Below are 264,677 nucleotides of genomic sequence, written 5' to 3' on the forward strand. Positions count from 1 at the left end.
GACCTTCTTCTCCAATATGACATGCCATCCCTTGATCGTTCTGAGAAGTGCTGTTTCCTTTATCTGATCTGCCCAACTATTAATAAAATGTTAGTGATATCTCGAATAAAATAGATGACACAAAGACTGTTGATGACTTATGTTCTCGTGTTATGTAGGTTTCACGGATGAAATATACATCGATACGTAAATATACATTGTATATAATAATGCGCACCATACTGACGTGATCAAGTTAATCATGAAATCTTGAGTTTTCAACTGTGCTTCGGCGCGGGCATGCGGAGAGCTGTTAAGACCAACAGTAACTGCTTTGTAATTCTTTGTAAGAATGAAAAGTCTGAAATCTTTCAAATTGTTTTCTCGGGTATTCGCAAACACAGCCTTACAATCAGTCTCGCTGTAAAAATAAATTACACGATGCCTTTAGCTTTCTGAATGATAAAACGCTTTCTTAAGAATTATTTTATTCTTGACAATCAATTCTTCCTAAAAATATGCTGAAAAAGAGCTATTAATATAGTACCCTGAACGTTACGACAAAAACACAGACACAGAGAAAAAATATGCTAAATTAAAAGAGACGGTTAGCCCAAAATATCACCATCCAGATGCACGTTCCACAATCAAAGGTTCTCATTTAGAGAACAAAATCAATGGAAAACAAACATGTTGAGATTAGGTGTTTATATTTTTTGTCGAAATTGTCTGTTATGCTCCCGCTGTTGGTTAAAGGTGTGCCACGTTACTGTTTGAATACAGGTGTTACAAAAAGAATCTGACCTCTTGAACAATTCTTTCATCCAAATGCCTGTCATTGATTCGTGTGCACGTTGCTGCTTTGCAATCCACTGATGTTGAAACGACCGCAGATGCAAATATGGTGTGGATACACCCGTCGTAGTCTGCCTTTAGTACGCTGTTACGTTTCCGAAACCAGTGTTAAACATAATGTTACGCTATTTGGGGTATTTTGGGCTTAACGCGTTTCCGACGTGAAAAAATAATATGAAAGGAATCTAATTGTTTTGGGGTCTCTGTGGACAAGGAGTCGACAGGGACACTCTTGCTCAAGGTTACAACATTCAAGACCTCATGGTAGACATGTTGAAGAAATTTCCAAATTAGATGCATCTGTGACAAAAATTTCCCATTTTGACTTGCACCATACGTTTCCGAATTATTTCAGGTCAAAATTTGACTCGACGTAGCATTTGTTTATGACGGGCGTGCCGATGGTTTAGGATTCGTTCAGCTTTTCACGAACACCCGGTGTCGTCACAATTTCATAGTGATACATGAACACATGATCTGTCATCGTATCGCATACTGACATTCAGTGGACTGTCTCTTTCAGATTCGATTTGTTTACAAGCAACATCATACATGTGTAATACTGCTGAAACAGATTATACCCACGATATTTGTCAGTCAGTCAATTGTTCAGTTGACTCAGCTTTTAGCAGAGATTTCTTATGGATATGGGAAAGATTTTGCTAAGCAGTCGATCTTTCGTTTTACTTGTCAGAACTTAATTTACGCTTTGACATTCCAATCATGTTGGTGTATATGAACAGAATGGAATACGTGTACAGTTTTTCAGTCATGAATTAAAATATTACAGATAATAAGCATGGTTTGTTCAACTGTTATTTATCAACGTTTCCATGTCATGTTCCGCTGATCAAAGGACGGTATGTTATGTTCTGTTTTAAACTGAGAATTCAAAATAAATCCTTAGATTTGAAACACAAAGGCGGATAAAGCACATCAGCGCTTCAACTGGCCATAATAAATTGAAATGTAATGATTCAGTGTGTCACCTCAGTGAAATTATTTTTATAAAGCTTGTCTGTTTCTTGTGTGAACCTTTAGCAGACATGTTCTTACAGTGAAATTATATGTAGGGCAGCCCTACTTCTAAAGCGTTCGCTCGGCACACTGAAAGTCTAGGTTCGTGTTCCGACCTGTCATGAATCCTCAGTACTTTTGGTGGAGCTTTGCTAAAACGGCCTAAAACTATTCTCACTCGCTCTACGGTGTCAAAAATATCAACTGAGATAATATGTTAAAAACAGCACACACTTAAACCATTGAGGTGCATCCATGGTCAATGACATTATAAGGTAATGGCCGCCATAAGTTGCTTGTCAGTAGAAGTACTACCATTCTGTAGCTTCATTCAGTGTTAGGGGCTAAAGCATCAGTATGAGGTAAGAAAGCAAACGGAGTCTGATGAGCATCAATATTCACGAATCAAGATAGAAATAGATAGTGAGCAAGTGATTTGATATTTCATGTCACACCATCAATATTTCAGCCATATCCTGATGATATGAATATGAATATCATATTATAAAAAACTGTCGTCAAAGGACAGTAAAACAATTAGACTACCACAGTTTGAATTTAAAACTAAAATATGAAGTTAAAACTCCCAGTACAATTTGGACAATACATAATATGGAAAGGCCATAAATCGCCAACAACTACGGGTGGATCACAATTCTAGGGCCCATGGGGACTCAAGACAGAAATATGGCTTTTAATCAAGCATCTACCTGCAGATGACACAAGGCACAAACACGTCATGTATGTACACCACTGTGGACAATGACACCTTGTAATATGCAAAGGTAACAAGCTCCTTTTAAGTATATCTTCTATATGGAGATTACCATGTTAGAATCATAGAAATTCCCGATTGTCCGATAAATATAGACTTTCAAAGTGAGAACCTGCAATCCCGGACACATGGTTTTAAATAATCTGGTCTGATTCCGTTATATACCTATGTTTTGGTCTAGGGTGAGCCAGTCTGTCTAACTCTCCCAAAACATCAGTGCCTTTCCATCGTCTAGCCTTCTTTTAAACGAGCCTCAAACAAAGCTAGTTTAGAGTTCCCACGTGTTCTAAATCGTGCAGTCACTAGGCGCACAGAGATACTGTGGCTTTCTCATCCTAACGAGGTACCCACCCATTAACTGCTGGGTGGACTGGGACACATAGTCACAGTTCTTTGTCCAAGTTTACTGCAAGTTGCTGTACCCGAAACCACGTGTTTTTGCACGTATTCATGTGGCCACCACCTGGTCAAAAACCAACGGATTCGTAGATTCTTTTTAGCACACAGGGTTGTGTACTGTACACTAAGGGTTGTGACAACACTGAAAGAGTCTGCACACAAAGCTGACTCCAAGGTTTTACAGCCGGTCACAGGTGGGCTCAATCCCGACACCTCAACCTCGACTGGATCACAAACAGTCACGCCTTAGCCAGCTCGCCCACAAAAGCTGCACTCATTAATATTGCTACATGATAGCAGTAATTGACCAATCTACGCAAATGTGTGCATGTCAGCCAGCCTGACCACCCGATCCCACTATTTACAAGCTGAAGACTCGGGGGCCATTCCAAATCGCATCTTCACAGGTCTTACGCTGTCAGGGCCTTAAAAAAGATGATTCAACGAAATACTCATTCATCGACATGTAATTCATCTGGATGAAGTGTCTTGGGATTTTACGTACTATCAAATAGAATATCGGTGGAGAACTTTGGATTTGATTTGTCTGTTTCTCAGAAGACATTTTAAGGCCTTTCAGTGACTCAAGAATAAAAGACATCGCACTAGGCCAAAAATTGGGGGAAGCCCATGTAAAATCCTTCATGGCCATTGGCATGTTTCCATGGCGACATCAAAACACCAGAGAACATGATCGATATCCATCACTGCCGAATCCATAATACATTTCAGTCATGTGTATTTTGATAGGTGTATGACATAAAAGGGACATGCTTCTCCCCTGCTCTAGTTTGCGTCAGATTCCTTGTGTCACAGACTGCACCTATTTCAGAATAAATACACATAAAACTTCGTTGGTTCTCATTGGACGCAATGTATTTCTAAAAGTGCAAATAGATACACCAAGTGAGATTTGGGGGCGTTTGTGGAGACCTCTCTTAAAACATATCACCGGTAGAGTTGATACATTCTGTAGAATATTTGTACCGTGTACACGTGTAAATCAAAAGTAAGAAAGACCCGTGATGATACAGGTAAGATTTGATTTTCAGTAACCCATGTTTGTCGTAAGACGCGACTAACGGGATCGGGCGGTCAAACTTACATGTCATCTGTTCCCAGTTGTACAGATCGATACTCATGCTGTTAATCACCGGATTGTCTGGTCGATTATTTACAGACGGCGTAAAACTAAACTCACTGACCACAATCAGAGCCTTCGTACTGAAATGTGCCGCGGTATGACGTTTATCGTTAAATACTTGTAACGAGGGGAACACGGTGAGGACAGTAGTTATAAGAACCCGTTTATGTGTTGGCCTTTCATCGTCCCGCCTTGACTGGTGGTGTTTCATATCAATGCCCCTTATACTTCCATGATCACAAAAGTATTTGCTGAAAGTGTTCACTGTGCTGGCCCGACAACACCAATAGCACGCGTGAATACGTCACAATCACACTGTGGACACAATTTTAAACTGGTCCAACCGGTGGCACTCTTTACAAACATCTACAAAAGGCAAGAAAAATGCACACCTGAAAAGGCCACATTAAGGAATCACATAATTTTATCTAAACTGGAAATTGTTCTCCATGTGCCTATAGTAAACCTCTCGTAACCTTTACGAAAATCTGAAACATTTGCTCACTCAACAGAGTGTGTGGCCTCATGACCTTCGTAACAGGACAAATACTGTAAGCAACTTCGGTAGTACATTTAGAAAAAGAGAAACAAATACATTCCACTGTTACGAGAAAGATATTCTGTCATGAGATATTAGCAGAATAATAGAAAGATATTAGCTGAACATAATAAAACGATATCGGCATTTGATCAAAGTAAATACAAAACAATACCAATAAACCGTATCATCCAATGGAAATGAGATCTGAATGAATGGCTATATGTCCACATTTTAGTTCAAGTTCCTTTGAGGGAGGGGTTTGTTAGAAATGCTTATGAATGTCAACTTCTATATTGCAAAGTTGACATCCACAGTCCTCGCATTTCACTTCTAAATGCCCTTCAAAGATTTCAAGAGTTTGTGACATATTTTACCTACTACACTGGAACCCATATTACAGTTACCTCGTCATTGGCCTGGACCATGTAATTGACGTGTATGGAATGAAACATATGAAAAATGGCATGAACGTGACAGAAACATGCTGTATTTAAGTGGGACAGTTCTATTCATCTGACTTAGATATGTTATATAAAATTTGAATTTTTAGTGAAATGTGCTGCTTCAAATTTGAAAAAGAGGTGAATCTGATCGAAATTGTCTCCGCGAAAAGTGACAAATTATTACAGAAGCATTGTTGCACTTTTGAACATGGCATTCCATGCCATGCCACTTATCGAATAATTCAGAAGAAAATAATTTCACAATATATCCAAGTACGTTTATATCGGTTTTGTCAAAATATGTGATAAATAAAATGGACGGATTCAACCAAAGTACACGGACTAACGATCCGGGATAACTCAAACATTTCAAAAGCGTCCATTTCCTCTCGGATACATTTATTGCTAGACGGTAAACGTTAACTTTATAGAACGCATACCATATCTACATCCTTGCCGATATGTACACCCTTCATAGCTTCCCTGCATTTCCTTATAAATATCATCATGTTCAAATAATGTCAAATACGTAACGCCATGAAACAGTTTGTCCAGGTCGAGCACTGCTGACCCTTGCTTCAATCAATATATGTGCCCAGCGCATCAGCAAAAGGATTACAGACTCTATTCGAGGTATGCAGAGACGTCCAAACTGAGGAAGTAAAGAAGATTCAGCCTGTCAATACATTCGTACAAGCATTCCTCCTTACTGTCACCTCATTCTGCAAGGACAAGACAGCAAGTATATTACCACTTTTTTGAAAATTAAATAATTACATAGGACGGAATTTATTATTATTTTTTTGTTTTCAAGATTTTGTTTGATTTTCACATTTCATATATTTATCCATTCACATAATTGTTACCACAGCTTTGCTTTTTACGCCCAAAGGAATTTTTTAGAGGTTAATTCCGGCTGATTATTCCCTAGTGTTGACAATTTGTATTCACAAAATATTTTTGTTTGTTTTTCAATATTTACTGAAGCTTTTCTTCTTTTCGGTGAATTGTGTGGTTTCCCAGAGTAATTAAGTTAATCCGTCAGCTCTTAATTTTTTGTATTTTATAATTTAAACAATGTTTTCCCAAACAGCTGTTATTTAATTGTAAATTTGCATTGCGATTAGTGCACATCGCGATGTGTTGCAAAACCTGCTAATTCAACATGAAAGTAGATGGGTGTTATAAATTCCTTGTTAAATATTTGCAAACGTTCTACAGCGATTTGGAAAAGCGGAACTGTCCTGTGAACAATAAGCGGAACCTGTTTGAGCATTTATACAATGTAGCCGAACTTATCTTTTTTTCTACGTTTTGTCAAGTCAGCTGTTTTTTTCAGTTCCCATGCGTTACATGAAAACATGAATGAAATATAGGGACAACGATATGACTACGCTTGTCCATGGATATGTCAACACACGCTGCTTACTGCTAGTATAGGTGGAATCAGTGATCTGACATAAGTGTGTAATTGAGGTATTACTCTGAGGTTATTTAATAAATTGATTCAGAAGTGGATATATATATAAAAATAACGTGTTTCGTGGAAAGTGGGTAGCTTAGTGGTTGAAGTGTTTGTTTGTCACGGCGAAGACCCGGGTTCGTTTCCTACCTGGGTACAACGAGTAAAGTTCGTTTCTTTATTCCTTCACCGTGATATTGCTGGAATATTGCTACATGCGTTGTAAAAGTAAATTCACTCATTCACTTTAAGAGTAGTAAATTACTGTTATAACGAACTGACGGATATAACGAGATGTCTCCTATATCCCGAGCACTTGTTGTATATTCGACATGTATATTCGTGTAAATCCTATTACGTATAATAACAGTTGTTGTATATTCGACATGTATATTCGTGTAAATCCTATTACGTATAATAACAGTTGTTGTATATTCGACATGTATATTCGTGTAAATCCTATTACGTATAATAACAGTTGTTGTATATTCGACATGTATATTCGTGTAAATCTATTACGTATAATATATGTAATATGTTACATGAAGCTGTTCAGCAAACGTCTTCACAGATGATAACACAGCGAACGTTCATAGTTGGCCCAACTCTGGCAGACGTTGGCCCAACATTTGCGAACATTGGGCCAATGCATTGCCGTCATCATTGGTTTTTATCATTATCATTAGACCTTTACAACTTTCATGCATTCCGCTGTTCCTCGTTGCAGAAATAGAAGGCTTTCAGCATACCAACGGAATCTACGGTTAATTAGATTTCTCAGCGAATTTATGAATAGTTTACTACCCTGCAAAATGCCGTCGAACCTGCAGTGACAATATAGTTTCAATGGGATATAGGAAAGTGATGGAAAATGTAGGTGTTGGTGGATCGTTGGCGGTGTCAACGTACCAAGCACCCTCATAGTACAAGTTACCGTATGTCAATTTCGTCTGACAAATGGTGGCAGGTGGTGGCCAGGTAGTTAAGTGTTTGCTTGTTTTGCGGAGGTGAGTGGGTCATGTGTTCGACATTTCAGTGGATACATATTTCCTTTGCCAGATTATAAGCTTATAGCGATGTTATATAACACCCAGTGACTGACGCCACTGAGCGGTGGGATAGACAAGTGGTTCAAGCGTTCGCTCGTCACGCCGTAAACTCAGGTTCGATTCCCCACAAGGCTACAATATGTGAAGCCCATCTCTGGTTGTCCTGTTATAGTCGTGATGTTGCTGAATTACGGATGTTGCTAATAGCGGCGTAAAACTAAACTCACACACTCACCATCTTATTGACACAGAATGCCCTACCAACGGATAGTTAGACATTCAGTAGCAAAAACACAGTCTCACTTGTTATGATAATAATAACAGATAGACGTGAATATTGGAAACAATTGTCATTCGTTAGCCATTCCCCTCCCAAACAGAATGTGTCCTCATTATATATTTAGAATTACGATCAATTACTGGGTGCAAGGATTTGGAATTTCTGTTTTTAACACCATTCTAGTTACATTTAGAAAAGAGAGCACAAGTTTACGACATATCTCAGATTTTTCGTCACATTTGCAAGTTGAAGTGCTGACTAGTTACAACGTATTCGTTTTCTTTGAGGTTAGTAAGTGAACTGGAGTGTTTTTAAAGTTTGGAAGTGGTGTCATCACGTGCTTTAAATCTCAGGGCTGTGCCGATGCTGCTTAAAAAATGCAAGCAGTCGATATATCTGTACTCATGTACATTTCGCTTTTCCTGTGAAAATAAACACCTCGTCATCACCAACAGTATTAGTAAATAGGTAGTGACTGCACGGTGTATTGTCATTGTGACAGTAAACAAAGCCGTGACACATATCCCCATCTCACACGTCACACTGATAAAAGCATCGTTCCACGGCAGTCTACACACATTCCACTCTTGTTTGGTCAAAGGATCCAAGTGAGAGGGGAGGTTTATCTTTAATCCGCCGCGTCATCGGCTTATACAGCGGTGTGAGGAATTTATGCAGGTAATCCTAATCCAAATACTAAGCTTAGTGGTCAGGGGGAGAGGTGGAACGTGGCACCTATGGTATGAACGGTTAAGTCAGGGTGGTGAACATGAGTTGGCCCTTCTAAGAAGGTCATGGTTTGTGGTAACTTCTCTGGGTTTATTATTACCAATATGTAGTTATGGATTATAGTACTGGCGTGAACAGGCACAAGGATGAAGACTTAAGACATAGATAACAGGCTGTTGTTTTTGTGAATGTTGTTGAAGGAAAATTGTTTGGGTGCCCGATTGAAGGTTATGGGGCGTACATATAACGGCTTCGAGGCCATTATATTTACACTTACTTTCTGCGTTTAGTTTTTACATTGAGGCATGTTAAGGAACGGGAATTTTAAGACTCGTGATGATGATAGGCTACTTATCAACAGCTCAATGTTAAGAATGTAATCTACAACGGGATCTACTCAAAATCTTCACAGTAGAACAAGGACAAAATATGAAGAAGGCATTGTGTGACCTTGAGAAGTGACACAAGTTAAACCTACGGATGTGAAGCTTCTGAACGTTGTTAGCGTGTTGATGAATACGAGGAAACCTGTTCAATAATCAAAAGAAATGTTTGCCAAAAGCTGAGTGCGTCGTTCGGTTCTATCTGTTAATGATCGTGCCTTATGAATTGCCGTCATACAGTGACGGTACACCAGTGACAGGGTGAGCGAAAGTCATCAACGGAAAACACAATTACACAAAAACCAACAACTCAAACAACATAACAACACACACACCCAACCCCCCAGAAAGTACACACATGCATACACACACAAACAACAAAAAAGAAGTAAACAAAGAAACAAAAACAACAAAAACACACACCCCCAAAAAACAGCAACAACAACCCCCCAAAAAAAAACAAAACAAAAACAAAACAACAACAACAAAAAACAACAAGAAAAAAACACAAAAAAACCCAACCAAACAAAAAAAACCCAATGTTTTGGTAACTGGCGCGACAAATATGGAAATGTCTTGCACGTGCCTGTCACAAAAGTTTTTGAAAGCTCTACTCAGGCCTCGAGTGAGTATTACAGTTCTAAACCAAGTGACCAAAACCTTACCGACAAATGATGGAGCTGGAACAAGATGAAGTATGTATGCTAAGTACAAGTATCTGACGCATAATTATCTGTTTACTCCTTTTTTACTGTTTACAAACCAAATCTAAGACAGCATTGTTCAGGCTTTTATTGAAGTCTAAAAACATACATTTACTTTTGGAGGTGAAAACAGAAACATCTCTTGACCTACACGTGTCGACACTTGTTTCATCTCAACAAGTGAGGTGGACTGGCCCCAAACAGGCATCATCATCATCATCATCATCATTTTAAGTTTACCTTCGCTCTCAAGCATTAACCCATATCGTCGTAAGATAAGAATTATATACATTACATAAGAATTAAATTTGACGTAATAAGGTATGAACCACCGTATCCTAAAATATAGTATATAAGGGACCAACACTTACTTTGGTTTGGAATGACGAAAGTTAAAATGCATAAAAACTCGAGATTAATATTCTTATTAAAGCAGTTCCAGTAACATCCTCACAAATAATAGCAACACAATTCATACACATTTGGTATGTTTTCATCATTTTAAAGACGTCGTGGTAAAACTTGACGACACGACACTTGACGTACATCAGACGTAATGGGTTATTAACGTTAAATCGCTCATGGCATGAGATGCGATGGGAAACATCGGTGAAGTCTAAACTGTATGAGGGAAATGGAAAAAGGTATCAACACAACGCGTCCCCAGATATCTGGAATATGCCCTATTCCACCATCTGGCATGCATTCCTTCTAGTGTTAACATCCCCAGCTAACAATTACCATGGTTCCTCCCCATTACTGGTAGAAAGGTGCTAATTCTTGATGCAAAATACTCGTCTCCAGGAAATTCCCTCCTGTTTTGCACACAGAGACAAATCAGCCATTCACAGAGAAAATAGAGTTATTTTCCGGAAACAGCCACTGCCGCACCGTCAGTATTAGTGTTCACACCTCTCGTGATGATACAATGAGGAAAAACTGTTAACCTGCCGGCTATGATTAATTTCTTTAGCAGACAGGCATTTTCAGCAAATGTTTGTTTTTGTCCTTTGTTGAAAAGACATAAAACGTTGCATCCATTACCTCTGTTCTCACTCAAGAGTGTTTACGGTGTAATGTTTGTATCGTATTTTAATGTTTGTGGTAATTTTAATTTGATTGTGATCAAAAACACGAAATGACAAAAATGAGATTTTTTTTTGTTAATGGTCGGAAATGATTGTGATCAAAACACGAAATGACAAAAATGAGATTTTTTTTTGTTAATGGTCGGAAATGGCTCAGCAATTAATTGAATTTAGAAAGGATTTTTTTTCTTTTAGCACTGATTTTCATCTTTGTTACAAAATAGTCTACAAAATATTGGAAACAATGTCATCACTATGCGAGTGATTAGTGTACGTGTTTAAGTGCCTAGTTATTATATGGTGCCCATATTATGGGAAACAAAGTTATCACTGTTTGTGTGATTAGTGTAAGTGATTACGTGATTGATTATTACACGATGCTCGTGTTTGGGAAACAAGTGATCAAAGTGCCTGATCATGATTATTACGTGGTGCACGTATTTTGGGAAACACACTTATCAGTGATATCACTGAGTGTGCAATCAGTGTGAGTGATTAAGTGCTTGATTATTATATGGTACACGTGTTTGGGAAAAAAATTTATCACTGTGTGTGTGATTAAGAGACTGATCATGATTATTACATGGTGCATGTGTTTTGGGAAACAAAGTAATCACTGCTCCCGTGATTAAGTGCTTGATTATTACATGATGTTGTGTTTGGGAAACAGAGTTATCCCCGTTTGTCTGATTAGTGTGCGTGTTGAAGTGCCTGGTTATTACATGGTGGTAATATTCTGGGAAACAAAGTTATCACTGTGTGTGTGATTAGTGACGATGTTGAAGTGCCTGGTTATTACATGGTGGCAGTGTTTTGGGAGACGAAGTTATCACTTTGTGTGTGATTAATGAATGTGTTTAAGTGCCTGGTTATTATATGGTGTCCGTATTTTGGGAAGCAAAGTAATCAGTGTTTATGTGATTAGTGTACGTGATTAAGTGCTTGATTATTACATGATATTCGTGTTTGGGAAACAAAGTTATCACTGTGGACGCGATTAGGGTATGTGTTTAAATGACTGATTATTTCAGTGTTACCTGTGCTTTTTTTATACCTTTAGTGCACGAAAAGAACCCACTGTGTACCAAAGTTCATGTATTACACAAAACACTGGGATTTGTTAATGTGCACGGATTGTGTTCCGTGATTTATGTTCTATGACAAATGCCTTTGTTTCTACAGATATTTATAGCTGAACACATTTAGCAAAGCTGGAGAAATGATTCGATGCTGTGATGGTACTTTTTCCGAGAAAAAAACAAACTACATCCTTGCCTTTCACCCGTGGTTGAAGTTTTTTCATGCGAGTTGTGAGATAAAAGACATCTGACAGACACATGAAGAAATATCGATTTCATATCCAATATGGTATCTTGAACATTTTTATTTCAGCTCCCAAACAATTTGTGTCATATGGGAATCAAAATATACATATATTGCATGATTGCATGTATATATGTGCTAAGGCTCGTCGTTAACGTGTTGATGGCTACTATATATGCGCTTAAACATACAAATGATTATTATTATCAGGGTTTGTCCATCTAAATGGAATCTGTTGGAAACGAGTTATCAAGCATGACGTTTTTGTGTCATACACTCTTTGCTCTTCTAGAAATAAAATAACGTTACTACTTCCATCAAGCAAAAAACCCCCCAAACACACAACACACACACACACACACACACACACACACACACACAAAACAACGAAAAAGGAAAGAAAACCCCCAAACAAACAAACAAACAAAAAACCCAACAAAATAAAAAGTGTCATTATGTTATATTGATGCACGGCGTTAACTACATTCTGTGGACTGATCTCTGATAATGAGGTCACAAGCCTCCCCTACCTTCATTGGCAACCGATGTCCTTCAGCGAACGAACGATGGTTATATACCTCCTGTTTTATACACAAGTTACCGTTAACCAGCACAAATTGAAGACAATCGGAAACATTTGTTTATTGGGTGATTCACTGTAGAACACTGCAGGGTGTTGTTGCTCATCACACTTCAACTGATGACAGAACAATGGAACATGTTTAAATTGATGTCTAAGTAATTGGTTCAGATTTGAGGAGGGTCGCAACTATTTACAGCATCCACGCGTCTTTGTATTAGAGAATAAACCCTGATTGTAGTATTCTTTTAATTCCCATCTTTCAGATTTGGAATGGTTAACACAAGTGTGTATATAGCAGGTTAGAGAGCTTGGATGCTTCAGTTCTGAGGAGTTTTAAAGAAATTATTTATACGCATATTTTGAATTATCTTCACATCCCCTTTTAGCATGTGTTTGCGTTGGAAACGTGTTTTTATAATGATACACTTGGGTTGAAAAATAGAATGGATTGGTTTAACATAAAAATAACAATGTTTTATTTCGTGAATCATGTGGGCTATTTCATGGTTTGTGAAACAGTTCTTTTGTTCACAAGCTGGTGTTTCTTTAATGACCATTGTCAGCTGTGATACCTGAACAGGCTAAATGGTCATTCGATAACAAATTCTTTTAACCTTTCTGCTTAAAAATATTGGTTCAAAATGATATTCAAATAATTTCTCCTGGCATCAACATGTGCAAATCTGGATTTTTCACTGGGCTTACTGTTTCATGAATACTATTTTAGATGCACAATGGCAGATATTTTTACAAACCAAACTGATGTTGTTGAATGGCTCCATTAAAGAAGATATTTCTCAAATTTGTGCAAATATTTATTCGTGCTTAATCACTGCCTGCTGTCTGTAAATATGTCTCGAGTTATGAACTCAATTCATTTAACGGTGCACAGTCGTGAAGTAAAAATAAATGTCACATCGTACGCTATTCCTCGTCCTAGAGGTTGTATTTCTGTAGAGGTTGCAACACTTCAGCTCCAGTGACAAAAACGAAGGGAAGCAAACGGGGGTGTTGTTAGCAGTAGGTTTGTATGTTAACATGCAAAAGATTTCATAAGAACGTTCAAACCCTGAAAAAACTAGTAACCTACTCCGAACCATTTGACGCTGCTTGTCAAATAAATGGTGATCACCACAGGTTATTTAACAAACATTATGTAAAACTACACAACCTTTCCCGTCTGACGCTGATGCATTCAATATTTAAAAAGAGGGATGGTCTGTTGTGGTCGCCTGTAATCTAAAAGTATTTAAGTTACAGATCGTGGATCGTCCTTTGATCCACCATCTAGAATCAACCCTTGAAGAACACGTACCGAGCTTTAAATCCAGCATGTTGAAACATTGCATGCTTGCCTTGAAACAAACAGGTTTGGAAGACGACAGAGTCAAGAAGAATAAACTAAATTTGATCGAATTATGAATAGAATCCCGTATGTTCCTTCCAAGCTGTCCCGAATTGATGACGTATAACAAGTAGATTGAATTATTCATCGCGATGACCTAGACAGAAAAAACGAGTTTAATTCTCTTTCACAGCTTTGGTATAAATTAGGAATTCATGGTCTAAGAACTCCCAGTATGTTCTCACGGTGTGTTGTCATTTCTTTCATAAACAGTTTAATGAGTGAGTGAGTTTAGTTTTACGTCGCACTCTGCAATGTTCCAGCCATATGGCGGCACAAACAGTTTAATACATACCGAAGTTGCACTAAATTAAGAAGCTGTGACGACGTTTTGCGTGTAGTATTTGTGTGGGTTGTGACATCAGTGTGATGGATGAAAGTATAGTAAAGGTATGAAGGTACACGTATATAAGCATTACCAATTTATTACCTACATGGGCTTACACTGTTATGGAGATGGGAAGGTATCTGTTCTTACGTAAATATCATACAACGTTAAAGTTAAAAAGGAACCATAAATGAAAACTTTCAATGTCTCATTTTCGGCCCCCCTTCGGAACCATTTTGAATAAACTGTAATTGGACCATGGTTTAGATAGTGTTCTGTAGTCTCCGAGTTTCATCATTTAAAACTACAAAACTTGCATCACATGGACCCATTTTCGTAAAATATATGAATGCCGTGTCTGCCAAAAAATTTAAGTATATACATGATGACGAGTGAATGACCACCGACTCGACGTTTTACACCCCAACCCCCCCTGCATTACTGCAGGTGAATGCAATCTTCACACTAGTTGCACCTAGTCTCAGGTACGTACAGTGTAACAAACGGATTTTTTGCGTGCAAAAAGCCAAACACATGTCCACAAATATAAGAAGAGATCACTGCAAATCGGTGATCAAATCAAGTGTTAGTAAAACGGATATTTTAAGCATATTCTGCTTTACCTGTAGTAATCACCAGGCAAAGTGTGACTGTTCCTTTTGTTCATTTCAAATATTTTCATCTTCATTGGGAACTACACATCTTATTTTACGTCTATACGTTCTCGTGTGCTGATGGGGAGTTGTCCTGTACAGCTAATGGATCATGTTTATACGGTCAACTTGTTCTGTTGATACGGTCAATATTCGCTCGTCTGTCAATAGGAGCAGTTATAATGTTCACCGATACTTTACCGTCCGATACTTTAAAGTAGAGACGTTGTATGCGAGACGTCACTGAAAAGCAGTGTGCAAGATACGATGAAACGTTTACACAGATCGCTGTTCATACTCGTGCTTAAAGAAAGTTTAACTGACTTTAATTTTCAACATTTAATGGCGTCAGACGAAATCACGTCACCATTTAAACATGTTCTGATCCCTATTTTTATTTACTATTACTTCCTTAATGGAACACTGAACGTTCTTGTACGACGCATGGAAAAATACCCCCTTAATTAATTTGTTCACATTAGACATAGCTATCTATCTATAAACAACGTTTATAATGAACTCGTTTTTAGCAAACGGCCGCTTATAACCAACTCAAGCATTACACATTAGTCGATGGTACAATGACCAACTAAATTAAGCGGTTGTTTGAGTTCTTTACAACATATTGTTCAACTTAATGCTATTTCTGACACCACGAACAAAGAGCAACGATTTCAGTTCTTATATAACTGCAAACTATTAAACTACAACTACAACGCAGAGTACTGTAACGTTAATACACACGATTTTTCAATCCTCGTTGTTACCACTTGAAAGTGAGTCATTTTAGTGCATAACCATGCCGAACGCATTAGTTCTTGTCATTATGTTTTCAGAGCGACCCTTTCATAAGTACCATGAGTAATGTACCCATTACTCAAAATGTCATCATGCGTGAGGGTCAGACTCACTGGAAGGTCACTATGCTTGAGTTTTCAACCTCATTCGTCCTCTATGTTATCACCTTGTTGGACATTCCGGGTTGGTCACGTACCACAGTAACTCATTGTTGTCGTAAGGTCCGAATTGTCACAGTTGTATGAGTGGTGTCCTGTTAGACAAAGCGGTTTAGCACTTGGACTACTGAAACTTGATGTTAAAGAATGCGAGTAGTGACACAAATGGCGCTAATGTCGCTTCAAGTAACAGGTCTCTGATTTTAGGGCTCCGTCTTGCGAACATTGTTGGTTTTAGATTTTTCTGACAATTACGGTTTCTCTTGACCATATTACTCACAAACCGTATAATCGAATTGACAGTTTGCTGAGAGTAGAAAAAATAATGTATAATCCAGTTTATTTTGTAGAATAAATGTGTGGCTGACAACTTCTTACGAATTAAACACATCGACTTCGACACATCTGAAAGAAACAGATCCGTCTCAGTATTTGACAACCGTGTTCATGACCACAGATAAACTGAACAATCATGACACTACATGTCAATGAAAGGAATATTTGAATAAAAACGTGACGTTAAACAAACGTATCTGTCATCAACTGTTTCTTTGTCTGGGTGAAAAATGTCAGTGTTGAATGTATTCGTGGTGATGCCACGAGTTTTTACTAACACAGGTGTGCAGTACGTGTTTAATAATCCTACTCGTAGAGTCAAACACACTATCTAACATGATGATCTGTATTTGGTTTAAAATCATGACCACGTTTGACTAAATATATGACAAGGATGCACACATAAGCAGTAAGACTTCAAATGTCAGGAGATTGTATTTGGACAACGAAATGTTTGTCAACAAAGCCATGATCAACTCATTAAAGAAATATTCTCTAGTCCATATGCATGTGTTGACGAACAATATGTTGCTGTTAGCTGATGTGTTTGTCAAACGTTACCTTTGACTTCAATGAAGAGAATATTATGACTGTGCCAGTTGACGTAAGGGTCAGAGCAATTGTATCAGTCAACCTTCCCCAAACACTGCCCACCATTGTCTTTGGGTAATACACAAATAGCATTGTAGACAGCGTACTAGAAACACGTTGTATTTTGTTATTTTATGCTTGTGTATGTTGTCAGGTGCTTTGGAAATATGTAAGCCAAGTCAGTCTGTAAAAGGGTTTCGGTGTTTAGAGTGTTTTCTATCAAGAGTATTCCATAAAGGAAGCAATTGTTCCTATTGCATTTACGTATTTACACGAACTGAACTGTAGGGTCCAGACTCAGAATGTTTAGGATGTTATTTCCTTAATGAATGCAGCTACAGGATCATTTCCATAGTCAGTAGAAATATAAGATTTGTTGATGTTTGAATCTCAACTATGTCATAGGTATGTGTGTAGGAGTCATCTTATAGTGTTAGTGACATCACACGGTGATGACTAACGTGCCCCACGAGTGGCTACTGACAGAAATGCATGCAAAGGCATGTAAATATTTATCTGAACGAAAAAGATGCCATATTGCACAAGTCACACAAATACATTACATTGGACATCATATTTCACCACTATTGCGTCAAATTTGAAATTCTTTTCCGCGTCTCCCCCATAAAACGTTTTGTAACCTCTACTGAGGCCTTGAATGTCTGTGTAAGCTTTGCTGAGGCTGAGCGTGCAATGCCATTTGTCGAATGTTTCTGCTTGCTCTATTTTTCAACATACAACTGTCATTCCTTGAATGTATGAGCGTTATTCGACATTCCTTGTCACACACATTAACGTCTTTGAGTGACAATTAAAAATTTTGTGCTGAACAACAGGACAGCTCTATGGATAGACAGCTTCTTTAATATAACATGAGCGACGTTTCGTTGTAGCCACGGTGATAAAGATGTTAGTACCTGCGCCGAAACGTTGCTCATATTATCAAAGAAGTCGTATATCCATAGAACTCTCCTCGTTGTTCACATTTCCATAGCTCGGATCGTATTTAAACCAAACATCACCGCACACAGAAAGAGGTAAAATTACACTGACATATAAAACGGCAAATGATGTCAAATATACGGACATGCAACAAAATGGTCCTATAATGACTATGCACTTGCATCATCACTAATTTTCTGTGATCTTAAAATTGTCACAACCGTTGTGTCCTTTACACCGTACGTTATCTATTTCGCAATATAGTCGAGACGTATTCTTCAATGCTGTCCTCATTCCAAGCAGAGGACTTTAGACTTTGCAAATGTCATACACATGTGTACGATCCTTGGCATTCTCCTATGCAGTGTATGCTTTCTGTAAATTACATAACAGGAAAGTGAGTGCATACATGTAAGTGTATATCAGATATTATGTAACATTACTTTCGAGACATAACAGGGTCATAGTATGCTTTCTGTAAATTACATAACAGGAAAGTGAGTGTATACATGTAAGTGTATATCAGATATTATGTAACATTACTTTCGAGACATAACAGGGTCATAGTGTTGCCTGGACCTTGAGCAGTATTTCATTTATATCACGGCGTTTCATGGCCTTGCTAACGATTGTGAAACCAACGATCATATTGTCCGTTGCGCCCAAGTATCATAATTGGTATTGTTGAAGTGACAAAATGTCAGAATGTCTGTCTCCCTAAGTGTCTGATCTTGCACAAACAATCAAGCAATTTCATCATTTCGTATAAAGAATATTTTATTCACAAGAAGATAAAACTGGCAATATCAATGCATTCTTCTTCTGATAAAAGTAATGAAAACAGTATAAACTATATACACGTATAAAATATATTCAACATTTGATAAAATATCATAGTATAAACAAGTTGCTATTTACATTTACCAAACCCAGAGTTTGCCCAAAGTCTTTCAGGTGGCTCTCACGTGAGCCTTCTTGTGACGTCACGTTGAACACGTGGCAACTGACTGTGGCCAATCACAGATTTTCATGGTATCGTTCCATACAGTTCCTTTACCACACATATGATGAAATGGCACAAACCACACACACTGATAGAAGCTGTGACAGTCACTTCTGTCTGGGAATATTCCAAACACTGATGGGCATCGGAATTCTGAAAAGTAAATGGTAAATAATGTCAAAATGAGGGTACTTGCAGATTTAACTAATTATTATACATTTATGATACAAGTAATGACTAAACTGGGACTAGAATTTCAAAGTTCTGCGAAGATACTCGAAAGTGTCATACATTGATATTGACTTACGACTCTCTTACTTCGGAAATCTAGACCTGGTACTCTATCGCTAGTAGTTTAACAAGTATAAATGAGTGTTTGTAGATGCTAATGGCAATATTCAAGCAACAGCGGGGCAAAGTAAACCAGAAATGGGCTTCACAAGTAGTAGAGAATCGAACTCGGATCTTTTGATAGAAGAGCCTTACCCACAAGGCTACTCAATTCGCTACTCAATACTTCTACACATTTTACTCAGTAGAAACTCAAACGCTTGTGTGTCTATGACCCTGATAAGCATGCTTGTAGATTGTTTGCTATTTGCCTTTTTAATGTTGTGGGATTATTCTTATTGCTGTGTGACGATTTTCATAATGATTTCCTGTTGCCGGGAACACTAATTTAACACAAATTGTTACTCACCAGGAATGGCAAATTTATTGAAGTTCTCCTTTTCCCTGGCTAACATGACGGGTCTCTTTTCTTGTGACCTTATCTCCAGATTCTGTTGAACTGTGTCATACTTTCCTCTGGGAACTCTGTAATCAATGACTATCTTCTGCGGCTGTGTTACCCTCTGTGATGGAATATTATACCCAGTTTGTGGTTTTGTCTGTTGGAAGGAATTCCGAGAAGGAACGTTATACCTGACATTTGTGCTGTAAATTCTTTGGGGCCTTGACTCTTTTGTTGCGATCTTATACTTATAGTTGTTTCTGTTTCGTTCCTGCCTTCTGTAGAAGTTGTTCTTGAGATTCTCAACTATGAATCCGTGGTGTGGACGCTTTTTCAGTTTTGGTCGTCGTGGAATGTAGTCTGTATTCATTATCAATGGTCTCTGAATGTTCTGGCTGCCATGCGGTTTTTGAACGTTCGGTTGCCTTATGTCTTCGTTGTGGTGGTTACAATCAATGGTTTTGGGAACAGAAAGGACATACGCACTGTCAGTTGGAGGCGGTGGAGTGGCAAGCCGTGGTGGCGTTACCCTACCGAAGGGTCTTTTAAAGAATCTCATTCCGCGTCTGTTATTGACGAAACCTTTCTTGACACCCTTCGTTAGGGATGAAAACTTGATATTTGGGTGGGTATGGTCAAGTCCAAGGCCGGCCTCCATAAGGCTGTGAGTCGTTCGTTTTGGAATACTGGTTCTAGTTGCTGTCTCTGGTGAAGTTGTTGTAGACGTCGTGGGTGTGGAAGAGGCTTTTGTGGCAGTGGATGTCATTGCGGTAGACGTTGCCGTTGATTGTGTTGTCTTAGGTGGAGTGGTCTTGGGCCTCGTTGTGGCTTTTGTGGTTGTCTCACTAATCGTAAATGATTTTGTGGTCTTTGCTGTCATCCAAGCAAATATTTTCTGGGGACCAGTAGGATTTGGAGATGTTGACTTCCTTGCTCGTCTGTAGTCGGAATCTTGGTGACCATCGGTTTGTTTCAGGTTAACACTGCGAGATCGGATAGTGGTAGTAGGAGCAGTTGGCTTGTGAGTCGATGTTGACGTTGACGTTGATGTTGATGTTGCAAAGTCTTCATCTGCTCCGGCTCTTAAGTCTGGGGTACTGGATGTTATATTTCTTGCAGGCCCCCTTTCCGTAAACTTAACTTCGGGGTATCTACTTGTGAATCGTGGAGTAGTTCTTCTGGGTGGAAGAGTCACTTTGGTGGCCTGAGTTGTCCGCCTCATTGGGAATGTCTTTTCCTTTATTATCTTCACGATGGCCGATGGTGTTTGCCGTGAAGTCCTAGTGGAAGGCCGCAGTCTTTGTGTTGTCCTACGTGCTGATGGTGTTGATGTTGAGGATGAGGTTGATGTTGTGGGTGGAGTTGTTGATGTTGTTGATCTAGTGGTTAGTTTTGTGGTGGATCTTGTTGTCAGTTTAATAACTGGTCTGGTGCTTGACTTAGTAGTAGGTCTTGTGGATGGTTTTGTGGTTGGTTTAGTATTTGGTCTTGAGTCTGGTTGTGAGGCTGATTTCGTGGTTGGCATTGTGGTTGGTTGAGTAGTTTGACTAACAGTTGATCCTGAGATTTGTTTACTGGACGTAGATCTTTTAGTGGTAAGCGTGGCAGTTTGTTTTCTATAGCTAGAGGGTGTAGTAGTTGGTTTGCTAAGATGCGCAAAAAGGAAGAAAGCCTTTGTAGATGAAGGTTTTTGAGATGTTGTTGTTGTAAATTTTCTTGTTTTCGTCCAAGGCTTGAATTTGGGAAGGGATGTACTCATACTTGAAGTCATTGTTGGTGCAGTCAGTGTTGGTTTGAACATTGCAGCTCTCATTCCTGTGTCGACTGTAGTTGTTGGGTTAATCATCGTTGTTGTTTCTGGGGTGGTTGATTTGCGTGTGGTCCGGCTCCATGGTTTGAAAGTGTATCGAGGCCTTCTGGTTGTTCTTGGTCTGTTACTTGTTGATAGAAGTGTTGTCGATGTCAGAATGCTTGACGTCGTCGTAGATGTAGTTGTTAATGGTGTTGAAGTGGTTGATGGAGAAGCTGTAGATGATGAAATTGATACGGTTGTCTCTGTCTCAATACTTGTAGTCTTTGGCTCAGGGCTAGAAATGGTGGAAGTCCTTGGTTTAAAAGTTGATTTACTCCAAGGCTTGAATGAATACGGTGGCTTCCATGCCCGCTTGGTCGTTGATGCGGTGGAAGTCGTAGTAGAAGTTAATGTTGTTGTTGATGGTGTAGTTGGTGTTACTGTTGATCTGGTCCATGATTTTAAACTGTAACGGGCCCTCGGTGTCGTGCTCTTTAATCTTTCTAAAAGGTCATGGTCGTACACAACGGCTGATGGTTTGCTGACAACATTTACTCTTGTTGGTTTTGTTACTCTCCTCACATTCACGTTCGTTGTTTTAGGAGAGGAGGCCGTTTCAAAACTCGAAAGTTCAGTTTTCAGTGTTGACTTTTGGAAAACGTTGATGACTTTCTTTGATGGCCACTTCAGCTGCGAAACTTTGGTCGGTGCTGAAGGGTTAACGCCAGAACCAGGGATAGAAGCTTGCTTTTCAAAATAGGAGGGAGGGGGAGTATAAGGACTCTTCCTGTAAGAAGGTTTAGGTCCAATCTTATCAACACCAACAGCTTTGTCTTCACCTTTCTTCTTGCGTTCTACCTTTCTTGACAACAGTGCGTTTTTAAGATTATGGTTTTTCAGATCATGTGAAGATTTCTTTAAAGTTGGCATCTTTGTTGGTTTTACTCCTTTAGTAGTGATTACAATGGGGACCCATTCAGCATGTTTTGGTGAAGTGGACATTACTGGGGGCAGTGATGGTGTCACCCGTTTAGTTTGAGTTGGTCGTGTAGGGATGGATCGTAGGTAAAATGGCATTCGCGTGCTAGTTTGTCTGTAAGGTAGTCTGGTAGGTCCTGTAGGCCTGGTAGGTTTCAAATACCGCCTGGAGGTGGAGCTTCGTGTGCGCTTTGTTGAGGTGACAGTTGGTGAGACTGTAGATGTTGATGTTCCTCGCTGTATAATACTTGGTTGACGGGTGGACAGTTTTTTGAGAGTTTCTGGTTTCTTGTATGGGGATCTTCTGGAGGATACGACCACTCTGTGGGTGGAACGTCGTGGTTTTCTCGTAGTTGGATGTGAAGTAGTTGTTGTAACTGTCGTTGGAGTCGTCGTTGTTGTAGATCTCCTTGGTGTAGTGACAGAGTGTGTCCTCTTGGCAGGGAAGGGTTTAAAGGGAGATTTCCTCACTGTGTTCATGTTATTAAATTTAGAACTCTTATTCTTCTTTGCTACACCTTTCTCCTTTTTGTATGTGCCCTTCTCTGGTTTTTGTGTCGACTTAGACTTTTGTTTTGTCTGAAAATACAAAAGGCAAGGTATTTTATTTTATACAGTCATACAAGCAGAGAAGTGACACATTATTAAAACACATTTCAATTCTAAAAGCTGTAATTGGGGAAAATGATAAGTGAAGCCCAAGGAGCACCGAAAATTATATGGAGTATAAACAGTGTCCTGCTTTTTAAGAACTGTCCATAAAGCCCTATCAGTGTAGGTGTATAACAGATGAAATTGTTACATGCACATATTTATTCTTACCGTTGCAACTTTTGGAGGTGGGGTAAAGGCGGGATAGTCCGAGTCTTCCAGGACATCTCTGATTGCCTTCGAAAGAGGGTAGACTTCGCCACGTCCTGCCAGATTACCGAAGTCATCTAGGTCCACAGCCCACACCATAGCTCCAGCAAGCTGACGATGCTTGATGTACTGTGCCTGGAAGAGACAATGGTGTGAGCGAATATGAGTTCAAGAAACTAAGAGCTGTACTGCAGCATATGGTTAGTGAGGATGACTGACATTGGATAAACTCTCATTCGGGACACTGTGCCCCCGCGGAAGAGATTGAAGTAGGTTATACCGTTATGTTGTTGAATATTAAATATGAGATGTTCCTTGTTGTTCGTCTTCAGCAACCCACACTCGCTGTAACACACGGTTAACGATCTCAGCGCTACAATGATTCTCTAACATAGGCTTAAGACAGTCGTAGCTCTAATTAAGATCGCTTGGTGCAAGTAGGCCCAGGTGTTCAGGCTCACTGACTGGTTGACGCATATCATTATATCCCAATTCGATGCACATGATGTGGATCACAGGATTGTTTGGTCACGACTTTGGTTACATATACCTTATTCCATATATGTATATATGGAATATTTCTGAGTGTGGCGTTAAACAACAATCAATCATACTGTCTTTTCAGTTATTGCGTGGACACATCGGAAATGCATCTCTTATTAGGACAAAACGTAAAAGTAAATAGCTATAAGCTAGTGCGATTTGTTGCTTCTCACGCATCGAAACCTGGTAGACTTGTTAATATAAGTACAAAAAAGTTAGTATGTAACAATAATTTTGTGAAACGTTAACAAGAACCAAATAAAGAATTAACAGAAAAATAATTCGCGGTCTATTTATCAATTGCTCTAATATGGACCGAGAGGTTACATACTAACAAGTACATAAGTAATTTATCTAATACTACAACGCTGTATTACATCTCTTTGATGGATTTATTTGTCAAAAACAATAGTGTCAAAGTGGGAAAACGTTTGAAGAAACGTGCTGTCTGTAATGTAATAGGTATTTGAGACATGTCCTCTTTGGAAAGTTAAGCCTGGGCATCTTTTTGCACTGATGTCTTATATTTATAGAATAGACGGCTTAGACATAGTTTAAAGGACGTTCGTGAAACTATTTGTGAAAACCCGTAACATTTGAAAAGAATATTTGAAAAAAGACTATGATCAATAACCTTGTACGATATTATAGAGAAATTTTAAATATTTCTCACCCGTGAAAGACATACTCATGTTGACATATTTTAACGTGTAAAGTAAAAAGGAATGGATGACGGTATTTTGTTGTAGGAAATTTCGGAATGCATTAAAACAACAGATAAAGTTATCACGCGAAAGGTATTCACATGTTACAAAGACAAAACAGAAGAAGTCTGTATTCTTTAAACAGGAGAATAATATTGCCAATCAGTAGTATTTGACGTAACAATTGTCCCAACTATTTCTTCCATCACATTTCGTCTCACGTGTTAGTGTCAATCCCCATGTTGAACAAAAAGCTTCTTTGAAAAATCGGAAAACAATGTGAAAGAAATGTGAGTTATGGTAGCTTTAGTTGACAGACACTAGTCCGACTATGTTGGACCATCGGCATGTGTTTGAGGTCAGAATTGGCAAAATGTTTTATCCATACCCAAACGTGACTCCTGTTGACTTGTTGATTTGTCTAAACAAATGCATGTGATCCTCTTTTCTAGGCACACCGACGATTATGAAAACACATTTGAGGTATGGCTTGTATTTTCTGGAAGCAATGGTACCTACGTCATATGGTGTCATTTTGTGTACAAAGCAAGGTGTCGGATGATGATGAAATTTGTCCTCATCTTCCAGCATTGCACGTATGAATGATGTGATTCCAGGGACTGAATTACATAGTTTAGTTAATGAGGGTAATTCTGCGTGTTGGTTTAATGTTGTCGGACAGGGATGCAGTCTTAAAATACTGGTGGATCCTACAAATTAAACTTCATCTGGACGGGGATGTTCCAGTAATAAAGAGTAGACGTCTTGTGATTGTAAAGCTAATGGATGAAACGTAACATTTATTATACATACATATAATATATGTTATATTACACATTATTTCTATACATATAATATTTCTAGGTTCCAGTGTCATGTTGGAACTGTTTCCGCCGTTCTAAATACCCTTGTTGTGAACCCATCTGTCATAAAGTCGATATTAGTGTTTTCCACAACAAACGTTCCCGTTGCAGAGTCAAGTAGACGAATTCAATATGATATATAGACAAAACTAAAGAGCAACGTACCTTGAGCTTCACACTCTGAATATCATCGTAGCCGACCCACTGTTTAAGACGAAGGTTATAAGCATAAGGTACCATTTGGTCTTCTAGCCATACCCTTGTCCAGTCTTGTTCAAGGTACTTGGACATCTGTAATATGAAGGAATATTAGCGTACATTCACAGAGAGTATTCCAGTGCAATAGGATAATACGATTCCTCATATACTCACCAGCCAAACTCACATCCATAATATTGCATATATGATATTTGCATGTTTACAGGATGCATCTAAAGGAATCATCCACTTCGATTCATTACTGATGAAAATAGTGATAGAATGGCAGTAATTAGTGTGAGTCAGGTACATATTTTACACAAAGACATAACATAAATTGGGACTTGGCCATCCCCGTTTAAGTGGGCTATAGCGTATTTTTCAGCTGAAACAATGTAGAATCTCTCTACAGCCTGGGATGCTCACTGACGTCCATGTTATTCTGAATTTAAGATTGTTAATATTATAGTCAAATATTTGTATTCAGCACTTAAATAATTAAGGTATGGGTTCAATCGTTCACTCACAACTTAGTGGACAGTGGCGTAAGGAACTAAGGTTGTATTTTTGGACGCAAGAGAAGAAACAGCGTGAATCTAACGGAACACCAGGAGTGCAATATATCATCGATAACACCGTGTGGTCGCGTAAAGGGTAAGCGTGTTCTGCTCTACTTTAATTTGAGTGATAGGTGGTGGTTATTAAAATCGTACATCATGCTACATTAAGTCAACCCCTCTTATTGTCTATTAATGACTTAAGACCCTTGGTTGTGAACTATGAGACAAACGAATATAGCTGCATACAGTGAACTCTTCTAAATGTTTAGTATGAGTCATATCAGAGGCAGTGAGGACACTACTGTTTATTGTATTGACAGAGGTACATTGTTACACTGTAACATACTTTTAGTGTTAACTGTGCCGTTTATATTGTTTTAAATGAAAGCAAAATGCCAATGTCTTGAGACAGAATGTCACACCTGACATCGACTAAAATAGCTCTATAGCGACAGCCGCATGTTTCTAACGTTATTTCGGTGTCCCGTATTTGTTCCTTGACACAAAGAAACTTAAACATTCCATCTGTTGCTGCCATGGACGTCAGAAACAATAACGTTCAAATACTTTTGCCGATGGAAGGTTCGTCAATAATGACACACTTTGTCGTGACAAGTGAATAACACACATTATCAGTTACGCCAACCATCTCAGTATTAGTTTGATAACCATCTCAGTATTAGTTTGATAACCATCTCAGTATTAGTTTGATAGCCATCTCAATATTAGTTTGATAACCATCTCAGTATTAGTTTGATAACCATCTCAGTATTAGTTTGATAACCATCTCAGTATTAGTTTGACAACAATCTCAGTATTAGTTTGATAACCATCTCAGTATTAGTTTGATAACCATCTCAGTATTAGTTTGATAACCATCTCAGTATTAGTTTGATAACCGTCTCAGTATTAGTTTGATAACCATCTCAGTATTAGTTTGACAACAATCTCAGTATTAGTTTGATAACCATCTCAGTATTAGTTTGACAACAATCTCAGTATTAGTTTGATAAACCAGAAGTATTATTCATTAAAAGTAAACTTTTTGTCGAATAAAGAGCAAGTTGAAGATCTTGACAAATTAAAGGCGGACTCGGCTCCATGAAAGTGGAGTCCTAGCGTACTTGATACAAGTCGTTCAAACACCATGCTATTTGTTTGGTCAGGACAAAACTCTATTGTCCGTTAGGTAACAACGTACGTTCGTCGCCAAATTGTATGAGTGAGTAGGTTAGCATGGTTTTACGCCGCTTTCATCAATATTGCCGCACCATCACGGCAGGGGACACTAGAAATGGGCATCACACATTGTACCCATGCGGTGAATCGAACCTGGACATTCGACATGATGCGCGAACGCCTTAACCACTAGGCTACCCCGCCAAATTGGATGAATTGTAGGTACTGAAGCAGACCACGATGACCCTTTTCGCGAACACCTGGTGTCATATAATTTCATCGCCGATGTGCTTTAAACTCCGAGTGGGAAATGTGGGGTGGCCTTGTCACGTCGATGACCCGGGTTTGATTCCTCCCATGGGTAAAACGTGTGAAGCCCATTTCGGGTGTCACCGCCGTGATGGAATATTGTTAATAGCGGCGTAAAACTAAATTCACTCATTCCATTTTACTCGCAGTTGAGTATCAGCAAATGGTTGATACTGATTATCCAATGATACTGACGTTCTATATCATAGTGTATACAGACATACAAACTGTATGATGTGTTGTTCTCCAATAGTGATATGTTACGTAAATAGCCCTGGCGCAATGTTTCAAGTCACACACGACTCTCATAGGTATACACTAAGGCTGAAAGTGGTTCCAGTAGATTTTGTCTCTTTGGTAAAACATTGCATGCTTACCTCATAGTAAGAGACAAATCCTTTTTCCCTTGTGAATTGTGAGGGGCGGCCTGCTCCACAGTTCTTGTCACCAACATGTATCTGTTTATCCGAGCAGAGCGTGAAGGAACGGCCATATGTGGGAATACCCATCACAAGCTTGTCTCTGGTCGCACCAAGGTCCAGCCACAATTGGACAACTTCATCCTAAGGTTAAAACAGGATGTTTTCAAAGTATTCGACATGCATAGGTGACTTCATCGGTCGAGTAGCTTACCGGGACACAATTTGCTGTACCAAAGGCCTTTCTACTTGTAAGCTCATGGACCAATATTCGTACTTTGGCTGTAGCATATCAGTCAACAAATATATTGCCTCTACTGGAGATCTGACTCTGACAACATGTATTTAGTTATCATTTTCGTGGATTTATTGCAAAACATGTTATATATGGCATTGTGGTTTCTCAGTACACTACGGAGTTACTGCATATTACTATTGTTTGATTTGGATTAAATATTGCTCTATAGCATGTTGCTCCTTACCACACTTGGCGATTTGGAAGGAGCGTTAGGAGAGTTCGATTTGTAGAGGGGAGCATTGATACCCAGGACCTTACTCCAGGCTCCATTAAGATCGTAGCTCATTAGGTTTATAAAGTCGAGATATCTGCAAAAGAATACAAGCAATCAACATTTGCCAAAATCGAAATGATAACAGTGATGGGGGTGACGAAACACAATTATTTGATGCTTCATAACAGAGACGATTACACGATGCCACTTAGAAAAAGGTCAAACGTAACATATGTTATATTTGGGAGTATACTTTCTTAGTAGAGATTCTAGAACTTTTGTTGGGTTGAGTCCCATTCGGGATTCGAACCCGCACCCTCAGAGTCAGGTATCTCATGGTCAGCACGGAAAGTCATACACATTCAGCCACAGAGAATATGTACTTAAGAAAGAGTAATCACAAATATTACATATGTTCGGACAGGGACAGTAGACAACAAAGACAACAGTTATCAATAATAAAATCCCATACGAGAACTTAACTGCATGTTGCATTAAGGTCAGAAATGCCTATAAATCAGCCAACGTAGTTTCAGTTTTCGCATTAATACGGGGAACTGAAGAGAAATATTTTCACTGAAGAAAATCCAATAACATTATTTTTCAGAAAAACAGCATTTCAAATATGTGGCTTTTGCTTCGAAATATACAGGCAGAAAATAATGTTGATGGTGGTTGACGTTAGGAGCAGACTAAAAACTAGAATAATACAGTTTTATACACATTGATGCGGATGTCGACTAAAGTTTTGAAGGGTGCTTACTTGTTGATTACTGGGACCTCGTAGGCTGACTTGACAATCTTTTCTCCACCGGCAACTGCGGCTGTCACCAGGAGGCGCTCCTTTCCTGTCCTCACAGCTTCTTGCTCATAAGCATCTCTCAGTTCCTGAGCACGGGGAGATCAAAGCGTGTTATGCAGTGTTCACAAGGGTTACTCTGCTGAAGTTCCATACAGGAACTCACCCCACCTTGCAGTTCCACTAACATTGACAAAACGGATCAAATCGTGTCCTTTAATGTCCCTACTAAAAACTAATTCTAACGTCGGTAGTATCGCTGCCATGTCAAGAGAACTAGTTCAAACAGGATGAGACCGAATTCATGGCGAGAATCAAAAAGAGGGTTTGGGTTAAAATAACGGAATCGGCATATGTAGAGTGGATGAAACAGCATCAGGTTCGATGTAGGTATTGAGGCAGAGAGTATGGTTGAACATCACTTTGAACTGTATTACAATTATATCACAGTTCGGTAGCTGTCAGTGGTATTAAATAATGTAATTCCAGCCTTATACGCTTCCTACAATCACGCATAGAGTGCCGTAAACACCTCAAAACTTAATAAGGCAAAATCCGGATTCGAACCCACGAGTACCAAAATACTAGAACGCCTAACTGGAGAATTATACGATTGAAAGCAAATCTGATAAGCAACAAGATTCAAGGAATTGGTTTTTGGAGAAGAGAAATACGTTGGGAGAACGTAATTACCATTACGAGTAGGGAGAATTTCTTCTTGTCATCTGCAGGACTGCCTCGGTTAGCTGGATATTCCCAGTCAAGATCGATTCCGTCAAAGTTATGTGCTCTCAGATACTGGACAGACTGTTCAATGAAGGATTTACGTCCTTCTGGTGTCTTCACCATGTCTGTGAAAGGCCTGGAACCATGAGTCCAGCCACCGACAGCCAACAACGTCTTCAAGTGTGGGTTTTTCTTCTTTAAGCCCGTGAACTGTTTGTACAGATCTGGAAAGTAATGGACGCAAGGACGGTATAGCCAGTGAGTAAGTAAAGGTTTACTCCTATTATGTGAGACCAAGGAGAAATTGAAAACCGTTGGAAACCGCTGAGAACCTGGACAACCGACCGACCAAAACAGGGACTAGAACGATAGACAATAAATTTTACTAACCGCTACCTCTAAGATTTACATTGAAACTCACTGGATATTTTGTACAAATTATGGAATACCAATATGAAACTAGGAACGTTAGTAAAGTTTTATAAAATATCAAACAGTAGTAAAATGTGTTCCTGTGAATGAATAAACGTGAGATAATGGTTTGCCAGTCAGATAAGGCACAGACAATTGTACCAGTCCAACAGTCAAAGAGATGCATTGTGAAACGCTACTAAAACTCATTAAGATATGAACTGTCTCATCTTAAATCATACACGTGAATTAAAAACGTTCGTGCATACGTGGATATTGTATGTCGTTCCATTCATAGGGAGCAAGATGACCCTTGAAATCAATCTTGGCAAACGCGAAAATCAGATGTGTGCAGAGAAATGGGTCGATGTTGAATGGGAAGAAGCGGGCCGGTTGTTTTCTGTACTGGGACCAGTTGGTGTAGTAGCACACCCTTTTAAACGTGGGATCTGAAAGCAAACGTATAAGATGAATCAGGTGAAAATATTAAGTACAATATAGTGTCAGTTAGATTCTTCTTGTTTAAATGCTGAATGATTGCATTGTTACACAGCATTACCTATTGCCATTCATAGACAGTATATATGCACTTTGACAGTCAACAATTATAAAACAAGCATACTTGTTTCATTACCATTTGGAAATATAACTATTGAATATCTTTCTTGCGGTTACTGCCACTGTGGAACAAAGTTCAGAATATGCCTTATTAATACTTTTGTAGTGGATATGTCTGGTTATGACTGTGTTTGTAGTGGATATGTCTGATTATGATAGTTTCCCTATTGAATATGTCTAATTATTACTGTTTTCATATTGAATTTGTCTGATTATGGCGGTTTTCCTATTCAATGTGTCTGATTATTACCGTTTTCACATTGTGTCTGATTATGATTGTTTTCCTATTGAAAATGTCTGATTGTTACTGTTTTCACATTGAGTGTGTTTGATTATGACGATTTTCCTTACGAATATGTTATGACGCTTTTCCTATTGAATATGTTTGATTATGACTGTTTTAACATTGAATATATCTTGGTATGACGGTTTGTCCTATTAGATATGTCTGATTATGGCTGTTTTAACATCGAATATATGTCTGATTATGACTGATGTCGTACAGCATAAGTGTGATTCTGACTGTTTTCACATTTCAGCAGTAAAGGCCATTATGCTGTGTATACATTAGTAAACGTGCCAACAGTGATCTAAAACGCCCTAACGGATGTCAAACACAGCATGTCAACGTGTGAGATGATACCTGTGTTTGAGAAGTGGAACAATTCATCATTAAACATAGAACACCAGAAACCTCACGAAGTAGCTGATCCTGGGGACATCACATTGAATCAAATAAGTGACCCCAACATGCCCCATTACCAGGAGAGGTATCCCCCTCAAACATGATCAAACATGATTGTTTCTTGTCTCTAAGTGTTTATTAACAACACAAAGGGCGTTTCCAAACTATCAAACACAAGGGTAGTAACGCAGAATCTTGTAATGGCACGTACTGAAAGTACAAGACGAACCACCCATCAAAGATTGAACATACACTGGCCTATCAAAGGCTACAGCGAATTGTCAGCCTGCCCTGGCTGGTAGGGGCCTAACATTATTTACTAAATGGATAAGTTCTTTACTCCAGCGGTGAAAACGGACAGCGGCAGTTTGTCGACAAAGCTCCTAGTCAAAACGCCATGTGTGATTTGAGTACGCAAACCCCTCCCCTAGATTTACTTCCTGTTGAAATGGCGGCCATATTTGTTTGTCGTGGCTTCTCTCGACAGGTCGAAATTAAAGAACTTTGTTAGAGATCGGTAAAAAACTTAGAAAACATGTGTTTTGAAGATTTGCTGATGTTTTTTCTTTTATCTACATTTCTTTGTGATATCCGGTACCGTCAATTCCTAACCAGACTTCTAAATCACTGTGAAGAGTTGCAGACAAGCAGTATGATTACTGTACCAATTTGTTCGGTAATCCGTGTGAGTATTTTGGAATCATGAAATGTCGGATTATGTTTCCTCGTTTATCTTATCAAAGTCACTGAATACAGGTTTAGACTTGATAATGTTTCGTGACCGTGTGACTTGTTTCCCCTGTACTGCCTCAGTTTCATATTGTGCAGCAAAGATGACTGTGAACCCCCTAAAATCGGAACAATTTATGATTTTATGCGATCGGTTAAAAACATTTTCCTTTCAAAAGTTTGGCTTTTAATTGAATGGAAATAATTTCGACGGATAATCAAAGCTGACGTTTACTATTGAATGGGAAACAAATATGTTGAAAAAAATATCAGTCACAACTACTGCCATTCTAATCCGTTCTACGACTTTCCAAACACAAAATTAAAAATAATATACCGAGAGAAACAAATGAAGAATCACAGGAAAATTGAAGCGTTCCTTTATCATTTTCCACTATTCATCACCACAACACTATTCAAAGCCTAGTGATGAAAATAGGAAAATATTAAAGGAACGCTTGTATTTTTCTGTGAGGGTTTAGTTGTTTCACTCGGTATATATTAAATTAATGTGTGAGTTAAAATATTACTATGATTATATTGTTACCGCTAAATCAAAAGAAAAAACATAGAATTGTAGGTGGGTTGGGAAAAATACAAACAAGCTGCGACGTCCATTATAGTTTGGTTATGAAGATTCACACTGAAATGAACTAACAAAAGTCCAATACACTCCCAAATAAAATTCATCTGGAAAGCGATACAGAGATAAGCCATCAACCCCGGTGCTAAATGTTGGCCAGCAGTCAAGCAACATACCAAAGCAAAGTCATTGTCCACTGTGTCCGAGCAATGTTGATCACCTGAGTTATTGAAATTGGTTCAGGTGTGTGTGTATTTCCTGGCTGGCCCCGGAAGAGAGATGAAAGACAAGCACGTTCCTATTGACGTTTGTCTTTTGTATCCAACCTGTCTGTTCCGATAGTTTCTCGTGACAAATCATATTCATTTCCGCAGGTACTTTTGTGTCACATTTCTATCATTTGAGCGTGATTTAATATCAAAGGTCAACGTTGGAGAATATGGAGTATCGATTATTAACGGGAATAGACTCCATTAAGTGTCATGTCTTGTGATCATGTCAAAATATCGACTAAATCAACTATTTACCAAGTGTTCGTAAATCGCTCATTCTCTATATGTAGTTTTAATTCTCCTAATTCTTGTTTATAAGTGGAATGTTTTAATAAAGTTCAATCTCTTTTATTTTGGTAATTAAGTACCGGAACTATATGATATCAGGCATGCGAAAATAGCCAGATTAGCATAACACGTCTGTGTGATGTTTCTGAGTATTTGAACATATCGGTTTAGTGACATTACTAAAACTGGCAAATGGTGGAAACACGAACATTTTGATTTGATGGCGTTAAAAGCATCATGGCACTGAAACCATCACACTAGACAAAATTACGTATCAAATCTGCTTTTGGTAGTCGATTCCTAAAACTGCAAACTCAGCAGTGTAGCTGTTTGCCTTCTGAATCTGCATGTCCTGATATGTCTCATAATATTTCGTTTATCTCTGTAACATCATATCTGTCACAAGTGCTAAAGGTACCTCTAGTGATCTCATAATCCAATATCCTGTTATTTTCTGGATTGTTATCGTTTCCTGGAAAATGTATGCCAGGCACATAAACTTACGCAACTTCGTGACAACAAATTACAAAATTGTGTGAATTCTAGATACGACATCATATTTGATGTCCTCTTGACGCAATTGGTATTAGTAGAATTCACACTTGAGAAGGAAGACAAGTCTGCGTTCTGTATCCACGTACAAATCATTCTGATCAGAGAAATTCCGCAAGAGATTCTGAAGGACCCTATCTGTCCTTCGTCAACTGCACTCGGTGTATGGAGGAACATTTGCCATAAAAATTATCGGAAAATGTCAGATCGAAACGTTCCGAATAGTTCTTTTGTTTATCTAGCAAAAATGTCAATAAAACGGCGGCCGATTGTGGTATGATGCTTCAAGGATTTCAGAAGAAGGAAATAACATTGACGTGATAAGCGCTGGTCGGTGCTAGCTTAGTTTGAATCTACATGAGGAAACATTATTCTAACGTATGAGGAATTATTGCAATGTAAACAAAATAAAGAGGAACCGACGTATGTCATAGGGATGTTTCAAGGATTCAAATACTGGAGGTATGCAAACACCTCATAGTCTTATGCTTTCCGATGTGCAAATTTGACGTTCTTCTAGATGTTGGCAGAACTATTCATTTATCGATATGTTCATAAACATACAAAGCTTAGCAAACAGATTGTATACTGACATAAAGGAGAAAATCGACATTGCCTTACTCGTAATGTCCACTTTATTGTGATATTGTGTTTACTACGTATGGTAAGTAATGCGTTGGGTTGTCAGTTCACATCGTATACATAACTAGAATGAATGCAGTCATGAATGAATATGTATTATCTATATATCATAAAGTTGATAGGGAAGGAAATGTCAAATCATGCACTTTTCACAGTCGAACTGTCGAGCTTAAAGAACTCTAAGATTTGTCATCTTTATCACCTTTTTTAAAACTTTGTTCAATTATATCGTTCTTACAATACTTGGTTTTTCAGGAAACAAGGCTGTTCAGTAACTTGTTGAATAATCTCTGACGGAATTGCGTTTAGTTGAAGACATCCTATAAACTGGTTATGAAGAACAATAATGAACAGTTGTTTAGTGTCATTCGTCATATTAAAGACAGTGCAGTAACATCAGTGACAAAATCGCCTCCATAATCGTTTAACCAGGTGTTCCTAAATAATATGATCACTGTTACCACAAAGTAATGTGTTGGTGAAATCCTCAAGACAAGGTGATTGGGAATATCCAGTAGTTTTATACAATGTTCAGCCCAAGGAAAGCATTATGTGGGCAATCGACCTCCGGTAAACGGGTTCAGACCGTCCGGAAACTTAAACATCGATTTAAGGATTCTATGAGTTCTTCCAGAATTTCATCATCCTGGGACCTACAGTGCTAGTTAGATGATTCAGAGTGTCCTTATGCTACACGCCTCATTTGAACCGGGCATATTAACTAAAAGTATTCACTTATTTTTAAACTTACATGATAATGGAAGACAAATCACAAAACATTTTAGTCAAAATGGCTTTGTTGTACGAAAGAATCAGAATTCAAATAAGGACATACACTTTCATTTGTGATCTAACTGATTATTTAGTCTTCGTAATGGGATTTCATATATGTTCCTGTAAAGGTTCTGATTTCAAATTGCATGTAGTTTGTGACGAATGTTTGTGATTCTCCACGTCTTTGAGAGTTAGTGAGTTCCACTCAAAGCCGCTTGAAAAAACATATCAGCACGTTTGTCACTTGATTGATGTTTCACTACATTGAATCATTCAATCAAACTGAATTGTTCTTTCACAGTTAATACAAATAAGGCACAAAGATAGCTAACATTCGTTAAACGTTACAGTTCGTCTGCCTACAATTTCAAGTCTTAACTTTGGCAAATTCTTGGGTACAGTACACCTAGACTGACTGTGATAAAGAACGCATGACGTAGATAGTCCCCAGTGGAACACCTTGTGGCGCTTTGGGTGAGGGGTAAAAAATTCCACGAGTGATAGGTGGCTGCCCGGAGGAATTGCCCGAGGGGAAACTCTCTCAAATCTCTTCTTTTTCTGATCAGCTGGGACGTTGTTTCTCGTCGAATAATAAGATCACTGAAATTCGAAAGCTTTTGGCAACATTTCTACATATTTAGATAGCATTGATTTTTAAATCCCCCGGGAATCCACACACAAGCAGTGACCGTCCACTGCATACGGTCGATAACTGAACATAGCTCAGGTTTTTATTCGAAAGGCCACTGTTTTATTTGGATTTTTCTGGGTTTGGGGTTAATAAGAGTTGATATTTACAAATGTTCATGTCATGAAGTACATCTAGATTTATTTCTGTGGATGTGGGTATTGTTGAGTGTAGAATGTCATTCTCCTATAAAGAGAGAAATAAAAAGGATACAGGTGCTACCAAGCAAACATTTAAAGCTGTGAATGAATCTTCCATAATCGGTATGGCTTAAGCAGATTTTATATTGGCCTAAATACACTGGTGGAAGAAAATAACTTTCAGGAATTTTAAGAGTTCAATCCCTCTCCAACATTTGAGATTGATGAACTGTATATACCAAGTGGTTATATAATATATATTTAACTCTTATTAGCTTGAATCCAGATCTACATAGATATATCAGTCACCATAAGCATTAATCACTCAACCTCAACGTAGAAGGTTAATCAGTTGGACTGTTAGCTCTAACACTTTGGGTACGCATGTCTTAAAGTAAAAAATTGCGTATTCTGAAGAATTGTTAAATATACTTGCATCGGGGGGAAGTTACGCGAATCATAGGGTTACAAATTAATCATTTGTTAAATTCAAACTCGGTTTAATTGTTAATGGAGAGCTTGACTGTGTCCTTTATGACAGCCTTTAGTGTTGAAACTGAGATGTCAAAAACACATTCAATTGCAAAAAAAACCCCAGGTTGTCGAAAGTAACTTAGATTGTGTAACTTTAGGTAATATGCACATATTTTAACTTAAACTGACGTCTAAAAATTCATCGGCTCGAGGACAGTATCGAATATCATTATTTTATCCACGCGTGTTACCTGGACTCATTTAAAAGCAGAATACGTGCTTGGCAACAATGGTCGATCGTTTTGACAAATTAACAAAATTGATTACGCCCAAAACAGTTTATAAATATTGAAACATCGTGCTGTTATAAAAAGGACAATAAAATTGTATTTGATTATTTTCTTCAAAGCGTGATTTACGTTAAACAATGCACTTCGTGAACAAGCAACCAAAATAACAGACTTCCTCACTAAACCATTTTTGGAAACATAATCATTATATCCTCGCAATTGTGGCGTTAATATCTAAAACACATATTGAGGAACTGTTGAGTTTACGAGAGCTAAACTAAGACGTGGATTTTCAGCGTGTGTTGTGGTTTGGCTTGTGGTCGACAACTGAAGTCGGTGCCTGAGCAGCGCTTCATATTGACATGGGATTGATGTTTTGGAAAGTTTTCAATAAGGTCCATGAATGAAGGAAAGGCGTCAAGTACAGGTGTTGTAAAATTGTAAATTTAATTTACAAGTCACATACATTACTATTTTTCGAAATAACAGAAAACATTGTTTTCCGTGAAACTTTGATATTTTCACAGTTGTTTTGCTCTTTACACCAAACTGAATCTGTTTTTCTGCAGACAGACAATTTTCATGCGTTCACGAAGGATGTGCCAACATTGTTATCACTCTTCTTACTTTGGAAGATTATTCTGCTGATTATATATACCGTATTAGTGTCATTGTGTGAGTGGCTGAGCTTGATTTTGCACCGCTTTTAGCAATACACCAGCAATATAACTGCGGGTACACCAGAAATGAGCTTTAGATATTCCCATGTGGGGAATCGAACCCCTCTGTCTTCGGCTTGAGGATCGAAAGCTTCAACCACTGAACTACCCCCGCCAAACATTACTCGAACACTCACTTAATTCAAAAGGGGAATATCCTTTACAAAAACGACTGTGGATACTTTTAACAATTTAAAAAGAATGTATTCGTGAGGTGAAAGGTGAATGGTTACATATAATTTCGTTACACGCTTCGAAATGCTCCAGTTAAGTTTGACAGGAATTCTTAGAGTAACATAAAACGAGATAGTAGGAATAAACACAGAAGCAATCCTAACAATTTCACCTAAAAATACAGCTATTCTTACTTGTGCACATCGTGTGTTGGTGATTTCTTTATGTTTTCACATATTTTCAGTAACCGTTCATAGTTAATTTGACTTATAACCCTATGGAATCTGATTCTTTGGGTAACTGATACTTGTTTTATGTTCAGCAAGGATTTCATATAGCTTATTATGCACAAAAAGAACCCTGAGCCTAAAACCGTTCCAGTAATCATGCCGATGGAAAGTTTATTTAAGATAAAATGTCATCGACAGAATGTAACATTAATTACCTCGTCGTATGTGGCGCATTAAACAGACAAGATTTAATGCCAAAAAATAAAAAGGTTAACTTTAAAGAATGTTGCAGATGCTTACCTCTGCCAATATTCCTTGGTTGAGCGGCAACATCGTTAGCTGCACGTGCACTGCACGTGACTAAGAATGATGAGACTAACAAGAGCGTCAACATGACCTGCAACGTCAAAGAAATATAAACGATTACTACTGACGTACAGAGAGTATATCCGTTGCCATGTAAGCCTTTCGGACAATTGAAATCATTCCTAACAGCACCGCTATGTGGTGTGGTACAATATTCTAATATTTAAGACAACCCCCACAGATGTCATCTTTATGCTTAACTGTGCTTGAAGATTAAAATATAAATAACACATGCTATACATATATTTAATACAAATTTGCATCGAACATACGAGAAAGTAATGAAGATTTACGACATCAAAGACGTTTTGGAAAAATATAATTTCCACAGAAAGTTAAAATTTTGTTTGACAATTTGGATATGTCATGGACTTACCTACGCTGTAAGAGGGTGCGATACCGCATTTCTGATACTTCGAAAATCATTTGTACACAGTAATAAAACTGTAAGTCTCCGTTTTGTGCAACTTTATCATTAAATGTAACTGATAATCGGCCATATGCGTTTTCAATATGAGATCACCTTAATATGTTTAACACATACAAAAAAACTGTAAAATAGAATGATAAGTAATAAAATAATCAATACATACCCTCTGTTACAGAAAATCACAAAGTTCCGAAAAAGACACTTAAAGGTAGTGCATGAGTTGAAACACTGTAACTGATTTGTCAGCTTAATTTCTCCGACGATGTGAATCTGAAAGTCAGCAGAATCTGACTCGGAGTCAAGGAATGAGTGTATCAAGCCTAGATGTAACAAACGCTCTCGACCCGTCTCCGCTTCTGGCAGTTCATGTATTTGAAAGAGTCACCAAGGGTCTTCCTCTTAAACGTCACAGAACTGATGCGCACTGAGCATGTCCAAGCCTCGTTATTGTCTCAGTTGCCCGTGTTGTTGTCCATTGTCTCCACCAAACTACACAAAGATACATCCGCTATTTGCTGGGCTCCGCTTAAACAGAAAAAAACAATGGCGTGTTGAGCCAACACCGTCGCTGGAGACGTTTGGAGGCTGAGGGCGCGCCCCGTCAACATTGTTTACTTTCTTCGATCTTCCAGGGATCAGCTACGACATTTTAACAAATAAGGAGCCCCTTTGCTTTCTGTAATACAATTAGGCTTGTCTGACTTTTCCCCTTCGTCACTTCTTCAGGTGAAAAGCAGGCCGTCGTTGTAAAATGCCCACAGCATGTGTTAAGCCTGTTTCTTAGCATGTTCAGGTTCATGCAGGACAGAATGACAGAGTGAATGTTCCAAGGGTCAAGATCTTAGAAGTTTACACATTCAGTATTACAAAAATGATATTTCACATATTACGAATTACTTTATTGCACAACACAATGGTTATCTTACGGAGACGTAACATCGATTCAAGGAGGGTCGTCGTTTGAAAATGGAAAACAAAGCAGCCTTATGATGGCATAATACGGCGAGGTAGTTTGTCATCGGATCAAGTTATGGTCTAAGGTTTAGCTTTATTTTGTAGCGTTTCTTCGACAATTTAAGTCATGTCGGTGAAAAATACAACAAACAGAATTGTAGTTACTCATCACATAATAATAGCAATTTAAACAGAATGAAAGATGCATCTTTTAAGCTGAACAGAGAAGGAGAATTCTGGAAATGATAGGGCAACCGTTACTACCTTCTCTGGAAACAAACCTTACTACCAGAATATAAAAAATGATTAATGTAAATGTCTCAACTTCAGTTAAGAAATAGTTTGTTTACTTTTAATTAGTTTATTGGTTCAACGTTAACGTACGTATGTGTATGTATAAACACATGCACTACGTGCGTTCTTACAACTTTATTGAGCATATGGTTCTCATGGTACGTGTTCATATATATGTACCGAGCATGCAATATTTCCTTTTGAAATCTGAAACGTTTATTTACAAACTGTGTGTTGGCGTGAGAATTACATGTAGCAATCCACTAAAGTATATAGTAAAATTCATCTATTTGTCAATCAAAAACTGTTTCGTATGCTATGATAATCGCTATCTAACTATATAATACCTGCGCATACAAGAGGACGAGTGTGCATTCACCCTATGATCTAGTCGACGGTACTACTGGCGGATATATACTGGCTTACTATTATATTTATACAAATAATGCTTATACGTGTCTAAATGTATTTCCAGGTATCCATTTCTCCTTTGTCAGATATCTAGCCTTATGCGTTTGGCTGTTTTTAACCTTTCACGTCTAACAGAATCTCTCGTGGGATAATCGAGACTGGCAATATTTTCTGGTGTTGACGGTATCTGTGACCTTATATCGGAGGAATGACTTCATCCTGTGATCACATTGAACGTACTTTCTTATGTTAAATTTGGAGATCAACAGTCCCCCGTGAAGTCTTTTGAGACCTTGAAAGTTGTCACCCCCACCAAGCATATGAGTTCAAATCCTTTTGTTTTCTTTGAAGTTTACAGGTGCTTGGATCATATCCATTGACAGGATCATTTGTTGCAGTCATGGGCAATATACATGTACGAGTTACACATGTAAACATTCAGATACTTATCAATAGGGATATTGAACATGCAAACAATTACTAGTTACTCAGATGATTTCGAAATAACTCTGAGCTAGCTCTGTAAACCTCGTGAATATCTCTGCTGATTTGTTTTGACATAATTTCCTTCTGATCGTCTACATGACCTTGTACTTTAAGGGGATCGATAAATGAAGGAGATTCAGTGAGACTAAACATTGTAATAACATTATCAATAGCAAACTGTGTGTATATGTAACGTAATGCGTATGCATATTACTATTGTATTTCTAATGCAACTGTATATGTTTTTAATGTTCATCGCACACGTGTAGTACTTCATTGTTCGAGTATTGAAAATAATACAGTAAACGTAATGAGATAAACCAGGATTCGAACTCATAATTTTAGGTTTATGGTAAACCAAACTGAAACAAGTGGTGAACCTCTTAGTAACGTCAAAAACATGATCAAAAGGTACCAAATTGTTGGCAATGGAGTTGATTTCATGATCTCCCCTGTACATTCATAGATGTAGAATGTACGTAGTACTTTAGCCACATCGTGTCGAGTCATCAATGTTTGTGATGCTTACAATGCCTCCAGGAGTATTTAGCACCGAGTTAACCAAAAACATTTAATCATGCAGCAAAAAGGGTACGGGTGATCCTGGTACAGTCATGCTTAGATTCATCAGCAGTTCTTATTTCCCCTTCTTGCTGCCGAGACACCGAATACGATTTCTTCAAGTAGGCAAGAGCATTTCGGAGAATGTGAAGACTTCCCAACACTGCAGCCTTCTGCAATACCCAGTGTCACAAAAGCTGTTTTCTTGTCAGCTAATCTGAGTAATCTCTCACTCTCATTCAACAGATTGGCCAAATCTAAAAACACCGGAGAGTCGGAACGCTTTGGTACTTGGGATGTAGATGTGGCATTTGGAAATCGTGGTTATTTTTGTCATCCTTTCCTGTGAACATTAGTATTCGTATTGCTAATGTATTTATAAAATCAAAGTGACTTCTTTGAATGGTATTTAGAAATTTGTGTGAATAAGCAAGGGGGATAGTTCCGTGGATATATTACAATATATGCGATGTTTCGGTGTAGATGTGAACGGTAACTGTGTTTTGTTGTAATAAATAATTTGTATAAACTATCCCTCGTCGTCCCAATCAAGGTGCTTCGTGTTTTGTTGACCGATGTTTGAATAGTCCCAAAGCAGAAATGTGTTTCATTTTGTTGTAATGGAAATAATACAATAATGTTGATTATGCATGACAACAACATCTCATGGCCAGTTCTCCATGTTTTGGTATCTTTAGCCCGTTAAGCCACCTTGACACGTAGGCATTCATACATGTCATTGACATTGATTTTTAAAACTCCAAAAAACCACATCACGTCAAGAGCGTGTAAAACCTCCACAACGCTTCATGCTTCACAGTGAACAAATATCTATATTTGACAGACGTTGCACACTTTTGTATGGCTGTTTAGTTAATGATATACATAAAGACAGTATCATAAGGCGATTGGCGTCATCAGCGTAAAATCGAAACTTATGACTGTTCGTACGACCTTGACGGGAAAGATATGTCGAAGACAGCCGAAGAAAAAACATTCTTTTCGATATTAGAATTGACGCTTTTTCCACTGGAAGATCATAAGAAGTATTTAGATGAGTTATTAATAGTGTGTATTCTAGACACATCCGTCATAACCATATAATCAATGTTGTGTTTGCGTGACAAGAAGAGCCACATTGCTGTATTGTTTAGGGATTCCAGTGGCCTTGGAAAGAAATAATGTATGCGACCATTGGTCAGAAGCGATGATCATCGCGGGGACTATTTACAGGCAACGTCAGTGTAAGATTTTTGCTGTCGTCTTGTTAGTGAATGTTTAACTTGAGAATATTTGTTGAGTTAGATAAAAATATTTCCAAACAGTTAGGAAAGTGTTTTCTGTTTTATAACCACGCTTGTTAGTGTAATGATAACATGCTATTTAAAACAATAAGGTGACAGCACATTGGTTTTTCAGTTGCTTCGAATAACTTGGAACTATGGAAAGACTACTCATATAGGCAGAACTTCACGATTTTTCGAAGAGGAAGAAATATGCTGGCAATGATCTTACGTTATACAAGACAATGAAATGGATGCGAAACGTCTTTACTGTTTAGACACGACGTTTCTGGGCAAATACTTGTCCCTTCATCAGGTGAAATGAAGAGGCAAGTATTTACCCGAAAACATAGATAAAAATGAGATTGTACATCCATATCAAGTGTCTTGCATCACCCTACCAACTTCTAAAAGCCTATCAGACATTTGATTTATCTTACATACTTTGAGAAATGCCTTTGCCGCATAATATTCCTGCTTTTAGGTTGGTGTTATGTACAGGCTTATGGAGAGAACCTTAACGACCATGAGAACAGAGATTCAGGTTCCTTAGATTGCTGTCTAGCTACGACTAGCACCCGCCCGTACGTATGTGAGGTATTCTCAAAGTAAACAAAAACTATAACAAAGTAAAATTCTTGTTTTATCTGAAAAATAAACTACAAACCCCCAAATTATCCTTAAACTATGTCTCAAGCCATCTTTTTCGATTCGACAAAAGCCAAAGATTATTATATCAAAATTCTCACTTTGTATTACTTTTCAGAATTATGATTCCAAACAGGAGAGCGTGCTTCTGTTCAGTTGAATGGACATTTCACTAGCTGACTCCCGATATTTTTATCTAGGATGTTTAAATTTCAAATTCCTTATCCAATAAGTCTTTAATGTATAATATGAAAATCTCTTTATGTTAATAATGTAACAATTGAATAGTGTTTAGATATGACGATTGGCAGCAAGAATTTATTTGCATGTCATATACAATGCCTAATCTGTGACTAGCAATCCTGCTATGGTTCCAGCAACAGGATACGTTTGTTCTACATGCCTGCTTGACAGAGACCTTGCTTCTATAAGCCTCAACACTAACCACCTTAAACCACTTGATACAGGGTTAAGCTTTGGGTTGAAAATAGAATATTCTAAACAAAAGGTAACCCTTCATTAAATATGGGAAGAGCGTATTACCCGAAGCGTTTAATATGGTATATTAATATGATTAATATTATTCTATTTTAGTATCATATTGTTATTTGTTTCTTACATACTTTGATGGAGCGCAATGCAACATGTACTAAGTAAACAGGCATGGACAAATATGTGGAGTTGATTAAACCTTCTTTGGCAAGGTGAGCTGATTAGTTCGATAAAAGAAAAAGACGGACATTTCCTTGTGTGCATTTAATATAAGGAGCACTAGTGTAAGCTTTAACTCAAGTAATCTTTCGGTTGAACATTATATATTTTATATGGGCTTTCTTATACCTTTATCAGTGAATGAATGCATATCCTGAATCGATTTTAAATGCATTTATATAAGGCGACGCTTGATTATTTTTAGCAGTGCATTTAAAATATTGTGGACATATATCTAAACAAGATCGACATACTACATGTACATGCAAATACCCCACTTGGGAAGTGTTACATATGTTCAAAGACACGTCATCAACTACAGCTCTTAATAAACAATTTTGTTTGTGGTGAAACGCGTCAGATGGATTTTGCGGACACAGATACCTAGATATGCTGCAAAATGCAGTCAGTAAACATATATTGTTTCATAATACATATTACCCATACATAACTCTATACGGAGTCTCTTAGACTGGGTTAAGATAAGAAAACTTCAAACTGCGGATGGTTCTTTTTCTTCAATTTCCTCCCTTAAATTCCGATGAGCTTTTAAATCCTGACATACTGGTAGTTTTTTTCTGTCAGTCGCAAGGCATCAAAGCATTCTCATGCAGCCCACGATGGCATGCCCCATTCAATGAGGTACAACAAGGAGCTGTCTTACGTCACTGTGTATTGAACCGCTAGAGCAGTGCATAGCAACAGGCACCTTGTGTGAATGGAAAGGCAGCAGACAATAACGACTAAGCAGAGTAATATGTATTCACCAGAAGCTTGATAGATGCTACTAAGTGCAGATATGGGGTCTTTTTCAAATCCCCTTAGTGTTGACACTGAACTAGACAATTGTTTTTGCTGTCTTATCTTGTACACCGAAAACACGGCATCGTTAGTCATTTATCAAACGTTTACTGATGAGAACGACTCAACAACGCCATCGCTGATTCAATAAACTGGCCGATTAGAGAGGTATGAGTTAAATTATACATGTATAAGAGTAATTGTTATCGAATAAAAACTACAAAATTTTCTGACTGGTAAAGCTATACGTTTTAGCAGGGATACTGTACAACAGGGATAGGTCACTCGCTTGCTTTCTTTACCATTTGTACAAATTAACATGTGCCTCGTCATGCTCCAACGCACACAGTGACTTGGCTCGTTTCCAGCGCAACTTCACCTGTGTTTGACAGAACTTCAGCCAGTTGATTGTATCCGTCGGAATTTTACAATGAATGAATGAATTATAGTAAGAATTAAGAGCAAGAATTATTTGAATAAATGAAAGAAATAAAGAAAAAGAATAAAAGAAGGAAGTATATGTGAATGAATGAAAGAATAAATGATACACCGCGGCCTTCCCTCCCAAAACATGTTAAAGTATCGTGAGAACACATGTTAACATCAGCTGTGCTTTTAAAAATCTACTTTGAGACTTTTTGTTTACATTGATAATTAATCCAGATATCTTATTGCATGTGGGGAATGGAATGGACATTAACAAAATGTTAACTGACACTGTCACGCTCCAATCAAAATTAAAGTGTAAAACTGTCAAAAAGCATTCTAAAACACCTTTCCAGTTTTGTCAAATAATAACATCAACAAGAAAGAAAAAAAGTTATGGATCCATAACCCTCAAGCATCAATGGCAAATCAGATCAGATCGGCCATATGTCATATTTCTCACACACCTTAAATACACTATTACTTGCAAACACATTTCACCTGATAATATGTTCCCCCCATAATAATTAAAGGTGTATGTGAAAGATGTTTTTTGAAGCAGTAACTAGAAACACTCCAACAATGGCGTATAGTATTTCAAAGGCGGATCAGAACAGATCGGTGATATGTCACATTTTTCACACACCTCAAACACACCCGAACATTCTTTTTTAGATTATGAAACTATCACTGTTACTCGTAAACACATTTCACCTGATAGTATATGAATTAAAGGTGTATGTGAAAGATGTTTTTGAGGAAGTAACCAGGAATACTCAAACAACGGCGTATATCATTTTAATGGCGGATCATAACAGATCGGCGAAATGTCATATTTTTCACACACCTCAGTTACACCCTAACAATGTTTTAAGTCATAAAACTGCCACGATTACTTGCAAATACCTTTCAACTAAAGGTATGTTTTCCTTCTGAAAATTAAACAAATATGTGAAAGAAGTTTTCATCGGCACAATTTAGCCTATCTTCACGGTCAGTGAGTTATAACATATCGACTTGAAACTTTCCTACAAATCTACTGTCCTAATACGGAGACTAATACCAATTATTTGACTTAAACTGAAGTGACAAAATAGTTAACCTCTCTTCTACATGTAGGATTTCAGTTGTTACAACACTCAGCGAACCTAATCAGCTGTTGAAAATAAACCGGGCTCAATCTTAAATACTACGCTGCCACCATAGTGGCTACACTGGTTACGTAACGACCCGAGACATACGTTCAGTGGCTTTTCGAGGAGTTTCTTCTCCCCCTCTATGTAGGCTCCCTGGTTTCAGCGAATCTGTAACACGCCGTCCTACATCAATGGCCATGGGATTTGATCACATGATTTGGATAATAATGAAACACAGATATAACGTGAGTGAGTGAGTGAGTTACAAGTGAAAAGTCACATCGACAGTATTTCTGATACATCGCGACTACATATGCATTATGGTTATTATTAACATTATTAACATACATAATAACCATCCGCATACATCTTACCAAACATAACAGATAAACACCTTGAATACACTGACACTTGTTGTTGATGGGAATAACATACACGTCATAAATCACCATTTCCCGAACAGTTTTTACCACCAACCTGATGAACAAGCGCGTAAGACTAGTTCCATGTTTTATATGCATTGTATGATCACATGATCTCTCTTTTCCTTGGATAAGCATATGCAACAAATCTGAGTTTCAAAAAGGAAGTTAATGCATTCTTTAGATTTTTAAGATAAATATTTGTATTTGCTCATTTGTATTGAAATAGGGATAGTTCGTGACTTGAAGGAAGAACGACTCAAAACTTGAAGAGACAATGTTAAAAAGACTCTACATTATGATATCATTAATCTTGATATGGTCCCAAACTTAATGCCCATATATGTTTTCTACGGTTGGATTCTGACCTACTTTAATTTTTATCTCAATACAAACCCATCTGATGCAACATAATTAAAATTTACTCTTAGCACAGATCTAGTCTCGTCTTAGTAATGAGCCACGTTACCAATCGAACTGTTATTCAAAGAATCTTTGATCTGAACATTTGAAAAGCTCACCTACGGTGCACCATTGATAAATCGAAAAGAAAGGAAATGGTTTGTGTTGCAACAGATAGCGTGATACAACACGAGAAATAAAAACAAAAGAGAAGCAGCTGCAAAGCTTTAAATCCAAAATTTAGGCTATGTATAGAGCTGTTGTATTTCTCCGAAAGCTACTATTGCCTATCAGACTGAACTTTAATGCCTTTACTGGTCCAAAATAACGTCACCCGGAAGTGCCGCCAGTGACGTGGTGTCTCCAAAGATTGCGCAATGTTGGAATCGACGTGCCAGGATATGATACGATCAATTACGACTCTTCTCTGAGGAGGCCACGAAATATAGGCGTAGCCCAGCACGAACGAAAACACAGTTTGGGCGTACCGAAATGTGAAATATGTGTGCTTACTGCATAGATATTGGAAAATCTTTAGTGTTTTTGTCAACTGTCCAATTTGGGGATAATTTAACAATTTTGAGGCTTAACTGTCTGCATGTTTACGTGACTCTGATTCGATGTTAAATATTAAGGATAGGAGGTTGGAATTGCTGTTTCAGAAACACGCATCAGACGTTATGGCTCGTCCTCATGGAATGCATTCATAGCACAGAAAGAAAGACAAGATCAAACAACACTTTGTGGATGTGGAAGATTTGTGGAAAGGGAATTTTCACAAGAAATCTCACGAAAGTGCAGTTCAGCTCATAACATTCCAAAACGTTTCATGAACCAGGTTCTACATACTTCTTCCACATACTTCAACTGATGGCTTAGCCAACAACAAGTTGCTAAATCAAAACAAGATCTTAGTGAGTAAAGTTAAGTGTAACAATTCTTGATTATTTCTTGTTGAAAAGTACAAGGAAGCAATTATCAAGTAGTCATATTTGATTATGGTTAACGTTTCACCCACCATGGCAGGTTTGAAACATCGATGATAAAAATTTACGCGGATAAAACCATTCGTCGTATTTGATTGATTATTTTCCTACATTATGTGGCTGTAAGGTTGGTAGCTTGGAACAACACGGACACTTTTCCTGACGCTGATTTCCTGTATTTATCTGCCTGGTTGTTGTGACCACAACACAACATCACTGGTAAATATGATGACTTCCACGGAATTGGCGACATCCAGGCCACTTGTGTGTATCGACACCACATAAACAGAAAACGTCAGTTTAATTTCACCGCAAAAAGTGTGAAATTAAATTTCCAGCTGTATATGTAGGACACAGGACAACAGAATGTTTCTTTGACCACCTGTTTTACTACCTGCACTTCAAGTGTTTTAAGGTGCTTCAAAACTAGATAGAAATTACGGATACCTTCCTGAGTGTTGCCAATATAGTTTTATAGGCGTTTCTTTCCTCCTCAATAGATGACGATATCAATGCGTGACAACAGAAGCAACAAGAAAAATAGAAATATAATAGACTGTATGTCCTAAAACATCGTTGAAACATATGCCTTACGCTACTACAAAGATATATTGTTTTAAAAGAATGTTTTTGTTTTGAATGCACATTCTGTTGGTAACGTGAACCTGAACGAATTTTAGATATACTGTTCCTGTGTCATGGGATTAAGTGTGTCAAAATATAATAATGCCAAACAACTGAAATGCAAAAGCTTGTGCCAAGATTACACTAAAGACTGCATACTTTTACAAATATATATCTAGTTATAACTTAGCACGTAACTATTTCTTAACGTTGTAAACATATTGGCGTTATACAGTTATACAAATTTTTTTTTTGCCGTGATAATGGCAGTGTTTATTCTTTGATTAATAAGAGTTGCTTAGTATCAAGTTGGAGAAAGACAACTATTTAATATAAAACTGTCGATAGTGTTTCGAAGTGCGATTGGATTGGAAATACTTTTACCAAAACTTTCTACACATTGGAATTGATATGTGGATGGCTTATACTGTATTTAAGTGTGTGAAATCTGAAATAGCACATATGCGTGACTGATATTGTGTTTGACATATGTATGACGCATGCAGGTAGTATTTACACTGTTTATGTGTGATACATGAAATTTCACACGTGAAACATGTTTTATAAGTAAGGCATGTGGTTTTATCCATAAAACCTACGGTATTCACGTATGTATTACACATGATATGTATGCATGACACATATGTACGACACATTTTACATACACAACACAATTGGTATTTTGTAAATGCACGACATGTATATGTACTCGGTAAAGGCTGCATACATTTACACTAGACACCCGTATCTTACGTTCAAATGTGTCATATGTTAATCCAAACAACACCCTAGGATTCCTAGACGACAACACCCAGAAGCTACAGCATTTCCTACTTCCCTTCGTAATAACACCTAACCGACAGATAAACATAAATATCATAAACCAATATTTAACAAGAGGGAGACGATATACACACTGCCATATGGTGTTTAAGTGTGAAAGAAGTCCGCTCGACTACAGTTTGTATGTCTCATCTTGGAACACTAAATAAACCGCAACAACAACAAAACCAGAACTATTTTGATAGGGGAAAACAGGTTGATTAAAGACACTGGTTACATAATTGCAAGTAAATGTTTTTTTGAACAACATGGAAGTGTAAGCATGGCCTACATGTATCGTGTCCGTTATAACACCCACTTATGTAGATGTTCAGATATTATCTGAACATTTATCTGATGAATTCAGTGGTCTAATCAGCTGAATTCTCATTGACATTTCTAGCATGAAGATTGAATAATATAATGTTACCTTATGTTCGCGGTATAACGGTGTTCTACGAAATATTTACATAAATAACTTTTTGCCGACCTAAAAAGCTATTTACTTCCTGTTTGTTCTTCCTTTGAGGTGTTTTTTTCTATTTTGTGTTAATTATTAAATTAAACACGTCGCGGTTACGTGACAGTTCCTTTTGTAAAAGAGAGGGATATGAATAATGCAATCAATCAGAAAAATATAGAACTTTTCATCGTGATAGTAGAATTGTAACTTCATGCGGATACTTACAATACTGCTTAGTTGGACTCTGTTCTAAGCATCGTTGCTCATCAAACCTAATCACACGACCTATTGAATGGCACTGACCACCGCAACTGATGCCGATCTATGTTAAAATGGAGTCTTGACGGGCTAAATTTACGAAGTGAACGAATTTATTATCTTTGGTTTACTTGGTGTCCTTTGTTTTAAAATATATTTTATTCGAAAATGAAATGGACTGGGCACAAGTTATCCAACGCCCTCTCCTAGAAGTTACACATGTCATATTTACAGTGTGAAAACGCTGGCAACAGGGATTTGATCGATGAATTTACAAGATCTTTAAAGAGGCTCTGTATAATATTATAGAAGGGTAAATCTTTCAGTGAGCCTAATATATCTATGTAAATGTTCAAATACTAATTCATTTTCATACATGGCGATAGTGTAACATTACCACACAACAATGGATCTAGATTAATTAATGGGTAGGAGATTTACATTCACAAACAAATCATTAGGCTGCTTTGTAAACAAAGAACATTCTAAAAGTAATGCCTGGAATTTTCACAAGAAAAACTTTTACAAGAAGCATCTGATCGTAAATTCTAAAAAATCGTAATTAAGCGGACTTCTATTAATATTGCACCTTAGTTTCGTGTAAATAATGTTAAGCCTTTGTACCGAAAGAATGGTGGCGCTGCATTTATTTTACTTTGAATTTTCAATTTCCTACCTCCTGTCCTTTTGAAATGACTCACTGACAGGAAGAACCCAACATGGGGTGATGCTGATAATAAAGTTAAGTTGCCCAAGGCCTTTCTACAGTCAAACCCGTGAAGGTCCCGGGGTAGAATAGGCCTTCAGCAACCCATGCTTGCCATAAAAGGCGACTCAGCTTGTCGTAAGAGGCGACTAACGGGATTGGGTGGTCAGGCTCGCTGACTTGGTTGACACATGTCATCGGTTCCCAATTGCGCAGATCGATGCTCATATTGTTGATCACTGGATTGTCTGGTCCAGACTCGATTATTTACAGACCGCCGCCATATAGCTGTAATATTGCTGAGTGCGGCGTAAAACTCAACTCACTCACTCACTCTACAGTCAAACTTAATCTGTAAGATTGTATACATGTAATTTTCTGATAATATCAAGAGCACATTTTAAGGAATCTCTTTCAGACAGCGACAATATCATGAGTTCACGAAAAGGAGAGTGCGAGTTTGTTCTGTCTGAACGTAGATTTTACCAGTGATAAGCTTCTTATAATCAGCTAATGTTTAAAATCAATAAAATCATGATTGCTGCCTCAATCAAAACATTTTCGATTTCGGTGTGACACAAACAGTACGATCAACGAATGTCACAGCGTTCAACTTTATCTGGTATGACCTGCATTTGGTAATAAGTCAACTCACAAGTTCATGATGTAGACGGAATCTGCCATTAGCAGATATTTTTAACTGGAGTGGAAAGGGATTTGTATCTCTTAATATGGTGGAAACAACACAAGGTTATTATTTGTCTATTCAAGCTCAAGGCTTAATCATTCACATGTCTTTTAAATAGGTGACATCACTTACCCCTCTCCCTGCCAAGGGGACCTATGTGTAGCTGCTTATAACCCTGGTCAGTTATATATTCACCCAGATATGTGTTTCTAAAGTTCAGCAACACGTATTTCTAAATGGTTACTTTTGAGGCTGTGCATGTTGTCTTACACCAAATGACCAATACACATTAGGTTGGTACTGGGTAGTCTGGTCCAGACTCACCTTGATATACCTGTAATATTGAGTGGGACGATTTACAGCAAACAACAACAAAAAATATGAAAACAACAATATGACACAGCTGTACTAAGTGTTACCTAAAAATTACATCAGGTAAAAGAATAATCTTTAGAGTTCATTCCTGAACAATTCTTTCAGAAGCCTCTGACAAATTCTGTTGTGTATTTCTGAATTTGATTTTCTTCTTCCTTTTTTCAGTACAGGTCAATATCTACGGCCTTCCAGATCTTCACGTCTTCATTACAACAGATCTGTCATAATCCACGCTATGGGTTGAGAAGGCGAACAAGTTTATTTAAATCTTCTGTCAGATCAAAAATGTTGACTTTTGTGTAATCTTTTCCTTGACACTTCAGTCTGAATTAATAAGCCTGTAAATAGCACCACGTGTTTCAAATAAAACAGAACATCAGAACACATGCGTGATACTTCACAGAGGTGTTCTTCAACAAGCAGTTGTTTGAAAAATGTGACCTTAACATTAAAACTTTCTAAACAAAGCTAAAACTTTTTCAGCATGATGGACATTGTAACAATGCAATCCGATTATTTTTGGTATTGTTTTTTTTTCCTTATCGATTTTCTTATACACAGTGGCTATCTTCATTGGACTTCATATCAATACTCCTTGGGTTTCTTTCTTTCCAAACAGGCGTTCTAGTGTCTTTATGTAACCTAATCTAGTCTGCATAATCTTTTTCCGAAGTAAAGGACTCTTGTTTTTGTTTATGGGAATAGTGAAAAAGGATATGTTATCTAATGTGACTTTGTGCATTGTAATATGATTGGGCACACATACACGAGACTGAAGTAAGAAGCACACATTTACTACAAGATTTTAAATTAAATTAAATTTGGATCCCACTCTCTAAGTAAAGTAGATATTCTAGTCTGATACAGGGTGCCAAGACACTCTCACACTGAAGCACCTATTCGCCATTATACATAATATAAGTGAGCGATCTAACCCACTAAGCCACCTCGGCTTCCCAAAATGGAACCGTGGCAGTGAAGACTACGTACTTGGTGTCATCCATCTGACAACTGTAACTTGGTGTAGCACGGACAGTGTCATTTAGAAGTCTTCAAATGTAACATAAGTTACTCTTTCTAAATGGCACTGTGTATTCAGACACTTAAACCTCATTGTCCGAATGCCATTGACACAAGATACAACGTATATTAAAGCTGTTTGCAAGACCCAAATGACCGTTAGCTGTGCTGTGGATATAGTTCAGAAGGGATACAATCAGACCTATAAAGGTAGCTCAGCACCATCTTGCTTCTGTAATCAAATCGCAGGTGTTATCTTGTGCATGTAAATCATGTCTTTCTCAGAACAGATTTGTATACACAGGGATAGCACACAATGATACAAACGACAGCTGGAGACAAAATTGTTGTTACCATGTTCAGTGACTTATATGATGCAGTTCCCCAGTCTGGCTTCTGCAAGTTAGGTTATATATAATATGTGAAAAAAATAAATCAAACAGTAATAGTAGTCGATTTTCCACATGGGTAAAGCCCATGTCTGATTTCCCCCGCCCCGATATTGCTGTAATGTTGTTAAAACGGCGTTAAAGCATACCCACGCTCTCAGAAAGACAAATACCTCAAACAGGTATGTCTAAATGGCCACTAATGTTTACATTCATATTGGTGAAATCATCCAGTGAATTATTTGAGTGTAAGGTTTAAGTAGATTAACTATATGGCGTTTACTTTTAGGATATAAATACAATTTCTTTGTCGACATTGCAATGTAATGTACATTGAGAAGCAAAGAGAAGAGGAGACGGTACATTATTTAATGATGGTTGTCGACATCCCGAACCGACATGTGATAATGAATACATCAAAAAGCACAATAGTATTAAAATTACAGAAATGACTTCCAAATTATGATGAACAATAACATGATTTCATTAGAGTCATTATTATTAATGACTTTATTTAGTAAAATCAACAGACAGATCTATACACACAAGGAGGTTAATCAACAATGAGTCGTTTGTCCTTCTTGCAATATCACTTGGAGATTTTTTCTGTATATTTTTGACGAATATGCCGAACCGCAATCACAATCCTCTTTAAGTATTTGTTAAATGCTTAAAGACTTCATGCGATATTTACATGCAGAGAAAAAGCATTATGCTATTTAAGTCTTCCTTCGCGAAGGTTAGTCCGTTGCTGTTTATAAAATGATTTTTTTTCGATTAGCTGAAAGCAATCCCAAATTATCAGTAACCTGATTTCTTAAATGTGGAAATAGGAAAACAGTACCAGGGATGTTTGCAGATTAAGTATTGTTTTCTTAGAAATTCGACTAAGAAATTAACCTTAGCCTTCATTTGCGAGACAAGATGTTTAGTCTTGATATTCAAGAAATTCAATGCTAGTCGTGACATTGAAAGTGTCCAACAAACATGCAAACAGGAAAGGCTTCTTCAGCTGAAGATACGTATGTACAAGACAATGGCATCTGCTATGGGTTTGTCCCATTCGGGTACACAGAGGAATAAAATCGTTTCAGACTGTGTAACTACCCAGCTGTGCAGAAACACGTAAGGGTGTAGAGCATGGATTTGTGCATCCGTGTCCATCGTCAGCATCTGGTATGGACATACATGTACAGTATATATCCAGTGGATCTAATTCTTCCGACAAATATTGGATGTGTTGGCAAAGTATATTCAACCGTCTTACTATACTCATAGAAACGAATAAGGGAACACATGAAAGTCAAGTTTTCCTTTATTAATTTTCCATTTTCAGAATTACACCCAGTGCAATCCATGTCTGGAAGAGTGGAAAAGAATAAAGGAACAGTTGTATTTTCGTGTTTAACCTAATTCTATTCCATCACACACACACACACACACACACACACACACACACACACACACACACACACACACACAGATAGATAGATGGACAGAGAGAGAGAGTGAGGGAGAGATACAGACGCAGACACGGGCAGAGAGAGACACACATACACACAGACACGGGTGAATTCTGGGTGAATATTTAACTGACGAGTGGGAATAAGCAGCTTCAAATGGGCCTTGGGGAGTGGGGAGAGGGGAGAGGGATAACTGATGTCACTTGCATGTCCACCAAACGGTGGTCTATCTATAGAATAAATAGCCTATAAGCACCGTAACTGTTCATGTAGTGAATATGGTATCGCATCATCTATACCAGCCCAGGCATATCAGGGCACCAGTTGTATCTTAGCAATGCTAAGAAAAACCGTGTGTTCGACTCGACAAACCAGTGCATTAATCAACAAGCTACGCAAACTACACATTGATCCGTGGTTGGGACAGATATAGAGTTGTAAATCTTTGTGAAAACAGAAAACATCTGTCAAGTTCTTTGTCCCTGAAGACTGTTTGCACAACAATTCTAAATATTGCAGATCAATGTTAATTCTTGCATGATCACGTCATCCCAATCAAAAAATACGGACACTGAACGGACACTTGCTTCGTTATTTGTCCCAAGAACGTTTAAGATGACAAATTAGATTTTTCTTGTGTGAAAAAAACCCACACGGCTAATAGTGAAATTGTGATGATATGTTTCATAATATTCTTTCTACACTCCCAGTCAAAGGAGTGAGTGAGTGAGTGAGTGAGTGAGTGAGTGTAGTCTTACGCAGAACTTGCCAGCCGTCTGCACTGATTGGATCTGGACCAGACATCCACTGATCAACAGCATGAGCATCGATCTACGCAAATAGGATACGATGTCAACGAAGTCAGCGAGCCTGACCACCCGATCACGTTAGTCACCGCTTACGACAAGCATGGGTTGCTCAAGATCAATACTAATTCGGATCTTCAATGGCGTTAGCCAAAGCATGGCACAAGGAAAAAGTACACACGTGTACATATTACCACAAAAAGAATGTGTATATGTTTCTGTATACAACTACCAGAAGAAATATGGGCACATATGCGCGTACTACTACCTAAAGTAATAGAAACGCGTATGTATACACGATCAGGAGGAATATCTCCTCCCAGTTTTTTAGGAACAACTATCAGAGTGATATATGTTCACATACGTATGCAATCCTACCAGAATAAATAGGTACAGGTGTGTTTGAACTAATGCTAGAAGGATTCTATCCCCGTCTCTACTTTCTACTACCAAATTGAATACGTACACTTGTTTGCATTACTACTAGAAAGATTGCATCTTTGTATCTACAAGTACCTACAACTACCAGAATGAATGCGTGCACGTATTAACGTAAAACAACCAAGAGGAATTACCACCAGCAAACGAATACGGTCACGCATGTTCAAAGTGCTTCCAAAAGGAATATTTACACGTATGTGTGTAGTACAACCAGAACGAACACATACAGCCGCATATGTACTGCCAAGGTTGTATGCATGCACATGAGTGTTTACTACAAGAAGCACAAATAAATTTATGTACATTCCTGTACCAGAAGGAATATGTATGTAGTATCAGAAGGGATGCCTAAAGTTATGTAGGTGCTTACTACATGAAGAATATTTCTATGTATGTTCACCAAGGTGCTTTACTTCAACGCCTCTAACTTGAACCTAGATGGAAATTTAGCAATTGATAATTGGATAATGATAATTTTCGCCTATAAAGGCTGTGTTAAAGGAGCATCTAAAAAAGACAACGCACTTTAAAATGTTTGTCGTAGTATCCTGTATAACATCCTTATGTGTGTAACATATATAATCTTATGTGTAAAATGTATTTTCAGTAGAAATGGATGTCAATTTATCTTCTGTGTTATCCATTGATGAAACGTGTCCTCATGCATGTATCTGTCTTGGCAACACGCATTTGAAATGGGGGCGGTCGAAAACCCGAGTTCGATTCCCTACATTGGTACAAGGTGTGAAGTCCATTTGTGGTGTCCTCTGCTGAGATATTGCTGGAATATTGCTAAAAGCCGGATAAAACCATACTCACTCACTCATTTGTTGTGTTTAGTTTTAAATGTGACACGATTTCTAGTTTTGTTTAAGATTTCAAAGACTTTAAGGGTTCAAAACGTAGCCCATGCATCATCCGAGGTTTGGGAGATTCTATTTGCCTCTGAGTATGATTGTGTCTACGTTTTCAATCTGTTATTCTGGAGTAAAATACCTGCTGGATAGCTTCGGTGTCAGATGGATTATATATCTTTGGATTATGACACCATGGTAACCGATGACGTCACATTATGACATTGTCCCCTATGGAAAGCGGTTAAGGACATTAAATGACATTGATCTCACACACATCATGACTGAGTTGCGTTTATCTTAATGTAAACACTGAGCATGGTACAAGCCAAATTGTAATTGCATGTTTTAAAGGATATGAAATGCTTTCGCGAATGTTGTTTGAAAAATATATCATTATGAAGTTGTTGAATTGTTGTTCATACAGTGTTCAAACTTTATGTCGATGCTTTCCTGTATCATGCTGTATTGGGGTGGAATATATCTCCTAATAAAACGGCCATGGGGACAAGGGGACATAACTCTTGGAAATGTTAGTCATGTAGTGTTTTCCACATTCAGTCTCGTGTTAAACCGATCTCAGTTCGATTCACCACAAAATGTTGAAGGGCATTTTTCGTTTAATTTCTGAAAAAAAACCCCCTAAAATGCCGCATTTAAGTTTCATGTAAACGGAATATACTTTTTCAAGCATTAGTTAATATCAATGAGCTAAATAGGAAACATTATAAATATAAATAGTTAACCCCTTTTTTGTGGGAGCACAACAAATAATATCACTGTCGTGATCTATACATGTGTGTGTATGTTCGCAGTCTTACTGTATACTATACACTGTATATTCCAGGTCAAAGTAAATGTAAATATGTGACATTATGAAATAAAATCAAACAGTTTTCAGAATACTTATGGGGAATATTACTAAGAAGAATTGCCTCGAGAAGTGTCATGTATAACTGCGCCTGAAACAAACACATACAGCCAAAGCAGGGATATATCTGTAAATTTACGTTTCCTTCTTTCAGGTAAATTGTTCTAAATATTAGAAAACAGGGACATCTTTTGTTCTTCTTTTGATACTACTTTCAAACATATTTAACATATGGTGTATTAAGAACCGAATATTTGGGAAGTAATGTAATCGTTCTTGCAGCACTTTCCAACTGTAAACGGACATCTCAGACTTCGCAGAAGAGTGAGGTCTTCTGAAAAAATAAGGTCTTATGAAAAGTGCTTCACACTACCGTGGAAAATGAAACCCAGGTATTTCGGCGCGAAGGGGAAACGATCAAACCATTGGGCTACCGTACCGAGTTTGAAAGAAGAATTGAATAATATTGTTCAGAGACAGTAATATTGTGCTACATATGTAAATGTCATCATCACGTCATTTATAAAAAAATAGATGCAGATATAAATAAATAAAATACATTTATCATATTATATCATGTTATAATATATTTACAGCGGCGTACAACCATAATAATCACTATCATACTGTCATTTATAAAAATATTAAATACGAATGGAAATAAAACAAAGCAAATTTAGAAATCTAAACAGCAGCGCAACCATTATTATATACTTGATATCAAATGTATATTTCATATTGTCCAATGTATAATTCGAGCAGTGAAAAGTCTGAATATGATACTGCTTATTTATTACCATTTATATAATCATAATCCGAAAGCAATAAATTAATCTTGGCCATAGCGATAATAGACCGTTGTATGAATAACGGAACATTAATTAACACAGAGTCCCTCGGAAAATGGGCACGTGTCACATCGTATGTTATATTTGGAATGACACTGTCTCAGGCACCTTACCAACAGCACCCGAACGGAAGTGATAAACCCACTCAGCAACCATGACTTCGACAAAAATGGACGTCAGACAACTGGTCAAGATCATCTACATTTTATGGACCCCTGGCACTACGCCCTTAGCAGCTATGAATGCTGTGAAAGTGTTATCCAGAACACATAACATGAAAAAAATGTGTTATGATACCAGTTGTTCCTGAACCATATTGGCGTATACAGCCACACCGTTGGCAAGATGCTTCTTTCTTCGTCGGGGTGTTTTACGCCGCATTATGCAATATTCCAGCTGTAACGGCGTTTTGTAAATAATAGAGTCTGAACCAAACAATCCAGTGATCAACAGCATGAGTATCGACCCACGCAACTGGAAACCGATGACATGTGTCAACCAAGACCACTCAATTCCGTTAGTCGATTCTTAAGACAAGCATGGGCGGCTGATGATCAATACTAAGAGAACTGAGGCGAAAGAAATGTTGTTACTTGGAAAAATAAATGTTTCTGGTCTGGTTCGAATCTGGTTGACGCTAGGTCGTCAAAGCACGGAGGGTATATAGCTTGATTTCTTTGATGAAAACGCAACCGTAATTGTCAAGGCATGACATGCCGAACCTGAACCAGAACGATGAATAGAAGTGGTTTGTGCCTCCAGTTGCATTTCTTCAGACTTCGAACCGAGGAGATCCTTGTTAGAATTGTTCTTTAGCCATCATGGTCGAGTAATCAGGCTCGCTGACTTGGATGACAGAGGTCATCGTATCTCGGTTGCCTCAGTCGATGGTCACGGGATTGTTGTTGATCACTTGATTGTCTGATCCAGAATTGATTCTTAACAGATCTCATCCATGCAGTTAGAATACTGCCGGGGCGGCGTACAGCTAAAATGCACACAATCAATTAATCTTTGTCGCATGGCAAAAGCTTCACACCTCCAACAGTTAAAAACGGAATCTCAATACTGTCAGTATGTATTTTTGAGAAAAGATGCACATGATCACATGACACGTGAAGATTCGGGTCAGAAGTATCTTCAGCAAACCATTCTTGTCGTAAGAGGCGACTATCTAGATTTGGTGGTCAGACTTGGTTGACCACATGTAACCATATCCTCGTATAGTTGCGTACATCTAAATGCTCATGCTGTTGATCACTGGGTTGTGTGGTTCAGATTCTGTTATTGACAGACGGCTGTTATATAGCTAAAATATTGCTTAGTGGGGCATAAAACTAAACTCACTCACTCATTTAAACAACAAACAAACAAACATCATCTTCTGGTTGTATAATAATATCATAGTTGTGTCTCAGACAGGGAAGCTGTCATAAAATGTCTACAAACTGTGCCAATATCAAAGTGTGTTTCAGGATATCTCACAGTAGTCGTTCGTCGATGTGTATTTCATGAGAAGAGAAGCAGTACTCTCTGTGCCCCTTTCCCCCAACGTTAGAACGATCGCAAGATCTGGAGCCTTGGAACCAGGCAGACCAAACCTGAATCGTCTTCAAGTGCTAGACAGGGTTGTCTACCTTGAAGCACTTAGGCGTAATTTGATCTGCGCCAAATGACATCCAGAAATGTGAAAACAACTGGGATGTAATTTGATCTGCTACCAAATGAACTCATAGAATGTGAAAACATATTAAAATGACGATAGCTGTCTGTACTTCATTTCAGGCTATTGCTGTTCAGACTAGAGCTTGCAAGAGTCACTGTATACTTTTAACATGTGTTTGTCAATCGAACAAATTCTAACAGAATTAAGCATCCTCCGTATTTATGCATTCATAGGTTTTCAGCACGTCCTTAAAACTTCTCGTGGTGACCTTGATGATCCCCTCACTCACGAAAAAACGACAAACTGATATGGAATCCACGTTGATTTTATGATGGTAATTGCTCATTTAAACAATCCCACTGATTTTCATACAAACCCATGTTTATAAAGATATGACCCCATAATGTTTAATGTTGAATTTACTTGTGAATGTGGAAAATAAAATGCCATTTTGAGTGTCCTACATGATTCAAAGTCAGTACCGAGTGTAACCTTCGTGTGCCTTCTGTATGACAGCCAGCTAGCACTCTCCTCCTCATACTCCCGGTCAGCCTCCTGATCCTCTTCCCTGCCCTTGGTATTAAGTCTGTTTTCAACTGGGCCAGGTTCCATATAGGATGATCTCTTTTTGTACAAGACTAGTAATCATACCCCACACATGATCCATAGGGTTAAGATCGGGGCTCATTACATATGTCAAGGGGTTCTTAAAACATCAGTCTGTGTCTCTGTGAGTCGGTATGTATCAGGCTGTATCTGTGTGAGTCAGTCTGTATCGATCTGTGTCTCTGTGAGTCAGTATGTATCATTATGTGTCTGTGTGAGTCGGTCTGTAAAGGTCTGTGTCTTTCTGAGTCAGTCTGTATCAGTCTGGGTTGGTGTCAGTATGTATCAGTCTCTGTGTCAGTCAATATGTATCAGTATGTGTCTGTGTGAGTAAGTATATATCAGTCTCTATGTCAGTCAATATGTATCAATATGGGCCTATGTGAGTAAGAATGTATTAGTCTGTGTTGGTTTGAGTCAGTATGTATCGGTCAGTCTCTGTGTGAGTCAATATGTGCCAGGTTCTGTACCAGTATGTATCAGTGTGTCTCTCTGAGTCAGCGTGTGTCTGTGTGAGCTAGTACGTATCGTTGTGTGTCTGTGGGAGTCAGTATTTATCAGTGCGTGTCGGCGTGAGTCAGTGTGTATCTGTGAATCAGTATGTATCAGTGTGTATCGGTGTAATCAGGTGTGTGTTTGTACATACGTGCGTAACATTTAAAACAACGCCCCTAAATAACTCAACTAAAATGCATTAGCAAATTAATTTCAGACTGTTATCATTAGGTCGCAGCTACCATCACTAGGAAAGGATAGAACACAAATGCAAAAATTAAGTCATATTACCCATGTTTCGAAATATTACAACATACATGTTTGTTTGGGCTAACAATTGTTTACAATGCGTCCCAAAATATTTCTGGACCTCAAATATCAAATTGACAGCGACATGCAAAGTAATGGTTGATCTACTTGTACCATCATCAGTTGTGTTGAATTAGATATCGCAACAAAAACTAACAGCACCCGTGTGTGAATGAAATAGAAATATTTCCACAACGAATCTTGTTCTTCTGGTTTGGCTGGGCGTTACAGAATAGCAGTATCTCCAGGAAAGACACACAAACATTGGAGTCACATCGACTCTCCTGGCAAACATTCCACGCGACAACGCACAGGGTCAGATGATGATGAAGGCTGTAGATACCTATATGAATAGATACACAGTTATGTATGTACCAGTGGGACGTAATTAGTCGAGGCGAGAAGAGAGCATAATGCTACGATTCTATATTTTATGCTTTTGTATTGGAGCCGGACTTGGTAAGTAATTTAGAGGTTAGCTTCGGGTGTATATTTTTATATTCAGAAATGCCTTAAATGTTAGAGTAAGTCATTTGTGACACCGATAAAATGTATTTCGTGAAATAATACTTGCCTGCGTAGAAGAGATAGTTCAAAACGATTGCTACGAAGCTATGTCTTCCGCATATCGTAAAAGTATATTTTTCATTCGGGAAATTGTATTTTATTTTCACACAAATTCTGTGTCTTCAGATGACATATTTTACCGCAAATATATGCAAAAAACACTAAATTACATAAGGAAGTACATTTATTTTCATTCTGAATATTTCACGAATTTTACACTCATAGCATTGCTAATACATACATAGAAACACACACACACACACACACACACACACACACACAAACAATGTTTTCATATATGTATTACCATTGTTTTTTAATCATGTTCTATTCTGTGATAATAACTGTTTCACAAACAGACATTGGAAATTAAGAAATGATTAAATTTGTGCAGTTCCTCAAGATAAAATGTTGTAACTCCAAAGCCATGTACTGTATATTCTCTCTAAAAGAGTGTGTGTGTTCGACTATGTTCCCATCACACACGTGGAATGGGCTGCCCAAAACAAGACTGAATAGCTACTTTTAGCGTGTAACACTCATTCATGAATTCGAAGTGACGGGTTGAAATGGGTATTCAGAACACAAAGCTTGTCGTAAGAGGTGACAAGTGTTACAGGAGCCTTTGGCCAGGCTTCATTGATGCATACGAAACTGATGACTGTCAGTTGCTGGATTTTCTGGTTCAGGGCTATTTGCCGGTGACTTAAATAATCAACAGTATTTAACACGTATTAAACACACAGCGCTGTGAAGCGACTGGGTAGGTTGTATCGATTGAGCAATTTGTAATGGTTCGTCGTGTATCCCTAGTTATTTTATCTCAGAGCATCACCCTTACACTTTCAAAAGTCATTTCTAGTTAGAAACATGTAATCACCACCGTTCAACCCCTCTACTCCCTTTGTTTATAATTATTGTAATTGTGTTGAAAGTGATACTGATAAGGCTCTCATTTCACTTTGTCCTGTGATCTACAGGTAACCACGAATTAAAGGGAGATAACTTGTACGGTCATACTGCGTACACCTACACAACCTGGATAAACGAGTCTAAACGACTTCTGTCATATCAAGATTTAGATATACAAATAACATATATTTATGTCTACAAATGTACCACTTTTAAAGCTGATGTAGCTACTAACTACTTCGACGACTTCAGTCTCATCCTCAGAATTGACCTTTAGTAACCCCCGTTTGTCGTAAGAGGTGACTAATGGGATAGGGTGGTCAGACTTGCTGGCTTGGTTGACCTATGTCATTGATTCCCAACTGCGCAGATCGATGCTCATGCTGTTGATAATGGATTGTCTGGTCCAGGCTCGATTATATACAGACCACCGATGACAAATATGTATGTATACATCCAAAATGATAAATTTGCTCACTTCACAAAATAGACATACCGTTAAGGCAATAGCAACGTTTCTGAAATGTGTATTCTCAACAAATGTTTGAAACGGTGCCTAAATATAGCTTTCCTATTTTCTTACCACGTGACAATCAACATGTTGTAACCACAATTGTAACATGGGCCAATATTACTAAATAAAATCGGTCCGTCTGTCTGTCTGTCATATGGCTGGAATACTGCTGAGCGCGGTTTAAAACAAAAGTCACACACTCCTTGTACATTTATTTATCATTGGTTCATATATGTATCTACAGTTTACGTGTAAACAGAAAGAAATACTGCTTTACAGATGAAAATGAATCTTCACGTGCTAAACGTTTCCTCGAAATCGTTTCCTCGAAATCGTTTCCTCGAAATCGTTTCCATTAAGTATTTATGAGAGGACGCTTGTGCGATGCTTCAATATTTGATTATTTTCAATTATAACACGTCTGTGGAAAACAATGACATCCCTGTCGAATCTAACAGCTACTCTTTCTCTCATTATAGATTTATATTCTATTAAAGGATATAACAACAACGCTCTATGCTGGATAACCACGAACGATTCTTTGTATCAGATACATTTTCTCATTTTAATCCGCGAGTGAGCAGGAGTTTACACAATATGACAAAGATGTAAGTGCTTGAGGCTCCACACATGGGCTTCAAACATTGTAACCATGTAACCGCAACGAACGGACGCTGTAACCACTAGGCCACGCCAAGGTCCCAGTGTAGTTATTGAGTTTGGTTGGCGTCGCACTCAACAATATTTCAGCTACATGGCTCCGATCTGTAAATAATCGAGTCTGGACCAGACAATCCACTGATCGACACCATGAGCATAGATATATAAAGTTGGGATACGATGACATGTGTCAACCAAGTCAGCGAGCCTGTACACCCGATCCCGTTAGTCGCCTCTTGCTGCAAGCATGAGTTACTGAAGATCAATTCTAACCCGGATCTTCACGAGTGTCATTAGAACTTCATAACATTATCCATTATTCCAGCTAAATCAATGGCATTGCATCATCATTTGCGTTTCACGTCCGATGCAGTGCCCATTGACACTTGTACAGTATTAATGTCAGGTGACAAATTACCGTGCCTTTGCATGTGTAACAGGCGAGGACACTGAGCAGGACATGCTCACAACTTTCCATCACCAATTGCAACTGTCCTCTTTTCCGAATCGTGATTCTGAATCACCCGTTGATTACATAGTCGGAATCTTAAATCGACTCGCATTTAGCGATATGCCCCTTATATTATTTTGTCGCTTTTGCTTTTTTCGGATTGGTAAACGTTTGCTTGAATTCCTGAATTTTTGCTTTTGTGTGATGCGTAAACGAGCTTTCCCGTTGACATGTACACACAAATGAACAACATTTAGTTGCATAGTGTTGTGAGACAAACAGCATCACCAACATGCCATATTGTGTTTCGAGTCTACCATGTCGGAGACTTACATGTGGATATAACAATATTTGAATGCGATTTTTGTAAAATCCGAAATAAGTGTTTTGAATACACTGGACAAATTTGCATCATGGCCAGCTTCTTGAATTAAAGTCCAAAGAATGTAAAGTTAAAATGAAATTGAAATTTTTAATTGAAATGTTTTTAATCTTTTTAATGTTTTTAATGTTGTGTTCGCGTCCCCACCTTCCGCCAATAGTATGGATTTATGTCAAGCTTAGGCAACACGGCCAACACGTGAAGAGGGTGCTTGCTTCTCATCAGGGAGTTCCTATTTAGGGTGTCACAACACAGAAAAGTGTATTCTTTTAATAAAATAGTTTAAATATTTGTATAACAAAACACGTCGTAAAAATCCACGTGAAAATGACATGGTAGACGTGCAGGGTGGGTAGGGAACCTGTCAGTTTACAACCCATTCTATGTTACAAACAGTACAATGTTTGTTTTTCGTTATCATGGTGAGTGATCTGGATTAGGGTGTTGTCTCACAGTGTCCCGTTATCAAACGGTAGCCATGGGCTTGAAGGGAAACATCGAGCCTGGCTGGCCTACTACTGACGCCTACTGTGTTTGGGGATACACTCCTAGGACCTGGCGATTGTTTCTGATGTAAGCCAGGGGCGTACCCAGGAAGGAAATGAAGTGTAGGCTCAACAGTACGCATGCAAGTGCTCGTAACGCGCCTAAAGCACGAGACTTCTAATGGGGTTTGGGGGCATTTCTAGGCAGCTATATTTTGCTGACAAAGCGTATTATAAAATTATAAAAATGTCTTTCATTAATATAGGGAAGTTACTGAAACTGAACTGATAAATTTAGCATTCAAACAAATGTATCAACATATTTAAGCAATGACAAAACTCTTTCGGCAAAAGTCAGTATTGTATTTGGCCATACAAAGTTATGTATGGGTACATGCATATAAAAAAATCTGTCGACTAGTTTTAGTTATATCGGCTGAAGCCAACTGTGCATCCAGTATTGTGAATACATATTGAATCCGGGAATGCCAGCTCCTGGCTACTTTATAAACATAATCTGAACAAATGACGAGTTTGTATTCTGAAGTGCTAGCCACCATGTTGGCATCGAAGTAGCATGAGAGTTATTCACCTTTCATAGAAAGGGAGACAAGTTTTGAAACGTTATTGAATAATGTATTTGTGCTGTGCCGTCTCCATCCTTACTAGCACACCTGGATGTTTCCTCTCTTTGAGTCCTCTCGCGTAACACATTGTGAATTATGAACTGCATAACTTTCTGATTTCCCCATAGAACTGACGCACCGTGTTAAAACTAGGAAGCGGTGTTAAGTCCATCTCATCATGATGTGTGATGGTCGACACTCCACTGGCCAGTTTGCTTGTGTTTGTACATTTCAGGTTTCCAGTGCTACACCTGTTCATACGACCATAACACCCCGGGGCCAAAAGACTGCTTGACCAGTCCGGAGGAGCTTCCGATCAACCAGCAAATAAAATGTGGAAACTTTTGTGTTACGCAAGAGGTCTTCAGTAAACGTATGTGCAAATTCTGCTGGAAACCTAAAATGTTTCTTGCGTAACCATTATTGGATTATGTGCAAGACTTCACACACCTTATAACATGAACGTGTTAAGATCCGGGTAAGAACTAGGTCATCATCAATCCATGCTTGTCGTGTGAGGGGACGGGATGGGATGGTGTGGCACGCTGATTTGGTTGACACATGCCATCGGTTCCAAAATGATGCACATGATGTTAATCCCTGGATTGTCTGGGATAGGACTGGTCTTCATGCTTGTCTCCAGAAGTGACTAACGGTGGTCTGGCTCGTTGACTTGGTTGACACATGCCAATGTACATGTATATCAATGCTCATGCTGTTGATCACTGGGGGGTCTGCTTCAGACTCGAATATTTACAGATTGGCACCACGTAGCTGGAATATTGCTGACATACAAAACCCAAGGAATCCAACGTTAGCTACCGGGTTATAAGTAACACGCCAAAAACAAACATGGGCAGCATACAACCAATTGCTTTTTCGTCACTGCTTATTGCTTTATTGTTCAGTGGGAATGCGTATAACAAACTACAGTTAATACGAACTGAATAAGGTGATCCCTGAGTTCGTTATATCCATTGTTTACCTGGTGTCTGTTGCTGTAATATTATCATAACATAAAGACATGCACCTACGAAAATTCGGGTTCGAACTTGTCTTCAACAAGGCGACTGTATTGTTTCCAAGAGACGACACACGGCACTAGGTATTAGGGCTGACTGACTTGGCTGACTCATGTCATCGAGTCTGACGCTTTTGGCGTTAAAACAATATTGTCTGGTGGATCATTTACAAAGATCTGTTTGTACATGGAGTACGATACATGTAGCCCATTTCTAGCCCCCGCAACCGTGACAATGATGTGACAAACGCGAAGTAAAACAAAGCTTCTCATAGGTATATTACTGATGCTACAAAGTTCACTCACTGTATGGACGAACCTGTGTGATTTTAACGACCAAACCACTAATTTTGTTCACTTCCATCCGCTAAATCCTTCACAACTCCGACTCGAGTGTCAGTCGTGTTATGTAATCAGCGGAGTTCTATATTTGTTAGAACAGGTGTGTTTGTCGATCTCATTAACTGACGTTAGCTCAGTCGCCTGTTGTTGCCCCTAGTAGATCCGGGTTAGAATTGGCCTTGAGCACCCCGTGCTCGAGAGTCGGCTCTGTGTCCAAGTTGCGGGTGGGAGAGTGAGACTATGATGTTGACGAAATTAACGTTTCGGAGACCCATGTGTTCTGGAAAGTGACAGTTGGGGTGGGCCATCCCTAACGATTTTTAGTACAATAAGCTGGGGAAGGCATGTACCACGTGTAATCTTCCAAGACATCGGTTAAGGTCGTGGAAGGGGTATTACTGCACGACGTGACACTGACGAAGTATTAAGGCCTGTTGTCGTCCCGTTCATTAGACATAGGCCACAGTTGCACTAACCCCTCGGTAATGCCCGCGCCCACACCACCATTATCACAGGACATTCCTGGTATTCCTGGTCACCACATCCAGACAATGGTTTGGCCACCGCCTACTCCAGATGTCAATCCAATGGAAAATCTTTTGGACTAGTTTGGGTGATGCCATCGTCAAAGACCGGTTCCTCCATAAAATCTGCGGCATTTGGAGAACGCAGTGTTGAATGCGTACAATAACATTCCCCGTGCATTCCTTCGACGTTTGTTCATGTGCATCTGAAGACGATATACAATAATGGTGGTGATACCAGGTACTAATAACATCGATTATCAGCTAATGCTTCCAAACGTGCCTATTGTAGACCGGTTAGGTTAAACACAATAAAATTCATCAGATCTTCAATTCTCTGTCGTTGCCGTTGTTTTTCAATCTTTCTTTTGTGCGTTCTGCATAAAGCATATGGTGACTGGAAACATGTATGTGGGATAATAGTTGTTATTTCAAATCTGCTTGGAATCGAACCAGGACCCCGTTTCACAAAGCTCTCGTAAGCCTAAGATCTCGTAACTTCTTTCGTACCACTGGTACCTCCTATGTTACAGTAAAGGAGGTAGGGATGTTACGAGGAAACTTACCAGATCTTAAGCCTACGAGAGCTCTGTGAAACGGGCCTCAGGTCTTCTAGCCTGAGTAGATTTAAGCACCACGATTTCCTGCCAATCCTTAAAGGAAGCATTTAATTAGTGGTGATTTGTCCAGGAGTGACGACAACTTCACCAGTAATGGTTTCAGTTTCCATTGAATGCCTGATTGTAATATCACTGCACAAAACTGTTTGGAGAGCATGAGTTAGTCTTCACCGATTGGGTCAGTGGTTAATGTATTCGTTCGTTACACCAAAGACCCAAGTTCGATTTCCCTACATAAGCAAGATGGGTGCAACCCATTTCTGGTCTGTTTGTTGTTTAACGCCGTACGTAGGAATATTTCAGGGTATATGGACAATCCAGTGATCAACATCATGAACATCTATATAGGTAATTTTCAAATCTGCTTACACTGGACATGATATTGCTGGAATATTGCTGAAACCATACCCGCTCACTCTTTCTGATCTACATCTTTATGAATCGACAAAAGTAGTTCAGCGGAAGAGTGTATTGAATAGTTTGACTTTCTGATAAAACCTTCAAGTTACTCTCATTCTCTGTATTTTGGTTTCAGAGGAGAAGTTAATTTTTTCGTTCTTTCGAACGTGCAGTGTTGACTGGGGCAATGTCTGCACGGAAGACGCATGGTTCGTGACGTGCAAAACAACGTGCATTGGCGACTTCTGCAACGAGGGACTGACCTTTGACCCTGACACACACGAGAGGCCACAGGTCAAAGAAAACTACGGACAGTGGAACAAGGCAACGCAACTTCACAGCGTCACGGGGACGATGCTGGCATTACTTGCGTGCCTAGCGTGCGTGACATGACGTCATCATACTGTTCCAGAGTAGTTGGATACGGGACGAGATTTTGTAATGATATTCCAAATAATGAACCTGCCAATTGATATTCAGACGAGGAACCGTCAGTTTTCAGTTACCACCTCGTACCATTCTCTTCTTAACCACGGCCTACGAGAATAATTTGGAATCCGCTCTAATCTCTTAACATTTAGTAATAGTACAAGACTGAGTTTTGCACGGCAACATGTGTCCCCCAACACCTGAATATCAAATGGCCATTCCAGCAAACAATGCTGCAAAATATTCACAAAAATGTTTGCACTCAATTACTGTTGATCTTATAAATAATTGTATGTCAACTTTAAAGATTCAAAAAGACGTATCAATAAATCTACTGATTTGGCTGTCACGATGAAAAATTACTCTTCTCTATATACGTAACTACCAAACATCATAGTGGTTACATTTTGGGCAACCTTTAGGAAATTGATATTCTATGTTTGTGTACCTTTCGGGGAGGTTTACAACGACTTGGTCATTGAACAATGATGAGACATTAGGAAAATGATAGGTTTCCCAAATTCTGCTCCCCTTCTTTGTATTCTTTTTCTATTTTTTTCCTGATTGTCTCGGACAAAACAAGGACTTTCTATTGTGGCCAGGTTGTAGAACTTACACTTTGGCAATATCGAGGTTCTTGTGACACTTCTCCTCTACTGTTTTACCAGATATAAATGAGTCTAGTAATATTGCAGTATTTGGTTCATACTTTAACCAGCGCATGAAGAATCAGAGCTGTCGTCCGTAAGACCGTTTTTCAGCTGGGATGACTTCAGCCTGCCCTATATTTGAGCAATATTACAGCACCCACGGATTACTTAAGGGATCAGCGAGTGAATCGTCGCGTTTGGCAATAATCAAGCAAACACCACGGCGGGGACACCAGAATTGGGCTTCACGCATTCTACTCATGTGGGGAATCGAAACCGGATCTTCGTCGTGACGATCACCAGGCTACCCCACTGCCCGGATAATTTTAACACCGCTTTGAAAGGTACAATTTGGTATTCAAGGGATAACAAAAGAGATAACACAAGGGATAACACAAGGCACAGAAGCATCGCCCTCTGTCACAGTGGGTATCCGTCTTAACTGCGAGTACTGTAAAATCGAATTAAATCAATAGTACAGTCACATGACCACAAGGGGCGACCAAAGTATATTTGCTCATGAGTAAATGTGTTGCAATGTAAGCAGTGAAAGAAGAACAGAGTGGTCCTTCACTCACGTGAGCAGCATGTATCTCCGTGTCCATTGTGCCTTGTTATTGCTCCACACCAGGGTGCGGACACCAGAATTAGGTTTCATACACTAAAGAGATGTGGGGAATCGAACCGAGCCTTCGGCGTGACGAACAAACGTCATGCCACGTTCGAAAGTATTTCAGTGAAAATGGTAGGGATGTTGCTTCCATCAATACTCCCTCGGGAACACCCGGTGTCATCTGTACTTGATAGTGACTTGATAGAAATATGATGCGCTTGATGTAATCAGAATTCACAATCGATTCTGTTTCAGCAAGAGATTTATCAAGAACTTTTTGTATTCATCCTTCACTAGTCCAACCCGTGCACACAAAGTATGAAACATCTATGGCCTTTTGGAAAAAGTAGCTTCATTGGGATGAATGGTGTTTATAGTCTGTTCTTCGTACGAGAAAACCTTAATGTAAATGTCAGAGAACACCAATTATCATGATCGGAAATGAACAGAAGGTCACTCTACTCCATGTGCAAATGTCTGCAAATAAATGATAGGTCCTGAGGACAGACATTTGGTTTTGATATCAGTGAGTAATTGAGTATGGTTTTAAGCAATATTCCAGCAATACCACTGCGGGGTACACCAGAAATGGGCGTCACACATTGTTCCCATGTGGGGAATTGAACCCGGGTGTTCGTCGTGACGCGCGAACGCTTTATGTACTAGGCTACCCCACCGCCTGACAGCAAGCTTTCATGGTTATCACCACATCGATGACGAAGTTTTATTTTTGCAAAATGATAACGCTGTCCATAGTGGGTTGTTCCTTATGTTTCCTGACACATTTGCTAACACAAACCCTTACCTGATGCCTGTATATCCATAGTTGCACATGTGTGCAACATGGTGGATAAGAAATATTCTCTACAGAGTGCAACATCGATTCATACGTGGTGCGCATGTTCCAGTGTGTTCTACAAACGTCGTCAGAAGGTTTGGAAAATTTGCAATAGCTCCAGGTGAAAAGTCACCCTTTTTACTGTGTATACAGTTCTTTCCTCTCTCCGCGGAAGACGGTCTTAAGAAAATACTATAAATATCTTTGGACAACGGGCGAATGTTTGGCGACTTGCTTGAGTTTGCCCATTGGATGTTTGATGTTCTGCTTCGTTCAAGCTAATTCCTCACAGCATTGTTTTATATGGACTTTATCCCCGGGAATACAAACTGAAAGCCTGGGATTAATGGATCATTCGTGACCCTCTGGTAAAACGTGGCAAGATTGGAAGGAAAGGAGCTGTTTTGTTGTGAGCCAGAATATCTGCTTTAAAGTGCTAGTTTTTCTATCCGGAGTCACATGCTTCATTGTTAATGATTTGTTGCCGTGTTTCCGTGACGAGATGTGACATCCCATGATGTTACAGAGCCAAACGTGCTAAGACTGACTCAATCCTTCGATTCAGAGTCACGAATAGCGCTAGTTAAAATGTTCAAAAATGTTTTAACATGTTTTTAAAATGCATATGTATCGTAATGAAGGAAACAGGCTTGTCTTAATGCTTTTATTTCTAGTGACAAAGTTATGTATTTTAGGGATTAACCTATTCATGTTTTTATTTGATATTGTATAGACATATATACTTCGTCTCCCTCTGGAAAGGGTGTGTCACGTGAGGGAAGGCAGGCAGGCAGGCAGGCAGGCAGGCAGGCAGGTAGGTATGAATGGATGGATGGATGGATGGATGGATGGATGGATGATGGGTGGGTGGGTGGATGGATCGATGAATGGATGGATATAATAATTACCGCAGTTTATCATAGATACGCCACACAACATACTGAATCGAAGCCGGTAAATCTTTATCCCTTAATGCTTACTGGAAGGCCTAGGGGAACATCAATGCCGGCAGCTTACAAGGGATAGAACAACCGACCCTCTGTTCTCGGTTGTTTTCCACAATACAACGATAATGCGTGACACAGAGGGTTATTACGTAAGTGCGTTTTGGAACATAACCTCTTTTAGAAAAGCACTGAACACCAACCAAAGTTAGCAAAATACTCATACAGTTTAAGACAATGTGTATGATGGATGGAAGCACTCACTCCTTGAAAACCGACCCATAAACATAACAACAACCACAACAAACTAAACAACAACCAGGAAATGAACCCGACAAAACAGAAAAATAAAACAAATATTAAAAACGAAGAAAAACAGAAACCAAAAAAAAGTCTCCAAAATATCTTCACAAGAAAACCTGCTGAGTTTATTTTGGGATTGTAATCTATTATTTGAGGAAGTGAATCACTTTCAAATAGTGATGATCGTAGATATCTACCTGCTCTACCTGTCATTCCCTTCCTAAAGATAATTTCATTTGGTATGAACCGCTGCTCACTTCATGCAATCTGTTCACAATCTGCATGGGGATTATAGGTAGTATAAGAAAATGTTGTAGTATTATATGAAAAATGAAACTATCTGATTTTGATCAGTCAGTCAAAGGTTTCAAATACTGTTTGGACACACAAACCATCGTGGAAACTTTTATCAACTCCACCTCGAATAATGACAGGTACCAAATTCCCACGTTGATAGCCTCTCACATTCCTTGACCAACGTAGACGATTCCACCAACGTTCACAGTTAATGACACGGTCGATAAGCCGGATGCGGTGACCAGATGCTGACCACGTTTATGACAAAGTGAGCATCCGATTGCTCAGCGGATGGTCAAAATGTGCAGGTGATGGTCAAAATGCGCAATTGATGGCCATCTTGCAGGGCGGTCAGTCTTCGTCTGGGACTCGCAGATATCTGTCTAGTCTGGTTGATGCGGCTCATTATTTTAATGATGGTCTAGGTAGCACGTACAGCCAAATGTTCTGGCGATATGGGTGTTCGTAGCCACCATGTGTGAGACTGCATTTTGATGTGTGTCTTTAACAGATATACCACTGACAATCTCAATCGACTGTGTTTATACTGTTGTAGCATAATATGAACCTGCGGGTCAACAAAATCATGATTTCCATGATACGCCGAGCACAACCCTGTACAAGACATCTCTAGTGTTGTGGCAGGTCACAGTCAAGATACTTGGGAAATGTTTGCGTTGTTTGTTGGAAACTAATCCCCCAAACACAGCTGGATACTTTCTTTTGTACGTCAGTATAAAATATTCAAATAATGGCTAGCACGATGGAAATGGACGAAAAAAATTGAGTCAAGTCAAACAGTTAACGTACATCGCTTCAAAGAGAAACTATTTTGTCAATACAATCATCGGATTTGAAAAACCCAAAACCCCCAAAAGACCAGGTATTTCCTCTGGTTTAAACTCCTACTGGTCTTGGTTACCCCTGACTGTATTTGACTGCTAAATGTCGTACACTCATTTGACATTACATTGCATCTTTGCATATTCCCACGTATGATATCTAAACAATACCTGGGTGATTTTTTTTACTTTATCTGCACAAATCAACAAGTCTGCCATAACTCAGTCGTTCCTCCTCGGGGAAGATTATTAACAATGTGAATTATTCACTCGTACATATACTGGCTTTTTCAGAGACTTCAGTCTCTTCAGCTGTGTTTGTTACATGTGACTTGGAACATTTAATAATTGAGCTGAATACAAAATATGTCCAGCTTTTAACCTCGAAACCAGTGTCGCCCAAATATGACAAGGAAGAGAGGAAATTTCAAGATCTCATGTATCACCTATATGCCTTTATTGCTTTTCATTAAGCAAATATAATTTATTATTTGTTCCCATATTTGCAAGAACAGTATCTGTTCCATTATACTGAACAAAAATATACATATAGTGACCAGAACGTTTTGTCAGTGATGGAGTTGAGGACATGATATTGGGATGGCGTCGTCTGAGACACCTGCGTTTCTTACGCCGTATGCATGGTTACAATTATATCCTACATAGTATAAACTAAAGCAAAAATCTCAGATTCGTCCTGATAATATTTATCAGTACTATGTGAAAGTTTTACCGTAGACTTGGTGAGCATAGTTACACCTTTGTCTTCTGAGTTTCGAAACTACTTAACAAAAATGCCGGATAAAAACGTCATTTGAGGTTTATTGAGGAAATAATTTCGAAATGCTGAACTTTATCCATTCAGATCATCTGTGAGACAGATAGATTCTTGGATAAGAGCTTGAACAATTTGTCCTTTGGGTCCAGACATGGACGCGACGCACATTTGCCTCTTCGTGCTTATTCACGGGAAATCAGATGTCAGTTGTGGCGAAGAGAACAATGCGAAGAAGACCTGCATCATCACTCATTGAAAGTGATGCAGGACGCCATGCTTTAACGTAGCCGGAAACGTGGAATCATTTCTGCGTTATGTGGATTTTGATCTGACCATAGGATTTAAGGGGACTCTAAGATCTGTATCTCTTGGAAACCACTGAAGATCGTGTGGTCTGTCTCGCTCACTTACTTGACACATGTCATTGTATCCTAATTGCGTAGATCGGTGCTGATGTTCATCACTGGGTTGTCTGGCCCAACCTCGATTATTTGCAGATATATAGCTGGAATTTTGTTGAGTGTAGCGTTTAACAAGCAACCAACCAACCTACCGACATTTCTTTGATGCTTCTTCCCTTCCGTTATAACTGTGGCATTCTTGACTCTAAACTCGTTGACTTACTCGATTGCTCTACAATGTACTACATGATGCTATCAGTTAAAAACACACTGAAAATTCAAGCATAGTCATTTGAATGTGATTATGTTAAACAATCTTACATGACAATAGACTCGTTTAGTTTAGTTTAGGTTTACGCCGCTGTTAGTAATATATAAGCAATGTCACGGAAATAGGCTTCATACATTGTACCCAATCGAACCCGGGTCTTCGGCGTGACGAGTGAACGCTTTAACCACTAGACTACCCGCCGCCCGTAGTCTTACTGATGGTAGGGTCGTAGCTCAGCACGTCGCTCCAGGTTTATTCTGAAGCATGACTTGCCTTGATCCTCAGTATGCCAACCACTCTGTTCCACCTGACATTTATACGCCTGACTCTTGATGTAGGTGCAGTGAGAATTCCAGATTATGTTGCAAATATAAACCCAAAATAACACTACATACACCGCCACAAGCACACACGATTTGTAAATAATTTAACTTTTTCCGGAGATTGTCTAATCCTGCTAACCACACAAAACCTTTCACAGTCTTTGCCGCGCATAAAAGCAACACCGTCTGAACTTCTACACATTGAAAACACTTAAAAAGTAGGGTAAAATAATAATAGACGCATATGTGTCACTTTTTAAACGTTTATTGGCAGCTTATTGCTTTGAAGACTCGTACTGAACGTGACCATTTGAAGTTGTAAAGCCAGTAAGCTGGGATATTTGTCAATGATTCTTCTTTCAACGAGACGAGAAGGAACGACAAAATCCCTCTAATCGGCGTCAACAACATACGTGCCTCCCTGGATTACCTCCCTTTGAATAAAGTTCCTGTGAGACGTCACCGTGATAGATTTGACTCGTATTGGTACTCAGACCATACTATGGAAAATTATCACACAAACATATTTCCACGCGTTTGAAGGATCTTAATCAATATTTTCGGTTGAAAACACCTTAGAAAATAATTTGTCAAAATCTTAGACGCGACACCGAATAAATATACAGTATAATATTATTATGTATTTTGTAATATGTATGTCTCGGGTTTTTTTAAATTATGATTCTGGTAAATCTCATATGAAAGTTGATCGATATCATTTGTCCATACCAACATGCACTGACATAGATACCCTACGAATTACAATATGTATTTTCACAAAGGTAATGAGCATATTTCATGGAAATGATAATTATATTAAAATATCCTTCAATTTCAAAGGCCCCTTGCATGTGGAGGGTTCAGGTAACCTACGGAAGCGTTTGGTCTCCGTCATTACAAACGGACTTTTAGAATATTTGTAACTGCAACTTTAACTATATTACCCTTCTAACAAAGACGTTCACACCTCCCCTCTTTGTTCTGTGACATCTGAGTTCCCGAGCAGAATCACGAAGGGGCAAATGTGCGTGGAGTCCATGTCTAGCCGCGATGAGCAAATTGTAACAGGAGTTTGCTAAGCACTTAAAGTCGAGTCTGATTCGGGTCATGAGACATTCTCTGCAGAAAATAAATATTGGGAATGTGACGGAGCAAGCTTTGCCCCGAATGTACACAGTGAGGAGCGGCTACGTCCAGGGCTAGTCTACCATCAGCAGTCGAGGTGGGAAGTCCTGCGCTCGTACTTGAACAGTCTGGAGCATCATCTACAGCGACTAAAGAATAAAGTGGATACAATCTATATACAGATGTACCTTCTGGTCAGTTTCTTTAAAGCATATTCAACAGTTGATGTGTGACCTACAACGTGGATTACCTTTGGCTGAGCCATTACAAGTTGTTTCTGTGATGACTTGTCAGTGATATATATTATCACTGCAATGGAATAGCAACTCCAACAACGATACATAGTTGCTCTACAACATCTGTGGGTGCCACGACATCGAGATGGCGCGACAAATGAGTGTATTGAAGCATCCTGCAGTATTAGCTTTGGCTACAATGGCATCTGTCTGTGGTGAGTGATACTACAAAGATCTACACAACGACATTAAGAATTTTAATTTAACTTGTACGTCAAACAAGACATATCTTGTTTCTTCTGTATATATTTGTAGTTATGCTGATGCATGATTCCAAGTGTAAATACACTAATCTCTAACAATAGCTGTATAGACATCTCACTTATCTATTGGTGTTTCCTTATGCTTAAATCCTAATAGTCTGTCAAACAGACACTGAAGCAAATATATTCAAGGAAGCAAAGAAGTCTAGAAAATGTGGCAAGTCTAGGTTTCCACAGAAGAAAGTCTCAGGGCTCCTTTTCATTATATATATTTGTTCTCTATGAATTTCTTTCTGTAATGAGTCTTCATTTCAAAATCCTTACTAGTATGTTTAGAATGTCATATTTCTCTACGCCGTAATTAAGAACGTGGAAGTAAAATGCCTTGATCATAGCAGAACAGAGAATAGTGCGTCCAGGGCATACAATGTAATAAATCTCTTGCAAAAACTTAGGTCAATAAAACAATAAAAAATATAATCCAGAAATCATGGTTTATGGATGTTATATTTTGTGAGTGGATCACATTCAGTATAACACGCGTGGTGTAAGCTGTGTTTCAATTGTCCTACTCTTTAACATAAATCATTCACACTGTGGGATTATTCATTCTTATAAAAACATCACCCAGCACATTTTATTGTGTATTTGGTTCATTATTAATTCGATTCTGTTAAGCAATTTAAATTTCCGTGTTGAAATGTGATTTTAAAACGGTTTTAGCCTGAATGTAACGCACATTTACCCAAGGTCAGATTATCCTTGGATTACAGTCGATCGTTAGAAAGGAAAATGTTTAGAGCCATACCCAGTACCAGTATCAGCCTCCACCCCACACCATCCAACCCCATTACGCGCATGGAGAGAGTATTCTGAATGAATGCCGTTTTAGAAGGTAAAGCAGATACTGGGGGTCCGTTTGCTTTAGGTGCATTGACTTACATTTTTCAAGTGACTGGCGTACTACTTTCAAGTGTTTAACATATTCGCTATGTTCAAATGCACGGTGTAGTCCTTTGTTAATTACATGACTTACAATGCTACTTAAAGGTTGACAATTTTTATTCATTTTTGGGTGATTGATGTATACCATTGAAAAAGGTAGGGGATATTGGAGTTACAAAATTGACAAAATGTGAATGATGACGCCAAGGAGGAAACAGATTATGATGAGAATTATGATAATTTATTCCATTCTTTAGGAAATGTTTCATCTGTATGGATATACATTGTTTCTCATATGTATTGGCTAGTGGCATGCAATATCCCCTACTTTCTTAAAATGTTGTTATATTTTTGTTCTTGAAATGAACGTTCTAAGTACACTTGTGTCAAGTACTGTTTTCAAATGCCTGTTAGAATTTGATTCCACGTGAATGAATTATTAATTGATACGAATGAACTGAACTTTATTTACACTCCAGCGGCGGTCTGCGGCATGAGATACAACATTACGTCACAATGTATTACTTTAATACAGTTATAAAATATGAAATGGTCATATATACATATCGCTTGAATTGATTGGAGGCATGGGCCGTATGTGCATACATTTAACCAGTCAATAAACACATTTACACTCGTGTGTTATCGGTTATCTTTCGTGGTGTCATTGCTTATAATGAAACGTTATTATTTTGCAGAATATTGCTAATTTCCTGATTGTTCCTAGTTTGTTTAAGCGAAAAAGCTGGTTCATTTTGTACATATTTGGGTTTCCACAGAAATAGATGTTGGTATACTTTTTTCTAGCTTGGGTCAAAGTAGAGCAGATGAACAAAAAGTGAAATTCATCTCCAAGATCATTGGTATTACAGAGAGTACGTAATCTTTCGTTCCTGGGGGTTTTAATCCATCGTCCGGTTTCAGTTGGAGGATAATGGTTTGAAATTCTGAAATTAACGTAACACCCTCCGTTTATTATGATGTAATAAATTCAGATAGGCTTCATATTTGAATTCAGAATTTTTAAGGATATTATACATAGCGCCTCTTGAAGATTTTTCTGTGTTTGAAATCCAGGTCTGTATATTGATGTCATTCAGTCTGTTTACTACAAGTGCTTTAAGATGATTGTTATTTGGACATGCCTGTGTAGCCCAAATAAAGCTCATTCCAATTTTGTGAAAAGTGTCGTAAATACACTCAGCCCATGAAGTACCATTTTCAAGAGAAGTGGCCTTTATGTATTTTGGCTTTAATTCCCAGTGTGTCGACAGATGTGCTACAGCTGCAACTACGTGGGAAACATCCTGAATCAAGGGTACGAGTGTGTCTCCTACCCCAAGAACTGGACCTTTGGAAACTGGAGACTTAGGTGTAACAATAAATGTACGACACAGAGTACATACGATAAGGGTGAGTACAACTGACTTTACCTAAACAGTACACCCTTCATTCATTTTAGGGGCGGTGGTTACTGAGTTCGCTCGCCACGCCGGAGACCCGGGTTCGATTCCCCACATGGGTGTAATGTGTGAAGCCCATCGCTGGCGTTCCCCTTTGTGATATTGCTGGAATATTGCTAAAAGTGGCGTAATATCATACTCACTCACTCCGTCCATATTATAATTGATGGTCTTTAAATGCACACCCCGTATGTATGCATGGAGCCGATGTGGAGCTTCAGAGTATAGGTACCATAGGGACTATAGGGACCATTCACTGATCAGTAATAGTTATCCTCAACATGTTGAGATAAGGTGTATCCATCAATCTTATTAATGGAGGTCACTGAATCGTGATAATGGGACGAGCAAAACATGCACATCCAGTCTAATCTGTTTTGAAAAAGTATACGGTTGCGTGGAGCCGACGTTGTGCTTCAGAATATACATGGCATGGTATGGTCAATTTTCCCGACGTGGTGCTTCAGAGTATACATGGCATGGTATGGTCAATTTTCCCGATCACGAGTAACTGCAAGGGTCAGAATGTAGACCATATCGATAAACAATGAGTATGTTCAATATCCACGTTACTGTTGAATCTAAAACAACAGCTTCTGACGGCATCACGTTGGAAATTGAAATAGTAACACTCACAGACAGACACGCACAAACACACATACACACAATATCCGAAAACACACACATACACATGCATATAATAATTAAGGACATATAAATGTGATTTTGATCAAGACCACTACAAAGAAACACATGCTAGTGCAACTCATACAGTTTTACGGTATTTAATTTTTTACTAAAATAGGCCAGTCGTTATGATAAGGTTGATTCGGTTGACTGTGATCGGCCATTTAAACCTGAAAGGACAAATATATACAAAAGATATTGGTCATTTTATCATATTTAACAAAACAGATGCAGGTCTATGAGTTAGTACCAGCCTCAACCATTCAAAAGTCAAATCTTACGTGTCGAAATACTCTTTAATGACAACCCTGCCGTCACTTGTGACAAGATAGAATGTGTCAAAGTGTCTGACAAAACTTTTCTAGACAGCGGCTGAATGTTTGGAGACTGTTTAAAAAACAGTGCTGTCGTTGTATGCATATATTAAAGGTTGCGACCTAAGGTCGATATTGGAGTGATCACCTCGACGACCTTCCCCATTAAAACGTGGAGGACAGCGTTTTTATTTGTGTTGTTGTTAGTTTGTTGTTTAACGCCGTACTCAACAATATTCCAGCTAAATGACGACAGTCTGTAATCAATCGCGTTTGGTCCATACAATCCAGTGATCAACAGCATGAACATCAATCCACGAAATTAGAATACGAGTACCTGAGTCAACAAAGTCAGCCAGTCTGACCACCCGATTTTCGTTAGTCGCCTCTTACGACATAGGGCGCTGAAGATCAATTCAAACACGGATCTTCACGTGTACATTTTGATCTGCAACTGCTGATATCATTATTCTCTCCTCAGAGACCGGCAAGGCAACTTTCATGGCTCGTGGATGTAGCGGTTCCATGAAGGTCCCTGAAGACAATTGTGAGGAAGACGACTTCAGTATCCGCTGCTACTTCACCTGCGAAAACCACTACTGTAACGACGGGCCCGGCATCGATGACACCTTCCTGGATATAATCTCTGATGGAGGAGGGACCGCAAGTCGAGTGTCGCTTATTACTGTTCTCTTGGAAACCCTCGTAGCATTTTGTGTCAAGATGTGTCTGTAGAAATCCGTGCTGTCAAAGCATCTTCTAACGTGTCAACATCCCATACTGGGAGTTATGTCATGAGAATTTCTAGTTTCCTCATCATGCGGTATCTATTTAACTGATATTTTAACAAATTCAGTAATGCTAATGATTGAACAATTTTATTCGGTAAATAGAAAATATTACACTCATGGTGCAAATACGACAAATGATCAATCAGACAACGTTTAAAAACATTTCGCTTAAATTGATTTGAAAACAAATACTGAAACCAGTGAGTATATTTGTTACCCATTTTGAAAATACTTTTTTTACAAATTCTTTTACAAATTTCAGTATTTATTTGAAAAACGTTTTTTTTCTTTTCAACCAGTAATGGTGCATTTTAAATGTTACTGCTTCTTCTGGTTGCAGTGCTTATGTGCTTATATATGTGCTTAATGTACATTGCACCAATTTTGGGAGAAGAGTTCATTTAACAAGTTTTGTTAATCACGAAGTTCAAACATGTTACAGCGATCTTCCTTCTGTATAACCTTCCTGTGCCTAAAGCAGTATCTTGCTTTAAATTGAGTTCCTGTTTACAAAATGGGCAGCTGTTACATTAGACATTAAGTGCTTCGCAGGAAACCATCTGATCCCGAGGCTGATTACTGTAACCAGTTAAAATAGACACTCCCTAACACTGCTAAGTATGTGTACCTCATACTACCGCCTTGTTTCATAAGAAACTATATTTGATATTTTGTTCATTAAACAAAACGTATTTATTTCCGATATAAATCCCTTTATGTATATTTCATGGATTATGATATATTGTGTTCGGTCAAAATTATGATGATGTAAATTGTTGTGTTTTGAAAGGATTTGTGAATGACATTTGTTGATATTTTCGTAAGATAACAACGGGATTAAAATGATATTTACACTTCCCTTGTGTACATATATAGTATTATGAATGCGCTGCTTATACACGTATATGTTAAGCTGCACATATGTACAGTAAATTTACGCTACCATAAACCTCCAACACTACTAACCATAAACCTCCAAGTATGTTTTTTAATTAGATACATAAAACAATAGCAATCAGTAAGACAAATTCAACCCCAGCGCCTCCCCTCCAAAAAGAAGATAGAAAGAAGGAATAACGACAGACACCACTCCCCCCAAAATCCACCACCACCAACAACAAAAAAACCCCAACCAAACAAAAACAAACAAACAAAAACAACACACACACGAAGACAAAAAAAATCAAAACAAAAAAAACCCCTAACAACAAAAACAAAAACTATTAAAGACACCAAATAATATGACAACAGAAGGCAGCAAACTTTAAGAAAAGAACCACACCATTACCAACGAAACTAAGGAAATCAATTAAATATCATATTTTGCAGAGCATTGCTGTAGAACAACGAAGTTCAAACGTTAGAAACGATACGTTGTTTGGGAGAGAGGCATACCAGTATCTCCAAATCCGGCACAGTAGTTCACGGTATTCAAACAATCAGATGTACATGTATGCAGTGATATAAAGGAAGTAACTATTCAACATATGTGCTCACAACTGTTGTTGTGATTTCTTAGGTTTTAGTTATGCCAACCTAACAGGTTTAGATTATAATCCAAGCTGTTTTATCGACATGGTACGAAAGACGTAAGCGTGTGATAATGAAGTGAGTGTGTGAGTTTAGTTTTACGCTGCACTCAGCAATATTCCAGCTTTTTGGCAGTGTGATAATGGAAGTCATATTCACAACAAAGAGTTCATCGCATTGGAGCTCATGTTTTCCATGAATATGGTCCACAGAATGAGAGAATGTTGCAAAAATGTATGTAATTTGACACTTGCATTTTATGTATAAGTCATTAGATGGTTTTAATGATCGTAGGCAAGGAGGCAAAAGATGATGTTGAATGTAACTCGTTCCATCAGATGAAACGTGAATTTTATATATTTTTGCTGTGGTCAAAGGCTTAATTGGCTACGTAGCACATGAAATTAACATACACACTCAGTTTACAGCGGACTTGTGCCTGGCATGTGTGACTCCATTTGCAACAGTGCATACGTATTCACTGGTGGATATTAACGTGATGAATTTGTCATTTTGTTTAAGTAGCTACAACAATTGTGATTGTTTTTGCTTCAGACCCGACATATTTTAAGCATTCTTGTGTTTTTTAGTTAACTGTGTCATCACATTTAGTAATGAGCAAAATGACCTCACATATTTGTCAGCATTCGCAGTACGAACAAAGCAACGTAAGACAGTTGGTATTCTAATGCACAGTAAGGTAACATACATCAATTGTTTTCGCTAAGAATGAAGGTTTGTCTTTCGCTTTTACCTGTCAGCGGGGGACCAAAACGTGTTTATTCAATTCAAATATAACAAATTACGTTACAGTACAACATATTTATTTCTTTTTGGCAAAAAGCGTGCAGACACAAACATGCACCTGACACGTTCGTCAGCGTGGTCCTGGCGGAAATACACAACAGACGTCCTGAGAACGAATTGTTTCAGCAGCAACAAAACACACATCCTGGTTAAAACCTATCTACCTGAGCTGCACACATACCAGGCGCATCTATCTGTAGGTGGTAGGTTCACGCCCACAGGTAAATATTGACAGGCGTTGGACGATCACAACCTTACGAGGCTCACATAGATTTATCTAGCGTTATCCTGGACACAGAATACAGGTGTGATGGCAACCCGGATGGCTCGCAGGAGAACAAAGGTTTTCATGAAAGGATTTGAGGTTAACAAGAGGCCCTGGACATGCGTGATTGACACTTAACTGTCATGGACAACCTAATTAGGGAACCAGATACGTACTTCGGTTCAAAGTGTGAAACAGGAGGAGTTTCATCTGGGACGCATGGCTCCATGAAGGTGCCTAGCTGATTCGATCATTATTTCTACTAAACCGTCATTTAAACCGAATTGTTTGTATTGTACGCTAGGCTGATCCTTGATGATCTGGTCAATTCTCAAATAATAATAACTAAAGGAAGTGGGGAACACTCGACTCTTTCACATTACTACAATTAATGGCATGATAGTGTAACTATAGCAATATGAAAGAAAGGGTGGTCATTAAATTACCCTGTATTTACAGCCAAATCATGTAAAGAAAGAGAAAACATATCAACAATTTCGGTTAACATTCTAACATTCTGTTAATCAGGAAATTCCACGTTTCCTGAGAATCACTACAGACGATGTGTGCATATTTCCTCCCAGCTGGTCATTTATCGATATGTATGTCATTTAATTTGAACACTTTCACATTGTTTGCAGTGTAATGCCTACATTATTTAAGCTTCGGTCATAATTAGCGGAGGTGCCTGTGTACACGGGACCTTCATACCGAACATACTGACAAAAGTGTCACATTGATCCAAGGAGCGGCAATTGCCGTAGCAGTCACGCGACACGTGAACGTGGAATCCGGAATCGTCCGTTTTTTTAGCCTTGCACCTACATCACTACAAGCTTCTTCGAGTTCAAGCTGGCATATTTTTGATAGAAAGTGTAGCAATTTTCAAAACGGTTTTAAATTAAAAGTATTAACTCACTCACATGATAGTCTCGGTATTACTTCCACGGCACAAAATGATGGCGAGTTTGATCATACAAAGCTCGATACATGCGCTTAGGGACGCATTTCCGGTTTTCTTTGTATACAGGCGGCATCAGACATGTTGCTTGTTTGTGGCCATTTCGTACGGGTATATTCATGAATCTTTTCGTTTCTGACCCCGCGATCGAATGTATGTTTCGGATGGGCACATCTTCCTGATATATAAACGCCTTTCGTTGCTTGGACGTGTGTTGGTCTCGGGTGTATCTGAACTTGTCCGAGATCACGACTTGGTCCCTGTACAGGATCAGGATGTCATCCGTCACGTTAGATCTCCACGTGACCTTCACGTCGGACATCTGATAGTTTCGTTTCCTTAATGTCATTTTGAGAATATCCTCATGAGATGAAAAACATCCAAGGCCGACAAGATCCTTGTACAAACCGACAAGACGTGGCGGTGGAGGTGCGGCCATCTGCTATAACGACAATAATTATTAATCGGAAGTAATTGTGCATAGCATGGATTCTTGGAAAATAATATTGGTGATTGCCATGAGGACTCTTGCTCACAATTAAACAACACCAGTATTATCAGTTTTGAGGAAGACAAAAATGTCTAAAATGTATGACTCTAATTCCTGTACATAATTCCCTTCAAAATCAAAATCATGGTATACACACGTTGTGCTGAAGAAACATATTAAGAGTCAGCTTTAACAAAATACGAATATATGAACGGTATTGAACAAGGTAATACAGTGCACTCTGTCTAATATGGATCGGCTTGGAACCGGCTAAAAAGTCCGAATTAGACGGCAGTCCGAGCTACACAGAATTGTTTCTATATCGATGCCTAAAGAGTCGAATTATCCTCAATTATTGTTTACAAATTTGAATTAATCGTATCAAAGGTAAATAAGCGTTCATCGTTAGACAATATACTCAGTCAACGGGAATTTATATATGCTATCCCTACTGTAATGTTGGACATACCTTGTCAAGAGTCTTCACGATGTCTCCACAGCTGTGTGAACGAAGATACATTCGTCTTGATTCGAGATTGGTCTTTGTGACTGGCAAGGGATCTTTTGACCTTAGATATACCTTATTTGTTTCTGATATAGAAGGAAACACGACACCACCAACCATGGGTTTCTGTGTCCTCATGGTCGAATTGGTTTGATTTAGTAACGTTTCTATGTCCACCCCGGTGTAGCTCTTACGAAGGTGGTCAGTATTCTGGGTAGAACATTTTGTGATATTTGGCAAAGACAAACAACGATTGAATGAAACGTTCATGAAGCTATAAGTCTTATTGTTTGAATCATTTGACAAGTGTCTTCGTTTCGCAAGGGGAAATTGCGGGATATGTTCTGGTACAGATGCATATGAGAGAACATTTTGTTTTTCATTGTCCTTAATAATTTTTGTCTCTGAACCCTGTTTCTGTTCATTCATAATTTTGTCATACCTCGGTAGTTCTGTTATCGGGTGAGTTTCTGTTCCCTTGTCTGAACAAGGCGTCTGTGTACCAACAGACTTGGTTGGTGTTCTTGAAAATTCACTCAGCACTTTTTCATAGCTATCATCTGCAACGTCCAGCCAATGGTTCAGTAGGAAACTCGGAGACTGATATTTCCCCCTCGTAAATTCCCTTTGAATTGTCTCTTTGTATCTGTTCCCTTGTCTCCTGCGACCTGCTGCAGACCTGCCCATCTGACTCTCCGCTGTTGATGCGGATTTTGTCCATGACAGAGGTCCTGTGCTGACGCCATGTCCATCTTCTAAAGTTCCAACACTGCTTGCTTTACAATGTACCTCTGGATAAGTTACATACTCTGTTCCTAAGACAGTGGATGCATGTAGATGTGCATCACTGCCGTGTGTTGGTGGGTGATCGGCGGGTAGAGAGTCGAGAAATTTGGCTAATGGCTTTAAAGAACCTTCAGCGGTGGTTTGGTTTTGTGCCGCACCTTTTACTTTATTAGTCGTTTCAATGGTAGGAAATATACGATCGTCTTTTGGTGACCTGCTGATGGATTGCGTGACACCAGAAGTATCGGCAGCTATTACAACTGGGAGGAAAGACCCGTTTCTACTTCCAGGTGACGATGTCACACACTTTTTGGAGTCATAGTTTGTATTACGTCCTTCTTGGTCCTGTGGAAGATCTGTGCCATGACGTCCAGAATATCGTCCAGTCATCCGTCCTAGTTGTGGGGAATATATGTTTCGACTTCTAATCCGATCTCTGGGCCAATCATTTTCTTGGAAGATACGACGTCGTGAGAAATTACCTGTGTCTGGAGAAATCATCAAAAGGCCACCAGATCTGTCACTGCCCTGAAGAACACGTCTGTTAGACACAGGTGATGTTGACTTTGAGAAGAACGTGTTGATCTGTTGGTTGGTGTATTTAGCATCAGATATGGAATTAAGGACAGCAGTACTGAGTTCTGATTCCTGGCTTAACACATCCCTGTACTCACTGACCAGACTGTGCAGATCTGAAGGAGCGTGGCTGACAGATGAGACCCTGGAGTTCTGCAAACAGTCATGACATGACATACTTACTTGCAATTGTTTTAGTTTACGAAGGCGATTTAAAGCTATAAATCCATGGCTGATTCATATGCTTCTAAATCCACAGAAATGACAAATCGAGGTAAGAATCACTCTGCTCTACATTGATTTATCTCAAGTCTCATGACACACACAGGACTGCATATGCGAAAAACTTATCCATTCAGGTAAAATGTTTCCAACGGAATGGAATAAAATGTCACATTTTCCCCAATTTCCTCTTCATCATTCTTTTCCTCCTTGCCTTCATCATTGTAACTCCAGTATCCCATACATTCAGTAGTATATATACTCTCAAATATTACATTTCCGCTACATGTTTCTTTCTTGATATTGGGAATAATATTATATACCTTAACCGGTCTAGACATCCATGTTCAAACATATATAATCCACCCATGAACGTAAACCATGAGTTTATAGGATGCACAGCAGCTATAGGAATAGTTCAAAGGCCTAGATTGTAAAGTGTATATGCTTGACGTAGAATTAAATAATTAAATAATTAAATAATAATTAATTAAATAAATTAAATAATTTAATAATTAAATAATTACATAACCATAATTACCTCTTCCGAACAGTTCCTGTCCTCCCTGAAATGTTTGATTCTGTCAGCCAATGAAACCTTCGGATGGCTGCGATCTTGATTTCTCCGATTTTTCTTGATAATTCTTGCTGCTCGCACTCTTGTTGTGCCACTGCCGAACGAATAATCCGCGGTAGGTACTGGGGTCGAGGTGACAGACAATGTGCAGTCCAACTCACTCTCCATTTTCACAAACAGATACTATATAAGTTTCTGCTAAAGTACACAGTAAACCAGGTGCATCAGGAGCTGAAAATACATGAAACTCATAGTTCAGACGTTTACGGCAATTTTCCTCACTAACATAAACCACATAGTCATTTTATAATTTTACTGTAACGTTTCCAATTATTAAATACATGTTAGAACACAATAATTTTTACATTACAACTTACATCTTACCGAATACATATATTTACTTACCTGTACAAACAGGTGATGAGAACTACTCACAGTTCAGAGCAGATGGCTAACCTTTGAGCGTCCGAATAAATATATAAATAAAGTATGATTTCAAACCAATAAATCAGTTAACTACCTACCAGCAGGGGTGAATCGGTCAGTTGACTAATCAACTCTGAACGCAGCGATCCCTGTTCCAGCAATTAACAGCCTTGTCTACCACGGAAGAGGTGTAATGCAAGGTTGTCTCATACGAGTGGGCTTATTTCCTGTTATTGTCACACACACTCTGATTGGAGTGGTCACTTTCAGTTTCGTTTTCCGTTGCTTGACCACTATGGATCGCCGAATGAACATTCTCTATTGATCACATGGTATGTGTTTATTTGTTTATCGAACAGAGGGGATTGATTTCACTGTTGACCATGTAATTGAATACAGGCTTGATTATGTGTCGTAACCGCCACAGCATTGTGTCTGTGCTTAACAGAATAAGATTGATGATTTTGCCTTCGGAGATATCAGATTATTGTTGGTGTTTGTTTCGTCATGGACATGGGTCATCAACATGTGGCTGCGATGTCACCAACAGTCTTAACGTTTCCCGCACTGTCCTGAACATTACTTCAATTTTACTTAAATCTAAAAATTTTGATACGCACATATGTATGCATGAGTATCATTCTGTATTTCTCTATGTATCTTACTGTCCCCGACTGTCTGTTTGTCTGTCTGTCAGCCTCTCTTCGTACATATGAGAAGCTATTTCAAACAAGAAGAAATTTCTTGTCAAAACTATATTTATCTACATTTTCATTGTACACCTGAAGAGCTGTTGATCTGGGAAGGATCCTGTGCAGATAAAGGCGTTTTGATAAGAAAAAGTATCTGATCTCTACCTTTCATACCTATACTGCTTATACACCTCATAAAATCACCTGTTTATGTTAACATATACATGTATACACACACATACACATTTAGAAAGGCACTCTACATTGAGATATATTTTCTCTTATTTGCCATCAGTATCTGTTTCTGTTGATTTTCAGTTAACATGCAAAAATGGCTTCCTGCAACAGGGTGAATGTTCGGTACCTAGAACGTTTTATGTCATGTTAGAAGTCATTTTCAAATGCTTCAAATAACGCCAGTTATTAAATAATTTATTGCTTCTGTGATGTTTGCCGTTAGATAAAGTCTGGCCATGGCGGATCATGAGAAAGTGACATATAATTGATGATACTGGTATATCGATGATCTGGAACCATTCAGTTCTGAGATCATTCAACGAAATTCAAATAGTTTACAATCGTCCAGCGATTTACCTAAAAAATTCTAATTAGTCTCCGATTTCGATCTTAATGTGTGCGTAAGGTGGTATGGCATTAAAATTCGCTCGAAGGATTTTTTATCAAAACTGCAGTACTGAAGACCCTAGTAAAGCTCAGAAAACCTTTTGTAGTAGATTCCCAAATGTCACAGGTTTGACGTGATCAGAATCGCAATTCTACTTTCAATTATGGAAATGTTACGTGTCGCATTTATTGACACAGAATGTCGGAAGGAGGCGCTGGCAATTATGATCGACAGTCACTTTATACCCACGTGTTGCAATGTGTCTGTATTTTACCGAGACTGTTGCAAAAAACATTACTTCCAGACACATTTGTTACATATGAAACGTCACAGCCAGAGAGCGGTCATTTGAGTGTGTTATAGGCAGCATAATGTAACAGTGCTTCTCTAAGAACGATAAGGCTCAAATGTAGACCGAGACATATTTTATTGGGCGTATTAAGCAACATAATGGAACCAAAACATTCCTTCTCAGAGAACGGTCACTCATTTGTGTGTCAAGAAATATTTCATTGGGCGACGAAGCAACATAATGATAAAACGTGTGATTAAACACGTAAAAGTTCTCAAAGATCCCACAATAAATTTACCAAGGTAAATTATCGACTGTTCCTCAAACAAGTCAGCCAAGACATGTTTGTATCGGACTAAACAAATGTATGCCATTCATGTCGAAGATAAACACCTCTGTCTGTCCACTGTTGGGATACTGACAATTGAGTGATGATGGTCGATACACCACTACTGGCTGAATGGTTTCTGAATCGCCCGTGTAAGATAAATGTTTGCTATTGTTCATGTAATAACAGTTAACTTGAGACAAACGGAAGCACAATTTCTTAAAAAAGTTTTCTGTTCTAATAAATTTAAGATAATACGAATACAAAGCAGGTTTGGAATATATGTGACTGGTTACCATAGTAAACTGACAATTCATACACGCTGTATAGGTACACGTCATTAGTTCAAAATTCGGTCTTTTCGGGTAATTACACAGCTTACACGGTCACTGACAGATATTACAAACAATGTATGGGAACACCCTGAAAACTGATAGTCACGTATAAAGGTAAACACGATGAGGATATTAATATTCTAAGGTGAATGCAATCGTTTGTGTACTTAAAGGGCACATTGAACAACACGTTGGAACTTATAGTGAAGCAACTTGTTGAGTTTGAAACATTGTCCAAAACAGTGAAAAACAAAGGTGCTGAAACACGCCAGCACCATGTTTGATTCAAACACCCAACAGCCTAGCGCATATGGAAGACAGACTTCCCATGTGGCTTGTGACAACGTTTCCTCTGAAGAGGATACAGACAGTACTGATGCCTCACAACTTCTTTACCATGCCACAGCGCAGACCATAACGTGCCCACGAAACAAGCAGGGTCATTGCATGGTTGCAGCATTTTAAAGGAATTTGTAACAATTCAGCCCTCGTCTGCAAACAGTCACGTGTAAGTTGAATACAATACATTTGTTTACATAAGTTCAGTCAGGTTCGGAAATACATAAACAACAAGCACAGACCAAATCAATTACCAAAATCTTTCAGGGTGGGTCCTACATTGAGATGAAGGATTCCGTAAGTAGATGATATTGATCACAAGTATTTGATACTTTCATGCATGTCAACTTTTTTTGTTCCTTTAAGGGGTACTTCGTGGACCTTCGTCGGATGAAAGATTTATCAAGTACAAGATGACAGTAGAGCAAGGGGCAGCCCCTTTAATCTCGTTATTGATACGATGTAACCATGTTCTCCCTTCTTCAGAATACCTCCGGATGATTTTCTGTCACTGTCATTAATGTAGACGCGTGTGTCTAGACGCAGTTATCTACAGGACATTGTGATATAACTGAAGTAGTGCTGATCATGGGGACAACAAAGACATCAACCTGTATGTTAAAAGTAAATGAGCTGGACATCAATTACATGTCTTAGCCAGTTAAACCAACTACTTAAATTCAAAACAAACTTTCTTCTCCAGTATTATTAAAGAAGAAAGACTCTGTGGAAATTACAATAAGAGAATAACTTAACTCCATGTTATATTGTGCCTAAAAAAGTAAGAAATTCATTTCTACAGACCTATTGCTATAATTATCCATGATTGGCTAAATTTGTATCCCAAATATGTACGCATAAAATAACTATGTGAAAACTGCTCTATGGAGAGGAAGTGGGTGGGTGAGTCTGGAAGACGGTGTGAGTGAAGAGATAAGACGCTTGCTTGAAACTATGGGCAGAAAAAAAGCTGTGAAAGCAAGACGTATCGGGATCATGTCGTACACTTGGAAAATGAACTTCTGGAAAACAACTTCTCAGTTCATACGAACCTAAAGACAACTGAAACTAAGCTACCAGTACTTTCTAGGGATATGAACAAATCTAACGATAACCACAAGGCCCTATTACAACAAAGAAAGGAATAGACGCACGATGTGTCAACGTCGACGTCACGGAAAACGATAGAGAAACAGGCAGCGTCGACAGAATACAGCGACCCACGCCACATCACCTGTGACCGGGTGTAAAAAACCTTGGAGTCAACTTTGTGTGCAGACTCTTTCAGTGTTGTCACAACCCCTAGTGTACAGTACACAATCCTGTGCACTTGGAAGAACCCACGAATCCGTTGGTATATGACCAGATGCTGGCCACATGAACACGTGCATACACTTAGTTACGGGTACAGCAACCTGCTGTAAACTTGGACAAAGTGCTGTGACTATGTGTCCCAGTCCACCCAGCTGTCAAATGGGTACCTCGTTAGGATGAGAGAGCCACACTAAACTCGGTGCGCCTAGTGGCAGCAAGAGTTGTATACTCCCCAGGGAGTTGAGATTGAAATACGATGTGCTGTTGAGATTGACATCCGGTGATCGAGGGACAAATACCTAGCGCCTAGAGAAACTGCCTTGCAGTTTGATTTGTGCGCTATACAAGAACATTTATAATAATAACATAATATACAAGAACATTTATAATAATAACATAATATACAAGAACATTTATAATAATAACATAATATACAAGAACATTTATAATAATAATAATAACATCACAGTGGTAACACGACAACATGGTGAGACCAACAATACACTCAACCAGCTCAGACCATGCAGCCAAATATACTGACATCGACCCCAGCTACATCGACTTCGACAACGACTTTCTTTCCCTGTGACCTCAGCAAGCAGACGACACCTGGTACAATGTCACTCACCCCTCGTCACGGAGGTCAAACAACACTGACAAGGTAAAGAATGATATCTCCCGTTATATCAGATCCCTCTCTAAACAGTATAACGCACTACAATGTGTTCCCAGAATGAAAACGAAACGTCTTGTGCAATACAATGTCAGTGTGAAAGAACTATTTGACTGTTAAAGATTTAATCTGTGACTATACCCGTGATCACTATGAAGACAATGTGTCAGGTGTCAGCGATGTCAGGCCCCCAGGAATCCAAGGACAAGGCTATTGTGATGATTATGTAATTGCTTGTCGTTTACCTTCAACCAATGCATTGCATGCAACCTACTACAATGGTCTCAATGAAGTACTTGATATGTATTACTCCCTATCTTAGATGTGTACAATTCTACTTGGTGACTTTAAATCTGATGTAGGTACATCCCTTTTATCACGACTGTATACGATTTTAATAGGTGCGTTATCGGTGAGAAATCGTAAACCGTTTAAGAACATCCAGTTTTAACATATCGACATATACCTATAGACCAAAGGGCAACTTATATCAAAGCATGATTGACTAAAAACTCGTCTCCTCATGTATAAGCCACTATATTAATGATGTTCAAATCATTGATGCATGTCACTACATTATAATCGACTTGTCCATAGTTAAACAGCACAGCAGTGGAGATTACTTCGATGTTCCCCAAGGGTGAAGAGCCAGTGAAAATCATACAGGCTCCTATCAACACTTATTTGAATATTACATACAATATCATTATCCTCCCCATGTAAACGAACACCAGGATAACCCAGTTGATATGCATACTGATAAGATTACCATGGCCTTAGTACACGCAAGTGTCAACACCATACCATATAGCGTTATAAGCTTTACCTAAAGCCACTTTTTAAATCAGACGTGTTAAATAATGTTCAATACCACATGCGCGTTGCTCGACGCGAGTGCGTAAACGATGATAAACCTCATGATCCAACATCTCAATCACGCTCAGCCTATGAAGAGGAGAAAGTTTCGGCGACTTTTCTTAAAATTCAATAGGCACTATAGACATGAAATGCTGACAAGAACTCCTTTTATAAAACTGTTCGAAGACAGAGAGCAACTATTATTCTACCAAGACTCAAGAAAATACTGGATTCTGATCGGTCAGAAAAATCAGACGGCATCAATGCTGGATTGACGCTATCTGATTTTAGGCCGTTTCACCGCGTATTAACAAGTCTTATTGTGGGAAACTACTTTCATTTGACCACAATGATGGCAGGTCATAATAACAACAACTCCATGGATTTTGACGCTGATTCAGGAATTTGCCACATAGTTCGAAATGTTTGGATTGAACATGCGTCTGATTTCACGGCGCTTCACTACGCATGTATATATAACATTGCCGCACTACTTCAGCTTGACCACCAACATGGCTGATATGAACACAACTGACGTGATGGAAATGCTGATTGAAAACATTTATTCAAACTCACAAAATACAATTATGATACTTTCTCCACAATTGTATGGGAATTTCACTATCATATTACCCTCTATTATAAAAACATTCAATTACAATACACAGCCCTTAACATAAACGATATCTAACACATAAATCAGAATGCCTTGCCAAAATACACCCCTATTTGTAGAAAAATGTGCAGCAAAACGTTAGTAAACATTTACCTACCTGGAATATGGTATATTTGTTTCCATTTAGAATCGGAAATTCGCAACGGTTCTGGAGAAAAACCAATTTATGCTACTCATACTCCATCATGTCACAATATTGTATAGATGTAAAACATTGAACCACCGGAGTTCTGCTCTGCCATCCTCCCCGCAACTGTTATGTTCGTACACTTTGAGAAAAACTTGGCATAAATCCATCCCCAAATGATGAAAACAAAGTTTCCAGGAATCCCAAGTTAGTCGCATGTACACATATTTTGACAAAACTTTCACTCTTTTGCCTCATGCCGGGGTGGAGGCAAGTACATGAAGGCACCATCGACACTCGCCGAACGTAAAAATCAACAGTTTTTGATGAGATACAGATCATAGGTCTATCAGAAAAGGATCTATTCTTCGATTCTGGAGGGTTCTGATTCGTCATCCAGTCAAGTATTTTCCACTTTCACTTCAAATTTCAAACTTTCGCAAAATGTAAACATTGTCTCGCCCGCCATTTCAGACTGTTGCATAACTCTACTTCCATGAAATTAAGTAGGTCAGACGATTCCATTATTGTGTAACCAAGGGGGTACGTAGAGTATCTCGGCAAACAAAACAACAGTCTGGTTTCAGTCGTGTAGAGTTTGGATTATAAAGATCAGTGTCTTCCGCAGAGCGAGGAAGTTCCATTTTAAATGGGTCATCGTAGAATGGAGAGAAACCTTGTGTGTTTGAAAATCAGAGACATGCTGTACTGAATTGATGGCGACTAAACATTACAACTGAAACCTCACTCTGCGCGTTCGGTTCCAAATGAAATTTAGTCGCCATCAATTCAGAGCATGTCTCTGATTTTCAAACACACTAGGTTTATCTCCTAACTAATGTCCCTGTTCTTATATATGGGAAAGAGAGTGGATCAACGCTCCTTCACAACTGTAGAATTTAGGGGAAATACTTCGCAGAATTAGCTCAGACAAATTGAGTCAGGCAAAATGAATTCTAACTTTGAAGATCAGGTATCCAAACGGGTTACTAATATCAAAATCTCCCTATGACTATGATGATGGGCTGGAAAAGGAGTTCTCCTTCAGTGAAGTTAAAGATGCCGTTACATCTCTAAATAAAAACAAATCACCTGCCCCGGATAAAATTACTAATGAACACATCATCTTTGCAAGGGACTTTATCATCACTCTCTTATGCCAACTGTTTAGTGCTATCTACCTCTCAATATGTCCCAAAGGAATGTAGACCACTCCCTACTCCACCCATTCACATGTGTCAAAATCTGACTGAGAATGATACTTACAACAAGTCTCTGTGGGTGTGAAATATTACCTGGCATGAGGGGTCAACAAGCGGATGCACTTGAACTTACACCACGATATTTTGCTCGTATTGTGCAGGGGCCTGATAAAAGATCACAAACAGATTCTACTATTGTAAATTTGGTATTGCGACATTTAATAGTTACATCGACAAATGTAAACTCATCTGTCTTAGACGTCTAGTCAAAATCTCTTTTAATCAATTTTGATCAAGTTGATCAAGACACAGGAAAAGATTATTTTACAATTTTCTTTAGATGTTTGCCGAACACAGCGACACCTCCTACCATATTACACTGTCTGATCTCTGCTCATCTATGATGATGTATATATGTCCATTCTTGGAGGTTTCTTGTATAAATTAATTAAATGTATACACTTGAAAATGTATATCCTTACGTAAAATGTAGCTCGAGGTAATTATCTTGAATAAAACAATTGTATATACATCTGTATCAATTTTGTAACTTTACCATGTATGTGCAATGTTTTTTCTTCTCTCTCTCTCTCTCTCTCTCTCTCTCTCTCGCAGTAAGGATTCGATGACATGTGAGAACCAAGTCACCCGATCCAGTTACTCTCCTTTAAAGACAGCTATGGGTTGTTGAAGACCAATTCTATCCAGGATTCTCACGGATGGCAAGGGTCTGTTCTAGGACCCTTCAATTTCATCGTACTAAAACCTTCATCAAGACAAATGCGCGAAATATTTTCTTGAAATTTATTTTTCAAAAATATGCATACATAAATTTCAGTATCACAGACAATGGGATCACGTTTCGTGTAAATGTAACACACAAACAAACAGTGTTGGACAGGTCAGTGTCTACTTACGAATGAAACACACGGAGTGTTTACCTAGTCCATCGACACGGACAAGAAACGAGGCAATATATAATGCATTGGAAGGGTTACATGTAGTACTCGGTACATGTTTGAAGGGAAATTTGTTGCCAATAATTCTAAACACTTAAACAGCACTCGTAAAAGTTATTTTACAAAACTCCTTCACTTTACAATTTGCGACTTATGGGATGTGGGGAAGTGATCTAAATGTGAAGTGGAACTTAAGTGGAGCTGCAAAAATACTTTCTAATCAATACTTCTTATATGTATTACTGTGCATAAAATATAACTTCAATTATTGAATACTACAAAAATATTAACCAGAGTGACGCCAAAAACAAAATACTCCATGTATATATATTACTGTTGATAGAAAAACATGCATTGGTATGGGTGGCAACACTTGCTAGAGTAGAACGGTTTGGGTATGAGAGTTGGGTGATTTCAGTATGTTCGTCGACAGGGTATGGACGGAGACTAGATATTTTTGCAGCTGAAAACACTCCAGAAATTTTATGTTTATTAAAACGATGCCTTAATTATTGTTCTATGAAGAATATTCCTCTGCAATAATGTACAAAGGAAGGCAGATAATATCATGTTATAATAGAAATTTGTTTCGAGTATCACTGCGTCACTGTGTCATGGCCATGTTGTGTTAAGAACCAAACTGTTCATCTTTATGCAGGTTTTGAATGTACACTTCTGCATTAGTAGATACATGTATAGGTAATGTTATGTCAGTAACATATCTGATAAACAACAATCATAACGGATCTGCAAAGGGTGCATACTTTTGAAAACATGTAAACAATACTACGTAGAAACATGTATTAATAAGCATTTCTTTTTATAAAAATACGGGTGACCTTTGGAATGCATTTCAAATGTTGAATCTGTTCTGTGTGGTACATCGTCCTGGCCCCGTTTCATTAAGCTCTCGTAAGCCTAAGATCTCGTAACATTTCTCGTAGCATCCGTAGCTCCTGTGTTACAGTATTGGAGGCACAATGGCTACGAGAAAACTTACGAGATCTTAGGCTTACGAGAGCTTTGTGAAACGGGGCCCTGGGCCCAGATTTTCGAAGCTCTATTAGGACTAAGATAGTCGTAAGTTGATGTTAATGTGTGGCACTTACAGCTATCTTCGCGCTAAGAGAGCTTCGAAAATCTAGGCTCTGATTACTGATGATTAAGACGTTGATGATCTAGCTCTTTCTTGGTATGGCTGTAGGAACGCTTGCTTCAGAAAACGCACACGCTGCTACACGTACTACGATGCAAATGTTGCAATGGAACAGATGACATATCGTGCACTGATAACAGAAAAGAGAATCTTCCAAATATGTTCAAGCAGAATTGTGCTACATCCGCTCTTGACCATCCAAATATAGAACCATACTCCTGACCTAAAGAAATGACGACACTCCTTCTGGAACCTTTCACAACCAGAATCCTTGGACGTCAAAATGAGGATCAGGATCATGACTTCAAGAAGATATCAAGATTCTCTTGGAACTCAGAACCTAACAACTCATCTATGACCTTAGGGTCGACCTCAGGTGCCTCACCAGCATCCTGCCCAGCTAAAGTCTTCAAGTTATAGTCCGCCAGTTTTTCCAAAGCGGCTATGCGACCATCTTCTTTCCTAACCTTTGGTGTTCTCGCAGGAATGTCTGGCACAGGGACGACAGGCACAGGAGAGTTTTCATGATCGTCTTGATCGTCCACTGGATTATCATCTTGATTCGGTTCTGGTCTTGAAGAATGTACATCGCTTGGACCAGCCCGCTCAATGGGCTGGTCATCAACTTTGCTGGAAGGTGAAACCGGTTCGGGCGGATTTCTTGGCGAAAGAATCGTTGCTCGAGCATCATCAGATGAAGGTGTATTATTTCGACTAGGTGTCCTGTTTTGATTACTCGGGGGTCTACTGGACTGTCTCTGGTCTGGGGTGTTGTGTCTGCTGCCATTGTCTTTGGTGATGGGGGGTACAACTGTATGTTTGTTGAGATCTGAGGCTGCACGTGACAAGGGTCGATCTCCTCTGCGTGGAGTTGCCTCCCTTACAGGAGGCAGGTCATCCTGCCTTGACTGATTCCTAGACATCCTCTTCGGCTGTAAACATATACAGAGAAATCGTGTAAAGCATATTGATAAAGTGAGTGAGCATGGTTTTAGGCTTTTAGCATTATTCCGGCTATATCACGGCAACGGACACCAGAGACGGGCTTCACACATTGTACACACATTGAACCCAGGTCTTTGGCGTGACGAGCTGACGTTATAACCATCCGGCTACCCCATCGCCCCCATACTGATGAAATAGGGATGTAAACTTTGGGTACTAGGTACTGGATTCTATGTCGGAGTTTGACGTACCATTCAGACACGGCAGCATACTGACCCCGAACCGGTTACACACACACGCGCGTGCGCGCATACACACACGCACACACACACACACACACACACACACACACCTCATATAAATAAGATAATAAACGCAAATAAGTAAATGACTTAGGCGGGGTGTATGGATGAATACTGATATAGATAAATATTGACCTCGCAATACAAACAATACAACCCGGCTGCTCATCTTTATGCTGGTTCTGAATGTACACTTGCACAACTAAAACATACCAAAGAATAAGAAGATACATGGTTATACAGTTTGTGATGTAACTTACACTGTCCTGTCCTTCATCTCCCATCTCTACATACACATCTCGAGCTGTCGTGGGTTCCTCAGACTGAAAACAGAGAATCTGTTACGTGATTCAACACTTGATAAACGTTCCTCATTTTCATTGATGACAAACGACGTCCGAACCCAGTATTCGTTACATTTACATACGTGTACGTCTACCAAACGCACTTAGTGATAAACAGAAAAGACATGTTATGTTTGTCTTTTCAGACGTACTCATATAGGTCTTCTTTCGGTTTTCAGAAACTTTTCAAATTTAAAAACCGATAGGAAGGAAATACCTTGAAAGTGCTGATGAAAGATGTTAATAGTGTGTGATTATACCCAGAATTATGGCTCTGTAGAAAAGACGTGCACAGGACAGACACAGATGTAAACTGTGAATATACTCGTATAATTTACATGCTACTAAGGACACATATGGTTATATGGATATATAGATTAGTAGTTAACATTACATGAACGAAAACTATGTACATCATGCAATTGATATCTCACTAAAGGGATTAACTGAAACAAGAATCATCTGCACATGTCGTTGATCAATGACAATTTGCCCATTCACCATTCCAATAGACTTCTATTGTCGGTCACCTAAGCAACAGAGCCGTCCCATGTGATTGTTGATGTGTTTGCAATCTCAGGTGACAAAGAGGACAACTTTATAGATTTATTGATCTCCATGTCGGCTAGGACCTTGGGGGCAACATAACAACTCAGATGGTACAGGTCTAATTCGTAGGATAAAAAACTACAATGCCATTGCTCGTAACGCCTATTCGCTCTGACAAACACAATTTATGGACAGTCACGCCTTGACTAATTATAAATAAGCATATCATGTTATGGAGATAGCTATACCCCTGTCTGCGGTCTAAGACATGTTTCTATTCTTAAATATCTGTGAGAAGTAAATTCAGCAATGTGTATAGAGAAGAAATACTAATTCATCAAACCAAACAACAGACCTCCATGATATTGACGGCACATACAGACGCAGGAAAGACACACAGCAGATGATGTCATGTTTCTGTGGCAACAAGTCTGACACGTGATCACTCGGAGATGTTTAGCTGATTGATTAGATCCAGCAAATTGTCATGATACGCTGAATTAGAACTCGACAAATACGGAGAAGATAATCGATATGCTTGTTGTGCTGCTTTCGTTCAACAGCTCTTGGAACGCTGTTTCCATTAACATGGGAGCAGTGACACGGGACTACAAAAAATGCCGTTGTGTGTTTAAAAGATATGATGCATGCTTAATCAGTTGAATGAATGCTCAAATTGATCATTTCCTCCAAGAGAAAGTGCAAGACGTTTCAGTATTTATAGCTAAAAAAGAAAACAGTTTGACAAAGTAAATGAAATGAAGAAATCGAGATGTCTGAACTCTTTCCTACGTCTGTCACGCGCCAATGACTTCATCTTTTAGTCACCTTATCGACAAATGCCATCACGCGACGCCTCAGGAACACCTTCTGAGCTAGGTCAAGGTCGTTTGCTGACCTCCGATTTCGTTTCTTCCTTATGCGTTTCCGGAGGTCACTGGATTTGTCCATGTGACCCCGTGACTCCTCGGACTCCGTGTCAGACTTATAGAGCCAAAGGTCAGGGTGAGACTTAGACCTACTGAGGTAGACGTAATTCCCATGCTGTGAGTTTGTGGACACAATTTCAGGGATGTTAGTATAGCCAGGTTCAAGTTTAGATACATATGATCCTGTAAATTCATGCTTTTGGCCACTAATTGAAGATACGCTCTGCGACCGCTGGCGTACCTTGGCTTGCTCTGCTTTTTTGCGATAATTTCTGTTCTGGGAACTTCCAGGTCTTGAAACATAAGCGTGCTCGGTCTTAGTCGGCTTTGGAGTCGGGTTCGTATTCTCCTCGTCATCGTCATCAAATGGCGGCAGATCAACGCTTTCAAAGGACGACTTGCTCCCGCCACGATCGTACGGGGTTTTGTTCTGTGAACAATATGCAGTCTACCCAATACCAGACAGTTTCCCAAAAGAGAAAATAACTCCTGTTCAGCCGCCCGCGAGAGCAAAATATCGCACGGTAGATTATGCATTTTTTTTTGTAATTATGATTAGTGTACTTAGAGTAGAAATAATCACTTGGCAGAATCTGTGTGTTTGACTTCTGGTTTCATGTGTTTACTGTATCAGTTTTGAAGAAAGCATTTTGAAAACAATGATGACACAAAGTAGATAATGTTTCAGAACGTGTTAAACAAAATAAGCTTTGCAAAGACACTCTTGTGAAAATATGAATTGTAAGAACTGTAACATTATGCAATGCATTGTATGTGCGCGCGCGCGTGCTCGTGTGTGTGTGTGTGTGTGCGCGCGCTCGCGCGTGTGTGCGTGATTGGGGATAGTATCTTGCCTTGTAACTTGTAGCACTTCATAAAGGCCACTTTCATATATTGACCAGCAAATGGATTTTACGTTTTGTTTCAACATAAACTGTAACCGTGGAAACGTAAACAACTGTGGTGCATGTTTGACCTATCCTAACGACTCTAGTTACACTGACAATTAATTACAGTTTAGTATTCCCAGGGGAATATGTTTTCGAGAAGGTCCCAGAGACAGGGAACACATTTGTTAACCTGGTGCTATTGTCTCTAATGTTTACGCATGAAGTACATTGTTTTTGTAATCACATTCTGTTGTCGGATGCCCATGGGAAATAATCTATATACTGTCATGGCAGTAAAAGGGATCTTAAGTATCTATTTATTAGTTACTATCACCCAGTACCCATATGTATAGCAATCCTCGGTATGCGATAAACAGGTACATTTGCAATCTATATCATTGATGATTACATTACAGTACAACTCTGGGCTGCATGTTGACGATCAAAGACACAACAGAATACTGACACTTAAAAGCCAAAGGGAGATAAGTGTGCAATCAGAACAAAAACGTTCAATTTAATCAGTTAAAAACTGTAGATAAAAAGAGTAACTGTAAAGCTATGCAGGTTCTGAAAAAGTCTCAAAACATGTATTTACCCTAAACTAACTTTACAAAGGTCGGATGTTTACAAAGATATTATATTAAATTGAAAAAGAATCGAATAATTAAAATGTGATCGAATATGTTTCTTCATAACATTAATTTTCATTCAGTAAAACTATACGATTAACATGCTTTTGATTTATTTAATTTGATTCATGTAGATTTTACGACACCAATGTTTACCATTTTGCATGAGAAGAAGATATAGCACAGGAGCTCAGTATACCAGTGAGATAGAGCTGTACACAGAGTGCTATACACGTAGCATACAGAGAGATATGCATAGGTATGTGGTATGTATCATACCTTATCATAATAATGAGAAGAATGACGTTCACTGCTTGGCTGTAAGTCAATATAATAGAAATCAATAAGTTGGCCCAAGAGGAACATTAACACATCAATGGAATCGTAACTATAAAATATACATTAAATTGTAATCTACGCTTCGTTAACTTTTAACAAGATGAAGTTATCAACTATTTAGTACATGGTTGGCAGACAAGGAGAATATACATGTTTACAGTAAAGGTCCTTCTCCAGGTGTACGTTTGTCAGTGATGATTAAAAAGGCTTTAAAGATTAGAGAGTCACATTTTGTTACAGAGGTCTAGGTGCCGTAGCAAATTTCATGTCATACCTGGTATTTTTTAGCCTTTCTAGATTGAGGACGAGAAGGCTGGAACAAGAGGTATTCAGTACATATTTAAGGAGCAATACTCCAGCAATATCACCGAGCCAACCACAATGAATGTGAACACCGTGATGAGCAAATACTTTACCTACTAGGCTAATCAAAACCTCCAAAATGAACTTGAAATACGGTGGCAATCAGGTGATTATGAAAAGCTGACATATATCCAATGATATGATCATTTAATTAATAAACGATATTTTTATGGCCCATTAACAAACACATAAGCATGATACATATTGCAGAGACATAGGAAAATGTATGTTTGACTCTGACGTGAGAATCTGATGTATGTATATATAGTAACTAGTATTGTACGCATCGTGTTCTTGATGACATGCATGAAGTGAATGAAGGGTGCATGACAGTGTTACAAAATGAACTTGATGTAGATAATGAAACAGTTGATTTTGGCAAGGGTGTATGTGATGATATGAAGTGAAATGTGGATATTGATGGCAAGAATGCATATTCCATGTGAGAATAAATGCTCTCGCGGGCGTTCACACATGTATCACACTGTAATATCAAAGCAAGAACTGTTACACACATTACCACTTATACGTCTGATTGTAAACAACCATTTTGAAAAGGTGCTTCTAAGGAAAACGTTATGAAACATTTGCTATTCATAGCAGACTTTGTGAAAAGCAATTTACATTTAAATTGTATTTAAAATGAAATCAATATCCTTTTACGGTTTTCCGAGTGTAAATTATTATTACAGGAAAAAGCAATATACATGACTTGCATATGAACTACGTTTGATCACTTGAAAGGAGTTCCGCTTGCAATGGGTTCCATTTTATGTTCATTCTTATTTTCATCTGCACATCGATAATGATATAAAGAAACAATAACTAGTCCTGGATAATATAACTTTAAACATTATACAGTATGGCGTTATATAGAGGTAAGACGGCATGCATACAATTTACATGCAAATATATTGCAATAGAAACTACACTGTGAAATGCATTCTGCTGTTAAAACTACACTAATGAAATAAGTACTAAAAACAAAGCAAAAACATAGAAATATGTACAATATGCATTTTGTCTTCTATCAGAATGATATCTCGCGTATACACGGATAATCTCTCTGAGATATGTTATTTGTCCTAACTTCGTAAACATGACTGCAATACATTAATATAATTTATTCATACTAAATAATGGGTCCTACACCCTCTACAAGCGTAAACATAATTATTTGTTAGTGCACACTACAGGTTGTTCAGCTTGACCTGAGCTACTCTACATATGCATGACCCGGGAGGTCAAATGACACGAACGCCTGATCGAGTTACGCTGATTAAAAAGGGGAGCAAAGAAAGGTGTTATTGTTGCGTTCGTGCGAAACATCCTTACATGGATTCGTTTAAGAACTTGTCCCGGAAAACGACTCTTCTGAAAAAAATCATTTCTTGTTGTAATTCAGTTGTAATTTTTACAGTCGTAAGCTGTCTAGTTTGGTTTACTAACTTTACAACGTAAAGTCAGTTGCTTTCAGAATCCGATTCACTGCTGGTGCTCGCTGCCTAAAAGCCCGAATAGGAAACATTAAACGATCTGTAGATAATTGTTTATGGGAAGTTAGGATATTGCTGACGATTTCTGGACATTGAGAAATCAAACGGCGATCTTATCTCAGCTGTTTGGGCATGTTGACAATCACCTGACAAAGGCGCACCCCTTCACAATAATGGATCCAACCAGTTGTGACACGGTCACGCAATGTTTGGCATTCACTTGATCAGGTCAAGCTGAACAGCTTGCACATTCCATGGAACACAATTAACTGAAACATTCTTTGTGGGGTCATGCATATAGAAACCATTGCAGAGAAGTGACACACTTACCCTATCAGATTGAGGCGGGGATCTTTGTGGTGTCTGAAATAACAACCGAGGTGTTGATATACATAACAGTCTTGATGATCTTCAGGATTCCAATGGGTGTAAAAGGCCAAATAGCAATGGCTCACTGAAAATCATTGGTGACACCAGGTGTTCACTAAAATCATAACCAACCCACTACTGACATGGGAATACAAGATAAGCAGAGTCGTTGTTACGATTATGATGATGATCAGCGAGTAACATTAAGAAAATATTTAATTTTTTCAACCATCACATCCAAAGTTAAATACTACGAACATTAATTCTTTTTTTTTAGTTATTCTGTTGCCCAAATCTTTTTAGTATTTATAAACTGGTTGCGTTCGCTTAAAATGTCGGGATGGGTGGGGTAGCCTAATGATTAAAACCCGCTGAAGACCCAGGTTCGATTCCACACAGGGGAACAATATGTGAAGCCCATTTCTGGAGTCCCCACCTTGATATCCTGGAATATTACTGATTGTTTCTTGAAAGTCAAGAAAATATCCACTCACTTTGTTGGCTTGTGGAGATTGTCGTTGTGGTGTCTGTAACAAACCATATGTCATTGTACACGTATTTGCATAGGTATGCCAGTTTTTTTTGTAGAATATTCAAAGTGGAGTTTAGGCCAGCATTAGTATAAATGTTGCACAAATATCTTAATCACAGATCGAACCCTCGACCACCACTGAGGCACCTGTTGGGAAAGACCTTAACCTTAAAAGCGTTATGAATTGCGTTGCGGGGTATTCAGTCAAATGAGTGACCATGGAGTGTCCATGTTTAACTGCGTCACTAGTTTTGTTTTTGGTGTAACGCCACACTTAGCAATGTTCCAGTGATATGGCTGTGGTCTGTACTGAGTCTGGACCAGACAGTCCAGTGATCAACAGCATGAGCATCGATCTTCACAATTGGGATACAATGTGTCAACCAAGCCAGCGAACCGCACCACCAAATCTCGTTAGCTGCTTCTTACGGCAAGCATGGGTTACTGAAGATCGAGTCCAACCCGGATCTTTACGGGTACTGCCACACTATATCGGGTTCTGTGACTATGTATAACAGCACGAGGCTATTATTGTTATTACATGGATGTCTACATATAAGTGACATAACAGTAAACTTCGTCACATGTCTAATATACTTTTAATCACAATTAATCATTCATAAAAGCATTAGATAAAATTATAACATCTTAACAATGCTGCTAGTTATACTGACTTATAACACGTTATTGAAATATTAATTTCAATCGTTAGAAGAAGAAAGATATGCTGAAAAACTTACAGCATTGGAATTGCTGGGCCTCCTGGCATTCGATGGCTGTAAATGAAAATACATGGACCCAGTTTATATGACGTTCATTAACAAGAACTATCCTTGGTTACAGCGTCCTTAGCAACCCTGCAGTTGTTACAGCAACCGCGATGAAATATGTACACATATGTATGAACTTACTTTATTCATGTACATGCATAACATCATACTTGCGCGTGTATCCATGACAATTTATCAACAGACACGAGCTAATTCAGGATATGTTGCCAGTCGAATACTGCGAGATGAGATGAGACTTATATAGCGATGTGTGTGTGTATGTGTTTGTGTAGGTAAATACGTGAGGCTCTATGTTCAAGTGAGCAACTGTTCTAATCCAGATATATAGAGCGGCATGGCACCCGTCACACATAGTTCCAGCGATGCAGGTGTTAGAACAAACTAGCAACCGAGGTTCAAACCCGTAATAACAAACTCAGGTTATCTGGACTAATCGAGTCGGAATACATACCCGTCTGGACTGGGACTTCGGGGGTGTCTGCAATGAAACGAACAAAATGACTTAAAGTTTGAAATACCCACGACCTCCAAAAACCACGTGTTGACTTTGTTTAGGAATCAAGGAAGGTTCTTAACCATTTTAGTCCATATGTATCTCACTGAGGTTAAGCTTGTTGATTTATAAATGCCAAAAATATATTTCCCACCTTGGATACATATTCGGAAACCGGTTCTAGTTCTGACGGCAAATATGGGATTTGAAAGTATGATCCTAAATTTTGTACAGCGATCTATTCATTACTAAATGATGTCGGATACAACTCCCCATTTTGAAAAAAAAATTATGAAGCGAGGGAATGGTTTAGCATCTAGCGGTTTTGATACCAATACCATTCACAAGTTTCAGAAATATGGTATTACACGGGACATCGTTTAGTAATTTATTTATGGTAATATTAGTGATCTGGGCCTATTTATCTCAATGCTGGAAAATCATATTTAATGTATTTGCGTGTAATGCAGAGATTCGGAACTTTTTTGTCAACAAGGCGTGACATAATAATTTTCGCGATCAACCAATCAAGATTATCCACGAATTTTGGTTATGACTCTGTAGTACAGTAGTAATACTGTTGAAACAGTTAGACGTTCATGGTGTAGTCGGCATTTCCTTTAGCAGAGGTTTCTTATGTTAGATGAAATTTAAATGAAATTTGTACTTTTATCTTGACCCCAGCAAATGAGAAAGATATGCTGACAAAAACGCTATTGTCACATTTTATAGAGCTGAAATCATCGACGTGACCTCCTGCTTGCAACGTGTCGATTGAAACAACTCATGCATGTCTTGCTATTCATAGCGAATGGGTATATTTTAAACATGGGAATACTATTTCATCAAAGATTCAGATTCCCCTTTGAAAACTAAACAACTCGCTCTTCCTATACTTCTTTTATTGGTTGGTCACGGTGTGGGGTGTGCCTTGTCAAGCACGGCGACTGAAACTAATCGCTTCTCTTTTCCTGACAACTACTCACATAATTATTTTAACGCTCTAAAGATCACCTAGATGTGGATATAAATGAACATTTAATCTAGGTCAGTTAGGATGCACGCACGACCGAGACGCCGGAATTCGATGTGATGAGTTGCGTCCCTTTGGCACGAGAACCAATCTGCGTTTGTAGGTTCCAATCCAGGCGCTCCTAGTGGAATATAGGTCAAATAAACATAACTCACACTCTATGTCAAAACATGAACATATATAGGTCGCAATCGCACAAGTCGTTCACTCAGCGTAACTAGGGGCGGTGAAGTAATCAGGTGGATAAAACCGCTGAAGACCAGGGTTCGATTTCCCATAAGGGTATAATAAGTGAAGCCAGTTTTTGCTTTCGCAGCCGTGATATTGCTGGAATATCGCTAGAAACGGAGTAAAACCACACTCACTCACTGATGGACAAGGGTTAATCCACTAAATGGATGTAACTATAGTTGGGACGTTCCAGATATTTATGTTCAAGGAAACTAAGGTACATACATCTTGATTTCCTTGAGTTTTGTTTTCATTTGCATGCCTACCATTGGCTTTAGCTGTTGTCATCAGATACTTTCTTACCTTTGCCTCACCCCTTCTCGTTAACTATTGTCATCGGATATTTTCAGTGATACAGTTTTCACTGGTTATCCTTTGGCTCTATGGAAACTGTTTCGTGAACTCAGTATACTGTCACGTTGACGTTCGGTATTTATTTGTCATTGTGCGTGATGATGACACTTGCTGACCGTGATACGCGTGACGATGACATTTGCTGACCATGATACGCGTGACGATGACACTTGCTGACCATGATACGCGTGACGATGACACTTGCTGACCGTGATACGCGTGACGATGACATTTACTGACCATGATACGCGTGACGATGACACTTGCTGACCGTGATACGCGTGACGATGACACTTGCTGACCGTGATACGCGTGACGATGACATTTGCTGACCATGATACGCGTGACGATGACACTTGCTGACCGTGATACGCGTGACGATGACACTTGCTGACCGTGATACGCGTGACGATGACACTTGCTGACCGTGATACGCGTGACGATGACATTTACTGACCATGATACGCGTGACGATGACACTTGCTGACCGTGATACGCGTGACGATGACACTTGCTGACCGTGATACGCGTGACGATGACACTTGCTGACCGTGATACGCGTGACGATGACACTTGCTGACCATGATACGCGTGACGATGACACTTGCTGACCGTGATACGCGTGACGATGACATTTGCTGACCATGATACGCGTGACGATGACACTTGCTGACCGTGATACGCGTGACGATGACACTTGCTGACCGTGATACGCGTGACGATGACACTTGCTGACCATGATACGCGTGACGATGACACTTGCTGACCGTGATACGCGTGACGATGACATTTGCTGACCGTGATACGCGTGACGATGACACTTGCTGACCGTGATACGCGTGACGATGACATTTGCTGACCATGATACGCGAAACCGCTTTATGAACACCCAAGGATATCACTATGTGATACTGATTCATGAATCTATGCTTATGATCCAGTCGAAATTCCACCGATGCTCGATGCATTGAGCTGTGATTTCTGATTACGAGGGGGAAGGTATATCGCTTTATATTACAGAGTGGCTTTTGAACATTTCGTTGAGCCTCAACTGAAGGTGACACTTACATGTCCATATTTTGCAAATTAGACTCAAGTATATGCTAGACTTTGTCTAGGCACCGTATACAACGTTCCCTTCAGACGTTCTTGAAAGCAACATCTGTTCATGGGTTACTCCTCATATGTCGAATATTACACGTATCTAAATTGCCTTCAGTATGTCGAGTAATATGGTGTCATGATACATTGTTTTATTATGACACGATTCAACCATTGCATGTAACTAACGGTGAAAACTCGACGTGTACAAATAACATCTGCGGATCACTCCTAATCCACAGAATCAGTTAAGATGATGTGAAGAGTGAGTGAGTGAATGAATGAATGAACAACAGGTGTTTAAATATAGTGCAAGCTGTCTAAACTCATTGGGACTGAATAAATAATCCAGTTTAGACAATATACCGGATTGTAAAGCTAATGATAAGTGTGCAAGTCACGAATGGGACTGATATTTTATGCCGGTGTTGACAACACGGATTGGACAAATGCCGGTTTTTACAGCTTTCCCTGTACAAGGTTTAATATTACCTTACTGTCGATCGTTTATTTCATAAGGTCTGTCAAAAGGGGCATAGTGATAGCTATCTTTAAGTGAACTTCCCCGTGTGTATCTTGGGTAGAATCAGTCTGTCACACAGGCCCATAAATATACCAATTGCTGTTCATCCAAGTCTAGAATATGTGTCACGTCTTGGCGCTTTTGTATTGTATTAATGTTTAATTCAATTTATCACTGTTTTTTCTTTTAAATATGTTTATCTCAGAACCTAGATATTAGTCTAGGGTAATATCCGATATAGATGGAAGAAATAAATAAAGGCATGACACTTGATGAGATGAATATAAAGAGGATAACAACAGTTCCAATGAATCCAATCCAGTGAGGAATATAATATGTATAGAAATCAATATGTTTGATTGAATAAAAACACACGGGGTCTTCAGAGCAGGAATATCGAATTACATACATTACCTCGCCCCCTGATGGCTGAGGAGATATCCCGGGAGTCTGAAATAGAAAATGTATCATTTTATAACGTGTAAGACAGCTGTTTTATCTCATGCCTCAGGGCCCTTTTTCACAAAACTCTCGTAAGCCTAAGATCTCGTAACCTTTCTCGTAGCATTTGTACCTCCTAAGATCTCGTAACCTTTCTCGTAGCATTCATGCCTCCTAAGATCTCGTAACTTTTCTCGTAGCATTGTTGCCTCCTAAGATCTCGTAACTTTTCTCGTAGCATTCGTGCCTCCTAAGATCTCGTAACTTTTCTCGTAGCATTGTTGCCTCTTAAGATCTCGTAACTTTTCTCGTAGCATTCGTGCCTCCTAAGATCTCGAAACTTTTCTCGTAGCATTGTTGCCTCCTAAGATCTCGTAACTTCTCTCGTAGCATTCGTGCGTCCGAGTACTACGAGGGAAGTTACGAGATTTTAGTCTTACGAGGCGTTTGTGGAACGGAGCCCTGATCATTTACAATTTATTCTGAAAATTATCAGCCGATTACAGGATTAGTAATATTCTTGAAGTTTATGACGAACCGAAGAAAATACCCATTGAAGATTATGATCACTTACCTATATAAACGAATTATTTTTTCAGTATCTTACCGATGTGTATTTTATACCTTATAATGCATTGAGTGCATACACCATATAGGCAGGTTTAGTATCTATCATTAGAATGAGCGCATGACAGAGCATGTCCAAACATTCATGAAATTGTTGTTATATTATTCATGAATCTATTTTTCAGACAAAGATGGAAAATAACATCTGAGCATGTTGAAAAACATAAAAAGATAGAATGCCGAATAACAAGTTCCTTTCTGAACGTGAAAACCTTAATGGTTTGAGACTTTTGTCTACCTTGCATCTTGTATTTACGTTCTAACAGTGGAAAATAGAAACATATTGACAGATTCCGGCAGCTCGATGAAAACCTGTGATGGCGGAGACAGGATCCAGTCGATAGTTGGATAAAAGGCCTTGTGGAACTGTCGATATTGCCATAGTTATTGGAAAATATTTTGATATTGTAAATTTGGGATGAAACGATCATCTTATTGACATATTACTTGAGTGGAATAGGTGCGAAGAACACCATGTAGATCCTAACACAGTAGTACCTATGTTTGTGTTAAAGCACTTCAAGGTAAACACTTGTGTTCGACGAAAAATGCACGGTAATTGATTATCCTCTCGTGTGATCAGTCTGGAGGTAGTAATTAATTGCTCATGTCAAGTCTTGTCAAACGCGGCAACATGCATCATTTGTCAGGTGTGGTGTAAAGGAACTCAGTCAATATCATCGTGCATAGAGACTGCAGCACGAATATGTACTTTAAGATGTTGATGATATCTCGATTCACGACAGTAATGCAATATGGCTTAATGTTTGTCTGTTTTCTGTTGTCATACATAATCATCCGAACTGACGTCTCTTTATACATCTCATACTATTACACTATGTTCTTCCTCAACGTTTGATAGGAAAATTTTAACCATATTCAATAGCTAGAGTGAGTGAGTTATGATTTTAAGTCACATGGCATAGCTAGAGCATTTTTTAGCGGTAAACACCAAACTTGAACTCGATCAAGGTTAATACTAATTACTTAACTCTATTCATAAATCCTACTATATCAAGCCATTAAAAGAACGCTGAATACATATGGCATCCCATGGTGGGCTTTTTTAAAACTATTGCCATCAGTTGCATTAACCTGTCTAGATAATTAACTCAGTCATGAACAGACATTTCTGGATGTGTTCTGCATTAAACTAGATTGAGTGAGTTAAGCTTTTAGCAATATACCAGTATCACGTCGGGGCATACCAGAAATGGATTTCACACACTGTACCATTGTGGGGAATCGAACCCGGGTCTTTGGTGTGACGAGCGAACGCTTTAACCATTAGGCTAGCCCAAAGAGTCTATTAAAAGAGACAAAAAGTCAACAGTGCAATGGTTACAGACTCCTGTACTCGTTAACCTGGGACAAATGATATGCCTATATGGAATATTAATCAACGCACTTATACTCTCGAGCCATCTACGACTGGGACTGAATCGATCTCATAACAATGGTCCCGTAGATACATGGTATGGCCTTGAGATGAGGACGTTTTTTTCGAATGTGGGTTGAGATCTTGTAGTTGACTATACAAACAGAATCAAGTTCGATATTGATATGTCTACGTACAATACAGTGTACAATAGCTTTCATTCACTAACACCTGTATAGGTATGTTAGACATCCTTTGACCAATGTACAGTGGTAGTGTACTGTAATTTGTACATCATTGTACTCTGTATATATTATGAAGTAAAAACATAGATACCTTTTAGTCACGGTGATCCATAGTTTATAGTTTTCCAGTAAAGCAGACCAACTGCCCCCAGCTAAACGTGTATGGACAAAATAGCCGTATCGATAGTTTTCAATCATTGTTTACATACTCGGTTTTCATGAACTAACACGCCTCAGCGACTGTCAGTGATTTATAGTCGAACGATACAAAGCAGTGTTCGGTTAACATAAAAGCGCTTCTATGTAAATGCATTCTATAATGCCAGTTTCTGAATAGAGAACTATGTTGCTACTGGTCCCAAGGCTAAACAGAAATATGATTTCATTATTGACAGGACATTGAATCTGTATAAGCTATACGGTTAACACGGTAACATTTAACAGGGCCGTATTACAATTACATGAAACATTACAGGATTTGGGGGGACCTTCACAACGCAAGTAATTGAGAACATTGACGAGTCATTTTGTTGGATTTATATTTTCATGCTAATCGCTGCTAACTGAGAACAGGACGTGCTTATCCTTTGAGGACCACCCGGTATTATTTATTTTCAGTGATCTTTTCAATTACGTTTTTTTCACTATCTTGCCTTTTACGAAAAATGATATGTGTTTGAAAGACGTTTGAGACTGATCACTTCTCTAACTGTTGGTGTGTTATGCGTATTTGTTATACCAATCATAATAATAATGAGAATATTTATAACGTCATTTCCCAGACTAGATATCCTGTTCAAAGCTCACAATTTCATAATTATTACTCCGGATAAAAAAGCCGCCTGTTAGGCACTAGAAAGTAAATAGTCCCCAGGTACCCAGGACAGGGCAGGACTTCCCAAAGTACCCATTTTCTGCTAGGTGTACAGAGGCAATTTTGAACAAATTCAGTGTACCAATGCACATTTTGGCACACCCTGTACTTCCTGCAACAATAAGATCTGGGTTTGGAAAGGTAACAGCTGAACATAAGCAATCTATCTCCATTTGTTGCGTGCATAATCGTTATTGTATCTTTGGCAGTGACAGAGGCATCAATATTGTTGATGTCCCTAGTTTGGTGATGTACCTTCAGTTGTTGGCGATCTTTAGCCTATTTTTGTATTGTGTTGTCAATCTCAATCTCAATCTCAATCTCAATCAACGATCATAGTATTTTAAAAGGATGCGAAGTTCAAATAGATAGAGTCTGTGAAATCTAAGAAATAATAATACAAGGTTCATACATATCAGTCTGACGGAGAAATATGTAGAGCAAGTTCTTAATGTCAGACAAGGTTAGGTTGGATCCACTAGGTCGCCTAGTACAAGGTTATATACACATTACGTATGTTTTACATATAAAAGTTCTCCATTACCAATGCTTCATTGACAGAACGTGACAGAACCTATGGCATCAGTAAATACAGATACATGTATATCTCTCTTATCGTTTCAGTTGAGACTGATAGTAATAGCCTCTCATAGAAATGGATACTTTAATTTAATATCTTCATTCTTTAGAAAACAGATGTTTCCCCTTTTATATAGGAACGTTACAGCCTTTTGTTTTCGTATTTTACGAAAGTGTTTCCACCCGGGCGGCAAACTATATTCAATATTCACCCAGCCATAAATCCATTAAGGCGCATATATCATCATCGGTATGAGGTCCCTTACTCTCTTCTTATACGGAAAACATAAGACGTAGAGGATCCAGACAACAACCCTGACTTACCCCTTTATGTCTAAACGCCATAATTCGTTGATATAGACTATCGTCTCTTGCTGGAGGGGGCTTCTTTCCCGGCGAACCCATGTTCTTTTGGCGAAGTCGCTTGTGGATGAGACGCCTGGCAGCTCGATAGTCCGGGCCGTAGATTCTGTCGAACACCACCGACAGACGGTCGATAGCGTTGTGTTGACTGCTGTCACCGCCGCTGCTTTCTATTGGAGAAGAGAAGGATGCTGGTATTATTCCTTTACAGACTCTATGTTTCCATTTTGCAAATCTTTGTGGATTATATGAATAATGACTGTAGGGTAGACCACTGGAAAATTGACTGAAAAAACTGCATGAAAATGAAAACTGCTGGTGGATATTTCACAAATTTGTGCAGAGATGTTTTTAAACAAAGATAATTAGACATGAACATTTTCCCCAAGTAATCATACCAAGCAAAAGATGGGCACAGACAGTGACCTTGAGTTGCCTTAAGTTTACTTAATATGACGCAAGATATGTAAATTTTTTTAATTGGCATTGATGTTTACTTCCTGGATTTAAACGTTCGCCCGTCACAGTGAAGAAAACAGTTGGATTCCCCAGATGAGACATTGCTTGAATATTGCTATAAGCTGCGAAAAACTAAACTTACTCCCAAACTCCTTTATTCAAAGTAGTTTTTTCATCCCTTTATTTCTTTTTGATCTGGGTACAACATTGACAAGTCAGCGTATCTGTGTATACGCCATAAGAAACAAACCAAATTACGAAATTATTATTGTGTAAATAGATTATGGCAAGGCGACCAGAATGTCACAATAGAGTCATATTTGCACTGGGGGTATGCATTAAATTTATGTAGTTGGTAATTCTATTTCAATATTAGTTTCAAACCAGTGAGAGAAGGTACAATGTTTGCTACCTTTCTAGAATATATGTATTCTTTAGTTAATATGAGTATGAAATTTAGCACGTCATTTTTTCTCTCTTTAACTCCGAGTATAATGGTTTTATTGTTTAATTTCAACTGAGTGTCTGTTTCATTCTCAATCCATTCCGGTAGATCTTGCCACAACTTTTTGACATGTTTGCATTCATGTAATAAATGAATGATCGATTCTATTTCAGCGTCACAAAAAGTACAAAGTGGTGATTCTATTAGTTTGTATTCATATAAAAATCTTTATTAGTTGTAAGAATCCTATGTAAGTACGGTATTGAATCCATCTGTGTCTAGAACTATACGAAGCTCGAAATGGTAGACAATTGTATGTTTTCCATTGACTAGGGGTGATATCTATGGTCAGCTCTTTTTCCCACTTGCTTTGATAAACCGGTTTTTTGTTTATAGTCTTTTTGCGAAGAAGCCTGTTGTAACATATGTTACATCCTTTCTTAGCTTTGAATAGTATTTCAAATTATGGACAATAAAAGATAAGTCTACTTGAATATTAAATTGGAACGAACCCAGTTTCGAGTATGATTTAAGTGAAGATAATAACCCTGTTTATTCAAGGAAATTTGTTTTTACCCCATACAGTTCTACGAATTCTTTATAAGGAAGAAATGTGTTGTCATCTTTTAAGAAATCGTTTACAAATTTTACGTTTGATTTTAGGTAGTGATCATCTGGTTTTTATTCAAAGTTTCTTTCTTCGGTCTAAAGTGTCCATTATGAAGGTAACTATCCAATACATGAGTAACACAAGTATACACTGTTAGTAATTTTTGCATTTCAGTGAGTACAAAGTATGAACAAACATAACAGTTACTGTATTCAAGGTTGGCTAATGTAAGAAACATCACCAAAGATAAATCGATTATGATAAATGACCACATAGAAAAGGATAAATTATTAATTTCTTCATCATATGCATTCTATGCATGACTTCTAACGCTTGCATCAGTTCAGGTAGCTATTCATCAAATATACATATTAAGTTATCTATCATAAGAATCATGATCAATCAACAAATCAATATGATCGCTCATATTTGACGATGTTGGTACTTATGCATTCTACACTACACTCGTCTTTCCTCCCCAGCAGCTACATTCATAATGGCATCTCGTCTAAGTGGGAATGTAATCTCGTGTGAACATCTGGAGATGTTATCTCTAGTGATTAATGGAAATTGCTCAACAATGAGAAGTACCTTGGTCCTCTCGGGATTCAACCTAGCTATACCTTTAGAAATTATACGTGGGAACGAATACGTATCCTGTGCTTAAGGGGTGAGATTTTCTTGGTTTGCTGTTTGGTTGTTGTTTACGTCACACTCAGCAATAGTCCAGCTACATGTCGGCAGTCTGTAAATATCGAGTCTGGACCAGGCAGTCCAGTGATCGACAGCATGAGCAACAATTTACGCAGCTGAGATGCGATGACATGTATACACCAAGTCAGCGAACCTGACCACCCGATCTCGTTAGTCGCCTCTTACGACAAGCACGGCTGGCTGGAGATCAACTTATTCATTGTTTGGTTATATGATCATGATTTGATAATTTGCATGTGGCTCTAACGTAGTGTGTATTAATGTTTTTGTTTCCCACAGTGATATTCCTAGAATGGCGTAAAACTACACTCATTCACTCCGCCCAGTAGTGCAATGTATGCTCATTTCCTTAACACTTGCAGAACCATTAACTTATAAATGTAAAGAATAACGAATAATATAGATATAAAGTGATTCACTTAATGGACGCCATACAGGTTTATGCATAGTTATGTGGATAATATAGTGAGGAAACAATTAAGGGAACATATGAAAGCACAAGAGCTTCTTTATTCTTCTCCAGGTTTCTTCACAAGAATCTGAGAATCTGAAAGACTCTTCGATGAAGAGGTGTTCCCTTAATTGTTTTCCTCAGTATATTTCCATCTGTTCGATCAGATAAAGTGTAACCTCATAATCAATCGTTAATCACGACAGAAAAATATTCCATGGGGTGAAAAGTGTACAACACAAATGGAAATCATATCAGCGGATTACTGAGAATCTGACAGGAAAGCGGATGCTGATAAGCCTTTCTGCCGGACGAACGCATCACCAACACAATTGTAAGGGAGTAAGAGTGAACTAGAAGGCATAAAAACTTCGGGGACGTTCGGGGACGTTCATGTGCAGAGGTGGATCCAGACTGGGATAGGGGTTGGGTAGGGGTGGGGCGTTACAGGGAAGCACACACTCCGTTTTTTTTGTCCTGAAATTTTGTTACATGACGAATGAAACTCGGGTGAAAATGCACCCCAATTTCAAAAAGCTGTATCCGCCCCTGACGTGTAACGTGTCATTTGCTGTGAATGCTCCCCCCCCCCCCAAGCCCACCTACAACACTAAATAAAGTTACCGATCTGCAACCCATTTATCATTTAAAAAGTGAATTTAGTGGCATGTTGGAGAGGCGTGTGAGGCGCGAGACATTCAGAAAATGGACAATCGATTGCTTTGTGGAGATGTTGATACGGTTGTATTTGTTTACAGGTTGTCATGCTGCTCCGATCATGGGAGCGTCCACTTAGCAACGTGTAAAGTAAGGTGGTAAACTCTTCATCGCTGGGCCTTTGTCTTCTGTTGGTAACGGAAACAGATGCATGTACATGTCTTGAGTTGATGCTAGATCCTTTTATTGATGAAGGCTCTTGCATCCACATCCAAACTCCGAATAGCACCCGCGAAGAACAAAACAATGTCTGGCTATTCTGAACAATATGATATTTGGCAGGTTATACTGCAGTTATTTTCATTCAGCACGTAGGGCATGTATGTATTGGCTTTTTACACCATCTTTTTCGTGATAACACTAACGGCACGCTGGTTTCTGCATTATCTGACATTTGAAATGTGATAACACTAACGACAGATTGGCTTGGTCCACCATCCGATAGTTTAAACGTGATAACACTAACGACACGTTGTCTGTACTCACCATCTGATAATTTACACGTGATAACATTAACGACACATTGTCTGTACTCACCATCTGATAGTTTACACGGGATAACACTAACGAGAGATTGGCTTCTGGATCATATGACAATAGAAATGTGTTAACACTAACGACAGATTGGCTTGGTCCACCATCCGATAGTTTAAACGTGATAACACTAACGACACATTGTCTGTACTCACCATCTGATAATTTACACGTGATAACACTAACGACACATTGGCTTCTGGATCATATGACAATAGAAATGTGTTAACACTAACGACAGATTGGCTTGGTCCACCATCCGATAGTTTAAACGTGATAACACTAACGACACATTGTCTGTACTCACCATCTGATAATTTACACGTGATAACACTAACGACACATTGGCTTCTACATCATCCAACTTTTGAAATGTGATAACACTAACGACAGATTGGCTTCTGGATCATATGACAATAGAAATGTGATAACACTAACGACAGATTGGCTTCTGGATCATATGACAATAGAAATGTGATAACACTAACGACAGATTGACTTTGTCCACCATCCGACAGTTTAAAACTTGATAACACTAACGACACAGTGTCTGTACTCACCATCTGATACTTTAAACTTGATAACACTAACGACACATTGTCTGCACTCACCATCTGATAATTTACACGTGATAACACTAACGACATATTGGCTTCTGAGTGATCTTACAATTAAACATGGTGACACCAAGGATGCATTGGAATATTCACCATCTAATAAGTCAAACATGAACAGACTAACGACATCTTATGTTCTTCATATCTAGTTCCCTAGCCAAAATCAAATGACAGCTTTTTCACATCTGCTCCCTCACTTACAAAAACCTTTACTCGCTATTTAGACAATTAAAGTTGATACCACTTATGCTACAGTGGCAACAATAATCGAAAATAATAGTAATAATAAAATCTCTGCTCCAAGTATACAGAATGTGTCTGTTGGGACTTTTGAGATGAAAACCGATTCAGACATAAAGTAAATGACTCCGAATCGAACTAGGTACCCCCATTAGCTTCTGTTGGTATGAGAAGGCCATGTGATCGACCTTACAGTCCCAGGACAGACGCTCTATCCACTACCATTCTACATAAACAACACAGTGTGTGTTCCTGAATGGCAAGCATATCGACCTATCGACGTTCCATCTCATCGCCATTACACGACATTGTAATTACAAGTCTGTTCTTTGTGAACTGTTGAAAATGGACTCAGTGCTGATAAATCTCTGTTGATGGCCTACTCGTTCAGGTTGTGTTATCGTAAATTCTCAGTGACTGTAGCCTAATGAATGAGCTCCACGCGATAGGAATACAATCACTGAATGGTCGAGTCGCCTTGGCTACAGTATGTGAGACTTCAATTTACGCAGGTCCAATTCTAATGGAATGTTTTCTGTAATCCTACTGGTTGAACGTGGTAATGGATCGTCTGTATGAATACTTTTCATGTTATCTCTTAGCCTATCATTATGCATTAATCTCAATCTTTTTTGTGAGGTGAGAGTGAATGCGTGACAGGGAGACAGTGAGAGAGAAGGACAGAGAGTGACAGTGAGAAAGAGAGAGACAGGGAGAGACAGAGATAAAGGCAGAGAGATAGAGAGTGAGAGAGTGATGTCGGGTGTGTTTTGAGGGTACGCTTGATTTACGACGGTGACGCTTTCACTATCCTCAGTATTCTAAGGCCAGTTCTCTGTGTAATCGTACTTGTACCTGTGTCGAAATGATGCCTTCGAAACATGCGGTCTGGATCAACACCATTACAACACTATTACAACACCAGCTACTTAATGATCACATGCAGGGATATTGATGTTACATGGGTTCGAAAATTACAGGAACTATCTGTTCCCTCTCGCGTGGCTGGTATACTAGCAGACTTTATGTATCTGATAGGCGTCAAGGGTTCATAGAAAAGTAAAGACATCTACGAAAAATGTTGTTTTAGACAGATGGTAAGATACGCATTAAGATATCGACATAACGGTGTTTGACTCTTTGAATATATTACAAACAGTACTCCTCCACAATGTTTTACTGGACGGTGCCTCTGAAGGGGGAATGGTCGGTGGGTTAAATCAAGGCCCCATCTAACTCAAGAGACTTCAACTAACGGTCCTTATCGACAGGACCGTTCAACCCGAGTGATGGTACGCGCTATAGTGCTTCCAAATTGTAAAGTTTCCTGTGAAGGGGAACCCTTAAATCAAATCGAATGGGTGTGAGAGTAATTCCATGGTTTATGCCGAAAAAGACCTTTACCCCCACGTATTTAAAAGGCAATATAGCATGAAAACATATTGGTGTAAGCTTATGGAGTCTGAAAATAGTATTTTACAGGGTGTTATGGGTATTTATATGAGGAAGTGGAGACCCATAAAATTGAGTGTATCAGGTGAAATATGTTTTGTCAAATGTATTACGTGAAATATGGTTTAGACAGGAATTACCACTAGATTATCTAACAGTTATAAAGCAAAGAATAAATGATCAGGCTATTCAGTAAATCTTTAGTCAGCTATTAAACTCATCGAAATGTGCAATATATAAAAATGTTATAAACCAGGGTACGCTTCAATATTATTTATGTAAATCTATTCAGTATCATTATAGGAAATGCGTATCTAATTTCAGACTTCGTTCCCCTAATTTAGCAATAGAAACTGGCAGGTATGAAAACATAAATCTTGTAAGTCGAAAATGTCAAATGTGTAAAGATGATATTGAAGATGAACTACACTATATATTAAAATGTCCATCATATCATAACAATAGAGCAGGGTTGAAACGGGTAATAACTTAAAGTGCTCGAGTACTCACGTTGAAGTGCTCGTGGGTACTCGGGTACTCGTCTTCGATACTGTGAAGCGGGTGAGCCAAGATCGGGTAGCGAGCTAGTCTGCTAAGAGGGTCCGGGTCTTCAAAACTTTGAAACTTAGAAGCTCTGGATGCGTTTGCCTGCTGTTTTGAACAGTAGTTACGCCTCTGTTTCAGGTACCACACTTCAGCTATTGAGATGTGATATTTTACTAATTAACCAATTATCGCATCTGACATCCCAAAGGTTCTTTTACTATGCGGTCGTTATATTTGACGCCCACTGAATAAGAAATAGACAATGGTCCCGCCTTACGTTATCAACACCGTGTAATACGTTATGATATATTCTTAAAGTGGTTAGCATGATCTACTGGTTTGAATTAACGACAAAAGTTTAAATACAGTTCCAAACTAGTTAGAATACAAACCACAATTTTTAAGGACAATCAACAAAATATCCAGAATCAAGTCATCATTGGTTCTGTAGCTACTGCTGATCGTTCATCGAGACACAACTACGTGTTGAGTGAGAGAGCGGGGGAGACAACTCTCCTTGGACGAGTACTCGTGTAGAATGTTACTAGTCGAGTAATGTTTCTACCCGTCTCGTACTCGAGGACCCGGGTTCCCGTTTGAGCCCTACCGTAGAGTAACGTATATTAAGCCATATTATTATAAATGTCCATTAGTATTTAAACTTAAAGGACTACTTAGTATCAATAATGTTAAGGTGTTGTGTAATTTAGGGACATATTTGTATAACGATTGTTTATTAAGAATGGAATTAATCAGTGAACAGTAATTTTACCTCCTCCTGTCTCTTTACCGTTTGTCTATAATCAACTGTCACCATGCCTGCTAACCTGTACCAATAAAAATAGCGATACCAGAGTACCGAATCTCTGTACAGGCAATGGTAATAAATGGATCGAGTTTGATTGCACGCGGTTGTTGCCAATGTTCCAGCAATGTCACAGTTGGAGGCACCAGAAATGCCCTTCACACATCGTGCCATTGTAGGGAATCGAACTCGGGTGGTCGGCGTGACGAACGAACGCTTTAACCAATGGGCTACCCCACAACCCTATATCAGATGGATGTTAGATTATGTAGTGAAGGCTGAAAATGTGCTTGACATATGTTGATCAACACAGAACTTTTCCAGTTATATGAATGAAGTCTTTAAATAATGGAAGCTGAATCAGTCAATCCAGTGATCGACAACATGAGTACTGATCAAGGAACTGGAGTACTATGACATGCAAGTATGACCATCCAATCCTCCTCGTACAACTAGTATGGTACAACTAGTATGATCAGTTTTTAACCCAGATCTTTAGGGGCTTTACGTCTAGATTTACTCAGGGTCAGTTCCTAATAATATAGAAATACTACAATATCATCCAGAGGGTGGCCTATTCAATTTGCTATGGCTCCGACCATGCCATCAGTTCGTGACCCATTACTGATCTAGTCCACACATGCGTTGGTTCCACTTGCCCCGAAATTGAATATTTTATCTGCAGATTTTTCAAACGTTGAATAACACAGTATGACACGTAATTATGAAGCCTTTCCACTGTCGACAGATTTACGCGACCTACACTATTGAAATATGACATAACTTCATGGACCGCTCACGGGGCATAATCGATTATTGGTAAACATTTGTTCTGATATTGTGATTGATGTGGGTACACAATAATAACAGGAAATCGTTCGTTTTACGCAGTTCGGAATAATTGATTATCATTTCAATTACGTCATAAGAGATATTGCCCAGACAGAAACGAAACCCCGGAAATTAACAAAGCTTTCTTATCTTATAAAGACCGTAGGTAATTTACTCAGTGGTGTTGGGCTTGGTGCATTCACGGGCTCGGGGTAAGGTGACCGTGAACAAGCAAGAGTCTCTTAAGTTTTCTCTTTCGGTGTCAATTAATGCGTCAATGTTTGCGTCAATTTAATGTCGGTGCTTGGGTCAAAGCAATTAGTGCGGTTGTTAGATTATTGGCAGTACTGTAATTGGAGTATTGGCAGTGTCAGTACGCACGCTAAAGTGGGTAATGGGTGTGTGTGAGTGTGAGTTTAAATAAAAGCAAGAAAACATCTACAAGATAATGTACATCATGAAATCTTTGCTATAAACATAGTTCATTGAACGATTTTGACTTTATCGTACGCAATAAATGACCACCGATGACACAGGTTTGATTCCCAAATGTTTGAAGCCAATTTTGTTGTCCTCTGCTATGATCCTTCTGGGATATTGTTAAGAGCGGAGTAAAACTAAACTCACTCACTCATTCACTGAGTGAATGATTGTAAACCAGCGATAATATTGGAGGGATGCAAAAGGGATGGCAATATGGAAAAATATTGTTTGTACAAATTACCAAAAAAAATGCATCAGGCGTTATTTTGGTATTTTGGAAAAAGTCCCCCATGACAACAACAGAAGATTTTTAAAGTCTGCAGCAGGTTGACTTGCAGATGCTGGTGCCGTATGACCATTTACAAGAGCATGTATGGGTGTATCTGTAACTGGAAGGGCACATTTGATTGAGACAATAAAAACTGAAAGTGCTGGAATAATTGTCAGAATAAGAAAGCTGGGATATTGTCAGAATGCGAGTGATGAAATCTTGTCAGAAAAAGAATGTTGGAATATTGTAATAATGAGAAAGCCGGAATCTTATAAGAATATGAATGTTTGAGTCTGTAAGAATACGAATGTTGGAATATTGTCATACTAGGAATGCTGTAATATTGTCAGAATACAAATGCAGAAATCTTGTTTGAATAAAAATGCTATAATATTGTCAGAAAAAAGAATGCTGGAATCTTGTCAGAATAAGAATGTTGGAATCTTTCAGAATAAGAAGGTTGGAGTATTGTCAGAATAAGAATATAGTAACATGGTCAGAATAAGCATCTTCGAATCTTGTCAGAATCAGACTGATGTAATACTGTTAAAATAAGAATGTTGGAATATTGTCAGAATAAGAATCTGAAAGAATATGAATACTTGAGTCTTGTCAGAATATGAATGTTGGAATACTGTCAGAATAGGAATGTTGGAATCTTTCAGAATTATAATGCTGGAATGCTGGACTATTGTCAGAATAAGAATGTTGGAGTATTGTCAGAATAAGAATATTGGAATCTTGCAAGAATATGAATACTTGAGTCTTGTAAGAATACGAATGTTGGAATATTGTCAGAAGAAGATTGATGTAATATTGCCAGAATAGGAATGCTTAAATATTGTCAGAATAGGAATAGAGAATAAGAATAAGAATTGATACAAGTGTTTGCCATTGTCATACTCCGTCTGCTAGAATTATTATCCGTTGGTTGGGAAGCTCAAAAATTACTCTCTGGAATCCACACATTCTTTTATGAATATAGGTAATCTTGAGTGCATTCGTTGTAACTGAAGCGTCCGCCCAAACATGCACGACACCATTCTGTCCTCATCTCTCTATGACAGGCAAGACTCATTCAAGCACTATGTCCTCATATTATTATATTTCTTATTGTATATATAATGTAAACCTATGAATTTGTGGACATAATAACACCATACTTCTAGTGTGTAGGAAATATTTACATTTCTCTCTCACTCTCCTCTCTCTGTGTGCCTCTCTGTGGTGCTTTTTCTCTGTGTTTTCGTCTCTCAGTTTCTTTCTGTCTCACTGTTGGCCTTTATCTCTCGCTCTTCGTCCGTCTTTGTCTATGTCTCTGTCTCCTTATAATCAGTTTTCCCGTCCTATTTTCCGTTTCCATTGTACATCTTATTCAATGCGTTAAACTTATCAATATTTATACCATCGACAATATGTTTCTCTTTACAACAATACAAAACACGCCTTACCGTGAAACCCAAACAAGGACTTAGAGCAATATGCATCTTTAAAGCTGATGAATGAGATGTCATCCCCATCAGCCAATCAATAACCTTGATGACATAAGTGACCAATCGATAGGCTGCTGGAGCAGGTCGATCAACAGCATGGCTTCCGAATCCATACTAAACCATCAAACCAGACTTGTCATCGATTGATCCAGTCCTTTCACTAATAAGAAAATACAGTCCCGTTGAAAAATTCTATATCTCACATGGCTCTCTCTTCTGAAACAATTGCCTACATGGTGACTAGGTTGTTGGGTGTGTTCAACATAGGTTCGCATTGTTACTAGATTGAAAGTTCAAAGACCGACACAGTTAAAAGGTTGTTGACACAGGTACAAGTGTGTTAGCAACACTGTTTGGAGATTGCCAGTGGAAATGTGATAACAATGCCCTGAGCACGTGTTATTACATACCATTAACAATGTCCACACGTGCACGTACAAGTGGAATGAAATACTTTGCAGCATGACGAATAATTGAAACCAGCAGAATCATAAACGCCGTCGATTCGAAGTTAAAGGCACCCAGGTAAATACTTCGAATCATCCGTGGTTCGACACAACCGAACCACGTGCTCTTTGTTTAACGAGCACCCGGAGTCATTGCCTATGAATCGTCGTTTGACTCAGCTTACACCAGAAAGTTCATTTATTTGTGCAAAGTTCTTGGGATGTTTTGTCTGAACAGCATCACCTTCATGGAAAAGATAATTCTATACAGATTGCATCTTGATTCTAAGTGTTTAGAAAATGATCAAGTGCCACCCAGGGTCGTATATAGAACTGACTGATGTGTTAGAAGATCGTCTGTACGCAATGACTGTTGCAATGCTACTTACACTGTCCCCAGCAATGATATTGCTAGAATATTGCTAAAAGCTTCTTAAAACTAAAACTCACTCACTCACGAACCATTTTTTTCTTATGGCGCACTGATATCACCCGTGAAGATCCGGGATAGATTAAGTCTTCAGTAACCCATGCTTGCCACAAAAGGCGACTGTGTGACTAACGCGATCGAGTGGACAACCCTAGCTGACTTGGTTGACGCGTGTCATCTGTTCCCATTTGCGCACGAAGCTCATGAAGTTGATCACTGGATTGTGTGCTTCAGACTCGATTATTTACAAAACGCCGTTTTGTAGGTGGAATATTGCTATGTGCGGCGTAAAACTAAACTCACTCTCTCACTCCACACTGATCTGCAGTAGATTGAAAATGAACCCTTTCGTTAACTGTAGTTATAGCCTGAACCATCCAAAGTGACGTAATTCCCAGTCATCGGCACCCATTATCTCCCGTTACCCCGCAGATACATAGTCCACATAGAAGAATTAATGAAATTATCGACAAATCCCCAGTGCGTTATACAAGCTAGCTCGTTTTGCACAGAATAAGGAAAGTGAGTGTTAGGTGAAGTGATTAAGCGATTATTTATTGGAAATTATAGCTAGCTGTTAGGGGAATACCGTCACGACTGGGCCATAGTGACAAGGTTTATGGACGACTCAAACGAGCTGGGCCTCGTTCGGGTCAGTGTTCGAAATGTCGGCGAAACAAACGCTGAGGATGTTAAAACCTTTGCTTAAACTTTGAACTAGGTTTGTATGCATACCATTTTTCGCTGTCGTGATATAGCTGGTGTATTTCTGGGAGCGTCGTAAAATCAAACTCATTCACACTTACAAACAGTGATTGCAGTTGTTGGGTCCAGTTCACCCCTAAATATATGATTTTTCCTTAAACGGATTTAAAGTTCTTGTTTGGGGTTCACGGTGAGGCGTGCACTGCATTGTTGTAGAGAGAAACATATTGTCGCTGGTACAAATATTGATAAGTTTAACGTATTGAATAAAAGGCATAATGGAAACGGAAATAGGGCGGGGAATCTAATTATAAAGAGACGGCGACAGAGACAAAGACAGAGTGAGATATAAAGGCCAACAATATTATTGAGATAGAGAAACAGACTGAGAGACAGAAACACAGAGAAAAGGCACGATAGAGAGACAGAGACAGAGAGAGAAGGCAGAGAAATGTAAATATTTCCTACACACTAGACGTATTGTGCGGTTATGTCCACAAATTGATACGTTAACATTGTACATACAATAAGAAATATATAATATGAGAACAAAGTGTTTGAATGAGTCTTGCTTGTCGAGAGAGGCGACAAAGGGGATCCTATAGCCAGACTTCGATGACATGCCATCGTATCCTACATTGCATAGATCGATGCTCATGCTATTGCTCACTGGATTGTCTATAGCCGAACTCGATTGTTTTACAGACAGCCGTCTTTTAGCTGGGACGTGCGGAGTTACACAACTGCTGTGTCTTACTTCACTTAAGTATACACTCATGGAACTACATAAATTTTAGTCCGGACCACGGATCAATACCTAACCGATCTCTGATTCATTGGGATACATTGCAACTGGCGGCGAAACACGCGAGGACGGGCATTGTGCTAACAAACTCAGAAACATTATCAAACGAATTTGGAATGCGATCATACATTCTTAAATAAAGAAACTTCAAAACTAGCTATGATGAGTTCAACTAAATTCAGTTTGTCATATTGCATTGAATTAGTTTGATACAACGATGGTAGTTCCTTCTTCTGTAAATATGATGGCAATACGGATTGTCCTGTACCTGGTGTGATGGAGGTGCCATCAGCGACCAGTACCTGTTGCATGTTGACGTTGAAGTTGTCACTGACGTTCACGTTCACCTCTGGCGAGTTCATCCCAATACACGCCCTATTGGATTCAAATCAGGTCATGGCAAAATATTTTACGTTTGAATCAGGAAGGGAGTCAGCGGTGACAGGAGCAGTGTCGCAGTAACCCCTTCTGTCGGTTGATAATCTGTGACATTGACGAATTTAGTCGATGTACCCAACTGCTGTGAGATTCCGTTGAACCGTAACCAAGTTCCAAAACCTGAGTGAATTGAGGCGGGTATACCACCAATCCCATAAAATTGGTACTATGTTACTATGTTCCGGTAAAAGCAGAAATGACGCACACCGACATTGTACAGCGACATTATTGTGATGACGTGGATGTTAGCAATATGACTCGCCATTTCCCCACGTTCAGTGAGTCGACAAGCATGAGATAAGTATCACTAATAAGTGTCATGTCATAGTAAATGTCTGTGTACAATATTGACTGAATAGGTACTTCCAATTCATATTTAAAAAACTCTCAGTTTGAGATAAATCCCGGGTGCAGGTTCAAACCCAGAATTTAAAAAAAAAACAGCCCAAGAAGTACTACATGTTTACTAACATTTTGTAAAATCGAATCCTTACCATTTTCAGTATTGATTTAACATAAATAATAACTTGAAATTACAACTGACCGATCTACTTATCTTTCACTAGGCTGAAATGTGTATTTCAAAGCTTTGTCCATATTTATACATGTGCTGTACACTACGTCAGACAAATGACTTTCTTTTATATAAAAAAAACATAATATCTTCCTAGTTGCAAAGTTTACATGGACTTACGACACAAGAAACTGCGACGTTGGTAAAACGTCAGAATTGAAGGTGACGTAATGTAAGAAATGGTTTCATCTTTCTTCATCAGTTATATATAATTGCCTCTCGCCATGAAAATATTCAATTTTGTAACGCCACATAGGTTACAAAATATGAATTTTATTTGCAGTGCATTTTGATTGATGTTTGATTTTTATTTCCCCATAGATATATTGTACAGTATGTTACAGAATAGTTTCATCGTTCTTCATCAGTTATATATGATTGCCTCTCGGCATGAAAATATTCAATTTCCAATATATACTTCCTTTCTTATCATCAGCGTTGTACTTTTTGCCCCAATAGGCAGGGGGAAATACCATGTAAAGCATCTTGGTTTCCCAAGAGAAAGGTTTACTACTTTCGGGTCGAGCTCTATTGTAAGTAGGTTGAGTCTTTATTTTAATTTGAAACTTTCTAAGTTTGACAACTTGTCAGTATGGCACTTAAAGTGTGAGAAAATCTGTTGCCAAAACGTCCAAGTTGTGAAGTTCTAAATTTACAGTTGTCACAATGGACCCTCATCTATTGTCCTTTAACAATGGCCATATTTTCAAGACCATACCCGCACATAGTGGTTATAAAACAATGGAACATGTTTGTCTTCTGACAACCACCTTCTGTAATATTTTATCAAGTCCTTTATGCTTTATCAACTGCTGATTGCAACTCTGACATGAAACAGACGTCTGATCAAAATCAATTACAAGTACACAAATGGTCATAGCAGATAACATTAGATCAAACGATCAAACGATCAAACTCTCGAGGTATCAACGGGATTCTCTGTTACTAATAGCATTCATCAATAATTGTGAAGATGACAGACACGCCTGGTGGCTTCCCAGGTATAAATTGTCCTTTTAAAAATGAATCACAAAGGCACAATCTTTAAGATTGGCGTTTTAGGGGATGGATTGTAATTCGAAAGTAATGATACTTTTCAGTATAGATCCTTATACCGTTGTCAAGCAAGACTGAGGTACTACAGCACAGAACGAACATACGAAATTGTGTTTAAACCATTCAGGACAAGTCATTTCCCCTAAGTAACACCAAAATCGAAATTACCTATCATATGAAACAGCCTAGGTCAAAGAATCAAAGAAATATAGTCGACGTTGGAAGTGTTTGCAAACATAAATAACTAAATACATACGCTTCTATTCCAGAAGCAAAGAATTAATCAAAATGTTAAAAGTTACCGATAAATTTAGTTTTAGTTATCTTTCCCATTGTGAGAAAATAGTTTCCTTGTCTGTTACACCGTGTTTGTTTAACTGTTGAAGTACGTTAGAACCTTTTGTGCTCAAGAACATTTCTATATCAACATGCGAATGCTTAATAAACTATTGTATCTTACCTCCTGCCATGGGTCTGCGAGAAGATGACTTTTTGGACGGTTCAAATTTCGGTTCCATTGGCACCCTACTGCATCAAGTCTGTCACCTCATGGCTCGCAGACGTCTTTCTGCAAAAAACCAAACATCCTGCACTATGAAGTAGCCATACAGTTCCACCAATCGAAACATCAAACAGCGTCTCGGAGTTGAGACGTGAAGCAAAGCCGTAATACCCCTGGCTATCTACCATCGCGAATAGGTTGAACTGTACAATGGACAGATCTGACATTGATACCTGTAAAGATTCTTAACGGATCAGATATCAAGAAGGCTGTAGGAGATTACTTGACGCTGGGCAAATCGGATGAAGAATGTCGATTTTTGAAGATGACCTCGAAGGATTGATACACCCTATGAAATATTCATGGTATCATTTTGGTTCCCTAGAATTATGACATACCTCGAAAAGCATTAGGATCGTTTGGAATTGTACTTACAACAAAAGGGTTTTATCCCAATATTCCCTAGCATTTCGCAAACAGGCAATAAGCACTGCTTAATTGAACATTATATATTCCACTTAGTAATGTGCAATGTTGATGTTTAATGCAAGACTCAAAGAAACACTCATCATTATAAACACATGACGTATATTCAAAACACATTTCCACATTGAAGATAAAAGCATACATTGTGTACAGGATACAGTAATGGCATAAAAATAATGACTTTCTTTCATAAACGACTTTTCCATGTAGGTTATGGTGTATGGAGCGAAATAAATTCCAGATGAAGTGTGTAATATCTAATCATGAAAACTGAAACATTTCCTATAGGTCATGTGATGATTGATCGCTACGTAGTGACCAAGTTATGTATTCTAACGTCAGTGTGGGTGTTTCTCTTGGTACAAAATGAACTAAATAATATGGATTGCATGTCATTTTCATAACGTGCGTCGCTGGAATATTGTTGAATACAGCGTAAACTAAACTCGCACATTATATCAAGATGACATAATATTGCAAGATGTCAGTATACAATGTAAAAAGGACGTGTTTGCTTGATTCATTTGCTACTATTCGTTACTTTCATCTAGAGTCTAACGTTCAGTAGGAAACATACATAAATAAATATTTTCAAATGTTACATGCAACGACATTAAACCGCAAGGTAACTACAGCAAAGTAACTACAGCAATTTGGATATATCCTTTCATTAGTAACAAAAAAGACCCCAAAAACATACGCTTGGTTTTGCGAAGATAAGAAGAAGCACATTATGAGACGACTAATGACCGTACAGTTTTTAATTTTGAAAAAAAAATAAGCAATTCACTCCTTTTAACAACTTTTGTCACCCATAAGGGTAAAATGATTGTTCATAATTACTTTGCGATACCTGCACATGTGCATTTTACTGATTTCCTCAATAATGAGGGAATCATTTGAAGTCTTCAGCTTCCACAGCGGAGACAAACACGCGTACGTGATGGATTGTTCGTGCCCAAGTAAATTGACTATATTACTTTATCCGAGATATGCCTCCATTTAACCGCCTCTGATTGGTCGATATTTCAAAAGTTTTTTGTTCGTTTTCTCTCTTAAAATATCAACGAATAATTAATGGAATAACATACTCGAAGCCAAGGTCTGTCACTGAAGACAAAGATTCCTTGATTCCCCGAGGCTTGATGGGTTTTCTCTAAACATCAAAAACTGTCCAGACTAAAAAGTTGCCGAATGTTTTCAAATGCCTTTTACTACCACGCATGAAAAGTATTAACTAAATATACGGCTGAAATATTCATCATACATTATGAAGGCATTCATCTTAAAGTGAACCGATCCATGCTAGGTTCTTTTTGTTATCCTATTTTTATCATGCATATTTTTATCTTCAAGAAACCATTATTGACGTAAGAGGTGACTAACGGGATGAGGTGAAACATGCTATCATTTTCCAGTTGCTTAGTTCGATGCTCAAGGTGTCAATCACTGGATTTTCAGCTACAGAGTCAATTACTTAGAGATCGCCGTCACAGAGATGAGATAAATCTGTGCGACGTTAAACAATATAGAAACTAACCATTTTGTTATGTTTACTTGTGGGTTGTTGGTTTGCTTTTTGCTTCGCAATCGGCCAGATATCTCAGTCAAAGATTCAGTCTCTCAGGTGTCATGCAATGTGTAATGCTTTGTTTTCTCAGGAGCATTTGTAACACATATAACACATAAATAATAAATGGTGCAAAAATCAGCCCGGAATATTCAGAATTGGAACTTTGGTTAAATGAACACAGGAATCAGAATGTAACGGCTATGGTGGGACTTGATGCTTGAGACAGGGATGCGGATGTAAGGTTTAACACGCTGAAGACACGGGTCATATTCCCCACATGGGCACACTGTGTGAAGCCCGTTTCTGGCGCGCCCCGCCGAAATATTGCTGGAGTATTGCTAAAAGCGGCGTAAAATTATCACTCAGATGTGCTTCATTGTAGAGTGTATTGTATTGTGTACATGTAAATTATTGCGGCATAACGACCGCATTTGCAAATATTAGACAAATACCTTTCTTTACTTTTCTGATTGACTAGTTTACAATATATAACTATTTACAAAGCTGATTTTCATTTCGATTTGAAATGACATGTTTTCCAGGTTGTACACTGCTGACTGTTTAGGCAATGGACAAAGAATGTACAGCATACAGGTAGAAAATTAACGTTTAACTTTGGCTCGAGCAACGTACGTGATCTGACAGTATCAATAAAGGCTAAAAATGCAATTACCCATGTAATGATCATATGTATGCAACAAAAGGTACAACTGTCTACAAGGGTGGATGACAAGAAGGACGCCTTCAACCTTCCGGTCGTAAACTCCCTGAGTAATACTGCAACAGCTGTGTCTCCATTTATGAAGGAAAATCAACCATGGTCTCTCCTCGGAGATATCCCTAGAAATGTTATGATAGACATGTGAAGAAAATCCAGTATTGCCTGGTTATTCCGTATGTTCCCCTGCTTTTGCACAGTTGACTAGCCTTTGCGTGCGTTTATGACTGATGGCTGTGCTACACCCACCTTCTCGCGAACACAGGCTGTCCAGTTCTGATTTACAGATACACACAAATGATATAGTCGAATATAGTTAAACAGGAATTTCTCGTGACTGAGGAAATAAGTTTTGAAACGTATACAGTTTTTTCTTGGTTCAAATACAAAATAACTGAAATTAGAAATAAGCCCTACCTTGATCTGCGGACCATCGCCGCACAGCCGTCTAAACAACCTTCTCCCATAGCTACTTGTCAACCTGCTCTGGAACCAGACACATCTGGCCACTGTTTGATGTTCCTTGCTTGTTGACGTCCATTAACTGTGGATCATGCGTAAAAAAATCAAGCATGGAAATCGATCCATTTTAGCAAGAAAATCTCATTTCGGGTGACATCTTGATGAGAAATTTGTGTGACTATCACAAGCACATACACATGACTGGGTGTGCTCTTGTGCCATCTATCATGAGCAACATGCATCATAACAATTGTGGACCTCTAGCGAAAAGCAATTTATGGAGCCGGGTCATTCATGAGGTCTGGATTTGAAAGGGTAGGAGGGGGGTATTCGCAGTGTAATCTAAAATCGATGGTTATTTTCGATCTGTGTGCGAATTGATCAATCATTTTCTTTATTATCAGCGACCTCTCTTGTAAATGTGGGGACATTTCGTACGACGGAAGTGACACGTCGCCGTGCTTATCGTGACGTGAGATGTAGGAACTGTACATCCTGTACCCAGAATGCACCATGGTTATTTGGATCCTGCCTTCCATAATTTCTTACAGAGTATATTATTTTGTGTTCTAAATTACTCTAATGTTTTGAAACAGTCTTAGTCTTTCGTGATTTACGATAATTAAATAATAATTAAAGATAATTAAACCTAGGGTCATGAAGAATATCCACCTTCTGTCTCAAGTTGCGCTCTTAAATAAGATTAATGTGACTTGAGATGATTCATTCTAAGAATGCGATGAATAATAATCTACGTAAACGTATGTCATTTTCTTTTGCATAGAATATTCAAAACGCATACTGTTACTTTTCCAATGATATTCTGCTGAGATGTAACCGTGATATTCCGTCATAAATAAATGTTCCATTGTTTGCAATGATGTATTCGTGTCAATACGTTAACGTCAATGGTGGTGCATCCGTATTATTGTTGGTTTGTAGTTTAACGATGCACTCAGAAATATTCAACTATATGGCGGCAGTCTGTAAATAATTCAGTCTGACCAGGCAATCCTGTGATCAACAGCATGAGCATCGATCTACGTAATTGGGATCCGATGATGTATGTCAACCTGGTCATCAAGCCTGACAACCCAATCCCGTTAGTCGTCTCTTACGGCAAGCGTGGGTTACTGAAGATCAGTTCTAACCCGGATCTTCACGGTTACACGTATTGTCCACTAGTAGTTTTTACCTGAAATCTTGTTCCTTATCAATCAGTACCGAATGGGTGAAGACATTACTTGTTATGTTTGATTATCAGAAAAGCTTCAGGTTAACAGACATGAATTCTAGAGATGAAAGATTTTGAAAAAAACTTAAATTTAACTCTTATCCTAAAAAAATGTCTTATACAATGCATCGATGCACGTGGAAATGGAATCAGTCTTGAATTTGACATTTCGGTGAAAGGTCACCAAGTTGCTCCGAGCAATTTATCTTGCTGATTATGAACCATATCTCGTAAGCTTCCTGCTTTGGCATTAATACTGTATTTAAGATCAGACTGGGAATGACTCTTGTTTAACGCAGTGCACGCCCGCAGACATTACTTGCATGCTTTAAACTGGCAGAATTTATGGGGTAGTCAATGTGTTTAATGAGTCTCAATCTGTGGTGTGTAGATTTTGCAAGTGCATGTTTGTTGACTTTCGTCTTTGAAGACGATAAAGTTCGTGCGCAACGTGCATTTACACCGTAACTGATTACATCAGCAGTGAGGAGTCGCCTTTATGCATTGCCATGGGCCCTAAACCTTCTCTCATACAACATGTCTGGGACAATATCAGAAGATGGGGCATGGCGTGACGTCATAAGCTTTCAGTTACGTTAACCAAACGGACCAGCCGCTAAAAAAGTCAAGACTCCATTGAATTGCTATATGGAGAATTATTCGTACCATGACACAAGTAGAACGAAATGGCGGTGGCTGGATTGATTGATGCTGTCTTTGTGGACATTTTCACCCTCATGACACAACGTCAACATGCCCTGCTGACACATCCTTTCTCTTATCCGTCCAAAAACACTATTCAGTGCCTCTTTATTTGATAGGTTTGAAAAGTTCATTTTTTCAGAATATACAATGTCATGTAATTTGTACTTGTTATATCATTGTTGTTCAATTATGGTCGTTCAACTGATAACCAGTGATGCTACAAAGAAGGAATGACGATGAGTGAATTTTGTTTAAACGTCACTTTTAAAATTATCCCAGTCATATCGTGCTCAACGTAGGAGGAGAGACAAGTGATGCAGGTCCAGATTTTCTGCTAACGGAGGTCACTGACACACTTTCACAAATATGGAAACGTCATAGAACAAAACTGATGACGTCACTATCGAGAGTGACGACATTAGACCTTTGCCCATACCACCAGCTGCCTATTCTTTCAAAGCTGAACAAAGTCAGAGTTCCAGCTGATGTTTTCATTGTTGCATGTTATAATTTATGGTACAGTTGTTAAGGTTGGCAACGGCAAGAGAGTGCACATTGGCACAGGTACATCTAACGAATGTGAGTCTGACTTATAGTCAATATTGAACCCAAGTTCAAACGAGGTGTAGGTGATTAACATCAAGGGCTCAGCTCCTGACGACGTCACCTAACAACGGGCAACATAATGCCTCGTCGTCAAGTAATCTTGGAGCATTATCAAGCTCAAGTGGCCCGCTCATTTTTGATAATATGAGGACGTGTTAATGGTAATTCTAGATTAGCTATAAGGTTCAGAAAAAAAAGAAACACGATTCAATTAAATGCCGTGATTCGAACTGAAAATCATAAATTTCTGATGCGCATCTATGAAAATGCATGTTCGGGTAGCCTAGTGGTTAAGGCATTCGCTCTTCAAGCTGAAGACCCGGGTTCAATTCCTCGCATGAGTACAATGTTTGAAGCCCATTTCTGATGCCCCCTGCCGTGATATTGCTGGAACATTGCTAAAGGCGGCGTACAACAATACTCACTCACCCACTGAGTAAATTGTTGATAACTGAGTCATATGTAGATTTATAGAATCTGTCCTATACAGCCATATGTTTACAATGTCTTGAATGTGTTCACTTCTTACATCCCTTTAACTAAAGGTCACATATTCCGAAATGCATTCAAATAACTATAAAGATATTATAGTGGTTGCACAAAGTAGAGTGGAAGTGCGGATTAAACGGCATTAAATACAAAAATAGTGACTTAAATAATAAACGCAACTTTCACCTTATTACTACTATAGATATGTCTCCAAAAATAGGCGACCCATGAAGGTCCGGGGTAGAAAAGGCCTTCAGCAACCCATACTTGCCATACAAGGCGACCTGTGAAGGTCCGGGGTAGAAAAGGCCTTCAGCAACCCATGCTCGCCATACAAGGCGACCCCTGAAGGTCCGGGGTAGAAAAGGCCTTCAGCAACCCATGCTTGCCATAAAAGGCGACTAACGGTATCGGATAGTCAAGCTCGCTGACTTGATTGCCACATATCATTAGTTACCATTGGCGCTGATCAATGCTCATGCTGTTGATCACTGGATTGTCATGCTGTTGGTCACAGGATTATGACTGTCGCCATATAGCTGAAATATTGCTGAGTGATGCGTAAAACTAAACTCACACTTGAGAATATACTAGTAGTTGAAAAAACTGTAAGGTTGTAGTACCATGTAGTACCTTCCAGAACTTTGTGCCGAGTCCGGCGTAAAACTAAACTCACTCACTCACTCACTCCAGGACTTTGTCTAAATATAGCATACAACCGCCCCTTTCGGACTATATACATGCACAATATATTAAGATACATTTGAATGAAATATAGACATAACTTCCCACTCACTATTACATTAGAAATATTATCAATGCAATTGTAAGTATAATAGTTAGTGTAATAGCTAGAAATCTTATTGGATAAAAGCTGCGTGTACCCTCTGCTTCGGAATAAAACAGATAATTTTACTTCTTAAGCAAGACGTCAACCAACACGCCTAAAATGAAAGGCAATAATCTCTTGAACGTCCTTGTGTAGTTTCTGTCAATCAATTATCGTTGTTACACAATATAAAGTGCCACCCAGGGCGTTACATGAAAAAACAATCTAAATAATTAATATCGATGACAGGGAGACCCTTGGCTCCAAAGTCCGTAAATTAGTCTTTGTAAGTTCAATAAACCGTGACCATTTCTTTATTGACAAAGGGAGTGGTTTTAAGTAGATCAGACATATTTGCAAAGTCTGTTATTCTATGGTATTTATGTTAATCTCTATCTCTGAAGCCTCACATTTACGTGAATGATTGAAACCGTATGCACAATGGCAAGCAACGGCAATGGACTTAGTACCTCTATTATTGTCAACACATGGTGCAGTTTGTTTGTTGTTGCGGGACTCCTATGAGAGAAACAGACAAAGGCTGTCAGCACTATGGCATATCCGATATGCACAGTACCTTGGTTGAAATGTATACCACACATCAATAGTTTAGACCTCACTGGCGTAAATACAGCCACTTTCTTCAGTCAGCTGTTCTAAGCTTGATTGTACAAAATATCACATACTGTTTAATGGTACTGTGAACACATGAACTGATGAATTTAACACAAATTCGTAAGGCTGAAAGGATTTTTGTCATGACTTCATGAAAATCGGTGCTTATTGGTATGGGCTGGAATCTCACACACTGGAAAAAAAACCAGATCTTGTCCGTGTGCAGGGCAGTCTCACGGTTCGGAGTTACAAACCACGTCCTACCCATTACCCGGAATACCAATGGCATTTTCCAGCATGACAACGCCCGGCCACATGCAGCTCGACACACAACAGCTTAGCTTCAGGCAAACAACGTCCAGGATCTGCCTTGGCCATCAAAATCACCGGATTTGAACCCTATGGAGCACCTATGGGATGAGTTGGACCGACGTGTACGTCAACGTCAACGTCAACAACAACCGCAGATAATAGGACAATTGGCTCAAGCACTTCAGGAGGAACATGCTATTCTGACCCTTGTTGGGTCCATGGGTAGGAGAAACCAGGCTGTTCTTGATGCCAGGGGTGGGCATACGCGATGCTGACCACACTGATGGCCTTGACCCTTGAATGTGGCATTCCAACCATGTTGTAATAACCTCGACGGCTGTGTTCTCCATGCTGCACATTTCCCCCTTTGCAAAATTATTTAGTAACATATTAAATGTTCCTAAACAACTGAACCAAAATCTTGTTTTGCGTTTCTTTCTGGGGGTAATATGTGTATGTGTGTGTCCCACAATGGCCATTACGTATGTATATGTGTGTGTGTGTATACATATATACTAGATATTTGTGTAGCGCCGATATCCAGTTCGCCAGTTCAGCTGCTACAGGGCGCTTTGTTTTGTCCCCGATCATTGGATGTCCATTACAACAAAACTGTGACAACACTGAAAGAGTCAGCACACGAAGTTCACTCCAAGGTTTTTGTACACCGGGTCACAGGTGGGCTCGATCCCGGCACCTCCAGGCTCGCTGGATTACTAGCCTGGCGCCTTAGACTGCTCGCCAACCGCGCAGTTTTAGTCTTGTGGCCAATTGATGGGCCATGATGATGAGGACAACATATACTCTTCAAAAAAGCAGGGGAACCTGAACTTTCAATTTGGATAGGAAGTATAATCGTTAACACACGTTTCAAGTACAGACATCTTATGAACGCACCACCAATTCCTCTATTACCACTGAAGACAACTTACGGTATGCAGGTACACAACGCAGTAGCCCCATACACGGGCATGGGGTCTCATTCTTGATTATTAATATTGACACTCATCTTGCATCACACATGTGTTAGTGTTTGTTTCTAGTCGTTTGTTTTAAAAGGAAAATCGTACACAAATTACATGTCATATACCAATCATCTTTCAAAAGTGACTACATTCCAAATAGCTATGGTTGTAATGAAGTGCAAATGGTGATGCACTCTCCAAACATTCAATATTATCATATCAACATTGATTAACTCCTATAAATCTCCCATATACATTTAATCGTAAATAAAAAAATGAAGTTCTCCTACTTGTTTTAAGTGTATATGAGGACATATTTGAATGACAGGTATGATAAATATCATACTTAATAATATCATATTTTCAGGTCCAGTGGTCTTATCCCCGACATTTGTTTCGTGCGGAGTTACGTCCCTTAGAGGTGCCAGGATAGGATTATTCTAAAACTTGAATCCTATGTTGTTTTTGATGGTATGCTGAATAATATTTTACTTTTTGCAATATGTGAAGAAGACCTCGTTCTTCATTATACAAAGGCATTTTATGATACTAAAGTATCTTATATTAAATCTGTTGGACTCTGAACTATATGAAAGCCATTCGTTAAATAAACGTCAGTAAACCAGTGATATCGCAAGTATAGACTTTACAAATCTGATGCACCATTGAGTTCAAGTTGCTTGTAAGAGAATAACTCGATTATAACGTGGAGGTATTAGTACCTAGAAGAAGACTTCTGGCCGAAAGTACAGTAAATCCTCCAACAAAAATGAAAGAAGAACAGAATGGTCATGATGTACATTCACCTTAAACAAACAGAAGGTTGATTCTTAATAGTACAAAGGACAAACACAAATGGGGAGGGTAGCGTACCACCCTACTTTGAGGAAAACCCACTGGCAGTAAGTTATTCTTGGTTGGGCAGTCGCACTCATTCTGGTTATATTGAGTGCAGTCGAGGGTAAAATGAGGGTTCAGCTGTGATCTTTGAGGCATGCAGTTCCCCTACAGTTGTATTTTCTATGAAGTTAAGCAGACAATACAACAGTACAGACATTCCAGGTCACGTATCACTCCATCTCCATTACGTCAACTTTACAGGTAATCCAACTCCGTGACGAACCAGCGCGGACGGCTGACCTTTCACCTGTCACCCCTGACCTCACATATCAACACAGGCGACGGAAGAAGCCTTTCCTTGCATTCTTCACCAACCAAACTGGATCTCACCTGGGCGAGTCTATTTGTGTCATCTTCACAGTGTAACATTGCTCGTATTAAATAGACACTTTTAGCATTACTTGCTGTCCTGTACATACGTGAAGTATTAGTAAGGCGCAGATTATGTAGATGTGTTCTCAATACATGTAGCTGAACAAACTTAAATATCGTTCATCGTTGTTTCAACACCTGACACCCCTTTACTTAGAATACCATTGACCTACTTGTAAAGATAACAAAGTTTGTAGAAGGTTTGCTGTGTGCGCGCTGCACGAGGTTTGTAAACACAGGTATGTGTCATCATATTTCTTATTTTTTTACACATGTGACACCTTCTGTTTACTTTTTGTCGTCTTCATCCCCGACCTTCATACGTCGAGCTGACGCGCCTGCAGTGGACACGGAGTTATCAGTGGCTTAACAATCTACTTGAAATTTGGGTCATAGGTTAACAATGCTCAGTATAAAACTGTGTGAAACTTGTTGCAATGCATTTTCTTAAGTACCCTCTCTATTCACTTTGGTTTTAGCCGAGTATGAATTATGAACTTTGCATACGAGACGTATGCACATACATCATGTCTGAACGTGGCTGAGTTTCGGGTGCGGTCCAGACATGCGTGTATTTGGGTCATATCTTTGTGCAGCTATAAAGAACTATAGGCTGTAGTGAGTCTTAACTGCGCACAGAACCACAGCCGCCCGCTACCACCTTGACTAACGCATAGTCTCTGAATATATCTATTTTATTAGAAACAAACGATTCCTTTAAAACTGAAAAGGAGCTCTTGATAAATGGGAAAACCCGAAGAAATCTAGACTTGCTTCATTTAAGGCTTAAGTAATGCAGAGATTATTTGGCGAAAGAGAAAATAATGCGGTTCAGGGGCTGTGAGACAGACCATTGCTAACAGCCACGTTCATTGTAATTGTTGGCTTGTATATACTTTGATGCTGCTGGAGGACAGGAGGTTCTTAGAAAGTTGTGGAGTGGCAGATATATTTTTGGCTGTATTATTTGAATGTCTCTCTTCAATGAACACCATCACGTGAAATTATTTTAATCGCCCCGTGGCGTTTATAGTTAGCATGTGAAAATATTAAGTCAAAGCATCCAGTCATCAGTACAATAAATAATTATAGAATCTGCACGTTTCAAAACACCACACAAGCCTATAGACATGAAACGCAAGTACAATAATGAATGCAAAAACGAACCAACGCATACAGAAAGCTGCATATGATGATGGAAATAATTATAGCACAACTTAAAGCTCCTAACACATCTACTATTGATGATGATAATTATAACAACGGTTACAATAACAGGAGAGGATCGGATCCTTGTAGCCAACATACATGTAGCTAAACAGGTAGTATAATAATTTATCAAACTCGTGATAAAGATGCTGGTGGTGATGTGTTGATGATGATGATGATGATGATGATGATAATGAAGATGGAGATAACGGTGAGGATGACAACGATGATAAGGAGGAGGCGGAGGAGGAAGAACGATGATGATGATGATGATAACGATAACGATGGAGATAGCAATGACGACGACAACGGCGATGAAGGTGGTGACGGCGATGATGACGGCATTGAAGATGTGATAACGACGACGACGACGATGATGATGACGACGACGACGACGACTATGATGATGATGATGATCTTCGACATTTTCGTGATCGAATGTGCAGGATCTTCAGACCATTGCCCTTGTTCCGTCCTCTGTGAAATGTGAAGAAGTTGTCATTGAGCACAACTCGGCAGCTGATGTGCGCGACACCAACCACGGCTCTCAGGCAGGGTTCCATACCGTTTCCGCAAGTGTGGCGACCCCCTGCCGTGAAAGCAGTAGTTTCCATTGAGTCCCAGTTGGTAAATCCGCGATATGTGACTGGCTTGACACTGATTAACACAAACCACAGCATAAGCTGCAGGCGTTCTTGACAATCACGTCGACCAAACAATACAAGAAATGCTGTAAAGAATTCTAATAATTGTTGAAATCGCGTTTCATAGGTCATTATAGCTGAAAAACATTGTCCGCATAGGGAGTTTACGAGTCCGTTGATAGTTAACATGGGATCAACGATGCCAGCGGTGAGTTGTTGACACGAAATTACAGTGGATGTATTTTTTCCATTGAACATGGATGTACTGTTGAATTAGTGTAGTTCGAGCATCCCAACGGACCTACGCTAACCTCCTCATGAATTCAATACAACATGTTGCCAGGGAAGTAATACCGTACTGTTATGTTGTGATGCGTTTTAGAGGACTGGTAAACTAGAGCAATACATTTGAATTTCAAACGTAAACTTTGCGGTCACTTCAGAATCATCCTCTCGCCATTGATATGGTTAGTAACATTTATACTTTTTGTAAACTGAACATCGTTGTACATTGTTTTATAATTATGTTTATTCGTGTGAGTTTGGATGCATGAATAATAATTATTGTTTTATTTTGCATTGTAACTACATCAAATATGATATTTTGGAAGAGGTATATCTGAAATGAATAACTGCAATTATCTGAATAATATATGTACCAGAGGAACGTTGTTTTTGTTTCCAATTTTTAATTGTTAAAAGTATTCAGACATAAACACCAGAAAAGGTCGCCGATTGAAACAGAATTATGTTTAGAACCTCCGACATGCAGAAGATATTAAGAAACATACAAATTTCACTGCCTGGAAAAGGCTAGTACACACCCATGGTTTGTGTCTGACAATAGAAAGCAAAATAAAATAAAAAATAAAAAAAATCAAAAACAAAAAAAACAACAAAAACAAAACAAACACCCAAAAACAAAGCAACAAAACAGACAAACAAACAAAAGCACACCCAAAACAGACAAGATATAGTTATTCCATGGCGATTTGTTTAATACGAGTGCCATGACAACGTGTATGGTTTAGACCTTCAGTTTGCATTCTGACCGCAACCATTTTCGCCTAGAAACGTTTTTGTAAGGCTTCATCAAATCCAGTAGTCAAACAAGTTCACATTGGCCTTTTGCCCAGCAGTTCTCAAGCAGCATATACAATCACATTAAATATCCTGTCACATTCTTTTCGCATTGTTATAGCCTACTCGTGACCCGTGAAGGTCCTGGGGTAGAATAGGCTTTCAGCAACCCATGCTTGCCATAAAAAGGCGGCTGTGCTTATCGTAAGAGGCGACTAATGGGATCGGGTGGTCAGTCTCGCTGACTTGGTTGACACATGTCATCGGTTCGCAAATGTGCAGATCGATGCTCATGTTGTTGATCACTGGATTGTCGGTCCAGACTCGATTATTTACAGACCGCCGCCATATGGCTGGAATATTGCTGAGTGCGGCGTAAAAATAAACTCACTCACTATAGCCTACTCGTTTATGACCGGCTATGGTGTATAATGGCATACCTAATCTATAAACGATGTCGTGATGACCTCGTGTGTCGTTACCGTCAATGTCGTGGTATCACGTGGATTATCTATGTACACTAACATTACCGAACATGAACATCGACCAAAACATTAAGCTATATAACCGCATAGCTATTCTACAAACATTTCAAACAGTTTTATCTATTAATTGTTTGATCGGCATTATAGAAGTTGGAGACAAATGAAACAAACAACTCTATGCAATAATTGACAAGTTGTCATCTGTAAAGCTGTATGTTTCATTAAGCGTTGGTGATTACTAATGCTTGCAGACGGATGTATGGCAGTCGCGTGGGCAATTTTCAAAATTTGACGCATTGGTTATAAAGATGACACCTGATCGATTAAAAATACTTGTACACGAACGTACTAAATGTAGCATGCATTTATCAGTATTCTATCCATGCATACGCACATGCATTAAATTAGCATATGTGTGATGTGTGATCGACATATACGGTCATCGGAGTAGGCAATAAAGTAAATTTGTATATATGCATTTATCTACCTTTAGGTAATATGCGTTTAGCAGCTCAATCTATGCCCCATTACTTACATTCGAATAGAATTTACAATATACTTATAGGATGCATTATTGTATACTTATTCAATGCAAATAAGCCGGTTCGCATATGCAGCACAGTATGTAACTATGTATGTGACCTCACATGTTTACACAATGAGAGTACAAATCACGCACGGTGTGATATGTCAGACGGGGGATACAAAACATCAGAGACAAGGAGGTAGATAAAGGTTTAGATCACGTGGGTAGATTGAGTAGGGTGCTTTAGGCCAGTTGTAGTCAGACGCACATCGTCCGGAGACGAGACAGACACCATGTCGACTTTAGGGTCAGACACCGTGACGACTTCAGAGGTAGCAACTGAGGTTAGTTCAGTGTAGCAAGATGTCTGATTGCCATGTAGATAGATGCATTTTAGATATGTATGAAGGTAATTTAACGAATATTTGCTTTCTGATCGTGTAATGGTGGTCATGATTAATCGGGTTTAACGTTAAGGAGTTGAGGCAGCAGATGTTTCTAAGGACAGAAAAAGCTGACCAAATCCAGAAACAATTGATCAGTACCATACTTTCTTTAGGGGCAACCTCGAAGATCCGGTTACATTTGGTTTTCAGTTACCAGCGTTTGTCGTAAGGAGTGACTTAGTGTCTCACAGTCCCTTAATCACATTATGTTCCCTACAGCCTAGCCATTCGTGCAGTGCTGAGGATCTGTATGAAGCAAATCCTTAATCACTGGTAGGACTTGGGCTTTTTTTCAATTTAAGTAGGTTTTTTTTTGTTACAATTTTGTAAAATGTTACAAAATTTTATATTCAGGGAGTAAGCATTAGTCTGTGGGTGACTAAATGGACGCGATAACTTGGTTGACACATGTCATCGTATCCCATTTGACGCTCATGATGTTGATCACTGGGTTGTCTGGTTAAGACCTGATTATGTACAAATCGCCGACATATACCTGGAATCCTGCTGAGTGCGGCGGTAAACAAGAATCAAACAAAACAGGCGAATGAATAAGTGATTGAATTAATCAGATTAACATGTATTTGGAAAAGCCAGTTACAGCTGCGAAACACTGAATATTTTCAAGTTGATTACAAAGTCAAACGATAAAAATTTAGTCTTTGTTTCTCAGGATTGCCACGAAACAAAAATATGACCTTGCACTGTCTTAGTCACTTACATATTCCAATGTATGTACAAGCAGGCCACGTACCCATGTCCTACATTCATATTTAAAAGTTTGTCAAACACTACCGTAGGCAGACAGTTGTGTGTCTTATCAATACGCTCACTCTAAGATGGTTTCAGCGCAGCAAGTAACACACTAAGCCTGTTTGACTAGTCGTGTGGACTTACACTGTTATGTCTATACAACATAAACAATACTTAGTGTCGAATGTGTTTTGAAGATAGGGCGTTGTGTTGTTTACCGGTATATCGACATATATCCAGCTCAAGTCGATATGCCGCCATTCACGCCACAAACGGTGAATACCCGACTGTGTTCACGCTGAAGACGTCCAGAATGTATTCTACGTTGAGGCTATGAGGAACAGTGTGGTATCGACTAGTGTGTAAATATGTTTCTCCGTTGTTGTTTATATGGTTCCCAATGGCACACACACGGAGTGCTATTGTCACAATAACCATTGTCTTCCCATATAGAGCTATAAAATAGAACAACTGAACGAAATACAACCGACGTGTATGAGAAATTACACATAAGCTTTCGGTTCATTCACGCCACGTTGTAAAAATCTATGTTATCAATATTAATGTGACACTCTTTTCCAACAGGAGCTTGCCTTGCTTTACGAAATATGTTGCAAACATGGGAACCTTATGTAACCTTATGCTCCCGTGGATTTCCAACAACTGACTTGCCCTTGCGTGTGTTTATGACTGGTGCCACCATCGATCGATCGATCAAGAGAGAGAGAGAGAGAGAGAGAGAGAGAGAGAGAGAGAGAGAGAGAGAGTACTCTCGGCTAGTATGGATGATACTGATATTACTAATAATACACGCCTTTTCCAGGCTAGATGCCCTGCTCGAAGCGCACAATCTGATCATTATTATCCCGGATAAGCCAAGCTGCCTGTTATGCGTTTGAAAGTTCATAGTCGCTCGAGCTACTTATTTTACCGGGTACCCATTTTCTGCTGGGTGAACGGAGAATGGTAGATCTCAGGTGTTACCGAGCCATACATGCTCACATCTTGGTCCGCGTAAAGCGATTTTTGTGCTAAGCATGATCTACGCATGTGCTAAATTATTCTAGTCCTCATGGTCCTCCAGCTACGATTTCCATTGTACCTTTGGAGTATCTGAGACTTGTCATCGACTTTTCTCTGTCATTGACGTTTTCAACGTTTTTGGCGGTTTGACGTTAAGAATTTCTTTCTGTTCCTCCAGTTAGAGATGGACAAGACTGGGATCTACATCGTCTCCCATAAACCTCTTGATTCCGACACCGGGCTGAGGAAGAGAGATGATGCAGTGAGCTACGATAATCCAGGCTTCAATTCAGATAGCGGTCTCAAACTTAAGAATGAACACAACTATGACCGACCGACTGGTTTTTCGGACACCCCCTACCGAGGGATGGGTAAAGAGGACCTTCTGCGCCATTCATCCAAGCCACTATGGCGCCGTCTCAGATACGTCTGCATGTCAATTATTCTGCTGGGGTGGCTAGCACTCATCATCACCGTTGTCGCGCTCGTCCTCATCTACCCACGATGTCGCGCACCACGACAGCATGAGTGGTGGCAGAAGACCGTGGTGTACAGGATCTACGTCCGCAGCTTCCAGGACTCCAACGGAGACGGCGTTGGAGACATCAAGGGTAGGTGTTCATGATCAAATGTTTTGAACAGCGAGCTAAAAGCTTGAAAAAAGACAGCTTTACAATTATTTAGCTCGTCAGTACATCTGGTTATTTCTTAAGTAAATAAGGACATTCCACACTTTCTCTCCCAAAAGAATTTTTACATCATAACAAATTTTGAAAATAAATCTTAAGATTAAAGATGTATTTCCTGACTGACAAATACCAAGCCTTGTTGTGAACCACAGGAATCACTCAGCGCCTGGACTACCTGTCAGAACTGGGGGTTGGGACCATTTCATTGTCTCCCGTCTTCGAAACAGTGCCTAACGCAGATACCGAGTTTGACGTCACGAACCATAAGGCCATTGCTAGTGAATATGGAACACTAGCTGACTTCGAGAGTCTTCTGAACGAGACTCACAGCAGGGGTTTGTCTATTTGTCCTTACTACTTACATACTCACTTACTTATTAAACTTTCCACACCAAAGTTACCATGTCTAGACCCCCTTACGCAGGTCATCCTCTAAGTGAACCCGATGTCCTCTTAAACTGACTAAAGAAAGTACATACCAACTGTTTTAGTGTTACGTTTAAAAAAGAACAAAATCGTTATGATCTTGACTTACAGGTCACAAAAAATGTGTACATGTCTCTACTTTATTTGGTAGGTAAGGTGAGTGTGCAGAGAGTGAGACTGGGAGAGCGAGAGAGGGAAATAGAGAGGGTGAGAGAGGGCGAGAGAGGGCGAGAGCGAGAGCTAGTTTTACAAGCCAGTTCCCCCGCTTACTTCACGAGAATGTGGTACTCAGGTCCATCCGAGATCCTTAAATACCACAACTCTGTGTGTAATGGTATAACCTTTCACCTGTAACCTTTGACCTCAGGGATGCAACTTCTCCTGGATTTCATTCCCAACCTGACCAGCGACCAACACGTGTGGTTCCAGGAGAGTAGGAACCCCTCCAGCCCCAAGAAGAATTTCTATGTTTGGCAGAAGGACAAGCCCAACAACTGGGTAAGCATAATAGGGCCTGAGAAATATATGTACAGTACGGTCATATCGATGGGCCGACTAATTTCAGTTCGTATTAACAGTAGTACGTTATATGCATGCCGAACAACTGATGGGGAAAATAGAAAATTTCTCGTCAGCTGGTTATAACGGTAATTAACTATACTTAAAGTAAGAGAGTGAGCTTGGTTTTACGCCGCTTTAGCACTATTCCATCACGGCGGGGGCACCAGAAATGGGCACCGTACTTCAATATTGTATTGCTGTTTATAAGTGCCGTACATGACGAGAGCTCCTTCTGCTCCGCTGACGCATCATATGTATTAAAATGTGGAGAACCTGTCAATGTCAAAAATCCGACGTGTGTAACTGATGACAAATGTTTTAAGACTCTTCAATCCAGTATCCTCACTAATGGAAAATCAATTGCCTCAAACATTCGCACAATACAGCAAACTCCTGTTTTAGTTGCCTGTTCTTAACTTCTGTTGAGTAGTATATGAGTGGTGCTCCTGGTCGCCATGGTGTTGCTGTAGTTGTCGCTGTGTACCCTTGTGTTTGAGTCTGACGGGATAGGATGGTCAGACTAAATCTCTTTGTTGATGCCATACACAGGTGCTCATGATGTCAAGCACTGGAGTGTGTGTAGTCCAAAGCTGACCCGCGAAGATCCGGGTTAGAACTGGTCTCCAGTAACACCTGCTTGTTATAAGAGGCGACTAACGGGATCGGGTGGTCAGGCTCGCTGTCTTATTTGATACATGTCATCAGTTCCCAATTGCATAGATCAATGCCCATGCTGTTGATCACTGAATTGTCTGGTCCAGACTCTTTTATTTACTGACTGCCGCTATATAGCAGAAATATTGCTGAATGGGGCGTAAAACGTAACTCACTCACTCAGCGCAGCCATGATATAGCAACAAGCGGCGTTGAACAAAACAAATGATTTCTTATAATATTTTAGCATTGCATAAATAATGACATTTTGAACCATTGTTCTGGTCTGGTTGCAGCTATCTGTGTATGGTGATTCGGCTTGGGCAAACGATTCCTCTCGAGGCGAGTACTACCTGCATCAGCTCCGTGTAGATCAACCTGACCTTAACCTTAGAAGTTCAGAGGTCAAGGACGAACTACAGGTGCGTGAATGTTTCCTTTTCCCCGATCAAATTATTAAAGTCTAAAACACACCTCTGCGAAGGATCGTATACCTTACAGTGTGTATCTATGACATATTTCTCAGCTGTGTGAAAAGAATCAACGTTCAGCTCAACCCAGACCAATGTGCGACGCTGAGTAAGCAGTTTTGTGAAGATTGCGTAAAACATGGTCTTATTTTACGTGTGCTTCAGGCAATCCTGCAATTTTGGCTCGAGAAGGGAGTTGATGGTTTCTACATCCGGGGCAGTGGATACTTGTTCGAGGATTATGACCTGAGGGATGAAATGCCCTCTTCCGCCAACCTGACACAGAACCCGGTAATTCTGACGTCATTCTATCTGGATGTCTCCCTTTGAGAAATATATATACATAACATCAGTATTAAAGACACTATATCACGCACAGTTTTCTAAAAAAAAAGTACTTTATTGCAAGTAAGTTACATTAAATAAAAACGTCCGAATGAATTCATGCCACATTGCGTTAAATCGACTATCGCACCCTCTATCGGTCCGAACATTATTTCAATCGAACCAAGTTCATGTAACTAGTAAAACGTGTTACACATGTGATGAACATTTGATAATCACATGTGTGATTGTGGGTCTTGAGGGGACAGTTAAATATTTACTATCAGAGTATTTTGAAAGAAATAGTTCGAAGTTAACACACACACAAAAATACGGTAAATTGTCGTTTCATACAGAAACTGTTTGTTCTATTTGAACGAGCGTTTAGTACCTCTATAAACAAACAATGTAACATCCGTGGAATGTTGAAACCTGTTATTATTCTTCGCCTCTTGTTGTATTGTTCCCGAATGCATTTGTTTTTTGTCCAGAACGACTATGACTATTTAAATCACACCTACACATACGGTCTGCGGGAAATCAACGACATGTTGGCCAGGTGGCGCTACTTCCTGGACGAGTTTGGAAACAAAACTAACAAATACAGGTACCTCTTTTCGATTTCCTTCAAGGGCACAGAACGTGCGTCCATGGGTAAACTGTAACTGGTGATGGTAGGTTCATCAGCACTGTGGGTAGAATAGTGTCATATATTCCAGTTCAAAAGAAATTTAAAAAAAACCGTGCAGGTTAATTAATTTTCAATATCCTCAACTCCAGTCGCGGGTGAACATATTAGGCATATATTATAATAGGACAGCCCATAACGCCCACTTACATCAGCATAACAAGGAACAACGGTTCTTCATAACGTATCTACCCGTGAAGATCCAGGTTAGAATTGATCTTCAGTAACTCATGCTTGTCCTAAAAGGCGACGAAAGGAATCGGGTGGTCATGCTCGCAGACATGGCTCAAACGTGTCATCGGTACCTAATTACGTTGATCGATGCTCATGTTGATCACTCGCCAGACTCGAGTGCGGCGTAAAGCTAAACTCACTTTTCCCAGAATGCTGTTTGCGGATATTATGGGCGCAACTGAGTTGACGATGAGTTACTATGGTTACTTCAACCGAGACGGCGTCGATTTTCCTCTGAACCGGTTCTGTCTGGATCTGAAACAAGGCGACGATGGAAATGTGGTGTCCGGAGTGGTCAGTCGTTGGATGGACAACCTTCCCGCCGGACGCTGGGCCAACTGGATGGTAGGTTCCGATTCCTGTGACGTTAACAAGACGCTAACTTGCGACGAAATGTCATAATGACGCAACGACTGCCATTGCAGCCATGTTACAGGGTAGTCATCGTCAATATGCCTTTCCAAAAACGTTAAGGGGCAGTTGGGTAACCTATCGGTTGAAGAGTGCGCTCGTCACGCTGAAGACCCGGATTGCGTCAGACAATAAAAAAGTTGACGATCCATTCCCGGATCTCAGGCATATGGAATATGGTAAAGGGCAAGACAATTTCATTGAGACCTACATAAACGATTCATTGACTACATGTACTTCAACATGTGTGAACCTGAAAGTCGAGGTCAGTACAGCCAGGATGATAACCTGAGTATTTGTTTAAGCCGCTTTCAGCAATATTCCTGCAATACCACGTCGAATATCAGCAGAAATGGACATCACAAAATGTACCCATATGGGGAATTGAACCCTCCCTTCCACGTGACGAACGGCCGCTTTAAGTACATGGCTACCTCGCCATCCCGATAACCTAGCTAAAGGCGTTATTCCTGCAATGTTATCAGCATTAATACGAACGCAAGTCACTCATTAATCGTGGTCATCGTGAATTACACAATCATATATCATTTGTTTCAGGGTGGAGATGAAAATTCGAATCGTATTGCAGGCCGGCTTGGCGGGAACATGACACGAGCTTTCCTCATGCTGTCAATGCTGTTGCCAGGGACGCCATTCTATTACTATGGCGACGAGATCGGTATGGTAAACTCCGATCTAGCTCCAGGCAATGCCTGGGAAAGGCAGCAGCCAATGAGAGCTCCGATGCGGTGGGACAACTCGACCTACGGAGGATTTCCATCCAATTGCACCGTAGGATGCACTACGTGGATGACGGTCAACGACTTCACGGGCCAAAATGCAGTCGAGGTGAGTGAGGAAAGAATGAGTTTAGTTTTACGCCGCTATTAGTAATATTCCAGCACTGTCAAAGCGGGGGTACACCAGAAATGGGCTTCACACATTTTACCCCTGTGGGGAGTCGAACCCGGGTCTTCCGTGTCACGAGCAGACACTTCAACCACCAGGCTACCCGACCGCCCCTGGAAGTGAGTGGAAGACATGGGATTAACACTGCTTCATTCAATACTTTAATCTTAATATAATCATATGCTTGACTTCATTCATACCTCGTTGTGACATTCTGGGCAGATGAATCAGCCAATCTCAAATATGAATGAGTGAATCATTCAGCGAAATTCATAATTTTTGCATTTGAAAACCATTATAGCCGATGACCGAATGCAAAATGGTATATATCTTGTACTGTTGTGGAAATATGCAATACAGCCTGTCGTTTCTGAGCGCCTTTGCGCCGTACTATAAGGGGTATGTTAGTGATCTGTTGGCGGTTCTTTACGACTGTAATGAAATGGTGCCTGAGGAGTTTAGAAAACTGTCATCTACTTATCCCGTCTCATCTTTTACAGGGGCGTACGTAGCTGCCATTATAAGAGAAAAAAAACGGCCTAAACGGTGATTCTTGCTAAATATGTTGGGCAAGTCCTCAATGTTGTCTAAAAATAAAGGTTTGGAAACGATCATAAACTCATGGGCAAAAGAAACTTATCACCCGACATTATTTGTGTTAAAAACGACAAAAACAAAAAAATGTCAGAAAGAATGTTTATATAAGAAAGATAAGCCATTTACACAGCAAAAACTGTATTTGTTGATGCCCTGTCAATGTTCATGCATGCAGGAAGTGAGGTAGATGACACATGGGGTGGACGTGAAAGTTTACACAGAGGATTGCATTCACAGAGTGTGTGGAAAACTGAATCTTGGAAGTGTCTGAGCACTCAGTACCTAGTGTGTCCACCCCTTGAATCAATGCACGCTAGTACACGTCTCCGCATTGATGTCGTCAAACGCCTGATGACGTCAGGAGGAATCCTCTGCCACAGTTCCAAGAGAACTTGCTCCAATTGTTGGCGATTTGCTGGTGGTTGCTGTCGTTGTCTTAGCTGTCTGTCGAGATGATCCCAGAGGTGTTCAATGGGATTCATGTCTGGGGAACGTGCTGGCCAGGGCAAAACGTTGATGTTGGCGTTGTTGAGGTAATCTTCAACGATTCTGGCAGTATGCGGACGTGCATTGTCCTGTTGCAAAAGAACACCTCTTGGCTGTTGACGCACAAAGGGCAAAACAACTGGCCTCAAGACTTCGTCCCTATACCTTTGGGCTGTCAGATTTCCATGCAGGATGACAAGCTGTGTCCTCTGATCAGCACAAATCCCACCCCACACCATGATACCACCTCCTCCAAATGGGTGCACCTCTTGAATGCAGTTCCTCGCCAATCGCTCACCTCTACGTCGGTATACACGGGCTCGGCCATCATTTCTGTACAAGTTGAAACGACTTTCATCAGTGAAGAGCACTCTCTGCCAGTCACGTCGCTGCCACCGACGTACTGTTCGTGCCCACTGCAGCCGACGTTGACAATGTTGGCGGGTCAAGGGCATTCCACGGAATGGACGGCGAGCTCTGATACCAGCAGCACGGAGACGTCTTAGTACGGTTCGTCTGCTGATGCGGTGTCCCAAGGCTGTGGTCGCCGTTGACGTCGCTGTGACGAATCTGTTCCGTAGGTGTATCGTACGGATATGGCGGTCTTCGGCGGGCGTCGTAACCCTTGGTCTACCTGATCTTGGACGGTCAGTGGTCTGACCTGTCTGCTGAAAACGTCTCAGGAGGTTGCTGATTGTTGCCTGGCTGCAGTGGAATGTTCTGGCAATCTGACGTTGTGACGCCCCCATATGGGCCATACCGATGGCCCTATTGCGTTGCTCCGATGACAGTCGTGGCATAACTTTGATATGCTTTTTGATAATGCATGATTGCACTGTCGAACAGCTGTATTTATGCAACCAATGTGCACGAGAACTTTTGGTTACACTCAAAAAACCTTTTTCACTGTTTTTCGTGCTTTCACGAAAATCACAATATCTCGGGTTTTTTGCTTGCTACTCAGCTTAAAAATGTGTTTTAGCGAATGTTTTCTCAGTATGTTTTACCTAGTTCAGTTTTGTTTAGAAGCGTAAATGGAAATTTTAAAGTGATAAGTTTCTTTTGCCCATGAGTTTACTTACATGAGAAAAAATGGATTGCCTCGTGCCTGTTCGAGGTTAAATTACGTTGCAAGGGCTCAGTTAGTCCTGGCGGGAGGTGTAGTTGGGTTGTAAAATTGGTAAGGTAGTACGTAATAGTAGGGGTGTGGTACAAGGGGCACAACTCTGCAAACCCATTATGAAGTTTCAGGCATGAACAGTCACGCCCTCTGTTTCTTTACGTGATGGGTATGAACGGGTTGATCAGGGTGTGTTTTGACACCATGCATCTTGTGTTTATATTGCTGTTCACAGATCCAGAAGACGAGCAAGTCGTCTTTGATGCACCTGTTCAAGAACCTGACGAAGCTGCGAGGCCAGGCGTCATTCGAATACGGAGACTACTTCCGTTCCGTCGTTGACAGCAGCGTCATGTCATTCGTCAGAGAGTACGACGGCGAGAAAGGGTAATGGCGTATAATCGCTGCTTACAAATACTAATACTGAATGTGTATCATAGATCCTTGAGTTGCAAGTTCTTGGCTGTTAAACTTTTTGCCTGTCACTTTACAATACTTTCACTGCTTTCAGATTCCTTGTCGCTATTAACTTCGGCAGTGGGACGGAAACCCGGAAATACACGGACACCCACGACACAATTCCGGAGTCAGCCGATGTTGAGCTGACGACCGAAAACGGTGTCAAGCTGCAAGTCGGCGGTACTGCCCAGTGTGCCAGTCTGGAACTCGGTCCTTATCAGGGGGTGGTCCTGTCGTGGGAGTATGTCGCCAAGGAGCTTTAGCACCACGAAGTCCTACGGAGATGTCCGAAGTTCAGTACGACAGAATGCATAATGTGTACTTACCAGAGGACAACTGTATCCCTTCACGTGCATTCATGATTATGTTATATTATATTCAGAGCAGTATGCAATATATGGAAACAGACTAAAACAGTATTGCTAAGGGATTTGTTTTCAAAATATATTACGTTCTTTTCTCAATATATAACGAAGAACTAAATGCTACTGTTCCCACAGCAAAGACTCCTGACACTAAAACGTTTCAGAATTTTAACACAATTCTACACATGAAGCGAAGTGCTTAAAGTAATGAAAATAGTACCTACATATTTGGAGTGAATTTAGATGTCTTCCCGAAAGAAAGTTAAAGTTCCTGTTTCACTTCAGTTTTCGAAGCATTATGGCACTTCGACATTCACATGATATTAGATATCCATGTCTCGAGCGAAATCCTTTTATATATGACATTAATGTCTACTTGATGAATTTGTACAATTTTATTTGGGTAAATAAAAAATTATATTTTGACCCAAAATACAAACTTTGTTTCGTTATAATCTTAAGGAAAGTCATCGGCATTTGTTACAACTTTTGGTTTTTCGAGATATGTCTTATTAACCGTATTCTATCGATAGTCTTCTCACATCGGGCACGGTGGGGTAGCTTAATGGCTAGAAGAAGCCGATTTCTGGGTTCCCCGCCGTGATATTGCTGGAATGTTGCTAAACGAGACGCAAAACCGCTTCCAAAAAGTTCGTTTTGTCTTTATCGTAAGCATTTTTCACTGAATGATTGCTGATGACACGGGCTCGATTCCCCACATACGTACAATGTCCCATTTCTGGCGTTCCCCGCCGTGAATATATACTAAAACATCCTATTTGACCAGCTATCGCTGATATTTAGACCGAGTGTGCATTCAGTGTACGTATTTCTGAAAGATACATCGAGTTTGGAATGTAAAGGAGCGGTGTTGTGTTATAACATGTTTTACTGTGAAGCCACTTCACACATTGTCTCTGTTGACCCACCCAACAGCAACTTACAAACCTAAAACAGTCCACTCAAATAATTCACCCCGAGTGAGTAGGCTCTGTAAAATGTTCTTGCTAAATCATCATCATCATCATCATCACCATCATTTTGGTCTTCATCTGGGTTGGTGGGGTGATTAAGCGTCAAGCCGAAGGTCCGGATTCGATCCCCACAAGGGTACAATGTGTGAAGTCCATTACTGGTGTCCCCCGCCGTACTATTGCTGGAATATTGCTAAAAGTGGCGTAAAACAGTACTCACTCACTCAACCCCATCACATGGGCGTTGTTACAGGGGTGTCATTATGATCCCCAGCGAAGACATATCAACTGATTTTCTGAATTGACAACAACAAAGCGTATCAGATGAAATAAGAAACTTTTATCGCAAAAGATTAACAGATACCTTTCAAGTGTGTAAAAGTTCTGTACAAACAAAATGGAAAACGTCATTCACTTCAGCACATATAAGCACTTAGAGCATCAATAAAATATCAAAACACTTAAGACCACCCAGGGCATAAAATGAACACTCTGAGCATGAGGCTAAATGAGTTCTACTCGTTGTGTTTTACCGTCATAGGAAAGCTCATTTTCACGTGCAAATACAACCATATAGTACAAGGATATATGTACAATTACGCGAGACATTGATTACTTCAAGGCAAAGACGTTCATATATGTAATGAGAGTCGGATGGGAACTGTACATAGCTTTATCGGAAAGTCAACGAATATTATATTGAACACCATGAAAATAGTATACATGTATGTATAGTGTTTCATTAGTATTTCAAATTCAACGTCTATGTATACGGGAATAAAAATTACTTTAAATAAATTCAGAATAAGCATTATATGAACACTATTGAAGTAAAATTTCATTTGAACAAGATTTTGCAAATGCTGTTGCGGCAAATGCAAATGTATTGCAAATTAGGACGTACATAGATAAGCGTAAGTATGCATCATGGGAAATGTCTTGAATAACATGCACGATTGAACAAAGTTATGTGTTTAGGAAGTAAACTGACGGGCAAAAGAGAGTACACATCCACGTTGATTGTTTGATTATAGCCAAGAGACAAAGCAAAGAAACAATCAATTCAATGATGATTCTTAAATACCGGTATTATTGTCGTGTTACTTGCACGAGTACAATTCAGAAGCTAGTATGAGGAACAGGAACGATTTTGAATCACTTGCTTGATAACGGTGTTGGCATCTGCACCGAAACGACGCCACCACTGCAATAAATATGTTGTCTATCCATAAAAATCGTTCCTGTTCATCATACTTGTGTGGTGACTGAGTTTTTGTAACGTTGTGATATCGTTCGTTAAATGTATAGTTATATGTATTTTTACGTTGATACTTTCTTTAGTAGGTAGAATATATTGACTGGTATACTGACTATACTGACACAGTTTGTTTAAATCAAAATGACCAGCGACAAAGTGTTCACAAGTCATTACTTTTACCCTCTATATATACTCGTAGGTGTTCAAATGAGAGCGGAGATTCACACATCAGATACATATATTTTCTCTTTAAGAAAATGAAATTACAATCAAATCCGAAACCTGTATACACTGAAATCTCATTAACCTGAACGCTGCGTCATATGGATACCGCGTTATAATGACACCGACATATATAGGAACCTCGTTAATCTGATCCCTGTTCATATGGAACCTCCTTTTCTGAATCCTGTATACATGGAAACCTCCTCAATCTGAAACCTGCATTATTAGCCAGGTGATGATACCCTGCCTGTATGCTGTTCTGGACAGCTGTATACAAAAGATACATCTCAATATACCACCGACTGGTCAAAATCATCAAACTAGCTTACGTCACTTGAAACGAAGTTTTCCAGTTTACTAGGTTAAACGAAAACAATAGCAAGAAACCCACAAACGTGAATTTTTAATCCTGCCGCCATTAAGGCATTTCTGAAATTAAGTCTACGTTGTAATCTGGAATTCATAGTTGTTGCTTCCCTACTGAAAAGAAAATACCCCCCAAACCCCCTAAACTGGGTCTCTCACTTTTTCAGGATTGAAGAAAAAATCGTCGCTTTGAACTGAAACACCCTCACTAATGCAAGCATGCTCTAAATCCGCCTGTAAGTGCCATTAACAGACCAGCTCGCGTCATTCCGAGACAATCCAAATAGCGGAATATACGGAAAGGGTCGAGTGGTGACGAATGACTTGAGAGAAATGAAATAGATACAAACGCAAAAGGAAACAAATGTGTCGTCCCAATCGGACGTTTAAACCTTACAGAGTTACATCCCTTGCACTGACAACGGCTCAGCAGTTTTCAGAGTGAAGGTAGTTGAGTATACATGTAAATAGCGATCATTCGACACAGCCTCGAAAATAAACCTTTTATGTTAAAATAGATCACTTTTTAAGTACACAGATACACAAATACATTGTTGGTTATGATGAAAGTTTTCAGTGGTGTAATATTCCATAAAACACACACTCTATGATAGAATACCAGTGCTTGCTGACTAGTGAGTAATGAGAAATAAAATGATGAGAGGGTGTACTTTTCATTCTTATTTCTGTCTCCAAATAATTCCTTGTGCACTAAGGTTATACCACGTAGTACCTAGATGGAAATATATTCCTATTTTAACCCTTCACTTCATTTGGTTCAAATGTTACGTCAGATAACTAAAACTACTTCGTGTTACTTTTAATCAAGCAAATACCCTGCCACGAGGCGAGGCACGTAATCGAGCAAATACCCTGCCACGAGGCGAGGCAAGTAATCGAGCAAATGCCCTGCCACGAGAGGAGGCAAGTAATCGAGAAAACAAATAACAAACTTGAATTCAGAAATGCGCCTGACACAAGAAATACTTTTAACTTGTACGATTTTACCAATACCCAATAAAAATATATTACCACATTTTGTGATTAATGATCGGTTCAATGTCTAATGTAACCATTGTAATCATGGTACATACATATGTAAGAATGGGTTAAGTACGTTAGGTCCATTGAGGTGTTCATTAAAAATAAATAGATGTGCATAGTAAATGCAATTGACAGCTAAACAGAAGTTTCTGCTCCACATCAATAACAGCTTGCGAAACATAGAATAAAAACTGCAAATTAATGGATGCCTTCCCGCTGCGTGTGTAGTACACGCTGTAATGAACAAAATCAATATCTCAAGACAATGTCCATCTGCCTATAAATGATACAGCGCAAAAGCATCCGTTGCCAGGGTAACCAAGGTCTTGCATGTTTGCGGACTCAGCAATATTTACGGCTGAATGGTGGCGGCCGGTAAATGATGGTGTTTGGACCAGACAACCCAGTGATCAGTATCAGACATAACCAAGGTAACCGTAGTGATGATGAGATGAGGAGTGATGCTGACTTAATGAGCACTATCTCATTTATCTTCCATTTCACCCTTTCCGCGAACACCCGGTGTCACAACGCATTTTCAGCGGTCCATTCATATTTTCACTGTCCTTTACAGCAGAGTTAAAGTAAGTTAAGACAAAGCATTATGTTTCCGTTAAGTGATTTCCAGTGAAGCTCTCCTAAAATCAATTTCATCACCCATCAAAGGTCAGGCCTTTGATCAACATTGTTGGTCATCAAAGTTGTAATTAGTCTTAATGGCTGCAAGACTGATCACTCGGCTTCATGTCATCATACCACTCCAACGAACACGGTGTGTCAACATGAATATGATAAAAATGGTTGAGAAAACAGCTAGGCAATATCACCACTCCGCCATTCAGACGTGTTTCGCAGAAGACAGATCACATGTCTAGCTGCGAATGAATAAGAAGGCCTGAGACTGCTGTGACATTGTACAGCTTTTACATATCAATGCTTGTGCAAAGTCAACACCATCATCGGCTCTCAGTGAGCCTTGTCCGATTGATGACAGGCAGGTAAATCAAACACATGTTTGTCAATGAAATAATGACGTAATGATATTGGTAATATACTGAACTGCAAAAGAAACGTAACTCACGTAGGAGACCTAACCATGAAAGTTTACCTTATGAGATTTCATTTCTTAAACGTGCGTTTCTTTTCCTGCTCAGTATATCTTCTTTCACGCCATACCAACTATTTGCTATCATTTGGTATATACTATGTTGAACATGTCTTAACTTGGTATCTACATGTAAAAGTATTTAACAAACACATATAAATGTATATGATTTTGATAGAAAGGCATGATAGTATTCATATAACACACATCCGTACTTTTGAAAAAGAAATATGTATATTCAATACAGTCGAACTCCGTTGTACCGAACATCTAGAGTTCTTCGACAGGTCCGGGTTAAAATAATTACACATATTGTACGTTTGTCGGGACCAGGCTCTGAGTTCCAGAAAACCGGAAATTCGACACATCCGAGACAACGAGGCTCGACCACGTGTGTATTTGGAACAAACCAATGATCTCACAGTCACCGTCAACAATAATCAGAACAAACTCGTATGGCACATTCTTCAGTATAATATCTATACGCAGCTAATAGTCCACTACTCTAAGCAACACTACTATAATAAGCATTAAATAGAAATAGCATAGTATACTAATGTATTCAATGGTTTGTAGTCCTCAACATTGTACCTATAAATGCACATTTCATGTCGGTCGTCAAAGTTTGACTGAGTCACAACGACTCTGCCCAGGGGAGAGAACGTAACACATTTTGGTGACGAAAGTCCGTCTTTTGGAGTGAATATTTCCCACAGCCGTCCATTCTTGGTCAGGATGTACACGGTACTGTTGCATATGACAATAGTATTGCCATCGGTGTCTGTGCATAGGCCTTGAAGTGACACAAACGTTTCTTCCGCCGGTAACCGGAACTCGTTCAGAGAAAACGTGCGCAGCAGTTTCCCTTCGAAATGGAAGATTTTTATTGCGCTGTTGCCAGCGTCAGAGACGATAATCTGTTTGTTTTTGTTCACAGCAACGAAATAAGGATGGTCAAATTCTCTGACATCGTCGCCATAGCAACCGAACGTATGGCTAACACCCCCACTTGGGTAGAGGACGACAACAGAGTGTTTACATATATCCGTAACTACGACGTAGTTGTCGGGGCTGATGGCTATTCCATAGGGAAACTCGAAAACATCGTTCCCCCCGAACTTTTCTTTGAATACGCCAGTCACTGAGAAAACTTTGACACACGCGTTAACACTGTCAGTCAATGCTATGCACTCATCCGTTGTCATGGCAATGCACATTGGGTAATTCATTTGTTCAGGCTTGCTTCCCTTAACTCCGAATTTAAACTTGAACACGCCCTCCGGGGAGAATATCTGTATCCGGTGGTTCTCTGTGTCAGCCACCACGATGTCGCCTGAAAAATAAAACGTAGTCAGAATTAATAACGTCATGAATTTGCCATGAGTGTGAAAGCTGTGATTGTAGGAAAGCAGTGGCTGTGATTGTAGCCTGGGCGTTTATTAAGTTTAGATGGAGTCGCAGAAGAAGACGATTAACAAGAAGATTGATTGAGTGATTGTGATTTAACGCCACCCGTATGAAGTGAATGAGTGAGTGGATTTCGTTTTACGCTGCAATATTCCAGCAAAATAGTGTCTGCTTGTAAATAATAGAGTCTGGACGACAAAATCCAGTGATCAACAACATGAGCATCGACTTAGAATTGGTTACTGAAGAATATTTTTAACCTGGATCCTCGCGGGTTAGCGAAGTCTACTTTTCGCTAGAGGTGAATAATTTGAGTGAGCTGTTTTAGGTTGGTAAGTCGTGTGGGTGGGTTGACAGAGACAGATCAATGTATGATGTGGCTCCGTCGTAAAACATAAGCACATGAAATAGCTGAACAGCACTGCCTTACATTAGCTTTTTCACATATTCCGAACTACATGTATCTTTCTGAAATATCGAAGTCGTCATAATTTTGGTTAATGAGAGTGAGTATCGATCACCAGGGATACGATGACATCTGTCAGTCAAGACAGCCAGCTTTGACCACCCTGGTCGCCTCTACTGACAAGCATGGATTACTAGAGACCAATTCTAACCCGGTTTGGCTTAAGAACTCAAAGTTCCTCCAGAAGGTCTCAAGGAATGAGTTAAATTATATTTCGGTTTTCACAGACAAATGTACTTCGTCTGAACAACAATGCACGATAAGTTTAAAAGCCTTGTTCTTTACCATGGCAACATAACATTTGTGCTGCTTCATTATTTTTCGGGAGAAAAACCAAACCAATTATGACATTCTTTAAAATAATACTGAATCCTCTATTCTGAAAAGGTGGAATTGGTTTGTCTAATTAAAGAATTACTAATTACGGATCAAACGTATTCCGGTTGACTTGACGGTTGATCACGTGACCTCATGTTTTCATGCATGATGCATGATGCATGATGCATGATGCATGATGCATGAAGCGTGTTTTGTGGACCAGTATAATCACCACAGTGACAGTTCACATATATCACAAATACAGATTATTGACAACAGTAAACACTGCTTCACATGGTGAGGGCATTGTACTACAAGAGGCCAAGAATCAACGTTTCACTAGCGGTAAGTGTTTGTAACTAGAATTACGTCCCTTTAGCAAATTGACGCATAGCTGGTGGTTAATGCAGTTGTAATTTGTTCATGATTACTCCGTCTTTCCTGCAGCATTTCACTCTTATATCTTCAGTTACCCAAAGCATATTTACAAAGCAATAAGCATTAGATGTTACACACTGGCCATTTCAACTATTTTATTACATCAACATAAAGCAAAAGTGAGACTCAGTGCATATGCTGCAGTATATAAGATATAGGCCAAAATATTGTCGAAAATTTGTGAGTGAGTTTAGATTTACGTCGCTTTTTGTAATATTACATCAATACCACGGCGGGGGACATCAGAAAATGGATTTCACACATTGTACCCATGTGGGGAATCGAACCTGGGTCTTCAGCGTGACGAGCGAAGGCTTTAACCACTAGGCTACCCAACCACCCCCCTGTCATATAGTGCCTGTAGGGACTATGAGAATGTGAAGCAGAATTTCAATGAACGAACTGTTGTTGTTCAAAGCTGTGCAGAGATATATTCAAGTCCGTAAATATTCATGTCTCGACTAGATAAACTAGTGATTAAAATCATGAGGTTTGGTCTACGTACTTGGGATATGGTAACATGAGCCAGCCACTAGCCCTGGAGACCCAGGAACTAGCACTGGAGAGCCAGCCACTAGCCCTGGATGATGCAATACCGTCTTTTCTCAAATGCGTGCAGCGATGCACATAATGTCACCAACTAGGCTGCCTGGTTCAGACATATATAATGAACATCAAAAGAAACGCAACCCTGTCTTCTGTCAAGTTTATACATAGAAGTCATAAACAGGAACGCGCACATTTCTGAGATTTCATATTTTAAAACTTGCATTTCTTTTGCTGTTCGCTATATTTTATATATTAGTGAGTGCGACATTATGCAACAAACAAAACATATGAATTTGTGGCATTCCGACAATGAAAGGTCCTCGAGCTGGACAGGTATAGCCCATGGACTTACCAGCCTTGGTGACCGCCACTCCGCATGGCATGTTGAAGTTCCCCTTTCCTTTTCCTTTCCTGCCGACCTTCCGAACCAGCTTACTCTGGTCCAGTTCGGCTTTTGTGCTCGCCTGCTCCGTCCTGAAGAGACGCTTGAGTACGTACATGGCCCTGACGATGATGAGGCTCACGCAGGACATTGCATTCTGGGCTCCGGAACACCGGGTGTCGTGGGCGGTCTGGATTTCAATATCTGATGTGTGGTAGAAACACTGCAAGACCTCGCCTCACATTGCTGAAAAACAGATGGAATATATAGATAAAAACACAAACGACTCGAATAGGTCGGAATCGGACTTGAGCACAGTCTTCGTCTTCATTGAGTGTGCGAGTTCGGTTTTACGCCGTTTTTTTAGCAATATACCAGCAGTGTAACTGCGGGGAACACCAGAAATGGGCTTCACACATTGTAACTTGTGTCTTCAAAGAAAGAACACATTGATATCACACACAAAAGCGTGAGACATGCTAAGTCTCGATGTTAACGACTTGTCTAATGCTTGCATTACTTCCGTACGACCTTGGGATTATTGACGTCATGAAGCGCCGAGCCGACGTAACGCTCGAGTCAAACGCCTAATTACACTTGGACACATTACGTTATCAGTGTATGTGTCTACAGCTGACAAGTACCCGTGGTGAATGTGGATCGAAGGTGAAGTGACACTGCCACACGGAATCTACAGACACACCGGAACCCTTTTCAATCTACAGATGTCAACGAAGTAAAGTCTCTTGTCTACGTCAGACTTAGTCGTGAAAGTAATATTTTACGCAAAGTTGATTTTCCTCATCCTTTCTAGTTCGTTCTCAGGGTGAGATGGGTTTTGCCGCTGTTCGGTATTCAGTTATATCAGAGCATGTCAGTTTACTATAAGCAGGAATTCCCAAAGTGACACAAGTGACGTGTTTACCATTTTGGTGACGCTGAGTAGCCCGAGTATGATACGGACTGACCACTGATAATTACCAGCAAGAGTTTCATATTCTCTCCTACAACCAACCGACCCCGCCATGACCTCAGTTATGTCATTAGGAGGGCGATGACGTTTGGAAATACCGAGAACATTCGTGACTCGAGAGTGTTAATGGTGATAGAAACAAGAGGACGTAAGCAGGGCAACATCTCCATGACAAGGGCAAGGGAATTAGCATCAGTTGATGTATTGGAAGAGAAGGATAACAGAAGAAGTAGCCCCACAGTCACAGAAGCAAGAAAGACTATTGCTTAAAATTAGGTAGTGAGATATTAGTTGGCTTCAGGATATACGACCCGTTGAGAAAAACATGAGAAATTGTGAAATCGATTTAACAGAAGCTCAGCAAGGAATGTGGGTCACGATGATGTCGGCTGTTCAGGATGGTAGTCTTGTTGGGGTTCAGGGAGATCCTCTTAAAGTGACAGCTAAGTAGGCATTCTACAAACCCATATTAACGGACCAGATGCCACGCTAATGTGATGCAGAGTCGGTAGCTTATGTAGGAGATACAAATACGCTGCAGTAGGGCAATGTGCACGTGGGTTGGGCGGACACATGGGCTGTTAGGGCAGAATCTGGTTTCGCATTACTTTGCATAACTACCCGTCTGACTTCAGGGACTTGAGGTGAGTTTCATACATTTCACAATTCTTCCGATATTACAAGAAAACAAAGGTAAAAAGGAACCGTTATGTATACACAATTGCCGTGAAATCAATATCTTAAAATTTAAACGGAACAAATAGGAGATCTATAAAACAAAAGAACACTATTTTTCCTCAGAAACAGATTCCATGTGATGTAAATGACAAAATAGCTAGGAAACGGGAAACTGTTAGAATGTATCAATATCACAGCATATGTACTTTGACATGGCATTATTTTACGAAAGGATCCAAATAATATATAAGTGAAATTCACAAGCGCCGAAAACAGATTATTCACAAAATTGTTCATATATTTGAGAATATTTTCTCCTGTGTTCTTTTCCAGACAAAAGGAGCTTTGACAGGCTTAAATACAATAACTGGGAATTGTATCCCAGGACACCATCTTTGACATCCATGGCTTGACCATGGCTGCATCTAAATTCCAGTCTGTATTTCATGTATTGATCCATGTAGCACATCAAGATGTAGGTTGTCCCAAGTAGATTAGACGTTCCTCAAAGGTTTCATTTACTGAAGCCAAACACTTCAAACACCGTTGCTTGATTAAAGCCAGAGGATGCAATCTAGAAGAACCACTGGAAGGATGTTGCCAACATCTCCATCCAAATCTTAATTGATGTCAACCGGTTTAAATGGGGGGAATTGGTGATCTCATGACGAGGTCAATTCTAATTTGTCATCTAATCTAAGGTGTGGCCATGGCTCCTGATTCCCCAATCATCCCGTTGATATCTACAGTTCTCATCTTATCCCGAAAAGGCACCGGAATTGGGATCGATACCAAAGTCTTGGAACATAGCGTTATCGGTCTGTTCTCATACATAGTTAACCATCTGGACTCCTACACACAAATCTAGGGGCAACATTTCTGACATCTCTGAATGACCCAGTTGGATGTGTAGGGCCTCAGTCCTGATCAGGTTGTCACAAAGCCAGCATAACGAGATTTGAACGTGACCGGAACAAATGATTTGTCACAGAATCATTTGGGCATATAAGGACACATAGACATTGTGGCGATGCGGCTTAGGCCCTTGAAGAGTATTTGACATTAACGAGGAGACCACACGGCCATTTTCTCCGCAGTGGTCTTAATTAAATCGACGTAGATTGTAAGTGGAATTAGCCCTTTTTGTAATGGTGCGAATGGACTAGGTAACCTCTGACCGTCTCTGCCACACTGATGCAACGACCCATAAAATCAATCACCACATATGTCAATCACACTGTTTACATTTATTAGCTCAAATGGATGACTTATTGATTAGCTAATCTGATGGGATTAAACACTACTTTGTCCCGTCTGCTAACCTTTCACTCAGTGCCCCAGGCTCATCGACGATGTGTGTGCCACAGTCACAGCGTCAAGTGGGATGAACGTTGATTTACCTATGACTTATGTCTATCTGTCTGTTTGTATACCAAGGAATAAAACATCGTCTTTTCTCTACAGGAAGTCGAATAAAGTTTTGACTAAGTAAGAATTGAACAAGGGGCAACATACTGGATACGTTCAATCAAGCTACACGTGTCTCCACTAAATAAACGAATGTGAGTGAGTATGGTTTAATAACCTCTTTTACCTGTATTCTCGCAATGTCACGGCGGGGGACAGCATGAATAGGCTTCACACATTGTACCTGTGTGGGGAATCGAACCCGGGACTTCGGCGAGACGAGCGAATGTTTTAACGATTAACCTACCCCCGTAAATAAACGAGAAAAGATGTGACGAATACACAAACAACGTGTAAATAACAAGTAATGAGCCAGTGAGCAAATATTGGGCACTATCAAAGTCATATGGCTAGATTAATGCTTGATTGTATTCGGCTTGTTTATAGCTGTTCATTTACAGCCGTTGACACAGAGATAAATTATTACTGCCATCGCCTGTAAATAAACAAGAATGAACAACCTGAATAAACAAAAATGTGCAAAGCCTGGGGAGGTAGGAGAATACTGACGGTGTCACATTCCTACAATGTCAAAGCGGCCAGTAAATAATTGAGTCTGCACCAGACCCAGTGAAAGCATGAACATCGATCCACTCGACTGGGGCTCGATGACTCGCAATCAGCCTAGTGACCAAACCTCTTAAATTGCTGTTCTGGCAAGCATATTGTGAATGTGTTCATCCTCGGAAAATACAAAGGTTACTGCCAGAAAGAGGGTTGTTGTACAAAAGGATTATCACCATCTGGACCCAACTGAAAACAAATTAAATAGGACAGATCACAGGTCTGTGGGCAATGGCAGCCGGTAGGCCTATATCACCTTACTATAGACAAAACTATGACACAACTATGGCTTGTATCAGAAGATTTACGCCTATGGTTCTTTTCACAACATAAACCCATCAGACATGGCTAGAGATCCAACAGCATTACTGTTTCAAACTTTCTTGAATCTGCAAAATAAAAACTGATTTCGGGAAGGATAACACTTGCATGAGGCAGTCACTAGGTGAGTAAAGTTTGCAACTGCCCCTTTTACTACATATATATCATCATCATTATCATAATCATCATTGTCGTCTTCGTCTTCGTCATCATCATCATCATCGCCACCATAGTTATCTTCATCCTAATTGCAAACAAGCATTACATCATGACCACCCGTGAAACAACATATACATTCAAATTAGTATGTAAATACACTTTTACTAGAAAACACTAGACAATGAAACGCAGCAATAACGGTAAGCCAGAGACTTTGTTTTTTCTATCATCGATCTTGCTAATTAAGAGGGTTAACATTACTTATAAACTCATATCAACGAACACGATGCTGGAAGAAAAGTACTGCTTTTGATTCGTACAAGTAACACCCTCTGTGCATTGTTCACAGGGAACCTCACGTAAGTTTCAAACTGGAACCAGATTTTATAGTTTAATGATGTTAAAGCGATTCCATTATGTTGGGGTTCAGTGGTCGGTACTGAACTCACAGTGTGGTGATGTGTGAACCACCATTCTCTGGGATCAAACGGGTACCAAATAGATTCAGAGTAGACAGTTAAAAATTGGCAAGATGATAAACCAACCGACGGTCATATGCGGAATGTCATTATGACTAAACAATACTATGTCATATTTTAAAGTTTCGTTTCAACGCATCATTTCATTGCTATATGGAGACCAGTGGCCATTACACAAAATGAACGATGCCAACGACGAAGAGAAAGAGATATCCAACTGTGGTATTTAATGTCTAGTGTTTTCAACAAGGCAAAACAATTGCACAAAGGAATTTTTCCGACTCTTGACTATTTCCAATTGTGTAACTAGTTGTATTAACAGGGTAGGAGTTCCACAATGAAACTGACGGATACTTTAAATCAATGTGTTCAAATGGAATCGAACTCGTGTCTGTAGAGTTACCAGGAAACATTTGTACCGCGGTACCATCAAGGTCTCTCGTTACCATAATACGAGCAGATACAATACAGCATTAACAGTCACGATATTTGACTGCAAAAGGCAACGTTTCGCAACACACGATAAACTACTGAAACGGAAAATTCACACTGCGACCAATGTATTTACATAAAATAGAAAATACCGAATTGATGAGTAGAAGTGCCTCAATCTGGCAAGGCACAAGAGCGTATCTGTCTGACTTGGGGATACTGTCAGCGAGTATCTGTTTGACTTGAGTATAGTATCAGCGAGTATCTATTTGACTTGAGTATTCTATCAGAACGTATCTGTTTGACTTGAGTATAGTATCAGCGAGTATCTGTTTGACTTGAGTATACTATCAGAGCGTATCTGTTTGACTTGAGTATACTATCAGCGAGTATAATGTTTTCGTAACGTCCAGACCTACAAATCATGTTCTGCCATGTCTTTCCTGGTGCTCAAAAACAATAAAACATATTCATGTGTCTTAATGGCATTTATGCTTTCTCATTGGTTTTCGTTTGCGTCCTGAAATAGAAGGAATTGACAGGAATATTTTATTGACTGCCATTATACCGAAATCAGCATGGAAGTGAGAGATGTGCTCTCCACCAATCTGGGCAGCAGCGATATTGTTTTTTTCACTCACTTTAAGACAAAGTAGTCATTGCAATGACAAGGCAATCAATAGTGCCAAGGACGTCACTCACAGTCTGGAGAAGGGTCAGAACAATGGCGGAGGGAGGGGGTCTGTTGGTATGGGAACTCGATGTATAAGGCGAGCAAAGATGGAGATGGTTTTAGTTCAAGCGAAAGGATTGAGTAATGTGCATGGGGATCTCTCAGATTTTCATTCTTGAGAAACTGTATTGTATTTATTCCACAAATGCACATTTTTTCATCAGAAGGAACTGAGCTTTGAGTCAATACTGGAACATGTTCTTGCATTCAAATCTTTGTTGCGTTCTCGAAAAGATAAGATTCAAAACATTTTTTTTCCAGTGTGATGGGATTTCCGATAAATATTTAAAATTAAATGGGACGTTAAATAAAGTTTGACCTGGAATATATAAATAACAGAGCATAGTATTTTATGAGTCGCATAGGTAGATGCGCATTGATATACTGGAGCAGTATTAAGCTTGTCACCGGAAGCTTGTAACCGGAAGTACAACAGCACGAGACTCACACTCCGGCGCAGCGATGACTTAGCATAACATCACTGCCACAGGTTAATTTGCATATCACGTGACCGGACTTATCTCTTGTTTGTAAACAAATGCGCATATTCATAAATAAGCTGAGACTGACATAACGGAAGCGATACGACGAGGTTTTTGTATTGTTTTACACTGTTACGAAAATGTTCTTCTGCAACTGCGTCAGTAGGGTTTATGACAAATGAATACATATTTAGTTTTCAAACCGGCTTCATCCTTTGCTCCCCATTAGGTTTCGATGACAGCACGTGGAGCCGCACAACCTATGTAAACAAAGGATCGCTGCGCAAATCGAAATAGTGTTACACGTTTTAGGATAGTTTCTCAGTGAAACTAAACCATTTGAACAACGATGTTTAATTTGATGTGTAGACTCATCAAAAATAAAGCAGTTAGAAAATTGTATACATAGTATTAAATGGAGTTTGCAAGATGTGAGGAATCGTCACATCTTTCAGATATACTACGCTGGCTCGCCGCATGGAACTCTGGGTAGGAGAGTGTTACGGGCCCAATAGTTAGAGGCAGATTAATTTGCAGTCGATTAGGTATATCAAGCATTAGTAGCACCAGTACATTTCTCTAAATATACGATAAACTTAGTCACATTGGTTACGGATAGGACGCATCACGTCATCACCTACTATTCAGTAAATTCAAGGCTGCTATTTTCGATGCCAACATTGGATAACATAGACACGGATAAGACGCATCGCGTCATTACCTACTATTCAGTAAACCCAAGGCTGCTATTTTCGATGCCAACATTGGATAACATAGACACGGATAAGACGCATCACGTCATCACCTACTATTCAGTAAATTCAAGGCTGCTATTTTCGATGCCAACATTGGATAACATAGACACGGATAAGACGCATCACGTCATCACCTACTATTCAGTAAACCCAAGGCTGCTATTTTCGATGCCAACATTGACGGTATCCTCATATCCAATGTTTTTGCAAGAATTCTACAAGATTGATCCTCCCTGGGGATTGCAATCGATTCCGAGCTGAACAAACAAAGAAGCTGTGATCATAGTCATTCAGAAAAGATAACCGTGTTACCATAAGACCATCAGTCCAATATAAGCCGCTCAGACAGACACACTTCTTAGCGTGAGGACAGAAACTGCGGAAGGAGAGTATTTTAGACGATCCCCGGTGCCAAATAGGACAAAGTTACAATTTCTTATCATACTCTGACAAGGGTTCTGGAAATGAGACATTCGTCTCCACTTGGAACACCATCCTGGGTGTGTTCATGATGAGCTGACGTGAGAGGATACACAAAGTCATGCATAATTCTCCGTGGCGATGCTGAACAATGCGCTAACATACATCAAATGTAGAAACATGTTTCATGAAAACATTACATGAAGAAATTCAGAGCATCATCACATGCAAAATGGGGTTTATAGGCGGTGGCTTAATGGCCAAAAACTCTCACATTAGCCATTCAGGAACGTTACACCCCGGAGACATGAAGATTCTTGTCATAATTTTGAGGAGTTCTTATATTCAAAGGTTTCGAAGTGCCTACCGACGCGACACGGAAGACGTATTTATGTACGTTTATGGCCAACGAAAGTCGTCATCACAATATGTGTCACAATTGGTTTCAGGCAGCACTCAACATCGAAATCAATAGAGTTAATGAATTTCCGGCCTTATGGCCACTTGGCCAAGTATGACGTCATATATACTCATCATAAAAAGCATGTTGTTAGGTTCGAGATGTAAATCAAACGTTGTTAAAGCTTCAGGAACGTAATCTCACTTCGACAACCACATTTTACAACGCCATCGTGTATATGTCCAGTTCAACATCCTCAACAATACGCTGTTTGTCTCGACCTAGGCCCGATTATTGACGATACGGCCTAGACTGAATCTTCAGTACTCCACGTCATAAGAGGCTACTAACGGCATCGGGTGGTTAGACTCGCTCACTTGGTTGACATGTGTCTTCGTATCCCAATCGATGTTTATGCTGTTGATCGCTGGATTGCCTGGTCCAAACCTGATTATTTACAGACGGACGACATACAGCCGGAGAATTGCAGAGTGCGGAGCATATCTAAACTCACTCACTCGACATGTGCTCCAGGGTAGCCTGGCGCGTGAAGCGTACGCTGCCGGGTTCGATGGGTTAGGTTCAATACCCTACATGGGTACAAGGTGTGACGCCGATATTGCTAACAGTGGCGTGTAAACCAACTTTACTCTCAGTGTCTCGACAGATGCATGCATACAAAACGCCATGAAAAATGAAAGAACGAGGAAATTGACTATTTTACATTCCGTAACAAGCCCAAATCGTGAAAAGCGAATCCTATTCTCCTGACATTCATTAACCCAAATATGATGATTGTTGACGTTGTAAATCAGGCACATTCTCTGACCTTGATCTGGCTAGTAATACGATAGAGTGATGTCATGAAAGTACAATGCTTCCATATCGATAAATGACAATCACTAATAACTTCTACGTCTCACGTCGCTTCAGGGTTAAAGAGAGGAATCAATCAACAGCTGGAAGTTTTTTCGGACAATGTAAAACACGCTAACACCACAATTCGAAGGATAAATCACTCGTTCTATTTTCTTTCCAAAGCATTCTCGGTAATTGAAAGGCTACACTAAGGGCATGGAAGCCGAAGTGCGAACTCAAAGATATTTGATTAAATTGAGATGTGACAAAAACAGAACTGAGTAAAGCCACTCACTGTTGACAATGCCGATGACTTTACTAATCCTTTCAATTATTGACTGCAAAAACTTCATCATACACATTTACCCTTCATTTCAAGAGTTTGTGTCAGGACATCATCACATTTTGTGAACACCTGGTGCCTACGGGCACTGATTCATGTGTCCATAAGCACATAGATATGCTACCGTAAGAATTGTAAAATGGGTTCTGATGGAAGGGATTTTCTTGTGACTTAACTCTCTTGTAATCCTTGTTCCATTGGGCTACACATGGTTTCGCTCGCAATGGTAAGCGCCACTGGGGGGCACTCATACATGCTAATAGGGGTCAAATGTGAGGTCCTTGTTTGCCAGTAATTTGATAGATTTTAAGATACTATCAGTATCTTGTGAAACAAGGTCAATGGTCACTGTACATTCTTAGAGACACTGTATATACTTTGGCACAGCACACGTATTGCTATGCTATGAAAGAAACATGAAAACAATTGAAAGGATACACAAATACCTCACAATCACAAAATATATCTATAATAATAATATCCGTATATCTATGCATGCGTACATCAAAATATACAGAATATAAATATATGCATCAGAAATCCTAAACAGCATCATGTCATATATGTCGTATATATACACTACTGTTATGACCAACTTAAAGGGACCACTAATTCTACTTCGTTATAACCATTGTTAATGTACCTGAGTGGACCAGATAGTATGGACATGAAAGTTGCTTGGCGTTTTGAATCAACTCAGTCATAAATAGCGCCTGTTATACCCGAGAAGCACAGATAAGACAGACATTAGATCCATTAAACAAAACTGTTGGTCTGACAGTGTTTGTAGTCAAAGACGTCAACTGAAAATCAATAACATACAAAACACCAACAGACAATAGAAATTACGTTTATGGATAATTACGGTACTGGCACAACTCGATAATCAGCCTCGACAGCACGCCAGAAATGCACAATCGGTTCGTTTCACTGTCTGAGATACGGTTTTGTTTGGCATTAATGATATGCGGGAACCAGCATATATGTCCGGAAGGGATGCTGGTGACACACCAAGCTCGGAACCTGAATGGGCAATCCAGTTCCGTTTTAAGGGAATAACGAATACACCTACGCAGACACTACATTTTTTAAATGTCATATTGACAGGCATTGATTAGTTTATGACACACTATTACACATCAGGCAGACTGAGTGCGATGAGAGGCAAGGTAGAGCGTGACTAAACACGTTGCTGATTACTATTGAACGGCTCTAGCACAGTAGCAGACAAGTTTCAAAATATGTTTACTGTATTAGGAGACACTATTGAGCGGCACTAACATAGTAGCAGACATTTTGAAATACGCTTGCGGTATTATAAGATACCAACGAATCGAACTAACATTGCACTAGGCACGATTAAATATCCTCAGTTTAGTATTGGGCACCATACGGAATGCTTCTACAGTATGTAGCGTCAACATTGAACATGACTAACACAGAATAAAATTACACTGAATAGTTAAACAGTTTTCAAGGTAAACACTACTTAATGAGTACACTACTATTATAGTAGCAGTCGGTTTTAATGATGCTTACAGTATTATAAGGTACCACTGAATCGAACTAACATGATTCCAGGCACGGTTAAACATCCCCAGTATAGAACTGCACGCCATATAGAATGCTTCAACGGTAGTTAGCGAAAAACATTGCAAACACAGAATAAACACAGAATGAAATTATACCGAATACTTCAACAATCTTCAAGGTAAACATGACATAATGTTTGAACACAGTATGAGACGATAGTGAATGCGTCAACAGAATTCAAGGTAACCATTACCGAAAGTCCCAGATAGTACGGGCAAATATTTATGATGTGATGTGGACCATTTCGGAATATCAGCAACCCCGACGTCATCGGTAAACATGTGGTAATTCTAGGTAGTACCTTATGATTAGTAACATTGGTATGGAGATGTCATTCTCTGTGACATCCACATATGTAGGCCAAATAATGTAGCTGGTTTACTCCAACACAAACTCTTTCACTCACCCAGCCACCCATCTACAACTATTCAAAGAACGTAGGTCAATACTACGCCAGGCGGTCCATTGTCCGCCGGCCTGAACAAATTCCATCGCACTTCAAAGCCAGGACAGTGGTGACCACAAATTTATCACTGACAGTCAGTCATGACACCAGGTGTTCACGAATTATATGCCCCAAACTTTAACCAGATGTATGCACGATCTAAACATAGATCAATCTGTTTTAAGCACACTGTATACTTTAAGGGCAATTACGTATCCTGGAGACAATCCGAAATTTTCCGAAATTCAACGGTGTGCATGTCAGTTAAACTTTAAAGGCATAATCATTTCTGGAATATTTTCGCTCGTGAATGAATTAGGATACTTCGGGCGATGCAAGCTTTTGCTACAGTTGGAATCATACAACGGGGCTATTTTACAATTGTACGCATGGTTTTCTTGCTTTTGTTTGAGACAAAGAAAAATGCATGCAAAGGCAAAGAGAAATGCAGAAACATTCTTCAACATTGCAGGAAACCCTCATGGTGTGTCTATCGTACATTTATTGCTTTTGTTTGTATAAGGACCGTGAGATTAACGGCATCGGGTATTCAGGATCGTTGACTTGGTTGACACATGTCATCAGTTCCTAACTGCGCAGATCGATGCTCATGTTGTTGATGACTGGATTGCCTTTTCGAGACTCGATTATTTACAGACCGCCGCCATACAGCTGGAATATTGCTGAGTGTGGCGTAAAACTAAACTCATCCACACACAGACCTCGAACAGAACCAAAGCTAGGATTGCATTATAGGTCACAGACTACGGCGGAGATAAACACTGCCAACAACCGTCCACTGTCAATCACCCATAACCTGCACGGCAACAGGAAACCTGTTGTAGTACATGGCCAAATTTAAGTCACATATTAATCTAATTTCGTTTAAAACATGTCCTAAACTGATAAATATGCCACTCGCTACGAGCGAGTACACTGGAGATAACAGCAAAATAAATGTGATAAACGGTCTAACAAAGCCATAATGCTCGCCGGTTCTACTAGTCTTTGGAACGAGGTGCTATGTTCAAATAATGTGTTTTGGGAACAAGCCGATGGCAAGATCACCATTATTTGGAGATACCATGATAAAAACTGCAAACTATCGCTGTTTCTCGTGTATCATGTCCTGTCAAAGATAAGCTTATCTATATTCCATTCACAGACCCTGAACAGCTGGGGGGATTTCACTTTTTAGAAAAAAAACCCTCGGTGAAAGAAAAATGGGGAAGACGTGTTTTTACTTTTCTGGTCAGCTCACTGGAACTGTGATTGGATTTACTTTACAAGATAAGTTGGAATTGGCTGAGTTCAGTAAATACGCCTTTTCCCAAGGATGCAGTTTACAGCTCGAAATAGATCTGAATACCCCGTGGATGATATGGATTTCGGACATCATTTCCAACCTTAACGTCAATTTGGACACATGAAGAGCAATTGAATTTTTAGTCGTGCCGTGTTCCTGTTATAAACACCCCAGTGCCGCTAGATGTGACAGCCAGTTGTCGATTAAAAGTATCAGATAACGAGCTGCAACTCAATATCTCGTGGGCGTAGTACAGATCTGACATAAATCACGTCAGTATTGTTACTCGTGATTTGTAATATTTCAGTTGCAAGCGTTGGTGAAACAACCTGTGGGATACGTTAAACATTACCAGCAGGCTGTGGTGTGAGGCCAAGGCGTCAGGAGGTCTGGACGTGTTCGCATTTCCACATAATTCTGACGAGAAGGATGTACGTTATTTCAAAATGTACATGCCATGGTTCGGTATAGCTTCCCCTGACCCATTCTGTTTGAAACATGCCCTGAGTTTCTACAATCAGCGTACATTCTGACTTGGGTACATGTTTGTATTCACTGTGTGAAACAGTTTCCATGACGTGTTCGCGAATGAACGGGTAAAATCCCCAAAACATGTCAACCAAGTCAGCGAGCCAGACCACCCGATCCCTTCTACGACAAGTATAGTCGCGTCTTATGACAAACATGGGCTGCTGAAGGCCTATTCCACCCCTGACCTTTCCCGGGGTTCCTAATCGTGGACGTGAAAGAGTGTAACCCACTGGGACAATCAGTTTCATAAGCTGGCGACAGGGTTAACAGCATCCTTTGATCACATTAACGTTTCTTTAAAAATGTACAGGATTTACACAACATGACGTCAAGAATCGCAGTTATCATGTTGCAACTTTCATGAAATCCTAATTTTTTAAAGAAATCGATCAGACGTTTAACGTATGACCCAGTAATGAGATGGACAGCACGAGATCGTTTACCAAAATTAACCTTTTTTCAAAAGAATTCGGTGGCACACGTTGACGTCACGGCAGCAAAAAATTAAAAGCAGTTCTCTGAGCACGACCTTCCATATTCCAGGCGCGATCTTGATAAGTTTAGATTGAATAAAACAACATCCATTTTTTTGCTTCTTCCTTTCACTTGTCACACTGATGGAAGCATAAATCTGAATTCACGAGGGGAAAATAAACTTGAATAATTGAATTGACTTTCAGTCGAAATTTGTTGCAAAGGTTTGAATTCTTCACTGATCAATATTTGAAAACTAAAATATTGATGAACGATTTCAACTGGACTGCTTGTCGGATGATGCCAATCACAATTTTGAAATTTTAGAAATCGTTCTGACGATAAGTCTAACCATTTCCGCTATAGATGTCTAACTAGCGTCATTAATTGCTCCCCAAGTCCAAAGTAGCGGACGTCTTGGGTAACAGAATATGATGTTACTGACGTTCTGAGTTATTCACCGGCCTCTCGGTATCATCTCATTAAATGTCGAGTGTCCGTAACATGCCATGTTTGAGTTATTTAATGGGTTTATTTTTAAAATAAATAAATAAATAAATAAATAAATAAATAAATAAATAAATAAATAAATAAATAAATAAATAAAACTAAGCACTTAACTCACTCACTCACTCACTCAACCGACCGACCGACCGACCGACCGACCGACCAACGTGCCAACCAACCCGCCAGTCAGTCAATCATACGCATAACGCGAGAAGCGCTGCTTGTCATCATCCATTATCAGCAGATATATACCGCATTGCAAAGATGACCGTTTACGACCAGATCCTTCCATGGTCTGTGGGGATATTTGTTTTTCAAAGAAGGATTTATTAGGTAACAAGAACATTTCTTTGGATTAGCTGCAACTCTACAGCTACGCATTACTGATTATGTAAGCAGACAAAAGGGACAACTCATTCTAAAAAACTATTGACTCAGTTTTACTAAACGATGTATAATATGATAATTGTGTTTCCGGCGGATCTGTTACTTGTGTTTAAGAAACAGTTAAGCTATCCTTCACAGCTGACTTCAGTGAACTGGACTGAAGATAATAATGCAATGTAGTGCAACGTTTATGTAACGTTTTACATTTGAACCATTCGACTTGGATCGTGTTGACACTCAAACAATGTTTGATGCGCAAAACATTACAAATGTTTGCTATTAGTTTGGTTGTGAAACGTGCCCGTATCGGAAACTAGATGTAAGTATCCAAAAAGAATGTTGTGTGTGTGCGTGTGTGAGTGCACGTGCGTGCGTATATGTGTGTGTTTGAGGCCGCCTTAAACTTCATTTCAAATAAACAAATTTGCAATAAATATCAAATATCAGCAAAAGACTTTCAAAGTATTATATTTTTAATTTGAATTTAAAATTATTTGATTACAACAAATTACAACAGCTGATTGTGTGTTCTAAAGCAGTCTGAAAAGTAAACGTTATAAAACCAAAAATGTCTATATATAATCTAATCCTTTGTTCGGAACACTTCATAAACATCGTCGAACTTGAGCCTCTTTTAAAATCGTTAGCAAACATGGAACTTACATGCGAGTAGGAAAGCTGTATAATATCATTACACAGTTGAGAAGCACGCCTCAAGAGAACCACAAGTAAAAGACAGGGTCTAGAGTAGACTCCTTGTCTCGACATTACCTCCACGTAATGTCGCTAACGACCCCTACAGACCCAGTTTTCAGTATTTCAAGGGTTATTAACGCAGTCTGCGTGTCGAGCAGTATGACCTTATCAAGCGGATAATTCCTGGTATCTTGTACATAGTAATATCAATATTACAGCACTTTAGAAATAGTGATTCAATTGTCCTGCAACAGAAAAGATGACCACTTAGTATTAGAGGATATGGAGCAAGACTGATATGACTGAACGTCATTATCATTACAACGTCGCTTCCACTTAGCTTGACGGATACAATAAGGTCGCCCGTTAACGTGAGCTGTACATCAACCGGTGTATCAATGGTCAAAGCCTTTGGAAATTGTTTGAAAGCCCAAACATTGTTACATTAATTTGACTATGTCATCGGGATATGTAGGCGAGAAAGACAAAGCGATATCTATCATGGTTCCATGATTAGGACTGAAAGATGTGTCACGCATTCTCACCATAATAGTTACATATATATAGGTTTTATTTTTTTCCAGTTAAGGCACCGCTTGAGAGCTTGAAAAGTCCTTGTGTCTTTGCAAGGATTAACGTTTATATAATTTTTTTTTCAGATGGCGCCGGCTTCATATGCTTTGTAAATCATGATAAATCGTATGTATACTGACAGATGCTTGGAAATCAACCAGAAAACGTGGTAACATGCATCAGGAATTGGACATGAGGGAACTCATTATTAAACAGGGAATAGCAGTGAGGAATAGCAACGTGCAACATATAGCCATGTACTTGTAATGAGGACTACATAGCAGGGAACACACGACAGAATACGTAGCAGTGAGTAAGGATGGTTTTATGCCACATTTAGCAATAAAACCCACACTGTTCATTGGGAAATAAAACCCGGGTCTTCGGCGTGACGAGCGAACGCTTTAACCACCAGGCTACCCCATCGTCTTGGAATACCTAAAAGACAACATATAGAATAGGATTAAGAGATTATAGAGGACACAATACGAATAGTGATACTTTATATGAAATACTAACGTTTCGGGTATTGTCCTGTAGGAAGGCCCCATACTGGTAACGGAAATGTTCACCCTTTGCAGCAAGATCTCCAAACTTGTTCCAAACACCTGTTCCAAAATCCACTCAGTCTCACTGCCCCAGCTCGTGGTTAAAACTAACAAATAGAAACCGAGGCACAATTCTCCGTTGCTGTAATCATCGTTATGTCCTAACAATGATCGTTTTGACTGCGACGAAGGTGCTCCAGTGTCGGTAAAACCCGATCCTTATGTGCATGGCCTCCAAATATGTTTCTCATTAAAACTCAGTTCCTCGACATTTACGTAAGAAACGATCTAAGCTCCTTTTCCAGGCGATAGGACGCGCACCACTAAATTAATGCCAGATTTTCCGGATAGGATGACAGTCACTCGCTAAAACGTGTTTTCCTTGAAAATAACCCATGCCGAGTCAATTAAGGTGGAAAGCCTGTGTTGCCTGTCTCTTCCTCTAAAGCAGGGATCGTTTGGCAATTTGCAGCTACGGTAACGAGAACAGGGTGTAAAGTAGGATTGAAACAGAGATTGATGGTGTTGAAACGATGTAGGGTCTTGATAAAGAAGGACTATTGTTTTGGTAGAGACCAACACTGATTAGGAATTTGTCATTATCCATGTACAACTATAAACCTTCGTGTAAAACAGATTTTACAGCTGCTCGGTGTTAGGTCACCATAAAATAGGTTGACGGAGGGATATTTGATCTGTGTCCAGGGGCTGGAAGATGGTGTGGTGAGGATCCTGTCACAGATTTCCCTGGAGAGGAAACCTAAAGCCGGTTCCGATGTGACACACAAAATAGTTCCAGTAAGTGAGTTTTAGTGGTGAAATTGGAGGAGGGAATGGAAGAAGAAGGATGACAAGAAAAATACATCAACGTTTCATTTGAGATACGGGCTGACACGTTGATACCGAGTTATGAACAAAATAAAAGGTTTAAGAGGCTCTATGTGGCATTAATTCTGGTGTTATTGTGTGAGCCAGCTGAGTAACACTGGGTAAAATGGAATCCTCGCTCACACAATACTAACACCGATTTGAACCACAAGCCGAACACCAGGCAGGGTGACAAGAAGTACCATAACTCATATTTGGGTACAATAAGGTCCATACCTTCCGTCCAATGAGCGAACGAAAGTTGAAGCATTAGTAATGAAAGTAATGAAATGATCTCCAACCATACGTCATACGCTGTTTTGCAGCATCCGAACAGAGATGACTGAACCATGATGAACATCAAGACTGCCATAGATGCCAGGCACAAACTGAAACAGTTGGATAATTTACATCGATTCAGTGTTCAACACGTCTTGTTGATAGTGATCAGCCCACAAGATCAGGGTTAGAATTGGCCTTCAACGACGCAACTAATGGGATCGCTGGTTTGATTGACTTACGTCATCGTATCAAATAGCGTAGCCTGATCCTAATGATGTCAGTCTCTAGATTGTCTGGTCAAGACACAATTATTCAGAGTCCTTCGTCAAACAGCTGGCACCTTACGGCGTAAAACAAACAAATAAGCAAAGAAACAAACTAGGGATAAAACCAAGTACCTTGATAGAGACAAAACCCTAAGTATTATCTTAAATGTTCCTTACCGAAAGCAGAGATATTTGGACCTTATTCCGATTTCATCGTGAGCATGGCTGTGTTTAAGAATCCCTATCAATTAAAAATTGAAACTTTTTGTGATACAAGTCAACAACAAAGCTAATACGTACATACGATCTTGTTAAACGAGGATGTATTTTTTGTCACTTATCTCATGTATGTTTTTAGTCACAGCACGTCTCTTCGGTGCCAATAAAATGGTAAAACTGGTTTGTACAATTTGCTTTGAAAATCGATTGCGTTAAACAGATCACCCTGAATTGGTTACAGACTGTTCTAATGGTAGTCCTAACAAACTTGTAACTTACAAAATGACAAGTAATATGTTTTGGGGCCCAAATCGAAATTTGATCGGACATACGAAGCAGAATCAAGGTCCAATTTCGGCCATTCACCTCTCTTAAGGGAAGTACAAGACTTTGTGATGCCAAGATTACAATAATCTAGTTAATGAGAGAAATTACATAGTATTGTCCGACTGGAATTAGATTTTCAGCAAATTGTTTTTGACAAGAAAGAACGATCCGATTTGAGATGAATTGATTTGTACATTATTTGATCAGACCGGTGCTGCTCTCCCTACGTTAACAGTAGAATAACCCAATCTTGCTCAGTTCTCGAAAAATGTTTGATTTAAAAGTTCTACAATATAACGCTGGAAGGACATAACGTGTTTGGGCATCCTCGTTCAATTATAGACAAGATTTCTATAGTCACTGATGAAATACCAATACGAAATTGCTGATTCTACAAAGAGGTTGTTATGCAAGTGTGTTTAGCATATATCATGAGGCGTATGGTGTTTTTCGATTACAGATCTGTTGAGAATCACTGAAAGCAGCGTACGTAATGTCATTATGAACATAACATGCAATCCTTCCAGTACAGCGAAAATGTTATTTTTGAAATGAAATTCTTTGAAATCAATATCTGTACAGCCGCGTGTACAAAATGTTTTGAATTGAGTCTGTGTAAAATATAAAGTTGAAACTATACATAAATAAAGTTAATGCAAAAGCGAAATGGGATAACATAACAAATCTCACCGAAGGCGTAAAATGCAATTATGACAATTATATACAGGAATTACATGTAATGACACCAGGTGTCCTCTTACAGTGTACGTATGTTCCGGTCTACCGATAGAACACACCCTCACACAATTTGCATAAATAGTAAGTATTTCTGTTCTTGCCTGTCCAACCGTACTCCATGTAACGATCATCATGAAAAATAACAGTTTAGTGATGAACTGATATTCCAGTGACAAGATCGCGTATTCAACAATTGAAAACGTAATGTATTTTTTAATAAAGCTTACAACGTCACGTACATAGCTGCTGCCACTCTAAGTAGAGGAAACCGATTGAGAAATATGTTCGTTTGCAACTGAGGAGCAGCTTTATTGCCTCAGTCCACACTACGCCAATGACGTTGTAATATCATGGCCCAAACAACCCATTCTTTGGTGACCATTTCAAAGGTCTATCTTGATATATTTTGAACGTTGGTGTACCGTATCGCTAAAAATGAGATCCCTTGTTCCTTTTATGTCCGTGAACCACACCATATATCATACAATCCATTATTGTAATGCGTTTGGCGGCAATGGAACACATCTACTTAGCGTTTGAAATACATAAACCAAGTACTCATTTGAAACGAGACATATTAAAGACAACCCCGGTGGCCTATTTCTTCCCTATAACATATGCATTGGCAACGTCAATGGACTGGATAGCTATTGACTTTAAAGCCAAGATGTATTCTATTTATGTGTACGGTGAGTCATCAGTATCTTCTGAGTGTATATCTAAAAGGGTATGAGAGGATTATGGGCTGCATTCCTCTGGTAACACGGTTTGGAGTCATCTCTCGATACTGCAGATACGTGCTTACACAACTCGTGTCTGTTATGGTCGAAGTCATTTTGTTCACAGTGCATTGAATCCGTGTCTCGAGGATTAAATTTGAACGAATGCCATGTAATGAACATAATAACAATAGGTAAGATTAAATGAAGCTTTTTGTCTTTGGGTTCTTTGGCGTCTTGACGGAATGGCATCAGCATAATGCTGCAAGATGTGCTGCAGATGACAACAACCGAGCCAGGCTAGCTATTCTCGAAACGTTCGTAGCCCTACGAACGTCTTAAGCCCGTGCTTAACACCTTGGCTACGATCTAGGTTAAGACGTCTTAGGGCTACGAACGTTTCGAGAATAAGGGCCCAGGACCTAAAACGAACATCTAATCAGCCTCATAACCCTACCGGGATAGAAATACGTGAAACTTTAAAGCTTTAATATTCATATATAATTTATCATGTATGAAATGTGAGCAAATGGGTTGTTATTTGGAATGAATGATAGATGATTAACAGGATGGCACTGCTAACATTTCAAAACATCGACTTTCGCCCGACAGTCGGTCACATTGTAGAAGTGATTATGACCAGGTGAATGCTGGAGGAAAACCCGAGGTTTAGATCTTAGATTCTTACCACTTTGGTGAAATTCGTGAGCAGGTTAAAATATTAAGAGGCAAGAATCGTCAGAATCAAAACAACAATAATAAGATGCTGGCGCGACAAAGGGAGACAACTCCACTTTGCGACACCTTTTGCAGTACCCGAGGTGACTGGGACACCTGGTTGTAAGGCTGCAGAAAACCGCGAACGAAGCATTCGATATGGATTCGAAACACTAAAGAGAGCAAATAATGCCTATGCGTATTTGAAAACAATAGCACAGGACATAGCTTCCTGGAACTTAAGAGAATGGCAAGAAATGAATGGGGACAGCAAGAACTGGAGACACGTGAAATATATTGATGGAGGTTTTGAATAAGTCAGAAATTATTTGAAACATCAATACAAGAATATGGATGAAATGTGTTAATTACGTTTGGAATATTATCAGAAATGTACAGAAACAACAAGACCTAAAGGCAATTATTTGAAAGTATGTTTGGAACCTTATCAAAAAGATGAAATGCTTGGAACTTTATCAGACATGCATGGAAAGAAAGACCTCAAGAGGACTATTTACCCGAATGGAAAGCTAAGACCCAAAGTCACAGGGAATATTTGAAAGAATGTTTGGAACCGTATCAGAAATGACTGGAAAGCTCAGATCTGAAGACACAAACACCAAGATGTGAAGAATCAAGAACTGTTTGAAATAATATTTGGAGCCGCATTTACATTAATGATTAACCAAGAGCTAAAGACGCAAGAACTATTTATAAGAATGTTTGGAACAATATCAGCATGAATGAAGAGACCAAAATCGAAACACACAAGAAATATGTCAGTGGCGATACAGCTGAACTGAAATACCTGCTCAAAGGCACGGGAAATATCTGAATGAGTGTTTGGAAATCCTCGGAAAGGAATGAGAAGAGCAAAGGCAAGGCAGAAAAATCAAACTGTGAGCAAATATCTTGGTCCAGGAAGCACACCTATCATGAATCTCACAGTACATGTGATCTCGTCCTCGCATATATTATTCTATGAATAAAGGGCGTTGAGAGACACTTCCCACGATCAATATTCAATTAGAAATATTCCCTGCATCAACTGACAATAGCTTCAATACTTGTTGTTGGGTAATTTGACAATGTATTCGATATTCTATTGTACTTACTAGACTGTATGCTTATGAAGTATTCAAGTGATGTAAGATATGTGGGTTATAGTTGGATGATGGTATTGAAATATTGATCTCGACGAGAGTTCGCGAGATACTTTGCCCTATGGTGCCAGTTCAATTATAACACGAAATAATGAGTCAGTGTTATTTGAAATATTGTCCATGCTAGTGACTTCAATGTGATTCACAAGGCTGTGGTGTTGTAGCCACTGCTGGTACATTAATATAGCACGGTCGTTGCTTCAAGATCGTTAAGTGCAATAAAATGTCATGACCTTATGATTAACAAATCCCCTTCCCTGCTTCTTACAATTGTCAGTCAGTTGTTATCCAGAACAAACGTGGATTTGGACAATCATTGTGACAAGGGTAGAGAATCATATATATGAACGTAACACGAATACAGGGTTCAGTGATTCGAGATTATTGTATGATTAGGAGTTACAATTACAATACCACAAAATAACGACCAAACTATTTCCTTAATCATAAGGTATTTCACACATTAGTATCACTTTGTGTCTACGTTTCATTCCAAATCATGTTAGGTAGAAAATGATGAACGACATTTCCTTGACTTGCTTGCAGTTACAGCCTTATATGGAAGTACATTGAAAACTGGATTGAAATCATCATAGTAGGGATACAAATGACGTCATGGACATCATGTCGACGTCACAGGTCCGACAGGAACGTCGAAAACACTCTTGTTACTGAGAGCTCATGGGGCTTACTGCCAAGAGTAATGAACTAATTCAAAGACAATACATGTAGTGACCCTGGTGACCTTTCTGAAACCACGTCTTATGTGAAGCGCACAGAGGCAGACTTTATTGCTGAAGCGTCTTGTTTCCCTTCGAGAAGACCTATGCGCATGACTCTGACCTACAATATGCACCTTTACATGTCTGACACTGAAATTGAAATTGATCGCGTCTCTGTCGAGCTGTCAAACGTCCAGCACCAACCAGTATGTGACATTTTACTTCGTCAAGCAAAGTGTTGGGTTCAGCTTTGCAGCAATGAGTGTCTACAACTTCCCAAGCCTCACCAATCTCTACTTTCGTTAAATTAATCTCAATCCTGTCAGTACCAGTTTCAAAATCTCTAGATCTATTACTAATAATGCCTAAATTAATTAATGATAAATATTATTTCAGCACGACCGTTCTCAGCATTAGTCATGCAACTACGCCATTGCTAAACAATTTAAGGATCAGCAGTGGGCATTAATCAAAGAGAATTTCCAAGATGTATATCCATTACAACCAGTCTACTGTAACAATAAAACTTATAATCAGTCTACTGTAACAATACAACAATAGAAATGAACACTTGTATTGCAGGGTGGGGAAATTACAAGAATCGTTTAGTTATGCCTTTTGGGCATGATCAAGGTATTAGCTTATAAGCTTTGCTCTTTACTGGGGTTCCTATGTCATCCCAGGCTGGTAAATGAAACTCGACTTTTCTGCACTTCTGATCGGGGAAGACGTATTAAGCTTGGTGTTTGATAGCTATCTACATAAAACTGTCACATAATTTTCCACAGGACATATTCATGATTGGACCTTTGGTGCATCTCTGAGATCAGGATCCATACGTTTATGTAAATAGAAAAGGTGAACCTCAGAGAATAATAGATTATCCAATGGGACAGATTCTTTAACGCCGGTTTGAACAGAAGCTCACATATAGCATTAGATGTCCCAAGTAATAAAGGTCCTGGGGCGTTTATCACTCTCAACCATTGTGCTGACAATTCTAGACATAGGATTCGAACACGAGATCATAGCAGTTAGCAAGCAAGTTGACTAAGATAAATGATCAACTTAAATTAGGAGGGAGAAACACAATATCCACACAGATTTAACATCATATTTTATAAATTAATTTTATTATTCAGAATGTTCAAATATATTTTCATCAATCCGTCTTGATACATGAGATGCTCGATATTATCAATAGCAGTCTGTGTCTTGTCCCCTAAACACTGAGCACAAGAGAGGGAAATATTAAGTAGCGTTAGAAAAAGATTTTGCTCATACGGGATTCGAACCAGATAGTTTCAGATCTTGGACAGACGCTCTATCCATTTGAGCACAGAGACATGAATGATTCAGTAATACCTTTGTACATGTATGAACACAGGATACAATCCTTAACTGTTCTTCACTGACTGTATCTCTAATGTAAACTCCCAATCCAAATGGTAAGCGGACGCTAACATCAGTCCCAATAACTATCACAGTTTGAAAATATAACATAAATTAGTATAAATCTTTCGCAGACGTTGCTTAAGTACAGATTATCACTGAGACAAAACTCCTGCCATCTATATGCATGAACCCTTTCTGTAAACACATGTTGATAGTGTACTCACCGCGCTATACACATAGAAACGGAAAGATGTACATTCCATGGTAATAGGTAAATGATTTGTGCCGCGTATCGACTGAAACACACTTCAGCCACCGCTGATAGTTAACACTGACTATAGCTCGTTTGATTCATTGAGAGTTGAGGCCTGTAGGAAATCAATGGCCGCTGTCTCGCGGGATAGCCTACGATGCCAACGGCAGCTAGGCCGTCATTTATTAGTCACTGTGTGCAGAAAGTAGTGGCAGGACTTAGGGTTCATGACAGATAACTGATTTAGTCAGTGTGGAGGCATGGGATATGCCACGGTATGCAGTTACACTCACGTAGCCTGTAAATACCAGCGCCAAAACACTTCTTGCAAGGAACTCTTCTTAAGAACTCTCTGGTAAATCTCACGCTTTAACTACGTTTGCAGGGCAACAACTGTGCATCATAAATGTCAACATGCTGACAGAGTAGTGGTTGACATTAAATTAGTTCATAACTAAATATCATGTAAGTAACAAGAGCTAGGATCCTCTTCGAAATATGACGTCGCTATAATATCCATGACGTCCCTCCAACTCTTGCCATGATGCTACTTCAGTTTTCATATTTACTTCCATATATAGCTATAAGTGTATATGCGCCAGTGGCATGTCGTTCATTGATCTATGCCCGACATGGCTTGGAGTGCACCTACGTACTGTTGTTTCGGTAACGTCAAAGATAAACATACAACATTAGCGCGTAGATTATTCGATTTTAGTATTCAGATTCGTCAAGAGGGTGGCCCGTTAGTTGCGAGGTTATTGTGTGTCTGCTTGCATGTACACCTGGTGTCAACAATGATTCTCAGTAACGCATGCATGTCACCGCTAGTGGACAGACGGTCTGCTCTGAAGACTCCCGGAATATATCTCCCTGTAATATAATATAATTGGGCAGATGCTTACTCTTTCCTCGAACACCTGGTGTCAGCGTTTATTTTCTTATGAGATTCATGTATACGTTTCACCCCCGGTGAACAGACGCAATACTGTGAAAGCGTGTATATCCCTGTCATGAATATAACATGGCGGGAGATGCTTACCCTTTACATGGACATCAGGTGGATATTTACGTTAAATATACAGACGGAAACAAATAAGGGAACTAATGAAAGTACAGGTGTTCCTTTATTCTTTCCACGAATTTCACCAACAGAACAATAAATACGCTTGTCAAGAAACCTGGAAAAGAATAAGAGAACACTTGTACTTTTAGGTGTTCCCTTAATACTTTCCATGAGTATATTTATTTTCACCTGCATTGAACATCTTTTTTTCTACAGTCACATACCTATATCATTGGAAACGCTTGCTCCTATTGACATAAATGTATTGATTTCAGCACTGAATGAATAATTTTCCACAACAATTTTTCTGTTTTTAAGCACCGTTTGTTATGTAACTGGCTTAAGTTCACAATGACATCAAGATAAGCGGTCTCCGCTTTAAATCCTTTACGCGTTTCTGAATGGACAGGCATTTTCAACCTAATGAACCATCAAACGTTACTTCAGAACGAGGATATCTTCTATCATCAAATAAGAGCAGGGCTGTGGGCGCTAGCTACACATAAAATGCCCGATAAGTTGCAACAATAATGCATCTTTCAGAGATAAGAGCTGCAATCAATGGGGGTTATTTTGAAAGCTGCATTGAGTGGAGACGTGATTTCCTCCAAGCGTTGGCATTACAAGTTCTTACACAAAAAGAAGATTTAAGAGAAACTATCTGCGAAACCTTCTCCATTCGTATTTTTGGGACGCTGAAAGCTGCTAATCGATGAAAAGACGACGGGAGTTATGATTCGTTATGATAATGACAAAGAACAGTTGGCATTACGGTTAACGTTGGGTTTAGCAATGAGTATATTTGAAGCAGTGTGACCTCAATGTGTGATGTCCTAGCGCACTTGCCTGTTCAGGAAGACTTGTTCGGATATTTCATAACACCGCAGATTGCAAGTGTGATATCCGGGAGCGTTGGGCTTCGTTCGCGAAGATATTTCTAAGATTTTAGAAATGATTTATTACTGACACTGACTGAGCTTATTCCCCATCAATAATCGATCACTGTATTTTTGATGATTCCTATTTTCGTCTTAAACGAGTTGGGAAGGCAAATTATGTACTTCGGTAGTAGTTGAAGTTGGATAACACAGTGCATTAGATTCAGTGTAACCATTCTGGAGGTCTTTACTGGTTTTCAGTAATCCAGTCATAAACTCTCTACCACTACTTGAGTGAGTGAGTATAATTTTACGCCGCTTTTAGCAATATTCCGGCAATATCACACGAAATGGACGTTGGGCGTTCCGACAATAACACAGGAAATGGACGTTGTGCCCATGTGGGGAATCGAACCCGGGTCTCTGGTGTAACGAAACGACTCTTTAACCTCCAGGCTATCACAAACCCCTTACGCCTAAGAGAAAATTAATTAAGGGTGACTCATAACACACGCGTATTTCTGTGGAACCTCTTTTTAGAGGTGAGAGAGCGATATCATATATAAGAGTTCAATCTAAGTATTTTGAGGAGTGTTTCTTCCAAGCATGAAATTAATAAGTCTAGGATTTTTTCTCTTTGCACTTACATTCAATGCCATATAGGTATGGCGTCAAGTGTGGAAAGCAGAGTCTAAGAACAGGATCTAGCTGGGTCCATTTGTCTGCCTATCGGAATATGGTAAGTCAAAATGGGTTTCAGCAAGGCATTCACACTTCTTGTGTGAGTGAGTTTGCGCTAATGAGTCTGCATAGAGCTAGGGTGGATGTGGGGTAGCCTGGTGGTTAAAGCGTTCGCTCATCATGCCTAAGACCAGGTTTCGATTTCCATGATGGGTACAATATGTGAATCCTGTTTCTGGTATCTCCCATCGTGATATTGCTGGAATATCGCTAAAGGCGGCGTAAAACCGTATTCACTTATGCTAGCACGCTGAGAGAATATATCGCAATTGTCTTTGGTCGAATACGGAACCAGACCTCAAGAACTCTTCTACCTCTACACCACAGGTTCCCAGAGAGGTCACCTAGTGCCGGTAACAATAAGACTGAACGCTCTTGCCTGGATGCATGTCGTACTCAGCTATCTCCGGTCAGAATCATGATTTATTCAGAGGAGAACATTATCCACGCACAACATTCAGGAGGCCGTGTATGCTGGTAGTGTGAGATACACCGTGGTTGTGGACATGGCTTCACGGTTCACTGGTGTTATCACAGGTGGCCTCTTGGCAGACTGTATAGATCTACCGTTACTCCCACTAAGGGCATGTGACATCTGACGGCAAAGGTTCTTTCCAGATAAACTAACCACTGAATGAGCACAGTTATATATCGCTTTAAGAAATACTCCAGCAATATCAGGGCGGGGGACACCAGAAATGGAGTTCATACATTGTACCCATCTGGGGAATCGAACCCGTGCGTGAGGTGCGACGAGCGAAATCTTATCCACTAGGCCACACCACTGCTCCTACAGTAGCCATCATAATTACACAACACGCACAAATGATGATGATGACGATGATGATGATGATGAAGATGAAGATGATGATGGAGACGAGGACGATGATAGCAGCGATGATAATGATATATATTTATAAAAATCAACAACATATTTTCCGTAATCAGAAATATTCTCGCCCCAAAATGTAAATGCTTTGCAATACATTCTTTCATGTAGAATCAGATTGTCCAGAACTTCTAACTGAATCTACCTTAGGCGTCATCAAGCGTTTGCATTTAGGACTGAGAATGTAAACAGGCTCCAAAACGAAAATGAAAAACTTAACAAAAAATATTTGTTATGGCACTAACACCCACTGATTCCCCTGATATATACAAATGTATATCGACCAGAACTACAGCTTTCACAACAATAACATACTACCCTGGGTGGTAACTACAGCAATACCCATTGACGGGAGTCGCTTTGCTGAGTGCATTTGCAATCGGTGGCAAAAAGACAGTATTCTTCATCTTTTTCATCTACTCAGCTTGCTCATCATGCCATTTGAACCAGGACTCGTTTTTCTAAGTTATTTTAAGCTTTGACCCTTATGTTCTAGAAACACTGGGAATTAGAACACGGACAACCCACACTGGTTGTCTATCATCTAATGATCATCAAGTCACGAAGTCAAGTCTAATGATTGTTACTTATCTGGCAACCTCATTTCGGCACATTACCGGATCTTATTAGGCCTTTATTTGAAATACTAGTACGTGAGCTTGAGCAGGATAAGAAACGCGTTCACACTACGCTCATTAACTGTGACAAAGCTTTGAAAGCTTAGTGTCTGGCTGTGACGTGTGTCGAAGCTCGGTTTGAGTCAAAGGACGGGTTTTGTCTGCCTTCACGCATGTTGGGATGGGAAAGGTAATTATATGATGCTTATGTCTAAAAGAAGCCTTTCTGAAATCACATTTACTTTTGTATGTATCGAGTACCAGGGGCACTGTCGTTAATTCCTATGAAATTAGAATATGTGGGAGTAAGTGTAGTGAGAATGGTTTTACGCCGGTTTTAACAATATTCCAGCTGAAGCACAACGGGGACATCAGATATGGGTGCACATTGTACCCATCTGGGTAATTGAACCCGGTCATCAGCTTGACGAGCGAACACTTTAAACCACTAGGCTACCCTTCGTCCATCACAATGCGGATGAAGTGTAAACGAGCTTTCAGATCCAGCGGTTACATTTACTGGTTTGTCCAAGTGATATAATGCAGCAGGAATTCCTTTAACACCAGCTTCATCGGACACCTCCTAATTGCTTATATAGGAACTAAATGCTAATATGTATGCTTATAAGAACAGTATCAGAATCAGAATAGTGCTAAATGATCATGGACTGTGTAAACGAGTACGAGTCTTGAGTATCATCTGGAGTGAGTGAGTGAGTGAGTGAGTGAGTGAGTGAGTGAGTTTAGTTTTACGCAACACTCAATATTCCAGCTACGGCGGCGGTCTGTAAATAATCGAGTCTGGACCAGACAATCCAGTGACCAACAACATGAGCATCCATCTGCGCACCTGGAAACCGATGACATGTGTCAACCAAGTCAGCGAACCTGAACTACCCGATCCCGTTAGTCGTCTCTTACGACAACCATAGTCGCCTTTTATGGCAAGCATGGGTTGCTGAAGGCCTATTCTACCCCGGATCTTCACGGGTCGCACTGCTTATGAGGTTTGTACGACCACTGTATTGCATACGATAGCTGTCTTGAATTCTGAAGAATATGTGCTGATTTATGAATCTAGTCGATTTTAAAAACAATATTTAACTTATAAAACCTATTTGTTATTTGTCCGTTTCACGCTAAATTCTACGAGTATGGATTTCTCTGTTACTATATAACATTTGTATTTCAGTTTTGAAAAAAATGACACATATCATGCCATTCTCAGTTCGTTCCATTTGTAAATTAAATAGTGAACGATACAGTACCTTTAAAGACTAGTGTTGTCATTGAATGGTTGTCTTATTATTGGACACAGAAGACCACATATTAAGACCCAGGGTCGATGAAGTCAATCATGGTACCTGTCTGGAAGTCTAGTTGCAGGGGGCCTTCCGCGTATTTTATTTTAGGAAATACGGTATTAAAGACTATTTACTCAAAGATATGTCGTCATGTTTCAAGACTTCATTTGCTTTGTGAGATAAATGACAATGTGAAAAATACTAATATCATGATATGTTTTTTTATTTATTTCGGTCTGTGTTGCGCAAATTCCCAATAAAGGAAATGTGTATTTTATGGCGGATGTTGTTTTCGTTTTATGCATTGCGTTGGCACCACGATTCCCCACATCTGCCGCCCTCGCAATGTCCCGTCACTCATTCGTATGAAAGGGGAATTGATTAGAAATGGTAATACGGTTTCACGCCATAACTTACTTTTCAATGCATCTGGGGCTTCTTTTCTACGGTCTTTGGCAATAAGTTGGAATCCTCTGAAAAACAAGAACATTTATCAAATATTGTTTATCAAAGCATTATTCTACGAAGTTTAATGGGAACGCTAGAATTGATAAACACTCTGAAACAGACAACTGTTAATTTGTACATTCAAATTGGCCAATCTGGTGAGTGCTGCAATAAATAACCGGCTTAACGATCAGCTAAATCAACAAATAGACCCTATAACAGAATTACGCAAAAATTAACCAGCCATTCAAGATTATTGATCAGACAGGTTTAAAATGTTAACGTGACCCGGACGTTATGTGACCTCATGCCTTTTTAATAGTTATTCAATTTATTTTAATCTCATTTGATAATCGATCAATGCCTATACGTATGATATATCAATGTACATTAGTGTGTCATACACCTTATGTATTATACACCGTTTCTTGTTTTTTTTCTTCGCATTTGCATCGATGGTAGTTTCCCAGAAGTCTCTGAATGGAAAGATGTCTCAAACCATTTTTCTCTCGCGGCCATGTTTGCTGATGTCACGCAGATCTTATCATCTTTTGAGGTTTCCAAATATAATGTCTGGTCGTCCGAACACATGTTGGTTCCAGCCGATATCACAAATGTCAGGGGCCATTAAGTATCAGGATAGCTTGATTTTGTAAGTAGCATCGTAAATCTGTCCGAAAACAGTTTTGGTTCTTCGTTCGAAATTGATTCAAAGAACAGACAGTGTTCCAGCCAGTTTTAAAGTCACGTGACATGTTTCCTTGGTGGTGTGTCGATAACGTAATATCGGTAAAATCTATTAACATTCTGTTTATAGATGTGTGTATAATATTTGATGTAATACAGGCCATGGGCTTGGAGAAACTGTTATATATATGAAACTAGCAATATTTGAAAAAACTATACTGGACAAAAATAGTTAGGGATATATGTAAATTTGGAAATTCTGAAAATAATCTGTTTGTTCAATGACATACTTATAAACTATCAATTCTGAAAATACAAATAACCCTTATTTTGTTCAGTGTATATTTTGTTTCACCGCCTCATAGAGCAGCGTTAATACAACATTCTCCCTACCATCCTTTTTTCTGTTCTTTACAAGGTGAGGTGAAATGGGGCATAAGTTTGTACTTAAGGACATTTGTCATATGACAACGTGCATGTGTTAGTGTGAGTCCCGGCCAATACAAGCGATGTATGTCGGTTTTATAGATACCATGCCGCATTTAAGCACGAATACCCCACTCAGACCCAGTATACTGACACCGAGCCGACCAGTCCATAATGCCGAGCGCCAGGCATATCGTTAACAGTACCATATTTTAACGGTATGACAAGGCAATGGGTCGAACTCGCTATCTTTTGCTCTCAGGGACGGACGTTCTAACCACTACACCACGGAGGCGGTCGTTCCAGACGAAAAGACATTACCTAGTTTTAACTGAGGCAGCTTGGGAAAGATGGTGTGATCCATCTCAGACAGTCCATATATGGTGTCTCCTTCCAGACAGCAACGTATTTCTGCAGCTCGGGGCAGAGGTACCCTGTTAGCGGTACAAATGGTGTCCCTTGCGCGCCAGAAACTAAAGGTTGTGGGTTCGCGTCCCAGTTGCCAAAATGATGTTTGTACGTACTATATAGTGTCTATACACTATATAGCGGCGTAAAACTAAACTCACTCACTCCAGACAAGAAGAACGGTCACTCGCCATCCAGAATTAGGACAGGTTCCTCTCCCTCACTCACTCATATAGGTGCAGTTGGTATACCCATGTCAAGTCCCAGACAGTGTGACAGCAAACTCCAAGCACCCAACATGTCACGCTAAATCCAGACCCCCATAACAATACAACGCTGACTTCCAGACAGTAATAATGGTAACTCCGATACGTCCAGATTCTGGTCTGAGGACACGCTCATTACTGCGTCCCTTCCATACAAAGCTATCACATACAGCTACTTTGAGACGACTATTAATCTACACATAGAAATTCCACACAAAACTCATGTACCATGCTGCCTTGGAAGTCAGGACAGCGTATTACCATGGTAGCCTCAGACATCAATGATTATATACCATTCTACCTTCCAGACAGGAACATCCGGTGTTAACGCTGATTTCAGGAATCTATTTATAAACATTTCATCATCATTTGCCTTCCACGCCCTGTGGAATTTATTTTAGATTCGAGACCGATAACCCTTTTGCTTTGACTTTCAGTTTTAGACAGATATTCGAGACTGATAACCTATTTGATTTTACTCTCAAATTTGCACTGACTACATATTTCTGAGTTCATCTTTACCCCATGTTAACATGGTTCCAGACACTACAATTTTCATGTCATCTTGCCAACAGACATAGCAAATTACACGCCACGCTAACAACAGCCAGCAAGTTAAAAGTTGGTACACCGCCCCCAAGACATCAAAACATAGGTCATGTTGCCAACGTAGAAGAGCAAAACTTACATTATCATTCTGTCTCCAAAAAGGAAAGAGATATTTGGTATCCTTCCAGTGAGACCTGGAAAGTGTCAGAATTGGTCTTCAGCAACCCATGTTTTTAGTAAGAGGCGACTAACGGGATCGGGCGATCAGGACGGATGATTTGGTTGACTCATGTCATTGTCTCCCAATTGCGCAGATCGATGCTCATGATGTTAATCACTGGTCCAGGATTCATTATGTACAGGCCACCAGCATTAGAATATTACTGAATGCAGTGATAAAAAACTAGAATGGAGACAGTTAATGCCTTGCTAGTCACAGGAAATATTAGTAACGTCTGCGATCTTCCGACAGAAGCACAGATAACGTATGCAAAGTGTGAAGTGATATTGCTGGAATATTGCTAAAAGCGGCGTAAAAACAAACTCACTTACTCACTCCAAAACAGTCATAATAGTTTTATAGGCAAAATTAATCGATGTGTATTAATATAATCTCGTTAAATGTATGAACGTTCTTCACGTCTACCATCAAACGTTTTGAAAGCAAAACCAAAGCCTCGACTGCTTAAAATTAAGACGACAAAAAACCTTTTCACAACCATCAAAAACATCACTGCTAAAAGAACCGATTGTACTCTTCCAACAATATTATGATAATAAGCATGTGCTTGTCTACTTGTTTGTTAGACATGTGAAGATCCGACACATACCATCCGTTCCCAGTAGCGCAGATCGAAGCTCGTGTTGTTGATCACTGGATTGTCGGGTCCAGACTCGATTACTTCCACTGCTCCGACGTACAGCTGGAATATTGCTGAGTGCGGCGTAAATCTAAACTCACTCACCCATTCACCCATTGTTAAACACCTCACAAAGGAATATGATACATGACGTGTACATTATGGCCAATACTGACCCTCGACGAGTCACAGACAGTTTCAAATATGCTCCAAAAAATATTCAGAAAAGTATTGATGTCACATTCACAAGAAAGCGAAATTAAACTTGATACCCACAGCACTGAGTCTCCTCCGGAACCATATTTTAACACAAATATATCTGTCCTTACAGTATGTCGGAACTCTGCTAACTGTCAACTGTCGGTCTAGTTGTGAAAGTGGTTTCAAAGAAGACAAAAATAGGCACACAACAGTAATTTTAGAAAATAGGATGACGCTTTGAGATAGATTAACCCAATATTGATACCATCTCACGCAGATGTATAAATATGGGGTCGTTCACGTGGTTTAAATAGCCGTAGTTACGTACAATCCATGAAAGGGCATTCGAGCAACACCCAGAATTAAAACCATAAAAGGGTAACGTGACACACTGAGGGGAACATCAAAATAGGACGATTATAGTACTGTTATTTCAAACAATACTCTCATTGTACGTCACATATATATATACGCATCATATCAGAGACATTTTGGGTAATGTCACGGTGACATCAAAGTTTGACGTCACAATCACAGTCGAGTAACTGAAATCGGTCCAACGATTCCTTTCTTTCTTGGCCAGGTAGTATATATACTCTGCATTTTATACTACCTGGCCAAGAAAGAAAGGAATCGTTGGACCGATTTCTGTTACTCCCCTGTGATTGTGACGTCAAACTTTGATGTCACCGTGACATTACCCAAAATGTCTCTGATATGATGCGTTAAACGATGTCCGAGAACAATTATTTTCTAGATGAATCGCCTGTTTATACAGCATAACTTGTTTTCAGGATTGAATGAGCATATTTTTAGATCGCTTTATAACCCAGCAATATCAAGGTGGGGAATGCCACGCATTGTGACCATGTGGGGAATCAAACTCGGGTCTTCGGCGTGACGAGCGGACACTTTACCCACTGGGCTACGCGCGCTTGGTTAGCATGAACCTTCCTTATCAGTAGACATAAAAACGACCTACCTGAGAATACAGACTAGTCTCCCGTGTTCCACAAGACCTGACAAGGCAAAGGTATATACTGCTACTTTGCTGACACAGATACGCCTTCTATACATTCATTACACACACTCGCTCTACAGATTCATTATATTCCGTCACGAGAACGGTACGCGGAGGCGTAATTTAGTCTTTCCAATCATGGTTTATAAATCGTACTTTCATTCTGGCAGTTAGAACGATTCAGCAGGAAGTGAAAACGGATCAGCAATATCTGATGACATACAGGCTTGCCAATATGTCTGGGGCAAATCGTGGCATGAGATTGGAAGTTAATCAACATTACCTACATGTATATTGTGAATCTCTGAGCATACTACTCGATTGTAAACATAAGCAGTTTGACAATGAAACTGTTGAATTATACTGAACAGCCAAAGAAGGGCAGGTTTCGAAAACACGAAATCTTATAAAAGCGTTCAAGTTTATGTGTTCCATTGAATAACTTGACAAAAACTTTTTTTGCTGTTTGGTATATATCAGAAATACATGGATAATGCAAAAGTATCCTCACACAGCACACAAGTAATGAAGTAACATGTCCTTTAGCGAAAAGCAATGTGTTATCTTGTGTTTCTTAATATGTAAATTTCTGATTTCCGAAACAAACACAAATAGTGCCTCGGTATACGTATTGTTTGGCTGTTGTGTAACGCCGCACTCTGCAATATTCCGGGTATATGACAACTGTCTGTAAATAATCAGGCCTGTAATCAACAAAGGACTCGTAACGTTGCGATAAGTCGTAACTCTACAGTATATTATAGACTTACGAATGTCATAGCGCTACGAACTCTTTGTGGATCAAGTCTAAAGTCTTAATCAGACAATCCAGTGATCAACACCATGAGCATTGTTGGATGCGTAATTGGTATACGATGACGTGTGTAAACCAAGTCAAGCCTGACCACTAAATCCCCTTATTCGTCTGTTATATCAAGCATCGATTGCTGAGGACCAATTCCTACCCAGATCTTCCCGGGTCGTGGTATACGTACATACTCGATTAGACACATTAACTTGATTATGACGTTGCTACTACATAATAAAGAACAGAAATCAGCGTTATATTATTTCTATTTTATGGCATATTTTTCGTACCTCGACATGCTAAAACGGCATAACATTCTTTAGCAACAAAACTACGTAAATGTAACGTTGCTAAAATAGCACATTGTATTTAAAATGACACGTATTTATGCACGTGTGTTGCCAGTAGATAGCTTTTGAAAGTTGTTTTAGGATTTAACAACGAAAGGCGTTTTCATATCGATATTTATGTGCTATTTGAAGTCTGAAGTAAATCTAACTGTACTCAAGTTTTAAGTGCACTGTTATGAACCATGAACTAAATACACATACAAAAACATAAATACTTGGTATAAACCTATGTGCACGCAAGGCGTCTTGTGGAATTGGGATGATAACAATTTGAACGAACAAAACCCATCGAATTTGAATAACGATTTCGTTTGTTATTAAATACTGTATACCTTATCAGGTTTTTGCCGATAGCCAGCTGCGTTGGAACGGAAAAAAGGTCCGAGTCCAGCGTGATTTACTTATGATGGATCAGGCAAAAATGTCACATACAAGAGTTGTCAACATGGAACTCGACTTCCATTACAACGCGATAAATCACATATTGGGATCCAATGCCGATGTTCGGGAGACGACAAAATACTTAGCGTCGCTGAAGTTCACATTCAGACGTAAATTGGCTTGCAGAAAAATAGCACGTGAATGCATCTCCTGGAACAAACCTGTTCAGTGACTTAAGTGATAGTTCGCAGGAACTGCTGCAGTACATGAATAGTGAATTATTTATCCTGGGGAATGACACAGTGAAAGAAACGTTTAAAGATTCACTTCATCTCATTGATTGGAATGCGTCTTCTCTAAACTGCGACGTATTTTGTGTTTCTTCAAGCAGAAGTGATGAACACTTTTTGCACCTGGGAACATCAATCTGGGGAAACCGTCTTTGTACGAGGCTCATTCTGGCATATTTGTCTTGACACGAGGACTAGAGCGGAAGATTCGTTCTCATTTGTTTAACTTGATGCAAGAAGTACAGTATGAAACTCGTTCTCACTCACTTACATATTCATCGTCATGCAGGAAGAAGAGCATGCTTTTCGTGGTTACATAATTACCTGGATACAAAGAGCAGAAGCATAGACCACATTCTCACATGACGTCTCTGCTACAAAGAGGACAGTACGGACAAAGTTCTCACATGATATCCTGCTGAAAAGAGGACAAAATAGACTACATTCTCACATGTCCTCCCTGCTACAAAGAGGACAATGTAGAACACATTCTCACATGACGTCCCTGCTACGAAAGAGGACATCATAAAAGATATTCTCACATAATGTCCATGTAACAAAGAACAGTGTGTGGAACACATTCTCACATGGTGTCCCTGTAACAAAGAGGACAATATAGAACACATTCTCACATGATGTCCTTGCTGCAAAGAGCACAATATAGAACACACTCTCACAAGACGCCTCTGTAAAAAGAGCACAATGTAGAACACATTCTCACATGATGTCCCCTGCTACAAAGAGGATCATATAGAACACATTCTCACATGACGTCCCTGGTACAAAGAGCACAACATAGAAATCAATCGCAGACAGAATTCCTCGAGACAGTTTTCAATCTCACAAATATATTCTGATACATAGACTAGCGCACGAATGTCATCATTAGATATTCGTCTTGTTACGTATACGTAGAGCTGAGAACACACTGTTACATATTTATTCATATTTTCACAACTTCAAGACATAGACAACAGAACCCATTGTGACATATTTATCTCACTACAACTAGTAGAGTAGAGGGCTCATTTTCACTTAGTTATCTTGACACGAAAAGAGAGTACACAAAAGTTTAAAGGAGCGGCCTCATTCGCACGTCATCTCGATGCAAAGGGAAAGGAACTTAACTTACTGTCACATAAATATCTTGTTACAGGGTGAATTATCAGTAATTATCACGAGAACAGTCTAGGCCAGGTCGATGGTACATTTGCACTTCTTAGAGTTTGAGACTGATGCAAGTTAGCAGCATGTAAGAAAGAATTCCAAACTCTTTCAACCCGCATGCTGTTATATTTCTCAACACGTCATAATGCTTCTGTTTTTAAACGCCAAGTCAAAGTATGTCATGGACCCGTTTGGCCCGCGAAGCTCTTTACTGATCAGTATTAAGGTTGTCAAATGTCTTCTCACAAATAATGCACTAGACTGTTCTTATCACCTAGTGCACGTTTGTGAATCCAGACATATAGGTTTACGATGTTTCCAGAAAGCGTTCCTAATAAACAAGGGCAAGCCTTTGGTACACGTTCATATATGTAAACAGAAAAGGTACAAATATATTCTTAAAACGTCTGGGGTCCACCTCGCTTTTACTTAAGTTTTCGAAACGAAACGTGCTTCTTTCTGTAGCCGTATTTTCGCATTAGTTCAGGTTAGAAGTTAAACACTTAAACGGCTGAGAAAGGCAAACATTTGTCTTGTGTGATAATGTCAACGTTTTCTGCATCTGTGACACGCAAAGTCTCCAGTGGGTTTAACAGAGCCAGCATCCTAGCGAAGTAATTGTGAAAGACGTAATGATCAGCATTTAAATGGAATCATTATCCTGACTCTGTGTCAGTGTAATCATTTTAATGCTGAACATATCACTCTCAATATATTGCAAGTGTGTTTTTCCGTAATATTTGTATATCAAGGACTGTTGGTCAAAAATATATAAATTTGCCTTCTATCCCGTATTTGTTACAAAGTCTATTAGACGATCGGAAATAATTCTATATAGCTGAATATAAATTGGTGTTCTTCATATAGGCGCCATCGTCTGTCAGGCTGTCACATCTATATGTTTATATGTGGCAATATCAATTTTCATAATCACAAGCGTAACTAAAAACAGGTAGATTGGTTTGAGCACATATTTATCTGACATTATGTTATACTAGGCCAACTGAAGCAAGATAGACCATAACACTACGTTAAATTACAGACGAAACTGCATTTAGCTAGAGTAACCAGTTATAAAATCTAAGCGCGCATCTTGCACTTTCTATACGGAGACAGGGTTAGCATTGATCTTCAGTAACCCATGCTTGTCGGAACAGGCGACTAGCGGGATCGGGTAGTCAGACTTGTTGACGTGGTTGGCATGTCATCCTAAATGTGCCATCGATACCCATGATGGTTTGTGTGGTCCAGACTTGATTATTTACAGACCTCCGGCATATAGCTGGATTATTGCTGAGAGCGGCGTAACTCTGAACTCCCTCCCTCCCTCCCTCACTCACTCTCTATATTGATATGGTGTGTCATTTCGGCCAGTGTACATTTGGGATTCTATTGATTCATTCTTCTAACCTGGAATATGTAAATACTGAAATTATCATTCACTGATCTTGAATAAAACTACGCCTGCCGTCGCTTTATGTGAAATGTTGATAACTTTTTATGTTTTCTCGAGACTCTCTTCATCCGCTACAACGAAGAAATGAAACTTTATAAATAATATAGTTCATATATTTCACAACTTCCTTAAGGGCAAGTTCTTTTTCGATCACTTGCTGACTTTTCAGATAATCTGAATGCAAATTCGTGAAAATATTCAAGTCTTCACTTTTGAGAGACCATTTAATGAAAATAGTTGGTTACGTTCACGAAACGCTAATTGTCATTGCAACATGACAAAAAAGAGGTTTGTTTTGGAAAAAGAGTTCATAATGTCATTTTGGTTTTTTAGGCCGGTAAAGTAGAGGTACGTGGGTGGTGGTCCTACAGTAAGTAGACGGTGGTTGAGTTGTTGGAGTTAGTGCGCCAACAGTAAGGAGAAGGTGTTTGTGTGGGTCCTCTGGTGGAAAGGAGAGGGTGGTTGGGTTGGTGCTCTGTCAGTAAGAAGGTGACTGGGAAGGCGCTCTGAAGGTAAGGGGAAGATGGTTGGGGCATGCTCTGGCAGTAAGAAGAATTTGGTTGGGTGGTTGCTCTGGCAGTAAGAAGAATTTGGTTGGGTGGTTGCTCTGGCAGTAAGAAGAATTTGGTTGGGTGGTTGCTCTGGCAGTAAGAAGAATTTGGTTGGGTGGTTGCTCTGGGAGTAAGAAGAATTTGGTTGGGTGGTTGCTCTGGCAGTAAGAAGGTGACTGGGAAGGCGCTCTGAAGGTAAGGGGAAGATGGTTGGGGCATGCTCTGGCAGTAAGAAGAATTTGGTTGGGTGGTTGCTCTGGCAGTAAGAAGAACTTGGTTGGGTGGTTGCTCTGGCAGTAAGAAGAATTTGGTTGGGTGGTTGCTCTGGCAGTAAGAAGAATTTGGTTGGGTGGTTGCTCTGGGAGTAAGAAGAATTTGGTTGGATGGTTGCTCTGGCAGTAAGAAGAATTTGGTTGGGTGGTTGCTCTGGCAGTAAGAAGAATTTGGTTGGGTGGTTGCTCTGGCAGTAAGAAGAATTTGGTTGGGTGGTTGCTCTGGCAGTAAGAAGAATTTGGTTGGGTGGTTGCTCTGGGAGTAAGAAGAATTTGGTTGGATGGTTGCTCTGGCAGTAAGAAGAATTTGGTTGGGTGGTTGCTCTGGCAGTAAGAAGAATTTGGTTGGGTGGTTGCTCTGGCAGTAAGAAGAATTTGGTTGGGTGGTTGCTCTGGCAGTAAGAAGAATTTGGTTGGGTAGGTGCTCTGGCGGAAAGAAAAAAGGAGGTGGTTGGACTGGTGTTCTGGCGGTAAAGAGAAGGTGGTTGGGTGTGTGCTCTGGCGGTAAAGAGAAGGCGGTGATGGGTGCTCTGGCAGTTAAGAAAGGGTGGTCGGGTGGGTGCTCTGGCGGTACGGAGTAGGTGCTTGGGCGGGTGTTTCAGTAATAAGAGTATTACAGTCGCGTAAGTGAATGAGTTTAGCTTTATACTCATGTGGGGACTCGGACCCGGGTCTTCGGCGTGACGAGCGTACGCTTTAACTACTAGGTGTGCGTCCCAGTTACATGATTATATTATCCCGTAAATAACGTTAGATCGTTTTATATAGAAAAAGCTCAATCACATTGACGATTCTGGGTTTATATCCTTAAATAAATGTACATATTGTTTTGGTTATCATAGTTATGTTTCTCTTCACAAGAAAACAAATAATCCCTTTCTGAGTCTTCTGCACTGATGTTTTGGTCGTTTAACTTACATATCTATGCATTTCAATAACTAAACTATCAACATGTTTCATGAAACGGGTTGGTTTTTAGATTATGTTTTTTAGACTAAAAACCTCAAGAACTCAATAAGATTTCGAATGCTTATACCTTTATCCAAAAATAGCAGCTTCGACTTAAAATGCTTGTGGCAGCTAGTGCTCCGAAATTGTGAAAGTTCTCAGTCATAAAATCGATGCTTTAAAGCATCCCTTGGCATAAAAAGTAAGTTGAAACCTAATGATTCATGTAGTTTTTAACCTGCCTATGAATATAAAAGTGACTAAAGAAGACAGGGCACTAATGACGACATTCAAGACATGGGAAGGTGGCACTACGGTAATGATTACTTCCTTCTAGTGTAGTACCACGTTATACAACCCCCGACCTATTGCCAATCAGGGCACACTCGATGAAACAAGGAGGAAATTTCTCAGTCATCCAACTTTCAATTTGAGAGAGAACCTGAAGTAAAAGGTGGCGTCAAAATATTGATCTGGTCCATGCGCTTTCTATCTGGTTTGTGACCTACACTGCAAACTGCTGAACTCTTTTGATGAAATATTCATTGAACAGTTTGCCAGCCTCAGCCGTCAGCGACATAAGGTGTTGATAGGAGTTTACCAAGGCGTGATATGTAGGAAATTTTCTTTGCCATTGGGTAATAAAGTTTTCCTTGTGTATTAGCATTCAAAGCAATCTGTTAAATATGTGTGCTTTTTCTTAAATCAAAGAAAATTGCAAGTATAATAGTTTGCAAATGAAAAATTAGCATTGGCATTTTGTCTTTAGTAACGCCAAAGGATCGCCGTTGGCCCGTGGGGAGAGATGTGTAATCCAGTATTCAGACAGTAATCTCCATAAGTAAATATAAGGGCGATAAAGCCTTATCCTGGACACAATATTTGCATTTTAAGATAGGTATAATAATCAACAAGGGCTTAGCACTGATGTGCTTTGAATAAAAAAGAATGCGTAAGTCCTGGCATACCAATATTACCAGTGCCAAAAATTGGCTAAATACGAAGCCCATCACCTCGGGCGGTAATATCTGGGAAAATGAACCCATACTGATCAGATTTCAACCTCCACATTTTCAAATAGGCTACTTGGTGGACTTTTCACTACTTTCGGTTTCATATCAACCTCATCTGCTGATACCAACACAATGAGTTCCAAGCCAGTCGTTGCAGAAGCTCGCCCAGCCACGGAAATCAGCTATCAGGTAGAAAGAGTTAGTTTGCACCGGGAATTGGACATCCATCTATCAGGAAACCCAGGAAGGAATAAAGGGAATTAAAAGGTGTTTAATGACATCTGCACAATGAATAACTAGAATTCTACGCATAGCATGAAAATAGGAGATAGCGCTCAATATGACCGTCTGAAGATGGCCGAAGGAAAGAGGACTAGGCAAGAACTAGCAACATCACTGATGGTTATTGAAGAAATAATTCGAAATGGGAAGGTAGTCTGGCTCAGGATATCATTGGAAATATTGCAGTCTCTGATTCTTGTAATATGCATGTAGCAGGATCGATTCATCTAAAAGTCAAACAGTGTTCCTAAAATATCTGAGAGTGTCATTGATGCAGTCTGAATAGATGACTCAAGAACATATACAGTATGTTTATAGAGCGACGTGGAGTAGTTCATGTCTTCAACAGTTGTTGAGAGTTCAATAATACTCTTTTGGTCTTTTGGTCAACATGAGGTCTTCGGCTACCGCTGTGAAAGTGCGGGTTGGAACTGGTCTCCGGGAACCCATGCTTGTCATAAGACATGCTCAGAGGAAGGGCGGGTCAGTCTCCATGGTTTAGTTGATGTAGTTTAATATTTCAAGAGCGCAGATCGGTGCTCATAAGGGCCGTGTTGTCTCTCCAGACTTTAAAAGCCATCGTCAAAATGCTGAATTATTGTTGGGGAGCACAAGGACATCCATGCTTGTCGCACAAGGCTAGTTACAGGATCGGGTGGTCAGCCTCAGTAGATTACCTGGACTGAATTATTTACGTACTACCGTCATATAGATGGAATTTTGTCGAGTGCGGCATTAAACAACAACCAACCCACCAACTCATTCCTTCGTGCAAGTCTGAGGTGGTCACTGTCTTAACACAAAATCGATGTGCACCCTCGTCCCATTCCCCCATTCCACTATGCAAATGTCAGAGCACCCCAGGTTGAACTGTCATGCTCACCGTATCCCATTACTTCCAGAACGCCGGAGACATGGACACCGCCGAGCCAAATAGAGCAAACCAAATGCTCCTTTACATACACACAATAGCTCCCAAGTCTCCAGTGATATAACAGATGCCCTTCCTGCCAGAATGCAAAGGAATTCTTTACAGTAAATGTAGGTCTGGTGAATAATGCATGGTGGGAACAGGGCCCAAGCACTCATGGGACACAGCTGCATGTTGAAAAGAACACTCTGCTGTAAACAATGCATCACAAAACAATACCCGAGTTGTGGTTTCATCTAACAACAATTTGATGTTTGGTGTCAACACAAACTGTTGTTGTCAGCGTACCATGTATGCTTTCAGTGCACATTATTACTTATACAACATCTACGTCTCATCCCTAAGCGAAGTCAATAGAGATATCATGATCACCTAGTTAATGAAGTACAATGCGCTTAAGAGAACGGAGAAGCTGGTGAGATTGTGAGGAGAAGCTGGTGAGACTGTGAGGAGAAGCTGGTGAGACTGTCAGGAGAAGGAGGCGAGACTGTCAGGAGAAGCTGGTGAGACTGTCAGGAGAAGCTGGTGAGACTGTCAGGAGAAGCAGGCGAGACTGTCAGGAGAAGCTGGTGAGACTGTCAGGAGAAGCTGGTGAGACTGTCAGGAGAAGCAGGCGAGACTGTCAGAGGACCAACAATCGACTCGTTGTAGTTCAATCAATCGGAACCGCTTCGTGTTTTTGTATATGGAGATTTTATGAACTGGATTAGATCATTACATTTGGTTAAAACGGTTAAGCAATACACATCAATCAGCTGAGAGACGTAGGTAATGTTATCATCTTGAGAACCTGCTTGTCAAAAGCATACACGACGTGTAGTAACAAATGGAATACTAAAATATGAAGAAAATAACCAATGCAAGTTAATTAAGAAGCAAAATATTACTTTTTATTGTAGATGTTTATTCATTGTACACATAACATTTCAGTGCTTTCCCCTGCACCTTTCACTTGACGAGTTGAAAGACCTGAATACCTGTGTATATATAATGGACACGAAATATGTTATGTTTTCTATTTTCCAACTGGTGAGTACGTGCAAGGATAGCGAAATTCATCACCTGTATCCCACAATTAACAATTCTTCTAGAAGACGTTGACATCAACAATATTTTGTCTTATTCTTGAATACCAACTTCTATATCTCTCAAGAACCGACACTGACAATGTTCTTAAAACAAATTACTGGTACGTACATCGTATGTTCGATACAAATTGTAAGAAAGCAAAGTACTGTTTACTTACATAAACTCAACCTGGTTAAATATACGTCGAGGCTTTGCCTTTATGGGGTTCCAAGCCAAGCCTACATCTAGATCTGCACAGCAGATCCAAACAATTCACATTTTATACTATTCCTTAAAATGACGACACTGTAACGTATAGAAACAGCCAAGGGACATATATAATTTATGAATAGCAAATATCAATAATTTATTAAACGCTTACAAATATATTGCAAATGCAATGCCATAATTCTGAAACCAAAAGTTCTGCTTTTAGAAACCGTATCGTGACAACTTCCGTGTCGTGCAATAAGGCTTATTGTTGATTCTCTAAATACCAAAAGCTTTTAGCGTTGTTATTTCCTCTGTATCATGATGGTCTCTGTGTAACAAAGCGATAGCGTATGACATGAAACGACGATGGCCAAATAACAACGATAAGAAGGAGTAGTAGATACCTGACTCTGGTGAATACTTCTAGCTGCAGCAGACAGGAGCCAGTATCCCTGCATGACGTACTCAGTAACATACAAGCACGTCGGACTCGACGTCTACGAAGACGACGTAAATATCAACTCGCAGTTGACATGTCTTTCTCTGAAAGCAGAACATCCAGACTTGAGTGGAACTCAAGTATCAATGATCTGCATATGAATTATACATTTCTGTTTGTGAAAATCGATGTGTTTTGCGTATTCCCATGATTACTATGCACGATTTGACGTTGATGAGAAAAAACAGACTGGGAAAATAAGAAAGGGGAATTCTTGTAACGTTTTGTTATGCAAGGCTTCGGTGCAGATAAAGAGCACTGTGACTTTCCCAACAGACTCGTCCAGCTATCGGGCCCGTGTAATGTGATGTTGTCAAGCGATGTTGCATGCATGAGTTATGGACTTCGATAATGGTCGAAGCGTTTAGATTAGCCACTACGTGATTTCTTACAAGATAATGACCATTCACGTGCTGCAAAAATCATTTAAATGTAAAACGTATGATTTACATTGCTCTAGCAAAAAGGATGTACGTTATCTTTACAAGAAGAGGGAAATCGAAATGTCTGTTTGATAACACGGTTTGCTGATATACGTCTCATGCATAAAAATATTTTGAACAAATATACCACACACAGCATGTTAAGGATCGCTGCAATACGACCAAAGGTGTAAATCTGATGAAATAGTTAATGTTGCTTGGGTATTAATCAACAATCAACAAACGTCCGTTGCCAAGTGCCACACCATGCTAATAAACCAAATGTGATCCAGAGCACTGACTAAAAACTGGAACGTCAAAAATCCCCAAAACAAATAATTTACTCCACTAAAAACAAAAAGCATATCTCAACCGGGGCCAACGGAAGATTGTTCCACTCATCAGTAACAGCATTGCCGGGTTCCTGGAGTGATCCGCAGCTCGTTCTACACGTATTCCATGAGGTCCGGGGTGACTTATCCCTGCGAACACTGATCTCCTGCTCTTCAAGGACATAACCAGGACTGAGGTAGTGAGTTATCCCTCACCATGAGGTCAAGTCCAATTGCACCAACTTACAATCTCATCTACATCTCCAGAATGACATCCGTGTAGCACACACCTATCATCATTTCTCGCGCATCGAGATCGGGTCTTCCAGCTACACTGATCTCTTCCTAAATAACGCTTCATGTTCATCCGAGTTGGAATCGTGAAATACCTCTTTGTCTTACTCTGGCAAGACTATGGAGTGAAAAATATCTAAGGCAGGTACTTGGTCTGTCCAATATTACGTGTTCTTCAGCTCAGTCCAAACGTGTTTTCCCTTTAAGGATGGGTAAGTATGACTACATGTGTTCCCTGACCAGACACAGAGATGAAATTACACACTGTCGGATAAATGTTAAAGCTAGTCAGATTCCGTTGGTAATTTCCGATTGTACAGTAATCTTATTATCACCAGCAGAAACCCGTCTTCCCGATGTATGCCACTGATCAGAGAAACATTGTTGGTTTTTGTTGTTGTTGTTTTATTGGGGTTTTTTATCGACTACCTATTGCACTTATTCTAACTTGAGCGAAATTTGCATTGTAACCCAGTCTCGTGCATACCAATGCATCTGTCTAATTCTCTTGACGTCAAATCACGTCTTTGACGTTGAGACAATACTTGCGCGTTCCACTGTTTCGACCTTCAGTAGCAGATGTCGTTGTGCCGTTATTCACTAAAGTAGTTAGGACAGTCATTATTTTGGGTAGTCTGGTCAACAAGTGTCTGCGAGCCAGCCTTTCAATCGTAACCATAAAGGCGAATTTACATTGATTGCTATTTGTAATAACATGATCATTTACGACAAGATATTTAACACAGGCATAAGGTGATACACTTGTTTGATTAAGTTCCCATGTGCCATGATAGTACTTTGTGCACCGAATGGGCCGTTAGCAGGCCGTTTTATTAAGTCGACGTGTCAAGTCCATCAGTTAGCAGTGCAGGAAGATCAGTCAGTGTACACTGGATTGTGTTTGAAATGGAGTATATAACTGTGTGACTGGGAGACTGGAGGATAGGGATGACTGCTTTTGGGGAGCATTTCACTATACGGCTCCGAAAGATATGGATTCTAATGTGATTCTGGCCTAGAGCATGACCTTTGGTTTCTCTGTCCTTGGTTTGCTGTATGGGTCTGGAACAGGAAAACCTTGGAGGCACCCCAGGATGACTGGCAGACTGGAGGATAAGAGTGATTGCTTTGGGGGATCATTTCACAACACGGCTCCAAAAGACATGGATTCTAATCTAATATTGACATTGATTATGACCTTTGCTTTTTCTGTCCTTGGTTTGGTGTATAGGTCTGGAACAGGGAAATTTTTGAGGCACCCACGGATGACTGGGAGACCGGAGGACAGGGGGTGGCTGCTTTGGGGTATATCTCCACAGCACGGGTCTAAATAATATAGATTCTAACCTGATACTGGCCTAGAGTACGACCTTTGGTTTCTGTGCTCCGGGTTTGGATTATGAGTCTGGAATTTTGGAGGCGCCCAATGAATAAACGCAGATAACGCAATAATATGCCGGAATGAGATGCTACAGAGACGCCTACACGTAGCACTACACGTAGATATTAATATGGATGAGCATGTAAATGTGGCTTTAGGGGATAGATGGCTGATATAAGTACGTGAATATGTGATCGTGTGGATATTAGTACAAAGATGGGTGATTTGGCAATGGTGAGATGAGTTCTGTTGCCGGGTGAACCAACGATGTTAAATGTTGGTTTACGAGATGGGTGGCTTAGTGATGTTAAAGTGTTTTCATGAGATGGTAGATACAGTAATTGTAAGCTTTGACGCTGAGCAAGGGATTCAGTGAGGCTGTATTTTGCAAGTGGGGTGAGTAATGGTTGGTGACGGCTGACAGCAATAAAGATGTCCTTTGCCACAATCCTAACACACATGAACATCACCTGATGCAACGATTTACAGTTGGGTTTTTGGTGGGACTCCCTGTCACAAAAGCGTACATGATATGTCAAGATATGTCAAGATATGTTAAATCAAGATTGAGTGATAATGAAATAGTCTCTTACATTCTACATCAGCAAGCAAAAATCATTATTGGGTGTGATGGAGTTTCATCAGCATCAAACGTACCAATCAAAGCCAGGAGGTTTTGTACAACTGAATCTGCAACATCGTTATCCATGAGTGTAATACAGGAGATGGTTAATTACAACGATGCAACAACAGCATTGCCCACAACACGCAAACATCCCAAGGGAGTAATTGACCTTCCCGTATAAGTCATTCCATGATCTCTGATTAATATACTATTTCCATTGACGTTTTTTTCTGAGTGATGTGCACCTATTCATCCTGTTATCTAACAGTACTCAATTGCAATCGGATTGCGTTAGTTGGGAGTGTAATTTACGGTCCCTAGTCAGGAAATGATTCAATGAATAAAAGACGTGTTTACTTTTATAACGGCGTGTTTGGTGGATGCGCGGTTGTCTTCTCTGACGTCCGCGCTTCCATTCATCTTATCACTACACATCCATAAAACCCAATCAATACTCGCTCCTCACTGCAGATACCGATGCTACTTGCTCGCAGAGTGCCAAGCCGAAATTATGTCAGAGAATGATTAATTAATTATGATTCTTTGCAGTGTGCAAAATCGATGTCAGAGCGCTGATGGGGGCCAAACAATGCAGTCTCGCTGTATGTTTAGACGGTGCTCGTATTTCAGACAACTGGTAGTAAATTCATCCAATGAATCGGTCAGATGTTTCACTTGAGCATGCGCAGTGGGATGCCGGCTTTGGTTGTAATGGCGAAGATATGGCGATAGTGTTATGTAAATATGAGAGTTGTTTACTGAGAGACGAGGGATGAACGTGACAGGGTAGCATTGAGCAACAATTTTGTATGTACACAACACATTGTGTATCGACCAAGCTTACAAGACTCTAAATACACATGCATTTACGAAGGAAGCGGCGAAACAAAGTGAACTACTACTATCATTCAAGGCTAAATCAGTCTACCGTTCATCACTGGTATTTACCAAGAACGTTTTTGTTCTTGCACTAATATGTTTCAATGTAGCTTTCACATCTGCTTTCAGGAATTACAGCATCGATTACATATTAGTAATCTGTAGAAAATATGAACTTTATCCTTATGTAAACCTTCACATAGCGGTATGAATAGGTGCCTATTTTTTCTGCTAATGAAACTCAACATCTGTTGAATAAAGATTCTCTCGAACAAAGCAGGAACCTTTTTCACTTTCTGAGAATTAGGTCAATAAAAGAATCGAAGCGACACACGAACTGACATCCAAGTCTCCTCCCATATCGAGAAACAAACACGAGTCCCAGAAGATGGATTTTACTCCAACGTGACGTGCTACAGCCATCGCTGTTAAATTACAACGCCAGCTCAATGAGAAACTCACTGGTTCCTGCGACAGTCTATCTCACGTTTACCTCAGGGGAAGCTGGGAAAGTCAATTTTTCTACCTCAATGAGTCATTTTTTCCCCATTTTAATAACTTTTAAAAATGTATGCCAAAGAAAGATTGATTAATAGATACTGACTCTGGGGCACATCAAAAGCTTTTTTTAAAAAAATCTCTTGGTATTTTTTCACAAGGAACGTGATATGTCTTATATAAACAAAATATGCAATTTCATTTTCTGAAATGCTGTTACCAGATTTAATTAAGGTTTTTGCAAAGGACCTTTATGACAACTTGCTCGTTCAATAATCTCAGTATTTATTTGTTTGCTCTTTAAACGAAAATAATTAATCAAGACAGGTCATTTACCGAAGATCCCGAAGGAAATGTATTTTGTTGTATTTTGAATTGTCATCCATGCATCTATTTACGTACAAAATCGTACATAATCAAAGATTAACGATTAGGTATTCTGTACGAGGCCCAGAACAAGTCTCAGCCGCAAGGAACCCCTGATGAGAACTCCCTAGCCAAATACCGGTTGTCTGTATGGGACATCACAAGATGGACGACGTAGGGATTCACTGTGTAACATTACAAAAATCGGTTCCTGATTGAATTGCTGATCAAAGGAACACCGTAAAGCTCTGTAAGCAGCAGCAGACAGTGTTTCACCCATAATATTTTATTAAAGAATTACATTACTCATGGCGTCAGTAAGAAAATGGTGCAAAAATACGCGACTTTTTAAGGGATGGGAGTTTCCAATGGTAGGAAGATATCACGTGGAATAGGGGCGATGGGAGAAGCCTGTTGGTTAAAACGTTCGTTCGGGTTCGATTCCCCACATGGACACAATGTTTGAAGTCCATTTCTGGTGTCCACCGCCGTGATATTGCTGGTATATTCCAAAAGCGGCGTAAAACCTAACTCACTCGCTCATTTATTTACGTTGAATACTAGTGTTGTCAGGGTTTAGGGCGAGGAACACGGACGTGCTTGAAAGATTATGTCTGCGCCTTCACTGTAGTAAATAAATGAGTGAGCATAGTTTTGCGCCTGTCTTCAGCGTGAAGCCACTTTTACCGTGTCGTAAAATGAGACATTGGTAAAAGGTATCTTCAAATTCATTTCAAACTTAAAAGCAACAAATATAAGATCCAAGAAACAATAGAAATGCCCAATGAAGGATAATTTGTAAATGATTTTATTTAGCCTTAAGCAATACGCGTATTGCTAGGATAATCATAAATTACGCCCATGTTGTTCACGTTGTTCCATGTGGAAACGAACTCGGATCCAGGCAGTTGAGCCAACACTTGACTACACACTGTACCCGATATGACAGTCGGAATAGCATGACTGAAGTTGTTGTTTCAACATGTGTTTTTCCATTTGTTTTCATATTTTGCTGTTAATTAAACATATGCACTCTTTTGAAAAAGTTTTAAAAACAATCCTTTTTGTCACAGAGGGCATGTAGCATGATTCAGCTCGTAACGTTACGACCAGTAACGTTTCAAAGTAACTTATATACAGAGCGTCCACACTTATAACGGTCGTATTCTATTTACAGAAGCAATGAAAGCACCTTTTAGTATTTCGGAAGCATGGGACTTTGATCTTGAACGCCGGAATGTCGCCATTGACTCTATCGCCTATCCACCAGAGACGTTAACCTCCGGTTCTGAAATTGACCGCAACCTTTATCCTGCACTGCCTAAAGGAGCCTTCAGCAACTCGGTGTTAAAAAGTGAGGTTCAAAGTCAGAACCGTACATGTTGCCAGATTGATCTGTTTGCGACTTCAAGACAAACGTACGTGCAAACAGAGTCGAATGTGATCAAGAGCATACCGGAAGCAGAAATCATTGATTGTGCAAACGGAAGTGCATGTTTTCCGTGCCTCACAGCTGAAGAGTTACATTGATACACATCAAGGCGTAACTGCAGCGTATTTAAGGGTTAGTCAAACAGAAGGAAACTGATTAGCATTATTGTGTCGTCCTGGTGAAACGTACGCCTTGGGAGCGGTCATTCTATGGTGTGCACTTTCCAGTAGAACGTGATCCATGGGAAGCCGCGGTCAAAGGGAGGCACTGCGTGTTGTCACGTGATCTTCCACATCGAGGATAAGTATCACGATTAAATATTCATATAATGCCAACGGTCGTGCTATAATAAGAACAACCAATTATCTCCTTCGCGTTTGAATAGCAACCAAGAAAAACACGTGGTAGAAATTACCTCCAAGGCAAGCAGTTGTGGTCAACGAACTGATACAATGTCATGTGGTGTTATTAGACAATAAAAACAATAAATACATAATTATCAACAATGCGTTCTTTGATATGTCCATGAATGTGCACAGGTTCCATCGGAAGGGTTACTGTTGATGATTTTCACATTCAATGGTATCAAAATCCGATTATGTGGTAAAAATGGCACCATGCAGCTTGCAAGACAACTTTAGTTCTTGGAAAGTAATCAATCCTTTTTTGTTGTTGTTGTTGTTGTTTGTTTGTTTTTCGTTTTTCTGGCACATACTTCACTGTCAAAGCTGTCAATGGAGCGATTGTTTGCTCTTTGATACCTGAAGTAAGCTTAAAGCCGTTTGTCTCCCCGTCAATTCCCCGTGATAGATTTGGTCTTCGGCAACCCCTGCTTGTCGTAAGTGGCAACCATCGTGATCGGTTGGTAGACTCACTGACTTGACTGACACAAATCACTGTTTCAAAATTGCATAGATCGATGTTCCTCATGTTGATAACTAAATGTCTGGTCCTGATTCGATTGTTTACAGACCGCCGCCATATAGCTGGAATATTGCTGAGAACGGCGTTAAACAGCTTCAAGCACATCAACCGTCACTCACCATCTTCTCTAACATGACGTGATGTCTGTAACTGATTTTGATACAACAGAGATTTAACGTTGACTAAGTCAAACCTATTTTGCAGTCAGCGTAATGCGTTTAATCACGTTCTGACGCATTTCAAAAGGATGAAAACGTAATCTTGGCTCTTTTGGCTTAATTATATCACTATATTCCTTACGATCGTTGATTTACCAGGTGTTAGCGTTTCCTCAGATGTGATTCTATCGTTACAATGAAACCAAACGGATTCTGTCTCTCCACGTTTTGGTCGCTTTTGAGGGGTTAAAAAGTGCAGGAAAATAAAAAGCACAACAAACTTTCTTAATCAAAATTTTGACATAAAAAATGTTTATAACTGCGTTGCCAATGACGGGCGTATCGTTACAAGCACCCAGCAATCAACTGCTTCAGTTCACATTCACTCCCTTGCGCAATGGAAGTATTTCAGACGAAAAGAACATGGTGCAAGTGCGCATGCTCGTTTCAGAAGTAATTTTCCAGAAGACAAGATCATCACTGTTAAACCCGTCATAGCGTTTTCAAGCTCAACAAAAGCAAAGAATAAAGATATGAGAAAGGTGCTTCTTCAATTTTGTTGAATGTGGCATCAGCACATCTGCTCATGCCTGGAGATCAGAACAGGTAAATTCAATGTCCGGATATAGGAGATGCGCTTCAACGCCCAGATACATGCCCCGAACGAATATTGATAGATCCGTTACCATAACAACTTTCACGCAACCTTGCTGAATAAAGTAAAGCTATAAAATTTGAATTGAAACATTTCTAAACGAGTCGGTTTTCATAACTGGAAATAGCACATGATACCCAATGTTTCTACTGAACGGAATAATGGACGTTAGTTTCCTTGCAAGGTTTGAGAACTGCGTATGAAGATGAGGTTAAATAATTTAAACCTATTGACAAAATTGTGCTACGGCTTACCGCTTGTCTCAAAAGGGGTCTCGACTTAACACGGTACTTTAATTGAAATGTCATGCAAGCGGTCTCACGAGTTTGTGTTTCGGAAAACTCGCGTTTGGTGAAAATTAAAAGTAATTTGTGCTTTATTCGCTTGGATACCATAAAAACAGAATCGTCATACTTTGTTTCTAATCAAAAGTCCAAGAATGGGACCGAACACACATTTGGCCACCATTCTGTATCGAACAACCGAAACAAAAGTCATTTACTTCTTTTAAGAGGTGTACGTTCGCTTTATTGGTATCATTTCCCGCAAATGGATCCCAGAATAGGGTCACCATGTAAACAAGCTTTCCGGCTCATGCGCTGGCACTCCTATCGGTCAAATACGGGTTGGCGCTTGTCCAGCCCGAGAAATGATCAATGCTCTGTTTAAGGCATCGCTGCGTCCCAAAGTTTCAATGATCAGTGTCCTTAATTAACATACTACCATGCATGTACACCTTTGCAAACGGAATAATTATCTCAGCGTCAATAACAATTCCAGCCATGTACTATTTCCACAACCATTTTCTTCAGTGCCATTTGTGCATTTTACACTACAGAATAGCACTTTAATCACCCGTTTTATGTGCACGCATGCAGTAACCGATATTAGCAGAATTGAGCTGAAATGACAGCTGAATCGTACAACTTTACTCAGTAATACAGGCATGGCCATCATCAAATAAGTTAAGAAAGTCCTCCGATGCTCCTTATGGTGAGATGTGGCCAGTGAAGGTCCGAGTTAGAATTGATCTTCAGTAACCCATGCTTGTCGTAAGAGGCGAGTAACGGGATCGGGTGGTCAGGCCCTCTGACTTGGTGGCGTAGACTGATGCTCATGCTGCTGATCACCGGATTGTCTGGACCAGACCCGATTATTTACTGACCGCCGATACATATTTGGGATATTGCTGAGTGCAGCGTAAACCTAAAATCACACACTCACTATCATGTAATGTACGAAGAGCAACGAAGTCGTAGGGATTGAATCGTGCTGTGTGCGTGCGTGCGTGCGTGCGTGCGTGCGTGAATGCTTGCGACCGTCCCAGTCACTTGCAGCGCCTACTGCCCATTACGAACGTAATTGTAAAATTCACTTGCAGCACCCATTCAGCCCATTCAGAACTTAATAGTAAAATTCAAATTCAATCATGGTTCATCAGATTTTAAGATAAGCAAATGCTAGTGCTTTTGGTGAAATATACGATGTAAAATATCGTCTTACGAACATAACATTGCTGTGCGTAAGGATAGAAATTGCTGGTGCCGATGGAGTGAATATGATTTTAAGCTGCAAAAATAAATAAAAATATATAAAAAATAAATGACTGTATGTCATTGTACCCATGTGGAGAATCGAACACGGATCTTCGGCGTTACGAGTGAACGCTTCAACCATAAGAATACCCACCGCAACGCTTGTGCCGACGTAAATTCTTGGTCCCCTCGTATTCTTTAACTTTATCGATTAGTGTCATACACTTAAATGTACCCGCTGTGATTGTGGGTAAGCCAATGGGTTCACAGCCTAGGCCCATACGCGTTTTATTCACGCAAATCAAATTTCTGTTTTCAGTTCACGATGCAAAAGAAAATGTCCATACTTCAGTCAGACAGTCGTTTGTGAACGATTTGCTTTCTACGCCAAAAACGGCATAGCACTGAAAGACAATGTGCATGATTTCTTTGTTAAAATAACAATTTTCGAATCGATGTGGTAAAGAAGAAAAGCCATTTTTTTGCAGAGCTGAGTGGCTAAAGCATCCACATCCTTCATTTAGATTGGATGGTCAGGTTTTGCTCGGGGTCTTCGTGACTTGACTTTCTGTGGAGGGGTTGTCAGGTATTAACGCAGAAGGGCATTGTATTGATTGTATCGATGTAATTGATCTGACTTTAATTAGAGTACGGGGAACATGAACTGCTCTATTACTCCGAAGCAAGCATTACCATGACGAGCTGTTGAGATTCGAACCTCAGACACTGTGTTAAGAGAATGAGCCAAGATCTATGCCGCAACGGCGGCTTACGTTGTCCTTGACATTACAAACGAATCCTACCTTACTTGGCAGTTTTGTTTTCACAAGCAAGCGTTATTGTGGGCGTATACGGAACAGGAAACACGTGAAAACAGGACTCACGTTGACCTTGACCTTACAAACGAGACCTACCTTTAAGGACGGTGGTGGTTGTGGTATGTGGGTGTGGGTATGGGTGTGGGTGTGCGTGTGGGTGGTGTGCGTGCAGTGGGTGTGGGAGGGGGGAGAGGGGGGAGGGGGAGAAGAGGTGAAACAGGAGGGACAGAGTGGGAGGGGGGCACTTTCATTACAAACAGACGCTGGTACCGGTGCATTTGGAGAGAAACACGAGGAAATAGGGCTCACGCCAACCTTGATATTACAACTTACAAACGACCCCTATATTAAGCGGGGTCTTTCATTACAAACATGCTCTGGTATGGGTGCATTCGTAGCAGGAACGAGGACAAACAGGGCTCACGATGCCACACGAGTCCTACCTTAAGTGGAAGCTTCCGTTCCACATATGCGGTAATGTAAGTGTATCCGGTACTGGAAACACAGGCCGCAGGGCTCACGTTGACCTTGACATTACCCACCAGCGGTACGTTTCATAGTGGCTTTTATTGCAAACATGTGGTGATGTGAACATGTCCGGTACATAAGCATAGAAACTAATCGATCAAAATGGATGCATTTCTTGATTAATTATATAAAGCAACTGTACAAAGAAACAACCCCAAAACACATTTCAGCAATCGTACGTCATTGTTACCCAAACTCGACAATTCGATTGCGAATGTATCACAACTAGGTGTTTATATATAACATGAAACAGTAACGAACCAGGGCCCCGTTTCACAAAGCTATCCAACAGTATAGGAAGAACGAACGCTACGAGAAAAGTTACGAGATCTTACGCGTATGAATGCTTTGTGAAACGGGGCCTTTATGAAAAGAACATATACACTTCACACTCTTAAACTGCGAACTGTGCACATTTCTCATTCCTATTTTAATCCAAACGACTGAAACATTCTGGAAATAACAGTCATAACTTTAAAAGCTATCTGTTGATATTTAAATGTCTCGGCAATACGTGTGGAATATCTGAAACGATGTGACGTTATTTGCTGTTTTCAACAAAGAGCCAATAAAAAACTCCGTAATGTTACATGATACGGAGACGGCGGTGATAACAGCCAAGGATAACGTTTCCAGTTAGTACGTTCTCAGTACTACTGCGTGAATAGTTGATACATGTAACCCACGCGTCAGTGGGTTGGTACACGTGCTAATAGAGAAATACCACGGCCTTGAACTAAATGCCATTCTGACATGAGTCCTGGACTTGATGGATCGGTGGGATGATTGATGTTGTTGTCTTGACCATTATCTGTGTTGTGCGAGCTGATGAATGTTCTTTATGATGGCCGATGGGGCTGTTTCTATGTGGGGCTGTTAGTCACTTACGGTTGATGTCAGTCGGGGTGTGGAATTTGTGTGGGTGTATTTGGATTGAATGACGGTGGAGTGGGTAATGATATTAATGGATGTGATCAGTATATTTGTATTGTGACACACATAATATAAACATGATTCCAGATATATGACGGTGTGTCAGCTTGATGTGGGTGGGGTACGCTTGATGTGGGTGGGGTCAACTTGAGGGGGGTGGAGTCAGATTGATATGGGTTGCGTCAGCTTGATATTAAGGGATGATTACTTGATTACTGGTGTGCGATTTCGAACTCAGTATGACGAGCAAGGATTTTAATTTATACATACCCACGACAATGTACACCGTGTATCGATTATTTTCGATGTAAGATTACGCGGCTAAGATCAGACTGTGTCTGATCAATCTTTGTTATAGCCAGGCAGGGTAACAACAAGCACCGCCTTATAACAATTTGATGTAAGACGCAGCCAAGGATCGAAATGCCCATCTCCCCTTTCCGGAAAGAGATCTATCCACGATACCACGCAGACGGTCTTAATCGTACCAGCAGTGTGGTGGTGACTGTTTGAATTTGGTTCAACCCTGATTCGACCGCCGTGTCAGCTGGACCCATGGGCGCCCTAATGAGGAGGAGAAACTTAGACAAATAACCTTAGCGAATCTGGTTTAGATTATGCTTCAGGCACAAAATTCATACGACCAAACGAGTCACACTGGACGACTGTTACAGCTCGGTCCTGTGAGGTTACTGACAAACCAGTCATCAGAGTCACTAGTACATACCGATTCGACCTCAATATCGGTGGAGCCTGATGCGACTAAGGGAGGTAACTCAAATAACTCACCACAGCCCGTTAACGTTTATCATGTATTTACTAACACATTATGAAAATGTTGTAATATGATATATCCGGGTAGGGAGACAAATGGTATTATACATATTATCTGTTTGAACAACCTTATCAATATTGAACAAAAAATCAATTTCATAAATATACACACAATACTTATTTGGATGTATGTATGGCTGTGTCGCTCAAGGTGCCACAAATCATCAACATATATTGCGGTCTGGGCCGTTGGGTAGCCGAGTGGTTAAAGCGCTGATTCGTCATGCGAAGAGTGAGTTTAGTTTTACGCCGCACTCAGCAATATGCCAGCGGTCTGTAAATAATTGAGTCTGGACCGGACAATCCAGTGACCAACAACATGAGCATCGATCTGCGCAATTGGGAACCGATGACATGTATCAACCAAGTCAGCGAGCCTGACCACCCGCTCCCGTTAGTCGCCTGTTACGACAAGCATAGTCGCATTTTATGGCAAGCATGGGTTGCTGAAGGCCTATTCTACTCCGGGACCTTCACGGGGAGTCATGCGAAGATCCTGGATCGATTCCCCACAAAGGTACAATATGTGAAGCCCATTTCTGATGTCCCCAAGGTTATACTGCTGGAATCTTTAAAAAAAACGTTATACACGCACTAAACTGGATTCCATTTCTCAAAACTATTAATTGTTTTCGCATTTTTGTGGTGCTTATTGAAGAGGCAAAACCTTTACTCATAGTCCAATCTGTCACAACAGAAATTGGTTAACTGTAGTGAACATGGACATTATGATAATGATAATAAAATGTCCACTTTTAATCAGTGTAATTGTACTATGTTGCAAATATTAGATCGACTGTAAAGTAAAACTAGCGTAGAGTTTCGTGGATTAAAGTACTTACTCGTCATACCGGGTTCAAAACCCCATGTTTAGCGAATTAGCGTATCTCCAAAGACAAACCACAAGAGAACAATTACTTGCTAGCTGCTTTGCTCCGACGAAACAATATTTCCATCAAATTCATAGATGGTGCAGAGGTTTCATAACTTATTCCTTGCAGAAATTCTGCTTTTGGAATGAAACCACGGTTTTACGTTGTAAAGTTCTTATGAAGACAGGTGGGTCAGTTTAAACTAATGCCGTTTGGAAAAAAAAAGTTGTATCACAACCCTTGAAAATTCTTTCGGCGACATTTTCTAATATTGGCACCCATGTATATACTGAACCGCAAAAGACTCTTGGCGAAACGGATTACATTGACAATGAGTGGTTTTAGAGAGTTAATATGGGTGAATACCATTACGGCCAGGTCTAATTTGACGCATCTGCCCATTTCAAGTGAGGTGAAAACGCGACTTTGCACGCCGCCCATACTATGTTAAGCCGATCATAACACTGGAAAACCATAATGGACGTCTACGCAGGGCACAGTTAAACCTGCAGATGTCTACATTTTTTACAAAATGTACTAACGCCAGGTAGTGACCATGGGATCACCTGATCGAACGCGTATGGGATGCTCTTAGACAAAAAAGTCATTGTGGCTAGAGTTGTCAAACCTAGAATGTACAAGAGCTAGCAGCCATGGTGGTACAGTAATGTAGCAGGTTGCCGAATACTATGTTAAAAGGTGTGAGGAAGTCAGTGGGACAAAACTGACTTGGTATAGTAAATGCGAGCGGGCACACACAACAATACCGATGGTCCGTCACTGTGAAATTAAAAAAAGTGACTATCGTGCAACTCTGGAAAGCACCTTATGCCTCATTCCGTCCATACATATAAAGTAATACATGTGATTTTTTTTTGTTTAGTCTAGTTGGCATTGCAGTACAGGAACGGTCTAGTTTCTCTCAATGCGATAATTACAATAAAGATTTAGTTAAGAAATGTTCCTCTGAATGTATAACCGACCATTAACATTAACTGTGTGATAGAGAATAAATGTTTGTTGCATTACTTATGAATGCAGCAGTGTGGGCTTTCTGCTTAAATTTCTCAGACACCAAGGTCTGTGACAGAGTTTGTCTGTGTCACTGTGTCTCCTGCAATACCCAAAGAGCCGCTGGTAGGATCGATTGCACGTGGTTCTGTGTACTGCATACCAGTCACAAATCAGCCGCATTTCATTAAAGAAGAGTGGTTGGATGGATAACCACGACCGGCAGGTCGACTCCTTGAAGCTTCTAGGCTTTAGGTTGTGCTCCATACTTCAAGGGTGAGAACTGGTGTCAGGGTAACGTGTACCGGCAAAGACGACTGGCGGGGTTGTGGGTCCAGTAAATGCTGTGCCTTTGTATGTCAACTTGTGTTGTGGCAATATGTGGATGAACAGGTCATATGTTGGTACTAATGGCATGGTTTGTGTGGATGAAGAGGTCATTGCTTGGACGTTGTTTAATTATATTGAGTTTCTGTAGAGGTCATTGAACAAAGTGTTTAGGTTATTCGATGGAATTTGTGTCATGGTTTAGTGCCACGGGTCAGGTTATTGGTTGGTGGTGGAAGCGTGTGGTTGTCGTGAGCATTGGTTGGATTTAGTGGCATGGTTTAGTGCGACTGGTGAAGTCATTGGCTGATAGTGGAAGCGTGTGGTTGTTGTGAGCATTGGTTGGATTTAGTGGCATGGTTTAGTGCGACTGGTGAAGTCATTGGCTGATAGTGGAAGCGTGTGGTTGTTGTGAGCATTGGTTGGATTTAGTGGCATGGTTTAGTGCGACTGGTGAAGTCATTGGCTGATAGTGGAAGCGTGTGGTTGTTGTGAGCATTGGTTGGATTTAGTGGCATGGTTTAGTGCGACTGGTGAAGTCATTGGCTGATAGTGGAAGCGTGTGGTTGTTGTGAGCATTGGTTGGATTTAGTGGCATGGTTTAGTGCGACTGGTGAAGTCATTGGCTGATAGTGGAAGCGTGTGGTTGTTGTGAGCATTGGTTGGATTTAGTGGCATGGTTTAGTGCGACTGGTGAAGTCATTGGCTGATAGTGGAAGCGTGTGGTTGTTGTGAGCATTGGTTGGATTTAGTGGCATGGTTTAGTGCGACCGGTGAGGTCACTGGCGTCAACACATTACATATTGTTGTGCATCAATAGAGGTGATAGTTAGAACATGATCTATGGTCTTGTGTGGCTGCTGAGGTCATTGGTTGCATGTCCTGATACTTGGTGGTTGCATTTATCAGAAATCAATATATAATCATGAAATTGTTTGGGTGTACTGGCCATTTGTTTAAACATGTGACATGGTATTGAGTTCCCGTTCATCATGGTAGTTTTGTGGTCAGATGTACAATTCTTTACCCAACTAACCCAATATTCAGTATGTATACGAGTCTCTGTGTGTGATCAATGATCAGAACCCGTATTGTGATCCTAGTCGCCAGCTTTTATGTTGTATTGTTTCCGTGCTCCTTCCCAGCATGAACTTCATGATATATATTTTTACTCATCATTATAGTCTGTCGCTTAATATTCGTAGCTGCAATTACACATTATTAATTATATGTAAATACAAACAAATCAAACAGATGGGAATTGATCTATATGTGATTAGATATTCCGTCCAGCGCTATATTCTTGATAGCACGTTCGCAATGGCCTGTGATATTTGCATGCTGTGTTCCCCCATGACTGGCCTCTCCACCGACTCCCACTGGAAGCAGTTAGACGCAACCTCATCATGTATTTTATCGTTTTAACTGTGGCTTTGCATACACGTCTCAAGCCTCAGACGGGTTCAGGTTTGAAGCAATCTAGCACTAAGTTCACGTCGATTCTGGTGTGTAACAGAAGTATTATGTTACAAAGCTAAAATAAAGAAAACATTATGAAAAAGGAATTCTCCAAACGGCTGGAAACACCATTTAGCATTTACTTGTGGATTATACAGTTCTCTGTGGGTCTCTCTTTAATATTACAGTACGAGGCCTGGTAAGTCCGGATGTGCAACACGAGAAGACTCGACCAATGGTAGGAAATTAAAGGTATTGATCGCATGTCGCGTGTGGTATGCACAAGGGCTCGTGGGTGTGGAGTATGCACTAGACATGATTGATGGTGTGATTAAGGTGCAGTACCGGATGAAGCTGGCTGGATGTTAGACCGCATCTCGCTCGGCGCAGACCGTGACCTACTGCAGAAGCCATTGCCCCACAACTGGGTCGTTCCAGAAGGAGCTTCTGGAACCCGTTGCTGTAATAAAAGCTTCTCCATCTGCGATACAGACTGGTTTCGAGGTCATATTTTATAATGGGAGCGTGCTTTTGAATTCAAATCATACAAGAAATACACCAACAGTCCATATTTACTATGGAGAAATCATGTTCCGTTGTCAACAGGTTACATGGACAGTCTCTTGTACTTGCTACACTGTCGTTTTAAAAAAGGCCATGGACGTATGATAGCGGTGTTCAGTTATTGCTCTGTACTCGCAAACACAGAGGTTCATGTCGACTTAGTCGTAATGGATAAATATGGTTACGTGTGGTAAGATACTACGCCTTCACACACAACACAGGAAGGAACCATGAATGTATCGGTACCCAAAACCAATTTGTGGACTTTCTATGAAGATACGCTGTTTGATTCTGTTTTGTAGTGAAGATGAGAAGATGAGAAGATGAGAAGACGACATTAGGCTTACGTAGTCTTCACATGCATTCAAACAACCAAACAGTGATGTAGTAAAGCTGTGAACGCCATTAGTTAATTGATGCCATCATTTCGACTAAAGTTGGTGGGAACGTTTCTACTCATTTAGATACAAATAACAGCATCCTTTTCACACGTACAAGTGAGTGAATGAGTTTAGTTTTATGCCGCTGTTCGTAATATTCAAGCAATAATACGGCGGGGGAGACCAGACATGGGCTCCATTGTAACAATGTGGGAAATCCAACCCAGGTCTTCGGCATGACGAACGAACGCTTTAACCGCTAGGCTAACCTACCGGCCTATACGTATGAGAAATCTGTCCAAGAAAGGCACATACAATTCCTGCAATATTAATCACGAGTTCATAAATCAGTATCAATGCGTTGTTGTTCGCGAAAAGGTGAGCGTAGTCTTCCCTACCGGTAGTAACCGTCACAAACACACGCAGAGGCAAGTTAATGTGCACATACAAGTACCGGACAAGCTCACCAAAACAGTACCACCGAAACGTACACGCTCTCATAAAACCGTCATATGACACACAAACCAAACATCATAGTTTAACGTTACTCTCAAGCATTGAACAATATCTGTATATCCGTGACATGCAAACCCCATGCAGTACGTAAATATACCTATTATCATGGATGCCTCCATACATCACAGTTGGTATCTAGGAATACATATATATATCATGACGAAAAAGAAGACACTAAGAAACTAAGAAATTTGACGCTAACGCCGAGATAGAACTTGGACGTGGGTGGTGACAGAAGAAGACAGTAATTGAAGACGTATGCGGAAAAAACGTATCCGTACATTGAAGTTCAACATACTCGATCATTTGCACTCGAATAGCCCGGAGAGAGGCTGATAGGCAAGACAATGAAAATCGTTTCAGAAGACAATTGGACATAACGGTTGTCATGAGAAACATGTTTTGTTAAAAACCTGTTTGATCATTTGTTTTGCAGAAAAATGCATATCTTCGGCTCTGTGATATTAATCTGTATTCAACTAAAATTGTAACATTACAACTCAAGTGGATATTTTGTTTATCGTGAGCGTGACAGTGACAGCGTATTTCGGGCTCCACACATTGTTTCACATGTGGGCAATCGAACCCTATCTTCATTGTGACTACCCAACAGTTCCGTTCAGAGAAATGTATTCCTGATACAATCACTGGGTGGAAAATAAGAAAAGTATTAGCATTGAAACTCTTTCTCGAACTTCTTGACATGAATTCTGATTCCATGCATCCCCAAAAGGAACCATTTTGGCTTTTGGTTAAAAGTCACTGATGAAAAAGATAACTTTGTGTTTGATAAAATATGGATCTGGGATCGAATTTCACATCTTATATTGTAAAACACTGATGAATCACTCTTAGCTTTCACCAGAAATCAGCCTCTCTGTTTGATCGATAAACATGCAAATGCTCCAGCCAAGACCTTCAGTTCAACACGTGATTGAGTGAGTTTTGTTTTACGCCGCACGTAGCAGTATTCCAGCTATATGGCGCCGGTTTGTAAATAATCGAGTCTAGACCAGACAATCCAGTGATTAACATCTGGGGCATCGATTTGCGCAATTGGAAACCAAATGACATGTGTCAACCAAGTCAGCGAGCCTGACCACCTGATCCCGCTGGTCGCCTCTTACGACAAATATAGTCGTCTTTGAGGCAAGCATGGGTTGCTGAAGGCCTATTCTACCCCGGGACCTTCAGGAGTCTAGTTTAACAAGACGTCATTCCACATATCTATCAGACAGAATAATAGCGTAAAAACATGAATGTACCAAAAAGCTTTCAACTGAAGGTCCTATTTCAGGAAGCATAAGTGAGCAGCGGCACAGTATTTATACGAACAACGACACGTTTTTATGTCAGACTGAATGAAGACTCAGTCGTCATCCAAGCTCTATTCCGGCAATTTTGAAGGAGACAGCAAACTTTGCTGCGAATAATGGCTTCTTTCGAAACTATCGGATGTTGCTAATGAAGTACAACAGTACACCACATATGGTCCACGGGTTAATGGAGCTGTTGCGACACTGTCGTTGTTCCACAAAGCTTTTCATCTATCAGAAGAGGAACAACCACAAGCCATTGATCCCGTAAACACACTCGTTGAAAGTTGTGGGTGGATGAAGACATTAGTAAATCCGGTTGACGTAACATAGTGACCTATTTCTTCATTTTGGGGCCCTTATCCTCTCAGATTATAGGATCAGTTAACCAATCGATATCAACCTAAATGCACACGAACTCTGCTTCATTAGCTGTTGAATTATGTGGACGAATTGAACCCATATCTGTATCGTTACATTGTGCCCAAGTAATTCTTGCTTCATCAGCAGTTTCATAGAATGTCGCAACACTGAAACGTAGGAGCTTTAGACATATGGGTGAAAATTCAAAAGCATTGTGTCATACTGGGAGGAGACGTTTCGATGAGCAAGGGGCTGTTTAGTTTGTGTTACTGGGTGCATTTCACATTTTAACACACACACACACACAAACACACACACACACACACACACACACACACACACACACACACACAATCACCAAATATGTGTCATGTCTATTCACAGTTTGCTATATATCTGGCATTACATCATCACTGACAACTAAAAACAAAGCAGAAGTGTATGGTTAGCAATACATGTCATTGTTCATCTGACCCTGAATATCTCTGAAGCAGACACAGGTCGGCTGATGGTCACTAGAATCATTAAGGATCACAATATGCATGTACCTGGGCATCAAGCATTAGGCATATCAAGTGCCAGCACATCCGACCCCCAAGGTAATGCTTTTTTGATGCACTGGGTACAACAGTTGACAATGACAGAGCGTAATGCACTTTATCGACATGTTCCCGACGCATTCACCCTGGGTTCCAGGCTTCCTGACGCCGCATTTGCAAGGTTACAAAAGCATAACTCACCTATCGCGGGTAGCAGACGACAGTTGAATCAGCCGACACTCGAAGCAGACGATCAATGGGTAAACTTCTCGTCTGCTAGGTATCTGAGGAGAAGAAATCCCAATAAACATGTCAATGGATCCCCTTCGACTACTGTTCTGTCGATTTAAAACAATGGGATGCACAGATTAAAGTATGTACTGACCCAACGAGACAGACGATGCTCCCTTAGGATCGATATCTTGAATTGCCGGTTGTGCGTGAGCCACAACGGAGCAGTCGATGTTACAGAGTTTCATTTTGTGATTTGGACAGTGTCTTGTGAGCTAGCTTGTAATGGAAAAGCAAACGTTTTTCGTTTTAATTTTAATGTTGTTCCAATAAAGAAGAGAGTTGGGTTTTAAAGGACTCTGGCCTCCATTAGAAAAGTAAACTTAGCATTTGACGCGGGGTTGAATCAATCCTGTTTCCTAGACGGAGACGTCCTATATTTGGCGCCATTGGTGCATTTTAAAGTTTCTAAATATACCAGGATACATGATGCAATTTGAAATGTGTTATATTGTAAGTTCCCATAAATATCATGTCATTACGAACCAACTGTTTAGGGATATGCATTGAGCCTTTAAGTAGAATGCACTTACAAATACAGAGCAAGACAATGAAAGAAATTACTACAGGCGTTTCAGGTTTGCTTTGCTAGTATATCTCCCTTAAATCAATCCTAGTTTCCCATAGAACCACGGGAAACGCAACGTGAGAGTATTGATGGGAGCCCTAATGGGGAGTATCTACCTCAAGTCCTGTTATCCTACGTAAATGAGATCTGCCTGGAGCTGGTAAAGAGACAACGTCAACTCCAATTCTGATGCCAGACGATGCGTCCAGTGGACCTCAGCCTCCCGTCAGGAACACACACAACCGTATCAGTCGCCGGCTTTTTGCACTGTGCCGAGTTCAGTTCCACATCCGGTGCGTCGAGCTTCTAGAACAGAAATCCCACCAGGATCAAATATTGATGTCCTGTTGCACAAGACATAATCTAACGATTATTCGGCTAATATGGAATATTTTCTATACATAACACACGGGTTATCCCCAGTGAAACTGCACAAGATCCGCACTGAAAATGTCGTCTGCCCGCATTGACAAATCTGTCTCCTGATGAAAGCCGGCAGTAACAAGGTGAATATTTCAGTACTTCCAATACAATCATTCAGCTCTTGGCTGCAAAGTCTCGCGTATCTTCCCACTTGCCAGAATATTGAATGAAAGAAGCAGCATACCGCGCGCAGACGAGCGGCTATCGTCTGCTGATGTTGGTGACGCCGCGAGTTTTCATTCCTCGACACATGCACAGCTTGATCACGTTGCACTGGACTGCAACTGGCAGCGATGGGATCATGGGCTCTTGCCGCGCACGTGTGAAACGTGACTTTTGCCCTGCAGAATCCGAATTAACTTATCAAAGTCGAGATACCCCGTGTTTGTATCACCAGTCCATCAAACGCTCCCTTCCAGCCAAAGTATACGCTGCTAGTATCATACATGGCTGTGGCTGCATTCGGCCTAGTATTGATTTGTTTCGGTTTTCTTTGAGATCAGAATTGATTCTGTAAAATACAGTCTCATTATTCAGCCTCTAAAGACTCTGCTCTAGGTTACAGGAACATGATCAGGAAACGTCATCTGAGATTTCACTAAATTATATCACCCCTTCTTATTCGTATTCCAAGCCTAGACGTGTATCAATTGCGGTCAAAAGACCAATCGATAGCTGTCGATTTAACCTGAAATAGCACTAACGCCGGTTTGATTTTAACAAATTACGGTATATTTATGACAATGTTTTAACAGTTTGCAATTTCTACATGAAGGTGCACGTAGATCATATACATATTTGGTATTTTTATGTTTAATGCCAAGAAGGTAATTAATATCATTACGTTTATTTCAGTAATATTGAATCTAATTCTGAATAGTCCGATATTGTTTCATCACTTCCGTGTGAAGCTGAGGATGGGGTAGGGTGAATGTAGCTACGGTCCACTGGAGGGGGTGTGTCAGGGTTGTCTGCGGGTGGTCTCCATATTTTCAGACAATATACCAGGCCCCTAATGTCCATGCACCCATGTTTATGGTAAGAGGCGAGGAACGAGATCGGATGGCTGGATGATACATGTTATCGTGTCCCTAGTGTAGACAGATGCTCATTATGTCAACGACCGGTTTGCCTGGGCCCTTGTATTGAGACACTGCTGAATGCAGCCATAAACTACGAAGTCACCAGTCTCTCCCTCCCTCCTTCTCCTCTTTTTTCTCCTTCCCTCTCCCTCTCCCATCCCCACCCCTCTCATCCTACTTTTTCAATTTTTGGGACGCGCCCAGCCGCCTCAGCGAATATGATCACTGTCTGACCTGTTATTAACTCAACATTTAGAGTCGAAAGAGTTACCTCCCATGATGTATGTTCTTTTGATCTGACTAATTTAATGCTAGTATGTTGCAAGAGTGTATTCGTTTCCATTGGTCGTCATACTTTAAGATTAATTATCGACACAAAGTGTAATTCATCTCGAAAAGGTTGCGTTGAGAGTGAAGAGAATATGCATAACACAAAGCATAAGAAGCGTCCGTAAAATCTTAAATACGTGTCCGTTAATTACAATATTTCACACAATGCTTGAGCGAAAGTTGTATTTTGACACCGCTACCATTATGTAAGTTTTATCACCAAAGTTAATTAGTGTGGTAAAGGCAGTTCAGTAACCTGAAGTTCGAACAAATAATAACGCCATCAAGGTGCTCAGGGAAGGCTGCATCACGTCAACAGAATAACATTTCCACTGACAAAACCGACGAAGATATATACAGTGACACCCTCATCAGAACCCTCATTTTTCATATCTCTGTTTAGTTGATTCATGTCGCATATCGTCTCTTATCAATGTTTATGAGTGAGTTCAACAACATGAGCATCGATCTACACAACTGGAAACCGATGACATGTGCCAACCAAGTCAGCGAGCCTGATCAACCGATCCTGTTAGTGGCGTCTTTTATGGCAAGAATGGGTTGCTGAAGACCTTTTCTACATCGGATCTTCGCGGGTCTAATAAGAAGTATACTCTTTAACTTTAATGATGTTGGTGACGAATTTCATTATTTATTTGTCCAAAATTAAAATTAGAAGGAGAAAACATATTCCCAAGGATTATTGTACGAGCGCAAATATGTACAAAATAAATATCTTATTTAACACCGATAAGCAAGGAACTTTAGGAAAGCTTTAGTTTTTTGTAAAATAGTTACGGGTCTATTTAAGAATTATCCAATACCCTAATATGTAACTGTCGATGTACATTGCTCCAATCCATTGCTCCGAAACTAAGCGATTTAAGGAAGCTTGAGAAACATGTCTGAACTGACAGTCCAGCTGACGTCAATGACTGATTTTGGCCTGGGCGTAAACGTTGCTCCAATTTATCCTAGGGGGACAGGCCGGAGAAACTTGGTATTGGAGTTCTGTTGTCTCAGGAAATCTCCCACAACACGCGCGACATATGGTCGGGCATGAATTTAGTGAAGCATGAGGTTACTTCACTGTCCTTGAATGAACGACTGCACATGAAAAACCTAATATCATCCCTTTAAATACAGACACGTCAGACCGTCATTGAAAAAGACAAGTTGTGTCCGACGGGGGATGTGATGGCCCCCCGTACCATAACGCCGTCCTCCACAAAACTGTCGACGTTGAATAATGCATGCGTCAGCATTCCAGTCAGCATCGCCGACCCGCACACCGTTACCCTGCTATCTGAGCTGTCTTGGTGAAATCTGGAAATCAGTGAGCAAAATGCCATCCCTGTCTTGTCTCCTGCACCATGCAAGACGTGCCTGTCTGTTACGTTGGAGAAAATCGGACGTGTAGCAAGCTGTGATCCCATAGGCCTGGAACTGATAATGTGTGAGCCAGGAATGCTCCACTGGCAGTCCGGAATCGATTCTTTAGATGGCCAGCCGAATGTGTCTTGCTGACATGACGTCACACATGACGTCACGCATTGACAGCCGGCCCGAGGCAAATCTGTCGTGAGACCTCTTTCGATGGACACGAAAATGCCTGGCCACTTCAGTTTGGGTCGTTCCAGTCTCCAGCACCAATGGCGCGAGGACGCTGATTGTCTGTAAGCCGTAGCACCATGTTGATATTAACGCGTTTTCCTGAACATTCAGGAAGTTAGAGAATAAATAAGAATCAACCCGTCTCTAGTTTTCAATAACAGGTGTGTGGAATTCAGGGGTCAAAAAGCATGCAAACAGTGTTTAAACTCGTTCTATACGTGACATCACATTTCGTGCAAAGTTTTTGGGGTGCTGTATCTTTATTTCGGGTTTTTTATATATCGTGAGTTTGTTTCATTTATTCAGTGTAGCATTTTGTGTTAAAAAATTATTATAGACATTTGAGATTTTATATTCCAGGCTGAAGATACTGAAGACATCAAGTATATATTTACAGCTCTTGATGAAATCTATGTAGCTAAGATACGTATGTATGTTCGCTATGACGTATGAGGGATGCGTGAGGGACTTTTAGATAACATTCCTTCTAGAAAATAGTACAATGTTAAACAAAATGATATAAAATCATTATAAAAACAAAACAAGGAACAAATATACAATATGAAAGATAAATGATTTTTTTTTATCCAAAATTTCAAAATATAACAGCATATATACGGTTTGTGAGATATAAGCATTTCAAATCAAGTTGTCAATATGGTTGTCGTTATGAATACATTGTGCAGCAACTGTTTTAGCGTTGGTGAACGATCCACGCCATCGGCAGTGAATGCATTACGTCACAAATTTGTGGGTGTTTCCCACGGTATTTGACTTTTTACGTTTTAGATAAACCTCTACAAGGGAGCCATAAGCATGTGCCTCTCTTGGGCATGCTTGTCAAAGTTTTTGTAATGTCATTGGATAATAACGATTTATACCTGAAACACACTAGTCAGCATTCATTTAACCCTCACAGAACTTCCAACGATTCTTCGTGCCAATGCTCGGTCTCTTACAGTGAGTGAGTTTAGATTTACGCCGCACTCAGCAATATTCCAACTATATGGCGGCGGTCTGTACATAATCGCACGTCAACCCGGTCATCAACAACATGAGCATCGATCTGCGCATTTGGGAACCGATGACATGAGCCAACCGAGTCAGCAACCCTGATCACCCGATCCCGTTAGTCGACAAGCACAGTCGCCTTTTATGGCAAGCATGGGTTGCTAAAGACCTATTCTACCCCGGGACCTTCACAGGTCTCGGTCTCTTAGAAACAAGATGAACAGACTTGATTTATGTGTCAAACATCTGTTAGAGAATAAGGAAAAGTGTCTTCTCTGTTTTACGGTCGAGTCCTGGTTAAATTCTCCAGTTGATAACAATTGCCATGAACTCTTCGCTTTTGAGTCCTTTGCAATACGCATGACACGCCCTTAAAAGCTGTGGAATCCAAAGTCAGTTCATAATTTCAGCTTCGTGTGTGTCCACCATTGGCGCTTATGCAGGGAGACGAAATGTGGTGGATGCTACTGTTACATCTAATGATTATCAAACTTCTTGAAAAACATTCAGCTTGTGTAAGAATTGTGTTTGTCTTTTCAGCCTTTAACACCATTCAGCCTCATCTTTGATAAAGAACGTGATTGATTTAGACATTAATGTATGTCCCTCTCTAGTTTAACTGATTTCTATCTAAGAGATCCCAGCATGTCGAGCAGAAAAGTTCTGTTATTACACTGTGTCTGTTACTACTGGTGTTCCACAAGGATATGTATTGTCCCCGATACTTTTCACTTTGTATACTAATGATTGTGTAACGATGATGCAGCCATTAGCAGCCTACTACTTAACAATGAGTACACATACGAAGAAGGAAAAAGTGCTTTCGTTAAGTGATGTGATGAAAACTTGACGGAACGTATTGTGTCAGGAAAATGGAACTTTTTGATTTTCGAAGAAATAGACCAACAAATAATCCTGTCATTATCAATAGGGAAGTGGTTAGCAGTTACAATTGTAATTGAAAATGAATTAAAATTTCTTTCAAAATATTGTGAATCGCATTTACAGTAAGTGTTAGTCTCGCCTTCATTTTCTCAGCAAACTGCTTCAGTCCTTTCACATTGATTCAACGTTTTTGGAACTTTTCTTTAAAACTTCTCTCAGTTGTCTGTTCATTGTTGGTTCGATCCCCTTTCCCTCAGTAAAGCAAACAAACTAAACAAAATAATAAAACAAGGAGAAAAAACATACTAATCGTATCTTAAAGAGAACGGATGAATTTCTCAGAGGATTCGATTCAATGCTTTATTGAATTATATTTATTTTCAAGGCTATATGACCCATAATACACAGTTACATGTTTTATACATTAATTGTTAACATGCGTATCAAAGACATTCTCTTCTTATGCGAAACACATTACACAGATATTTTCCCAACATAAACAAGTGGTTACAATAAGTAAAAATCAATAATGATTTTAAGTTATCAATATTTGTGCTATGAGTGGAAATATATGGAACATCCTTACGAAATTCTTTGTACAAAGGACAATGATATATAATATGACATTTCATCTTCGGTAACTTTACAGAGAGAACACATAGAATCATTATCTTGATAACCGCTTAAGCCTTTTCTAATACACTGTATGCCTAATCGATTAAAACAGCATCTAAATAAGAGATGCACTTTTTTATATTTAATGTTTTTAACATTGTATATGTACAATTCTGGAGAAAGTGAACGTTTTATTAAGGAATAAAATTGTAATGACGCTTTATCAGATAGCTCAGAATGCCAATCTTGCCTGGCGCAGTCAATCACTCTTTTAATTACAATTTAATTTAAAAACAAATCAATATCCCCTACCCCTTGCTGATTCCATACATGGCCAAACCCGTATGTAAATAATAGTTGCATTATATTAGTTGCCCAATTAGACCGTTTTCTATTACGGGATTGTTTCATCATAAGATACGATCGCGATTGGTGAGGATATCTATATGACGGCATGGTGATTAATTTCAACCAATATCTAATGCAATTCTTATATGAGTTCACATACATGTATAATGGATATCTCCCACATTTGCCATACAGGGCAATATTTGAAAATGATTTACTAACATTTAATAAATATCTACAAAATGATCGGTGAACAATTTCTAATTGCTTCATTTCCTTGAATCCCCATATTTCGCTACCATACATTAAAATCGGTACAATTTTCGCATCGCACATCTTAAAGGCATCTGTAATATCTATATTAAACTTGCGAATAAGACATTTCAAAGGGAATAAGGCTTTGTTTGCTTGTTGCGATAAAACGGTACAGGCTCTTGTCCATACAAGCTTAGGGGTCATCATAATGCCTAAATACTTGTATGCATTAACAACTTCTATTTGTTCTTCATTATTGGTCCACTTTTTCATTCTGAAGACAATCACTTTTGTTTTGTCGATATTGATCTCCATGCCCCATTTCAAACAATAGTTATGTAGGAAATCTAGACTGTGGTTTTCGTAACTTCAGGGGGGGTATCAGCAGCTAACACTAGATCAGAGGATTAGAGGAGAGGCTACATCTTGTGTTGTACATGAAAGTCATGAACCTTTACCCACTGGCCGTCTGTAGAATGTACCCGAGTGCTACAAAAAGCATCATCTCCCGGAAAGGCGTAATGAAACTATGAACGGATCCTTACCCTCATTCTCTTCCCACAGAGGTTACTTGTCATATCTTCCTACCTAACCTCTGTTCTAATACGACCCTTTCATGATGCGAGTGTTCAAGACTCGTGATTGGAGGCAATCAGATTTAGTTGTGCAATCAGCGACCTTGTTTCAAAAGTGATCGTTCGCAAGATCTCGGTAATTTACGGATGCATCGTGAACACTTGAACCTCTTCCCGAGCGCGATACTCACTATGATGTTTCTTCTAGACAGAACTCAGTCACGTCGTATTTGTTTCTCCACATTGCGTGCATTTGTCAAGTTGAATCTAGATCGATGTAATAAGTGTTCTGATTGGACAGAAAAAGGGAGATAAATCTGCTGCCATTTTTTGCCGGTAGGGGATTTTATGAGAACCGCGAAATATGGCCGTATTAGAACAGAGGTTCGTAGGAAGATATGACAAGTAACCTGTGTGGAAAGAGAATGCCTTACCGTAGGTTAACTAATTTACTTCGACTAGCCTAAGTTGTCGAAGTTAGTAAATCGATTTTGTGATGATCCACGAAGCGTTCGTAACTCTACGAGTATGCACTTGCTATCGGCCTGATACGGCGAAAGTCTCAAATAATAGCGACCCGAAGATCGGTGGGATACCACGAGGAACCAACTCCGTCTTGGTACCGATTGAGCAAACCCTTTTTGTGCCGCTGAATCGGCCATAAACCTTGTACTTAATCACTAACAAGCATCATAGTGGGTCCCATTGCACAAAGCTATCGTAGAGCAAAGTCTGTGTTAAACCATGGAGTTACGTCAGTCGTGGGTGATGATGACAAACTTCCTGGTTTGTCATAGGCCGTATCCTCAAAGGGTTAAAGTATCGTAAAATCATTGTCCTTCTGACAGGGTACGTAAGTCCCAAACTTTTCAAAGTCATTTTAGTTCTACCAAGCTTTATTGTCGTAGTTATTTCACCTCTTGGATCTGTTTTCCTGCAATCGCTAACTACTGAATGGACTACTACTGAAACAGACCGCACAATCTTTGTTGTTTCTGCAGTGTCATTGTCGCCCGTCTCTGTGTGATATCACATGTCTAAACAGAAATATGTACGCGGTTTCCGTCCGGCTCCATATATATGCCGCAGGTTTGTCAAATGTCTTCAGCAACAGGTATTCACGTTATACAAAATACAATTCAAACAACGTACACTTTCACTGGCTCATAACGTTACCATTGTCCAATGAAATCAGATCACACAAATCCCTTTGGAATTCTCCTCACTCGGGCGTTTACGTATTGTCACGAAACCTAACGACAATTGCTTGAATGAACCAGGAAGTAAATAGCATTAGAGTGTGTAATCTCACGTTAGAGACATCCGCTGCCCAAGCTCGTATCTTGACAGGCTGTCTTAATCATGGCTAACTTTAACGCCTCGATCAGAGATATTTTATCAGGTTGGTGAACATTTTCTTTTAAACTTCTGATAGCTCGTGTTCAACTGCTTCTACTTCATGAAAGCATGACGAAGCTCTAATGCAGATTTGTAAACTATTATGAAGCCTGTTTTCCTAGCCCCCCATAAAGGCTTGTGTTATTCAACGGTTGACTGGCAGTGGGTATGTACTGCATTGGGAATGTGTCACATTAAGATTAGATTTATGTTTTTCGCGTACACGCGGTACGCTTATATCAGTACACACCGTATGAGAAACGTATACATAAACTTGGTACAAAGCTTCCGAAACTAAGGAATGAATTTATTGCGTTAATTTACATATTTGTAATCCCATCTGTGAACTAAGAGACATTGAAGTGAAAACGATGTTATTAATTTCAGTGAAAGTGTGTTCGATTCACTGTCTGTCATATAGGCGCTTTGCTACTCAATATACACAATAGGTGTATACATAAGCCCATGTGCAGTGATGCCAGTTCTCGTGACGTTTTCTCTCATCATTGCTAACATTTTCAATTGCAACATGACTTAAGAATTGGTAATGTTTGTTTGTCTGACAGCACAATATAACAGCACTATTGCTCAGTTGGCAATATCACAAGTCTATGACGGTGGTCTGTGACAAACCTAGTCATTGACAGTATGAACATCTGTCCTTGAAATTGAGAATCAGAGACATGCTAAGAACCAATCTCTTGTGATCCACTCAGTCAAGTGAAGCATATCGTGTTGGGCGTTGTGTTAAATAGGCTTATTCATGACGAGTTGACTGATGTGTAATGTGTAGTGGAAATGACAAATGAACTTATGACTTGCACCAACTGTTACTAATATACGCGATGTTGGTCTGACTGGCTGACTCGGCTAATACATGTCAATGCTTCCCAATAAGTAGATGATGTTCATGTTGTATATTACAGGACTGTCTGGTCAAGACTCGATTGTTTACAGACCGTCGCGATATAGCTGAATGCGAGATAAAACAACAAACAGATAACCAAACAACCAGTCACATGATGAGTAGCATTTCTTGCCTAACATGCTAATCGTAAGAGGCGACTAACGTGATCAGGTGATCAGGCTGACTGACACATGTCAAATTATCCCAGTTGCTCAGATTAATGCTCATGATATTGGTCACTGGATTGTGTGGTACAGAATCGATCGCGAATGTTTACAGACTGCCACCATGTACACGTAGGTTTACTGGTGTTGACAAGAAAAAGAGCATTCAGTAATGTTTTCTAGTATTGTAAAATGATATTTTCTATTAACATGCACAGACGTGACTTTGAAAAGGTTTACTGATGACAAGCACAAATAACCAAAGCAAAGTCGCCTGCGATGTTTGAGCTCATGTCACGATTGTGTGACATGGATACGTTTGGAGTTACACACATCCGGAACAGTCGTGATGACCCGGAACAGTGCCCCCAGTCGGATGCATACACTGGAAGTCTCGATAAGACAGTGACAGCGAGCACCTCATAACGTATATAATGTATCATTGATATTTCAAATGGAATCGCGAAATGTCGTGATGATTGCTGAGCTAAGATGTATGCATGTGTATTCATACATCTACTTTTTAAAGTGAAAGTAGCAATTCGAGTTATAGCAGTTATAGAAACGGCAAAAAATGGAATGTGCTTAATTCCGTTGTCATATCAATCCCGATTAGGATGGGGAGTAGGGTGAGGTTAAAATTTAGTATTTAAAATACCGTTTCGTGTTTTATACTCCCTGCTTGTAATACACTTACATCGAACGCTCTGCTAAAAGTGTTCCAAAATATTTTAAAGTATTTATGGATTTGTCGTTAAACGCCGCACTCTGCAATACTCAAACTATCTACAAATCACAGAGAGTCGGTCGACAGAGCCCTGGGGGAAAAAGACAGGGGAACACAATGATCAGCTGTTTTTTCACCTGCTACGGTCATAAAAGAAAGCATTAATGGCGTGAGATCAGGTTAAAGCCACATATTTACATGCTGTCTTCGAAACTGAAACGCTCTTTCGGATTTGATCGACGTCACGGAACCACTATAAATATGAATTAGATACAAATAACACACTGTATATAATTATTGAGTTTGTTAATGAAATGTATGTATCAATAATATTGGGAAAAGTTAAATGAGTCCAGCATCTTTCATGTCGGAGCGGTTGGGTAGCCAAGTGGTTAAGGGGTTCGTTCGTCACGCCGAAGACCCGGGTTCGATTCCTCACATGGGCACAATCTGTGAAGCCACGTTTAATCGTCGTGGTTCGTGTTCCATCGTGTTCGTGTAAGATGCCAAGCAGGAAGTATCCACGGCCAGAGATTACAGAATAAGCGAAGCTGGTTATGTGGCTTGTAATGATCACAACGAACGACTTGAAAATGTATCAGAAGAGTGTGAGTCTAGTTTTACGCCGCTTTTATCAATATTCGTGGGGGACACCAGAAATGGACCTCACACACTGTACCCATGTGGGGAATCGAACTCGCTTAAACCAATAAAAGCTCTCTCTCTCTCTCCCTCTCTCTCTCTCTCTCTCTCTATCTATCTCTATCTCTATCTATCTCTCTCTCACCACCCAAGCTGGACGCTGATACTGTGTAAGAATCGATAAGGAAGGGAAATAGCATAAAACATGCGTTTGATTGTAATTAGTCTGTACATTCAGCTTATTTGTTGGTAGATGCGCCTTTATGTTTTTATGTGTGCGTGTCACCAGGCACACATTCTGTACTATTCAGCTGTCCCAACAATGGATAACATTTTCCCCAACCGGGAAGTATGTCCTGTCTGTGTGCAATGTCTCCGTGAACAATAAAACTGTTATCGCAGAACATACGCTTAGCATGTTATCAGAATCATGTTTGTGTGTCCCCAAAAGATACAAAATACCAGTCCTGTAAATAGAGTGCATGAGCACGTGTAAGTGCATGATCGTGATGATAGGCAAATACGAGAAGTAGTTAATGTGTTCGCTCGACCCGCCGAAGGTGCGGGTTTGATTCCACTGGAATATGATATTTTGACTGGAATATTGCTGGTGGTATCCCAAACTCCTTAAACGTTCGCTCGACCCGCCGAAGGTGCGGGTTTGATTCCACTGGAATATAATATTTTGACTGGAATATTGCTGGTGGTATCCCAAACTCCTTAAACGTTCGCTCTACCCACCGAAGGTGCGGGTTTGATTCTACAAGATTATACGTTTGTGACTGGAAAATGTTCTGGTGGCGTATGTCCCCACTCCCTTTCGTTCGATCCTCGGCATTCATCCATTTTTGGTCGTATAACCCACTCTCCCATGTTCGCTTTGAGAAACATGTCCCAGCATACGAGATCAATCACCGACAGCCAATTGCACTACCATTAATAATGTCTTTCCAGAGATCGATGCGTTTTTCAATGAGACCCTGCGAAACGAAAAGGTGTCTCGGAAAGTCTTGCTTCATAAAGAGAAACTACTGGACCAGGTCTACAGACTCCGAAGAGACTATCCAGACCTACTTCCGACGTCTGCCGATCTTACCCGAACTGACGGTGAGTAGATCTGAACGAAAACATATATTTAAAATTCTAACCATGTGACCGTCATTTTTAATATGTTTGTAGGTGGTTTTTTTTTATTAATTTCATGTTGCAGTTTCCTGTTTCCGAATAGTTATCCTTGGAATCTCTAGTCGAAAATTTAGTTATGTTTTAGACTTGTATAAGTATGGTACGAAATGTTTTGAAATGTTAGAATTGGCTTTAATGTTTATAATGGAAAGATGTATAGGCCTATTAGACGGGTTATCGAATCACTAACACAAAAATGTTTGACATCGATCGCAGTCTAAGTAAACTTTATCCTCAGTACTTTTTGTTACACTCCACCACTGAGTCTAACAAAATGTTATGAGAGGTCGCGTCAGGTAACCTTTGAGATTGACAAATCAGAACACAGCTTACCAAATCGTGAAAGTTCACATTCGCACATACTTTTTCAACTTTTTATCTGGAAACGGTTCGTACACGAACGATTCCGAATGCTATTTAGCGTACGATCGCTTCCGGGTGATGTACACGGCGTACGTACTGCCATGACAACGGTGAGTAAACAGTCGCTGAAAATAGTGTTTTTGACAATATTCAAGGATGTTACCTTGCGGAAATATTAGCTAATGGTAACCATGTCAACAGAAACCCCAAAGCGTATATAGTGCAGGTCAAATAATTGCGTTATATGCTGATTTTTGTTTGTGGAGAGATCTGTGTCGGTGACCTGAATATCTTGAAAGTCCTTAAATAGTAGCAGTTGTCTGATTGGTTAAATCTATTTAGCTGCCTCGCGTTTGATTGGACGGTCATTGGTCGCTCAGAGGTTACCTGACGAAACCTTCTACTAGGTTTTGTTAGACTCAGTTGTGTAGTGTAACGAAATACACTGAGACGAAGTTTACTTAGACTCACATCGATCGGTGCAATAATTCAACATAAGACCATGTCACATGACCACTACCCAATCAGTGGCGTGGGCGGGGCCTAATTATTTTGAATATAAACATTGCTAGCTTAGTCAGCCTATCACATACGCTGGAATCGCTTGTAATATATAATTCATATCCTGCGTTCGTATCATTTTAGACTGCTGAAATGTAAATACAGTTTCTCACTAACTGTGCGTGTAATATGCAGAGGTCGAAGGCGTGATTAGCAATTTAATATTTTAATAATTCTATTTTATTTTAATAATTTTATTTCGTGAGACCTCCTCTGTAGTCAAGTGGTCGAGGAGATAGCCTGGAGGTTAAAGTGTTTGTCCGTCACACCGAAAACCAATCTGTGAAGCCCATTTCTGATTTCCTCGCTGTCGTACTGCTGGAATGTTCCTAAAAAATCACTCACTCACTCTTCCATTAGATCTGGTGACGGTGGTGTAGCCTAGTGGGCTTCATACAGTCTACCCATGTGGGAAATCGAACCCTGGTCGTTTGTGTGGCGAACGAACACTTTAACCTCCAGGCTACCCCACCGCCTCATGATATCAGGACGGGCTTTAAAATATGCTAATCTCACATATGTGAAATATGTGGAAAGAGAAACTGAGAAAACGAACACTTTAACCTCCAGACTACCCCACCGCCTCATGATATCAGGACGGGCTTTAAAATATGTTAATCTCACATATGTGAAATATGTGGAAAGAGAAACTGAGAAAACAAGGACTGGTCGGCTCAGTCATGTCTCTGGGCTACTTATTCATGGTATGTCTGCGACCTAGCACTATAAAACCAGCTTAAGTCTGGGCTGGTACAAGCACACAAACACACACATACACACACACTCACACACTCACTCACTCACTCTCTCAGACACACACTCACTCTCTCACACACACACTCACTCTCTCTCTCACACACACTCACTCTCTCATACACACACTCACTCTCTCTCTCTCTCTCTCTCTCTCTCTCTCTCTCTCTCTCTCTCACACACACACACTCATATGAGCGAAATGTTCGTAGGAGCGACGTTACGTCCCATTCTTCTCACCTCTAGAGATGAACTAGTGAATATGGGAAATGACGTATGTGAGTAACTGTGTGTTCTCTGTTCAGCTGATGAACTAATTCCTGAAGTTCCTGCAAGGGCCCTCAAAGACATCACCAAAGCAGGTTTTCTGGAGAAGAGAAGAAAGAAAGGTTAGTGTTTTGTAAGAGCGAGGTTGGTTCAAGGAAAAATGTGCAGTAGATGTAAAAGAGATGATTATTTCAGCCCCATAACGAGGAGACCATGTCTGCATCTATGCAGGGTTTGAGTCTCTTGAAATACACATTCATTCATTACACTATTACTTACAAAGTCAAAGCATCAAATTTAAAAACAAGCTGATCGTCATACACATTACAGAGAAGAGGCCAGGGGATGCTATTGTGTCTGTGTGGGGTACACTCCAGTGGATCATATCATGTTGGACAATGTCCCACCTATTCTATAGCCAGCTCTTCTTAGAGAAGACCCGTGAAGGTCCCGGGGTAGAATAGGCCTTCAGCAACGCATGCTTGCCATAAAAAGGCGACTGTGCTTGTGTTAAGAGGCAACTAACGGGATCGGGTAGTCAGGCTCGCTGACTTGGTTGACACATGTCATCTGTTCCCATTTGCGCAGATCAATGCTGATGCTGTTGATCACTGGATTGTCTGGTCCAAACTCGATTCTTCACAGACTGCCGCCATATAGCTGGATCACTGCTGGGTGCGACGTAAAACTAAACTCACTCACTCACTAGAAAGTCTTTTTCGAGCACAACATTAATATTCTTTTCCTGAACAAGCTGTAGATGTAATAAGTAATTCCTGTTCCAGAGACCCTGTTCCAACGAGGCAGTTACCAACGGCGGTACTGTGTCATCCAACACAACATCTTCTACTACTTTGTCAACTTTGCAGACAAAAAACAGGCAGGCGCCTTCAGTCTGGCAGGTACAGTTTTAGGCAAGAAAATGAACAGGTGAATGACGAACAGTGAGGGGTGAATGACGAACAGTGAGAGAGAGAGGCGAATGACGAACAGTGAGAGAGGTGAATGACGGTCAGTGAGAGAGGTGAATGACGAACAGTGTGAGAGGGAGGTGAATGCCGAACAGTGAGAGGGAGAGGTGAATGACAAACAGTGAGAGAGACAGGGGTGAATGACGAACAGTGAGAGAGAGGTGAATGACGAACAGTGAGAGAGAGAGAAAGAGAGAGAGAGAGGTGAATGGAGGCAGAACATGTTCAGAAACGCTGAGTATACAATAAAGACATTCATAAGTATAAAGCTTGCTGTGGGAGACTACTAAAGTGAAAGGTGGGTAGTTGCAGTGGATAAAAAAAAGAAATAGAGACAGAAATTCCACGTGTAACAATGTCTCCTCAATTTGATCTGATCGGATTACCCATACCTAGATGGTCATAACCGACTGGCATACTATCAACCACTAGTAGTCTTTTTAACGCCGCACTCAGCAATATTCCAGGTGTATGGCTCGACGGAAGTAGTGTCCAATGTATCAACAAAAACACTTAGGAAGAAAGAAAAAGAAGGCGCGATGGCGATCTCAGTTGTTATTTAAGTCCAATAATCTCATTCATTTCCTGAAACTTTGTATGTGAGTAGGTAAAATAAACTCTTCCAAACGTGCCGTCTCATGCCTTGACAGATTAACTAGAGAAATATGAAAGAATCTGTAGTCTTAAATATTCATAAATATATATAATGCATACTTTAATACAGGATACAAGTTCAGAAAGGCGGCATACCTTCCTGAAGAAAGCCACAAGAAGGATCTCAGTTTTGAGTTGGGGTGCCTGGGAAAGCGCTCCTACCAGGTAAATACACAATTCTTAGCTTCCTGGGATTACTGGTCAAGATAAAATCTTCAAAAGTCCTACCAGTATCACGTCCGGGCTAAGCTTCATGAAGCAGATATAGTCCCAAGGAAATGTACTGATGCGTTTCCTGAACGGTGGTAATACTGTGAACATAAATCTGTGATGTCTAACTTTTGATTTACTTGTAATGTTAATTTAAATGTTTATCAAAGCGTCGATACTAATGGTTTACACAGGTGTATATTTTGTTTCAGTTTTTGGCAGAAAATACGCAGGATTTTAAGGAATGGAAAGAAGCTGTTGAGAAGTGTAACTCAACATCTGAAAGCAAGAAGACTACTTCCAAGTCGAAAGGTGCAGTTTTCGTAAAGCAACGGTCTGCTGCTTTCGATGAACATTTTGTAACTCGAAGTAATCAATTCTTAGAACTTAAAAATAGACAGGTTCGAATACTTTCATACGATGTGTAGGCCTAATGTTAAAAAGATTTCAGAATTTGAGAAAGTTTCAAAATGAATGGCCAATGTTATGTCATAATAACTCAGCTAGGCACGCCATAATTAAACAAGTTGTATGTTTAGAAAACGCTATATTCGATAGTTCAATGAGTAAGTCATCGTTTCGTTGCAGATGTGTCATCCCCAAAAGAAGGGAAAGTCGTGTCATCCCACAGAGAAGGGAATGATTTTGTGAAGGACGACAGTGACGATGACGAATATTACATCGCTGTGCCCGCCGAAAAAGAGCAGAATAACAACAGCAAACAGAAGAGTGACAGCGATGACGATAGCGACGGTGGACAAAATTATGAGGAGGTTTTACCAGATTCTAACAGAAATGGAACAAGACCGGAAAGTCCAAAGCCCCCTCCGGTGCCAAAGAAAACGGCACCAAAGAAGTCTACAACAGAGAACACGGCACCAAAGAAAAAAACACCAAAGAAATCTATAACGGGTCGCGCCCCGATGAAGCCTCCGCCATTACCAAAACAGGCCAAGGCCAAGAACAAATCTACAGGTGGCAACGGCATGTACGACGGCGGTGATTCCAACTCAGATGACGACGAGAATTATGCCGACCCGATTGAGTACGGCAGGGAATCTGATGAAGAATTCGACGATGAGGAAAACTATGACGATGTTGAAAGTACCTTTAAAAAACCTGCTGATGCAAAAGCAGATGATGACGATGACGATTTGTATTACACTGACGTCATTTCCGGGAAAGCACAAAAGGAAGTGACGCAATGAATACAGCCGGGACGTATTTGGTAGTGAAATCAGCCCCCAAGGCTATGATCATTGCGGTCCGACATTAATATTTTGAACAATGAAACGTCCGGGTTCACACTGCGTTGTAGAGAGAGGACAACGCAGTTTAACTCTCACTGTACCCAATAACCATTCCTCGTCTCGACAGTAGTGTGATGTTTTATGCCAGTACGTTATTTTTAGATCTCATTTGTTGGGCTAGACTTCCTCGTTACGTTTTATAGATGTTCAGTGAAAACGTTGTCTTTGAATAACACTCTAAACTGTACGGTTTGCAGTCAGCAGTTGAGGGTAATAAATCGTGTGTCGACGTTTTACCCAGAGGGTTGTCACATTAAGTGTCATATATTAACAGTAACTTATGACTATCTTAAGTCTAAGTTTCTAAAATCTAGGCCCAGATGTACATCTTTTGTACTGTGAAACATTTCGTGTCAAGGGTCATCTCAGTTTTTTATATACATATTTTTCTAAAATCTGTCATCCTCGCAAAACTCGTGGACCTGAGGGTCGTCGAGTGTAAAATGGGGAGAGGTTAAGAATGGAAAACTGTTTAAGCCATGGTTTTGGTTTGTATCTGGTGTTGTAACCATTAAAGTTTATTCGATGAGATAAAAAGTTACAGTTATCAAATGAGATATGGCGGAGGGTGTCAGTCATGTGTATGGTGCAACTGACCCCTTTTCCTTGAAGTTCTGACGTTTCCCTACGGGACAATTCCTTGATTCCCAACGGACAGAGCGGGAGAGGTGAATGGCGAACAGTGAGAGAGAGAGAGAGAGGGAGAGGTGAATGACGAACAGTGAGAGGTGAATGACGAACAGTGAGAGAGAGGTGAATGACGAACAGTGAGAGAGAGAGAGAGAGAGAGAGAAGTGAATGCCGTACAGTGGGATACAGAGAGAGAGAGGTGAATGACGAAGGGACAGAACAAGTCCAGAAACGTTGTGTATACAATAAAAGGGGGAGAGGCTAAGAATGGAAAACTGTTTACGCCATGGTTTGGTCTGGATCTGGTGTTGTAACCCTTAAAGTTTGTTCGATGAAATAAAACAGTTATCAAATGAGATATGGCGGAGGGTGCCAGTCATGTGTATGCGTGTACAACTGACCCCGTTTCCCCACGGGACAATTCCATAATTCCCGTCGGAAAGTTCCGGTATGGACACTACGTCACCTAGGTAAGTCCTCACTCAAAGTAGGGCACTTTTCTTTCAGTTATTTAGAGGAAGTTCGGCGGAGGAATCGGTATATTTTTTCGCTGTGTTAACATTTATCCTACATTAACCACTAATCATAAGAGAAATTTGAAGTGAATTTTGACTGCCATTTTCCTGATCATAGACAGTATCTCGTTATTCTATGTCATTTTGGCAATTGCCCAATGAGCAACTTGGGTCTTGTGGTGCCAGAGTTGACGGTTTCGCAGTAAGTGAAATTAGTAGCTAATGATATATATTTCGATATAGATAAAAATGTCATGTTTTTCATTCTTTCTCTCTGGATAATTCGTTCACGCCGATGGAAGGAAGTCATTCAGCCAGTTCGTACATTCTGTGGTAACGACGAAGTTTTAATATGTGTATAATTCTGGCAGCTTCCAAATAGTGACATTTACGTGAACGTGGCATATTTCATAGACTGTCAGTTCTAAATAAAATGGTAACCTAAATTTTGTGTTGTCTGTTGTGTTATGTGGTGTTCATATCGGTGTTATATTCCGTGTGCAGGAATATCGTACATATACCTGCCCTTCACTGATATGGAAATGATATATTAACATCGGACAGATAATGCTTACCTCACCATGTATCATATACATGAATGATACTATTTAAACACACAACTGACAAAAAAGACATGCAAAGTATTCGATTGTTTGATTATATTTCTATTCATCATATCATCATATCTCAATCATATCATATCTAACATATCAAATATATAACACAAAAATAATAACATATAATATTTAACCAATCATCTGTCATAGCATATCTCATGATGCATCACATCATGCATTCATATCATATTACAAAGACAACGGTTCAGATCATAAATATATTAAAAATGGATAAATTTTAAAAATTCAATTAGATGCTTTACTCTTAACATAAAAATCTTTATATAAATCTGTATATAGCCTAAACACGTGACCACGACCTTGTTCCGTAATGTTTACTCGGGTGGATGACGTGATACATTGAGGTTGGTGTAACAGTGGCAATCACCCGGATAGGGTATCTACTTTAATACAATTAACGTGTAGACAAACATCCGGAAAGAGAGCTGATAAAATGTATTTCATCCGGGCGCCTGTTTACTGATGTTTCAATACATGTTGACGACTATATTGTTAACAAGAGAGTACCCTGTAAAATGTGTTTACATTGTAAACATAATCAAAAACACCTCAGAAGAATGAAATTTGGGGATTTGCCTGTAAGCATACGTATGGTTTAAACACATGAAATTGTATACATCCCCTAAACACATCAAAACCATAATTTAAACATGTTCACTGTTAAAGGCAGGATCTGTGCAGCAAGATACAGAAGCAGGATCTATGGTATAGTATTGTACAGTGTATTACAATTTCTCCTAATTATCACTTTATGTAATCTATGTACCGTTAATGGCGTGATCGTTAAGTACGATATGGAATGAAGAACTATGGTAGTATCGCACAGTGTATTACAATTTCTCCTAATTATTACTTTATGTAATATATGTACCGTTTATCACAGGATCCTTGAAGTACGACATGGAATGAGGAACTATGGCAGCACTATTGGATAGTGTATTATCATTACTCCTTATCGGCTTGTGTATTTTATGTACCGTTTATCACAGGATCCTTGAAGTACGATATGGAATGAGGAACTATGGCAGCATTATTGGATAGTATATTATCATTACTCCTTATCGGCTTGTGTATTTTATGTACCGTTTATCACAGGATCCTTGAAGTACGATATGAAATGAGGAACTATGGCAGCATTATTGGATAGTATATTATCATTACTCCTTATCGGCTTGTGTATTTTATGTACCGTTTATCACAGGATCCTTGAAGTACGATATGGAATGAGGAACAATGGTAGCATTATTGGATAGTATATTATCATTACTCCTTATCGGCTTGTGTATTTTATGCACCGTTTATCACAGGATCCTTGAAGTACGATATGGAATGAGGAACTATGGCAGCATTATTGGATAGTATATTATCATTACTCCTTATCGGCTTGTGTATTTTATGTACCGTTTATCACAGGATCCTTGAAGTACGATATGGAATGAGGAACTATGGCAGCATTATTGGATAGTATATTATCATTACTCCTTATCGGCTTGTGTATTTTATGTACCGTTTATCACAGGATCCTTGAAGTACGATATGGAATCAGGAACTATGGCAGCATTATTGGATAGTATATTATCATTACTCCTTATCGGCTTGTGTATTTTATGTACCGTTTATCACAGGATCCTTGAAGTACGATATGGAATCAGGAACTATGGCAGCATTATTGGATAGTATATTATCATTACTCCTTATCGGCTTGTGTATTTTATGTACCGTTTATCACAGGATCCTTGAAGTACGATATGGAATCAGGAACAATGGTATTATTGGATAGTGTATTATCATTACTCCTTATCGGCTTGTGTATTTTATGTACCGTTTATCACAGGATCCTTGAAGTACGATATGGAATGAGGAACTATGGCAGCATTATTGGATAGTATATTATCATTACTCCTTATCGGCTTGTGTATTTTATGTACCGTTTATCACAGGATCCTTGAAGTACGATATGGAATCAGGAACAATGGTATTATTGGATAGTGTATTATCATTACTCCTTATCGGCTTGTGTATTTTATGTACCGTTTATCACAGGATCCTTGAAAAACGATATGGAATCAGGAACTATTGCTGTATTATATAAGTGGAAATGCATTTAAAGAGCATAGAATGTTTATTTACACTGAATCATTAATCGGAGCACCTATGGTTAGAACTCAACAACTTTTAAAGCCCCGTTTCCTCGGACACAAGCACACACAATCATGCACACTCATTGAAGAAATGACATACTGAAGACAAACGTGTTCTGTTTTGATGTCGTTCACAAATTAAGCAATGCATTTCTAAAAGCTTGAAGCATATAGATAGTTAATATTTATATTTTCATGATAATGAGTGTTTCATGTTACACTATAAGTCGTTGGAATTAGTCAGTGCTGTCATTGTTATAAGAATTTATATTTCTTTGGGTATATCTGGCTGGATACTATTATTATCTGTAAATATTAGCTCAGAATTAAACTTCATCAAGTTCACACCATTCTGCCACAGCGAAGTCATCTGTGTCCAGGCCAATGACAAAGTGGGTTAACGGTTTGCTCGTTCAAGCCATCTTTGAACCAATACTCCTTCTCCACCTTCTTGACATGTTCAACACATGTGTGAAAGCGTGCAATGTCATTGTCACATATAGCAGTGTTGACCATGTGCTTGACATCATTCAGTTTGAATGGTTGATTTTTCCGGGCCGCAGATAAGCACGATTGGGTTGAGATCACAGTGATGCGGTGGTAATCTCAAGACCTTATGGCCGTGTTGGCGTGGATCCGTGTTTTCTCTACGACAAGCATGGACTGACATGAGTCATATATAATTTGTCACAGGTGTGTGTCGTTGCTGTTACAAATGGTATACAAATACGGATTGCCTTAAGTATGACAAATATGGCATGCAACGAATTGTTGAATGTGTGGCATATGTGATTACAGCGTATTGTTCCATAGACATGACATATGTGGTATACGGACTCGCATTGTGACATGTGACAAAATATGGTATACAACTTCTTATCACAAAGGCCTGACATACATGGTATACAATACACACGGTCACATAGATGTCACATATACGATACACAAATATGCACTGTGACGCAGGTGTGACAAATATGGTACACAACGTATTGCCTTATAAATGTCTGTCTTATATGGGATACAGTGTGACATGGTACATACATGGTAGTGAGTGAATGGTGAGTGAAATTAGTTTTACGCCGTTTTTAGGAATATTCTAGCAATATCACGGTGGGGGACACCAGGAAAAGGGCTTCACACATTTTACCCATGTGACATATATGGTACATAAAGATTGTCTCAAAAAGGTGTGACAAGGGGCAAACATTGTATACAACGTATCGCTACATATATGGTATACAAATATGTATTGTAACACAGATGTGACATATATGGTACATAAAGATTGTCTCAAAAAGGTGTGACATGGGGCATACATTGTATACAACGTATCGCTACATATATGGTATACAAATATATATTGTGACACAGATGTGACATATATGGTACATAAAGATTGTCTCAAAAAGGTGTGACATGGGGCAAACATTGTATACAACGTATCGCTACATATATGGTATACAAATATATATTGTAACACAGATGTGACATATATGGTACATAAAGATTGTCTCAAAAAGGTGTGACATGGGGCATACATTGTATACAACGTATCGCTACATATATGGTATACAAATATATATTGTAACACAGATGTGACATATATGGTACATAAAGATTGTCTCAAAAAGGTGTGACATGGGGCATACATTGTATACAACGTATCGCTACATATATGGTATACAAATATATATTGTGACACAGGTGTGACATATGGTACACTAGTACATATTGTAACACAGATGTGACATATATGGTGCACAAGAACATCCTGTGACATAGGTGTACAAATACATACTGTGACAGCCGTGACATGTATGGTATATAAAACTTTTTGTAACAGAAGTGAGACAAACATGATACACATATACATACTGTGGCATAGGTGGAAAATGTATGGTACATAAATATGCAGTTACGTAGGTGTGACATATATGCAACAGAAAGGCGTTTTACTTTCCCGACATTTATATCACTGTGCTTTTTCCGGCTGTGTCATCAGTTGAACTTCCTCCCACCACTGACATGATAACATTCACACTCACACACAGTACTTCTATGTGTGATATTTTGGGACATGCATCTTTATAAGGATAAACAGAAAAATGGCCATGTTGACTTAGCGAAAGATTTCTATCGCGGGCAGTCGTCAGTTTTATACATGGACATCAACATAAACCACTAAACCCATTTGTGAGAATTATCCTTTAGGTTACAATCTTTAAATTTGTAATGTTAATGTCATATTTTTTTATGCAGTACCTAAGTGGAAATGCATTTAAAGAGCATAGAATGTTTATTTACACTGAATCATTAATCGGAGCACCTATGGTTAGAACTCAACAACTTCTAAAGCCCCGTTTCCTCGGACACAAGCACACACACTCATGCACACTCATTGAAGAAAAGACATACTGAAGACAAACGTGTTCTGTTTTGATGTCGTTCACAAATTAAGCAATGCATTTCTAAAAGCTTGAAGCATATAAATAGTTAATATTTATATTTTCATGATAATGAGTGTTTCATGTTACACTATAAGTCGTTGGAATTAGTCAGTGCTGTCATTGTTATAAGAATTTATATTTCTTTGGGTATATCTGGCTGGATACTATTATTATCTGTAAATATTAGCTCAGAATTAAACTTCATCAAGTTCACACCATTCTGCCACAGCGGAGTCATCTGTGTCCAGGCCAATGACAAAGTGGGTTAACGGTTTGCTCGTTCAAGCCATCTTTGAACCAATACTCCTTCTCCACCTTCTTGACATGTTCAACACATGTGTGAAAGCGTGCAATGTCATTGTCACATATAGCAGTGTTGACAATGTGCTTGACATCATTCAGTTTGAATGGTTGATTTTTCCGGGCCGCAGATAAGCACGATTGGGTTGAGATCACAGTGATACGGTGGTAATCTCAAGACCTTATGGCCGTGTTGGCGTGGATCCGTGTTGGCTCTACGACAAGCATGGACTGACATGAGTCATATATAATTTGTCACAGGTGTGTGTCGTTGCTGTTACAAATGGTATACAAATACGTATTGCCTTAAGTATGACATATATGGCATGCAACGAATTGTTGAATGTGTGACATATGTGATTACAGTGTATTGTTCCATAGACATGACATATGTGGTATACGGACTCGCATTGTGACATGTGACAAAATATGGTATACAACTTCTTAGCACAAAGGCCTGACATACATGGTATACAATACACACGGTCACATAGATGTCACATATACGATAAACAAATATGCACTGTGACGCAGGTGTGACAAATATGGTACACAGCGTATTGTCTTATAAATGTCTGTCTTATATGGGATACAGTGTGACATGGTACATATATGGTAGTGAGTGAATGGTGAGTGAAATTAGTTTTACGCCGTTTTTAGGAATATTCTAGCAATATCACGGTCGGGGACACCAGGAAAAGGGCTTCACACATTTTACCCATGTGACATATATGGTACATAAAGATTGTCTCAAAAAGGTGTGACAAGGGGAAAACATTGTATACAACGTATCGCTACATATATGGTATACAAATATATATTGTGACACAGGTGTGACATATGGTACACTAGTACATATTGTAACACAGATGTGACATACATGGTACATAAAGATTGTCTCAAAAAGGTGTGACAAGGGGCAAACATTGTATACAACGTATCGCTACATATATGGTATACAAATATATATTGTGACACAGGTGTGACGTATGGTACACTAGTACATATTGTAACACAGATGTGACATATATGGTGCACAAGAACATCCTGTGACATAGGTGTACAAATACATACTGTGACAGCCGTGACATGTATGGTATATAAAACTTTTTGTAACAGAAGTGAGACAAACATGATACACATATACATACTGTGGCATAGGTGGAAAATGTATGGTACATAAATATGCAGTTACGTAGGTGTGACATATATGCAACAGAAAGGCGTTTTACTTTCCCGACATTTATATCACTGTGCTTTTTCCGGCTTTGATGACAGATTACCACTGACATGATAACATTCACACTCACACACCGTACTTCTATGTGTGATATTTTGGGACATGCATCTTTATAAGGATAAACAGAAAAGGGCCATGTTGACTTAGCGAAAGATTTCTATCGCGGGCAGTCGTCAGTTTTATACGCCATACCTGCCTGCTTAGTTGTGAGATATCAAGCATAATTCATTATCAGTATGACTGACTTTTAACTAGCCGTTTTTCCTTCGCAGCAAGTGCCATTCAGTCTTTACTTGTAACAAAAATAACAAACGTAATGTTAATAGCAGTCTGATCAGATGGATAGACCCTTTCATGACTGACATTCCTCAGTATGGTACTGTTTTTATGGAATCAGTTCATCGGTTACCAACCTGTTCATTATGGCTCCACAAGGATGTGTTTTCTTACCCATATTGATTGTTCATCATATATACAAAAACTGTCTGTAAAGCAGTTATCTGTTTCATTATCAAATCAGCCGATGACGCAGTATTGTTTCACTTAGCTTAGCTTAGCTTAGCTTAGCTTAGCTTAGCTTAGCTTAGCTTAGCTTAGCTTAGCTTAGCTTAGCTTAGCTTAGCTTAGCTTAGCTTAGCTTAAATCCAAAGTGTCCAGCTGGGGTCGGAATGGAAGAATTTGCTCTGCTTTCATCATTATTTAATAGAACACGAATGCTTAAGATGAAATGCTTTTTCATGAAAAGGGGCACAACTCTGCAATACATGTAACGCAGCATGGTTGTTTGTGTCAACGTTTTCTTGTCAGTGCGGAAAGGTTTGGAATCCACTTAGTTATCGGTTTAAATTTTCTATCTTTGGAAGGTCGTGGATTAATGCTAAATTTGCGTTAATCCCATTTGACCATCTCAGGTGTAAATTGTAGTTTACTGTATTAGAACAATTTCGTAAGCCAGGTCCTAAAAACAAACTCTGTGTGCGTGCGTGCGTGTGTGTCCCACTGGGTAACTGCGAAAAAAGCACGTCTTTAAGAATTAACATGTAAAAAGCTGTTGATAATTACTTTTGCATTTGACTTTTAAGCTCTTTCGTTTCCAGATATAGCACTAGATATTTTTTCAAGGGGGCGATTTCATCCTTTAAGATTAATTTCCTCTTGAAAGGGCTGTTTTGATCCGAGAATGTTTGCATTCTAAAATGGACCGAGTCACACTAGAGTGGTTCGAATCCCCTCCAGGACAGGGTCGCCCGAGAGTAAAAAATACGGGGAGTGATTTAATCCTGTTACAATGGCGCGGTGTTTTTAGTGTCTGTGTTGGGTATCAATGTCAAACTGCGGCTTAGTATCCAAGTGACCTAGCGCTTTGAAACCGGCTGTTGTCAATATTAATGCACTCAAGCACTGGTGCATGATTATTATTATTATTATTATTATTATTAACTTGGGGTGTAGTCACTAAAGTCCATAGCTTAATTGTACCAAGTCATGCAAGCCAAAAAATACACATGACAATCAGTGTATTTCAAACACAAAAACGTCTACGATATCAAAGGTCTTACAGACCAACATGTGAGTGACGGAGACAATATGTGTTGGTGCATATTTTCCGCCAGTTTCTCTTCTCGTTGGTTAAATCCAGTTGCTTATTTCGTGATCTCATGTTACCACAGTGCCGCCATTCTATCTATTCTATGTGATTCCATTTATTCTGTCATTTATATACGAACCTGACAAAGTCCGGGTGGCGTGGACATAGAGTACCAGTCTTCATGTTTGCTGTCTGTGGTCCTTGATATATTTGTGTATTTGTTTGGTGTATTTCAATACAACAAATATTGCCTTATGACACCCTCAGTAATCAACAGAAACATGATTTCGATTAATTACTATCATTTATGATGCTGAGAACTCGCTAATCTTTAAGTCATTGTCATCTTCCCAATGCTAATGATTGTCTGTGCAAAAGAAACTGATATTTTATTGATCTTTGAAAATAAAATATTAAAGCAGTATAAAAGTAAATGATCATATATTTCATTATAGGATTAGCCCTCTGCCATCTTGTTACATATGTAAAAGTTTGCTGGTGCCGGTGGCTGGAACATACCGATTCTAACGACCAGATATTTCGTAATCATGCTATGGCAACCGTGAATTGTAATAATCCTGATTATTTGTGAATTGTGGTTACACATCTTGAAGACATGTTTAACACTGTACTCATCAATATCCCAGCTTGACGAGTTCAGTCTGTAACTAATTATAACCGTATCTGGATCAGTCCAGTGATTGGCCCCATATGCATCGATCTACACAAGTTAGATACCATGACTTATCAACCATATTAGCAAGCATTACCATCCAGTCCAGTAAGTCGCCCTTTCCGATAATTCCGGAATTCTATACCGGAGTCTTTCTTAGCTAGAACGGACTATAGGTGCATTGTCCACAAACACAGATAAACCTCTTAATCTACTGGACCATAACGCAATATTGTGGCTATTTATACCTATATTCGTTCACATTTATTAACAGGTAATTATGTTTCGGCACATTGTATGAAGGAGTAAGGAGGTAAAGGGTCGCCCTGGCCACAGCCTTTTGAAACACTAAAGAAGTCTGAGTCTAAACCTTTATCAAGGCACAAGAATAAGTTGTGATGTGGTCTTATTTATTTGCGGATTTAAGAACGCTGATCTATTCGGATTATGATCCCTGCAGGGATTTACTAAAGTCTTCCTTATGTTTATATAATCTCCATTTGTCTTTAGGATTGTTAACACGTTTGTGGTTAAATGAATCCACACAGAGGAAACGCACAGATCCACAAACGGCGATCCTCGAACATTGTTCCTGATCTAAATCTATATGTAAGTGACAGTAACACACATGCACGACTGAAAAGAAATACGTGTGATAGCGAACATGTTGTTTTGGTTGTCGCATCACTATATGTTCCGAGCCATGAAGGCTCGGGTTAGAAAATTGATCTTCAGTAATCATCATCATCATCATCATCATCATCATCATCATCATCACCATCATCATCATCATCATCATCATTTATTACGTATAGATGGTCACGAGGCCAACAGAACAACATGTGTAAAACAGCAAGGTAAAGACATGCATATGCACCACACTGATAATGTGGATCTTGTTACATTTGATATGAATATATATTCGCAGATTTTTTGTTTCGATCGGCGTACAAACACTTTTTAAGAAAGGTCCATAATCTTAAAAGTCTATTCTTGCTTTCATCAGTTCAATAGACGTTTGGACGCGAGGGTGCTTACGACAGTATTCAGGTAAATATGTAGCATGATACTCATTGTAAAGAGGACACACACTAAGTAATGTAATGTGGAATTCATCTTCTAGTTCAGTCACACAGGAACTACAAAAATCAGTTTCATAGTCTTTTTTAGAATATCTACACGAATTAACATTTAAAATGTTCATTACAACGACGTTTTGTCAAACATCTCCGTTAGCCTTTTGAACTAATAGTTACAAGATACTTTTCAAGGGAATAGTCAGTCTTTATGGTTGATTGGAAGGTCAAAGGTTCAGGAAAAAACAACTACGTATTGATGCCACTATTGGTAATAAATATCTTTGCAAAGCTGTTGAATATTATCGAGAAAACATTTCTCGTTACTAACATTTTGTGCTATCCACACATAGCCGAAACCATGCCTAAATAATAACATTCTCTCTTTGGAGACCCAGTTCTCATCCCCATTTTCAATCTAGTCTTTAACATTTTTTTGTGTATCTGTATGGAGGTTGATGTAAAATCCTCATCCAAAACGACAGAATTCTAATATAGGCATATACATTGAAAGCTGCCAAAACCGGCATCTACCCAATCCGACAAGTTGTCAACACTGGCATATAATCTCAGCCCCATCCATGGCTTGTACATGTATCATCAGCTCTATAATCCGGTAGATTGTCTAAACTGGATTATTTATTCAGTCCCAGTGAGAGCCGATTTAGACAGCTTCCACTGTATTTCAATAGGATAACGACCCCATTCTGCCAGCGCGGCTTAACGTGATGTTTTGGAGACAATCTCTAATGCATATTTTACAAAACCTTGAATGAACCCTTTCAATTGGTTTATTCTTTATTTCATACCCAAACTCAAACCCATGTAAATTTAAAAGTATGGGATTAATCTTGCCATCAAATAGTGTGAATGCTAGCAGATTTTGTATTTTGTTGACAAAACGTTTGACTGGGTAAAGGGCCTTTTCTACTTGTTGAGAAAGCGTCTCACATGCTGTTGAAAACGTGTTTCTACGGGGGAATACAAAACCGAGATACGTAAAATAAGATGTAGTTCCAGAGGGTTGACCATTTATAAAACATTGTTCATATTTCAATAAGAAACCTCCCTTAAAAAACCGACATCTTTTGGTGATATTTTTGTTCATACTTAATCCCCATTTCTCGCAATATCTTACTATAATATATATTTGCTTTTGAAGATTGATACCTGAGTCTGCAAATATAGCTACATCGTCAGCAAAGAGCAATATTGACATACCCTTTAGAGATTCATCAATAAGTATGACAGCGTCGTCAGATTTTATTATTTCATTTACAATTCATCAATATACATCATAAATAAAACTGGTGATAATATACACCCTTGTCTTACTCCACATGATGTACTGAACATACCAGTCATGGTTGTTTTACTTAACTTTCTTGTAAATATTTGTTAAAATACCTTACCATAAATACCTCTTTGCAACAATAAATAAGGCAGTTTACTCCCGTTCGCAGAGTCAAACGCTATTTTGCAAATCTACAATGTTTTTATAATAAATTTATGGATAATTGAATGAAGGACAAACCTGTGGTCCGTGGTGGAATATCCCTCTCTAAACCCAGCTTGAGAGTCGACCTTGAGGTAAGACGTTGGGTTTTTACGCACGACTGTATATGGCCATTTATGATGGAAAGAAATTCGGTACTTATTGTGTCTAGTATTGAGATACCTCGATAGTTTCCTGGATAATTCTTTACGCCGGACGTAAATAGAGGTACTATTAATCCTAAGTTCCAGGAAGACGGAAAACATCCTGTCTCAGGGATATGGTTAAATGATCTGTTTAGCAAAGGCAACAAACTCTAGAAACCTCCTAACCTGAGTTGGCAGTTACCAACAGTTTGCAATTTCATTATCACTCTGAAAACAAAATTCACAACCGTTGATATTATGTTCAGACAAGACTCCTGTCCATTCAGTATGCAGTCACCGAAAACTGTGAACAATGGAGTTGGCGACGTAGACAGCAATGCCCCCGTTGTAACGTCCTCGTTCAAAACGACGTTGTCTCACACACTGGAAACAGGTGTGGTCTGGACACAAAGAGTCAAAATCTGCAGTCTTTCGGGCCCAAGTGAGACTATGAGATAAATGATATAATTATAATTTGTGCACAAATGAATCAGATTATTCTTTTCTGACCTGATTTGGGAATAGAGTCCATTAATATTTCATGTAAACAACGTTATAGATTCTAGAAAATCGGAGTCTGGTGTTGTACTTATTTGAATTTGTTCAGTAACATGGCCTCGGACTCACCCTAATTCTCATGAGCACTGTCTCACAGGTTATCCGTGTCGTCTGCCACGCGGAGACCTGTTCCCGGGTCCAGTTGTCTGAGTGTCGGCTCTGTCCCGAGTTTCGTCCCTATCTTGACTATGGACTTTCCCCGCTAATTATAAGCATAGGCGTCGCCACTCACTGTCAGTTTCTTATAGAATATGTAACAATCGCCGTCACTGTCCCTATAGTGTTTTACAAACTCTCCAAGCTGTGTGCGTGTCTCTCTGACTGACTGTATATAGTCGAGTGACACTCTGAATGTATTGTTGCCACGTATCTCATCTCTTGCAGATTGATATACAGGTTCCCAGTCTTTATACGATAAAAACAGTGCGAGGACAGGACGTGGTTTTCTCTTCGTAGGCAACCCGTGAGATCGCTCTATGTGGATGTGACGAACCTCGTGCTTACTGATACGTAATTCTTTACACAAAAAGCTTTTAACTTTATCTTCCGAGCTTGACAATGTTTCATGTTTTTCTTCGTCCTTCATTCCAAAGATCTGACAAGATAAGGTTCATCCTCTAGTCTCTCGATAATATTCCACCTGTTGTCCTGCTCCGACATGATTGTCCCTGTGGTAGACCCAGATTTGTCGAACTTGCTGTTGGGGCTGGAGATACCTTGGAGTATCCCGCTGATAACTGTACCATTAGTATCGTCTGCAGCAGCAAGCTGTCTCCGCTAGTCTACCTGGACACCCATGGTAACAGGGACGGTCTGCTCTGGGTCTGACGTGTCAGGGGTCCGGGAATTAACTCCACTTTGTCACTCACGATGAGTAAAATTCCGATAACAAGCAGAATTTGCAGTTGTTTAAAAAAAACAAACTGATAACACCAAACCATATTTGTATTTGGTTGTTTTTTTTGCACTGATAGGCTGTAAATTTGTGCGTATACGCCAGAGCTGAATGTCTACTCCCATCATGTCACGTGGGTCCTACCCTCGCCATTACAGGTGGCACACCCCGATCTTTAGTAGCCCATGCTTATTGTAAGAGGCGACTAACGGGATTAGGTGGTCATGCCCGCTGAGCTGGTTGACACATGTCATCAGTTCCCAATTGCGCAGATCGATACTCATGCTGTTGCTCAATGGACTGTTTGATCCAGACTCGATTATTTACTGACTGTCGCCATGTAGCTGGAATATCGCTGAGTGCGGCGTAAAACTAAACTCACTCACTGCTGTTGGTTCCGATGTGGTTGTCTTGGATAGAAACAACAATAATCGTATAATTAGTATGTCACAAGTGTTGTTGATACGGCTCCATAAAATCTGGTCGAACAGTTCATCAGTACAAAACACTAGCTGTATTAAAACTAGGTTGATAAATTGATAGCATAATTCTGACAGCTGAATCTGCAGAGCTTCTATTAGCAATATGATGCTACATGGTAATTGTTCATATTGCTAATAGAAGCTCTGCAGATTCCATCAACATGAAAACGTGACCCGCTGTCTTCAGCAACCCATGTGTGCCAAGAAAGGCGACTATCGTAATGAGGCTACTAACGGGATCGGGTGGTCAGGCTCGCTGACTTGGTTGAAACTTGTCATCAGTTCCCAATTGTGCAGATCGATGCTCATGTTGTTGATCACTGGATTATCTGGTCCAGACTCGATTATTTACAAACCGCCGCCATATAGCTGGAATATTGTTGAGTGCGGCCTAAAGCAAAAATCACCCACTCACTCACTCATGAAAACGCAGTAGGGCAGTCAATACACTACCCAAGTGTTGAAGTATAATTATTCACTTTTACATCTGAATAAGAAGTAGAAACACAATCATCCGGGCAGCGCTTCTCAGTACGTATATCCTCTCTATATCAACTTATTCTTTTCAGAAAACTGAGTTACTTTCTTCATTAGCAGCCACAGCACTCAGCCATCATGATCCTGTTAACAAACTTGACCACATCTCCAAGACGGATTTTCTTGAAATGGGAGTTTTACAAAACGATAGAACATCCTGGATATCTGACGGAGCGAAAGTAAATATGGTGTCTTATTTGTTAATCCTTTTTAAATATCCAAACCCTCGGACTCACTGTGATTTCTAATGCTGTTACAAAAACAGTAACTATGCACAAATATGTCTAGTAGAATAAACAGGTAGAATAAGTTACGATCTTGACAAAGTAAGCCAAGTATTGATCAGTGCTTCACAATGTGGTAACCCCATGAGAAAACGCACATCGTTATTTATTCATTGTACAAACTGCATTGTAACATCAGTGTTTAAAGCTATTCAAGAAATCTGTGATTGGAATTCTGTGATGGGGTTATCACTCCTGGCATTACAGTTCTGACTAATCATATGAAATATTATTTTTAAAATGTACGTCTTGTATAAGCAACTAGACAAAATCCAGTCATAATATAAGGTTACAATATTCCCATTTAAAACTTCATCTAAACACAATCATGGGTGATTGACCTATCGATCACCACTCAAGACACCTGCCACTTCTTTATTGTTATTTCCACAAGTGGACTGAAAGCCGATTTTGACTCTCATCTAAACGACCTTGACGCCAATGGAGGACGATAGCAAGCGTTGGCCAATGAGAGGGCTTGCTTTGACAACAACCCCATATATAAGGACTTACCGTCCTTGTTAGATATAGTGTACTGTGAGCGTTTCAGGTCGCGGTTCATCTCAAAATTTTTATATTTAAAAAACAATTCTTAAATCCTCGCAGTGACACGGGATTCTGTGGGTGGGGTAGCCTAGTGATAAATGCAGAAAACCCGGGTCTATTGGGTACAATTCGTGATGCTCATTGTTGGTGTCCCTCGCTGTGATATTACAGGAATAACATGCGTAAATCTGAACGCAGCCACCCTGTGCTTGTTCTCATGGTTGCTTGTGATTTTATGTTTTAATGAGATTTAGGAACTTGTCTCGGTATTGTTCACTTCGTGAATAAAATGTGTACAAACTAAATAGGAATAGGAAGAACACATTATGTAAATGTACATTCCGTATTGTCAACTTGGCATCATGTAGCTCAAACGGCCACGTCACTAGCGAGCGGCCCCAGTCAGAACACCAGTGCTAGTCCCTAGGATCAAAGTTTGGATATCCTAGAGCTGGGATCCTTTCGAGAAAAGGGGCCCTTGTCACTACCGGTGTTCCGCATGACCGACCTACCCAATCTCTCCCATGTTCCGCGGCGACCTGATAAACGTTGAGGAGAGCCTCATGCGGAACAAAACACCCTTTCTCCGCTACCAGGCCCGAGTCAACTGCTTCTTTTATTTTGTTTTCATTTCTGTTTTCTTGCACTTTTTTCGGTGTTCATTAAAGCAATATAACATTTACTGGCTTGTAAACATTTTCATTAATATTTTAACAACTATACTTTCATACGATTATTGCCTCATAGGTTTAAACGACCAGCTGCTCTACGCCGTTTGTGATCACATGTTTTACACGTGACAACTTAATAAAGTGTTGTTGCTGCTGTTGGTGTTGTTGTTCGTGTATGTGCATGTGCATTGTTCGTGACTTTCTCCCTCTCAGTGTGCAAATAATTGGCTTTAATGAGAAATTCACAGTCACTCAATCTGTTCATATCTGACGTCGAGTGTCTTATTACTTAATTACCTCTTGGAACACAAGATGCTACCTTGAAGGAAATGGGACACATTCGCAAGGTTCGTTTTCACCCGTGTTTACGAGAATTTCAGTGGTCATTTGATGAACATTTAGAACAATTCTACTTCAAAGGTTGTCACATAAATCATGCAAAAAGTATATTTGTTGTTGAACCAGATATTTGAATATTCCCTGTTAT

The 264,677-nt window shown here is 39.5% G+C and overlaps 6 protein-coding genes across 7 annotated transcripts; 3 read left to right on the forward strand and 3 right to left on the reverse strand.

The window, feature by feature from the left end:
• Positions 1–18,779: 18,779 nt before the first annotated feature.
• Positions 18,780–38,807, reverse strand: LOC137298957 (uncharacterized). Its single transcript, XM_067831353.1, has 10 exons — positions 38,714–38,807; positions 30,825–31,004; positions 30,112–30,368; positions 29,383–29,507; positions 28,590–28,713; positions 28,066–28,251; positions 25,608–25,733; positions 23,294–23,467; positions 19,669–23,050; positions 18,780–19,121 (listed from the first exon to the last, which is right to left on the reverse strand). The coding sequence occupies exons 1-10, from the start codon at positions 38,805–38,807 to the stop codon at positions 18,949–18,951; spliced, it is 4,821 nt and encodes a 1,606-aa protein (XP_067687454.1). The 3' UTR covers positions 18,780–18,948.
• Positions 38,808–78,132: 39,325 nt separating this feature from the next.
• Positions 78,133–83,942, forward strand: LOC137298920 (uncharacterized). The gene is made up of 3 exons (XM_067831296.1): positions 78,133–78,202; positions 80,459–80,608; positions 82,141–83,942. The coding sequence occupies exons 1-3, from the start codon at positions 78,133–78,135 to the stop codon at positions 82,392–82,394; spliced, it is 474 nt and encodes a 157-aa protein (XP_067687397.1). The 3' UTR covers positions 82,395–83,942.
• A 13,914-nt stretch (positions 83,943–97,856) lies between these two features.
• LOC137298225 (putative uncharacterized protein DDB_G0290521) lies at positions 97,857–134,783 on the reverse strand. The gene is made up of 11 exons (XM_067830396.1): positions 134,713–134,783; positions 131,477–131,584; positions 115,856–116,064; positions 111,802–111,837; positions 108,104–108,130; positions 107,602–107,637; positions 106,824–106,856; positions 106,291–106,323; positions 102,482–102,670; positions 100,679–100,741; positions 97,857–100,103 (listed from the first exon to the last, which is right to left on the reverse strand). Exons 2-11 carry the CDS (start codon positions 131,532–131,534, stop codon positions 99,468–99,470), a joined length of 1,320 nt encoding a protein of 439 aa, XP_067686497.1. The 5' UTR covers positions 131,535–131,584; positions 134,713–134,783; the 3' UTR covers positions 97,857–99,467.
• A 7,152-nt stretch (positions 134,784–141,935) lies between these two features.
• Positions 141,936–156,776, forward strand: LOC137297664 (alpha-glucosidase-like). Of its 2 annotated transcripts, none has more exons than XM_067829572.1 (11): positions 141,936–142,023; positions 148,129–148,561; positions 148,792–148,974; positions 149,433–149,563; positions 150,577–150,702; positions 150,916–151,041; positions 151,566–151,681; positions 152,146–152,341; positions 152,966–153,256; positions 155,755–155,906; positions 156,031–156,776. In XM_067829572.1, exons 2-11 carry the CDS (start codon positions 148,135–148,137, stop codon positions 156,239–156,241), a joined length of 1,959 nt encoding a protein of 652 aa, XP_067685673.1. In that variant the 5' UTR covers positions 141,936–142,023; positions 148,129–148,134; the 3' UTR covers positions 156,242–156,776. The 2 variants fall into 2 exon arrangements, with proteins under 2 accessions (XP_067685673.1, XP_067685672.1); XM_067829571.1 differs by lacking the exon at positions 141,936–142,023 and adding an exon at positions 145,942–146,072.
• Positions 156,777–157,642: 866 nt separating this feature from the next.
• Positions 157,643–230,354, reverse strand: LOC137298997 (tripartite motif-containing protein 2-like). Its single transcript, XM_067831458.1, has 5 exons — positions 230,192–230,354; positions 229,418–229,500; positions 194,580–194,635; positions 164,846–165,121; positions 157,643–162,648 (listed from the first exon to the last, which is right to left on the reverse strand). The coding sequence occupies exons 4-5, from the start codon at positions 165,024–165,026 to the stop codon at positions 161,846–161,848; spliced, it is 984 nt and encodes a 327-aa protein (XP_067687559.1). The 5' UTR covers positions 165,027–165,121; positions 194,580–194,635; positions 229,418–229,500; positions 230,192–230,354; the 3' UTR covers positions 157,643–161,845.
• Positions 230,355–238,456: 8,102 nt separating this feature from the next.
• Positions 238,457–248,916, forward strand: LOC137298444 (src kinase-associated phosphoprotein 2-A-like). The gene is made up of 7 exons (XM_067830709.1): positions 238,457–238,615; positions 242,006–242,158; positions 244,219–244,302; positions 244,966–245,082; positions 245,876–245,970; positions 246,228–246,327; positions 246,604–248,916. Exons 1-7 carry the CDS (start codon positions 238,576–238,578, stop codon positions 247,221–247,223), a joined length of 1,209 nt encoding a protein of 402 aa, XP_067686810.1. The 5' UTR covers positions 238,457–238,575; the 3' UTR covers positions 247,224–248,916.
• The last annotated feature ends 15,761 nt before the right edge of the window (positions 248,917–264,677 follow it).

This window comes from Haliotis asinina, chromosome 10 (genome assembly GCF_037392515.1).
Source record: "Haliotis asinina isolate JCU_RB_2024 chromosome 10, JCU_Hal_asi_v2, whole genome shotgun sequence".
In the NCBI taxonomy this organism is placed as follows: domain Eukaryota; kingdom Metazoa; phylum Mollusca; class Gastropoda; order Lepetellida; family Haliotidae; genus Haliotis; species Haliotis asinina.

What these genes read in the sequence shown, in the direction of transcription:
- LOC137298444 (XM_067830709.1), top strand. Translation starts at nt 238,576, where the DNA reads ATGGCTAACTTTAACGCCTCGATCAGAGATATTTTATCAG. An exon ending in GGAGAAGAGAAGAAAGAAAG is followed by an intron (nt 244,303 to 244,965) that starts GTTAGTGTTTTG and finishes TTCCTGTTCCAG; the next exon opens with AGACCCTGTTCCAACGAGGC. An exon ending in AGGCGCCTTCAGTCTGGCAG is followed by an intron (nt 245,083 to 245,875) that starts GTACAGTTTTAG and finishes ACTTTAATACAG; the next exon opens with GATACAAGTTCAGAAAGGCG.
- LOC137298997 (XM_067831458.1), bottom strand. Translation starts at nt 165,026, where the DNA reads ATGTCCTGCGTGAGCCTCATCATCGTCAGGGCCATGTACGTACTCAAG. An exon ending in AGTGGCGGTCACCAAGGCTG is followed by an intron (nt 162,649 to 164,845) that starts GTAAGTCCATGG and finishes TTTATTTTTCAG; the next exon opens with GCGACATCGTGGTGGCTGAC.
- LOC137298225 (XM_067830396.1), bottom strand. Translation starts at nt 131,534, where the DNA reads ATGGAACCGAAATTTGAACCGTCCAAAAAGTCATCTTCTCGCAGACCC. An exon ending in AATCTCCACAAGCCAACAAA is followed by an intron (nt 106,324 to 106,823) that starts GTGAGTGGATAT and finishes TTGTTATTTCAG; the next exon opens with ACACCACAAAGATCCCCGCC. An exon ending in CCCCGCCTCAATCTGATAGG is followed by an intron (nt 102,671 to 106,290) that starts GTAAGTGTGTCA and finishes TATTGTTCACAG; the next exon opens with AACAAAACCCCGTACGATCG.
- LOC137298920 (XM_067831296.1), top strand. Translation starts at nt 78,133, where the DNA reads ATGGCGCGACAAATGAGTGTATTGAAGCATCCTGCAGTATTAGCTTTG. An exon ending in TACAATGGCATCTGTCTGTG is followed by an intron (nt 78,203 to 80,458) that starts GTGAGTGATACT and finishes TTTAATTCCCAG; the next exon opens with TGTGTCGACAGATGTGCTAC. An exon ending in ACAGAGTACATACGATAAGG is followed by an intron (nt 80,609 to 82,140) that starts GTGAGTACAACT and finishes TTCTCTCCTCAG; the next exon opens with AGACCGGCAAGGCAACTTTC.
- LOC137298957 (XM_067831353.1), bottom strand. Translation starts at nt 38,807, where the DNA reads ATGTTGACGCTCTTGTTAGTCTCATCATTCTTAGTCACGTGCAGTGCA. An exon ending in GAACGACATACAATATCCAC is followed by an intron (nt 30,369 to 30,824) that starts GTATGCACGAAC and finishes ATTACTTTCCAG; the next exon opens with ATCTGTACAAACAGTTCACG. An exon ending in TTCAGAGTGTGAAGCTCAAG is followed by an intron (nt 23,468 to 25,607) that starts GTACGTTGCTCT and finishes TGTCTCTTCCAG; the next exon opens with GCACAGTACATCAAGCATCG.
- LOC137297664 (XM_067829571.1), top strand. Translation starts at nt 146,022, where the DNA reads ATGTCGACTTTAGGGTCAGACACCGTGACGACTTCAGAGGTAGCAACT. An exon ending in CGGCGTTGGAGACATCAAGG is followed by an intron (nt 148,562 to 148,791) that starts GTAGGTGTTCAT and finishes TGTGAACCACAG; the next exon opens with GAATCACTCAGCGCCTGGAC. An exon ending in GAGTACGACGGCGAGAAAGG is followed by an intron (nt 155,907 to 156,030) that starts GTAATGGCGTAT and finishes CACTGCTTTCAG; the next exon opens with ATTCCTTGTCGCTATTAACT.